Genomic DNA, 235798 nt, shown 5'->3' on the forward strand with positions numbered 1-235798 from the left:
GAAGGGTAAGCTGGGACAAAGTGAGAGAGCGGCATGGACATATATACACTACCAAATGTAAAACAGATAGCTAGTGGGAAGCAGCCACATAGCACAGGGAGATCAGCTCAGTGCTTTGTGACCACCTAGAGGGGTAGGATAGGGAGGGTGGGAAGGAGGGAGACGCAAGAGGGAAGAGATATGGGAACATATGTATAACTGATTTACTTTGTTATAAAGCAGAAACTAACACACCATTGTAAAGCAATTATACTCCAATAAAGATGTTAAAAAAAAAACAGGGGTTCTTAATTTTTTTAATGGTACGAATCACTTTGGAAGTCCAGTGAAACCTTTATACCCCTTCTCGGCATAATGTTTTTAAATGAATAAAATAAAAATACACACAACTAATAAGGTAACCAATTATACTGAATGAAAGTTATCAAAATATTTTAAAAACATGTGTGCCTTAGTAACATGTCTTGTTTACTGAGTTAAGTGACAAGATCTAGTGGCAGTCCTAAAAGCTGAGACTTTGAAGTAGTGATGAATGCAAATTCTTTCTCAAGAAAGCTGAAACAACTCCCACATGATATGAAAATAACATTAAGACAAAGTCACAGACATTGCTAATATAATGTACTGGGGTTTTGGAGGTGCGGGGGGTTGGTTGTTTTGGGGTTTTGTTTTGTTTTGTTTGCCTACATTTAGAATGACAGGAAATGCTAAATTTTAGTTAAAGGCTAGTAAAAACAAAGATGTGATTTTTTTTTTTTTCCTTTCAAGTTCATGGATGTCTTTAATCTCAGGTCAAGATCCTTTTGTAACTAGATCAGTGGTTCCCGAGCAAGGGTGACTTTACCCGCCCGGGAACATTTGGCAATGTTCTAGAGACATTTTTGGTTGTCACCACTAGGGGGAGTGGGGTGTGTTATTGGCATCTAGTGAGTAGAGGCCAGGGATGCTGCTAAATATCCTACAATACAGAGCACATCCTTCCACAGCAAAGAATTATCCAGCCCGAAATGTCAATAGCACGGAGACTAAGAAGCCCTGAACTGGAGGAAGATTTTCTAAAGGGAGTTGGGAAGTCGGCCCCTGGCCCAAACCACATACCCAGTCCTTAGGAAGCCCCAAAAGAATATAACCCTCCACCCTCACTCTAAGTGCTGCTGGGTTTGGAAGGTGCTTCCAAGGGAACACAATTTGGGGCAGATACAAGGAAAGAGCAGAGGACAATACAGGCAAGGGAATAGGGTGAGTTATTAAAAGAACAGCAACCAACTGGTAAAAAGGCATTTGGGCTTTGGCACTATTTACAAAAAATGAACATAAACATATGTTTTAGCTCTGAATTCCACCCCTAGGCATATACTTAACAGAAATACATACATATTTTCACCAAAAGACATGTAGAACAATGTTCATAGCAGCATTCATCTTAATAGCCAAAAATTGGAAACAACCCAAATATCCATCAAGAGTAAAACAGATAAATAATTTGTGATATAAATAAACAGTAGAAGACTATATGCAAATGAGAATGAATGAATACAACTATATGCAACACGGACGGATCAAACAAACGTACTAAGTAAAAGAAGCCAGGCGCACAGAGTCCATACCATAGGATTCCATTTATAGAAAGTTCAAGAATACCTCATACTAATTCATGGTGTTAGAAATGAGGATACTGATTACTATTAGTTTAATGACTTAAATAGAAATGAGAATGGATTCTGAAATTCTAGAATGTAACCATTTCTTGATATGAGTACAAGTTACACAGACATATTCACTGTGAAAATTAAGCCATATACATATGATTTGTGTACTTTTGTTTATGTATATGTGAGCAAAGGGTCAACAGCAGGCCTGTGCTCTTTTTCTCCCGGACCTAGACCTTCCTGGGAGGATTTTAGGTTTGTCTTCTCCCAGCATCAGTCCCCTAGATATGTCCCCAAGTTAAGACAGACTTGGAATGTTGGGTACCAAGGCCAGACATGTATTTTACACACTGTGAAATCTCTGATCTGTGAAACAGCACATGGGCTGGGAGACCCATCAACTGTAGGCCTACATGACGGGTGATAAACCCAGGGAGAAGCTTCTTTGTATGAAGATGAACCCCACACCCCATGGCCTCATCACCAGCAACTATATACAAGTCTCTAGGCAGGAGAGGAGGGGCCCAAGCATCGATGCACACGGAGAATTGTTGGCTTCCACTGAGACTGAAGGGCTGTGTATGCTCTTTCCTGTCCTGAATCCTTCTAAAAAGCTAAGCAAACTAAGTGCTGGATCAAATGCTACTGCGTCTTATGAGTTTGACTGACAGTCAAACCTGTTACCAATGCAATAGTGGGACAGTGTATTGTACTTCAATAAAAAGTTTACTAAGGAAAAAAATTCCTTTGGCTATTCTTGCCAACCTATTATTCACACTGATCACATCTTCTGCTTGGCCTCCAAATTCCTTCCATTTTTCTGAGCTTCTCCTCTCTCCTCTGACCTCCTGTCTTCTCCTTTTAGGACTCTCACCCACAACCAACCCTTAAACTTCCTGTTCATTTCTAACGCAGAGCTGTTTAAGTATTGCACTATCTCACCCCAAACTAGTTAAGCTACCCACAGAGAGCCCATATCAATAACTAATATTGAGATTCATTGCAAAACATAGTTCTCTTCCAGGAGAAGTCATATGACTACTTCTTAAAGAGTTTTTTTCCTTTGCTAGACAGAAAATGCTGAATCTCTGTCCATAGACATTCCAAATTCACACATTATCTGGAGTCTCAGTTACCTATGTGACAATTCAGTTGTTCCTTTCCTAATTTGGTGTCTCAAACTTTCCTGACTTGTTAAAATGAATAGAATTTGCTTGCCAACACCAATATATGCTCTTAGAAGTGCTGGCTGCTGCCATATGATCCCCAGGCATAAGTCTACCCTGTACTGTCTCCCTGCATTGCATCTATAGGGATGGCAGATGCTCTATGTTTTCAGTGTTTGGGTTTGGGTTTTTTGTGGGTTTTTTTGGAGGGGGGAGTGGGGACTTCTAAGCTTAGCAAAGCCTGAGAAAGACATCTTCCTGCATATATTGATACTTCCTTATTTCCTATGTCATAATATTAACCTTGCCTCCCTTGGCTTTTGCTGTTAAACAGTCTCATGTCTTCTGGAGCTAGGCTTTCACATATCTCACTTGAACTAAGGTATCAGTAGTAGGAGCCTTCTGTCTCACCTCCCCATAGTAGGAATCATTAGGAGAAGGGAGATGATAGTTTCAGAAACAGCACAGTATCTCAAAGATTTCTGAGACCACCACTTGCATGATCAAGATGGATAATTCTTGTGTCTGATGCTCACTATTTCAATGCACACTGATTGAGTACCACTGATAGTCAAAGATGTCATTGCTGGAGTGAGGAAATATGATTTAAAAGTCACAGCTACTGGGACTTCCCTGGTGGTGCAGTGGTTAAGAATCCGCCTGCCAATGCAGGGGACACGGGTTCGAGCCCTGGTCCGGGAAGATTCCCACATGCCGCGGAGCGACTAAGCCCGTGTGCCACAGCTACTGAGCCTGTATGCCTAGAGTTCACGCTCTGCAACAAGAGAAGCCACCTCAATGAGAAGCCTGCACACCACAAGGAAGAGTAGCCCCCGCTCACCACAACTAGAGAAAGCCCGCATGCAACGAGGACCAAACACAGCCAAAAATAAATAAATAAATAAAAATTAAAAAAAAAAAAAAAAAGTCACAGCTACTGACAGCCAGCATTTTAGAATCTCATGAGAATCATAAAACACGTTCCCCCAGAACCATGATGCAGGGTGGGACAATCCACAAATAATAGGCTCCCATTGTTAAACCTAATGGTAATGACTCCCGCTTTCTGCAGCACCCTTTTCCCTATGTACTTCCAAAGCACTCAGGATGACAAAGATCAATTTCCAATCATTCCTACAAATGGTACATGAAAAATTAAGATTTAATTGTGATTCCTGGTTCTTTCATCTTGAATCCAATACCCTGGACTTAAGAAATAATGGAACTTGGTGTAATATTTGAATATCTTGTTTTTGCCTCCTCTTGTTCTTTTATTTATTTATTTTGTTTGTTTGTTTGTTTTTTGTTTTTGTGGTACATGGGCCTCTCACTGCTGTGGCCTCTCCTGTTGCGGAGCACAGGCTCCGGACGTGCAGGCTCAGTGGCCATGGCTCACGGGCCCAGCCGCTCCGCGGCATATGGGATCTTCCCGGACTGGGGCACGAACCCGTGTCCCCTGCATCGGCAGGCGGACTCTCAACCACTGTGCCACCAGGGAAGCCCCTATTTATTTATTTTTTATTTTTGGCTGTGTTGGGTCTTCGTTGCTGCGCACGGGCTTTCTCTAGTTGCGGTGAGTGGGGGCTACTCTTCGCTGCAGTGCACGGGCTTCTCACTGTGGTGGCTTCTCTTGTTGCGGAGCACGGGCTCTAGGTGTGCGGGCTTCAGTAGTTGTGGCATGCGGACCTCAGTAGTTGTGGCTCGCAGGCTCTAGAGCGCAGGCTCAGTAGTTGTGGCGCACAGGCTTAGGTGCTCTGTGGCATGTGGGATCTTCCCGGACCAGGGCTCGAACCCGTCTGTGTCCCCTGCACTGGCAGGTGGATTCTTTTTTTTTTTTTTTTTATTGCGGTACGCGGGCCTCTCACTGCTGTGGCCTCTCTCGCCGTGGAGCACAGGCTCCGGACGCGCAGGCCCAGCAGCCATGGCTCACGGGCCCAGCTGCTCCGCGGCATGTGGGATCTTCCAGGACCGGGGCACGAACCTGTGTCCCCTGCATCGGCAGGCGGACTCTCAACCACTGTGCCACCAGGGAAGCCCTTGGCGGGTGGATTCTTAACCACTGTGCCACCAGGGAAGCCCTCCTCTTGTTCTTGTGGAAAAAGAAAGTCCTCTTCTAGAAAAGGTACTGGAGGTACTTCCTATGACAAAATGAGGCTTCTTCAATCGTCCAAGTTCACATGTACAAAGTGTGAAATCTCAGAATTGAGATTCAGGTTCTGAATTGTCCTGGACAATGGATCTCACTAGAAATAGAATCATCTCCAGGACCTGTTCAAAGAAGAACTTTCTAACAGTATTCAATACTGGAACACAGGAAACTGTCTCCAAAATAACCAGATCTGTGCAAAAATAAATTTGTTAAATAACATAGGGAAGATTATGAAAGACAGTTTCCAGAATGCCCACATTCATGTGGTTTGTAAAGGTGCGTTTTTCATAAAGATCTGTACAGTTCAAAAGCATGAGATTCTGCACGGGTGGCTCCTTTATTCCAGGAGCGGGCAGAATTTATTTTCATCTTCTATGCATGGGCCACCAAAATAAAGAATGGTCCTCCTCTTCAGTCTTTTCCTCAGGAAAGAATCAGGTTTTCAGGTGTGCTCAGGGGCTCCCTGGTGAAGAGCAGCCACCATAACGACCACTATGGAGCATTTTTCCCTTCCTCACATATGGAACATGAAGAATATTACAGAAAAATCAGAGTTTAGAAGTCACTCTCAAACACACGTAGAAAAATTATTGTCAGAATATTCTTGAGCTTTAAAAAGTTGGAAAAGCCTGTGATCTTTGAACTGTTTCCAGGAGTCAGTGACTCTAAAGGAAGATATTCACCATCAGTGACCCCACCCAGGGTTTCCTTTTGTGACAGTCTTGCCCCATGATGCTCTGGGTCGGCATTCTCTCCAGGTCACCAGGTTTCTGCAATCTCTGTGAGAACCTGCAGCAGCTCAGCAAACGTCGGGCGGCCTTTAGGTTTCTGGAAAAGGGAAGTAGAGGTGGTCAGCTCAGCTTAAGACTCACTCAGACACCAGCTCTAGAACTTGCTGGCGGGACCTGGATCCAGGCTGGTTCACCGCAAATGGAAGAGAAAGACATCTTGGCTGATACGCAGGACATGAATGGCAGTTGAGCGAGGCATGAGTGTGAAAATGTAACGGTAGAGAGCGCTCCAAAAGTAGAATAGCTACAGCTGCAAACACTAGCCACATGTGGCTATTTAAATTTAAATTACTTAAAAGAAGATACATTTTAGAATTCAGTTCTCAGTCACACTAGCCACTTCTCAATTCTTCAATAGCCAGGTGTGGCTACCATACTGGATAGTGCAGACATAGCACATTTCCATCATCACAGAAAGTTCCATTGGACAGTACTGCTCTAGAGATCTATTTGGATGACTTGATACACAGGGTAAAGGAAGAGCTGGGAGAGAGGGGCCTCTAGAGCCCCAAGCCCCCAGGCTCAGCCCCAATTATTCACTACACCTGACCCCCTGTAGAAAGATGGATTTTAGTCAAAAAGCAAAAGCCATGTTTTTCATGAGGCACTTTGCAGGTCTTAGAGCACAGACTGTGCTGTCTTAAGGCTCAGTCAACAAAATCTCCAACCACGAAACCAAGGATTGGAGCCTTTTTCCTACTTCACAGTGGGATGCGGTTTGACTTTGGCTCCAAGAGGAAGCTCCACGGCATCTTTGAAATCCATGGGAAATAGAACTACTCATGGTAGCCATATTCTCACAGAGGTCCCTGGCAGCAGGGTTAGTGGGGAGACACCACCCTTTGTGGCTTGTAAACAGAAGGCATCAATAAAAGGAGAGAGCAAGAAACAACCTAAATGTCCATCGACAGATGAATGGATAAAGAAGATGTGGTACATATATACAATGGAATACTACTCAGCCATAACAAAGAGTGAAATAATGTCATTTGCAGCAACATGGATGGAACTAGAGATTATCATACTAAGTGAAGTAAGTCAGAAAAAGAAAGACAAATACCATATGATATCACTTATATGTGGGATCTAAAATATGACACAAATGAGCTTATTTATGAAACAGAAACAGACTCACAGGCATAGAGAACAGACTTGTGGTTGCCAAGGGGGAAGGGGGTGGCAGGGGGATGGAGTGGGAGTTTGGCAGATGCAAACTATTATATATAGAATGGATAAACAACAAGGTCCTACTGTATAGCACAGGGAATTATATTCAATATCCTGTGATAAGCCATAATGGAAAAGAACATGAAAAAGAATGTATATATATGTATAACGGAATCACTTTGCTGTACAGCAGAAATTAACACAACACTGTAAGTCAACTATACTTCAATAAAATAAATTTTTAAAAAATAAATAAAATTCAAAAATTATAGGACAGAGCAGAAGGATATGTGAGCACACATAAAGGGCTCCTTGAGACTTCAAGAATAAATAGTGGAGCTTTTTGCTGGTGCTGAGGTTGTGCAGGTAGTAAACCCTATGAAACAAGTGTTATCACTGCTAACATAATCACATTTGAATCTTGAGGTGCATAAGCGCCTGGTTTACTTCGTCCTCTTGTCAGCATCTTATTTACTCCTTTCTCTGTCTCCTCTCCACAGATATGTAAAATCTCAAAAAGTATATGTGCATGTACAAGTATATTGCTTAATATACAATATATATTCCTAAGCTATTTACGTTGTTATTGCAAAGATGCTCTTAAGACATCTGTTTGCTACTAACAGCTCACTTAATATTTTTTATGTCTTTCAAGATTCCTTGCAGAACAGTTAATCATATGCAAAGTATTTTCGTACACTGGGGATCTTTATAAAATTAATACTTCTCTGGAATGGAAACAACCATGTCGCTCTTGAAATACTGAATTTTTTTAGTGTTTGTGAATTGGGAGTCAAGTGATTTCTTTTTCAGCCAGGAGGAAATCCTCATCCAGCTGTAGTTTTTTCTGGGCTGAAACAGTCAGCTAGAAAGAGAGAACTGTCAAAATCACAGAGGAGTCTGATGAAGCGGAGTGGTGTGTTGAGTCAGCGCCCAGAAAAGACAGAGGTGGGATATAAACCCTCTGGCTTTATTTTAAAGCTTGGCATTTCAAGTAAAAGAGAAACTGGCCTCCCAGGAGATAATTTTCCGAGTAAAAGTTCCTGGCACTCTTTCTGCCTTCATTCCTATTCTCGTTTAATCTCTCTATCAGGAGTCTTGAGTGCCATAGGAGAGATGAAACCCATTACTTTTAGCCTTGGAAAAGCAAGACAAATTAGAGTGAAGTAAATAAAAACACCATCCTTCTGTTTCAATGTGGAAACTGAACAAGCCTGATTCTACCCTTAGTTTCCACCCAACCAGTTCTTAAAAGGAGTAAAACGTCTCATCACTGAGGCTTTAGTAACATCGAGAGTTTCTGCAGGAACCAACTTCAGCAAGATAAGACTTGGAAAATGCACTGAATTCCTCAGATGAAAGGCCATTGTTAAAAACAAAATGGATTAACGATTTTGTAGTGGAAGTACTTCTGGCTCTCAGGGGTCATTACCGAGAAATAGACACCTTTTCCTGCCATGACGAAGTGCTGGAGTAATGTGGGTGATAAACAGATCTACTCTCAGAGGCTGGAACTGTCAACCTTTGCAGGAAAGTAAGGGACACTCACCTCATGCCAGCAGCTGTACATGACTTCATATATGGAAATCGGTGCCAGGTGAGGTCGGTACAGCCTGAAGCCTTTAGAAATCGCTTCCACAACTTGCAAATTTGACTTATTTTCAAAAGGCATTTTTCCTTCTGTAAAAACTTCCCACATCAAAACTCCTGCAAATAAAATGCATGAAAATAAGAGGTTAGAGAAATGGTTACTTGGAACTGAAACAGCTGTTTCAAATTACAACCCATTATTTTCCTCCTGCAGTCATTGAGTTACAATCATCCAGAATGACAGCAGTTCTATCTAGGAAGCAGACCCTGTGCATCTTACTTTTTGAAGAGGCCTATGAACTGAATATATTCCAAGTGAAAACAATGCCTTTCCTTTTCCATTGGTCATGACTGCCTCCTTATTGGAAGAAAAATGCTGGCAGCGTCTTCATTTCAAAGTACTGCTCATGTCTCCACACCCTGAAATCAATGAAACTTTGCCATTCCATAGAAAATGACAGAATTGTGTGATCCCCTGCTGCCTGCTAAAGCCAAGAGTTTACCAGCCAGTAGATGGCATGCGTTCCCATCTTCCCACCGAAAGAATGCTGGGTAGAGTCCCAGAAAATCTGGCAGGAGCTCTGTTTATAAGTAGGTGTTCAAAAATCATTGATTGAGGGCTTCCCTGGTGGCGCAGTGGTTGAGAGTCCGCCTGCTGATGCAGGGGACACGGGTTTGTGTCCCCTTCCGGGAAGATCCCACATGCCGTGGAGCGGCTGGGCCCGTGAGCCATGGCCGCTGAGTCTGCGCGTCCGCAGCCTGTGCTCCGCAACGGGAGAGGCCACAACAGTGAGAGGGCCGCGTACCGCCAAAAAAAAAAAAAAAAAAAAAAAAAAAAAATCATTGATTGAGTGATGAAACTCCTTCAAGGCTCCCAATTTGAGTTCATTTAATTATTCACTTATTCTACAAATGTGTATTAGGTATTGGTCAGAGGCCAGGCCTGTGCTAGAGCCAGAGGATTCTTAAGACTGAAACCAGTCTATGTGCTCAAGAAGCTCACTGTACAGTGAGGAAGAAAGACAAGTGGTCAGGTAAAACTCAAGGAGTTCTAAATGTTCTACAACCACCTGGTGAGATCCTTGTGTTGCTATCCGCTGGTCTCACAACTTAACTGCTCTCCCGTAGAGCTTATAATGTCACCTGCCAAGACTACCACATGTCAGTGGAGAGCTAATGAGATCAATACAAGCTTAACCTTATTGTGGGCAATAATATTCGCACCCTTTGAGGGTGCAGATGTCTCTCCAAAGCCAAGAAGCCATCCAGAAAGGTACAGGTGAAAGAGAATAGATAGATTATTATACATTTGTTGCCATTTTTTGAAAGTCAACTCAAAGAACAAACTCCATGGGACAGAGGTCCACAGTATCTCTTTTTCAATGAAGAGCATTACCCAATATAAACAGCAATGGATAGATCCCAAGGAAGCCTACGTCCAATTTCACAAAATAGGAAGGTGATCATGTAAATGAGACGGCATCACTCAAAGTCAGACAATGATGTTTATTAATTATGCTCAAGATTTAACGATGCCGTAAGATCAGTTTTTCTTGCAAGTCTCTGTGGTGTGGGAAAGTTGGCTGAGTTGGTTTTCTAGATCAGTAGACTCTGTTATGGTTTTACAGCAAGTGCTCAGTGGGAAGGGAAAAGATCCAAGAGGCAAACTTCAGGTAAGAAGGTGTATGACACCAGTTGCCAAAGACAGCCTGATGTGTTTAGAACACCTAAGACAGAAACACGGTTATAAGAAGACCTTTAGCTACATCATATTAAGAAATCAAAGTTAAAACAGCAATCCCTATTTTATGAGAACCTACTGTATAGCACAGGGAACTCAGTGCTCTCTGGTGACCTAAATGAGAAGGAAATCCAAAAAAGAGGGGACATATGTATACATATAGCTGTTTCACTTTGCTGTACAGTATAAAGTAACACAATACGGTAAAGCAAATATACTCCAATAAATAAATATTTTTTTTAAAAAAGAGCAATCTATATTTTATTAAATCAAGCTCCAACAAATGAACATCGAATTCACTCACCAAATGACCAGACATCAGATTTGCTGCTATACTTATTGAAATGGAAAACTTCAGGAGGGGACCACTTGACTGGGAACTTGGCTCCAGAAGAACTGATATATTCATCATCCAAAACGTACCTAGGGCCATCAGATTTCAGAGCACATTGTGTTAATTACCTCTAAGTTCAGTTTACTTCAAATCCTTTTAGTTAACTCTGATTTCTAAAATACAAAGTATTTTCCACAGAAAGGTTCAGTATACCTTCTCTTCTTGCTATCAAAGTGAGAAAGTAGCCCTTATAAAGTTTCCTTAAACCAAGCCTCAATTGCATTTATTGTATTTGGATCTCAGAAAACCATAGCAATTCTTCAGTCTGAAACATGCTCCACTGATTAGTTATGATAAATTCTTAATTCTGCAAAGAAGCATGCTGATGCGCTAACAACCAAGGTTATTTTTTTAAAAAGATAAATATACATGAAAGAATAAATTCAAAGTTTGATGCCTTATTTTCTTTCTATATACATATAATTTTTGCAGGATAGAGAAGGGTAAAATAAAAGTGTTTGTAATACATCTGGTGTGTAAAATCTCTAATGCCTTTATTCAAATGGAAATAAATCGGGAACAACTATCATCTCCTTTAAAAAAAAATAACAACAGCAACAAAATTAAACACTCTCTCTTTTTTGAAAATCATACACAGTAACATCCAGGTGTGGGAATCTGGAGAAAAGAGAGGATAGCTAACGTGTGCTATGTAGCTCCTTGAGTATGCTATATAGTATTTTTGAAATACTATATATATATAGTATACTATATATACTATATATATTAAATATAAGATTAATATATTTATTAATGCTTCCCCACACACCCACTTGTTTCGCACATACCTCACCTCACCGCACCTTTAAGTCCTTTATTGAGCCAGAGGTCATTCTACTAGAGGAAAGAATGAATAACAGAAAACGAAAGGAAAAGAGCCATTTTTTTATAGCTTTTGAGTTTCAAAAGTCTAGACTTTCCAGAGAAGGAGAAGGACTGAGTTATGAACAAAATATCTGGGAGAATGGCTCATGAATACGAATGATATCTCACTACCACCACCATCCATTCTGCTACAAAAATATCCCTTGTGCTGGGGGTGTGGGAGAGATTCAAAAGGAAAGGGAAGGAGTATTAGACACTAGGGGATGGCTGAGGTAGGGTCCTGTACCCTGCACCCTATGAGGGCTGCCCTAGTCACACTGCAGCGAAAGAAGACCCCACTGCCCTACAGTCGGTTGGTGGGATTCAAGAGCAAAACAGAACCTGTGTCCTCTTTCGCAGGCCAAGCCCTGGGAAACACAGAAAGATTCCAGAGGACAAATGGCTATGGGTGTGCCAAGGCAGACGGGGCCTTAGCCATGTGGAGAGCTCTAGTCATGGCGAATGTCAGACATGAAGGAATCTCACAGGCAGAAATTCAAGATGAGTCAGCAGCCACCTGTGTGGATGGCCAGCCAAAGACAAAAGAGGAGGATGGTGGCTGTAAGGAAGCCAGTGTCAATGGATAACAACAGGGACCAGACAGGCCATCTCTAGTATGTGGCCCCATGAGACACACAGAATTTGGATTGTGACCCTGAACAGCGTCAGGGAGAAGCCCTGAAATCACTGGGATGAAATTTCTAGCAACCTGAAGGAAAGGAGATGCAAAATGTAAACTGCACTGAGTTGCTGAAAATAAGGTCAGATGATTCACACTCTTGTGCTGTAGGCTTAGAGTCAGCTGCTACACTTGATAAGAGAAATGCATGATGATGACAGAAAACTCAGAGCTGAGAAAATAAATTTATTCTTTCTCTATTTCAGAAATATACATATATAAGGAAAGCTTTTTTCTTAACCTTGTATATATATGACAAGTAGACTGAGAAATTCTTCTGAATTTTAAGATACGACATAGTTTTATTAATAACCGCCTGAAAGAAGATCAGAATAGCCCACAGCCTCTGTTGCCCTCACAGCTAACACTGGTGCATGTCCTAAAGTTCAAAGTGGGTCAGCAGGCCATACAACCACATCAACACTGCCCTACAGTCTATTTGTCTGTAGACTAATGTAAGATTCCCTCCTGTGAGTAAACAAACAAAAAAGAATATCACATACCTTGTCATTCCAAAGTCTGAAATTTTTACTATACTTGTAGAACTGACCAAACAATTCCTCGCGGCCTATAGGGAGAAGAAAAGAACCCACGTGTGAATACAAAGTTTCTCTTTCCAGAGTTTCTACTCTCCTTTTCCTTAGTTTCTTCGGGCCCCAGCACTACCTCTCTGTGTGAACAGCCATGTTATTTCATGGTGATACCTATCGATGCTACATATGATTTAATGTATCTGCTCTCATGTGATGGATTTTAATGACTTTTCAAAGAAATGACAAAAAATGAAAAGAAATTTTAACACTTTTCCTTTTTAAAATGTGTAATCTTTCTCAAGAAGTATCCTTGATAAGTGCATCTTGGTATAAAAAATAGTGTGTATTTACAATTTTATCTTCATAAATAAAAAGAGGGAAGTCCAAAATGCATGAAAAATAACAGATCGTCACTATATATCTTTGGGATAGTCATTATATATAATTGCTAATAAAAATAAAGAAACTGTATCTTAACACTTACATTTCATTGAACATAACTCTTTACAATATTTTCATATTTATTAAATTACCACAGTGAACTAAATATAGTACTATATAATTCAGAAACAATCTAGTTGATGCCCAAACAATCCATTTTCAGTCAGCTTAGTCAGGAGAATCATTGACTTAGTTATTTAGCCTCATGTAGGCCAGTGGTTTGATAGAATTTTTCTCTTTTGAGCTAATTTGTGGTTCAGTTAGTTCAAAAACAAAAGCAAAAAACTTGAAATGGAGAGCCAGAAGGAGCCAGTTTGGAAGATGTTGACGAGTGCCAGCAAATGATCTCAAAGCTAAACCACAAGGCAAACCCTCGACCGAGAAAAGACTCATAGTTGGCTAATATCTTTTAAGTGGCATGTAGGTGGAGAAAACAGAACTCAAAGGAAAGCAATCAAGGAAGGAGCCGAGACTAGGAGGGTCTGCAGGAAGCCACCTGGAGCAAATAGAATGACCAGAACTGTCACCTGGCTGAATTTTGAATTCTAATCCTTATCAGGAAGGACAAATTGCAGAGACCAGGAAAGTGAGTTAGGTGGAATTGATACCAGATCCATACATTCAAAAATGTGCTCAATGGCTACTATGGGCTGGACCCTGGGGAATGTGCCATGAGGCACGCAAAACAATGGTCGAGCATTGCTGAGCTTTTCTATGTGCCAGACACTGTTCTAAGTGCTTACGCATATTAATTCATGTAATCCTCCCAACAAGTCCATATGTGGGAGGTGCTATAATTAACACCACTTTACTAGTTATCTAGCTTACTCAAGGTCACATGGCTAGTAATAAACAAAAGCGAGATTTCAACTAGCTCTTGAGCAGGGTTCTCAATCTTGACTGCACAGTGGACTCACCAGGGAAATTTTCCGAAAATGCTGATGACTAGATTCTACCCGCAGAGATTCTGATTTCATTGGTCAGGGGTATGGGCTGGGTACTGTGATGTTTTTAAACCTCCCAGGTGATTCTAATGCACAGCTAAGTTTGAGAGCCATTGCTTGGCAACTTGTATTCTCATAATGCTGAACTGCAGCTCAGAAGTCTACGCCTTGATGTCAAGGAGTTTAGAGTCTAATATTTGTGTAAACAACTATTATAGGAAGTAGTAAATAATAAATGCTCTGACAGTTCTAAGTCATGTGTAGGGAAAGCAGTGGTGTGCTAGGGCCAATGAAATTATGCCTCCTTTCTCTCCCTAAAATATTCCAGCCTGAAAGATAAATAATATGGTCACTCTGGTGATGGCTGATGGAAGTTCAGGATTACCTCTAGATGACAGTATCAGGGACTTCTCAGAAATTCTCAAATTCTCATTGGATTTAATTTGGGAACTTAGAAATGAGACATGGAAGGACATAGAAGGAATAGTATGAATATCATGAATAAATATGGAGCAGATAGAAAATGTTTTTCAAGGGAAGGTAACAAGGCAGGGAAGCAGAGCTATTTGCTTTTGGGGCAAGTCAAGCTTCAATCTTCTTTGTTTGTTTGGAGAGCTGTTCTGAGCACCATGCAACAGAATGGTTTAGCATTCTGACTCCTTCCCAATAATGCCAGTAGTGCTGCTGTGATACTGCAAAAACCTAACCACCTCCACCTGAGGCAGTTTCACCCCCGGGTGAGACCCACTGGGGTTCTTCAGCATTGTATCCAGCACCTGACAGAGTGCGTGGCATATACAGGCACCCAATATATATTTGATTATTGGTTGAAAGAAAGAAAGATAGAAGGAAGAGAAGGAAGAAGAGAGGGGGAAGAGGAAAGAAAAGTAAATTAGTTTTAGTTGATTAGTGTGGTGATTAATTACTTCAAGGCGTATTTAGAGTAACACCTTGCTTGGTTCCAGCATCAATGAGCAATTAAAAATAAAGCTACATGTCGCAACAGGTTACACAAATAGGAAAATGTTTAAAAATTAAGTCAAAGAATGCATTATTCAAAGTATTGAAAGTCCTAACTTATCACGTCCTTCTGAATACAAGTATAATATATACATAATCAGCAAATTTGCACCATACTTACTAAATCCCTGTGGATAAAGCAGTTTCTCTCCAGATACTCCATTCCTTCACAGATATCTTGACATGCACTCAATAGCATCTCCTTCCTAAGTTTTCCTTTCCTCTCTCTGAGATAGTTAAGCAGGCAACCATTTTCCATAAACTCCGTCACAATATAAAGGGGCTTCTGCTGTATACACACTCCATAAAGCTGAACGAGCCTTGAATGAGATAACTTCCTGGTGAAAAAAACACAGACCCGAATCGTTTTTGCATTCTGAAGTGTTTGAAATCAACTGGTGATATTTACCAGCTCCATATAATGTTCATCATCAAACTATGATTAAAATTAACCCAACCACAGAGAAAGTAGAACAGTTTCCTTTCTACTTTATGTGCTGAGAAAGTGGGGTTGAGAGTTTCCGCAGTACTTCCTAAGTCACTGTACATACAGGATAGTACATGTCCATGTTCTGCTTTTCTCTTTTCCATTTTGTAAGCCTTTTGCTTCCTCAGTACTGCTGCTCCTTGCCCAGTTCCTGTTCCCTGAGTTTCAACCTCCCCAACTGCAGCTGCTTAGACAAAAAATTCTGGACAGGAGGGAGGAAAGAGTGATTGATGTGCATTAAAAATATTAAATTCTGAAGAATAAAGGCGTTTAAAGGAAATTTTTAGATTAAGTTGAAGACTGAAAAACATTTACCAATGTGAAACTCTTCTCTGTATTTAGTAATTACACACACACACACACACACACACACACACACGCACAAGTCCTCAAATACTGCCTGTTAAAGTACACACACTAAAATAATCTTTTTTTTTTTTTTAATTTATTTTTGGCTGTGTTGGGTCTTCGTTGCTGCACGTGGGTTTTCTCTAGTTGTGGCGAGCAGGGGCTACTCTTTGTTGTGCTGCGTGGGCTTCTCATTGCAGTGGCTTCTCTTGTTGCAGAGCAGGGGCTCTAGGCGCCCTGGCTTCAGTAGTTGTGGCTCGCGGGCTCTAGAGCGCAGGCTCAGTAGTTGTGGCGCATGGGCTTAGATGCTCCACAGCATGTGGGATCTTCCCGGCCAGGGCTCGAACCTGTGTCCCCTGCATTGGCAGGCAGATTCTTAACCACTGAGCCACCAGGGAAGCCCCCTAAAATAATCTTTTTAGTCATATATACTTCGAAAGTTTGTTTCTTCTCGACTATAGTATTCAGGTTTTAGAGAAATTAGAATTACTTACATATTTTTACTATTATAAATGTAATTAGTTCACATACTTTCCTATATGCACTGCTACTAATAAGCTACATCCAGAGATACAAACCCACAGTTGATCAACTAAAATAAAGGATCCTTTAAAAGCAATGCAGTGTTATAATAATTTAAAGAAAATGTCATGCTCCTAAACAAAAGAGCTGAATTCAAGTTGTTTTATCTCCTATTGATGCATGACCAGGAGCAACTTATTTAAAATTTCTAAGCCTCAGTTTTTTCACATGTAAAATAAGGATAATAAAACCTGTCCTTCTTTCTTCCAATGAATATTAAATGAGATAATGTATGTGAACATATTATAAAAAGTATAAACCATGGTAAAAATATAAAGATAAAATTTTTAATTTTAGTAGAAATTTATGGGCTGAAAAAAAGACTGGTTTTCTTTCATTTTCCTAAATAATCTTTTAGCAGGTACTCTGGAAACACCATGAGTACAGGCCCCCAATTTAGGCTATATTCTAAAATATGGTAATTAAGAACACAGTAGAGATTTGAAGTTACTCTGCTAGTGCACTGGAAAAACTACACGGGATGACAATTTTGGTTAACAATTATGGCCCCTACTATAAGATCTGGCATATAGTAGTTGCTCAATAAATATTTGTTGATTATTATGTTAGCTAAGACTATGGACTTTGTACCCAGACAGTTCACAGTTTTGATTACAATTAGACACTACCAATGTTTTGTTGAGGAACTGTGGGCAAATTACATAAGTTTTCAAAATTTCCTTTTTTTTTTTTTTTTTTTTTTTTTTTTTTTTTTTTTTTTTTTTTTTTTTTTATGCGTTACGCGGGCCTCTCACTGTTGTGGCCTCTCCCGTTGCGGAGGACAGGCTCCGGACGCGCAGGCTCAGCGGCCATGGCTCATGGGCCCAGCCGCTCCGCGGCATGTGGGATCTTCCCAGACCGGGGCACGAACCCGTGTCCCCTGCATCGGCAGGCGGACTCTCAACCACTGCGCCACCAGGGAAGCCCCAAAATTTCCTTTTTATCATGTATAAAATTGGGGTCTTTTTTTTCCTTTTTTTAATTAATTTTTTTATACAGCAGGTCCTTATTAGTCATCCATTTTATACATATTAGTGTATACATGTTAATCCCAGTCTCCCAATTCATCACACCACCACCACCACCACCACCCGCCACTTTCCCCCCTTGGTGTCCATACGTTTGTTCTCTACATCTGTGTCTCTACTTCTGCCCTGCAAACTGGTCATCTGTACCATTTTTCTAGGTTCCACGTATATGCGTTAATATACAATATTTGTTTTTCTCTTCCTCACTTACTTCACTCTCTATGACAGTCTCTAGATTCATCCACATCTCTACAAATGACCCAATTTCATTCCTTTTTATGGCTGAGTAATATTCCATTGTATATATGTACCACATCTTCTTTACCATTCATCTGTCGATGGGCATTTAGGTTGCTTCCATGACCTGGCTATTGTAAATAGTGCTGCAATGAACATTGGGGTGTGTGTGTCTTTTTGAATTACGGTTTTCTCTGGGTATATGCCAAGTAGTGGGATTGCTGAGTCATGTGGTAATTCTATTTTTAGTTTTTAAGCAACCTCCATACTGTTCTCCATAGTGCCTGTATCAATGTACATTCCCACCAACAGGGCAAGAGGGTTCCCTTTTCTCCACACCCTCTCTAGCATTTGTTGTTTGTAGATTTTCTGATGATGCCCATTCTAACTGCTGTGAGGTTAATACCTCATTGTAGTTTTGATTTGCATTTCTCTAATAATTAGTAATGTCGAGCAGCTTTTCATGTGCTTCTTGGCCATCTGTATGCCTTCTTTGGAGAAATGTCTATTTAGGTCTTCTGCCCATTTTTGGATTGGGTTGTTCGTTTTTTTAATATTGAGCTGCATGAGCTGTTTATATATTTGGGAGATTAATCCTTTGTCCGTTGATTCATTTGCAAATATTTTCTCCCATTTTAAGAGTTGTCTTTTCGTCTTGCTTGTAGTTTCCTTTGCTGTGCAAAAGCTTTGAAGTTTCATGAGGTCCATTTGTTTATTTTTGTTTTTATTTCCATTACTCTAGGAGGTGGATCAAAAAAGATCTTGCTGTGATTTATGTCAAAGAGTGTTCTTCCTATGTTTTCCTCGAAGAGTTTTATAGTGTCTGGTCCTACACTTAGGTCTCTATCCATTTTGAGTTTATTTTTCTGTATCGTGTTAGGGAGTGTTCTAATTTCATTCTTTTACATGGAGCTGTCCAGTTTCCCAGCACCACTTATTGAAAGGACTGTCTTTTCTCCATTGTATATCCTTGCCTCCTATGTCATAGATTAGTTGACCCTAGGTGCGTGGGTTTATCTCTGGGCTTTCTATCCTGTTCCATTGATCTATGTTTCTGTTTTTGTGCCAGTACCATATTGTCTTGATTACTGTAGCTTTGTAGTATAGTCTGAAGCCAGGGAGTCTGATTCCTTCAGCTCTGTTTTTCTCCCTCAAGACTGCTTTGGCTATTTGGCGTCTTTTGTGTCTCCATACAAATTTTAAGATTTTTTGTTCTAGTTCTGTAAAAAATGCCATTGGTAATTTGATAGGGATTGCATTGAATCTGTAGATTGCTATGGATAGTATAGTCATTTTCACAATACTGATTCTTCCAATTCGAGATCATGGTATATCTCTCCGTCTGTTGGTAACATCTTTAATTTCTTTCATCAGTGTCTTATAGTTTTCTGCATACAGGTCTTCTGTCTCCCTAGGTAGGTTTATTCCTTGGTATTTTCTTCTTTTTATTGCAGTGGTAAATGGGAGTGTTTCCTTAATTTCTCTTTCAGATTTTTCATCATTAGTGTATAGGAATGCAAGAGATTTCTGTGCATTAATTTTGTATCCTGTGCAACTTTACCGAATTCATTGCTTAGCTCTAGTAGTTTTTAGGCAGCATCTTTAGGATTCTCTATGTATAGTATCATGTCATCTGCAAACAGTGACAGTTTTACTTCCTCTTTTCCAATTTGTATTCCTTTTATTTCTTTTTCTTCTCTGATTGCCATGGCAAGGACTTCCAAAACTATGTTGAATAATAGTGGCAAGAGTGGACATCCTTGTCTTGTTCCTGATTTTAGGAGGAAATGCTTTCAGCTTTTCACCATTGAGAATGATGTTTGCTGTGGGTTTGTCATATATGGCCTTTATTATGTTGAGGTATATGGCCTTTATTATGTTGAGGGCATATGTCTATGCCCACTTTCTGGAGACTTTTTATCATAAATCAGTGTTGAATTTTGTCAAAAGCTTTTTCTGCATCTACTGAGATGATCATATGGTTTTTCTTCTTCAATTTGTTAATGTGGTGTATCACATGGATTGATTTGCATATATTGAAGAATTCTTGCATCCCTGGGATAAATACCACTTGATCATGGTGTATGATCCTTTTAATGTGTTGCTGGATTCGGTTTGCTAGTATTTTGTTGAGGATTTTTGCATCTATAGTCATCAGTGATATTGGTCTGTAATTTTCTTTTTTGGGAGTATCTTTGTCTGGTTTTGGTATCAGGGTGATGGTGGCCTCATAGAATGAGTTTGGGAGTATTCCTTCCTGTGCAATTTTTTGGAAGAGTTTAGAAGGATGGGTGTTAGCTCTTCTCTAAACGTTTTATAGAATTCACCCGTGAAGCCATCTGGTCCTGGACTTTTGTTTCTTGGAAGATTTTCAGTCACAGCTTCAATTTCATTACTTGTGATTGGTCTGTTCATATTTTCTATTTCTTCCTGGTTCAGTCGTGGAAGGTTAAACCTTTCTAAGAATTTGTCCATTTCTTCCAGGTTGTCCATTTTATTGGCATAGAGTTGCTTGTAGTAGTCTCTCAGGATGCTTAGGTGTCTGTTGTAACTTCTCCTTTTACATTTCTAATTTTACTGATTTGATTCCTCTCTCTCTTTTTCTTGATGAGTCTGGCTAATGGTTTATCAATTTGTTTATCTTCTCAAAGAACCAGCTTTTAGCTTTATTGATCTTTGCTATTGTTTTCTTTTTTTCTATTTCATTTATTTCTGCTCTGATCTTTATGATTTCTTTCCTTCTACTAACTTTGGGTTTTGTTTGTTCTTCTTCCTCTAGTTCCTTTAGGTGTAAGTTTACATTGTTTTGAGATTTTTCTTCTTTCTTGAGATAGGCTTGTATTGCTATAAACTTCCCTCTTAGAACTGCTTTTGCTGCATCCCATACATTTTGGATCGTTGTGTTTTCAGTGTCATTTGTCTCTAAGTATTTTTTATTCCCTCTTTGATTTCTTCAGTAATTTCTTGGTTATTTAGTAAAGAATTGTTTAGCCTCCATGTGTTTGTGTTTTTTACGTTTTTTTCCCCGTAACTGATTTCTAATCTCATAGCACTGTGGTCAGAAAAGATGCTTGATATGATTTCAATTTTCTTAAATTTACTGAGGCTTGATTTGTGATCCAAGATGTGATCTATCCTGGAGAATGTTCCATGTGCACTTGAGAAGAAAGTGTAATCTGCTGTTTTTGAACGGAATGTCCTATAAATATCAATTAAATCTATCTGGTCTATAGTGTCATTTAAAGCTTGTGTTTCCTTATTAATTTTCTGTTTGGATGATCTGTCCATTGGTGAAAGTGAGGTGTTAAAGTCCCCCAATATTATTGTGTTACTGTTGATTTCCTCTTTTATAACTGTTAGCAGTTGCCTTATGTATTTAAGTGCTATGTTGGGTGCATATATACCTATATCTATATCTATATCTATATCTATATATGTATATATATGTATCTTCTTCTTGGATTGATCCCTTGATCATTATGTAGTGTTCTTCCTTGTCTCTTGTAACATTCTTTATTTTAAAGGCTATTTTATCTAATACGAGGATTGCTACTCCAGCTTTCTTTTGATTTCCATTTGCACAGAATATCTTTTTCCATCCCCTCACTTTCAGTCTGTATGTGTCCCTAGGTCTGAAGTGGGTCTCTTGTAGACAGCCTATAGATGGGTCTTGTTTTTGTATCCATTCAGCGAGCCTGTCTTTTGGTTGGAGCATTTAATCCATTCACGTTTAAGGTAATTATCAATATGTATGTTCCTATAACAATTTTCTTAATTGTTTTGACTTTGTTTTTGTAGGTTCTTTTCTTCTCTTGTGTTTCCCACTTAGAGAAGTTCCTTTAGCATTTGTTGTAGACCTGGTTTGGTGGTGCTGAATTCTCTTAGCTTTTGCTTGTCTGTAAAGCTTTTGATTTCTCCATCGAATAGGAATGAGATCCTTGCCAGGTAGAGTAATCTTGGTTGTAGGTTCTGCTCTTTCATCACTTTAAATATATCATGCCACTCCCTCTGGCTTGTAGAGTTTCTGCTGAGAAATCAGCTGTTAACCTTATGGGAGTTCCCTTGTATGTTGTCATTTTTCCCTCGTTGCTTTCAATAATTTTTCTTGCTTTCTTAATTTTTGCCAATTTGATTACTATGTGTCTCAGCCTGTTTCTCCTTGGGTTTATCCTGCCTGGGACTCTCTGTGCTTCCTGGACTTGGGTGGCTATTTCCTTTCCCATGTTAGGAAAGTTGTTGACTATAATCTCTTCAAATATTTTCTCGGGTCCTTTCTCTCTCTCTTCTCCTTCTGGAACCCCTATAATGTGAATGTTGTAGTGTTTAATGTTGTCCCAGAGGTCTCTTAGGCTATCTTCATTTCTTTTCATTCTTTTTTCTTTATTCTGTTCTGTGGCAGTGAATCCCACCATTCTGTCTTCCAGGTCACTTATCCGTTCTTCTGCCTCAGTTATTCTGCTATTGATTCCTTCTAGTGTATTTTTCATTTCAGTTATTGTATTGTTCATCTCTGTTTGTTCTTTAATTCTTCTAGGTGTTTGTTCTTTAATTCTTCTAGGTCTCTATTAAACATTTCTTGGATCTTCTCAATCTTTGCCTCCATCCTTTTTCCGAGGTCCTGGATCATCTTCACTATCATTATTCTGAATCCTTTTTATAGAAGGTTTCCTATCTCTACTTCATTTAGTTGTTTTTCTGGGGATTTATCTTGTTCCTTCATCTGGCACATAGCCCTTTGCCTTTTCATCTTGTCTATCTTTCTGTAAATGTGGTTTTTGTTCCACAGCCTGCAGGATTGTAGTTCTTATTGCTTCTGCTGTCTGCCCTCTGGTGGATGAGGCTATCTAAGAGGCTTGTGCAAGTTTCCTGATGGGAGACACTGGTGGTGGGTAGAGCTGGGTGTTGCTCTGGTGGGCTGAGCTCAGTAAAACTTTAATCTGCTTGTCTGCTGATGGGTGGGGCTGGGTTCCCTCCCTGTTGGTTGTCTGGCCTGAGGTGACCCAACACTGGAGCCTACCCAGCTCTTTTGTGGGGCTAATGGCGGACTCTGGGAAGGCTCACGCCAAGAAGTACTTCCCAGAACTTCTGCTGCCAGTGTCCTTGTCCTCATGGTGAGACACAGCCATCCCCCACCTCTGCAGGAGACCTCCAACACTAGCAGGTAGGTCTGGTTCAGTCTCCTATGGGGTCACTGCTCCTTCCCCTGGGTTCCGATGCACACACTACTTTGTGTGTGACCTCCAAGAGTGGAGTCTCTGTTTCCTCGAGTCCTGTCAAAGTCCTGCAATCAAATTCCTTCAAAATTTGATTCTCTAGGAATTCCTCCTCCTGTTGCCGGACCCCCAGGTTGGAAGCCTGACGTGGGGCTCAGAACCTTCTCTCCAGTGGGTGAACTTCTGTGGTATAAGTGTTCTCCAATTTGTGAGTCACCCACCCAGCAGTTATGGGATTTGATTTTATTGTGATTGCGCCCTCCTACTGTCTTATTGTGGTTTCTCCTTTGCCTTTGGATGTGTGGTATCTTTTTCGGTGAGTTCCAGTGTCGTCCTGTAGACAACTGTTCAGCAGTCAGCAGTGATTCCGAGGCTCTCGCAAGAGGGAGTGAGCACACGTCCTTCTACTCCGCTATCTTGAACCAATCTCTAAAATTGGGGTCTTAATAGAACCTACCTCATAGAAATGTGGTGAGGATTCATTAACTCATTCAATAATCCACAAATATTTGTTGAACACCAACTACATGTTAGCTATTATTTTAAGCACTCACCCGGTTGTAGAAGAGAGATAAATAAGGTCCCATTATCATGGAGCTTACGTTCTACTGGGGGAGAAACAAACCAATACACGTGAAGCTTGGGAGTAGTGACAAGTGCTTTGATGGAACTAATACAAGGTGATACAACAGAAAGCATTTGGGGGAGTGACTGCCAATTAAACAGGGTAGACAGGGGAGATCTCCTGGTAGAGGTGACATTTAAGCTGTATGCTTACAAAAAGGAAGGTAATATGCCAAGCTGTATATTCTTGGCAGATAGAGCCCAATGTATGTCAGCTATTTAACTTTTTAAAGATGAATGTATTTGCAAAAGGACATTAGAATAGGACTTTTCCTGCCTCGCTATCAAAAAATCAGGAAAAGGGCTTCCCTGGTGGCTCAGTGGTTGAGAGTCCGCCTACCAATGCAGGGGACACGGGTTCGTGCCCAGGTCCGGGAAGATCCCACATGCCGTGGAGCGGCTGGGCCTGTGAGCCATGGCCGCTGAGCCTGTGCGTCTGGAGCCTGTGCTCCACAACGGGAGAGGCCACAACAGCGAGAGGCCTGCGTACTGAAAAAAAAAAAAAAAAAAAAAAAAAAAAAAAAATCAGGAGAAAAAATCAACTGTGCTCAAACCCAAGAACACATTATGTCCATCTGAAATGACTTAAAAATAAGCATGTAGCCTCATTCCTGCCTCCATAAACTGCCAGGAACTATTTCTCTTCTCCACACTCCACTCAGACACTCAAGTAACCAGAGAGCAACAACCCAAACATTCAAATAAAAAGAACTGTAGTTTATCAAAAGGGATCCTAACAATGTATTATGATATTTGAAGTAAAAGTGATACCTTTTCCCCAAAAGTTTAAACTGCCTTTATGAGATGCATAGATTTGTTTGTTTATTTATTTATTTATTTTAATTTTTGGCCGTGGCATGCGGGATCTTAGATCTTAGTTCCCCTTAGATTCCCCTTAGATCTAAGTTCCCCTTAGATCAAACCCGTGCTCCCTGCCTTGGGAGTGTGGAATCTTAACCACTGGACTGCCAGGGAAGTCCCTAGATGCATATATTTAAACATCTCAGAAGGGGGATTTAAATTCTGATTCTTTCTTTTTGATAGGGATTCTAGTACGACTTCAACTTTCCCTGAATCATATGTCTCCCCTTCGTTCTTTTCTTATTGTATCTATTTAATCCAATACACAGGAATATAATTTTTGTCTGTCCTTTAGATGTAGGAAAACCATGGTCTGATGCAGGTAGTATCAGGGAGCAAAGGCCAGTAGGGTAACCAAGGGGCACAAGAACATCTTTGAGAAACTGATACCACTGGAAAGTTGTGTTTATCGTTAACTTCTCTCAGAATTCATTTTATTCTAAGAGGATGGAAAGAATATTTTGATAGTACTTGGAGTATGGGTTGAGAGGCCCAAGAGACACATTGCTCTGCCTTCAAATAATGGATCAAGTTAATCACCACTGGTTTTGGGGGGTTTGCTTTTGTTTTTGTCAACTGGGGTCTGCAAATTTGGAAGAGAACTAAATCGCTTTGGATAATAAAACAGAATCTAGGTAATGCCACCTGCAGTCTTCCTTTTTTACCACATTGCTTTTCCTCTAAGTAAATGTTCAACAAGTACTTAAAGAATATTGATTTGAATTGTGCCAAATTATTGGCCTGTCCTGGTCCAGCCCAGGTTACTGACATAAACCATAGCCACAGGTTCGACTGAGGCAAAAGGCTGAATCTGGGAAATCCCAGAAGCTAAGAGCAGCATCCAATGATCTGCAAAGAGCCACTTCTGTTAGACCTCATGATTCTCGAATTCTCTGAAAGCAAAGAGTATATCCTTATATTACTATTTAGACAAAATCAAGATTTTTGCTTCTGGGAAAAGGAAAAAAATGTAGTCATTCAGCACCTATTATTGAGCTGAAAAGAATACACCTACTTGTCATTTTCATAGATTATCTCATTCAGTTCACACGCTGATCCAGTGAGTGAGGTATTGTTATCCCCATTTTACAGGTGAGGAAATTGAGGCTTAGAAAAGTGAAATAACTCACCCAGGTCACACAGAGGTCAAATAATTTGCCCAGGTCCCACAACTAGCTTGGGCAGAGTTGTGACACAAATCCAGATGTGACTGACTCCAAAATCTGTGTTCTTTCCATGACACCAGGATGTTGTACGATACTTATCTGGGTATTGTATGTACTTACATCATCACTTTAGCCTCTTCAATGAAATCCTCTTCAGACATGGAGCCTTCATTGATGGCCTTGATAGCTACCTGGACATGTGCTCGCCACTGGCCTAAATAGACCACCCCAAACTGGCCGCTTCCAATCTCCTTTACAAAAGCCAACTCAGATGGATCTATCTCCCACTTTTCTGGAAAAGTAAAACATCCACATTACAAATAAGGAAAAACATGTTAAATTTTTAGAGCTAGAAAAGATTTAGGAATTTTCTCAACCTATTCTCTTCTTTTTCAGAGAGGTTTAAAAAATTTATAAATGAGTGGAAAGGACCTGTAACCATTTTTAATACTCTTATTGTGGCTTAAAAGTATAATTCCAGAATTCAAGTATAAAAATACAAACCTCACTTACTTGGAGAGGAATTATGGATATCAAAACATGCTTTCTCTTTCCAGAGAGACCCAGGATGAAACAGTTCTGTGCCTTTCTAAACTAAACCTGCCGAAACCAGACCTGGAGCCTAAATATTTATGTCCCCAGTCTGTTTTTATCCTGGTGAGTAAACTTGTGAGATTAGATAAAATTTGGGGTCCCCCATCTCAGTTTCTTTTATTGTTCCTTTGCCCACTCCCACCCCTAAAGGGCTTTCCTGCCCTTTCTCCTTTGCGAAAAGTCTAATCAATTCACCTGATAAATATTTTCAATATTAAGATTCTAACCTATATCTAAGTGTATGTTTGAAATGATGCTTGCATTACTGAATATTTCTCACTCTACAGAAGTAAATCAAGAAAAAAAGAACTGTTTTTAAAATAACCCTTTGGAAAACTGAGAATTAAATCTTAACTTTTTAGTAACCACTTTTATACAGCAACACCACCATCTGCTGGAACTTTAAAATAACGCATTTAAAAGAATTGTAATGGCCAGTGACCCCTTGTACCACCAGGCTTTGCAAGGTACTCCCCTTCCCAATAGTAGGTGTGTTTTTAAAATAACATGGGAGAATATATTCATGACCTTGGGACTGACATAGATTTGTTCAACAGAATATAACTATAAAGGAGAATACTGATAGATTAAATTTCATAAAAATCCTATTTATCAAATACACCCCATTAAGAAAATGAAAAGGTAAGCCACAGACGGGGAGAAAATATTTCTTAAAACATATAACCAACAAAGAATTCCTATTCAAAGTAAGAATAAATCGATTAGGAAAAGGCAGATAATCCTATTCTTTAAGGGTTAAAAATAACTTGAATAGTGTATTCTCTCACAAAAGAGAATATCCAAATGGTCACTGAACCTATGAGAAGTTGACCAACATAATTAGTCGTCAGGGAAATGCATATTTAAACCAAAATGAGATACCACTACACATGCACCAGATTGGCTAAAATGAAAACAGAAACCAAACCAAACCAAGCAAAAACCACAAGAATACCAAATATTGGCAAGGGCAAAGATGTGGAACAGCTGAAACGTCCATACCCTCTTTATTAAAGTATAATCTGGTATAAATTCTTTAGAAAACTGACTAAATCTGAGTATGTTCATACTCTACGACCCAGCAATTCTACTTTTAAGTATATATCCATCATTGTCGGGGCATATGTGTGTGTTAAACGTTATCAAAAGGCATACAAGAATGTTCATAATAATATTATTTAGAAAAGCCAAACATTGGTTAGAACCCGAAAGGCAACCTGAAGAAGGATGGGCAAATCCATTGCGGTGTAGTCCTGCAATGTAGCAGTTCACCGCAGTGCAGGTGGACCAACCACACCCAGCATGGTGGGTGAATTCACATGTGGAAGGATGGAAGAAAGAAGCCAGACATGGATGCCCGGTGTCCAATTTCATTTATATAAGGTAGTCAAAACCAGACAACATTACTCAGGCTCTAGACTTACGAACTGTGCACTCTTCTGGATATTGAAAAATTGAAAAGTTTATTTTTTAATTAAAAACGACCATGTTTGGGCTTCCCTGGTGGCGCAGTGGTTGAGAGTCCGCCTGCCGATGCAGGGGACACGGGTTCGTGCCCCGGTCCGGGAAGATCCCACATGCCGCGGAGCGGCTGGGCCCGTGAGCCATGGCCGCTGAGCCTGCGCGTCCGGAGCCTGTGCTCCGCAGCGGGAGGGACCACAACAGTGAGAGGCCCGCGTACCGCAAAAACAAACAAACAAACAAAAAACGACCATGTTTAACTTAGATAGATGGCTAATGACAGAATTTTTTAAACATATAGTATTTATGGGGCAGAGGAATAATCTAGGCACCCATAACACCCTGAAATCACCTTTCCATCCCAATTCACAGCGACCCTGAGTCCTGCTTATCTGCTACACAATAATTGTGTTATCTTTTTTTCTTCAGTATATTCTGAGTCCCCCTAATGAGATAAATTTAAGGAAATAAAGTATCACCAAATTAGAAAGCAGGATTCTTTGGCTCTTATTTTTTCTCACAGATGTGCAACTATCACATTCACTAGAAAATAGCTCAAATCAAACTTGGTCCAAGTTCTATTCGAAAAAGGTGACAAGGACACTTTTAGCAACTCATTTTAGCAGGTTCTCTTGGGGAGAAGTCATTTCCCAGCCACCCACATAACCAGAGAGCAACAACCCAAACGTTCAGATAAAAAGAACCGGAATTTATCAAAAGGGTTCCAAATAATGTATAATGAAATTTGAAGTAAAAGTGAAACATTTTCCCCCAAAGTTTAAATACCCTTAGGAGCTGCATATATTTAAACATCTCAGAAGGGAGATTTAAACTTTGAAGAGAAATGTAGCTAGACAGACTCTACCTCAAAAGAGCTGAGAATTTAAAGAACATAGAGGGAACTTGGGGTAGGTTCTTCACTGGATTTGATTTTTACTTGAGCACATGTGCATACTTTACCATAGCTAAAACCAGCTGTGGCCGGCAAACAACTGCCCATCAGCCCAACTGGGTGGCGGAGACGGGACATGAGCCCTGGGGAGAAAAAAAAGCCAGCATTTCAGTCCTAGTTACTAGTACAAAAGAAAAAGCCAAATATACTAGAATATAGTGCTCTGGCAAAAAAGCATTCTACAGTTAGTCTGTTTGCTTATTTTTCCCATTAGAAAAACACTTTTCACAAAATAATATATGCTCATTGAACAGAAACTAAAGAATCCAAGAAAATACAAAGATGAAATAAAGGTCCCTTACAAAATCTTAGTATCCAGAGATACACTGTTATCACTTTGGAGAACATCTTCACAAAAATTTCCTTATGCGTGTTTGAAACATCTGATATGTTTCACAGAAATGTAAATGTTTTGCTCCAAGATTTTTACTCTCAAAATGTAATTGACATGTGTCAATGACTATAAATAGACCTTAATATTATTTCCAAGATTTCACTATTGTAAAATATGCTGTATATTTTTGAACATATATCTGTATGCACCTCTCAAATTATTGCCTCAGGCATAAATTCCTTAAAATGTGACTTCCTGATCAAAGAGTGTCTAGAAAGTTTGTACTAATTCATTCAACCACCAACAGTGTCTAAGTGTACCCATTTCCCCATCCTCCTCTTGAGAGTAGTTTATTATTATTTTTTAATAGCATGGTAGAGTAATGAGACTTCTCTTGATTGGGTCCACATGTAGTATTCCATAGGGTCAATTTCAGTTTTTGTTCAACAAACATTTATTATTTATTTCTTCAACTAGCATTTCTTGAAAGACTGCTTTGTGCCAAGCATTATCTAGATGGTGGGAGACAGCAGTGAGTAAGACAGCGATGGTCCCTACTCTCATGAAGCTTACATTCCAGTGGGAACAGAGAAAATAAAGAAGTACATGCACACACAAGAAGAAGCAGATGATGAGTAGATGAAGCAGATGAAGTAGAGTAGATGAAATAGAGCTTCTTTAGAATGAGTGCCCACAGAAGGCCTTTCTGACAAGACGACAGCTATGCTGCCATTGATGGATGAGTAGCCATCTTACAAGGATCAGAAGGAACAGCATTCCAGGCAGATGGAACAGCATGTGCAAAGGCTGGAAGACAGGAACAAACTTGGCCAACATAAGAACAGAAAGCAGCATTATTAAGTGCCCATTGTGTGCAAGACACTTCTCTAAGTAGATCCCAAAGATTCCAGAGGACCAAAGATGAGGAAAATGAGGACTCTGCACACAGGGGCTCCATCTCAGTGAGGGAAGACAGGCAGAGAGAGGCAATTTCAATGTAAAAGGAGTAAGTTCTGTGATGAAGATACGCAAGGTGCTCTGGGACACAGAGGAAGAGCACCTCGCACACTGTTGGATTCAAAGAAGTCTTCTGTCAGGAGATGATACCTGAGATGGATCTGACAAAAGGAGTCCACATTGTAGGCAGAGGTAGTAGCATGAGATATTGATACTTAGAGGTATGATGCAGGAAGAGCTATTTGAGCAAAGAGTGAGAGGTAGAAGGGGCAAGAAATTATACATGAGAGGTAGGTTATATTCTGGTTGTGGTCAAGGCCTTGTATGCTTTGCAAAGGAGCATTCCATCTTCCTGCAGGTGGGAGGGAGCCATTGAAAGATCCTAAATAAGGGAGTGGTGTAGTCAGATTTACATTTTGATACATCCTTCTGGCATCAGTATAGAGGATGGATAAGAGGAAGTCAACCTTGAAGGCAACAAGACCAGTGAAGAGGCCACTGTAATTATCTAAGTGAACAATGATTAGGGCAGTACTAGTACACAGGGAGAGGCAGGGACCTTCATGAGACATATATAGGACATGAAATTCATTGCACTTGGAAATTAATGAGAAGTGCAAGGAGAATGGATGTATCTATTCTGACTTCCATGTTTCCAGCCCCTGTAATTGGCAAGACGATGATACGATTATCTGATGATGATACACCAGGAAGAGTAAATTTGGAAGGAAAGTAGCGGTATAAGATGAAGAGCTCCATTTCCTCATTGAAGTTCAGGGCATGTGGGATTGCAGGTATCTGTGTCTACCAGGCAGGAGAATCATGCAATTGAAGTATAGTTGATGTACAATATTATGTAAGTTACGGGTGTAGTGTAGTGTTTCGCAATTTTTAAAGATTGTACTCCATTCACAGTTATTATAAAACATTGGCTATATTCTCTGTGTTGTACAATATATCCTTGTAACTTATTTTATACATAATAGTTTGTACCCCTTAGACTTCAATTTTCTTAATGAAGTAGATGGTTGGGCAATTTACTCATGGGCAGTGGATAATACTAGAAAGGGGGTCTTGAGGAGAATGGTAAAAGTTTGAACAGAAAACAGGAAAGGATGCTTACCAGTGACTCTGAAGACCTAGTTGGGGTTAGAGCCCTCATGAAGTTGGGACTCTATAACACATGATCAAAATAAAGAACATAATAGGAATTTCCTTAAGACCCTAACACCTTCCTCTAACTTCAAAGTTTTTGTTTGCCAAATATTTTTATTCTGTGAATTACTACCAGTGGTTTAGTGATGGTTTGTCTCTCTGATAGAAAAAAAAAAAAAAGTCTGTCACTCTCTTTGCATTGTCATTACTTCTGGTAAAGAGATGGATTGTCATGAGCTAAACTGATCAGAAGTCAAAAAGTAGACGGGATAGTCATGGGTTTCAATTCACAGCCTCATCTGGATCCTCCAATGATCTAAGTTGCCTCTTTCTGGAGGAGATGACAGTCATTAAACACAGACTCTGGAGCCAGTAGGTTCTACGGCTCCAATGGTTTCAAAGATTTCTGTGAATTCAAATCTCAGTGCAAATACTTATTAACGGTGTGCCTTGAGCACAACTCATGCCTCAGTTTCCTCTTCTGTAAGATAGAGACATCAACAGCATCTACCTCGTTGGATTTCTCTGAAGATTAAATAAATAAATATACATAAAATAGGGTCTGGTCCAAAGTAAGTCTTCAGTAAATATCAACTATTTCTGAGTCCCATGCCTTTCCTCTTATCATCCTTCTTTCTCTCTGTCTTATCTCTTTTCTACTTTCTTTTCTCCCTAATAAACAGCTGCCATAGTTAGAAGTTCTCAACCCCTGTTTTTCTTTTTTTTATCGTTCGATCTAGCTTTAATTTTAAAAGTTATCTGTGTGGTATTTCTTACATTATAAGAATAATTTATATACATTGTAATTTTTTAAAACCCTAGCACAATCTACAAAGCAGAAAATAAGTTTCCCTTACCCCCAGTCTCATTCCCCAGAGGTAAACATTAACAGCTTGTAATCTGTTATAATCTTATTAGTTTAAAAATTATTACCTAAACTGTAACAGGATTTTTCTATGTATGCACGTATTTCTATATATTGACTTTTCAAAAGTAAGACTATAAATATACTGTTTTGCACCTTTTTTTCTTTACTAAGCAACTTATCACTAACATCTTTTCAGGTCAGCACATCCTGATCTGCCTCGGTATTTTTTTTAACGTCACCACCACCACCACTCTGTTTCTTAAATTTTTTCTTTGAAGGAAGGGGAAAGAAGAGTGTGAAGAAGAAAACTCCTGATTCTAAGGGTTTCTATCTCTAGCCACAAATATGTCCTCACTGGCCCCGCTCAGACATGCTGCCACTTCCTCTCTAACCAAACGCCCAGTGACCATCAGGAATACCCAAGTGGACTCACTCCATAAGAGAATAAAAACTTCCTTGGATTTATTCCTGATATTTAGAACCAGTGTAATGGAAAAGTGGCCGCTTTCCAAAAGGGATTTGTTTGGGCATCACAACTTTTCATGAGAAAAATCTAAAAAAAGTACTGCAAGTACTTCAAGAAGTCAAAAGAATATGGAAGTTACAGTGGGTTCCAACTTCTATAACACTGAGGTAAGGAGATTTCCCCCCATAGGCTCAGAGTAGTCCAGTACAGGTTGGACGAGGGCTGAAGACCAGAGCTGTGGTTGTAATCGTGTTGGAATTTTCTGGAATTCTACATCTTTCCATAGATGATAGGTTTGCAAAAATAGCCATTATTGCAAATTACAGCTGGGAAAGGGGGTTAAATATGCCTCTGGTATATTCAAGTCAAATAGTAACTGTGTAAGACTGTGTCCTGTGTAAAACATTTTCTGTTTTCCATACAAGAAAGAACAGACGATGAGACATTTAAGGGTAATTTTCTATTGCAACTTTCTAAAGTTAAGAGCAAATTTAGAGGGGTAAAGAGAAAAAAGAATGAGCCTTTAGGACATTTGAAATTTTATTACATTTAGCTCCATGTAAATTTCAAGAACAGATGCATAATGACTAAATGGCCTTTTGCTTCCTTGTCATCTATCATTTTTCCAACCTGGCAGAAATGTAAAAAAAAAAATCAACCTACGTCTTGCCACCTGACTAGAAAAAACAAAAACGCATCAATGAGGAGGAGAATTGCACAGAAGACAGGTTGTATTTCGACTCTTAAACATTTCTACAGGGATATTTGGTCTTGTTAAGTGTCTGACCAGAGATACATTGCCTCTCTGGGGCCTGGCTCCCCGACTCTCCCAGCCTGAAGTTTCTGACTTACCAGCTGCGTTGTGCTGGTGATACCAGATCAACTCGGGGATTGATTGAAAGAGGTGTCTTTCAGCCACGTACCACTGTCCTGAGTCCTTCCTTTTAATCTGATAATGTTTGATGGTAGCCTCCATACTTCTACAATCAGTAAAATGTGAGTTCATAAACAAGCAAAAGACCACGTTGGAACCAAGTCAATCATTAAGCAACAGGACTCCACCTCTAAAACTCATATCCTAGTAACACTACACACTGAAGAGCAGATAGGATTAAATTCAACAGCTGCACCCCCAGCCCAGGAAAATTCCTCAGCTATGGTACTGGGGTCTTAGATTCAAACATAACTTCAGCGCAAGTTGTCTAGGTGACAAGTCTAGTGTCCAAAAATGTACAGCTCGTAATGGACACTTATGAGCATTTATTGAATCAAGTGTCAGTTCAATGAATGAATAAATGCACTGTGAGAGATGTGAGACAAAGGAGGGAGGAAAACCAGTATCGGGTGTATTGATGAGCAGGTTTGCTACGGGCAGCTGGGGCTTAATCCCTCTAGGAAGAGATGAGAGTCTGTGGAACATACCTCAGAGTCTTCCCACTAAAGTGCAAAGGAGCTGAAGGGCTTATCCTCCACTCCTCATGGATGGAGGGTCACCTAGGAAGCTAACTCTCAGGTACCTCCAGTCCACCCCTGGGGACCACAAGAACCCGCAGCCAGAGAACATCCTCAGGCAGAAAGAAACAGGAAGCTTTCTGAGTACAAGAGAGCTCTCTGCAGGGTAACCCAGGGGTAAACCAAGGTGAGGAGAGAATCGCACCAGCAGTGTCTTCTACAACTAATCAAATCTCCTTACTTGATGCTTGAGAAAAGGAGATGAGACAGTTTAAGTAATTTATCCAATGTCACATGCAGAGCTCGTTAGGGGATAAAATTTGAACCAATTAGTTGTCCCAAGTTCCAGGCCAGCAATTTTCTATGTTAGGCTCTCACTTACATTCTCTATGTGATGGTGTCTCCATAACAATGACTGTCGCAGGGATTGCTATTTCTAGAGAGATCAAAATCACAACTGCTTACCTCCCAGCTCTTATAAACACAGAAATGGTGTAGCATCCCAAATGTCTTGAATCTCTGACAATAAATGCACCTTCTTTAGACTGCAAAACAATTCATTCATTGTACAAGTTTATTCCTTATTAGGAAGAAAGACAAACATCTCAATAATGAAAACCAAAGCTATACTGATTTACTATAAAAGGATGATACTGTTTTTTCAAGTACACACAATGTTATCTCTTAAACCCTTTATAGACTTAAATGTCATAACTATAAAATAAAATATAATTGGGACAAGAATTTGCAATGCATGAGTATTTTAAAACTTTGCTCCTGATTTTTCTAAGAATTCTGCATTTGACAGCCTTGTGCCCCACCATTTAGTTATTTTTGTTCTACTGATCAAGATAATAGATAAAAATAGCTGATGAATAAGAAGAACTCTGAGACAGACTGACAGGATTGTTCTTTAGAGGAAAAGAAACAACATGGTAAGTGGGGGTGAAGGAGGCAGAGAGGAATACATTTGGGAAGATGAGGAATGGAAAGAGACCAGAGCTCATGATACGGATGGAAAGAGAATAGACTTGGGAGAGTCTGGAGAGAAGAGCGAGGACAGCCATTCTGCTTGCTCTAGGGGTACAGGAGAGGCAGAAGGAGAAATGGCAGGAGGGAAGAATATTATAATAAGTTTGATGGTACATTATCAATTGGATCCCCATGGACATTCTTTGGGAAACTCCACTAAAGCTGAAAATTGCTTTCAAATAAGCTTAAAGTTGACGGTTTGGCTTAGTTTGATACCGTAAAAAAAGTTTTCCCGTTATTAAGTGTGCTTACACTCATGAAGAGGAAAATATCTCAGAATCTTGGCAGACCCGTGAAAGCTTACACTTATCAAGTGCTGGTGGGTTGCTTGAGAACTGCACGATCCAAACAGCATCTCCTCAAGATGAACATAATACATCTTCTCCTTCTCTTTCCAGATGCTTACCAAGAAACAAGCCTCATTTTCTGGTCAAATTTTTGAACCAATTGAAAAGAATAGAGAGCCCAGAAATAAACCCACGCTTATATGGTCAAATAATCTGTGACAAAAAAAGACAGGAATATACAATGGGAAAAAGACAGCCTTTTCAATAAATTGCAATGGGAAAACTGGACAGCTACATGCAAAAGAATCAAACTGGGTTACTTTCTCACACCATATACCAGAATAAACTCAAAATGGATTAAAGACTTAAATGTAAGACCTGAAACCACAAAAGTCCTAGAAGAAAACACAGGCAGTATGCTCTCTGACATCGGTCTTAACAACATTTTTTTGGATTTGTCTCCTCAGGCAAGGGGAACAAAAGCAAAAATAAACAAATAGGACTATATTAAACTACAAAGCTTCTGCACAGTGAAGGAAACTATCAACAAAATGAAAAGGCAGCCTACTGAATGGGAGTAGATGTTTACAAAAGATATATCTGAAGAGGGGTTAGTGTCTAAAATACACAAAGAACTCATACAACTCAACATCAAAAAACAAACAATTCTATTTAAAAATGGGCAGAGGACCTGAATAGACATTTTTCCAAAGAAGATATACAACAGACCCATGAAAAGATGCTCAACATCACTAATCATCAGGAAAATGCAAATCAAAACCACAACGAGATATCACCTCACACCTGTCAGAATGGCTGTCATCAAAAAGACAACAAATAACAAGTGTTGGCAAGGATGTGGAGAAAAGAGAACACTTGTGTACTACTGGTGGAATTATAAATTGGTGCAACCACTATGGAAAATAGTATGTAGATTCCTCAAAAAATTTAAAATAGAACTACCATATGATTCAGCAATTCTACTTCTGGATATTTACCTAAAGAAAACGAAAGCACTAGTTTGAAAGGATATATGCACACCAATGTTCATAGCAGCACTATTTGCAATAGCCAAGATATGGAAGCAACCTAAGTGTCCATCAACAGACGAATGGATAAAGAAGATGTGGTACATATATATACAATGGAATATTACTTAGCCATAAAAAAAGAATGAGATCTTGCGATTTGTGACATGGGTGGACCTAGAGGGTGTTATGCTAAGTGAAATAAGCCAGACAGAGAAGGACAGATACCATATGATGTCACCTATATGTGGAATCTAAAAAGCAAAGCAAACAAGCCAACAAAAGAAAAACAGACTCATAGATACAGAGAACAAATGGGTGGTTGCCAGATGGGAGGGGGTTGGGAGGGGGCATGAAATAGGTGAAGGGGACTGCATTACAAACCTCCAGTTATAAAATAAATAAGCCACAGGGATGTAATATACAACATAAGAAATACGGTCAATAATATTGTAATAACTTTGTAAAGGGACAGATGGTGACTTAACAGTGATCATTTCATAATGTATGCAAATATCAAATCACTATGCAGTACACCTGAAACTAATATAATATTGTGTGTCAACCATATTTCAATTAAGAAAGGAAATTCAAATTAAAATGAAAAAATCTAGAAATTAATAAGGAAACACTACATATCAGGACCTCTGTTATATCGGTCAGGCAATACTCAGAAATAAATTCACAGTCTCATTATTTATATCAATAAATGAAAGGAATACAAAATAAACAGATCCAACTCAAGAAGTTAGGTTAAGAATTATAAAATAAACCCAAGTAAAGTAGAAGAAAAGATCTAGAGACTGTCATATAGAATGAAGTAAGTCAGAAAGAGAAAAACAAATATCATATATTAACGCATGTATGTGGAACCTAGAAAAATGGTACAGATGAACCAGTTTGCAGGAAAGAAGTTGAGACACAGATGTAGAGAACAAACGTATGGACACCAAGAGGGGAAAACCACAGTGGGGTGGGAGTGGTGGTGTGCTGAATTGGGCGATTGGGATTGACATGTATACACTGCTGTGTATAAAATTGATGACTGATAAGAACCTGCAGTACAAAAAAAAACAACTAATACCAATCTTTCTTTGGGTTATTTGTATGGAAATATGTTAATATAAATGTTTCAGACATTACATGAAATTTCTAAAAATCTTATATGTTCTGACATAACGATATAAGTCATAATTCTAGTTATTAATTTAAAATGTATATCTCAGAAATAACTAAATTTCCTTATCAATTGCATTATTCTAAAAAAATAAAGACAAAAGCAGAAAATAATAAATTATAAAAATATAATACAGCAAGTAATTAAATTCAAAGTCTGGTTGCCTAGGGAAAAACAATAAAATAGATAAACTACTACTTAACCTAATCAATAAATAATGGGGTGAATCTATTAAAAAATAAGTCACAAGCATCCAGAAAAAAATTAAAGAATCTTCTTGACTCTATAAAATACATTTGAAAACTTGAATAAAATGGGTAATTAGCTAGCAAAACATAAAATTTATCAAAATTGATTCCAGAAAAGCTAGAAATCTTACTGGACCAATTGAACTGAAACACGGATAAGGTTTTAAAAGAGCTACAACATTAAAAAGCACCATAGTTACACCTTGTGATGTTACTAAATCTTAAAGAAATGATAGATCAATTAAATAATTCCAGAGCATATGAAAGAAGAAAAACTTCTAAATTATACAAAGTGGTTTAACATCCATACCAACAACACAGCAAAGATTGTGTACAAAAGGGAAAACAACTAACCAGTCTTCATTTATATCAATGCAAAAATCCTAACTAGGGGCTACCCTGGTGGCGCAGTGGTTGAGAGTCCACCTGCCGATGCAGGGGACGCTGGTTCGTGCCCCGGTCCGGGAGGATCCCACATGCCGCGGAGCGGCTGGGCCTGTGAGCCATGGCCGCTGGGCCTGCGCATCCGGAGCCTGTGCTCCGAAACGGGAGAAGCCGCAACAGTGAGAGGCCCACGTACCGCAAAAAAAAAAAAAAAAAAATTCCTAACAAACTGAATCCAGTAGCACAATAAAAGAATAATATACCATGACCAAGAGGGATTACATACAAGAATGCACAAGTAATTTAATATTAGGGATTTTATTAATATGATTCATCATTTAATAGATCTGAGGAGAAAAATCTCATCAACAACTCCATAGATGTTGAAGAAGCATTTGACAATTTCAACTTATATTATCAGGATTTTCTTATTTTTTATAAAATGGTAATATATGTGTACTTCTTTAACACAATAGCCCTTATTTACTTTAGTCCCAAGTCCAGCATCATGTTTTATGTAGAAATCATTCTAACTAAAACCAGGAAAAAAGAAATACCCACTGTCAGCCCTGGTATTTAATTCTGTTCTGAGATACTAGCCAGTGCAATTAAATGAGGCAGAAATTAGCAACACTGATTTAAAATTGTAAAAGAGGGTTGAAATAATCACTGTTTGTTGCTGATAAGATTACATACCTGAAACCCAAGAGAATTGCCTGAAAAAATACTACAAAAATTTTTTGAATTCATCTAAGTCATCAGTTACAAACTAATTCACAGAAATCAAGAGCTTTCAAAAGTAAAAATAACAAGATAAGCCCATTTATAATAGCAACAAAAAGATAAAATACCTTAAAATAAACTTAAAAATCCATGTGCAAGGGCTAAATGAAGAAAACCTTAAAATGATCCTGAAAAATACAAAAGTATTTGCTTTTTCTTATTAGGTCTTAACTCCATCTAAGATCTGTTTTTGCTTGATGTAGGGACCTAATTTTAATTTTTTCTATATGAGTATTTAATATATGGGTCCTGGAACAAATTGGTCCCTAAACCCCACTGATCTGTAATGCATGAACAATTTTCTCTAAATTAATCTGTAAATTTAATGCAACCAAGAGGAAAGTTTTTTAAATGAGGCAAAGTAATTCTGAAGTTCATATGGACAAAATATGTGTCTCCAGAATGTTTCTAAAAAAGAAGAAAGGAGGCTAGCCACACCAGAGAAAGCTTCAGTGTTTAAAAACATTATAATGGCAGAACATGAATAGACAGGCTGATCAATGAAACCATGTAGTAAGTCCAGACATAGTTTTTTGTGTTTATGATGAAAGTGGCATCTCAAATCAATACAGACAAGAAGGACACTTGGTAAAGAAAAAAATTAACTTGAATCCAAACCTCATGATAACAGGAAAAATTATAAATGGATCAAACATGTATACATAAAAAATAAAGTCACTAAAGTAGTCAAGAAACATGGGAATTTCTTTTTATAACCTTGGAGTGGACAAGGCAATTCTAACCTGACACAAACCCTGAAGTCTTACGAAAATTTGTCTTAAAAATTCAAATACTATTCATGGCAAGAAAAAAAACACAAAGCAAAAATTGGAGAAAATATTGCCACATATCACAAAGAGTTAATTTCCTCAATATAGCTACCTAGGTCCTACAAATTGTGAGGGAAGCATCAAAAAAACCCACAGAAAATTTTGCAAAGGATATGGACAGCTACAGAAAAGGAAATACAAATATATAGACTTTAATATAGAAAAAACTGCTTAACATTCCCAGAATAAGAGAAAAGCAAATTAAATCACACTGAGATGAGATGTCAGAGAGCAAAGTTCCAAATGTTTAATTAAAATGCTTGCTGAAGATGTTGTGGGAAAATAAGCACTCTCTTACATGTCTAAATGTAAGACAGATATATAAATTGATACAACTCTTATAGAGGGCATTGTGATATCTAACAAAATTGGAAATGTGCATTCTCTTTGACCCAGAATTTCCACCTTTGGTGATTTATCCTACAAATATTCTCACATAAATGGAAAGAAGACAAATGTGTTGGTTACCTACGGCAGGACTGTTTTAATAGTAAAGAAGTATATACTACTTAAATTTCTATGATGAAGGATCGGTTAAATAAATTGTGACAGGGACTTCCCTGGTGGCGCAGTGGTTAAGGATCCACCTGCCAATGCAGGAGACACGGGTTCGAGCCCTGGTCTGGGAAGATCGCACATGCCGCGGAGTAACTAAGCCTGAGTGCCACGACTGCTGAGCGTAGGCTCTAGAGCTCGTGAGCCACAACTATTGAAGCCCGCACACCTAGAGCCCGTGCTCCGCAACAAGAGAAGCCACTGCAATGAGAAGCCTGCGCACCGCAACGAAGACCCAACGCAGCCAAAAAAAAATAATTAATTAAAAAAAATAAATTGTGACACATTCATGCTAAGAAATACTATGCAGGTGTAAAATGAATGAGGACGCTTTACATACTGATGTGGAAAGATTCCTAAAATATATTATTAAGTGAAAAAAAGTAATGTACAGAAAAGTATAATAATTATGTTACCATTTGCATAAAAATAACACAAGAAAATATTGATATATTGTACTTGCTTGCATATGTAGTAAATATCTGTGAAAGGACACAAAACAAACTAATAATAGTAGTTTGGAGGGAAATTGATGGGTTGGAGACAAGGATGAAAGAAAATTCAAAGTCCTTCCTTTTGATTTTTGAAGTATAAAAATTTATTGACTATTGAAATATGAAATTAATAAAATTATAAGATACTTCCATAAATAATTTATGCAATAAATTTGAAAATAAATATAAAATAGGCAATTCCTTAGGTAAATATAAATTAAATCCCCCCAAAAAACGCAAACAGGGGCTTCCCTGGTGGCGCAGTGGTTGAGGGTCCGCCTGCCGACGCAGGGGATGAGGGTTTGTGCCCCGGTCCGGGAGGATCCCATGTGCCGCAGAGCGGCTGGGCCCGTGGGCCATGGCCGCTGAGCCTGCGCGTCCGGAGCCTGTGCTCCGCAACGGGAGAGGCCACAGTGGTGAGAGACCCGCGTACCGCAAAAAAAAAAAAAACAAAAAAGAAAACGCAAACAGAAAAGGAAATTAAATTGTAATCAAATATCTATCTGTTTGAAAATGCAGCTTGCCAGACTATTTTACAAAAGATATATCTAACCTTCAAGAAACAAATAACTTCTATCTAATATAACAATTCCAGAGATTGGAAAAAGAGATAAAAACCCCACATGCCAACTCATTTTATGATGCTAGTATAACTTTTATGCTAAAACCAGACAAAGAGGACAGAAAATTAGAAGCCAGGCTAACTTTGAACTTGATAGAACAAATGCTAAATAAAATATTAGGAAACCCAAACAAGCAATATATTTTAAATGCTTCATAACCAAACAGGATGTAAACCAGGCATATTTTTAAAAATAAAAATCAGAAAATATGTAAATTACAAAAATATTTTAAGATATAGAGGAAAAATATGTATATATTTAAAATATCATACACACTCTTCAGACAGATTAAAGATCTAAATGTGAAAAGCACATCTTTAAAACATTTAGGGCTTCCCTGGTGGCGCAGTGGTTGAGAGTCCGCCTGCCGATGCAGGGGACATGGGTTCGTGCCCCGGTCCGGGAAGATCCCACATGCCACGGAGCAGCTGGGCCCGTGAGCCATGGCCGCTGAGCCTGCGCGTCCGGAGCCTGTGCTCCGCAACGGGAGAGGACACAGCAGTGAGAGGCCCGCGTACCGTAAAAAAAAAAAAAAAATTAAACACATGGACAAAATGGGAACACACCCTTCTACTGTGGTTGCCTCTGCTGAGTGAGTGAGGACCAGAAAGATGAGGGAGGGGGTGGGCTTTAACTGTATCTGTAATGTCTTATTTTGTTAAAGAATGTTATGACCCAATGTTACTATTGATATTTACGATATCTGGGTTGTGGGTATGGGAAGGTTTGCTACCAAATTCCCCATTCTAGCCTTTGTAGGGAGGTCAGACACTTGCCCCGTTCTGGTTTCCTCTCAGATGTAGAACCTCACGTAGGACCTGCCCAGCCCAGAGATTCAGGCCATATTACCTGTGACCAGCTTGCTTACTGTGGACCTACTTTTCGACTTCCCTTCTCCACTTCTGCCTGCCTGTCATCACACCTTCTTTGTCCATTCTGCACCCACTAATGTATAATGTCACCATGCCAGGCAGATATTGCATTTGCTGCCATGCTCCATTTCCTTGCAGCCAGTGAGGCCAGGCCAGACCTCCAGCCTCTGTCCCCACCACCACCTGAGGCTGGTCTGTGTCCCTCGTGCTCAGCCTGTCCCCCAGCTACTAACTGGACCATCCCTGTGTCCTAAGCCATTACTGGCACTGAGTTTTGAGATACAGACCTGATTCTCGCTCATATTTCTAGATTTCCTCAATATCCGACACCAGGTCATAATGACACATATACTTCTCACTTACTTTCTAGTTCTGACTGTACATTTACCCACAGTTGATATTTACCGTCAGGTGGAAATTTAAACTATACACAGTTTTGTTTTGTTTTGACCTAGATGAGCAGTTTTGATCTGAGTTTGATATTTTGGCTACTCCACTCTTCCTTTTGTTCCCAAGAACGAAAGTGCAGCCCCGTGTATTTTTCTATATCTGTGTTTTTCATGAGTCTAAGCTAAGCTCAGGAGGGCAGACTATATATTGGATTGTCATTGATGCAAAGGTACACAGGCAATCCAAACAGAGACCCTTCTGGCAGAAAGCACTTCAGAGTGAATGAAGGAGTTTTAGTATGTTAGAGCTGGAATCATTTCAGGAGAAAGACATTTCTGAAATTATGGTGAAAATCAATGAAAAACATGATTTGATACAAAGATATCTAGCTTACGACTTAAAAAATGTATAGTAGAGATGAAGTTGTAAGAATATTTTAAAGCTAAAAAAACAAAACCAGTGAGTAATACAACTTTTTAGTTGGGTAAAGTCTTTATAATGTGCCTCTCTCAGAAATTTTGAAAATATTCACAAATTTATTCACAAATAAATTGAATTACCTCTTGTCTCAAAAGACGTTCTGTCTGATTTCTGGTGATATTTCTATGGTACCACCTGTAAAAGTAATAAAAATAATTTTTAAATGTTATGTTCTATTTCTTTCCAGAAAAAAAAAACCCAAAAAACCCCAAGCTGCTCCATTTCCTTCATTTTTAAAAACTTTCTCCAGAACTGATTTTAGAAAACGGAGTGATTTTTAACTCAGATAAACAATAACGTACTGTAATGTGTCCGTTAGTTTAATACAGTTTTATTGATTGCAAGCCAAGATCTCACTTATTCTATCACATCTCCATTCAACTTTCTGACACACAGTATATAATTTTGAATGATATAACCTCCTGAAAATTCCATAAAAGGTATGTGGTTAGGAAGTCATCATCTTCAATAAACACCTTACAGAGCTTTGGTTAAACAAACTAAAAAATAACCATTTCTTTCCCCTCAGGAACATCTTGTTTACATGCTTATATATGTGTTACGTTATCTTTCTGAACTTAAAACTCACACCAACTTATCTGACTCTCCTAAGTTTGTTACCTTGTGGTAAAGTCAGTGGTTTGATAGCGTAAACAACCAATATACAAATCACCCTGCCCCAATCCCTCACGGGCCTCATGGTGGTCCTCTTTTTCCCCTCGCTTACTAAGCTTGGGCCACATTGGGAATCTTTCCTGGCTCAAACTCACGAAGCCCTTTTCCGCCTCCGACCTTGCTGTTATCTCTGCATGAAGCCATCATTAAATGACTTTAAAATACCAGAGCTACACACAGTGATCATAATTAAGTAACACTGTAATTTAAACACATGGTTTGGTATAACAACACAATCAGTAGGCAAATGTGGTACAGGAAAGAGAGAGGAAACGGTAGAACAAAGGCGAGAGACAGAAAAATGGAAAAGCTTTCATTTCAAAACAAGATTTTAAAAAGGAGTTACTCTAATTTTACCAGAAATAATATTTTTGTGGACAGTGGAAGGAAGAGTGCATATATAACCATGCAGTAAGTCAAGTGGGGGGAGCGCAAAGGTGGCTGATTGAAACTCAGACCTGCCTTGGAGGATGGAACCTATCTCATCAATGTGGACTTCCTCTAACCTTCAATAGTAGAAAGTTGCCACTAAATTAGAATGGTCAGGTTCTTTAAATACTAATGCCCTCCAATTGAAAACAGTCTTTTAAAAAGATGAACCACAGAGAATAGGGGATGATTACAGATGATTCTAATCAAAGTAATATGACTATATGACTACTTACTGCTCGTGGAAACAAGAGTAACTGTGATGTTAAACTGTGCATATCATTCAGTACTTTTTAATGACTATTCATATTGTGGAAGGGAATTTCAAGATGAGTCTGAGACCTCTTGCTGTAGAAAGAAGAAATTCTTTCAAAATAAATGAGGCAGAATTAAAGACACAGGGAACCAGTTTAATGGGCCCCCCACTGGCTAAGTTCTGAAATATGGGTGCTAAAAGGAGAATGATGATTATAGCTCACTGAAATAACTGAAGCTATAAAAAGCCAAGACTGCATAATGTACTCGAAAGGGGAGAGATTAACATAAATTGATTTTTTTCTCAATAATGTTTTTTACCTGCTATTGTGTTGGTGTTAATTTTGTTGCTTTGTACTTATTTATTATAGTGATAAATAAAATAAATATATTAATTTTGACTAAATATAAATTAAAAATCCATCCACGTGGAAGTCATACTTAGAATGACTTCAAAGTAGTAACAAAAGAGCCAGATAGAAGTATATGATGAATTTAAGACCCTTTAAAATAATGCAGAATTCCATCTGCATTATTATAATGATATATGTAAGGCAGGAAAAGATAGGATGAATGCAATTTAGAGGAGGTGGGAGCATGGTATTTCAGAATTTCATCTCTTTAAATCAGTTGGTGAAAGTTAGAAGAGTTTTTGTTCTGTTTTGTTTTTTTCAAATAGGTAAGGCTGTAACTCCTTTACTGAGACAACACTGATTATAAAACTAATATTGAGGGGCTTCCCTGGTGGCGCAGTGGTTAAGAATCCACCTGCCAATGCAGGGGACACGGGTTTGAGCGCTGGTCTGGGAAGATCCCACATGCTGTGGAGCAACTAAGCCCCTGTGCCACAACTACTGAGCCTGTGCGCTACAGCCTGTGAGCCACAACTGCTGAAGCCCACGCACCTAGAGCCTATGGTCCGCAACAAGAGAAAACACCGCAGTGAGAAGCCTGCGCACCGCAACGAAGAGCAGCCCCGGCTCCCTGCAACTAGAGAAAGCCCACGCACAGCAACAAAGACCCAATGCAGCCAAAAATAAATAAATAAATAGTAAATAAATGTTTAAAAAATTAAAAAAAAAACTAACATTGAATGATTTCAATAGAAGCCCCAATACCCAGGATTGTGGTGGGCCTTCTACTGACATATTAAAAAAAATCCTGGCTCAAACTCACCAGGATTGGACTCACGGTACGTCCAACTGTGGTTGAGTACAACCATCTTATATATATGTAAGCCACCCATGTGCCATTCTTAGATTTCTGATCAATAAGTAACAGTATTGTGGTCTTGAGTTTTAGCCCTAGAAACCCTATTAGGTCTGAGAAGGTTAATCTGCTTCACTGAGTGACTTTCTAACCCTGAGAAGGTTAAGCACTCAGTGTAGAGACAATTAGATAAATCAGACTCATATTTCCATAGCTCAGGATAATCAATGTTTGCTATTTAAAATATCTATAACTTTAAGAGAATCTGGCATATCAGGTTTTTGTCTTTGATTTAAAATTAATCTTAAACTTGTTATTTGAAGTTTGAGGGAATTGAACCAATTTTTAAAATGACATTCATATGGATAAGAGAACTCGATTTACCACATATATCTGTTTAACTTATTACACTTCCAGGATCATGTAAGGACTTACAAAGGGCTATTACAATTGCAAATTTGCCCTGTCAGGCATGTGACGTACAATACTTAAAAAGAAAACTGAATTTATTCAGTTTATCAATGCAAGTTAGATGTTTCCAGAAATTTAATTAACTGAGCTTATAAATAGGATGGATTGTTTAAAGACATTTCGTATGTTGAGTATGAATTAAGGTGATTGTTCTTAACTTTTTTAGATTTATGCGTGGTATATCAAGACTTACAAGTTAAATCTGAAGGCTTACTGAAAACCAGGGTTTTACGTTGTAATGTTGATAATTTAATTTCAAACCAAAGTAGCCATAAATATTTCTCTGAATAAAGGTTCCCCTGAAATGTCAGAAGCCCATGTGGACACAGCATTCCTTCCCCGCTCGGCCCCTAACTCCCTCCTGCCCACTTTAGGCCTCAAGTCACTTCCTCAGGAAGGTCTTCCCCACCCAACACGCTCATTTAAATTATATCCCCTTCCCTCTCCCTGTGCCCCATACTGTTCCTTCATAATACCACAATTTAAAATGATATATTTATTTGTGAATTTGGGGTTGTTTAATGTCTATTTTCCCATGAAGCTGTAAGTTGCATGAAGGCAGGGACTGCTTCTGTGTATTCCATATTGTGTTTCCAAGGCCTGGAACAGCTAACATCTGGTACATCCTAAGTGCACGATAAAAAAGACTGAACAAATAAATTGACTGGAGGACTGAAGTATCTATGAATGTAGTACACCTGTAATACTAGGCAAGGTGGACCAAACTGTAAATGCCTTACCTGTTCATTTCACAGTTCAAGACGGGTTCGAGCCCTGGTCCAGGAAGATCTCACATGCCACGGAGCAACTGGGCCCCTGCGCCACAGCTAGTGAGCCTGCTCTCTAGAGCCCGCGAGCCACAACTACTGAAGCCTGCGTGCCTAGAGCCCGTGCTCCACAACAAGAGAAGCCACCACAGTGAGAAGCCCGTGCACTGCAACGAAGAGTAGCCCCCACTCGCCGCTGCTGGAGAAAGCCCGCGCGCAGCAACAAAGACCCAATGCAGCCAAAAATAAATAAAAATAAATAAATTTAATATCTCAACCTTAGTGTCTGATCTGCAGAATGAGGGGCAGAATGATCTACAGAGTGACTGCTAAGATTTCCGTCTTCTAAATCTATAAGGGTAGCAAGAATGTATTTCTAAGCAGAACTCTAGTAACATACCAAATGTTCTTCCAAACTACATTAGCCTACTTCTCAACTTCATTGATTTCTAAAAGATTTCAAAACATGAGCTAAATACAGTCATGTGTCTATATATTAAGTCTAATTTCATTTATGCACAATTAATGCCATTTTTAATTTTTTAAAATGTTTTGACCACGCTGCATGGCATGAGGGATCTTAGTACCCTGACCAGGGATCGAACCCATGCCCCTTGCAGTGTAAGTGCAGAGTCTTAACCACTGGACCACCAGGAAAGTCCCCATTTTTTAAATAATAACTTTTCCATTTAGGACATGCATTAAAATAAGTGCAAGATGAGTGTTTGGTTTCACATTGTCACTGTCAAAAATTTTTTTAATTGACCGTACAAAACAAAAGTGATTTTAAGAAAAAGAAGTTTCTGAATCAACCGTTATAAGGATCAAAGATCTCTTAGGTTAAAGCTGCCAACCGTGTTACCTTCTTTTCCTTACTTTGGTCTTACAGACCAAAAACACTATGTATACTTATAAGCTGCCCAAATGTACATATTTTTCATAGATTAACCATAGGACATATTTTGGAGGACACTTACTCGTATATTTCTAAGTTGGTTGGTTTGTTTTCAGTTACATAGTTGCTTGGAATTAAGCCTTCATTCCTACAAAGACAAAGCAAAAATCAAAATGCTTGGCACATTTGTGGCATTATTGTGGCAAAAATCCTTTTAAAAACCTCAAGGATGCAGGGGAAAATCAAATTCATTTGACTAATTAAATTGTTGAAAGAAGAAAGAAAAGTTTTTTCATTTCAACTAAAATCTCTGCATGATAAATACTAAGTTTCTGACTTATAATGTGAATAGTTTAAGACGTTTTCTGACAAAAATCTTTGCAAAGAGGAAAAGGTGTACTTACGTGATCACTGGGACATCATAGTGACTAGATTAAAAGCATACCAATTACAAAGATATTGACTTAATTCTTTTTAATTGCCACAGAGTATTCCACAGAATAGATATTCTAGTTCAGCCACGCCCCTATTACAGCAAAGCTGGAAAGAAATACTTGAACATGCCTTCTTGTGTACAAGTAAAAGTACTTCTCTAAGACAGATACCAAGCAGGGAAACTGCTGGGTCACGGAGTATGTACATCTTTCAGTAGATACAGTAAATTGCTGTTGAAGGGAAATGTACCAATTTATACACTCATCGGCAGGGGAGGGGTTTCACTTTTCCTATACCTTCGCCAATGAAATCTGAAATTTAAAATTATGAAAAGATCTCCAAGACATTTTATTGAGGAATACAAGCAAGTTGCAGAGCAATGCATAAAGTATGGTCAGACTTAGGTAAATTATATCTGCAAACAATACCATATGTTTCAATGAGTGCATTGAGAATGATCTGGACAAGTACTCACTAAATGAATAATGGTGCTTCCTTTTGGGAAAGAGACTGGGTTTGGAGGTGCGGCAAAGCAGAATTTGGGTACTATTTATCATGTTTGAATCCAAAAAAAAAACAACTATATTCAGTTATTAACTTTGAAGTTAAAAATTGTTGTTGTTTCTCTCTGAGTCATGCCAATAGGCCACCTGCAGCCGTAGCTAATTACACAGCCCTGAACCTACTAACTTACTGTGATCACTGGGACATCATACCTCTTTTCCCACTGAAAAGTCTCCATCACATGTTGAGACTCAATCAAAAACTGGTAACACAGCCAAATCATCAGGAAAATATAAATAAAGAGGTATGTATGTACTTCTGATGCTTAGACACTTATAATCTCCAAATCTTGACAAGGATCAGAAATCAGTGCCAGCATTCTTTCCCAGAAAGCTCACCTACTCCTCAGAATTCTTCTCTACCCAGGACTCCAGTCTGGCATTAGCAATCTATTGCAACTGACACAAAGAAGTCTTATTGCATCCCAGGGTCTTTTTTCTTTCCAATTTAATTCAGAAACTATTGCAATGTTTACTTCTAAAACTAGTCATTGTAGAAATATGAAAATGAATAAGATACTGTTTCCATTTCTATCTCAGAGCTTAACAGGAAAAAAATTCAAATTGCCAAAGAAAGCATAAATTAGAATAAGAACTTGTATGGTAGGAACTATCATTCCCATTTTACAAATAAAGAAACAAAAATTCATTAAAAATAGAACTACCATATGATCCAGCAATTCTGCTTCTAGGTATTTATCTGAAGAAAATGAAAACACTAACTCAAAAAGATATATGCACCCCCATGTTCATTGCAGCACTATTTACAATAGCCAAGATGTGGAAACAACCTAAGTGTCCACTGATGGATGAGTGGATAAAGAAAATGTGGTATATATCTCTACAATGGAATATTATTCAGCTATAAAAAGAAGAAAATCTTGTCCTTTACAGCAACATAGATGGACCTGGAGAGCACTATGTTAAGTGAAGTAAGTCAGACAAAGACAAATACTATATGGTCTCACTTACACGTAAAATCTTTTAAAAATTGAAGAAACAAACAAACAAGCTCATATATAGAAAGAACAGATTGGCGGTTGCCAGAAGCAAGGGTGGGTGGGGGTGAAGTGGGTGAAGGGGATCAGAAAGTATAAAACTCCCGCTACAGAATAAATATGTCTTGGGGATATAATGTATAGAATGGTGACTGCAGTTAATAGTACCGTATTGCATGTTTGAAAGTTGCTAAGAGAATAAATAAAAGTTCGTAAAAGTTCCCATCACAAGAAAAAAAATTTGTAACTATGTATGGTGATGAATGTTAACTAGACTTGTAGTTAACATTTCACAATATATATAAATATTGAATCATTATGCTGTATACTTAAAACTAATATAATGTTATATGTCAATTATAACTGAGAAGAAAGAGAGAAAGGAAGGAAAGGAGGGAAGGAGGGAGGGAGGGAGGGAAACAGAGGGTAAGTGACTTGCCCAAGGACACACAACAGTACGCGGCAGCATCAGGATATAAAGCCACATGTACCTAGTTTAGAGAGTCTGCCTGAAATCACGGTGCTATAATGCTCTTTCATACAGATGGGGAGGTGTGGGAACAGCTTCTGTTTCATTTACGAGGAAGAGTTATAAACCTGGATTAAATGAGCCACTACACGGAGTCTATGTCATGCTTCAGAAGTCTTCAGAGAATGAGAGATGAGAGATTTGGTAAAGACTAAGCCATCAGTCTTACCCCGAGCGGTCTCTTGCCTTCCACCAGTGAGGATTACACTTCTCCAAGATCAGGTATTCCTCTGCTCTCTTTAAGGCTAAGTCACAGGGCTCTCTGGGCAGGAAATCATACAGTGCTTTGACTTGGATCTTCTCTTCGGCAAACTCAGAGGGTGGGAGGGGAGGCAGCGGCTTGCGTTTTGATGGCTGCACTCGGCCCCTTTTGGACTGTAAACACTAAAGAGTGAGTCGTTGTGCTATTGTTTTAGTGATCTGTACTAAAAACGAATCGGGATAGAGCCTATCTGCCTGCCCCCTCACTTCTCCCAGCCAGCTGCACCAAAGCAGAAGCCCAGGTGGGATAAAGGTAGGAAATGACTAACTATAGAACGACTTCCAGATCCAGCAACACACTCATCATTTTGTAAATTCTCAAGATCACCAATTCTCTTGCCAGCATTGCACTGAATTGTTTTCATGTCCCAATTCTTAAAATTGTATTTCCTCCTTCATAGTTTCACTTCAAGGATTTTTCTCTCTTGGAAAAAGAAAAACGGCTCTTCCCTTTCGCGTGCTGTAAGCTTGTGCTTGGGTTTAACACACTTCCCAAGAAAACTGATTCTCCACCACTGAACTGAAAATTAATCCTGGCCTCAAAATGGCAGTAGCCAGAACACATTTTTTCCCCAATTTCAAGTTCTGCCAAAATATAGCAGAGTAGTCTATTTTAACTGTTTTTGTTGGTTGGTTGGTTGGTTGGTTTTTGTCTTTCACTTTCTTCTAGGACATCGATTCACTAAATGTTTACTGAGAACTCATTATGTGCCAACCATGATACTAGGTTCTGGGCATGGCAGCAAACGGTACCTCATGAGGCACAGACCCTAAAAATGCCACCGTCCTCTACCTCTTCACCCCCATCAAAACGATACTCACTTGCTTCTTACTTGGCAATTCACTGAACCATGGTCTGCGACGCTGCGTGTATTTTTCTGGAAGTTCTTCATCTTTGCTAAGGCTTATTTGTGTCCTCACTTGTCTGACATTGAAAAATAATCATGTTACAAATGATTATTTGTACTCAAGTTATCTATGAATCTACTAGATTATCACAAACTGGTAGAAAAATCTCCTTCCTATCGTTTTTTTTTTTAGAAGACTTCCAAACTCCATTTCCTTGAACAAGGTACTACCTCTCAGAACTTCATTTTTTTTAATCTGGGAACTAGAGATGCTAAGAGCGTATAGAGTTGTTATGAAATAAAATTGAGAAAACATATCATGTGCCCAATACAGAGTCTGGTGCATATTAAGGGTGTACAATTACAATCATGATAATGAAGATCTTACTCTGTGTCAGGCACAGTGTTTATCATTTTACATGCATCACCTCATTCGATGGTATCTATTGTTATAAGTAGACATGGTGTAGCGATAAGAACATGAGTTTAGATCCCAGGTCTACCATTTTCATAGTGTGGCCTTGGGTAAGCAATGTAACCTCTCTAAGCCTCAATTTCCTCATCTGTATAATGGGGATTGTAAAAAAAATGGGTGGTTTTGAGAGTTACTTGAGCTAAAATATGCAAACTTCTTAGCACAGTCTGACATATAGAACACTCCCATTAAATGTTGGCTCTTATTATTATCATGGTGCGCTGGATTTTATCCTTATACATCATTTGCTGGGCACCAAAGTGTAAAACACACTGATAGTTTGGGGGAGATACTCAAATAAACAAGACAGGATTCTTACCCTTAAAAGGTAAAAATTAAAAAAAAAAAAAAAAAAAAAAAGGTAAAAATTACAGAGTGAAACACAGACATATAAATAGCATACATGAAATAAGTATTAAATAAAGAACCAAGCCGTGTGCTCTGGGAACACAATGGAAGGAGCAATTAAATCCAAGAGGATCAGGGAAGCATCACAGACCTGACATTTGACCTACAGCTAGCTTTAAATGAATGGCCATTCAACAGGAAGAAAATGGGAGTAGGGTTTCCCAGGCAGAGGCAACAGCAGATACAAAGAGATGTGGAGACTCGACAGACAATAAAGAAAAGGAATGAATTAATTTCCAAGAAGTTGCCCTCGGAAGAAGACTTACCGCTTCTGCACGGAACAGCAACAGCAGAAAATCGACTGGACGGTATTATCTGAAAAGCAGATCATTCTCAACTGTTAGAAAGCCGTGAGTCCGTGATATTGGATAGAGGAGGCTGCTGGTGCTGGTCCAAAGGAGGAAATCCCTGAGGGTACGGGTGACAGAAAGTATTGCAAAGCATATGCAAAGTCTTGACCGTGCCCTTCTTCACTAGCAGAAGATGAAAAACTGTCACTAACACAAAAAGAAGTTACTGGCACCCCGGCCTCTGTGGTTTCCCTTCTCAGGCTCTTGTTCCTGGGTCTGGTTTCATGCATTTCCTCAGTCTGTGAATGATAAATGACCATTGTATTCCTCTTTACCTTGATCAGGGCTAATGTCAGTTGACAAGTATACAAAAGAATATGATTCCAGAAACAGTGTTCTCCTAGGAAATCTGTTAGCAGGGATTTTGAATTAGGTCCATCGCATTTCTTCAAAAATATTTTAATATATATTTTATATATTTACATAAAGTAATATAAATATATTTAATATATTATATAATAATATAATTTAACATATTTATTTTATTTTTATATATTATGTATCAAAATACATTTATACCTTTTTGGCTCTCAAATTTTCTATGGATTAGGTCCAAACATAAACTGAATATTTAAAGAAAGCACTAGCTATCTAGTAAATCTGGGTCATGCTTACACTTCTACTGTCAAGTTTAATCTTTATTTAAGCTAGACCATTTGCCTTTTTCAAACCATAAATTTTGAATTTATCAAAAGCTGTTTTATGTTCATAGAATCTGCATTTCGCAGCGGCACTTTCTCATACTGACCCCTAAAAATGAAGCCTTGTTAAGGAAGCAGAGTACATCAGACATGAGCATTAGCTTTGAGGTTAGAAAGATCTAAGGATGAATTCTAGCTGCGGGGGTAGGGGGGAGGGCGCTGACTACATCTGGGATAAGTCCCTTTACTTCTCTATCTCTTTGTTTTCCTATCTGTGAAAACAAGATAATCATACCTACCCCCTTTGAGAAGCCTTAGGGGGCAGAGGTTAATCTCCAACTTTGTGGGTTTGGGCAAGTTACTTAACTGTTCTGTGCTTAAGTTTCCTCATCTGTAAAATGGGAATAATAGGACACTAGGCATGTAAGGCTACTATGAGGATTAATTGAATGAATTCATATAAAGCATGCAGAACAATGCCAGGTATATATCAATAGTAAGAGGGTAATCAAGAAGACCTATTATCATTATAGGGTTGTTGAGATTAAATTAGATATTTTCTCTAAAGTCCTGGAACATGGAAGAGGGGTACAAGCAGAAGACACCCGGTACAATCTATCCCTCAGCATCCACTCTATGCCTCCAGAACAAGGGATGAAAAAGAGCTACCATATTATCACCAGGTGATGTCAATTTGATCATATTCCCACCCGAAACCTAGTATATTAACCACCATTAGGATTCTTAAGTCAGGTAGAGAAGGAAACGAGGAGAAAAGAAGAGTAACATAGGACATAGCTGCTACAATTCCCACCTCTTAAGCTGTCCTGAGTCCTAAGCTGATCACAGATACCTTCTGTCACCATTCATTCCTTGTGCCCCCTTGCCTCTGCTGACACTTCGGCCAAAGGAGGTACTTTATCTAATGAAATTGCCCAAATGTTCATTCCTGTGGGATTTGGGTCCTTAGTTGGTACTGTCTTAATGGGGTTGTTACAGTTTTCTACTGACCAGGACTATTATGAATTTTAAGAAATGAAGCTAGTGAATTCCCTGAGTTTCAAAGTCCTCATTGTACTCATTGTGAAGAATGAACCCAATTCCTGGTAATCAGGATACTCATCCCAGCTACTCTGACCCTTTCCTGTGCCTATCAATTTGCTGATACAAGGAATCCCAAAATGGTTAGAGGGCAATCTCAACTTCCAATGTTCCCTGACAAAAGGATTCTCCTCTCAGGCACTAGAATCTCCAAACTCACCAAACCCAAAGTCACAGGGAAAGAGAATAACAATATCCAGTGGGTTATTAGGTGGTGATAGGGGCCACTCCAACCTCTACTCCTTAGTTCCCAGACTCAGACATCCTGGCTATACAGAAACAACACCACATTGGCTGTTGGCTTAAGGCATTTACTGTATATGATAGGACACCACTCCAACTTTGCAAGATGTTGTCTCCCAGGTGTCATAGCAATTGAGCCTTTAGCAGGCCATTCTTCTGTCCTATTAAGCCAGCTGCTTCTGAATTATGGGACACATGGTCAGAGTGTTCAGAGAACCACTGTACCAGCACCAATGAAACTAAGAAAAGGCTGACTCCACAAAATATATCTATCGTCTTGTAGACCTTTGGTTACATCTTCTCATTTTGTCCCCATTCCAAGAGTTTCAAACACATTCCTCCCCAGATCTTTCACCAACCTCCCAATCTTGTTCTTTCCACGTTCCTGAACTAGCAGGCCAACTTTTCTGCCATTGCATATGAGTCAATGTAGATCGATGCCTCAGACTAACTGTCCCTAATGAAGTGAATAAACTGATGTACTTCTTGAAGTTCAAGGAGAATGTTATTTCAACACCATCTTTCAGGCTACCTCTGAATAGGGCTGTAGCATGATGGCTGTTCATTTCCTGCTCATGTGGGTTTGGGTTGCAGATCTACCTGTAAATCAGGCCTGATGGGAAATTCCTCTTGAGGTCTTGGGTGTGAGGTGAAGGAGAAGAAGAAAGAACAGGTACTATGTGAATGTCACCTGCTCATGAAGTTTTCTTGAGCCTTCTGGATCTACGGGGGCCCACTTTCACATATACCATTTCCATATCATTATGGATTACTCCTACACATGCCCAATTTTTTGGTTCAGTGAATCAGATAACACTCAGCTCATGACAGGCTCACTCAGTTTGGATCGCATAAGCATTTCATGGCATGGTTGGAGCATTCAGTCTTCACCAGTAGGAAGCCAGGAGCTACTTTTCAAATCAAAAATAGTGGGGACTTCCCTGGCGGCCCAGTGGTTAAGTCTCCTCACTGCCACTGCAGGGGGCACAGGTTCAATCCCTGGTTGGGGGACTAAGATCCTGGATGCCACGCAGTGTGGCCAAAAAAAAATAAAATAAAATAAAAAATAGTTATGAGCAAAGGGTCAAGTAATTACTCCAAATTTCTGAGGGTTTGTGCTGTGATTCTCACAATGGGACTTTCAGAGGCTCCATATAGCCAACATTTTGCCCTTCATCCCAGGCTACCACCAATGATAACTGGAGTAATGGAAAATTGAGTTATTTCTCCCAGCAATAAGGCTATCCCTGGACCTCTAACTATATGACCAAATAAATCCCAATTCCAATTTTGACTCTGTTTCCTAGAGCCACTTATGATACCAATTATGGTATCAATCAGGCCTATAATATAAAACAAGACATACTTAAATTAGAATACTTTTAGACGGGTTTATTTACAAAGAGACTAATTACAAAGGTGTAGAAGGGGGTAAGGTAACGATAAAGAATGTGCAGACACCTGGGTCCAGCAATAGTGGAACTGTCACCATCCCCATGTCCAAAAGGCCCAGGAAAGTGAGAGAGTTAAGTAGAGCAGGGACCATTTTACAGGAGCAATGATCTGCTGTAGAGGGACACAGCCAGTTCAAGGTAACCTCACCACAGCTTCCTTCCAGGGCTCCCCATGGATGTAGTGTAACCAGAAGCCAGAGGGCTCAGAAGCATGCTGAACCAAGCCCTACAGATTACTTTTCCAGGATAGAGTGCAAGGTGGAGAAGAATGAATACCAAGAGGCCGGGCTCACTGAGCCACGATGGAGGCTGGCTTCCACGTTTAATCCCCTACAGGTCATCCTGCCAGGATAGAATAGGGTCGATAAGAATAAAGATATCCAACACAGTAATCAATATATACTGGTTCCTTTGCCTTTCACCTTCAAAACCTAGATTCATGCATTAGTTACTTGCCTTTCTCCGGTTTGGATGTTGCCGTTATTCAATGTTTGGGCTACAGACACACTAGTGGTGTCCAGGGGTAAACATCTCATTCCTACTCTGGAGATACAATTCCAGTCCCAGCCCAGGCAAAGATTCACTTTTGCTCCCACTGCTGTGAGATCACTCACCCCTGATTTAATAACTTTCTTCCTTAGCCTGCACCAAGAAACACAAAGTGGATTTCCAGGGACCGAAATAGAGTTCCGCAAACCTTCACTACATGGTGTATTATTAGGCTTTTGGATCTCAACTGCTTCTGACTGTCAGTTTTCATCTGGTGGCCTCTGCATGAGCCAATTGCCAAAAACACGCCCCCCAAACAGGGTACGTTAGCACTTGGGGGCTCTGTCTACCTTGGCAGGAGTGGTTCTAATTTGCATCCTTACCGATTTATTCCAGTGTTGCCTTAGAGCCCCGTACAGATATGCATCCATCCAGGCCAAGAAATGTGAAGTCCAGTGTAGGTTATACAAGTGAGAGAAGCAAGCAGAGTATGGTATGGACTGTGGCAAAATGCTGTGTCAAAGTCCCGTGTAGAGGTATTTAAATACTCCTTCCCTCTTCTACATCACCATTTTCTCCCTCTCTACTGGATCCTTCCCAATAGCAGATAAATATACTGCTACTTCACCCCTTAAAAACAAAACAACAAATTACCCTTGATCTTATTTCTTCCATCAGCTTTGCTCCGCATTTATAGTAATTAGCAGTCTTTATTTGCTGCCTCCAATTCTTTCCCTCCTACTTTCTCTTAACCCATCCCAGTTAAGCTTTTGATCCTGCTACTTCCCAAAACTGCTCTTGTTAGAGTCACCAGGGTCCTATGCACTGCTATAAACAATGGTCAATTCTAAGGCCTCATCTTACCTGTGCTCTCAGCAGCATTTGACACTAGGTCCTACTGGTCCTCCTTCTTCTCAGTCTCCTTTACTGCTTTCTTCTCCTCCCTGCTAACTTCTTAGACTGGGTCTAATGCTAGGCTGCCCCAAAGCTTTTGATTTCTTCTTTACTCTGCCTTATTCACTCCCTTGATTAACTCATTCCTTCCTGTGTCTTAAAAGCCATCTATCTGCTGATGACACCCAAATGTACACCTCTACCCCAGTTCCAATGAATTCCAGACTTGCACAACCAAAGGCACTCTCAAATTCTCCACTTGGATGTCTAGTGGACATCTCGAATTCACAGGAAGAAATCTGAACTCCTCTCATCTTCCTCCCCAAACTCGTCTATCCACTCTTCTCCATCTTGTCAAGAGCAACTCCATTTTTCCAGTTGCTCAGGCCAATGATCTTGGAGTTACCTTTGACTCCTCTCTTCCTCTCATACCCCAGTCCAATCCATCAGGAGAGCATGCTGACTATTCCTTAAAAATGTATCCAAGGGCTTCCCTGGTGGTGCAGTGGTTGAGAGTCCGCCTGCCGATGCAGGGGACACGGGTTCGTGTCCCGGTCCGGGAAGATTCCACGTGCCGCGGAGCGGCTGGGCCCGTGAGCCATGGCCGCTGAGTCTGCGCGTCCGGAGCCTGTGCTCCGCAACGGGAGAGGCCACAACAGTGAGAGGCCCGCGTACCGCAAAAAAAAAAAATGTATCCAAGAGTTTCTGCTTGAGATGACGAAAAAGTTCTGGAGATGAGTAATGGTGATGATTGTACAATAATGTGCTTGGACTTCACGCTCCTGGACTCTACACTTACAAATGGTTAAAATGGTAAATTTTATGTTACATTTCACCACAATTTAAAACTCACACACACACAGAATGTTACTGCTTTTCCCCACCCTTCTGTTACTAACAAGGTCTAAGTCTCCATTATCTGGATTATACCAATAGTCTCCTAACTTCTTTCTGCTTCTACACTTAGTCCCATCCCCCCCCACCCTTTATGGCTTATTTTTCAGTGGCCACAGTAATTAATTTAAAACCTAGGTCAGATCATGCTACTCCTTGTCTCACAAACCCACAATGGCTCTCCATTTCACTGTGCGTTACAGCCAATTTTCTCACAATCGTCCTTAAACCGTCCACGACCTGGCCTCCTGGTGCCTCTCACCTTCTCTCCAATGTGCTTGTGCTCATTTCACCCCATCCACACTGCCCCCGCAGCGCTTCTGGACCAGGACTGCTCTCACCCAAGGCTCTTCGCTTTTGTTCTGCCTGGACCATTCTTCCCCCAGATGTCAGCCTTCCCTACTCTCTCCACATCTTCATTCCTTTAATTAAATTAATAAAATAAAATAGACTCTCAATTACATATGGCAACAGGAGTATATCTTTCCTTATTTCCGAGGCCTTCCGTAATCTGGCCAGCCCCCCCTGATGCTTAGTGCTCACCAATTCCTATTACACCAGTTTCTATTCTTCTGTTCACCGTTCTCACAGACACCTTGCACATTTCTGTCCCCGGCTTAAAAAAGGCTCCCATTGCAATCCACTCCCACCTAATCTTCCTTCGGCTCCCGAAGCACTGTTATCTGTCTTGCTCTGTGGCTCATAATCAGGTACCAACGTCGATGGTTATTTACTTTTCTTTGTGTAGCCTTCATCTCTCACAGGGCTCCTCAATCTCACCACTACTGACACCTTAGAGTGATGAGTGCTTTGCTGCGGGAGCTGTCCTGTGTATTACAGTATGTTGAGCAGCATCCCTGGCCCCCGTGCAGTAGGTGTCAGTACCAACAGCACCTCACTCCTCTGATACCCACCTCCCACACCCAGGTGTGAAGACCAAAATGTTTCCAGGAATTGTCAGATGTCCCCTGTGGGCAAAAATCACCCCTTGTTAAGAACCACTGAGCTAGATTGTGAACTCTTCAATTTCACGGTCTGAGTCTCATGGTTTTTTGTCTTGTCCATAGCATGCAGCATGAGAGCCTGGTACAGAGCAAGAACTCAATAGATAGCTGTTAAATAACGTCTCCTCGATATCTACACCATCACATTACACTTAGGCTCTATTTGTCAGTAACTCATTCGACCACATGCAATCTCACAGCTCGACGCTGGCCGGCCGCAGAGCAAGCTAGGTTGACCACGTCCTTTTGACTAAGTAGAACAGTAAAGTTGAAGAAGACAGCTTCCGGAGCTTGTAGTAGGTCATAAGTCTAACCTTTTGTTCCAGGCATAGTAAAAAAGAAGAAGGGGGCTTCCCTGGTGGCGCAGTGGCTGAGAGTCTGCGTGCCGATGCAGGGGAGGCAGGTCGTGCCCCGGTCCGGGAAGATCCCACATGCCACAGAGCGGCTGGGCCCGTGAGCCATGGCCGCTGAGCCTGCGCGTCCAGAGCCTGTGCTCCGCAATAGGAGAGGCCACAACAGTGAGAGGCCCGCGTACCGCAAAAAAAAAAAAGAAGAAGGAAGAGAGGGAGGAGGAGGAAGGAGGTGGGAAGGAGAAAAAGCAGCGGCAGCTTATCCAAAATCAAGCATCAATCCACGAGATGCTAAATGAAATGGTTAAAACCTGGTGTTCAAATGTTCTTTTTTCTGTATAAGGACAGCATATGGGGTTGAGCAGTCACTAGGGTCAGGGTAACCTGAAGTCAAATCATGACTCCATTTTCTTGTAGCGACAATATGATTTGGGGCAATTACTCAGGAGCCTGATCTGGAAAATGATAGAAATAAAACCTACCTTCTAGGAAAGGCCGTTTCCCACTGCTACCAACAAAGCATTTACCATATGGAGGGACTACAGGAAGATCTTACTATCCTATACTAACTCACTCCCTACATACTGAAATAGGTCCTGTAATTATCCCCATTTCACAGATGAAGAAATTGAGTAACAGACAGGTTCAGTCATTTGTCCAAAGCTACATACCTAAAAAAGCAGCTGAGATTGAATTTAAGCCCACAGAGCTTGGCTGAGTCCATGAGCATAATAATGAGACAGTCCTTGTGGATGAGAAGATTGCGTAAGACAGCAGAGATGAAATGTCTAGGACAGAGCAGTTGCTCATTTAATGTCCAACCTTTTCCCTCACTCAGTTCCCTAGAATTCATTCAGCAAGTATGTATTGTGTATTCAAAGAGCAGATTTGAGGTAAACAGATAGAAGCACACTATGGTCCTCCCTCTGAAGACAAAATGGGAAGAAGGTCAAGTAAACCAAAGCTGACCTTCAACCCCTGAGCCCATTCTCTACCCCTGTTCACCCCGCTCAGGACTCTAAGGGGTCCTCTCTCCACTATCAACACAGCTCTCCGGAGGTGCTCTGAAGCTTAGTCTTGGCAAGGTGAAAATGATATGATAGTAAACTGATATAACAGTAAACATGTATGGCGGTACTTCTTTTAAAGGCATTTTCATATCTGTAAGCATGACAACTGTATTTGTCAGAGTGATCAGAGAGAGAGCAAGATAAACTGACTTAAGGAATTGGCTCACACAATTGTGAGGGCTGGTGAGTCCAAAATCTGACGGGGTGGGCTTACAACTCAGGGAAGAGCTGCAGTCTGAGTCCAAAGGCAGTCTGCTGGCCGAATTTTTTCTTGCTTAGTGGAGGTCAGTCTTTGGTTTATTAAGGCCTTCAACTGATTAGATGAGGCCCACCCACATTATGTCTTGGTAATCTGCTTTACTAAAGATCCACTGATTTAAATGTTAATCTCGCACAAAAAATATCTTCACTGAAACATCCACAGTAACATTTAACCCACTACCTAGGCATCAAGGCCCAGCCAAGTTGACCCATAAAATTAACCATTATTATACTTTAAATTAAACATATAGAACTTTCAAAGAGAAATTGCTGGCATTTGTCAGCAGGAATGATATCTGGAGACTAGGAAAAGGCTCCCCCCCACCTTCACTGAATTTACCGTACATGACTACACACCAACAGAGTGGACTATAAATCCAACAGCAATCTCTCGGTTATCTTTACTCTCTCCTGCAGCCTGGAATTTAGGAGGAAGTTTTTTCACAAGTATTTATTTGTCCTCACTCAGTAGCAAAGACAGCTGCCTTCAAATAAGGGTACTACTCTGCCACAGCTTTAATTACGACACGGTTTTGTTCTATCTCCCCTGAAGACCAAGAATAGCTGTGAGCAGCGAGGACAACCTCCGCCTTGTTTATGGTTCAGTTCTGCCCAGCACAGTTGCTAGCAACTAGTCGCTGCCCATTAAATAATTGATGAGTGAGTAAAAAACAAGTTGTGAAAGCCAAACAGCTTCCTGGTGTTCCTTGCTTGGCTTGACTCTTCAAGACACTAGGCCTCTTTATTTACAGACTGAAGTAATGATTCATGCCAAAGCGGATAGCAATGATTATTAGATTTGTGGTCATTTTCTATTTACAGCATCACAGGTCTTCCAGGTGAGTGGGTAAATGGAGAGTCACTGCCACACGCCTGCTGTGGTTACAGAAGCCATTCTTTGAATTGCTTTTCTCAGTAACCTGCAGAGAGAAAGCCCTTTTTCGCCTTTATAAAATCCCCAATGAAGGCAGAAACTCATGCATATCTGGTCTTTGCCAGAGACGATCTAAAATGCCCCAGAGATGGGCAATGACTATTTGCCTGCTAGAAGGTTATATTCAGTGTTGAGGATTAACGCAGGAAGAAGCCAGAGCTTCCCCTCCCAGGCTTACACCTGCGCTATTCTTTTCATCTGCTTCTTATTCCCCAGCAAATACCTTTAATTATCTATCTTGTACCAGCAAATCAGGAAAAGGGCATCACATCCCGGCGTAATCTCCGTGACCTTTAGGAACCGGCACGTCCCTCATGGGTAAGGGAGTCGAACCTCTTATTTTATTTAGTGTTCGCGTACTCTCCTGGGAAGGCTTGCTTCCCCCTTCTCCCACCCGTGCAGGTCTCCTAACAGCCTTCTGCTTGTGTGCGCGGCTGCAGCGGGGCTCGGCTTGGGGACGGGTTTCCACCAGGGGGCGCTGGAAGGGAGCGAGTGGGAGAAGCACCACTTCTCCGAACAGCTCCCCGCCGCTCACAGTCCAGCAGATGAACGGTAGCTGAAGGGCTGCTGGGTCACCGCCGTCTGGGAAGCGAAGCTGGTGGCGTTCCCTCCGTTTCGAATGTTTTCAGATTTATATCTATGTAACCTCACGTATTTACGATGGCAGAGTTTCGTTATAAATCAGTGCTTCAGGCGAAATTCAGTCCTCCTGAGTTTGCTTAGAATAACTGGCAGAAGGCTGGTGATTTTTATTTGAAAACATGAATAACTGGCTCGTTTCAAGAAGTGCCTTGAGCCAAAGACTAGGCTAGTGGCCCAACGCACACAATCCGGGTCGCGGTTTTAGGACGAGGAATTCCAGGGCAGCTGCGCTCACAGCTGAAGGGCTCGGGGAACTGGAAAGTGTGGAAAACCTGTGGCTTTGGATAAATGGCTCTGGGCAATTGGAACTGATCCTCTAAGTTCACTACAAGAAGCGCCTTATTTTTTTTCCAGAAATTTACAGAAAGGTCAAACCTCCTCATGACTGTAATAAATTCCCACCACTAGATCTATTTAAGGGACTTCTGAAGACCAGATACATGTTAATGGACTTAACCCATATCATGTGGGAGGTGTGACACATAGCTAGCTTTGTTTTTAACCTGAATTTCTGCCTCTAAGCAGGCACCAGAAAAGACTTTCTGAAAAGACACCAAACCAATAATCCACACCAATGAGGGAAAGAAAGAAAAGAAAATAGAAAGAGAGGGAGAGGGGGAGAGAGGGAAGGATGGTGGGGGGGGGGGGGGCGAGAGAGAGAGAGAAATACACTGAGTTTTTCACAGAAACATTTATTCAATTTAAGAAGTTATCCTTGATACAAACTTATGGTTACCAAAGGGGAAAGGTGGGAGGGGGATAAATTAGGAGTTTGGGATTAACATATACACACTACTATATATAAAACAGATCATCAACAAGGACCTACTGTATAGCAAGGGGAACTCTACTCGATATTCTGTAATAACCTACAGGGGAAAAGAATCTGAAGAAGAGTTGATATATGTATATGTATAACTGAATCACTTTGCTGTACACCTGAAACTAACACAACATTATAAATCAACTATACTCCAATATAAAATAAAATTTAAATTAAAAAAATTTTTAAAGATATCCTTGATTCTGAATTTTTATGCTCTTTATATATTTGAAGCATTAAATTATCCCTGCTTTGTGTGTGTGCCTCCTTTGATATTAAAAGGGCACTCCTTTCAACAGAATTACTGAAAGAACACTGTTTCCTTTTGATATTAAAATGTCCGTTCTTCTAAGAAATGATAGTCGCCAGAGATGTTAGTGTTTTTGAATGTATTGACAAAATAAGTTAGCAACCCATTATTAGATCCCAAACTGGTTTCTGGACATTATCCCGTCTGTGAAACCTTCAAGTAAGGGGAATAACTCCATTAGGGATTTGTTGGTTCCTAACAGAAAACAGGCAGCTAGCTCATGGGACAGTAACTGATAATCTGGGTGGAGGAGAAGAACGGTGCTGGCCTGGCTGAGCCTGAGGGGTGCTGTGTGTGGGGAAGGGGTGCAAAGACTCCGGAAGCCTGGGGAGCTGCATGGGGCGCTGGGCACTAGGGGAGACAGGGTCCCAGGGGCAAAGATGCTGAAGGGAAAGGCAGAGTCTCCCTGAAGACTGATCGCTCCTCTGTTCACAGCTTCAGCCAGCAAAGCCCCAGGCACCAAACATTCCAGCACCAGAAGCCCTTGTTTGTTCCACACAGGAATTTTATTCTTTCCCAGTCCTGAGCTGGCGTGAGGCGGACTTTGCAGGCATCTTGCCCACATCTCCTCCATCCCCTAGTCTCAGAGCAGTGTTTCCTAGGAGACTGTGGCCCGTGAGCTCCAAGTTCATGAGCAGCTCACAGACATCACAACCAAGACACCTGGCCAGCTTGGGATGTAGGTGCTTGGCCACCAGACCCGCTGGCGGCCAGCACTGGGCAACACCCTGCCCCCCGAGGGCAGGAAGGGGACAGATGCCAGCCAGTGGGCTTCACTACACAGGAAGGGCATCTGCCGGTCACACACAAGAAGGCGTGGAAACCTCACAGACGCAGTTCCAGATGGTGACTGCTGTTAGCATTATTGCTACAGGTTTCAGGCAGTTGCAGGAGGATAGAAGTGAAGTGGTTTAGAAACAAAAGGAAAGACACATATACTAGTGTCCATATTAACACTGAACCTGTTTTTGAGAAAGGGGACCATCTCCAGCCTGAGGCAAAGTGGCAGTAAAAGTGGCCAAGTCTTTTTTTGGTCCATGGCTCTCCTAGCTTTTGCCACTGAATTAGGTATCTATTGTTGGAAACAAATTAGCTCCAAACCTAGAGGCAGAAACTGTTTACTATCTCACAGTTTCTGTGGGTCTGGAGTCCAGGCACTGCTTAACTGGGCGCCTCTGAATCAAATTGAGAAGTTCATGAAGCTCATGAAATTGTAGTAAAGGGGAGTTGGGATTTGCTGGAGAATCTACTTTCAAGTTCAGTCACATGGCTGTCGCTGGCCTTGGTTCCTGGTGATGGGGATTCTCCACAGGCTGCCTGAGAATGCTCACAGCATGGCAGCAGGTTATCCAAGAGACAGGGAGCCCAAGAGCACTAAGAAGCCACAGTCTGCCGTAACCTGACCTCCCAGTAACACTCCATCCACCCCTGTTACCATACTCCATCTTTCCCCAAGGAGAGGGATCGTGTGAACAGCTGGAGGGGGACATCACTGGGGCCACCTTAGAGATGCCTGTGCAGCTACCCTCGTTATCTCTGTGTTAATTGTAAAAGAAATAACAAGATACTAACTTAAAGGGGTTGGCATGGGACTCAAACACAACGAGGAATAAGAGAGGGCTTTGAAAGCAGAGACCCAAGAAAAGCAGAGTGACCGAGGGGTCCTTACCTCACCCTCCAGATCAAATTATGAGTCCAGAAAACTGCATTTTAACAGTATCCTAAAGCACACTTCAGGCACACCAACATTTAAGAACCACCCAATTATTATTTTTCCTTCTACTTTATAAATTGGGAAGAAAAGACAGAGAAATTAGGTGATGATGAGATGGAGGGAAGGGAGGTGGTCAGCTTTTCGAACCCCCAGCACATCTCCCTGGTCCCCGTCCCCTAAATGATTCTCCTGGGCTGGGTCTGTCCTCAGAGCAGGGGTTAGTTGGGAGAAACGACCAATTGTGTTTCACAAACTGACCCTCACAGGAGCAGTGCCCTGGTACCACTCCCAGGCTCTGCCCACCAGTCAGTAAGATCAATATTGCACCTTCCACAAGGATCTCCTCCTGCCCTACAGCAGCCTATGAAGCCAGACTTCTATGACAGCCCTTAAAACAACCAATGTATTTCCCAAATGACTCTGGCCCAAAAAATACCTATAAACATTTTTTTGATTAGTAGTAACACACCCTGGGGCACCTCTTAGCTTTCTCTGGTCAACAGTAAACACTCATTGTTTTACCCAGAAGAAAATGGAGCCACGGCTTCCCTGGTGGCGCAGTGGTTAAGAATCTGCCTGCCAATGCAGGGGACATGGGTTCGAGCCCTGGTCCGGGAAGATCCCACATGCCGTGGAGCAACTAAGCCCATGCACCACAACTACTGAGCCTGTGCTCTACAGCCTGTGAGCCACAACTACTGAAGCCTGCACGCCTAGAGCCCGTGCTCCGCAACAAGAGAAGTCAACGCAATGAGAAGCCCATGCACCGCAATGAAGAGTAGCCCCCGCTCACTGCAACTAGAGAAAGCCCGTGTGCAACAACAAAGACCCAAACGCAGCCAAAAATAAATTTAATTAATTAATTAATTTAAAAAGAAAGAAAGAAAATGGAGCCACATCTAAGTGCAATCTGTGGAAGAAATAAACGGGTGAGTCTTAACCGTTGAATCAAATTATCAGAAGCTGGAAAGGACAGTGATAGTTCATCAAACCCATGCCCTCCCAGGCCAGATAGAATGATCCTCAAAATAACCCCACTAATAGGTGGTCTCTTATTCAATCCTTTGGGCAATCTAATCCTTGTTTCAACCCTCACTGTTTATCTTATATATAACTGAATCCTTCCTGTTATCATTTACAGCCTTCTCTCGAGTTCTGACCTCAGGAGAAATGAAGAACAGATGCCCACATGGCTTTTAATGAAAAGGTTCTTATTAAGTCACTGCTCACCTTTGTCCTGCCATTGGGGGAAGTGGCGGCATAGGTTACTGCTTCTTAGCTCTTTCTGCTTTGCTCTACTTGGTCTGTGTTTCTGATAATGGGCACCCCGTCTTGATCTATGTGTGGACCCAGACTGTAAGTTATAATTCAGGTAGGTACAAGTGGAGTAGCCTGGTTTATTTCTTACGAATCCTAACAACAAGTGTTGGGTCCTAATGAGGTGATTTGGTTTAAACACATGACATTTAAAAATTGCAAAAAATTTTTCCTAATGCCACTTAAAACTCAGAAGTGCAAAAACTGTTGTCAGCAGCCTTGATTGCTTTATTCTGAGGTGACTGAGCTTTGTTGAAGCTTGTTTCCATAGTCATCCAGGATTAAAATCAGTATTTTTCTTCCAGATTTTTAATTATTTGCATGATAAGGCTCTCTGAGTCTTCGAGGTAAATCAACAAGCATTTCCAAAACTTGTACATGGGACTGAATAGTCTTCCAAAGCAACTCCAAAATTAAGTTCATGAAGAGCCTGTCATTTTAATCTATTGTTTCTCTCTAGTATCTTGTTGGGAGGTAGGCAAAAAGAGAGTGCCCACTGTACAGATGGGTACCTGATCTAAAGAACTTACCAAAGGTGACCCACTAATGTTGCAGCAAATCCTGAAGTGGAACTTGGTCTCCTAGACTTTTGCTCTCAGTTCTTTACACTAAATATTCTAAATACAAACACTTTTCAAACTGATTGCATTTCTATACACACAGGTAGATTTAAGGACACTATTTTGTTTTCTTTTGTGTTCTTAATGCTGAACATTTTCTAAAATTACATCACCACCATGGGTATTTAAATAACAAACAAAACACTGTCACAACATCTGGGGAAATTATCTTCCACACTTCACAATTTCTGGCGTTCAAGACTAAGCACCATGCCCAGAACAAGCCCTGAAGATAAAGGACAAAGCCATCTTACTTACAGGTGGAAAGAATCATGGCTGCACTTGTGCGGGGAGCAAACAAAACAGCCTTCAGGTCTTCAGCGATGCTCCTGTCACAAAAACACATCTTTTAACTGAAATCATAGCTCACCCAAGACGTTTCTCACAGGCAAAGTTAACCCCACCTATTTTCCTGTTCTAAAAACCTCAGAGAAGTGTGTGAATGACAACCCAATGGCCTATATAAGAGAAAGCTTGATAATCTACATCCAGATCTTTGAGGGTAGCTGCTATTAGTTCTTCATTCCCGAGTGCGTGGGTGACTCCAGCAAACACCATTTTCAAGAAATCACAAGATTTGGGTAAAAGGGACCTTTAAAAGAGCATGAATTCAAATTGCTCTCTCTGGACAGAGAAAGAATTGGAGGCACAGATAGGATAAGGGACACCGTTAGTGGTAGAAACAGAATTAGACTGTAAGTTTTGAAGTACCACGTCTAGAATATTCTGTCCTCCTACTCAGGACTAACACTTTAGGCACCGTACGAGGAAAGTTTATTTTGCGGGGCAGGAGGGAAAAAACTAATCCATCCCCAGGTGACTGGGGCATGGCCGAGAACTACAAACACAACAACATCAACAATAAAAACGCACTTAGGAGTTGCACTTCATCCCACTGAAAAATAACCAAAAAGTAACTAAAACCAAAGGGAACCACTGCACTGAAGACACAGCAGATTCACGTTGCCCTTCCTATTCCCTGCTTTCTAGATTAAGATCTCTTTACACATTCTGGGTGGATTCTTCTATTTTTACTTCTCCTTTAGCCGTAGCTATGGTTTTATATAAAAACTTTTTTTTAAGTTCTAGTGAAATATTTAAAGATTTTTGAAGAAAATATTCCCAAATGTTGCCAAATCTTGTTTTCCCATCAAAAGTATACATAACTATTAGGTTAAGGGCTATACTTTCTCCTCTCTCTTCAAAGCGACCTAGCGCTCTAAACACAGTTCCTCAAGGTCAAAAGGGAAGTATGGGATGGGGCTGGGAGGGACGAGAGGACTCAAGGTGAGAGACGAAGGAAGGAGGAAGGAGGAAGGTATGACAATGACAGTAGGGCAGGGCGCGCATACAGCCAACCCCTTGAATGAGCTACAATTCAGTTAACAGATGTGTATATTTTTGTGATGGGGGTACAGGTAAATAGGAAGATGAGAAGGAAGGTGGCAAACAGACTGTGACAAGACTTAGGATAAATATTTTATTTTTTTCCATTATAAGGGGGACAGGGAAGGATAGAAGACAGCCTTCAGGGGATGAACTGACCAGAATGGAAAGATGATTCTCCACGGTCATGTGAAGGTGCTACTCAGAGTAGCCAGCCACAGCCTGTGTTCCGTAAAAGGTCTTGATTTTCCATAAACGCAGCCACGTATAGTAATTTTTTTAATCATTAAAGCACTTAGTGAGTTAAATGGTTCTGGTCCCACTGCTATAATATTCAAGCCAGAGCAATCAACAGAAGAGGGTAGATGGGTCATTCACCTCGACTGCCTGCTCTTTGCCTCTAGATCCTTAGTGGAAACATAGGGAAATGAGAAGTCACACGCAGAGGACATGCTATCCGGGTCCCAACAACCTGGCATGTGACAGAAGAAGCCACTCCCTTGTTAATGAGGCTTGAAGATGGTAGAGGAAGTGGGCCTTGAGTATGTAGCTTAAAAAAAATCAAATGTAGAGGCCTCAGCTCATTCTTGGAAGCAAGAGCCGTAATAAATCCTCTGGGATCCTGAGTCCTGCTGTACGCAGGTTCCTTTGGGCCCCACGTGAATGGATAAGACTTCTTAGTGCTTCAAACACAAACCACAGAGATGCCTTTTTCATGTCCCAAGGTCTACAGGGAGTCCTCGAGGAAACAGGCAGCCAGGGAATAGTATTTGTGTTATTCTGAGGCCATGGGCACAACTTCTGGCCCATTACTTGCTTAGGAAGCCAGGGGGGTAAACTCTTGAACCCAGCATTGCCCACCTGTGAGCTGTTTCCTTGGCAAAACTGTGGTTTAACCTCGTCAGCGGTTCCTGGAGAATGTTCTGTGGGATGCTGTTGACTGAGACAACTCGTCGCTGGGCATTAAGTAGCTTCTTCACATAAGAACTACTTATGTGAACGCTACGTAAAGAGTGTTCACACAATGCTCCACAGCATGGGGGGAGACCACGGTCCCCCAGAGCAGACGAACTCCTGAAGAAAGGCCCTGTGTCTTGCTGGGCTTTCGATGCCCACAAAACCAACAATACAGTGTGGGGCAATACACGGCCTTGCTTTCATCATGATGGAGACTGTCGTTCTTTACCCTGGGCTCATGAGTAAATGAGGCTCTAACTCAGATGGTGTCCTGGTCAGAAATTATAAGGGTCAGAAACCCACTCAAATAAACTCAATTGCAGGGTCTACTATGAAGCTATAACAATCTCTCTGATGCAGGAACCCAAGTCCAGCCTGGCCTCCTGAAAGCCATCTGGGAAACAGCTCAGACGCCATGCTCTCCATTTTTCCTGGCTGCTTCCTGAATTCTGCCAGAACTTGGCTTGCTCCTGGGTCTTGCGTGCAGTTGGGACACAGCCTTTGTGGCGAACATCATCTGTTCCTTCTGCTCCAGAGCTCACTTTCACATTTATGTCCAGGGACAGATTCTTAAGACACAGAAACTGATTGATTGCCCCTAGGCTCAATTTCCCATCCAACTCCAATTAGCTGTGGATACCATGGGCAGGTCCACTTAGCCCAAACACAGCCCCTGCTGGGGGCTTAAGCTGGATAGGCACCTCAAACATGGCTACCCAAGCGAGGAGGGGGCATTAGTGATAGAAGGGTCCAGACATTTTTCTCTTCAGTAGGGAATATTAGATCCTCAGGGGAAAAGGAATTGACAGCTGTAAGGTAAAATCCCTAGTCCTAAGAGGGCTGGCTCATATATTACAGAATTAAACATTTCAATTAAAAGACAACTCATAAAATCAACTATACTCCAATAAAAATCAAATTACAAAAAAGACGACTCACGTTTCTTATAAATATATAACTTTATATATTGTATATATTTACAATATGTACAGCATACAAATATGTTCTAATGTAATACTAATGGCAGTCTTGAAAACAGATGTTCCAAAACAAATGATGGGTACTTAGCCAAGGTGGGTTCCGGATCCATCTGGAACCCATATTCTAGACAATGCCCCAGCCCAGATTTCTGTAGAAGTCACAGGGAAGAGAGGGGTGGCTGGAATGTGGCTCGGATACCATTCCCCCTCCCAATTACCCTGGCCTTCCACCGGCACCGGCTAACGTGACCCCACATGCACCCTTAAAATGGGCAGACCCTGGGGGCTGGGCACAGCGCCTGGCACACAGTGGGCACTCCAGTACTTGTGGAATGTATAAAAGTGGGTGCTTTTAACCATCGTGTCTAAGGCAGCATTTCCATAATCCAGAAGATTCGGTCACAGAGCTACGGCTGGTGGAGAAGCAAATGTTTTAGGTGTTTCCCCTCTATAAGTAAAACAATCTACACGTCCAAGTGCTAAATAAATTAGAAGTTTGCCACAAAGTGCCATCTCTTCCTCGTGCTTTGGACTCTGGAAGCCATCGCATCATCCGGTCACAGCACTCATCTTCCAAAAGTTTCTGTACATTCGACTAGTTCATCTATCGTGCGCAGCAGATCTTCAAAGGAAGGCCTTCCCTCTGGTTTCTACAATTCAAAATCAAGTAGAAGCTGTGGGTTCCAGAATCCATCCCCGAAATGATTTTTCACTGCTCCAACTCAGATAGCAATGCATACCAGAGTAAGGGACTCCTTGCTTCGGGGCCGGAACATACATGCATCTCCAGACAGGTCTAATCGATCCTGCACGTGCTGCTGCTACACTAACCTTTCTGCCACGTGGTTTTGGCATCCCATTCAAGAACCTAACAGAGATCCTAACTGCCTGCAAAATCAAGTCCTGCTGACTCACAGGGCCCTCTATAACCTGCCCCTCCCCCAGGCCCTTGCTACCCAGTTTTATTTCCCACAAAAACCCTCACAGGGGCCCTATGCTCAATGAGAACAATCTCTACCCTTGCATACACACACCAAGTTCATTACCACCACCCCACCTTTGCTCACATTGTCCGCACTCCCCCTAGCACCACTTCTTGGCCAGAAGGCCTCTGTCCATCCCAATCAGTGCTCTTGGGAGGCATGATAGCAAGTGACCAGGGCATGGGCTTTGGAGTCGGACGGGACTCTGCTTCTCTGTAGTTAAGTGGCCTTAGGCAAGCGACAACGTGATCTCCTCATCCACAGAGTGGTCATAGTAAAAGTATGCACACTTTGAAGGGTTATTTTGAGAACTAAATTGAAAGCACTCAGCACAGTGACTAGCACATCATACCTCTGAGCTAATGTTACCGTTATCTTTCAAAAGTCATTTTGGTGTCTAATCTCTTCTATGAGGTGACATTTTTAACACGGGGCGAAGGAAAACTTCCGAAGACTGAGAGTAAATGACCTGAAGAAGTTGAGGCTTGGAGAAAAAAAACTTCTCTGGTGAAAGAGTACTATTTCGACAACACTAGAGAGCCACTGAAAGAACAGCTACTTCTCTGGGTTTATCCCCAGAGCCCCCAGCTCAGGCGACTGTGGCGGGAGCCCCACTTGGGAAGGGAGCGGCAGCCTGAATTTACTATCTTAATTATTAGTGTTTTCCACTTCTTCACATCTTCTTCCCATTGTTCAGACTGAGTTGAGAAGACCGGCTTCCTACTTAGGAGTTTGAAATCATATAAAACATGCACTCATTCACTAGGCTATAAAGACCACACAGTTTGAATCTACCAAGCCCAGATCCCTGAATGCTTTAGAGATTGAAGAAGAAAGCACCCGAAAAATGTTATACCTCCTGCCAGCATCTCAGCATCACCTCGTATACATATCTGGACGCCAACTTCGGCTGATGGAGTCGGTGGCCGTGAGTAACCATGGTTACCACTTCATAGTTGGTGTTTTTCTCAAAGGGCATTCTGCCTTCGGTGAATATTTCCCACATTAAGACACCTGGAAGAGGAGAAGGATTGCCAAACGATGCACCCAGTTCCTCTTCAGGGCAGAGTTGAGGGGAAGTGGAGCGTGACTCTTACCAAATGACCAGATATCTGATTTGCTGCTAAAGCGGCTGTAATTAAACACCTCAGGTGGACACCACTTCACGGGAAATTTAGCACCGGAAGAACTCGTGTACTGATCATCCAGGACATACCTAGAGTAAGACACTGAGTTATGGTCTGTATTTTGTACATGTTCTTTAATTTCTTTCTCCCCCTTAAAATCAGAAGCACAGTTGACTGAAGTCCAACAGGCATCCGGTTGAAGCTGGCTGTTTGCCTCTGCAGCCACGCCTCTGCAGTTGCCCTCTTCCTCCAAGTGCCTGAGATGCGTGCACTGTAAGATTCTAACCGCGCTTTCACTTTTCTGTTTTTCTTTTTTATAAGGCATTGGAGGCAGCCTACAAGAAAAGAGTTTGCAAACTTTCTTTTTAAGAAGTTCTGTTCTTTAAACAAAAATTTTACCCAAAGGCCCCACATGTAAAACATCTAAAGCAGAGCTGCTCTAAAGGAAGTGGTGCAAGGCGCTTGGAGCACATGTGCTTTTGCCCCCGTGAGTCCACAGAGCACAACTTAAAACTATAGCAAATGAAAAGAGCAAACTGCAAAATGATGTACGCACATGGTGGTGTATATATGTATATACCATGACGTTCATCCTCTACACGCACACGCTCAGAACAACACCATGTAGTTTCTCTCTGGGAACATACTTATGTCCTTCTGGAAGGACACACACAAACTGGTAACACTGGTTACCCCTGGGGAGGATCTTAATTGGGGTGCTAAATACGGGTTCTTCAGCCCTTTCTGTAATGTGTTCAGTATGTATTTACAAGAGGAAGGTGTTCATGTATTATAGGAACATACCAGGTTAATTTCTGCAAGCTCCATGGGAAAATATTCAAATGATTGCACAAACTTCCTTCGCCGTATAGACAAAGATGGTGGCAGTACCACCATGGGCGTTTGTCAGTCAGGGGAGTCTGAACTGAGTGTAGAATGAGTGTTTCAAAGGAGCTGATGCAAAAGTACAGGTTTCTTGAAAGCCAAACATATGAAAATCAAACCTGAAATTGGAGGCCTGTCTGTTAGATACAGAATATCTTCACAGAAAACAAACAAAGAGCACTGGGTCCTTACTGCCCTGACACCCAGCAGTTCTGGTCCCATTTCGGACAGTAATGGCTTTCTAACCTCCCTCAGCCCGAGTTTCTCAGGAGGGAGGCCTGGCCTGCCTTTATAAACCGCCCTCATGCTGGCCATGGGCTGACCACCCTGACCTCCTTTCGATTCTTGAGCAGGCCAAGCTCATCCCAAATTTCAAGCTTTTGGACTCGGTGTTCTGCCACCTGGAATATTTTATCCTCAGACTTTCACCTAATTGACTACTTCCTGCCTTTTGGGTCTCTTTTCAGATATCCTGGTCTCAAAGAGGCCTTCGAGAGGCACCAGATTTGAAGTCGCTACCGTCACCCCTGCCCCGCGCCATCACTCAGTACCCGCCCGCCCCACCAGCCCCAAGTTATCGCTATCACGGGGGTCGGCCAACTTTTTCTGTAAAAGGCCAGACAATGAGTGTTTTAGATTTTGCAGGCCTTTGTAGAGTGAAAGCAGCCAGACAACACATCTGTGAATGAGTCTATGTCCTATTAACACTTTATTTATGGACACTGGCTTTTGACTTTCAGATAATTTTCACATGTCATAATATTTTTAAAGTTTTTTTTTTTTTCCCAACCATTAAACAATGTGAACACCGTGGTTGGCTCACAGGCCATACAAACATAAGTGTTGGGTCAGATGTGGTCCAGAAACCGAGGTTGGCGGACCCCTGCTCTGTCGCCTCACTCTGTGTTCTCCCCTCTTAGTGGTTCTAAGGTCTTATGTTTCTCTCTCCTCTTGAATTTAAGCTGCACGTGGGCAGGGACTCACATGGATAATGTCATCCTCTGCTAGGGTTCAATCTCTAGTGTTGTGCCTGGCACAGAGCAGGCACCTAATTTTGTATGGATGGGTGTACAGATAAATGAATGGATGAAGGAAGGAGGGAAAGAAAGGACAAATGAAATACTCTTTAAAGGACTTTTCTAACACCCTATTAAGATTACAAAAATTAAGAGAATAAAAACATTACAGATTTGCGTATTCTAAAAACTTACCCCAAACACATTTCTATCAAAACAAAAGATTCTAGAAATTTAATCCACACCAGGGAGAAAAGAAAGTAGTGTATTTAACGGGCTATACTACCACCTAGTGGAGAGAATGATTAACAATAATTAACACAATGTATACTGTGTTATTTTAATATATTTATTTTATCTCAGGACATCTAATAGGGTTTGCTTTATCAGTGCAGATTATTTCCATGCTTATCAATTCTATAAGCGAATGTGAATATCAACTAAAGCCACATAATGAAGTATTAAGTAATCATAACTTCTCAACAGTTTACCTGAGAAAAAGCCAAAGCTAACAGTAAAAAGACAAATTCAGCAAAGAAATCTTTCAAAATATAGATAATCTATTTTCTAACCTTATACAAAAAACACTAAGAAGCAGAAAAATCAATCTGTACAAAAATGATGGGGACTTAAAAAAAAATGATGGGTACTTCTAACATTTTGTTAAAGGAACAAAAGATGTTTCAAAATAGCGCTTAAACAGGCATCAGAGGAAGAAGCTGACACAAACTGCAAAGGAAAAGTCAAGTACTTTCAAGGGAAAAGCCACAGTCTTACATTAATTTAATCCAAAATGTATAGAAAATGTTCACATATACTCAGCCTTACCTAGCCATTCCAAAATCAGAAACTTTCACAATTCCTGCCTCATTTACGAGACAATTTCTGGCAGCCTGGAAAACAGCATTATAAAGGTATATTAGTTGCAAAGTTCCACAATAAAAGTAGAAAAATATAAGTTCTGTTTATATTAAATTTAGTGTAACCCAGTCAACATTTGCAGAGGTGGTGTCTCTTATAAATTTTTTTTTTACCCCTATGGAAACGTCTTCAACATTTATATGAAAGAATGGATAGAAAGACAGGTCAAAAGTCTCATGTGAAAAAAGGCATTATTACATAATCTTTGCCAACTGTCATATCTATATGAGGACTAAGAGAAGGGTCAATCAGCTTCTCGCCCACCCATTTCTATTCTTATTAAACTATCTGATTTTCTTATTGATAGTGACAACATCTCTTAAAGTCCTTAATTCAGGTTCTTACTAGGCGAGCTTTATAACACACAGGCATCAGAGTGATGGGTGAACCATCTTTTACCCAGTGGCTTTGCTCAAAGATTGGTCTTCTCTAACTCAAAGAGTCAAAAGAACAGCCATATGTAACACAGTTTGCTTTGTCATTTATGACAAACACAATTCTAGATTACTTATACTTTCTTCCCCATTCTTTAAGGTTACAAGGTTCAAGAAAATAGTTTGGAAAAAGACATAGTATTTCTCAGAAGGAAGACATGATGACAGTCTTTTCACATGCTATAACCCATAGACTAAGAATGTATTTTTCTTCCTTATGCTTCAGAATTTTATTCTCTGTACGACGCAAATTCCATTTACACGAGGTTATTTCCTGTTGAATGCGTTTTAAGAGTCTCTTTTAAAGTATGAGTTAATACCCGTTCCCTGGATTATCTCCGTCTTCCTATAAAGATACCTTATCATGCCTTTACTTGATAGTCACCAGGATTCTTCACCCAGGAGACAGAAGCATCAAAATCTTCCCTTAAGGGATGACAAAAACCTACCCTAATGATGTCAGTATCATAGGCACAAACATATCAAAATTGCCTTCACCACAGTGAGGTATGTGTAGAGAGGTGTAACCTGTCATACCCACGTAAACAACAGATTTCCATCAGTTTTAAAAGTCAAAAAAGAGGGAGGTGCTAAATTCACAAGTTTCAATATGACAAAGAGATGTTCTTTATCATCACTGAGCATAATAATAACTAATGTTACACATATCACATCATCTTCTATTTTGCAAAGTCCTTTGCCCCAATCATAAAATGTGACCTTTAAAAGTTTTGTGAAAGAAAAGCCCAGGATTGGATGGCTTCACTGGTAAATTCTACCAAATATTTAAAGAAGAATTAACACCAATCCTAAGTTCTCAAACTCTTCCAAAAAATTTTAAAAGGTTCACTTCCAATCTCATTTTATAAGGTCAATGTTACCCTAACTCCAAAGCAAGATAAGGACACAACAAGAAAATAAAAATACAGGCCAATATGCCTGATGAACATAGATGAAAAAATCCTCAACAAAATATTAGCAAACAGAATTCAACAGCACATTAAAAGGATCATACGGGGGCTTCCCTGGTGGCGCAGGGGTTGAGAGTCCGCCTGCCGATGCAGGGGACACGGGTTCGTGCCCCGGTCTGGGAAGATCCCACATGCCGTGGAGCGGCTGGGCCCGTGAGCCATGGCCACTGAGCCTGCGCGTCCGGAGCCTGTGTTCTGCGGCAGGAGGGGCCGCAACAGTGAGAGGCCCACATACCACAAAAAAAAAAAAAAAAAAAAGGATCATACACCATGATCCAGTGGTATTTATCCCTGGGATACAAGGATGGTTTGACATATGCAAATCAAAAACATGATACACCACACTAACAGAAGGAAGGATAAAAATCACATGATTATCTCAACAGATACAGAAAAAGCATTTGACAAAATTCAAAATCCTTTCATTTCATGATTAAAAACTCTCAACAAGTTAGGTATAGAAGGAATGTACCTCAACATAATACAAGTCATATATTACAAGCCCACAGCTAACAACATACTCAATGGTGAAAAGCTAAAAGTTTTTCCTCCAAGGTCAGGAACAAGACAAGGATGCCCACTCTTGTCACTTCTATTGAACATAGTACTGAAAGTCCTAGCCAGAGCAACTAGGTGAGAAAAAGAAATAAAAGGCATCCAAATTGGAATAGAAAATAAGATTGTCTCTGTTTGCAGATGACATGATCTTATATATGTAAAACTCTAAAGACTCCACTAAAAAACTGTTAGAAGTAATAAAAGAACTCAGTAAAGTTGAAGGATACAAAATAAACATAGGAAAATCAGTTTTGTTTCTATACACTAACAATGAACTGAGAGAAATTAAGAAAGCAAGTGAATTTCAATAGCATCAAAAACATTAACATATGTAGGAATAAATTTCACCAAGGAGGTGAAAGACTTGTACACTTAAAACTATAAGACACTGATGAAAGAAACTGAAGAAGACACAAATAAACAGCAAGATATCCTGTGTTCACAGAGTGGAAGAATTAATATTGCTAAAATGTCCATACTACCCAAAAGGAGCTACACATTTAACGCAACCCTAACAAAATTCCACTGCATTTTTCAGAGAAATATAAAAAACAATCTAAATTTCATACGAAACTAAAAAGACCTTGAATAGCCAAAACAATCTTGAAACTGAATAAAGCTGGAGGCATCACACTTCCTGATTTTGAACTAGATTGCAGAAATATAGTAATCAAAACTGTATGGTACTGGCACAGAAACAGAGACATAGACCAATGGAACAGAACAGAGAATCCAGAAATAAACCCATGTATATATGGTCAACTAATCTTTAACATGGGCACCAAGAACACACAAAGGGAAGGGATAATCTCTTCCATAAATGGCAAATTCAAATATCCATATGTAAAATAATGAAATTGGACCCTACTCTTACACCATACAAAAAATTAACTTGAAATAGATTAAAGACTTAAATGTAACACCTGAAACTATACAACTCCTAGAAGAAAACATAGGGGAAAAACTCTTTGACATGGTCTTGGCAATGATTTTTTGGATCTGACACCAAAACACGGGCAAAAAAAGCAAAAATAAATAACTAGGGCTACAACAAAGTAAAAAGTTTTTTCACAGCAAAGGAAACAATCAACAAAATGAAAAGGCAAACAATAGAATGGGAAAAAAATATTTGTAAAACATATATCTGATAAAGGGTTAATATCTAAAATATATAAGGAACTCATTCAACTCAACAGCAAAAAAGCAAATATTCGATTGAAAAATGAGCAGAGGACTGAATACACACTTGATCAAAAAAGGCACACAAGGGAATTCCCTGGTGGTCCAGTGGTTAGGACTCCACACTTCCACTGCAGGGGGCATGGGTTCAATACTGGTTGGGGAACTAAGATCCCGCAAGCCGTGTGGCAGGGCCAAAAAAAAAATAAAAAAGACACACAAATGGCCAATAGGTACGTGAAAAGGGGCTCAACACCACTAATCATCAGGGAAATGCAAATCAAAACCACAATGAGATATCACCTCTCACTTCTCAGAACGAATATCAACAAAAACACGAGATGACAACAGCTGGCAAAAAAGAAAAGGCAGAGAGCAGAAGCAAGAACAACAATCCTGCAGCCTGTGAAACAAAAACCACATTCACAGAAAGATAGACAAGATGAAAAGGCAGAGGGCTATGTACAAGATGAAGGAAAAAGATAAAACCCCAGAAAAACAACTAAATGAAGTGGAGATAGGCAACCTTCCAGAAAAAGAATTCAAAATAATGATAGTGAAGATGATCCAGGACCTCGAAAAAAGAATGGAGGCAAAGATCGAGAAGATGCAAGAAATGTTTAACAAAGACCTAGAAGAATTAAAGAACAAACAAACAGAGATGAACAATACAATAAATGAAATGAAAACTACACTAGAAGGGATCAACAGCAGAATAACTGAGGCAGAAGAACGGATAAGTGACCTAGAAGACAGAATGGTGGAATTCACTGCTGCAGAACAGAATAAAGAAAAAAAGAATGAAAAGAAATGAAGACAGCCTAAGAGACCTCTGCGACAACATTAAATGCAACAACATTTGCATTATAGGGATCCCAGAAGGAGAAGAGAGAGAGAAAGGACCCGAGAAAATATCTGAAGAGATTATAGTCGAAAACTTCCATAACGTGGGAAAGGAAACAGCCACCTAAGTCCAGGAAGCACAGAGCGCCCCATACAGGATAAACCCAAGGAGAAACACGCCGAGACACACAGTAATCAAATTGACAAAATTAAAAACAAAGAAAAATTATTGAAAGCAGCAAGGGAAAAATGACAAATAATATACAAGGGAACTCCCATAAGGTTAACAGCTGATTTCTCAGCAGAAACTCTACAAGCAAGAAGGGAGTGGCATGATATAATTAAAGTGATGAAAGGGAAGAACCTACAACCAAGATTACTCTACCCGGCAAGGATCTCATTCAGATTCGATGGAGAAATCAAAAGCGTTACACACAAGCAAAAGCTGAGAGAATTCAGCCCCACCAAACCAGCTCTACAACAAATGCTAAAGGAACTTCTCTAAGTGGGAAACACAACAGAAGAAAAGGACTTAAAAAAACAAACCCAAAACAATTAAGAAAATGATCATAGGAATATACATATTGATAATCACCTTAAACGTGAATGGATTAAATGCTACAACCAAAAGACACAGGCTTGCTGAATGGATACAAAAACAAGACCCATATATATGCTGTCTACAAGAGACCAACATCAGACCTAGGGACACATACAGACTGAAAGTGAGGGGATGGAAAAAGATATTCTGTGCAAATGGAAATCAAAAGAAAGCTGGAGTAGCAATCCTCATATCAGATATAATACACTTTAAAAGAAAGAATGTTACAAGAGACAAGGAAGGACACTACATAATGATCAAGGGATCAATCCAAGAAGATATAACAATTATATAAATATATATGCACCCAATGTAGAAGCAACTCAATACATAAGGCAACTGCTAACAGCTATAAAAGAGGAAATCGACAGTAACACAATAATAGTGGGGGACTTTAACACCTCACTTACAATAATGGACAGATCACCCAGAATGAAAATAACTAAGCAAACAGAAGCTTTAAATGACACGACAGAGCAGATAGATTTAATTGATATTTATAGGACATTCCATCCAAAAACAGCAGATTACACTTTCTTCTCAAGTGTGCATGGAACACTCTCCAGGATAGGTCACATCTTGGGTCACAAATCAAGCCTCAGTAAATTTAAGAAAATTGAAATCATATCAAGCATCTTTTCTGACCACAATGCTATAAGATTAGAAATGAATTACAGGGAAAAAAACGTAAAAAGCACAAACACATGGAGGCTAAACAATACATTACTGAATAACCAAGAGATAACAGAAGAAATCAAAGAGGAAATCAAAAAATACCTAGGGACAAATGACAATGAAAACACGACGATCCAAAACCTATGGGATGCAGCAAAAGCAGTGCTAAGAGGGAAGTTTATAGCAATACAAGCCTACTTCAAGAAACAAGAAAAATCTCAAATAAACAATCTAACCTTACACCTAAAGGAACTAGAGAAAAAAGAACAAACAAAACCCAAAGTTAGCAGAAGGAAAGAAATCATAAAGATGAGAGCAGAAATAAATTAAATAGAAACAAAGAAAACAATAGCAAAGATCAAAAAAACTAAAACCTGGTTCTTTGAGAAGATAAACGAAATTGATAAACCACTAGCCAGACTCATCAAGAAAAAGAGGGAGAGGACTCAAATCAATAGAATTAGAAATGAAAAAGGAGAAGTCACAACAGACACCACAGAAACACAAAGCATCTTAAGAGACTACTACAAGCAACTCTATGCCAATAAAATGGACAACCTGGAAGAAATGGACACATTCTTAGAAAGGTATAACCTTCCAAGACTAAACCAGGAAGAAATAGAAAATATGAACAGATCGATCACAAGTAATGAAATTGAAACTGTGATTAAAAAACTTCCAACAAACAAAAGTCCAGGACCAGATGGCTTCACAGGTGAATTCTATCAAACATTTAGAGAAGAGCTAACACCCATCCTTCTCAAACTCTTCCTAAAAATTGCAGAGGAAGGAACACTCCCAAGCTCATTCTATGAGGCCACCATCACCCTGATACCAAAACCAGACAAAGATACTCCAAAAAAAGAAAAATACAGACCAATATCACTGATGACTATAGATGCAAAAATTCTCAACAAAATACTGGCAAACAGAATCCAGCAACACATTAAAAGGATCATACACCATGATCAAGTGGGATTTATCTCAGGGATGCAAGGATTCTTCAATATATGCAAATCAATCCATGTGATACACCATATTAACAAATTGAAGAAGAAAAACCATATGATCATCTCAATACATGCAGAAAAAGCTTTTGACAAAATTCAACACCCACTTATGATAAAAAAGTCTCCAGAAAGTGGGCATAGAGGGAACCTACCTCAACATAATAAAGGCCATATATGACAAACCCACAGCAAACATCATTCTCAATGGTGAAAAACTGAAAGCCTTTCCTCTAAGATCAGGAACAAGACAAGGATGTCCACTCTCACCTCTATTATTCAACATAGTTTTGGAAGTCCTAGCCACGGCAATCAGAGAAGAAAAAGAAATAAAAGGAATACAAATTGGAAAAGAAGAAGTAAAACTGTCACTGTTTGCAGATGACATGATACTATACACAGAGAATCCTAAAAATGCCGCCAGAAAACTACTAGAGCTAATCAATGAATTTGGTAAAGTTGCACAGGATACAAAATTAATGCACAGAAATCTCTTGCATTCCTATACACTAATGATGAAAAATCTGAAAGAGAAATTAAGGAAACACTCCCATTTACCATTGCAACAAAAAGAGTAAAATGCCTAGGAATAAACCTACCTAGGGAGACAAAAGACCTGTATGCAGAAAACTATAAGACACTGATGAAAGAAATTAAAGATGATACCAACAGATGGAGAGATATACCATGTTCTTGGATTGGAAGAATCAATATTGTGAAAATGACTATACTAGTCAAAGCAATCTACAGATTCAATGCAATCTCTATCAAATTACCAATGGCATTTTTTATGGAACTAGAACAAAAAATCTTAAGATTTGTATGGAGACACAAAAGACCCCTAATAGCCAAAGCAGTCTTGAGGGAAAAAAACGGAGCTGGAGGAATCAGACTCCCTGACTTCAGACTATACTACAAAGCTACAGTAATCAAGACAGTATGGTACTGGCAAAAAAACAGAAATATAGATCAATGGAACAGGATAGAAAGCCCAGAGATAAACCCACGCACCTGTGGTCAACTAATCTATGACAAAGGAGGCAAGGATATACAATGGAGAAAAGACAGTCTCTTCAATAAGTGGTGCTGGGAAAACTGGACAGCTCCATGTAAAAGAATGAAAGAAGAACACTCCCTAACACCATACACAAAAATAAACTCAAAATGGATTCGAGACCTAAATGTAAGACTGGACACTATAAAACTCTTTGAGGAAAACATAGGAAGAACACTCTGACATAAATCCCAGCAAGGTCTTTTTTGATCCACCTCCTAGAGTAATGGAAATCAAACCAAAAATAAACAAATGGGACCTAATGAAACTTAAAAGGTTTTGCACAGCAAAACAAACCATAAACAAGATGAAAGACAATCCTCAGAATGGGAGAAAATATTTTCAAACAAATCAACAGACAAAGGATTAATCTCCAAAATATATAAACAGCTCATGCAGCTCAATACTAGAGAAACAGACAACCCAATCCAAAAATGGGCAGAAGACCTAAATAGACATTTCTCCAAAGAAGACAGATGGCCAAGAAGCACATGAAAAGCTGCTCAACATCACTAATTATTAGAGAAATGCAAATCAAAACTACAATGAGGTATCACCTCACACTAGTTAGAAGGGCATCATCAGAAAATCTACAAACAACAAATGCTAGAGAGGGTGTGGAGAAAAGGGAACCCTCCTGCACTGTTGGTGGGAATGTAAATTGATACAGCCACTATGGAGAACAGTATGGAGGTTCCTTAAGAAACTAAAAATAGAATTACCACATGATCCAGCAATGCCACTACTGGACATATACCCAGAGAAAACCATAATTGAAGAAGACACATGCACCCCAATATTCATTGCAGCACTATTTACAATAGCCAGGTCATGGAAGCACCCTAAATGCCCATTGACAGACGAATGGATAAAGAAGTTTAGTACATATATGCAATGGAATATTACTCAGCCATTAAAAGGAACGAAATTGAGTCATTTGTTGAGACGTGGATGGATCCAGAGACTGGCATACAGAGTGAAGTAAGTCAGAAAGAGAAAAACAAATATCATATATTAATGCATGTATGTGGAACCTAGAAAAATGGTACAGATGAACCAGTTTGCAGGGCAGAAGTTGAGACACAGATGTAGAGAACAAACGTATGGACACCAATGGGGGAAAGCCACGGGGTGGTGGTATGCTGAATTGGGTGATTGGGATTGACATGTATACACTGATGTGTATAAAATTGATGACTAATAAGAACCTGCTGAATAAAAAAATAAAATTCAGAAATTAAAAAAACAACTAATACTAAACTTTCTTTGGGTTATTTGTATGGACATATGTTAATATAAATGTTTCTGACATTACATGAAATTCCTAAAAATCTTATATGTTCTGGTATAATGTTATAAGTCATAATTCTAGTTATTACTTTAAAATGTGTATCTCAGAAATAACCAAAAAAGAAAAAAGAAAAGGTGGAGAAAGAGGAACCCTTGTATACTGTCGGTGGGAATGCAAATTGGTATAGCCACTATGGAAAGCAGTATGGAGGTTCCTCAAGAAATTAAAAACAGAACTACCATATATATGATCCAGCAGTCCCACTTCCTAGTATGTAGCTGAAGGAAACAAAATCAGTACCTTAAAGAAATATCTGCACTCCCATATTCATAGCAGCATTATTCACAATAGCCAAGATATGGAAACAACCCAAGTGTCCATCAATGGGTGAATGAAGAAAGACAATGTGGTGTGTATATATACAGACAGAATGGAACAGTATTCAACCATAAAAAGAAGAAGGAAATCTCATCAGTTGCAACAACATGGACGAACCTGGAGGACACTATGTTAAGTGAAACAGACCAGAGACAAATACTATATGCTATCACTTATATATGGAATCTAAGGGGGAAAAAAAATGGAACTCACAGAAAGGAAGACTATACTGGTGATTGCCAGGGGTTGGGGGGTTAGGGGAAATGGAGATGTTGGTCAAAGGGTACCAACTTTCAGTTACAAGGTAAGTGTTGAGGATCTAAGATATAGCATGATGCCTATAGTTAATAATAGAGTATTGTATACTTTAACAGGGACTAACGGTTCTACCAACGTACTGAAAACAGACACATTTGGGAAGAATAGGCAGAGAAGAAAAAGAGAAAGAAAAAATGAGTGGAGAAGAGAGGGAGACAGAGTAAGAGAGAGGAAAAATTAAGAAGCGTCTCCAGCACAATAATTTAGAACCAGTAACAGATTACTTTTTCTGGTACTTTCTGGAGTTGACGTCGACTCCATCTCTTCCCAGTGAAGAAAATGAACCAAAGGATTTCTGTTACAATTTCAGCTTCTAGTGTGTGAGATGGAAAACAGCGTAGGACTGAGTCAAAGGATGAGTCAACCCTTAACTTCCCATTTATCACCATATGCGTGTCATTTCACTTCTCTGATGCTAATTTTCTTATCTATAAGACAATGGTGGTCAGAAAGTCTGTTATGATTAGCTATCTCATGGGATTCTTAAGAAGACCAAATGCAATGCATGGTAACTAACCTGGAAATATTACCTATGTAATTGTGTATGATTTAATAAGCAGGTACCTATGTAATTATATACTACATGCATTAGATTTAAGAAAGATCTTTCTGTTAAAACTATGGGGCACGTTAAATTTACCACATTTAAGAGTAACAGTGATATATTGTTGAGAACAAAACTTGGGTATGAACACGTCATTCCTCATTTGCTGACCCAGATTACAAAGGAGTTCGGCTGGTGATGGGAAGGCAGGTGGTTTGCGATTACCAGGTCTCTGTGGATGAAGCTGTTTCTCTCCAGGTACTCCATCCCTTCACACACATCTTGACACATGCTCAGCAGCACATCTCTACTAAAATGGCCTTGTCTCTGTCGGAGGAAATTCAAAAGGCATCCCTTTTCCATGAACTCGGTAACGATGTAAATGGGTTTCTGCTGGGTGCATACACCATAAAGCTGTACTAACTTCGGGTGTGTCAGTTTCCTGAGAGGGAAGTCATGCATACACAGAGTTACTGCAGGGAAAGAAACCACCAGGGGTGTTAGCTGGCAAGGGGCCACTTTTTAATACAAAAAGGGGAGCCAGAAAAAATGTAGAAACTTACATCATTACTTTAGCTTCTTCTATAAAATCTTCCTCACACATGGCACCTTCCCTAATAGCTTTGATGGCTACTTTGTACTGAGCTCGCCACTTGCCAAGCCTTACTACTCCAAACAGTCCACTCCCCAACTCCCTCATAAAGGTCAGCTCTGAAGGGTTAATCTCCCATTTTTCTGTGAGACAGAGGGGGAAAGTGATAAAATTTAATCAGGAGAATACAGTAGGAATCAGTGGAAAACAAAGAAACTATAACCAAGGTCAATCTAAAACTTACAAGGTAATACAATTACCAACACAGAGCAGACTTGCAACCTTCCCATAAGCAACAGAAGGTGGCTTTCCTCCCTCTGGGGAGGATGGACCCCTTCTCAGCTGTCACAGTAAAAGCAAAGTAAACTGAAGAAGGCAAGAAGATGCTACACAATAGGCTAATAATAATGGAGCTTGAAAGTTAAGGGTACTTTTTCCTTTTTTAAACAAATACTTCCTCCTTTACCATTCCTCCCCCTGAAGTTTTTTTTTTCTGTTTCAATTCCATCAAGTTGGAAAGAGTGTAACCTGTTTAAAAGGCTTTCACCAGTAGTACAATCAAGTTGCATGTCTTCTCTATTACCTCCATCTTTACTTTCCTGTGAGTAGCCAACCAAGCCCAGTGAGAAGCAGGAAAGGCTTTGATTTATTTTAGAAGTAACATGGTAATGCTTATTTTTCACTGACGGACAGTTTTCTACCAAATAATAATGAATAATGATGAAAACAGAAAACCTAGGGTCACTAAAGCTATAAGTGTAATCATCTAACATCTCACACGGTAAACTTATACAAAAACAGTTCCGCTATGCAGAATTCTACACATCTAAACTGGTCTTGTGATAACAGGTTCAAGAAAAATTTGCCATGCAACTAAAAAAGGAGTTACCGTAGCTGAATCCTGCAGTGGTTGGTGCGTTCTTCCCCTTTGTGCTAACTGGGTACCGCAGCCTTGTGACAAGTCCTAGAAACCAAAAAGAGTATTAGAGTTGAATTCACTCAATCATTCTGCATGGTAAAGCACTAAACTAGAAACTCACTTACAAAATTCATTCATTTATTCACTTAGTGCTCATCTTCTTTGTGTACATATAGCCCTCTGCTATATGCTAGCAAAAACTAAAGGAAGGCAGGAAGACGACGATCCTACTGTTGTCAAAACCAAGCCTGTGTGCCTGATGCACACTGAGGCCAAACAAACCAAAATGTCGGAGCCTGGAGCAGAAAAAGGTTTACTGCAGGGCCAAGCAAGGAGAACGGGGGGCTTGTACTCAAAAGACCCCAACTCCCCAGTGGCCTTCGACAAGGGTTTTTAAAGACATTGTTAGGGGAGAGGGTAGTAAGACAAGTGATCAGCTCCTGGACCTTCTTCTGATTGGCTGATGGTAGGTAACAGGGTGATGTTTCAGGAATCTCAATCGTCAACCTTCTGGTTCCAACCAGCCTGGGGTCTACCTGCTTGTGGTCAGCATGTAGTCACCCTCCTCCACCTGGATGGGGGTCTTAGTTTCTGCAGAGCGACTCAAAGATACGCATCAGATTGTTATCTACATCCCTTCAGGAGGAACTAGGAGTCCTGTGACTAACCATTAACTGCTTGAGCCTGCTCGTTGGAGCTTGCGGAAGGCCTAGGAGACTAAAGCCTTTTTTCTCTTTTTCAAACAAAAAACGGGAAACGCAGAGGAGCTTCTGTACCCAGGAAGGCCCCCACAGGGTCCTGCTTGGTTTCACTACTCTCTGAGCCGACAATTTCATCTTTTTAAAAGATACGTTTTTATTCATTCAACATTTTTTTTTTAAATGCAGTGTGTGTCAGGCACTATGCTAGCATGGTGTCTTGCAAACACTTTAAACGATGTTCAAAGGTTTCCAACAATTATTATCAATTATTATTTCATGTTCTTTTCCAGTATGAGATTTGAATTATGAAATGGAATTACAGTAGCCTGCTAAAATTAAAGTGATGTACCTGACATAACTCAGCGTTTGTGATCTTAGCATAAAAACTGGACTCTACGATATTAACGACTGGGAATAACACAACTACTGGAAATAGGTGAGGTACCTTAAATCCTTTAACTTAAGTTGCTTACAATACTAAATAAGAAATCCCAGGTATTTCTCCTATAAACACCTGTAGCACTATGTATTTCTTCTAATACAGCGTATCTCATAGTAATTTAATATTGTTATGTACTTCTCTGTCTCCCCTACCAGATGGTAAGAGCTGGGAGAGACAAGATCAATAGCCATCTAGTTCACCATAGTATCCCTACCGTCCGGCACAGTTCCTGGCATGCAGTAGGCACTTAATACATGTTTCTGGAATGAGTGAATTGAGATAACGGTGAAGCGTAACAATTCACACAAGAACAAGAAGAAAGGAATAGGGGAACGTGAATGCTGAAAAAGACTAGAATAAAAGATAAGAAAAAGTTCTTCAGGGGATAAATTGATATGAAATCAGTTCCTCAAATGTTAAACACAGAGTTATTACATGATCCAGCAAATCCATTCCTAGGTTAGTACCCAAAAGAAATGAAACATGTTTCATGCAAAAACTTGTACACAAATGTTTCCAGCAGCATTACTCATAATGGCCAAAAGGTGGAAACAGCCCCAATGTCCATCAACTGATGAATGATACAAAATGGATAAACAAAATCCATACGATGGATTATTATTCATCGTTAAAAAGGAGTGGAGTACTTATATAGGCTACGACATGGAGGAATGTCAAAAATATTATGCTCAAAGAAGCTAGTCAGAACAGACTGCATACGGTATGATTCCATTTACATGAAATGTCCAGAATAGGCAAATCTATAGAGATAGAAAGTAGATTAGTGGGTGCCTAGGGCAGGACTGGTGGAAGGGGTTAAGGGGTGACTGGTAATGCACGGGGGATGCTGAAAATGACCTCAGATTATGGTGACATTTGGCACAACTCTGTAAATATACTAATTTACAGACCACTGAGTTGTACACATCACGTGGGTGAACTTTATGGTGTGTAAATTATATCTCAATAACCATTCCTATCATTATCTGAGAGACGTGAAGAGAGTCACAAATAGCAACAAACTTGGCAAAGGCCTTCGTTAAAATTTCAAAAGTTAATTTTCCATAGATTGGGCTGGACACTTGGCTAACCCCTGCTCAGTTACATCTTTGAAGTCAAAGGCTAGAAATCTTTCAATCTCATCCTCTGGAGCTTCCAAGGGCACAAATGTGGTTTCTGGTTTTGTTTATGATGTTTGGTTTATTCCCACTCTGGTGGTTAAGTGTAGCAAAGATTTGGGAAGATGGAAGACGTGTCTGGGACATTCTTAACGCTAGTTTTTGGAAGCCTCTAACACAGGCCTAAACCTAAGCTGCTCATCTGGCAGCTTCTGTGACAGCTGCGACATAGACACACATTGGATTTTAGTTTGGTACTGTTAAAGAAAAAAAAATATTCAATGACGCTTTTAAAGATGGTCCAGCAGGCTTTATTGAGGACCACTAAGATAGGTATAAGGACCACTGCAATGGGATTTTAAAGTGGGGGAGAGAGATGGGCCCGACTCTGAACACAACCTGGACAAATGAGAACTCACAACCAAGAAGAAGGGTGGGGAATCAGTGGATGGAAAATTACTAAAAGAAACATCAATGCAGGGAGGGCTTAGAGTGGTTCTGGCCAAACTAATGGAACAAGATTCTTGCTGAAATAAGCCAGGGTACCCAGACATTACCCGGGGGGATGGTGGAAGGCGAGGAACCCGACCAGTTATTGAGGGTGATTAGACATCAAATCTCAAGGGTAAGGGGTTCTGGTTAAAGTGACTTAGCAGGGTTATTGCCAAAACTGGATTTTATAAGGAAGTGTACAGATGGGCCCAGGAGATGGTCCAGGAGCCTGACTAAAGTTGGGTCAAGCAAAGAACCTTTGTCAGTACCAAGGATGTAGACCTTGTATTGTATGTGGCAGATGTGAACGTTTGCCACACACGATAAGGATAACTTGTGTTTTAAGGTCAAGACGGGGCTTCTTTAGAGTTATTATTTCTGATTTCTCTTTGTGTATATCACTTCCTTAATAGGCAGTAATTTTAAATCAATCACTTTCTACAATTAACTACAACATAAACCTGCTCAAGGTTTATGAATTAACCTTTATGAATTAACCTTTATGAATTAGAATTCATCACCATGTCTAATCATTTTAATCACTACTTTATATTTGAAATAGGTTTTAACAGCTCACTTACCTGCTGCATTGTGCTTATGATATTCAATAATCTCAGGAATTGAACCAAAAGCATGTTTTTCTGCCAGATAATACTTCTTTGGAGATGTCACTGTCTCCTTTATATGATAATGCCTGAAACCTGATGAACCTTCTCTGTAACAAAAATCAGAATGTGTTAGAACTAAGTTGGAATAATGTAACTTCACCCTTAAGGTGTTTTCTACCAGGGTCCCTACATATGGCCCCCTCTATTCTCTACACAAATTTTATTTTCCCCCATGTTCTTCTTAGCTTCACCTTTCAAATTAACAGATGGAAGTTATAAAGTGGTCACTGATAACTGACACTTGGTCCCTTGCATGAGATCGTGAAAGAGAACATTTACCAAAACTCCATTTACCAACAATTAAAAGTCTTAAAATAGCTATTAGCTGGATACTGCTTTTTGTCCCTGCTGTTGGTGTTGCAAATGTCCAGAAGACCTCTAAAAGTTAATAAACTAGACGTACAAATCATGTACACATTCTATTTTAGGTATCTTAGATCTTCTTGAGTCATCGCTTGCTGAAAATCCTTTCCAGAGAACTCTTGGGGCTGTGAAGATAAAGTTCAAACTCCTTGACATTGACATGATGTGTCTTCCACTTCTACCTCTCTGGCTTCTCTCTCCTCCCTGCCCCCTGCCCCTTCCATTCTACAATCCAGCTACAATACACTGTTGTCAGCTCACCAAGTGCTCGCTCACTTCCAGGTCCAGGCAATTTCCTGTGTCAGAAACACATTTCCCTCTCTCTAACTTTTGCCTGCCTCACCCGTCAGGTCTCACATTGGATGTCAGTAGACAACGTTAATGCCTAACTCAGATGTGTCTGGGCTAAGTACCACCCACCCCCACCCCGACACACAAACACACACACACACACACACACACACACACACACACACACACACACGTTGCCCTCCCTGCATAGCAGTCACTCACATATACCATCACTGCCTGTTTGCCTGACTGAAAGAAGCCCTCGCTAAGCTACTGGAGGGCTGGGTCTGTGTCTACTTGGCTCAGTGTGGTATCCTTAGTACCTAGCACAGTGCAAAGTAATTATCTGTGGAATGTTGCTAAAGTTTCTGTAGTCATTCAAAACAAATATATATATAGAAAATGAGGAAAATTACTAGATATGAATATAAAAATGGTATAGACTTTAGAAATCAAGTTCAGATTTTTTTAATGCTGAATTGTAGCTTATTTTCTGAAAATTAGGAATCCATATACACTATATAAGAACTTCATATAAAAACTCTGATTTTAAGCAGAGAGAGAGAGAGAGATTACTTACCCTCCAAACTTTGTATAAAGGGAGACTGTGTACATGCCTGGTTGACTGGAATCTCTTACCATAAAACCACCTTCTTTATCCTAAAATCCAAGAAGAAAATTTTTTTCAATCCAATAATACCAATGCCACAGAGAAGATCCAAGAGCCCAATCTTATAATTTTATGATTATTATCCTCTGACGAGAAAATCTGCTTTGGAGAAGCGCAACTTACCAACAGGTAAGTCATCCACGTGACCGTCTCCCATCCATGTGACCTTCCACTTCACATTACTGAACCGTGAGATTAAAGAAAGCACACTCATAATTCCCCACTATCACAACTCTTCACACACACTAGTTCGAGACATCTCAACAAGACAATCTCTCAGGGCCCTTCCAGAACTAACAGACAAAATTTTGCAATTCCCTTATGTCCTGGACATGTGGGGAAACAGTTACTGAAAAATGTATTTCTTAATGCCTGGGTTTCATTTCATAATTTTTCATATTTGCTATAAGGCTTGAATCCCGACTCAATATCACCTTCTATCCACACAGCATTTTTCCTGTAAATACCTCAGTGCTCTTTATAGGAAGATTTTTTTTTAAATCCTCAATTCCCCTGGAAATCGATGTTAAATATCACTCTTTATGAAAGGAGAGACAGAGGCACAAGCAACTTAAGCAGAGAAACCCAAAAGGCAGCAACACACTGAATGACCAAAAGCTAAATCCTCATCAGGTTCTTAGCCTAAGAGCAAGAAACAGAAGCTAGGAACCTCAAATACCTCTCCACCAATAATGCCACAGTCAATCTCTAGCACTGAAATTGCTTTAAAATGAAAGTGTGTTTAACAGAATAAAATAAATTTTCTTCTTATTCCTAGGAAAGACAATGGAATGAAATAAAGGCCCACAAATAAATCTCATAAGAACAATTAGGGACAATGATTATAACAGTTAATCGATCAATAAAACATGTTTATTGAACACTTACTCTGTTTTAATATGTTCTAATATGTGGATCTACTCAGTCCTCAAAACAGTCCTATGAGGTAGGTACTATTGTTATCTCCTTGCCTGTTTACTTTACAGGTAAGGAAATGGGGCACAGAAAAGTTGGACATTTGCCCCAACTCAAACAGCTAGTAAGTAGCAGAGCCAGGATTTGGATGCCAGGCCTTCTAGCTACCCACTTCCCTAGAGCTGCCTCTCATTGTGAGGTCACCAGGGAGGCATGTTAAGAATCATGTAGAGGGAGAGGGGCAGGGAGAGGTGACGTGTCATCTGAAGCAAGCAAAGTCACCTGCTATTGCTCTCGTAACATAAACTACAGAAAGAAGTTATACCCTGAGAAAACTGGGCATATACTGGGCATATACCCTGAGAAAACCATAATTCAAAAAGAGTCATGTACCAAAATGTTCATTGCAGCTCTACTTACAATAGCCAGGACACGGAAGCAACCTAAGTGTCCATCATCGGATGAATGGGTAAAGAAGATGTGGCACATATATACAATGGAATATTACTCAGCCATAAAAAGAAACGAAATTGAGCTATTTGTAATGAGGTGGATGGACCTAGAGTCTGCAATACAGAGTGAAGTAAGTCAGAAAGAGAAAGACAAATACTGTATGCTAACACATATATATGGAATCTAAGAAAAAAAAAATGTCATGAAGAACCTAGGGGTAAGACGGGAATAAAGACACAGACCTACTAGAGAATGGACTTCAGGATATGGGGAGGGGGAAGGGTAAGCTGTGACAAAGTGAGAGAGTGGCATGGACATATATACACGACCAAACGTAGAACAGATAGCTGGTGGGAAGCAGCCGCATAGTACAGGGAGATCAGCTCGGTGCTTTGTGACCACCTAGAGGGGTGGGATAGGGAGGGTGGGAGGGAGGGAGATGCAAGAGGGAAGAGATATGGAACCCTCAGAAAGGGAGAAAATATTTGCAAATGAAGCAACTGACAAAGGATTAATCTCCAAAATTTATAAGCAGCTCATGCAGCTCAATAACAAAAAAAACAAACAACCCAATCCAAAAATGGGCAGAAGACCTAAATAGACATTTCTCCAAAGAAGATATACAGACTGCCAACAAACACATGAAAGAATGCTCAACATCATTAATCATTAGAGAAATGCAAATCAAAACTACAATGAGATATCATCTCACACCACTCAGAATGGCCATCATCAAAAAATCTAGAAACAATGAATGCTGGAGAGGGAATGCTGTAGAAAAGGGAACCCTCTTGCACTGCTGGTGGAAATGTGAATTGGTACAGCCACTATGGAGAACAGTATAGAGGTTCCTTAAAAAACTACAAATAGAACTACCATATGACCCAGCAATCCCACTACTGGGCATAGACCCTGTGAAAATCATAATTCAAAAAGAGTCATGTACCAAAATGTTCATTGCAGCTCTATTTACAATAGGCTGGAGATGGAAGCAACCTAAGTGTCCATCAACAGATGAATGGATAAAGAAGATGTGGCACATATATACAATGGAATATTACTCAGCCATAAAAAGAAACGAGGTTGAGCTATTTGTAGTGAGGTCGATGGACCTAGAGTCTGTCATACAGAGTGAAGTAAGTCAGAAAGAGAAAGACAAATACCATATGCTGACATTTTTAAGAAAAAAAATGTCATGAAGAACCTAGGGGTAAGACAGGAATAAGGGGCTTCCCTGGTGGCGCAGTGGTTGAGATTCCACCTGCCGATGCAGGGGACACGAGTTCGTGCCCCGGTCCGGGAAGGTCCCACATACTGTGGAGCGGCTGGGCCCATGAGCCATGGCCGCTGAGCCTGCGCATCCGGAGCCTGTGCTCCACAATGGGAGAGGCCACAACAGTAAGAGGCCCGCGTACCGCAAAAAAAAAAAAAAAAAAAAAAAAAAAAGAAAGAAAGAAAGAAAGGAATAAGGACGCAGACCTGCTGGAGAATGGACTTGAGGATGTGGGGAGGGGGAAGGGTAAGCTGTGACAAAGCGAGAGAGTGGCATGGACATATATACACTACCAAGCATAAGGTAAAATAGCTAATGGAAAGCAGCCGCCGCATAGCACAGAGAGATCAGCTCAGTGTTTTGTGACCGCCTGGAGGGGTGGGCTGGGGAGGGTGGGAGGGAGGGAGATGCAAGAGGGAAGAGATATGGGAACATATGTATATGTATAACTGATTCACTTTGTTGTAAAGTGGAAACTAACACACCATTGTAAAGCAATTATACTCCAATAAAGAGGTAAGAAAAAAAAAAAGACTGGGAGCAATTACTAAATAGAATAATTAGATCATAAATGCAGAGAACTGCAGAGGTCATCTTCTAATCCAACCTCTCTGTCTTACAGATGCAAAAAACACGAGAAAAGTCACAGCTAGACTCAGGTTGTCTCCTCATTAAGTCCACTTAGTTTCCTCTACAGTAGATTTCATCCTTCCACTTTATTTCTTTGTAAGAATTTAAATTCTTTGTAAGATTTCTTTGTAAAATTCTTTGTAAGAATTTTAGCACATTTCTTAAGGCAACTAAATATTGTGTTAAAACTTAATTTATAAAAGATAGCATGTAAAAAAAAATTTAAAAAAAGATAGCACGTAACACTGATGTAAACTATTTTAAAACAAAGAACTTCAAGCAAAAAGGAAAAACACATGTTAAGTACTAATATCAAGGTAGCAAATGATAAATCAGTAAGAAACAGTAAAGAAATGTTGCCCATGTATAGCTATTACCTATTGTTAACAGTTTAATTCTTTCCCCCTCAAAAAACATACTTTGGAGTTCTAACCCCTGGTAACTTCAGAATGTGACCTTCTGTGGAGATTTACAGAGGGAATCAAGTGAAAATGAGGTCATGGGGTGGGGTGGGGGGCTAATCCTATATGACTGGAGTCCTTATAAAAGGGAAATTTGGACACAGAGCCAGGCATGCATAGAGGGAAGAACCATGGGGAGAAAAGGAGAGGAGCCTGGGACAGATCCCTCCCTCGCAGCCCCCAGAAGGAGCCACGCCCACTGACATCTGGACTGCAGGCTTCTAACCTCTAGGTCCATGAAACAACAAACTTGTGCTGTTTAAGCCACTCAGTCTGTGGTACTTTGTTACAGCAGTCCCCGGAAACTAAAAGAGCAGTCTTCACTTTTAAATGATTTCAAAAAACCAAAACTTGTACTTACGCCATAGTATTTTTTGGGCTTTAGAAACAGAGATAGGTGGAATTACTAATCAGGGATTCATTACAATTGATTTTGTGCTGAAACCAAACCCACAAGACAAGTACAAACACTTACTTCACTTCTAAGGAGTTGCTCTGCTTTGCTTCTATTCATATTTCTGCAATACCATCTGAAGAGAAAAAGGTATGTTTAAGGCCTCAGGTTTTTAGAATTGTTCTTTTTTCTTTTTAGGATTAGCAAGGTATTGATAATATTACTCATCAATAACAAATAATAAGAACAAGGCCTCATTCATAATCTCAATAATATAGACAACCACTAGTAACATTTGGATACACATACATGCAGACTTTTTCTACCTGTATTTTTATGAAGACACATATGTATGCCAACATTCTTATTTTCTGTATTAAAGTGAGGTCAAGCTACACTTGCTATACCAGAACCTGAATCTTTCATATAACGGTATACGATACACACCTTTGCAAAGCAATGTAGTCCTGTGCATCACGGTCTGGATGCACCATCATTTATTTAAGCGATTCTTCATTATTTAACATAAAAATCATTTCCAATTTTTAACTATTATAATAATAGCAAGAATGAATTTTACTCCACTGACTCAAATACGCAGGAAATGTCACCACGTTATTGTCTTGGATTCCAATTAAATCTAATCCCAAGCCCCCAACAGGCAGTAGATTTCATCTCCAATCATCATGAAGCCTCCCCCACAAATTTCACGAAGGTCCAAAGTATTGAAAGAAACAGAGCAAAACAGAAGAGCAGGCCTCCTGGGTCTTCCAGACTTACTGGTTCCAGCACAGCCCCGATCCCTGGCAGCCCTCCAAAGGTCTACTGTAGGAATCCCACCAGGGCCAAGCAGTGGCACCTGCCCTTCCACCACTCTGTGCCAAGCCCCTGCATATGGGTGCCCTTGCTTAACCTTTGAGAAATCTTTCCTAAGGAAAGATGGATACTGCCATCTCCCACCTCATCCTCAGAGGTACTCCCCTCTCCCTGCTTCCCCTAGCCCATGCTCTCCAGGGGATTATGAGCAAGTTGGCCAAAGAAGATGAACTCAGACTGTCAGCTTTAAACTTGGATTTTTGTTTTGTGTTGTGTTGTTTGTTCTAGATGGACTTTAGTGGGCAGAGAATCCTCCATCCAGTCCTATTTCCCAAGGATTCCAATGTTATGAAACCAGCTTGGCCCCTCTAAACCCGTGAAGTTTCCACCACTGCCTCAGCCTTTTATAAAAGAAACAGCACCTGCTTTTGTCCCAGCAAACACCCCGAGACAAGCCGATACAAAGGCCTTCCCTGACTGAGGAAGGGAAAAATACAAAGAAAAAAATACAAGATCATTTTTGGTCTGGATTCTTTCATGCAGTTGGAGGGGACAAACACAAATTATAATCTCAACACAAGCCAAAAACTGTTATTTTATGTGGAGCCTGAAGTGATTAACCAGGCCTCAGAATTGTGGGTATTAAGATCTCATTGTTGTGGACCCCACTTTATGACCTGAGACCAAGTTCAACAAAATTACAAATTTAAATTCTGATCAATTTCTGAATGCAACTGAGGGATAAAATAAATGAGGAGAACAGAATGGATTCTATCCCTAAAGCTTTCCCACTGATAGGAGAAATATTTGTCAGGATACCAAAAACAACCATAAAAGTTAATTAGAAAAGGTAGCTGCAGCTCTCATTATGCATTATAAACCAGCAGGACCTGAAAGATTGAAAAAACAAAATTCTCTTTATTAATCACAGGAGATCCAAGCCCACATCTTCACAGTGAGAGTAAGTGATGGAGGCTCAGGCTCACATTCAGATGCAAGAAATCAGTAAAGCTAGATTGTGGCTCTCAAGAGAAATTTGATATAAGATACTCAGAGAAAGAAAAAGGTCCTTTCCTCACTTGGTATATTCAAGCTCCCGGGAAGGGATAAAAGAAATAAGGAAAGAAAAAAAAGCCCACAGCACAAATCCTATTCTAAGTCGTCATTTGTATGGTATTTGCAGTTTCCCCAGAAAGGATGTTTTCCTCCCTAGGATATAAACTCAGACCCTGAAGGGTACGTTGAAGGAAGGAAAGGAGGAAGGAGTGATGAACAAATCGAAAGATGAGTCATCGGGCTTCCCTGGTGGCGCAGTGGTTGAGAGTCCCCCTGCCGATGCAGGGGACACGGGTTCGTGCCCCGGTCCGGGAGGATCCCACATGCCGCGGAGCGGCTGGGCCCGTGAGCCATGGCCGCTGAGCCTGCGCGTCCGGAGCCTGTGCTCCGCAACGGGAGAGGCCACAACAGTGAGAGGCCCGCGTATCGCAAAAAAAAAAAAAAAAAAAAAAAAAAAAAAAAAGATGACTCATCTCGTGGTGAGTATTTCCTAACGGTTCTTTGTGGCTTCTCTTCCTCTTCCATGATACCTATCACCAGGCAAGGAGGGAAAGACAAGAGTGGCTCTGCTGAAGGCATCCTGTCGGGAAGAACGATGCACACGTGGTGAGCTGGAGAGCTGCCGCCCAGACGCCAGCCCGCATGCGTCGCCCACGAGCCCGCACAGAAATGCCTGTTGGAGGTTAGTTAGCGTCCCCTGACGAAGGAACTATATACTTCTAGAAAGAACGCCCAGGATTTGTAAGTAACTTGTCATTCCATTCTTAGATATCAAAACCCTCATGGGAATGAGGGTTTCAGATTGGCTAGTCACTTCAAACACTCCAGAGGGACAGGACTTCATAGTGCTGTCTGAATAGAGGGGAAAGCAGCTTTGGGGACAACCTTCTGGAAAGGATGGATCCTGGCCAAGCTTCTTGGAGAGGGTGGGTTGGGTAAATTAGAAAATGGAGGCAACAGGTATAAACTAACAAAAAATTGAAAACAACCAACCAACCAACCAATGAGCTATATAATCTCTGCCGGTTCTCACTTTGGCCCTTGCCTCCTGGATCACCCACGCAAAGCCTTGTCCTAGACTTTTCCTGTTCTAAGGGACCTTGCATTCCTGTCACCTTCCTCCTTTAGCATGCTTCCATCAAGAACATCTTACTGACCACAACAAGCCCAGTTTCTTTCCTGCAGCACTTCCGATGGTCCTGTCCTCCCCCAGCCGGGACCTGGGTGTGAGGGTGGGAACTAGGGTACTGACGGCCCTGGGAGCTGCAGGCTGCCAGTCCTGGGCCCAGCCCAGTGGACAGTTATTGCCTGGACGCCTCCTGCCTGCAAACAAACAGCAGAAGGGCTCTTGATTCAGCAGCTGGCAAAAGGCTTTTTAACCCTGGAGACATTTAAGACGTGTTACAGGATGGGCTTTAGCAAAATCTAACACAAACAGTGGAGTGGAAAGACAGCAGGAGTGACTGTCAGCACCGAGAACCGGTTTTTCCTTTCTCATCCAGTCAGGGCTGGCACCACGCCACATGGAATCCCCAGTCCCTGGGCAGCTGGCTGAGGGGACTCCCACGGCAAGTTCACTCGGTCATGCCGAGGTGGAGTCAGGCACCCAAAAATTGCATGGCAATGAATCATAAACTTCCTAAAACCCTTATTTGTAATCCCATGAGTCATAAGGGGAGTTCTCCCATTTAGATAAGGGTTATCTGGTTTCCAAGCACATTCCTCCTGAAATCACCAGTTACTTCTCAGTCAGATGCCTTTAAAATCAGGTCCAAGTTTTTACCTTTTAGTATCTTCCCTAATTCTAAGGATTTACTCTATTTTCCTAAAATTTATTCAAGAACAAAACCACTATTTTAGTTACATGCTTTTTATACCCTTACCTACTTCTAAAACAACTTTTTTTTTTTTTAGTTACATGCTTTTTATACCCTTACCTACTTCTAAAACAACTTTGAGGGGTCACACCACCGAGTGCTAGGACTTTTGAATCTGTTAATCCTTTTGTAGACTTTTAAGGTACACTCACATTACAGGAAGTAACATGGACAGAGGAAACAGCTTTGTGGTGGTGGTGGTGGTGGTGACAGTGTTGTTTTTAAAGAAGTGAATGAAGCATCAATACACTCCCTCAGAATGACCACAAAAGGCTCATATGTATTTGGTATATATGAGCCTCTCACTAAAACCTGGCCATGCGCTGCTAGTGAGCATATAAACAGCAGCCCATTGTTTCTCTGAAAAGTAATTTGACAGCATGATTAGGAGTCTTAAGACGTTCATAACTAGCCTTTAGCTCAGTATGTAGATTTTTAGAGATCTAGTTTAAGACAATAAGCAGGAAGAGGTATCCCAGTATTTTTACATAAAGATGCCTAAACAACATAATGCCACACAAATAAGGAAATGATTATATAAATTATTGCACATCCACGTGCCGTATGTCTGGTTGTACCCCTTAAGGCCTCACACAGTGCCTGATACACACTAAGGTCTCAGTAAACATTTGAAGAATTCACGACTGAATGAAATATAATGCAATTATTAAAATGTTTTCGAAGTACATTTAATGGCATGAGGAAATACACTCATACTATTAAGTGAATTAAACAGGATATAAAACAGTATATACAGCATGATTCTAAAGATTGAAAGGAAATATATGAACGTTGACAGAGGCCAACTCTAGTTGATTTCTGAATAATTTCTCTTACTAACATTTTTCATATTTTCAAAGAATTTTAAAACAATAATCACATATTGTTATTATAATTAGAAAAAAGAAACAATCAAATGTTTTTTTAAAGGTCACTCGGGGAAACTGTATTTTGATTTCTTGAATGAATGAACAATAAGCTGTATTTCAAGGTCAGCTAAAGCTATGATTTGTTTAAAATCAATTCAACTATATTCACTTCTGTAATTCTATTCACACATAGTACCTTCAGGTAAAGTGTATTATAGAAACTAATTCTCACAACGTCTATTTACCATCCTAGACAACTGAGTTAAGTTAGTACATCCTTCTAAAGATAATGAAAGATAACCATTAATCTCCAAAATGTCTTACATAATTAGGAAAATAAGAACAGTTTCTAGTCCTCCACATTCACAAAATAACCTTTTACTTACTCATACTGATCTAAGTTGTTTGATTTCTTTCCTGTCACGTAATTACTTGGGATATATCCTTCACTCCTAGAAATAAGAAAAATACTTTAGATAAACTGAAATTATTTTACTGAGAGAGTACTAAAAGAAAAATTATTGCCTTTCCGGAATAAAGTATAAAACTGCCTAAAGCTTATAAGAAAGACCAGCTGACCCCCAGTAAGTAAATATAGCTATAGTATTTGATGCTTTACAAAGGACTTCCTCATTTGATCCTTACAAAAATTCTGAGGTAGGCAGGCATTACTGTACCCACTTTTTGGTGGGGAAACTAAGGCTTAGAAAGGTTGAGAGACTTTCTCAAGGTCTCAAAGCTAGGCAGCAACGGGGCCATAAGTTGAATTCTGAACTTGTGACTAGTTTCAGAGCCCTTCCTAATATTCCGTGATGCTTCTTTTGAAGTCACAATTCCTTGGGATGTTTTAACGAAACCACTACTTCAGAAAAGTTGAAGTGTTGGATAAAAACACCCATCACTCCAATACCTCAACAGTCTGTGTAGTGCATTGTTTCACAGAGGGTCATGCCTGACATCTACATCGGTATCATCAGGTCACTTGTTAAAAAGGCAAATTCTGGGACTTCCCTGGCGATCCAGTGGTTAAAGGCTCTGTGCTTCCAATGCACTGGGTGCGGGTTCGATCCCTGATCGGGGAACTGAGATCCTGCAAGGCGCATGGTGCACAACCAAAAGAAAAAAAGCCAATTCCTGGGTCATACCCCAAGAGATCTGAACTGAGAAGGCCTATGTAGGCCCATGGAATCTTTGATTTTACCCCAGATGACGCCTATCTCCTATGCACATTACAGTTTAAGGAGCAATCATAGCAAGTAAAATCTCGGTTAGAGCCAAGAATTTCAACATAAAAGAGATAAATGTATAAAATTTCTAAGTTGAGTAAAAACTTTGTAATCTTAAACTTGAATTTGAACTATTAGTAAGAACTCATAACACACAAACGCACACACACACACACACACACACACCAGTGCATATATGTAGCTCTGTTGCACTGAGAAAGGCCTAGAAGCAACAACAGTCCAGCGGCAATTAGAATCCAAGCACGCCAACTGTTGTCTCTAAATATTGCTTCTTACTACAAGGAGCCAGAACTCCTTGGGGAAATGGCAAACTGCAGGTTTGGCCAGGAAAAATACAAGATGAACTTGAGCTATTTTAGTTTATTCAGAAAGCAGGGTAGCTGAGAAAGACTCAAAGCGTCCTCAATCAAAAACAGCTACCACTGACCCACGACGGGACAATTCAAGTAAAAAGAATAATGACTGCAATAGACTGAAACCAAATATATAAGCATCTATAATAACACAAAACATTACTGGTTACCATTGCTATCAACAGAGGAAGCTTGGTCATCAACTCATTATTTCTGAAAAGTTGGTAAAAGATAAGAATCCAAAATGTATCTGGCCTTTCCTGCATGAACTAAATGAACTGGTTCATGAGGCAGTTCTTCTTTAGAGATTTAATACATGCAGATGGAATGACAGAATTAGAAAAATCACCATTTTGCTATCCCTAATGGATCTAAGCAATAATCACCAATGGATGCCAAAACCATCAGGTGAAACACTGATAAAGAACTTTGTGATAGAGGAATAATGTTGACACCTGAACCAACGAGTAATCCTGGCATCATCAGAAGCGGAACAACCAGATATACAGGACACAGATACATATTAAATGACACCATGTGGAAGCAAACAGCTTAATCTAGATTGTGGCTCATTTCATAGAGAAAATAACCTGGTTTTATCAATAAATCAAAAATGAGAAAAAAAAAAAAAAGGCTAGGGATTGTTACAGAATAAAAGAAAGACGTGAGACCTGTCAGCCAAAATGCAATGTGTGGACCTTGTTTTAACCTTGATTAAACTGTAAAATACAGATTAGAGCTAATCAAGGGAAACCAGAATTACAGAGTTGGTACTATCCTTAGACCTGGGCCAGAGGGTCCCTGCTCTGACCTCACACTTTCGAGAGGATGCTAAAGCCCATGATCCCTCAGCCCTCCTCTGGACCATCATCCGCGTAACTAGGGCCCCAGAATTCTCTGCCCACTACCAGGCCCTACGTGGGCCTTCCCAATGGGTTTCGTCCTTTGAAAAGCAAATGATGCTGATTGTGTGCACTCACTCCAGCCCAGGTCCAAGGAGTGACCAAGTTGGGGGGTGGCTTTTGCAAACCATGTGGACAGAGTTTGGATGTACGGCTGGGAGATTCACATGGTACATGTGAGATGGAGCCCAGGGCAGAAGGGAAGAGAGAAGGGAGACACCTCAGGGAGCTGGCTCTCTGTGCACTATCACGTTCCGGCATGGAACTCCAATCCAAACCTTGCCTTCCTTGTCATTTTGAAGGTATGTTTGTCAAGCTGGAGGATAAGTTATATCTTATTTACCAGTTTGTTAGCTTGACTTATAACTTCTAAATATTTAAACATATGATATCTGGGCTTTTATTTGTATGCTTCTTCTAGTCCTGAAAATGTTGCAGGAAAGCCTACAGATGATGTTTTTTACCTTATTATTAAGTATGATAATGACACAGCAGTTGTTTAAAAACATCTTTAGCAGTTAGATTTAGGGGTGAAATGACATGATGATTTGAATTTAGTTTTAAACACTTGAGAAAAAACAGTTGGGAAGATTTTAAAATCAAGACTGGCCAAATGTTGGTAATTTCTGAAGTCAAGTGACAAGAGGCTCCATTATACTATTATGTACTTTTTGGATATCTGAAAATGTCTATAATAAAAAATAAAAATCCATCTTCTACAGTGTTTGGCAAAATAAAGCAGTGATGACCTTCTTGTAAACATAGATTAAAAGGTTTCCAAAAAGGTAATAATGCACAGCAAACCAGCACTCAGGAGATCTACCACTGCTGAGAAGTGAGCAGAAGACACGGACCCTGCCCAACCCAGAGGCTTCCACTGCTTCTCCAGAAGTGACCTGAGGAACAGAGAACTAGAACTGGGGGTGGGACAGGAGGTGAGAAAGCAGACTTGGAGGGAGGACATGCTCTAACCAGGACAAAAAAGTCCTCATCTTCCTATCCACAGGAACTCAGAATATAAACAGGATTATATTTCAGAGGTAAGCATAGGATACAGAGCTTTCTTAATGAAGCCAAAGACTCATCCCCTATGTTTATCCACATTTACCCATTATTTACCAATAATAAGATTGAAAGGACTATTCTCTTTAAATCCTAAATTATTTTGTATAAATAATGTTTGTTTTTAAATTTCTTGAATGTATTTTAGACATAGACCCATATGCACATACATATAGACAGAAAGACACACACACACACACACACACATATACACATTCTCTCTCTCTTAGACAAATCTAAGATTACTTTACCTTGGGAGTGGGGTGCGGGGAGAAGGGACCTAAAATGTAATTTCCCCCAAGAGCAAACAATCCAATTAGACATATAATGGATGAGAAAGAGACCAGTGTAATGGATTCTAATTTCTGGAAAGGAGTGGTTGATTCATTTATATTTATGGAGTCACTACTAAGAATACATTGTGTTACTGCAAAGTAATAACATATATTTTCATTTATGGCCGCTGAACTAGCCTCATTACATAACAGTTACAGGTTATCCTCTTCTCACTCAGTATTTCACTCCCAGCCACCCACTGTGTATCATCCACAGAGAGGGAATACCTACCCATATTTATCTCTTGCTTTCCACCAATGAACATCATTCTTTTCCAATATGATATACTCCTGGCCTCTCTCTAATCTGAGATCATGTGCTTCTGTCGCTTGGAAATCATACATGGCTACAACTATTTCTTCACTATTACCTTCTTCTTCAGGTGGAATCGGTGGGGGAGGCCTTCGCTAAGAAAAGGAGGTAACATATAAAAGTTTAGTCTTCTGTTTGAAACTGGGTGTGCAGTAAAACACCAAGCAATGCGCACGTCCCCACAGTATAAAGTCTGCTTTAGATAATCTGGTGAACCCGCACCATGAGTCCGATGATATCGATGCTACTGGACCTCTCATGGGCTTCAGAATTTAGGACAAGGGCAAAAGCTGTCTTTAAACATCAAACAGCTTCTGCTCAGTGTCAGGACTAGCTTTCCAGGGAGAGGCAAGGGTAACGTGAGTAGAAACCAGCAGGACTAAAGGCAGACCCACCATTTAATGGCCTGCAGTGGGGAAAAGCAGAACTACTTCTGTCAGGTCTCCTCCCACTCAAAGGAATCTGCACTGCTTTGTGCCTGCTGTGTGCAAGGCACACTCTTAGTACCTAGCTAGCATACTGTTTCTCATTTCTTTTTAATTGAAGTATAGTTGATTTACAATGTGTTAGTTTCTCATGTATGGCCAAGTGATTCAGTATATATTCTTTTACATATTGTTTTTCATTATGGTGTATCACAGGTTATTGAATATAGTTCCCTGTGCTATACAGTAGGACCTTGCTGTTTATCTGTTTTATATATAGTAGTTTGTATCTGCTAATCCCAAACTCCTAATTTATCCCCCTCCCCCTCTGGTAACCATAAGTTTGTTTTCTACATCTGTGAGTCTGTTTCTGTTTTGTAAATAAGTTCACCTGCATTCTCATTTATTCTTAATACTAATCCCATGAAGTAGAGTATATAATTTCCATTTTACAACTGAGGAAACAATGGCTGAAGTATCCCACCCAAAGTCACTCATATCAGATTCATGCTGGATCAGGCTCCCCGTGAGTTCAAAGTACATGTGTTTTCTACCCTACTCCACTATTCACAGTCACTCCTTTGTCATAATACTGTGGTCTCAAGACTGAAATATTCCTTTAAAGTCCCACACCTCTTGTATAATTCTCAAAGCCAAAATACAGGCAGAATGCCAGATGGTAATATCTGATACAATTAAATTGACATTATTCGACACCAAAAAAAAAAAAAAAAAAGTCAAGTGAGCCATAGTCTATCCATTTCCAATGTGATCCTTGCAGGGAGCAGCATCACAGGAATGAACATAAACATACTTAATAAACTGCAAATGTTTCCAAACATTAAAGACCAGCTTACCTTCTTTGTTTCTGGTGCTGGTGCTCGAGGTAGTGCTTTTTTTATACCTGAAAATGACAATGACAAAAACAGGTCAAAATGCCATCCACCAATGATTGATAGTTTTAAAGAAAAGTAAAAATGAACCCATAACAAGAAGTCCACTCAGACTCCCTCACTCTGGTGCATTTTGCTTGTAATACTATTTTAGAACAGATTTTTTAAAATGCTATTAAAGCCGGTTTGTATTTCTGCCTTCTTGAACAGACTATAAATGCCACAGGGATTGGGGCCATGCCTTGTTCACTGTAAACAAATGGGACTACATCAGAACCAAAAAGCTTCTGCTCAGCAAAGGAAACCATCAACAAAATGAAAAGGCAACCAACAGAAGGGGAGAAAATATTTTCATCCCACATATCTGAGGAGGGGTTAACATCCAAAATATACATGGAATTCACACAACTCAATAGTTAAAACAAATAATAATAATAACTCAATTAAAAGTGGACAAAGGACCTAAACAGACACTTTTTAAATTTTTTTTTATTATTTATTTTTTTTTTTTGCGGTATGCGGGCCTCTCACTGTTGTGTCCTCTCCCGTTGCGGAGCACAGGCTCCGGACACACAGGCTCAGCGGTCATGGCTCACGGGCCCAGCTGCTCCACGGCATATGGGATCTTCCCGGACTGGGGCACGAACCCGTGTCCCCTGCATCGGCAGGCAGACTCTCGACCACTGCGCCACCAGGGAAGCCCCAGACACTTTTTTTTAAAGAAGACATACAAATGGCCAATAGGTACCTTAAAAGGTGCTCGACATAACTAATCATTAGGGAAATGCAAGTCAAACCACAATAAGATACCACCTTATACATATTAGGATAGCAATTATAAAAACCACACATGATAACAAATGCTGGTAAGGTTGTAGAGAAAACGGGATGCTTGTGCACTGCTGGTGGGAATGTAAATTGATGCAGCCACTATGTAAAATAATATAGAGGTTCCCCCCAAAATTAAAAATACAACTACCATATGATCCAGCAATCCCACTTCTGGGTATATACACAAAAGAAACAAAATCAATACCTTAAAGAGATATCTGCACTCCCATGTTCACGGTAGCATTATTCACGATAGCCAAGATATAGAAACAACCTAAGCATCCATCAACAGATGACTAGATAAAGAAAATGTGGCATATATAGAGAGAGAATGGAATATTATTCAGCCTTGGAAAAAGAAGGAAATCCTATCATTTGTGACAACATGGATAAAGTTGGAGGGCATTATGGTAAGTGAAATAAGCCAGACCAAGAAGGACAAATGCCACATGGTATCACTTACATGGGGAAGCTTAAAAAAAAAAAAAGTCAAACTCATAGAAATAGAGAGTAGAAAAATGGTTGCCAGGGGATGGGGGGTGGAGGAAATAGAGATGCTAGTAAAAGGGTACAAGCTTTCAGTTATAAGATGAATAAGGTATGTTAATTACAACTCAATTAAAATATATAGAGAGCAAGAAAAAAAGATAAATAAGGTCTGAGGATCTAATGTATAACATGATGACTAGTTGACAGCACTGTAGTGTATAACTGAAGTTTACCAAGAGAGTAGAACTTAAATGTTTTTACACACACACACACACACACACACACACACACACACACACAAAGGTAAACATGCAAGGTGATGGATGTGTTTATTAACTCAATGGGAGGAACCCTTTCCAATGGATACATAAGTATATCCAGTCATCTCATCGTAAAATTTAAATAATTTTGTTAATTATACCTCAGTAAAGCTTAAAAAAAAGAGAAGAGAAAAGCTGCTGATGGTGCTACATTAGGCTCACAGTTTTTAACAGAGTCATGTTTAGTAGGCTTTCATATTGTGATAAAAACTCCCAAAACAGGGCTTCCCTGGTGGTGCAGTGGTTGAGAGTCCGCCTGCCAATGCAGGGGAAGCGGGTTCGTGCCCCGGTCCGGGAAGATCCCGCATGCCACGGAGCAGCTGGGCCCGTGAGCCATGGCCACTAAGCCTGCGCGTCCTGAGCCTGTGCTCCGCAACGGGAGAGACCACAACAGTGAGAGGCCCGCATACCGCCAAAAAAAAAAACAAAAAACTCCCCAAAACAGACCTTCTGATTCCATGAGATGGTCCTACTGCTCACTAAATAAAAGTATTCTTACAAAAATACACCTACACTATGTTTACACCGTGCTAGAAAGTGTGAAGGCCATATTTAACCAACATCAAAATCATGTCACTTTCTCCCAATAATACCAACAGTATGTACATCCTGAGCACAATATAACTACAGAATAAAATTAATACTTACTACTTTCAAACAGATTATATCTTTCACATCCAGGCGCTAGTTTTTCAGTTTGTCTGCAACACTGATAACTTCCGTCTGCCCAAAATTTAGGATGATATTTAATCATAATATTATTGTTGTTCTGTATTTCTGTAATTCATAGACACATTAAATGATGAGTGAAATGTACAGAGATAACAGAATGTTTCCGGTTGATCATTCTTTCTCAAATACTACGTTTATTATGAGGAAACCTTCATAACATATAATCCAGCATTCAGAAAATCCATAGAGTTCTCTTTCACCACTTTTTTTGGTGAGGCACCCTTGTTAACAGAAGTGACCTCTGCTACAACGTGATGGATAAACACAAAAGTCAGCCCCCCACCATTCTGTTCTGCAGAAAAAGCGATGAGGATTATGCAGGTCAAATCACTGATTAATATACTTTACATACAAGTCAATTCATCCACATCAAATGTTGACTACATAGGCAATTTCTTAGACAATACCAAATCCTGTTACCATAAGAGCCCAGTGCTTAGTCACCTCCAAATGTACTACACATTAAATGAAAGCATGTTCTTCTTAAAAACTATGTATATGCCACTAGAAGGAACCAGATTATAAAAAAGGAAGTTAACTTCAACATGTGTCACTTACAGTAACAGAGAATGTTCTTGGAGAAACACTTATTGTAGATTAAAAGATTATAAATGCAAGATACACTAGCCGTATCTCTGTCTTAGTGACAACAATGTTATATTCTGAAATTATGTACAGATTAATATTTCATTATATGAGTTTTACCTTCTTTTAACTTCTTCACCCACCGGTCCCTGCTTTGTGCACTAGGTGCAAAAATGTAAAGTGTGTTGGCATCATGCACAACCTGAAATAAGACAAAAGATGGAACAGGTGAGAAAAGCTTAGACACAGCATCTTGCCTAGCACAGAGCCCTTGGCACCACAGGCATCAATAAAGGATTCTGAAATGACTGACCAAAAGTCGATTACTTCCGATCCAAAGAACCTAGATTCCCTTCTTACAAAAACACATCTATTTCTTCATGTCTCCATCCAGTGGGATACACATTTTACAAAGGACTGTGCTTTTACAGAAAAAAAATATATACAGAGGCCAGGATGCCTTGCCAATCTTGTTATTTCTTGCGATCTAATAAACTGAAGTTCCTTAAGTAAACTTGGTATAACAGGGACTATTCCAATCGAATATTTTTCTGAATAATATTTGAGATGAATGGACTACTGTTTCAACATCACTCCTATACCTTCCTTTTGCCACTATAAATAACTGCAGTAGGTAGCTTAATTAAGCACTGACCACCCCAACTCTATACTTTGTGCTTTACAAGACATTAACTCAACTAATCCTACCATCAAGGTATTAGTATTTCCATTTTACAGAGGAGGAGACTAAGGCCTATCCAAGACACCCCAATTCTAGATCACTCCCAGAGGCACTATTCACATAGAATGTACTGCAAATGGTGTGCCTTAAGTTACCTGCCCATCAGCATTTGGCTGGTCATCCAGAAAGCCAGGATCCTGACTCCAGAGCCCAAACTTTTAACCACAGTACCTCTTTCAGAGGTACCTCCAGGTAAGCAATTAAACAGTTTTATTCTTAATAGTCTTAATATTAAGAATAAAATTAAGCATGGGAAACTAATCCAAGAATTTTGTCTTTGGTCTATCACTTTATCCTTGATGGTCAGTAACAAGGCAGAAACGCCCCAATTGACTAAAAAAATATCTGGGGACTTCCCTGGTGGTCCAGTGGTTAGGACTCCGTGCTTCCACTGCTGGGGGGGCTGGGTTGGATCCCTGGTCAGGGAACTAAGGTCCTGTAAGATCCCACAAGCCGCTTGCAGCCAAAAACAAAGAAAAAGCAAAACACAAATCTGGCTGGAAACCTCCTTTTACCATGTCACTGGATTGAACACAGATAGCTCTTTCATCAATAATTGGCTGTTCCTGACCATATTCAATAGATAATCCTGTGGAATAAAAGTCATATTTTTATGGCAAGACAAGCGAAATTTAAACAAAAAATTCTTCTCTGCTCTTTGGCCTCCTCTCTCCCCGCACTGTGCATTGTATAACTCTATTATGCATCACCAAACCCCTATCAGCAGAAATACCTGCTCAACCCTAAAGAGCAACATTCTCCTAGCAGCAACAAGACAACTCCTTAAAGATAGCATTCCTGGGGCTTCCCTCGTGGCGCAGTGGTTCAGAGTCCGCCTGCCGATGCAGGGGACACGGGTTCGTGCCCCGGTCCGGGAAGATCCCACATGCTGCGGAGCGGCTGGGCCCGTGAGCCATGGCCGCTGAGCCTGCGCGTCCGGAGCCTGTGCTCCACAACGGGAGAGGCCACAACGGTGAGAGGCCCGTGTGCCGCAAAAAAAAAAAAAAAAAAAAAAAAAGATAGCATTCCTTCCTGATCTTGTAAGGGGTCACATGACCCACTGTGATGCCACTTAGATCTGGAATATGTAAACTGTCAATAATACGTCATACGATGTCCAGCCCTCTGCCTCAAGAAACTTACATAACTGTGTCTTGACTTCAAATGGGCAGAATAGTTCTCAGAGCTTTCTGAGATTCTCTTCCCAGGTCATAATGCTCAAATTTGGCTTGAATAAAATTTTCCATTTCTTTCTTATATCGACTGATTAATTTTTTGTTGACAATCCCTTCTCATTCACTTTAATCAAATAAGTGCGGTCAAACAGCAATGGGAACACCATAGAACAAATACTGCTATATTCTGCTCAGTGATTAACTCACCCAACTAGCACTGTGCTGGGACTACATGAGATACAAAAATAAATCAAATACCTTACTACAAGACAGAAAATGAGATGTGATAAAGAAGTAAAGATAAAGCTCTAAGAGGGATGTGGGGCTGTAGTTGCCTCATTTGGCCCATGACTTTCATACCTGTGATACTGTGATTCACAGTAAGAAATATATATTTGGTCTCTACCCTGGTTCCTGGCACAGAGCACCTAGAAAACTCTTGGAATTTCCTGTGCTGAGAATGATACGGGTGTCTGTTTTTATACTAATAAGGTGACTACTGGAGAGCCCCTAGGGATGGGGGCTGGTTGCCAGTGAAGCCAACCCCATGATTAGAGGGTTGGAACTTTCAGTCCCACTACCCCCCACCTCTGAGGAGGGGAGAGCAGCTGGAGATTGAGTTCAATGAGTTCAATCATCAATGGCCGATGATGTAAACAATCATGCCATGTAACGAAGCCTCTATGAAAACCCAAAAAGGAGCGGGTTCTGAGAGCCTCAGGGTTGGTAAACATGAGGAGATGTCCGTGGACAGATGAATAAAGACAATTGATACACACACACACACACACACACACACACACACACACACACACACACAGGAATATTATTCAGCTTTAAAAAAGAAAATCCATCCACTTGCAACATGGATAAACCTGGAGGACATTATGCTAAGTGAAATAAACCAGACACAGAAAGAGAAATATTACATGACCTCAGATATAGAATTTTAAACAAACTCTTAGAAACACAGAGCAAAAAAGTGGTTGCCAGGGGCAGGTGAAGGGGGGCAATGGGGAGATGTTGGTCAAAGGGTACAAAGTTTCAGTTATGCAAGACGAATGAGTTCTGGAGATCTAAAGTACAGCATGGGGACTACAGTTAACAACACTGCATATATGAAATTTGCTAAGAAGGTAGCTAAGTATTCTCACCACCAAAAAAAAAACAAAAAAAGAAGGGAAGAAAAGAAAATGGCAACTATGTGAAGTGATGGATATGTTAATTGGCTTGATTGTAGCGATCATTTCACAATGTTTACATATACCAAAACATCAAATCGTACACCTTAAATATATACAATTCTTATGTGTCAATTATACTTCAACAAAGCTGAAAGAAATCAATCAACAAAGCAATGACAAGAAACACTAACGTCAAATAGTAAGCATGACTAAAAGCCCAGAATTTCACTGTCGCAAAAATATGCCAGCTCACCTGAAATGGATATTTATTTTGACAGGGAATGACACCATCATCGTTCTTCACTATTTCCACACATCTGATTTTTGACACATCAATAAATCCCTTTCTGTACTTTTTCTGTTAAAAGAAAAAAAAAAGGAGAACCATTCTAATCATAAGTTAAGGAAAAAATGTTATTAATAATAATATTTGTTTTAAAAAATCACTGATTCAAAATATTACAATTTCCTTAATAATTATCTAAATCATGTCTCCCTATATTGTTAAAATTATTCAAAATACTAACACTATGAGGATTGTAATCAAAATAATTAAGTCCTTTAATTTCCAAAGATGAAATCGCTGCCCTTGCCCTCCTCCAAAAGCTCTAGATCTGTTTAGAAAGAGAGTCCCTTTGATAGTGCCTTCCTCTCAGACACACACTGCAAATTCTTCAACTTCTTGATGACAGCCACCCCCTCTCCCCCGAAAAAGAAAGCATCAGAGACCAAACCAAGCACTCAATCACAAATGCAAACTCCACCAGTTACATCTTCCACTCCAGCACACAGAACTCAGGAGGATGTGAGATGGACACAGGGCGCTCACACAAAGCCTCCATCCAAGAGTCTATGTTCGAATTTTCTCTTTTCTTTTTTTTTTTTCCTTCCCTATTGCCCTTCCTCCCTGCTCAACGCAAATCTCCCTACAACAAGTAACTAATGACATACCAAGACTCCCTCCTCCGAATCATTCACAGTCTTGAGCACAGTAATCTCACATCTGAGAATTTATCCCAGGGAAAAATCCGGAAGATACAAAGTAGTATGTGCAAAGATAACTTGATATACCATATCCATTAAAAATTATTACAAATACAATGAAGAAATAAAAAATGTTTATTGAATTATATTAACGGATACATCCCACACAAAAAGCTGTATAAAGACTAAGGTTATTTTAGGAGGGGGTGTAGATAGTCATATGACAAAGAACAGAAGAAAAGTAGAGAAATGAAGATGAAGAACATTGGATTATTTGGGGTGACCCAGCCCTCCCCTGGCCCTAGTCATTCAAAATTGCTTCATCTAATACTCTGAAACTCCCCTCTGGCCACAATCTTTGGGGTCCCTATCCTGCTCCCAGTAACCAGCGCTGCATCTTCATTGTGACCATGTGACCTTCAGACCTGCCAACCCTCCCAGGCCATCAGCTCCCATGTGACATCTGGCTGTCATCTCACCAGTGCATCCTCCCACCCTCCCTCTCTCCCCCTGCCGCCCACCCCCCAGCACACGAATCCCCGTACCCCCGGCATTTCTGTCAGCCCCCAGTTCTACCCACACCTTTTTCAACTCATGCGTGCCTGGCTGCAGAAGGTCACGAAACAATCCTAACTGTCCTCTTTGTGCTTAGCCAGGCCTTCGCTGCTGTCCTCAGGTCTTCTGTGTATCTCTAGCGGAGAGAACCTGGTGGCCTCCATGGAGCCCACCAGTCTCATCAGAGCTACAAACCCTTCCCATTCCCCTACTTCATGGAGAAGAGAACAGCTGTCCCAGGAGCACACCCCCAACTTCTTCCTTCTGCAGGTCTAAAGCACCCTAAGATTTACCCTTTTTTCTTCTCTGTCATTCTGCCTCTATGAGAAGGTTAAAAGGACACAACAGCTAAGGACACTGTAGTGGCACTTAACAGATGTCATTTCCTTTCATGCTCACAAAATTCTCATTTTACAGATGATGACACTGCAGCTCAGACAGGTTAAACACGTTACCCAAGGATCCCAACTGAAAGCTGGGATGCTAAAGCTCCCCAGACCTTGGATGTCCCAGCTGCAAACAGGTGACAAAATTAATGGAGCCAAGTCCCTGAGGGGGCAACCTGGATTCTGAGCATGGCCTGAGATTTTACTTCTCCTGCTTATAGACACCTTCAGGCCTCTGCCATCCATAGCAAGAACCTTCTTCTGGCCCTGCTACTGCCCTAACTCTGTTCTTCCCTTGCTGAAAGAGAGATTATTACACCACCAGTCTTCATTTCCTTCCCACCCACTCCTCCTTAACCACTTGCGATCTGCCTCCCCTCTCGCCACAGTTGCTAAAGCTGTTCTCAAAACCACTACCAATGACCAAACCCAACAGCCTTCGCTCAGCTGTCTTCTGCTCAAGCTGTTAACGAGGCATCTGGGGGTGCTCCACTCTCTTCTCCTGCAGTGGCCTTGACTTTGGGTCACCCAGGCTTTCCTTCTGCCCCTTCCACTCAGTTTCCCACATTACAACACCTGCTCTGTGCCAGCAACTGTGTCAAGGAATATATCAAGTCCCTATAGGAAAAGCTCATTTCCTGAGCATATGGTCCAAATATTGTGCCATTTAATCCTCAGATCCTCTGTGAGATAACTGTTATTAGACACATCTTACAGAAGGAAGAAACAAAAATTAAGTCACTTGCCCAAGTTTACCTGTGGGAGAGACATACACAGCAACGTTATCATCCAACGTAGTAAGTACTGAATATAAAAAAGATGCTAAGGGCTTCCCTGGTGGCGCAGTGGTTGAGAGTCCGCCTGCCGATGCAGGGGACACGGGTTCGTGCCCCGGTCCGGGAAGATCCCACATGCCACGGAGCGGCTGGGCCCGTGAGCCATGGCCACTGAGCCTGCGCGTCCGGAGCCTGTGCTCCGCGAGGGGAGAGGACACAACAGTGAGAGGCCCGCATACCGCAAAAAAAAAAAAAAAAAAAAAAAAAAAAAAGAAAAAAGATGCTAAGAGAACACAGAGGAACCAAGACTTACATGATAATTTCAGAAGAGAAATTCTGATAATATCATAGGGAGGGAATGAACAGCACAGCACATGGGATGAAAAACACATTCCAGAATGACCTAGGTTGCCTCATCTATAAAATAGGAATAATAATAGTATCCACTTCATGGATACTATTAGATAGTTATGAGAGTTAAATGAGTTAGTATTTGCAAAGTGCTTAGAAGAGTGACCTGTAGTATCATATCTATGAGTGTTTGCCACATAAAATAAATAAGTAGAAAAAAAGGTCAGTGTGGCTGAAGGACAGGGTACATGAGGCAGGATGGAAAGGTGAGCAGGGGCCAGCTTGTAAAGAACCTGCTGCACAGTGCCAAAGGGTATGGTCAGACAGGGCCACCTACCCTGCTCCTGGGCCTATGCCAGTTAGTGTGCAAAAGAAACTTCCAGAGCGCCATCCTCCTATTAATAAGTCACACGTGTTCACCATAGAAACCTTAGAAAATACTAACAGCACAAAGAAAATCAAATGACCCTGAATCCCCCAACTCTGCAGAAAATCCCTGTGGACATCATGGAGTTTTTCCAGACACCGCTCTGGGGTCATTTATCACCTACTGGCTCTCTTTCTTGAGCAGCAGACTGTGGTCGGCTTCTGAGATGCCTGTCTCCACTCACCCCTTGCCCCTGTGACTAAAAGCAGCTGTCAGATGTCAGCCAATCCACACAGGAAAATTTGAGATGATTGGTATACTGGGCTGGTTTATGCCCCCTAAATACATGTTCCATGATATATTGTATTATGCTAATACTTTGGCTTATTAATCCAAATACTTTGCTATGAAGTTTGCAGATAAAGGTTCACGCTTAAGTTGGCCATTCATTATTTTACCTATCCTGCCAGCAAACACTGATCAGACACCAAGCACAGCACTGTGTGCCACAGCTTCAACCTTATGCAAGGGGGTTGAGGGTTCCCTCAAGAGGAATTCCCAATCATATGGTAGGTGGAAGGGGAAGAGGGGAGTAATTCATCATCAAATGAAGACGAAGTCACGCGCTCATGGTATACTATGGAGTGAGACAGTGATTGGGCCAGGAAAAGCTGGGGAAGTTTTTGGGAGGAACTGATATTTTGGTTTTTAAAGGATAAGTAGGAGTTTTTCTTTAGAGAAAGTGGAGAAGAGAATTCAGGCAGCAAAAACAACAAAGCACTGATTTAGGGAACGGGAAGAAATTCATTGTGGCTGAAGTTCAGGGTGGTTCAGGGGAAGTGTAGGAAAGGACACCAAAATGGTTATTTGAGACCAAATTAGGAGGAGGTAAGTAATGGCTGTTTCACCCATTTGTAAACCAGCTTAAATGGGGAAACTAGACAAAGAGATGAAATATGACTTGCTTAAAACCACACATCAACTGAATGGTAGAACTGGGATTTAGGTGAAAGAGATCCTGCCCCCCTGGGCAAGTCTTACAAGATACACAGTTTTCCTTTCATTGCCAGAATTAAAATACTTTTTAAAGTATCAATAAAAATCCTAAATTAAACTAATTTTTTATAATTGTATACAAATATCCAGGGCTGGCCCCAGGTGTTATCTACAGAACACCCAGCCTCAGGTCCTCCTTTCTACACCCCTCTCCCAAGGCATCCTGAGACCCATTACACGCAGTAAGAGTTTCCCTCCAGTATTACAAGGATCCCTCCCTTTCCCTTATATCACAACTTTTGTTCCTAATGTGGCTATTCCCAGCTGCCTGCCACAGAAGAAATCTACTGGGTGAATCACCTGTGCATTGCAAAGGGACCTCAGGTTGGGCGCGTGAGTTTTGGAGGCAGGCAGATCCCGAGCCCAGCCACGCTCTGCCTTCTCTCAGTTCCTCTGTCCTCAGGAATAGGATAATACTCCTCACTTCACTAAGCTATAAGCAGGGATAAAGATAAGGTACGTAGGTGCTCAGTACAGTGTCTGGCACAGGGAAGTCACTCCCTAAATGGCAGCACTTACTATTAATTAGTCTTCACAACGACCCTGGGAAATTGTTTGGAAACTGAGCATCTGAGAGGTAACGAGACTGGCTAAGAGGCTGAGCCAGAACTGAACCCAGATCTCTCAAAATCACAAAAGCTTTTACCTGACTCCCGGTCTCTCAAGCCTGAATATTTCTGGACTCTTATTTTAGAAAAAGAAAATTATTTTATGTCAAAACCTAACAATTACAGAGCATTCACTCTGAGCCAGGCACTATATGCACCTCTCACATGGTAACTCAATGAATCTTCACATAATTATGGGAACTCTTGTCACCCCATTTTACGGATGAAGAAATCAAGACTTACAGGGTATAATTAACTGGCCGAAAGTCATACAACAAACCAGGACCTGAACTCTTAATTCCAACCCTGAATTCTTAAGTGCCACGTACACTTTAGTAACTTGATACCACTTAACTAAGTACAAACATAAACTCAGTGGAAATTTCTCATGCTTATAACTCTTAACAACTAACTATAAGACTGTTAAGAGTTCACAAGTTGAATGCAAACGAACTGGACAATAAATAAGATTTAAACTAACAGCTTACTTGACTGTGATGGCTGGGGTGTTTGCTGGAATTGAATCCCTCTCCCCAAACCAGTTCGCCTGGCGTCCTCAGGCTTGCAATACTGTGTGCCATGTGATGGCCTCTTTCCTCCCCTCTCTTACTTCCAACTATCGAAGTATGCACATCTGTTTGCACACACGCTGTCAGCCTATCATTAGGCCTCCATTTGGTCCCACTAAATTGTTTACTGTTCAGTCAGCCTCTGTTCTTTCTCCATAGGACACAACAATTAAAACAGACCATAAATACAAACCCAAAGATGGCTGCTGACGTGGCATGTTTAGTGACAAGGGACCATCCAGAGAATACAGACAAAAGGTATGTTATATACTATAAAATATCAAATAGAATTCCTAGATCTTGCAGTCCTCAGCAGACGGACAGCACCAAAGCTTACTACTGCCATTCACTGTATTCCATCATGATCATTTCTTCACTCAGCCACATTGATTAAAGATTGATTCTGGCTTCCTTTCTTCTACCACCAGCAAGGCACAGAGGTACCAAAGAACCATGATAGAGACTTAAAAGAGTTCTAGTCAACCCTTGAAAAAAGAAAGAAAATGATGTATTCTACCAAAAATCTCCAATGAGCCAAAGGTCTATTTTATACACGAAGGTTCTTTTCCCTTTCTACTCAGAACAGAGTTAAAAGAAAGAGTTAAAAGAATGGGCCTCAAGTGCAGCAGGACCCATTAATCATGAGAAAGAAAGAAAACCTCAAGATGGATATGACTTTTGTGTGTGTGTGGATACTGGGAATAATTTTGATGTAGATCTTTCTGGTATCAGGAGAAGCAGAATAAATAAAATAAAGTCATTTCCAACTCGGTGATTCTATGATGAAACATCCCCTCTTTGCTAAGTACAAAATTCTAGTGAAAAGCAGAAGAAAGCAAAACCAAAAACGTGGCATCCTAGTATTGTTTTCCTCCCTTTTAATCAGCTCATAATAATAACTGACATAGTGGCTTTACATTTTACAAAGTGATTTTACACTAAGCAGACAAACACATAAAAAGGGTACTTTAACATTAAGCCAGCAGTTACATACATAAGCATGGCTTAATTATGAAGATTATGATTTCTAAGATAACATCCAGAATAAAAACAGGATAAATTATAAGGAATCTGAAGGCAAAAAATTTCATTTTCTAAATCACATAATAATCTTCATATAAGATTGTGCTGATCTAGGTAATTATAAGGTTTCTGGAGATAGTTTTTCACTGTACTCAAAGTTAGAGTTTTTATTCCCCCCTGAGTGATCACTTACTCTTATGATTTTTCTATACTTCTGGCAACCCTCATGCCAATTCCCTTCTGCCACCCAAGGGAACTTTTAAAAACTAATACCAGGTATGTTTTATTATAGTTGAAAGCAAAACTTACTAATGTAAGTATTTTCAAATAAGTCTAAAACTGATTTACCTAGCTTAGTTCTTTTTTTTTAAAACAGAGTCACAGATTGATTTATTTATTTATTTTTGGCCACGTTGGGGTCTTCATTGCTGCGTGCGGGCTTTCTCTAGTTGCGGCAAGCGGGGGCTACTCTTCATTGTGGTGTGCGGGCTTCTCATTGCAGTGGCTTTTATTGTTGCGGAGCACGGGCTCTAGGCACGTGGGCTTCAGTAGTTGTGGCACATGGGCTCAGCAGTTGTCGCTCACAGGCTCTAGAGCGCAGGCTCAGTAGTTGTGGCACATGGGCTTAGCTGCTCCGCGGCATGTGGGATCTTCCCGGACCAGGGCTCGAACCCGTGTCCCCTGCATTGGCAGGTGGATTCTGAACCAGTGCGCCACCAGGGAAGTCCCAAAAGTGACTTTAAATACAAAGTCAGAAGTTATTAGGAAAGAAACTTGTCAAGTCAATTAACTTTTAGAAATATTTATGTGAATAATACATACAACAATTGACTTTATTGCTAGACTCAAGGCTCTCTTTACTTACCTACATGGACTTTTTTTTAACTTACTGAACATGCCAAAATATTTTGAGTATTGTTTAATATTTTAACACAGCAGAGTCAATGTGTCATAATGGTTGAGAGCACACCTTCATTGTCAGGCAGACCTGCATTTAAATGCCAGCTTTGTGGCCCAATGCAAATTAATTAACCTCATTTAGTCTCTATTTCCTCATTTGTAAAACAGGGTTATTAAAATAACTTATCTCCTAGATTATTGTGAGGATTAATTGTGATACACTCATAAAGCACTCGACACAATATCTAGCCCATCGCAATCACTAATATGTTATTAGTATAATTTTTTTGCCTTTAGATAAAAGATCTCTAAAATTTTTCAGCACTTAAACCCTTTTTTCCCACAAATATATCAGAGGATTTAATGGAGATATTTTAGATACTTTACTGGCTTTTACATTGTGTCTTTAGGTAACAGAGCAATGCTTCTCCACTCTCTCCTCAGAGGAATTCAACAAACACTCCAAGAACTCAAAAAATCTAGGAGTAGACAATTAAGCTATAATGCATAAAATATTGCAGAGCAAACTAGGGAACTAGGATCATAGCAGAAGCACTCTTTCTCCTGAAATAAAACAATATTTTAAGAAGCTATGTTTTAAGAGTCATGTACCACAATGTTCATTGCAGCTCTATTTACAATAGCCAGGACATGGAAGCAACCTAAGTGTCCATCAACAGATGAATGGATAAAGAAGATGTGGCACATATATACAATGGAATATTACTCAGCCATAAGAAGAAACGAAATTGAGTTCTTTGTAGTGAGGTGGATGGACCTAGAGTCTGTCGTACAGAGTGAAGTAAGTCAGAAAGAGAAAAACAAATACCATATGCTAATATATATATATATATATATATGGAATCTAAAAAAAAAATGTTTATGAAGAACCTAGGGGCAGGACAGGAATAAAGATGCAGACGTAGAGAATGGACTTGAGGACACCGGGAGGGGGAAGGGTAAGCTGTGACAAAGTGAGAGAGCGGCATGGACTTATATATACTAACAAATGTAAAATAGATAGCTAGTGGGAAGCAGCCGCATAGCACAGGGAGATCAGTTCAGTGCTCTGTGACCACCTAGAGGGGTGGGATAGGGAGGATGGGGGGGAGACGCCAAGAGGGAAGAGATATGGGGATATATGTATATGTATAGCTGACTCACTTTGTTATAAAGCAGAAAGTGACACACCATTGTAAAGCAATTATACTCCAATAAAGGTGTTAAAAAAAAGAGAGAGAGAAAGCAGCTATTTTTTAAAGTAATTAGGCCCTATCTATTGATTACCACAGAAATGCAGGAAAAGTCCAGCAACTACTTAGGACAATATTTTCTGAGCATCTAATATATGCTAGAAAATGTGCTAAGCACAAGAGACATGGAGATTAAAAAATATGGCCACCATATTTACCCGAGAGAAATGAAGGCATCTGACCACACAAAGACTTGTACAAGAATATTCACAGAAGTTTTATTTGTATTAATTGAAAACTGGAAACAACCCAAATGTCCATCAACAGGTGACTGGACAAACAATGAAATACTTCACAGTAATAAAAAGAAATGCAATATTGATACAAAAGATGAATGTATTTCAAAATAATATGCTAGGTGAAAGAAGTTAGCTTTTTAAAAAGAGTACATGCTATATGAGTTTATTCTAAAATTCTCATACATGCAAACTGATCTATAGTGTCAAAAATCAGATCAATGATTACCTAGGGATAGTGGGAATGAAAGAGAAGGTATGAATTACAAAAAGCATGGGGAAATTTTGGGGGGTAATGGATATGTTCATTATTTTATTGTAGCGATAGTTTCACAAGTGTATACATATATCAAAACTCCTTAAATACTAAAAATAGCATTTTCTTTGCTGTTTGTGTTACAAACTACACAATGAAGTTAGTGAGTTTCAAATGTTATATTAGTCATATTGATGCTTATATACATGTTTAGGCACAGGTAGCTACACCGTGAAAATGACAGTAGCTCAGTAATATAAAATAATAAAAGTCACGTAAGTGTCATAGGTAGATTTGTATCTGGGTTTTTTTCCCCAGAAAATATTTATTGTAAATTATTTTCTACTTTGGGATAAAAAATATTTTTAAATTATATTCAAACTATATATATGTGTGTGTGTGTGTGTGTGTATATATATATATATATATATATATATGCCAAAAATTTCCAGTGCCAGGCAGAATACTCATTGTTCCAGCAGGAGGAATAATTCGATACTCTAAACTGCTGAAAATCTTACAGTCTCCTTACGTGATCTGTCTCTGGTGCAATTCCTATGACAGTACAAACAGTAGAAATTTGATGGATATTTTTCTTATTTCAGTAAGAAACAGGAATGGTTAAGGGAAAAGCTACTTTTTCTTATGTCCTATAAAAGGACAAAAATTCTACAATTTTGATAAAGTTTGTTAAATACCTGGGAATAAACTTTATAAGAAATGAGTAGAACATATATGAAGAAAAATAGAAAACCTCACTGAGAGATATAAAGGAGGATTCTAGGTAGGAAATCTAAACAACCATAAAAAAAACCTCCTCAAATAATATAATTTAAATACATGCAGTTAACTGTATATTGATTATAACCTCAGTAGAGCTGAAAAAAATATGGCTGCTGCCATCAGGGACCTTGACATCTGGGAACATTTGGAAACTAAGAAATTCTTTGCTAATAATTTAGTGTTACAAATCATAGACTTAAAAAAGGAAAACCGCAATGACAAAAGAAAAAAATAGGTATAAAAATTAAGCAACATAACTTCATAATGGGCCAGAAGTAGGCAATCAATAAGCTCTCAATTAAATAAAGGCTCTGCCTTAGTATTTATTCTGATTTAGAAACAACTTATCCATTCACCTGATTCATCGAGTACTAAATGAATTTCTGGTTAAAAAATAAAATTAATTTAATACCTTCCCCCAAAGCTGGTGCCCGGTCCTACACTCCTCTTTCTTCCTTTCTCATCATCTGCTTCTTCGAGGCAGGCGTGGTAAAGGTCACCAACTGGAAGGTCAATGAAGACACACCCACCTCCTCCTCAGCACCTGGCACGTGGCAGGTGCCCAACAACTTTTTGCATAAGTGCATGAATGAATGAGGACATGAATGAACAGGAGGCGATTCAGCTAAGTGGACAGGAGGCCTTCCTTAGGTCTGATTTCACAATATCCAGTCACAGCCACCAGTTTTCTGTGACTATGCTGCTTCAGAGAATAATTTCGGCTAGCTTTATCTCTGCCCCTGCTCTCTCAGACATATGCCATCCCAGGGGGGCATAGGCATGCCACAAATCACCAGGACCTAAGAGAGCCTTCCTCTGCCCCTCTGTTCAATCAAAGCACACTGCTGCATGTGTGAATACCAATTAACAGAGTAACTGTCACGTTACAATCCTCAGAGACACAACTCTATCAAGGGACCCCTCCTCAACCACAGAGGTGGTAATCCCTGGATATGTCTCTGCAAAGCTCTGCCTTTTTTGTTTGTTTGTTTAAGTAGGAAAAGAGAAGAAACGGAGAAAAAAGAGAGCAGGAAGGTCCTTTAACCTAGATTTCAGTTCTCAAGTTTCTATGGTTAACAGTGACTAGTAGAACTTTGCTTCTGTACTAGGGATTCTGTGTGCGTGTGTGTGTGTGGATGAGAGGCTCTCCAGTAGACACTTCGTGTGTTCAGGGGTTTTTTTTAATGACATTTTATATCTTTATGAAAGTGGAAATAACTAGAATTACATGAAAGTGATCTCTTATCAAGAGGAACTTGGGAGACAGAAGCTCTGTGAGTTTCTGGTGGATGAGAATTACAGACAGCAAACAGGGCAAAATAGAAAATTCCATTTCCAGGATGGATGGTGGGTGGCAGAAGCAATTAGTAATGCCAACACACGAGGCAAACTCTGTGGCTTTTGCATGCGGTATGAACCCACAGCTGCAGCACGAGTAGGGGTACGATTCTCATCCCCACTCCCAGTATCCCCATCATGACCAAAGGGATTGATGAATCCAGAGAAATCACAGCCCCAGGAGTGGGAAACCCCTGTGGCAATTGCCCCACAGCCTCACACTAGGAGGCTGACCCGTGATATATATGCAGGACTGGGTTTCTGGGCAGGGAAAAAGCTGGGAGGCTCATAGCCTCTTGGGAAATTGACCTCCACACTGTCCACACCAGACCAGTTCCGCCACTAAGAAAAACCTGTCTGCTTATCTGATGTGAGTGGACCACAAAGGTGTTTCCAGACAAGTATGAACTGGAGATGTGATTTCTTTAACACTGAACCGAGCTCTGCTAGGGTCCTGCAAGACCAGAGCATTAGCTTGGTCTTCAAATAAGCTTCCACTGGACCATATACAATATTTCTCTAGTTTTCTCCAGTGTTAAAGGGATCACCCTGCAGTTTGTTTTCTAAATACCTTTAAAATATTCAACGGGCTATAACAGTAGCTTCCCTAGACTGCTTGCTGCCCCTGAGAAAGCGACATCCCTCCTTTTTTTCCTATAAAGATAATCGGTCGTCCTAGGAAAAGTTCCTTCCTTTTGCTTCTACTGGGGCCTAGGGGCTGGGGGTGAATGGGAGGAGGGTGAGCAGGTGGGCGTGGGGAGAAGGAATCACCAGGAGAACAGCAGCAACAAAGAGAAAATGTGTATCTTGGATTGAGGTCTCTCATAAGGAAAGATGAACTGCCCATCAATTCTCCCCACAGTAAGATATCCAAAGAGAAATATACAAAATTGCCTAGTTCCACAGGTTTCTGGAGGCCTAACAGGTGCCAGTCACTGCTTTTACTATGGTTTCTATAGGGATATTCACTTTGTGTTACAATTAATTTACGGAAAACTTTGGTAAAACGACCTTTTAATTGCAAACATTCTACAGATAAAATTATTTTTAAAACAATTTCTTCCACTAACTGGGTATGCTTTATGACATCAAGGAAGTTCTGTTGATGTGTTTTGAGGTGTAATGATAGTATAAAGGTTAAGATGCTTTATGACATCAAGGAAGTTCTGTTGATATGTTTTGAGGTGTAATGATAGTATAAAGGTTAAGATGGAGACTCTGTCTTTTGGAGGTGGATACTGAAGCATCTGTAGAAGAAATGGTATGATTTCTATATGATAATGAGAGTGGGAAGGATTTGCTACAAGATAATGGAAGTCGGGGGAGGGAGTATGACTGGGGGTTATTTGGCTGAGTGCTGGATACGTGGGGGTCACTGCACTATTCTGTCTACTCTTGAGTATGTTTGAAAAGTCTAAAATACTTCTTCCCGTCACATTTTAAAAACTCCTGATCAAAGCAGTAGTTGGATCTACTTACAAAAATTTTTTGTGAGAATATAGAAAGGGTCCATTATAAACGGGTAGAAAGTACAGATGGGCAAATTGCTTAACTAAGACTACTAAAGCTTTAGCTATCCTTGTGGTACTGTGTTACACTGGATTCAGAAGAAGAATCAACACAATCCCTGATGTTCACACAGTGCTCTTAGAGGTCATGTTTATACAGCTCCTTGCATCCATCAATCTCTAAGTGCTCCAATTTTAATTATAGATCTACTGATCCTGATCAAGTAATGAGTTATTTAGCATCTGCATTTTACAATTAGGTAAATGGGGCACTGCGGTTAAACCAATTGATCAAGGGCAAATGAAGAAGATACAGAACCCTAGGCTGCACTGCTCTACTCTTCATTGACTATCACAGCTGGGGGCCATAATTAAACTATTCATCCCTCTTAGTTTGCTATTGCTAAAACAATTAACCCTCAAATAATCTAGTAAAAATTAATCCATGTTGCAGAATACATGGCCATTCCAAGAGATGCTCCCCAATGCCAAATACAAGATCCTCACAGCCTAGCAGCCAGGCTATACTCACTGTGAGCCCACCAGCACCTGTAATGGGGCGTTATCTGGTTGATTTTCTCTGAGGGACCACATCACACCACCTAGATGGCAACCAGCCTCGCAAGGCTTTCAAGGAACTTGTAGGAGTTACTGTAGCAACTCCAGTGAGTATATCTGAAACCACCATATTACCAAGCACAGGCTTTTAAGTGGATTCAGAAAGAAAGGTGGCTTTTCTCATCAATTCACTAAGGTAATATTAGGTCAAACCAGAAGAAACTGCTATTTTTGTTGTCAAAAATGATCAAATATTAGTAATTTCAGATGGTTCCATTTAATAGATTTGTACCCTTAGAACATTTTGGTCCTACTCACATACCTCACACTCTGAAATAAAAGCAGCCTGTACTTTTTCTAACTTCTGCATATCATAAATGCAGTTATCATTTGTGAAACTCTTGTTGGGTACCTGATGTCCATAATAGATGGGTAGGGGAACAGCACCCACCTGGTGTGCTCACCACCAGCACCCAGCACAGCCAGAACTCAATCAATATTTGGTGTGGACAACCCAGGAAAATGTTGGAATTATAATTAGATTTAACTTAACCAAATTAAAGCATCAGACAGTTAATCTAGAGTAAGCTCAATTATTTCAAATCACACACTATTTCAATTGCCAAATTGATAGTTATTTCATTGTTGCATGTTTCATGGATATCACAATTGTGCACTTTGTAATTTGTAAACTTTTCATTCCTAGTTATGAAAGGAAGTAGGTCACAATGAATAGTTTATGTCCCCAAATCAAGTCTTACATTCCATACACAGGATATGAAACAAAGTCTGGAATTAACCCACATATCCTCAGACCTTTCTATTATCTCCCCTACACCTCCTTACCCTTCCAGCTCTCACAGTCAACATTTACATAGTATCTGCTCCTGTTCCCAGGAATTTCCAACTGATTGGGAAGAGATGATTATTCATAAGGCAGTGTGAAAAGTTCTTTCCCGAACAAAATGCAGTGGGACACAAAGCAAGAAGAGGTTAATTCTTCCAGAAGAAGAGTCAGAGAAGGCTGCACGGAGAAGGTGTCTCTTTGAGCCGACTGAGCCTTGAATCATGAACAAGAGTTTTCCAAGCAAAGAAAGGAGAAAAAGTATCACCAACAGCTAGAACATCATAAGCAAAGGTGTGTGGTTACAAAAGAGCACGGCAGATCTAGGGATGTCAGTGTACCTGTATGTTCAGATGTACTGAGGAGGAAAAGTGGAAGAGGCAGGACAGGAGGCTGGGAGGGTGAGAAGGGACCAGATTATGAAGGGCTCTGTATATAGGGCTAAGGGGTTGCACTTAATCTTCAAGGCAATGAGGAACCATGTCCTGGAATGATTATATTTTGGCATGCAAGGACCCAGGCGGTTAAAAACACAAAACTAAGCCTGGCTCTGTTACTTGGTGTGCTGTTCTTCTTCGGAGGAAGAAACCTGGGTAGCTTTTGAAAAACAAAAATGAAAGGACAAACCATTTTTACTTTGTTTTACATATCTTATACCTCTTCAGACTAAGAAACAGCAGGACTCTAACAAGAGCTTACTGCTTAAGAGCAAAGACTGGAGCCAGAATGCCTGAGTTTGAATCTCAGCTCTGCCACTTACTTGCTGTGTCTCGTCAGACAAGTTACTTAACCTCTCTGTGCTTTAGTTCCTTTCGCTATACCATGGGGTGACTAATAGCACCACAACTTCATAAGTTTGTTGTAAGAATTAAAGAGTCAATTCATGTTAAGCTCTCAAAACAAAGCTGACAAATGGTAAATGCCTGATAAAATTAGCTATTAATATTATTTGAAAAAATATTAGTCCTTAGGGAAAATAAAGGAAAAGTCACTAGTTCTGTTAAAGGAAAGACCCTCACACCTACCTTCTAGACCCTAGGAAAGATCTTCTGAGAACTGATGTCAAATTTGATTGTATCTTAGAAAATAAAATGGCGTGAATGAGATTTTTCCCTGGGTTATGACAAATATCAATTCCCTAAAACTACAGGAGGATCTACTAGAAATGACCAGTATCCACCAACATCCACTCTTTTCATCCAGAAAAAGAGATTAACCTTTACTTCATAGGTCTGATAATTCTGTTTTTAAAAAGGACGGTTGATGCTTCATGTGACTGTGCTATTTTTGCCTTTTGAGGCTATTTTAGCTGTCTTACAGTATGAAACCAATAATGAATCAGCAAGTGACTATATACGCACTTCCTTTTTACGTTAGAAACAGTTGATCTCTGGTAACGCACAAGCCTTTACACACAGCAGCAGAGAACACCTTTGGCCAAAAATTTCTCTTCCTTCAAAGTATAATAGTAGTATTACAAAGGAATACTTCTACCAGTTTCTTAGGCTTCCTTGAGGGATAATTCTTCTTCAGTTGAATATAAAGACTAATATAAGTATGAATCAGACAGTCTCAGCTGGATTCCTGGCTCTGCCACGTTCTGGCTCTACAACCTTGGGTAAGGTACTCAACCTCCCTGTCCTTCAGTTTCCTCATTTGTAAAATGGGAATGATAACTGCATCTACCTTATAAAGTTCAGAGGATTAAAGTTAATACTTGCAAAGCACATAAGACCATGACATATGGTAAGCACTATGGAAGTATTTGGTAAATTGAAAAAAAAAAGCTTACAAAAAAGTCCCAAAGCCCTCTGCTCCTAAGCCCAGAAGGCAATCTTGATTTTCACTGTGCAAAAGGATGTGCATTCAGCAGACCATCAGAGTACTGACCAAATTTTAAAAACCACTGCACTTACATTACTGTCTTCCTCAACCATTCTGTAATCTAAATACTTGGGTTTATGCTTCCATGGACCTTTTGGCTCTTGAGATTTTATTTAGGTTACCTTGAAGACAGTGTAGAACATAGAGATTAATCATAGTAAACATGAATACTAAATTGAAGAATGCTTAATGACCAGACAGGTGTTTGGCAAATAGTTTATTGACCCAGCAGACTTAATTCTGCTCCTGTTGGAAAAAGAATCTGTCTTGATTCTTCTGACTTTATACTGGTTGTAAAAGAAACAGAATAATAGAATAACATGTTTTTCTTGTTTAACTGGTAGTTGAATATAGAATTTAGGTATAATGGTTTTTCTCTTTTTGGAATGTTTTGTATTTGAACCTTAATAAAACTTAACATGCAAAAAAAAAAGGATGTACATTCAGGAACCAGGAAATGATAAAAAGGATAATGCTTTCCATTGCCTCTGTTTTTAAAGTAGAAATATCTTCCTTCTTAAAATTTTTTTTGGCCCAAACAGACAGAAGAGTTTGAAATATTCTGTTTGCATACAAATGGCCTTGCAGGGTAGGTATTTTCTCCATTTACAGATAAAGAAACTGAGACTCGGAGAGTTTTATCAACTGACCAATGTCACAGCTGGTAAATGACAGATCCAGGATTAAGAGCAAATCTGTCTGGTTTTAAAGCCTGCTGCACATCCCCTTGGGAAGCTAACTCCTTCTGGGATAGAGAGAATTAAATGGATTAGATCTGATGATTTCAAATTCACTTCTCTAGTCCCAACTTCTCACCTGGGCCTGATTCAGTATCTCTGACTATGTAGCAAGACACTTCTCTTTATGTCTTTCATTTATATCTCTTTAACATGACACAGAATAAATTCGCCATACCCATCCTTGAACCTGAATCCCATTCAATCATTCAACAATCATTTATTATCTACCACAGGTCAAGTACTGGGCTAAGCAATGCTTTCACTTGCCTTGTGACTAGTTAAGAGTCAGAGACTGAAAAAACAATTGTACTAATAATTTATTGAACAGAGATAGGTGGTAAGAAGTAAAAAGCACAAGATGATATTATACATGGCAAACGAATCTAACCTAGAAGATCAGAGAGGCTGCACTGAGCAAGTGATATTCAAGCTGAAACCTGAAGAAGCTAGTCAGTCAAGGGAGGGGAGGCATGGATTCTGGACAGAAGACACAGCTATAGTACATGCTTTAATGTGGAAAGGAGCCTCTAAGGAACACAAAGATTGGTGAGCTGGAAGGTTACAAGTGAGGAAGAGAAGGAATTGCAGATGAATGTAGGCAGGTGGGCAGGCTACTGGACCAAAGGCCTGCTGAGGACTTCTGAGGTTTAAATTAGGGATAATGAGAAGTTTCTGAAGGGTTTTAAGCAGGAGAAGAACGTGATTGTATTTGTGTTTTTAAAAGATCACTGTGGCCATTATGGATCACAGACTGGAGAGGACAAGAGTAGAAAAAGGAACCTATTAGGATGTGACAGAGATCCCTAGTTGTCTAGCCACAATATCCACTTCTCAGCAGTAACGGAACCCTAACTTTTAGTTGTGTATATTAATATTCAGAATAAAAGACTATTTCTTGGGCTTCCCTGGTGGCGCAGTGGTTGAGAGTCCACCTGCCAATGCAGGGGATGCGGGTTCGTGCCCCGGTCCGGGAAGATCCCACATGCCGCGGAGCAGCTGGGCCCGTGAGCCATGGCCGCTTAGCCTGCGCGTCCGGAGCCTGTGCTCCGCAACGGGAGAGGCCACAACAGTGAGAGGCCCGCGTACTGCAAAAAACAAAAACAAAAACAAACAAAAAGACTATTTCTTGGCTCCCTTTGCAGCGAAGTATGGCCATGTGGCCAAGTTCTAATCAATGAGATATAGGCAGAAGTCTGTATGGAACGTAAGGGAAAGCTGTTAAGGGAAATCGACTCAGGTGGGAGAAGTACCTTCTTGCTTTCTTTCTTCCTCCTTCCAACCTGCAATTCAGAGATGGCTGCAGCACCAGCAAAAATCTTGGGCCAAAATAAAAGATATAAACTAGGATGATAGAAGGGAAAGACAGGCTCCAAGATCCCTGGGTTGCATCTACCATACCAGTTTAGGACAGCCTGCCTCCAGTCTTTGTCTTTTTTCCACCCTGACAGAGAAAAAAAAAATTCTATTTTATTTAAGCTATTGTACTATTATTTAAGGGGTTTGTGTGATATATAGCCTAACTCCATCCTAACTGATACAGAGGCGACTGTATTCATCCAAGAAGAGGCAGGGGTGGTTTGGATCATGGTGGTGGTAGAGATGGGAAAAAGTGGCAGGACTGAGATTATATTTAGAAGATAGAATCAACAAAATCTGTTGAGAGTCCAGACATGAGAGAGGGTGAAGGAGAGGGGTAAGGTCAGACTGACTTCCAGGTATCTGGCACAAGCAGCTGGGTAGACCACAGTACAATTACTGAGGTAGAGATGGTAGGGACATCCTGAGTTTCTTTTCAGACATTCTGAATTTGAGATGCCTATGGAAACTCTGAGGCCTCAGAATAGACATCGGGCTGGGAAACATAGTGGAGACGTCACTCGCACATAGATGCCAGCCCAAAGCCACTGGAATGGATGATGTCTCCTAAGGCAAGTGCTGAGTGAAAAAAAGCAGCCTGAGAACAGAACCTTGAGGAACGCTGACTCTTGAAGGAGACAAGAACCAGTAGCCAGAAAGGAAGCAGGAAGACCGTGGAGTTCACCCCAGGAGATAAACGCCATTACTCATTATATGAACCAGAAGGGCTAGGGGCCATCAAAGAGGCAGGGAGATCACTTCCATATGGCATTGTAAGAACATGGAAGCAGGGTCTAACAGACAAAGACGGGCCAGGCGGAGGATAAGGAGAGAGGAGCAAGGAACAGGAGAAGCAGAATGTTCTGAGAGTCTGGTGTGGTGGGAGCGAGCTCCGAGACTGGAGAGGGACTTTGGAGGGGCTACATTCTGGGCAGATGGGAGAGGCGGAATCATCCCCTTCCCCCGACACCCCGAGAATCAAGAGCCCGGTAGGTGTTCCTCCACTCACAGCCAGAGTCATAGGTGGACCCCAGGCTGCCGGGCTCCAGCCCACCATGGCTTGTTTGAAGGTAGGCAGGCTTCATCCACTACACTGGAACTCCTTTCAATTATCCTAAATTTTCTGCTGTCAGTTAAAAGTTTTAAAGGAGTGTGGGGTTGAGGGTCAGGAATTTTATGGACTCAGAGCAACAAGAGAAGTCAAAAAGAAGGATTTCTCTGTACCGAGGGTTAACACTAACAACAAGGTTACTAACTTTTCTTCAAGGTTCACTATATGGCAGATCGTGTTTTAAACTCATCTAGTGCATGTTTTAGAGGCGTTCTCTCAACTGATTCCCACAACAACCCTGTGAGGTAGTAATTATTATTGTCCCCATTTCACAGATGAGGAAACTGCAGCACAGAGCAGTTAAGTTCACTTGTCCAGCTTCATATGAGCTACTGAGTGACAGAGCCTGGGACTGGAACACTGGCCATCTAACATCAGAATCAGTGCTTCTTGTTTTAGTTAGAAAGCTTGCTTTCCTTAACTCCAAAAAAGAATATTTCCAGCCATAACATTAATTAGTGGAAAAATAATGATGTAAAGCCATAAGCAGGATAATAACTACTTCACTTGAGAGCTGAGGGAAATGGCCAAAGAAAGGTAAGTTGCTTTCTTTCTTTGACTGGTCTGTCTGGTGACTCAGAATGAAAGGAACCGGGTTTTAGTCAGCCTGGTCTGCTCTCTTCCAGTACTGTTCTTCTAGAGCAGAGCCCCTGGAAATGTGCTTATAACAACTGGACACAGTGTAGACAATTCAGTCAGTCTGTGCCCATAAGAACAAAAGAAGGTGTGACCCCAACATGTAACCATGACACAGAGGAAGTCAGATGGAGGAAACTGTTCCACTTTTAGTCAAAATTCACAGAAGTAAAAGTGACTTGGAGGCAAGGTGTCTGGGGCACTGGAACAAAAGAACCAATATTTCCACTGGAGATACAAATAGCAGACCTCAGTACTTCAAATGAAGGCCTTTCAAGAGAGAACAGTCACTGAGAAGTCAGAGTTGGGGTTGTGAAGCTACACAGAGATGTCTGGGCTAAGCAGTTATAAGTAATCATGATTTGGAGGTTCTGGCTGAACCCAGAGAGGCCTTCCAGCACAGAGGCCTTACAGACGGCACACACACACACACACACACACACACACACACACACACACACACACACACACAGGGGCTGAGTATCATTGAGGATTTGCACAACTCAGTGCATCATTATTAGAAACCCAGCTCACATCAACTTTGATGCAGGCGCTGGGAAGGGAAGGGGGATGTACTGATAAGCAGACATGGTCTCTGCCCTTTCTCAACTTTCTTTCCTATTTTTGCATTTCGTTAGCATACAGATAAGAGTTAAAACAGCAGGCTCGAGGCTGCTACTCTTAGAAAGGCCTACTTGCTGGTTCTGCAGTTGGCCTGGGCTGGCACCTAGGAACTCTGACTTTGGGAAGGTCCCATCATTCCCAGCACTGATAAGAATTGCTCACTGGGCCTAAACTGTTTGTACAGACAATTTGTTTTATGCTGAACACCTGCTTTTCCTTCTGGAGTCCGGAATTTTGGTTCATGCTAGGCAAATGGTGCCTATTTAACCAACCAGTCCCCTAATGAGTCTCTAATGAGCTTCCTGGTAGGCAATATTTCACCTGTGTTGTCAACTCACTGTTGGAGGTTTAAGCACATTCAGGGTGACTCCGCTGAGAAAGGACTCTTGCAAGCTCATGCCTGGTTTCCTCAGGATTTCACCTCATGTGCCTTTTCCCTTTGCTGATTTTACTTTGTATCCTTTTGCTGTAATAAATGAGTCATGAGTACAATAATATGCTGAGTCCAATGAGTCCCCCCAGCAATTAATCAAACCTGGGGGGTGGCCTTAGAGATCCCTCCATTTCTCCAAAACAGTTGGTAAACTGAAATGAACTTTGAAGTAAGAAAGACCTGACTTAAACCCCAACGATGATACTTATTAGCTGTGAATCACTGAGGTAGTTAATAAAGTTCCCTAAGCCTTGGATTTCTCTGAAAATAAGATAGTAAAACCTGCCTCAGAAGACTGTTGTGAAGATTAAGTGTGTGGTAGACACTCAATGAACATTATATGTTTTCTCTTTAGACTAACATGTGAATGGCACCCCTATGGATGTGCAGGGCCCAGCCTGTACACACCAGGCAGCCCTAATGAGTTTCACTTCACCCACTCCTCCCTCCACTAATGTGCTGGAGTCAGCTTGTGCCAGCTCATGAGAGCCTACTGGGCACACCATTTCCGTGCTCCATTTTCAATGTCATGTTGGTGGCTGGAAATCTGCCACGGTAGGAGTACGTAAACCATGGAAAGTAGCAAATACTAAAAATATGGGCTTCCCCCTTGACCCCCAGTTGCTAAACATTTACTATCACACCACTGTCCCCTTCATTAAAAAATCAAGTAAAAATGAAGTTCCTGCCAGACAGGCTTTATTGCCTAACCAAAGGCGGCAAGCATATATGCATTTTAAAAAGCAATAGGCTGGGCTTCCCTGGTGGCGCAGTGGTTCAGAGTCCGCCTGCCGATGCAGGGGACACGGGTTCGTGCCCCGGTCCGGGAAGATCCCACATGCCGCGGAGCGGCTGGGCCCGTGAGCCATGGCCACTGAGCCTGCGCGTCCGGAGCCTGTGCTCTGCAATGGGAGAGGCCACAACAGTGAGAGGCCCGCGTACCGAAAAAAAAAAAAGCAATAGGCTACATGAAAATATGCCCAACATTATTAGCCGTAAGCGAAATGCAAATCAAAACCACAATAAGATGCCACTTCACATCAACTAGGAGGACTTCAATCAACAAGAGAGATTTTAACAAGTGTCATAAGGAGGATGTGGAGAAACTGGAACCCTCAATCACTCCTGGTAGGAATGTAAAATGTCACAGCCCCTTTGGAAAACAGTCTAGCACTCCCTCAAAACGTTAAACACAGTTACCCAATGACCCAGCAAGAAAAATGAAAACATATGTCTACACAAAAACTTGTACTTGGATATTCACAGCAGCTCCATTCAAAATAGCCAGAAGGTGGAAACCACCCAAATAGCCATCAACAGAGAAGTGAATAAACAAAATGTGGTATATCCTTATAATGTAACATTATGTAATTCTAAAGAGGAATGAGGCCTGGGTATATATCTGAAAAAGAAAAAACAACACAAACACTAATTCGAAAAGATACATGCACATAGTAGCAGTATTTACAATAGCCAAGACATGGAAACAACCTGAGTATCCATCAACAGATGAATGGATAAAGAAGATGTGGTCTATGTATAAAGTGGAATACTATTCAGACATAAAAAAGAATGAAATTTTGCCATTTGCAGCTACATGGTTAGATTTGTATGGCATTATGCTAAGTGAAATTAAGTCAGACAAAGATAAATACTGTATGGTATCACTTATACGTGGAATCTAAAAAATACAACAAACTAGTGGATATAACATAAAAGAATCAGACTCTCAGATACAGAGAACAAACTAGTGGTTACCAGTGACGAGACGGGGAGGGGCAGTATAGGGGTGGGGAAGTGGGAGGTACAAACTACTGGATATAAGATAGGCTTAAGGATGTACAACACAGGGAATATAGCCAATATTTTGCAATAACTGTAAATGGAAAGTAGCCTTTAAAAATTGTATTAAAATAAAAAAATTTTAAAGGAATGAAGTACTGATACACGCTACAACATGAATGAACCTTGAAAACATTACCCTAAATGAAAGCAATATACAAAAAAAAGGTAACATAGTGTATGACTGTTTATATGGAATATCCAGAACAGGCAAATCCATGGAGACAGGAAGCAAATTAGTGGTTGCCAGGGGCTGGGAGGAGGGGGGAGGGGGGACTGACTGCTTAATGAGCACAAGGGTTGTTCATTCGTTCATTTGTTTGTTTGTTTCAAAGACCCATTGCTTTCCTTTGTTGGCTTTCCTTGTATCAGTCTTTAGGATTCTATCATGTTTAGTCTACTCCTTTACACTGGAAGTCCTTCTGGCTGAACATTTTAATGACCCATCTTGATAGTTTCCAGCTAGTTTCCAGTTTTTTTGTCTTGAGGAATGACCAAAACTATATGCAGTTTTTCAGATGTTAATTACGTAATTTTGTGCCATCTGGATTTATACGACCTAATATATTATACCTTATGACTTTTCAGATGACTTATAATGACAATCAATTCAGAATCATAATAATAATGATAGCTAATTTTTTCAAGATGCAAATTCTTTTCAATACCAATTTTTAAGTAGATGTTCACAACTGTATGAAATAGGTAAGGCAGATGCTACACCCCCCACCGCACCCTCACCTTTTTACGTATAAGATCACTGAAGTTCAGAGTAATTATGTGACTCCCTGTTTCCACAGACCAAATAAACTGGACCTTGGGTTTACTGACTCCCCATTCTTATATTTGACAGTCTTAGAGACCATCAAAAGTTAGAGGTAGAAGTGCAGGATGTTATCTGCAGAGTTAATTTAAATTCATAGACTAGAAACTATTAGCAAAGAACGTAATTAAACTTCCTTCTAAATAAAAACAGAACAAAAAATATTTCTAGTGGTATGTCAGTGTCCTCATAGAGGAAATGAAAGCTACAAGCTGACATACTAAGTCAGCTTCATTTAGGCTTCTTTTGTATAATGTTTATGAACCTTAGTGCCGAAAATATTTAATTGCAATTTAGGAACCAATGGGTTATCTCAGAATGTATGGAAAGTAGCTCACTTGTACTTTCAAAAAATGCCTTAATGGATTTACTTTTTTTTTTTTTTTTTGCAGTACGCAGGCCTCTCACTGTTGTGGCCTCTCCCGTTGCGGAGCACAGGCTCCAGACGCGCAGGCTCAGCGGCCATGGCTCACGGGCCTAGCCGTGTGGGATCTTCCCGGACCGGGGCACGAACCCATGTCCCCTGCAACAGCAGGCGGGCTCTCAACCACTGCGCCACCAGGGAAGCCCTGGATTTACTTTTTTATATAAAATAAGGGAAACTATGTAGCCTAAGTTTTATCGTAATTCCTCTTTTTTTTTGCCCCTATCACTTTATGTTATTATTTTTTAAATATTTAAATACCTCTGCACCCATTTCTCCCACCCTGCACCCCCTACCATCGGCAACCACCAATCTGTTCCCCATATCTATAAACTTTTTTTTTTTACTTTTATTTTTTGATTCCACGTATTTTAAAAATCACTCTGTATGTCTTTCTCTGACTTTCACTTAGCAATGCCTTTGAGGTCTATCTATGTTGTTGCAAATGGCAAGATTTCTTTTTTATGGCTGAGTCATATTCCAGTGTGTGTGTGTGTCTGTCTCTGTGTGTATCACAATTTCTTTATCCATTCACTCATTTATGGACATTTAGGTTGCTTCTATATCTTGGCTATTGTAAATAATGCTGCAATGAACCCTGAGGGGTGTACATCTTTTCGAGTTAGTGTTTTCATTTTCTTCAGATAAATATCCATAAGTGGAATTGCTGGATCATATGGTAACTCTATTTTTAATTTTTTGAGGAACCTCCATATAGTTTTCTATACTTGCTACATGAATTTACATTCCCACCAACATGCACAAGGGTTCCCTTTTCTCCACACCCTCACCAATACTTGTTATTTCTTGTCTTTTTTAATAGCCTTTCAGACAGGTGTGAGATGATATCTCATTGCAGTTTTGATTTGCATGTCTCTGATGATTAGTGATGCTGAATGCCTTTGCATGTACCAGTTGGCCATCTGTATGTCTTCTTTGGAAAAATGTCTATTCAGACCTTCTGCCCATTTTTTAACGGGATTTTTCTTTTTTGCTATTGAGTTGTATGAGTTCTTTATATATTTTAGATATTAACTCCTTATCGGATATATGATTTGCAAATATTTTCTCCCATTTAGTATGTTGCCTTTTCATTATGTTGATGATTTCCTTTGCTATACAGAAGGTTTTTGGGTTTTTTTTTTTTAAGTAACTTAGGTACTTTTTTTTTTTTTGGCAAAATAATAACATTCTTTAATTTTGGGTTGATTAGCATGTATAAAAACTGTTATATTATTCCTAGTATTCTTTGTATATTTTTCTTTTTTTTTTTTTTTAACATCTTTATTGGGGTATAATTGCTTTACAATGGTGTGTTAGTTTCTGCTTTATAACAAAGTGAATCAGCTATACATATACATATGCTCCCATGTGTCTTCCCTCTTGCGTCTCCCTCCCTCCCACTCTCCCCATCCCACCCCTCCAGGCTTTTTAAAAAATATATTTATTTATCTATTTGGCTGCACTGGGTTTTAGTTGCAGCACATGGGATCTTTCGTTGCGGCATGTGGGCTCTTCGTTGCAGTGCATGGGCTCTTCATTGTGGTGCGGGGGCTCCTCTAGTTGCGGCATGCTGGCTCAGTAGTTGCAGCACTCAGGCTCTCTAGTTGTGGTGCACAGGCTCCAGAGCATGCAGGTTCTAGAGCGTGTGGGCTCAGTAGCTGTGACACGCGGGCTTAGTTGCCCCACAGCATGTGGGATCTTGGTTCCCTGACTGGGGATGGAACCCACATCTCCTGCACTGGAAGATGGACTCTTAACCATTGAACCACCAGGGAAGTCCTGCTATACAGAAGCTTTTTGGTTTGATGAAGACCCATTTGTTTACTTTTGCTTTTGTTGCCTTTTCTTTTGGTGTCAGATTTAAAAAATCATCACCAAGACCTATGTCAATGAGCTTACAGCCTAAGGATTTTTGCCTCTGTAGTTATCAGGGATATTGGCCTGTAACTTTCTTTTCTTCTGACATCCTTGTCTGGTTTTGATATTGGGGTAATGCTGGCCTTGTAAAATTAGTTTGGAAGAATTCCTTCCTCTTCTATTTTTTGGAAGAGTTTGAGAAGGTTTAGCATTAATTCTTCTATTAATGTTTTGTAGACTTTTCCAGTGAAGCCATCTGGTCCTGGATTTTTGTTTGTTGGGAGGTATTTGATTAATGATTCAATCTCCTTCTTAATAATCTGTTCAGGTTTTCTATTTCTTCATAATTCAGTCTTGGTAGGGTATATGTTTCTAGGAATTTATTCATTTTTTCTAGATTGTCCAATTCATTGGTCTGTAATTGTTTGTAGTAGTCTCTATGTTTCTATGTATTTCTGTGGTATCAGTTGTAAGATCTCTCTCTTCTTTCCTTGATGAGTCTAACTAAGGTTTTGTCAATTTTGTTTATATATTCTTTTTATATAAAATTTTTTAAAATTTTTGGCTGCGTTGGGTCTTTGTTGCTGCGTGCGGGCTTTCTCTGGTTGTGGTAAGTGGGGGCCACTCTTAGTTGTGGTGCGCGGGCTTCTCACTGCAGTGGCTTCTCTTATTGTGGAGCATGGGCTCTAGGCACGCGGGCCTCAGTAGTTGTGGTACATGGGCTTAGTTGCTCCGCAGCATGTGGGATCTTCCCAGGCCAGGGCTCGAACCCATGTTCCCTGGATTGGCAGGCAGATTTCAAAGATCTGGCTTTAATTTCATCAATCTTTCCTATTATCATTTTAGTCTCTATTTCATTTATTTTTGCTCAAATCTTTATTTCCTTCCTTCTACTAACTTTGGGTGTTATTTGTTCTTCTTTTTCTAGTTCCTAGAGGTATAAAATAAGGTATTTATTTCAGGCTTTTCTTGCTTATTAAGGTAGGCATTTATTGCTGAACTTCCTTCTTAGAACTGCTTTTGCTTTTGCATTCCATAAATTTTGGTATATTTCCATTTTCATTTGTCTCAATATATTTTTCAATTTCTCTTTTGATTTCTTTTTTGACCCACTGGTTGTTCAGTAGCATGTCGTTTAATCTCCACATATTTGTGAATTTTCCAGCTTTCTTTGTGTAACTGTTTTCTAGGTTCACACTATTGTGATCGGAAAAGATGCGTGATATGATTTCATTCGTCTTAAATTTATTAAAATTTATTTGTGGCCTAACAGAGGATCTATCCCAGAAAAAGGCTTCCTCCAGAAAATAGCTTATATACTCATCTGGAGCCCCAATTTTTGCAACTTCCACCCAGGGGACACCTTCAGTTCACCTGGCTCTGATGGCCAGCAGGTCTTACACTTGCAGTCCATAGAACTGTATATATTTGCATAGTTTTAAAACCTGCTACCTGTGAGTCTGGCTTCCAGTTAGCCTGAATCTAAGTGCTGAATATCCTCCCCTTTGGGACACTGACAGGTCTCAGCATATCCTCAAATACTGGCACTATTAAAAATATGATAGGCTGCTTGGACAAGCACAAAGGTTTGAGAAACAACCAAGAGCTGGGGCAAAGTTGAATGACAAAGTTCATCTCCTATACGAGGCCACTCTTTCAAGACTGGAAGAGGTGGTTGTTTTAGCTACTACACAGAAATCCACACAGAGAGTCAAGCAAAATGAAGAAACATAGGAATATGTTCCAAATGAAAGAATAAGATAAAATCTCAGAAAAAGAAACCTTAATGAAATGGAGATAACTAATTTACCTGATAAAGAGTTCAAAGTAACAGTGATAAAGATGTTCACCAAATTGAGAAGAATGGATGAATACAGTGTGAACTTCAACAAAGAGATGGAAAATATACGAAAGTACCAAATAGATATCACAGAGCTAAAGAATACAATAACTGAACTGAAAATTACACTAAAGGGATTCAACAGCAAATCAGATGAAGCAGAAGAAAGAATTAGTCAACTCAAAGGCAAAACAGTGAAACTCACCCAGAGCAGCAAAAAAAAAAGAAAAAAAAAGAAAAAAAAGAAAAACTGTGATGATAACTTAAGGATGAATGGAACAATAGCAGAAAGTCTAGCATTCACATTATATGGCTCCCAGAAGGAAAACAGAGAGAGAGAAAGGGACAGAAATCTTATTTGAAGTAATAATGGCTAAAAACTTCCCTAACCTGGGGAAGGAAACAGACATCCAGATCCAGAAAGTTCAGAGAGTTCCAAATAAGATGAATTCAAAGAGACCTACACCAAGGCACACTATAATTAAAATGCTAAAAGTTAAAGATGGGCTTCCCTGGTGGCGCAGTGGTTGAGAGTCCGCCTGCCGATGCAGGGGACACGGGTTTGTGCCCCTGTCCAGGAGGATCCCACATGCCATGGAGCAGCTGGGCCCATGAGCCATGGCTGCTGAGCCTGCGCGTCCAGAGCCTGGGCTCCACAACGGGAGAGGCCACAGCAGTGAGAGGCCCACATACCGCAAAAAAAAAAAAAAAAAGTTAAAGACAAGGAAAGAATCTCAAAAGCAACAAGAGGAAAGCAACTTGTTATGTATAAGAGAACCCTCACATAAGACTATCATCAGATTTTTCAGTAGAAACTTTGCAGCCCTCAAGGGAGTGACACAATACAGCCAAAGTGCTTAAAGAAAAAAAACTTCCGACCAAGAATACTTCACCCAACAGAGTTATTCAGAATTGAAGGAGAGATAAAGAGTTTTCCAGACAAACAAAAGCTACAGGAGTCACCACCACTAAATCAGATGTATAAGAATTCTACAGGGACTTGTTTAAGCTGAAAGAAAGGGCACTAATGAGCAACAAGAAAATATTCGAAAGAATAAATCTCATGGGAGAGTTAAATATATAGTAAAGGTAGTGGATTAATCACTTATAAAGTTATTATGAAGGTTAAAAGACAGAAGTAGTAAAAATAACTATGACTGCAATTACTAGTTAAGGGGTACACAAGATAAAGATGTAAAACGTAACATCAACAAACAAAAAGTCTGGGGGTAGAGAGTAAAAACCTTCAGCTTTAGAATGCAATTAAACTTAAGTTGTTATTAACTTAAAATAGACTGTTATAGATATAAGTTGTCATATGTAAGCCTCATGGTAACCACAAAGCAAAAACCTATAGTAAATACACAGAAGATAATGAGAAAGGAATCTAGGCATACCACTAAAGAAAGTCATAAAATCACAAAGGAAGAGAGCAAGAGAAGAAAGGAACACAGACGAACTAAAAAAACAGCCAGAAAACAATTAACAAAATGGTAATAAGTACATACCTATCAATAATTACTTTAAATGTAAATGGACTAAATTCACCAATCAAAAGACATACAGTGGTTGAATGGATTTTTTAAAAAGACCCATCTATTGGGTTGGCCAAAAAGTTTGTTTGGGTTTTCCTGTAAGATGTTACAGAAAAACCCAAATGAAGTTTTTGGCCAACCCAATATATGCTGCTTACAATAGACTCACTTTAGATGTAAGGATACACACAGACTGAAAGTGAACGGATTGAAAAAGGTATTCCATGCAAATGGAAACCAAAGGAAAACTTGGGCAGCTTTACTTGTATCATACAAAATAGACTTTAAAATAAAGATTTGTATAAGAGTTGGAGAATCATAAACAATTATGCACCCAACATAGGAGGAACTAAAAATATAAAGCAAATGTTAACCAACTTAAAAGGAAAACAATGCAATAACAGTAGGGGACTTTAACACCCCACTTACATCAACGGATAGATCATCGAGACAGAAAATCAATAAGGAACAATCTGCCTTAAATGATACTTTATACAAGATGTACTTAACAGATACATACAAAACATTCCATCCAAAAAGCAACAGAATACACATTCTCCTCCAGTGCACGTGGAACATTCTCCGTTTCTGTTTAGAGTAATAAAAAAAGTTCTGGAATTAGACAGTGTGGTTTTTGCACATTATTAATATACGTAATGCCACTGAATTGTACACTTTAAAATGGTTACAATGGTAACTTTTATTTTATGGGTATTTAACACAGTAAGAAAAAAAGATATCATTAAGAGAGTTAAGGCAAGCCACAAAGTACAAACAAGTATTTGCAAATCATATACAGATAATGAGTTTGATTCAGAATATATATACCTTTTAGAAATAAATTTTAAAAGGAAGAAAACCTAATTTTTAAAAAAGGAGGGGGCTTCCCTGGTGGCGCAGTGGTTAAGAATACGCCTGCCAATGCAGGGGACATGGGTTCAAGCCCTGGTCTGGGAAGATCCCACATGCCGCGGAGCAACTAAGCCCGTGTGCCACTACTACTGAGCTTGCGCTCTAAAGCCCATGAGCCACAACTACTGAGCCCACGTACTACAACTATTGAAGCTCACATGCCTTGAGCCCGTGGTCCAAAACAAGAGAAGCCATCTCAATGAGAAGACCATGCACCACAAGGAAGAGTAGCCCCACTTGCTGCAACTAGAGAAAGCCTGTGCACAGCAACGAAGACCCAATGCAGCCAAAAATAAAAATAAATTAAATTTAATTTAAAAAACAATGGAGGAAAAATATCTAAATGGGTTCTCAACAGAGAGTAAATGCCAATAGACAATGAAAATAGGTAGACGTGCTCATCCTTTTTAGTAATCAGGGAAATGCATGTTGAAAAAAACACTGTAACACCACTACACACACACAGAAACCTGGCCGCCCAGAGACAGAGGTGAAGCTCAGGACTGAGCAGAAGGTGGGGGAGGTGTGGGGGGGTAGGTCTCCTATTCCACACAGACAACAACCAGTGCTAATACATGTTGAATATTTATAATTATTTGAAGACTTGAGAATCATATTTAGCCATGAAGGGGATTCTATTGATCACATAATCCAATTTCCTCATTTTAGGGTAGAAACTGGATAACTGACCTCCTCAAGATCACACTGGGGGAGACCTTCAAGGTGGCAGAGGAGTGAGACGTGGAGATCACCTTCATCCCCACAAATACATCAGAAATACATCTACATGTGAAACAACTCCTACAGAACACCTACTGAACGCTGGCAGAAGACCTCAGACTTGCCGAAAGGCTAGAAACTCCCCACGTACCTGGGTAGGGCAAAAGAAAAAAAAAAAAACCAGAGACTAAAGAATAGGGACGGGACCTGCACCTCTGGGAGGGAGCTGTGAAGGAGGAAAAGTTTCCACACACTAGGAAGCCCCTTCACTGGTGGAGACTGCGGGTGGCGGAGGGGGGAAGCTTCAGAGCCACCGAGGAGAGCACAGCAACAGGGGTGCGGAGGGCAAAGCGGAGAGATTCTCGCATAGAGGATCGGTGCCGACCAGCACTCACCAGCCCAAGAGGCTTGTCTGCTCACCTGCCAGGGCGGGCGGGACTGGGAGCTGAGGTTCGGGCTTCGGTCGGATCCCAGGGAGAGGACTGGAGTTGGCTGCGTGAACGCAGCCTGAAGGGGGCTGGTGCGCCACAGCCAGCTGGGAGGGACTCCGGGAGAAAGTCTGGATCTGCCTAAGAGGCAAGAGACCATTGTTTGGGGGTGCGGGAGGAGAGGGAATTCAGAGCACCGCCTAAACGTGCTCCAGAGATGGGTGCAAGCTGCGGCAATCAGCGCAGACACAAGAGACGGGCATGAAACGCTAAGGCTGCTGCTGCAGCCACCAAGAAGCCTGTGTGAAAGCACAGGTCACTATCCACACCTCCCCTCCCAGGAGGCTGTGCAGCCCACCACGGCCAGGGTCCCATGATCCAGGGATAACTTCCCTGGGAGAACGCACGGCGCACATCAGGCTGGTGAAACGTCACACCGGCCTCTGCCACCGCAGGCTCGCCCCACATCCGTACCACTCCCTCCTCCCGGACTGAGTGAGCCAGAGTCCCCTAATCAGCTGTTCCTTTAACCTGTCCTGTCTGAACGGGGAATAGACGCCCTCAGGCGATCTACACGCAGAGACGGGGCCAAATCCAAAGCTGAACCCCAGAAGCTGTGCAAACAAAGAAAGGGAAATCTCTCCCAGCAGCCTCAGGAGCAGTGGATTAAATCTCCACAATCAACTTGATGTGCCCTGCATCTCTGGAATACATGAATATACAATGAATCATCCCAAAATTGAGGCGGCGGACTTTGAGAGCAACAATATATTTTTTTTTCCCTTTTCTCTTTTTGTGAGTGTGTATGTATATGCTTCTTTGTGTGATTTTGTCTGTATAGTTTCCCTTTTACAGTTTGTCCTAGGGTTCTGTCTGTCCATTTTTCTTTCTTTTTAGTATACTTTTTAGTGCTTGTTATCATTGGTGGTGTTTTTTTTTTGTTTGGTTGCTCTCTTCCTTTTTTATTACTTTTTTTAATTTTTAATAATTATTTTTTATTTTAATAACTTTATTTTATTTTTTCTTTCTTTCTTTTCATCCTCCCTTTTCTTCTGAGCCATGCGGCTGACACAGTCCTGGTGTTCTGACTGGATGTCAGGCCTGTGCCTCTGAGGTGGGAGAGCTGAGTTTAGGGCATTGGTCCACCAGAGACCTCCTGGCTCCATGTAATATCAAATGGTGAAAGCTCTCCCAGAGATCTCCATCTCAGCGCTAAGACCCAGCTCCACTCAACGACCAGCAAGCTACAGTGCTGGACACCCTTTGCCAGACAACTAGCAAGACAGGAACACAAACCCACCCATTAGCACAGAGGCTGCCTAAAATCATAATAAGGTCACAGACACCCCAAAACATACCACTGGACGCAGTCCTGCCCACCAGAAAGACAAGATCCAGCTTCATCCACCAGAATAAAGGCACTAGTCCCCTCCACCAGGAAGCCTACACAACCCACTGAACCAGCCTTAGCCACTGGGGGCAGACCCCAAAAACAACAGGGACTACAAACCTGCGGCCTGCAAAAAGGAGACCCCAAACACAGTAAGTTAACTGAAATGTGAAAACAGAGAAATACACAGCAGATGAAGGAGCAAGGTAAAAACTCACCGGACCAAAAAAATGAAGAGGAATTGGCAGTCTACCTGAAAAAGAATTCAGAGTAATGATAGTACAGATGATCCAAAATCTTGGAAATAGAACACAGAAAATGCAAGAATCATTTAACAAGGACCTAGAAGAACTAAAGAGCAAAAAACAATGATATCCAACACAATAAATAAAATTAAAAATTCTCTAGAAGGAATCAATAGTAGAATAACTGAGGCACAAGACGGATAAGTGACTTGGAAGATAAAGTAGTGGAAATAACTACTACAGTGCAAAATAAAGAAAAAAGAATGAAAAGAATTGAGGACATTCTCAGACACCTCTGGGACAACATTAAACGTACCAACATTCGAATTATAGGGGTCCCAGAAGAAGAAGAGAAAAAGAAAGGGATTGAGAAAATATTTGAAGAGATTATAGTTGAAAACTTCCCTAATATGGGAAAGGAAATAGTTAATCAAGTCCAGGAAGCACAGAGAGTCCCATAAAGGATAAATCCATGGACAGACATGTCAAGACACATATTAATCAAGCTATCAAAAATTAAATACAAAGAAAAAATATTAAAAGCAGCAAGGGAAAAACAACAAATAACACAAAAGGGAGTCCCCATAAGGTTAAGAGCTGATCATTCAGCAGAAACTCTGCAAGCCAGAAGGGAGTGGCAGGACATATTTAAAGTGATGAAAGGGAAAAAGCTACAACCAAGATTACTCTACCAAGCAAGGATCTCATTCAGATTTGACAGAGAAATTAAAACTTTTACAGACAAGCAAAAGCTAAGAGAATTCAGCACCACCAAACCAGCTTTACAACAAATGCTAAAGGAACTTCTCTAGGCAGGAAACACAAGAGAAGGAAAAGACCTACAATAACAAACCCAAAACAATTAAGTAAATGGGAATAGGAACATACATATCAATAATTACCTTAAATGTAAATGGATTAAATGCTCCCACCAAAAGACACAGACTGGCTGCATGGATACAAAAACAAGACGCATATATATACTGTCTACAAGACACCCACTTCAGACCTAGAGACACATACAGACTGAAAGTGAGGGGATGGAAAAAGATTTTCCATGCAAATGGAAATCAAAAGAAAGCTAGAGTAGCAATTCTCATATCAGACAAAATAGACTTTAAAATAAAGACTACTACAAGACACAAAGGACACTACATAATGACCAAGGGACTGATCCAAGAAGACATAACAGTTGTAAATATTTATGCACCCAACATAGGAGCACTTCAATATATAAGGCAAAAGCTAACAGCCATAAAAGGGGAAATCAACAGTAACACAATCATAGTAGGGGCTTTTTTTTTTTTTTGGCGGTATGTGGGCCTCTCACTGTTGTGGCCTCTCCCGTTGCAGAACACAGGCTCCGGATGCGCAGGCTCAGCAGCCATGGCTCATGGGACTAGCTGTTCCACGGCATGTGGGATCTTCCTGAACCGGGGCACAAACTTGTGTCCCCTGCATCGGCAGGCAGACTCTCAACCACTGTGCCACCAGGGAAGCCCCATAGTCCCCATAGGGGACTTTAACACCCACTTTCACCAACGGACAGATCATCCAAAATGAAAATAAATAAGGAAACACAACCTTTAAATGATTCATTAAACAAGATGGACTTAACTGATATATATATGACATTCCATTCAAAAACAACAGAATACACTTTCTTCTCAAGTGCTCACGAAATATTCTCCAGCATAGATCATATATTGGGTCACAAATCAACCCTTGGTAAATTTAAGAAAATTGAAATTGTATCAAGTATCTTTTCTGACCACAACGCTATGACACTAGATATCAATTACAGGAAAAAAATCTGTAAAAAATACAAACGCATGGAAGCTAAACAATACACTATTTAATAACCAAGAGATCACTGAAGAAATCAAAGAGGAAATCAAAAAATACCTAGAAACAAATGACAATGAAAATACGACAATCCAAAACCTACAGAATGCAGCAAAAGCAGTTCTAAGAGAGAAGTTTATAGCAATACAATCCTACCTCAAGAAACACCTCAAATAAACAACCTAACGTAACCTAGAGCAATTAGAGACAGAAGAACAAAAAAACCCCAAAGTTTGCAGAAGGAAAGAAATCATAAATATCAGATCAGAAAGAAATGAAAAAGAAATGAAGAAAACAATAGCAAAGATCAATAAAACTGAAAGCTGGTTCTTTGAGAAGATAAACAAAATTGATAAACCATTAGCCAGACTCATCAAGAAAAGAAGGGAGAAGACTCAAATCAATAGAATTAGAAATGAAAAAGGAGAAGTAACAACCAACACTGTAAAAATACAAAGGATCATGAGATTACCACAAGCAACTATATACCAAAAAATGGACAATCTGGAAGAAATGGACAATTTCTTAGTAAAGCACAACCTTCCAAGACTGAACAAGGAAGAAATAGAAAATATAAACAGACCAATCAAAAGCACTGAAATTGAGACTGTGATTAAAAATCTTCCAACAAACAAAAGCCCACGACCAGATGGCTTCATAGGCAAATTCTATCAAACGTTTAGAGAAGCGCTAACACCCATCCTTCTCAAACTCTTCCAAAATATATCAGAGGGAGGGACACTCCCAGACTCACTGTCCAAAACCACCATCACCCTGATACCAAAACCAGACAAAGATGTCACAAAGAAAGAAAACTACAGGCCAATATCACTGATGAACAAAGATGCAAAAATCCTCAACAAAAACTAGCAAACAGAAGGGCTTCCCTGGTGGCGCAGTGGTTGAGAGTCCAACTGCCGATGCAGGGGACACAGGTTCATGCCCCGGTCCGGGAAGATCCCACATGCTGCGGAGCGGCTGGGCCCATGAGCTATGGCCACTGAGCCTGCGCTTCCAGAGTCTGTGCTCCGCAACGGGAGAGGCCACAACAGTGAGAGGCCCGCATACCGCAGGAAAAAAAAAAAACAAAAAACTAGCAAACAGAATCCAACAGCACATTAAAAGGATCATACACCATGGTCAAGTAGGGTTTATCCCAGGAATGCAAGGATTCTTCAGTACATGCCAATCTGTCAGTGTGATACACCATATAAACAAATTGAAGGAAAAAAACCATATGATCATCTCAATAGATGCAGAAAAAGCTTTTGACAAAATTCAACACCCATTTATAAAAAAAAAAAAAACCCTCCCGAAAGTAGGCATAGAGGGAACTTACCTAAACATAGCAAAGGCCATATATGACAAACCCACAGCCAACATCATTCTCAATGGTGAAAAACTGAAATTATTTCCACTAAGATCAGGAACAAGACAAGGTTGTCCATTCTCACCACTATTATTCAACATAGTTTTGGAAGTTTTAGCCACAGCAATCAGAGAAGAAAAAGAAATAAAAGGAAACCAAATGGGAAAAGAAGTTAAAGCTGTCACTGTTGGCAGATGACATGATACTATACATAGAGAATCCCAAAGAAGCTACCAGAAAACTACTAGAGCTAATCAATGAATTTGGTAAAGTAGCAGGATACAAAATTAATGCACAGAAATCTCTTGCATTCCTATTGCATTGCTATACACTAATGATGAAAAATTTGAAAGAGAAATTAAGGAAACACTCCCATGTACCACTGCAACAAAAAGAATAAAATACCTAGGAATAAACCTACCTAAGGAGACAAAAGACCTTTATGCAGAAAACTGTAAGACACTGATGAAAGAAATTAAAGGTGATACCAACAGATGGAGAGATATACCATGTTCTTGGATTGGAAGAATCAACATTGTGAAAATGACTCTACTACTCAAAGCAATCTACAGATTCAATGCAATCCTTATCAAACTACCAATGGCATTTTTCACAGAACTAGAACAAAAAATTTCAATTTGTATGGAAACACAAAAGACCCTTAATAGCCAAAGCAATCTTGAGAAAGAAAAATGGAGCTGGAGGAATCGGGCTCTTGGACTTCAGACTATACTACAAAGCTACAGTGATGAAGACAGTATGGTAGTGGCACAAAAACAGAAATACAGATCAATGGAACATAATAGAAAGCCTGGAGATATGGTCAGCCACGCACATATGGTCACCTTATTTTTGATAAAGGAGGCAAGAATATACAGTGGAGAAAAGACAGCCTCTTCAATAAGTGGTGCTGGGAAAACTGGACAGCTACATGTAAAAGAATGAAATTAGAACACCCCCTAACACCATACACAAAAATAAACTCAAAATGGATTAAAGACCTAAATGGAAGGCCAGACACTATAAAACTCTTAGAGGGAAACATAGGCAGAACATTCTATGACATAAATCACAGCAAGATCCTTTTTGACCCACCTGCTAGAGAAATGGAAGTAAAACCAAAAATAAACAAATGGGACCTAATAAAACTTAAAAGCTTTTGCACAACAAAGGAAACCATAAAGAAGACAAAAAGACAACCCTCAGAATGGGAGAAAATATTTGCAAGTGAAATAACTGACAAGGATTAATCTCCAAAATACACAAACAGCTCATGCAGCTCAGTATCAAAAAAAACAAACAACCCAATCCAAAAATGGGCAGAAGACCTAACTAGACATTTCTCCAAAGAAGATATACAGATATACAACAAACACATGAAAGGATGCTCAACATCACTAATCATTAGAGAAATGCAAATCAAAACCACAATGAGGTATCACCTCACACCGGTCAGATGGCCATCATCAAAAAATCTACAAACAATAAATGCTGGAGAGGGTGTGGAGAAAAGGGAACCCTCCTGAACTGTTGGTGGGAATGTAAATGAAACAGCCACTATGGAGAACAGTATGGAGGTTCCTTTAAAAACTACAAGTAGAACTACCATATGACCCAGCAATACCAGTACTGGGCATATACCCTGAGGAAACCATAATTCAAAAAGAGTCATGTACCACAATGTTCATCGCAGTACTATTTACAGTAGCCTGGACATAGAAGGAACCTAAGAGTCCATCAACAGATGAATGGATAAAGATGTGGCACATATATACAATGGAATATTACTCAGCCATAAAAAGAAACGAAATTGAGTTATCTGTAGTGAGATGGATAGACCTAGAGTCTGTCATACAGAGTGAAGCAAGTCAGAAAGAGAAAAGCAAATACCGTATGCTAACACATATATATGGAATCTTAAAAGAAAAAAATGTTTAAGAAGAACCTAGAGGCAGGACAGGAATAAAGATGCAGATGTAGAGAATGGACTTGAGCACACAGGGAGGGGGAAGGGTAGGCTGGGACGAAGTGAGAGAGTGGCACGGACATATATATACCACCAAATGTAAAATAGGTAGCTAGTAGGAAGCAGCCGCATAGCACAGGGAGATCAGCTCAGTACTTTGTGACCACCTAGAGGGGTGGGATAGGGAGGGTGGGAGGGAGATGCAAGAGGGAGGAGATATGGGGATATATGTATATGTATAGCTGATTCACTTTGTTATACAGCAGAAACTAACACACCATTGTAAAGCAATTATACTCCAATAAAGATGTTAAAAAAAAAAAAAAGATTACACTGGCTAGCAGAGCCAGAACTTAAACCTCACACCTTCTAACGGCCAATTCATGTTCTACTGTGCCCCAGCGTCTTAACGTGCATGAATGTAAGAGCCAAACTTTGTCACTCCCCACTCCCAACCCTCCAAAATCGTCGTATCACATTTTTAAAAAATTGTTTTAATAAAAATTAAAAAAAAAAATCCAAAGTCTTTTCCATGGTCCGCAATGATCCATGCAGGATCTTGCCCAGGTCTCCAGCCACATCCTCCCTACGCCCCATCCCACTCCACTTCAGCCCCTCAGCCTCTTTGCTGCTCCTGTCTCCCTTGGGGTCTTACATTCCTGGATTCCCCTGCTGGAATGCCCTCCCCCAGGCCTCCACATGGCCTTTCGAGTATTCCCATTTAGAATTTAAAATGCTTTTATTTTTCTTTATATTTTAAAAATTATTTTATTCTCATAATTTGGGTTAAATTTAATAGAAAACAACCCTTTTATAGCAAAGTTGGTAATAGAAAATTGTAATACTTAGAAAATACATAATACTTAGAAATAGCATAGTATACTGGTTGGTTACAAAATAGATTTATAAAAATCTAGAGCTTGATTATATATCAACTATATCTAATTACAACATATCATGAAAATTCACCTGTTCACAAGAGTAACTACAACCATAATATACTCAGGAATACATTTAACAAGAAAAGTACTGGAGTTTTAAAAACAACACTGAGGACTTCCCTGGTGGCCCAGTGGTTAGGATTCCGCCTGCCAATGCAGGGAACACAGGTTTGATCCCAGGTCCGGGAAGATCCTACATGACAGAGCAACTAAGCGCGTGCGCCGAACTACTGAAGCCCACATGCTGCAACTAGTGTAGCCCGCGCACCTAGAGCCCCTGCTCTGCAACAGAAAAGGCACCGCAAATGAGAAGCCCGTGCACCACAATGAAGAGTAGCCCCCGCTCGCAGCAATGGGAGAAAGCTCGCGTGAAGCAATGAAGACCCAACACAGCCAAAAAATAAAATAAAATCAAATAATTAATTAAATTAATAAATAAAAAATAACAATGCTGAAACTTTTATTAAAGGAAAATAAATTTGACAGATTAAAGTAGATTCTTTGTTCTAGAAAAAAAGCTTTTAAGAACATAAACTATAAATATGCTTATATTTTAGATGTTTTACAGTAAGGATGCCTGGGGGTATTTCACTGGCAGAATTTGTAGATATTATCAGATACTAGAACAAATAGAGTCTCACATGCTCTGCAGAGACAGATCCAGGTTTTGAGTGGCCTGAGACTTACACACTTTGGGGAGAAGACTCTCTTTTTTTCAGTGCAAAATTATGAATGTGAAAGCGCTAGGGCCCTTCCAGGGGCATTAGAAAGGGCTACGGAATTGAAAGGCTCTAATGCTTACCAGTAGATCCACCTCTGATGTTACGAAATGTAAAACTGAACAGCACACATTTATCGCAATCAGCACCCTGTCATGTGCCCACAGACAAACAACCAGAGAGAAACATCCAGAGCAGACCCGATGAGAGTTCCACCAACACAGGCTCAGAGGTGCCAAGAATGAGAACTAGCCCTACCCCAAGGTATGCATTTCCACCAGTAACCAGAGCTCCACAATGTAACTGGACCACAAGCAGCAAAGATCAATTTAAAGAATGAATCACCTGTGATTAATGACTTACTAGGAGAATGAAATGGTTATGCTTATTGCAAAAAATGTCTATATCTGGGAAAAGCCAGATGCAAGAGCAGAAACTCTGAAACACATTATACAAAAAAGACAAAAGTGGGTGACAATGGAAACTACTTATAATAATAACCACTGATACTTACAATGGCACTTACTATATGCCAGAAACTGTCCTAACTACTTCATATATAGGGATCCATTTACTCCAGACAAAAACCTGTGAGGGAAGTACTATTATTTGCCCCAGTTTAAAGATGAGGAAAATAAGGCACAGAGAGATTAAGTAATTTGACCAAGGTCACACAGCTAATAAGTAACAAATTTAGGATTTGAACCCAGATGATCTGGCTCCAAAGTCCACAGTCTACTCTCTAACTCACAGGAATCCAATTAACTCAGAGATGGACCTCAGACCACAACAGAAGTTCCCTATAATGAAGAAGGAATAGAAAACTGCTGGTAAGCTCACTCTAGAACCTCAAGAAACACATTATCTCATCCAATGGAAATTGGTCTTGTTTCCTACACATATTTTGGACATAACACCTATCCTTAGAAAGTGATTAAGTGTGACGTCTGAAAATAAAAGAATGACCCTGTTTAAAAACAAGTTCTGGGGCTTCTGGGGCTTGTTAAGAATCCACCTGCCAATGCAGGGGACACAGGTTCGAGCCCTGGTCCAGGAAGATCCCACATGCCGCGGAGCAACTAAGCCCGTGCGCCACAACTACTGAGCCTGTGCTCTAGAGCCCACAAGCCACAACTACTGAGCCCCTGTGCCACAACTACTGAGCCCCTGTGCCACAACTACTGAAGTATGCGGGCTTAGACCCCGTGCTCCACAACAAGAGAAGCCACCGCAATGAGAAGCCCGCACACCGCAATAAAGAGTAGCTCCCACTAGCCACAACTAGAGAAAGCCCACATGGAGCAACGAAGACCCAATGCAGCCAAAAAATAGATAAATAAATAAATAAAATTTAAAAAAAAATTTAAAAAGTAAGTTCTGAATTACATATTTGATCTTCAGCATCAAGCTACTCATCTTTTTCCAAGAAAATTCAAGTCTCTACCCTTTTTTTGATATTGTACTGTAATCAATCCTAGTCAGAACTGAGTTAACCTAAAAATCACCTTACTTTACTATTTTAGTAAGTGTTTAACTTACTTATTTACTATTTTTAAAAGTGTTGAACTAATTACTGCAGTAGATTTTAGGGATTTTCTTCAACTGTGACACTGTTCTCTACTTGTTGGGATAGCCTATGAATGTGAATAAATTCATCTTTAATTAAGTTACCTGTGAGGTTTCTCTGCAAAGAATCATTTAAAGTACTTATGAAATGAACTATTTAACCAAACCCATTTTAAAGTTTTTAAGAGTTACAACTTCAGTTTAACCCTTTCAGTTTCTTTCATCTAAGCATTCACAGTAATATGTTCTTTCCATGGGTCTCTTTTCTGTACAACTCTAATTTACTGAAATGCATAGAATTCCCACCACCTCACAGGGATGCAGTGAGGAAAAAACAAACACAAATCAACAAGTGCTAAAAGAACACCCTTTCTAAGGTCTTATATATAAAGCTAAAGAATGGAAGGAGGAAGGAAGCGTATATATAGAGGTGGTCAGTGAACACACTGTTTAAGGCAGTCCCCCTTCCTTAAACTAGCACAGTGTGGTTTAACAGCACGCTAGCCAGAAAGATAAGACATCTTGGTTCAGCTAGTCAAATGGGATGTCACTTCAGAGAAGGTACCTGACTTGGTTGTTTGTTCCCCAGTGTCTTCACCTGTGAAGTAGATGGTGGGCAAATGTGTTGGTTATCTACAGATACACTTTATGGAGATGCTATGGAGAACAGAGCATTGCAAGTATGTGTGCAAAACCCCTGTACTTTTGTGAACTCTATGCTATGTAAAGTCTAAGAACAGAGGGAAACACAAGGGCAAGGAAAGTTAAGACTCCCAGGTAATCCAGAAAAGCATGGGTGAGTGCAAACAACAGTGGCACACAAGGTTAACTCCAGGTCTCAAGAGGCCCCCTTCAAAACAGACTGGATGCAGTATAGGAAAGTTTGCCATTTTGAATCCAGAAAGGCAGAAGTATAACTTAATCAGACTGTAAGCTTAACAAAACCAGAATCATTCATCTTTTAATTCCTCCATCCCTACCATACTGTACATACTCACTAAATCTTTTCTGTACAAATGATGAATGAATGAAAACAAATGAGCTGACTCCCATGAAACAGATAAGTGCACAGACTCTCTTTTGCCAGGAAATATATATACATGAAATAAATATATTTTACATATATATATTCCCCTAAAAGGAGAAAAATTCACATGTTACAATCTCATGAGCAGGGAATTGCACCTATCCATGTTACTTTTTGCAGTGGCAAATAAAATTAAGGAACAGCTATACCTATGTGATTACTTGGAATAAAGACAGAACTTTTCCAAAAGTCTTCACATACAACTAAGATGATGCGGGCGGGGGCGGGGGGGAACTCCTTTCTCACAGTCTATTGAAAATCACTAGAGATTTCATTTAAGTCTCTTACTTACTCATTTAATTTTATTTAACAACTATATTGCACATATTTTGTGCAATTTTTCAATTCAGGTGTTTACCAATGTGGTATCATGCAAATATTATAGGCAGTTGACTAAGATTAAAAATAAAAAAGGTAAATGAAGAGCTTTGGTAAGAAGACTATAACAATGTTTTTAATTATCTGAAGTAGCAATCATCAAGCCATCATGAGATAATATTTATCTCAGAAGTACAGTATATTCACAAAACCCAAAGGCTAATAACATCAAGAGTTCTCTTAAGAGAGTCATGGAATTACTGAATAACCCAGGTGTTTCTAAGTGCCCTTCTATAGGTGATTCTCTACGTGTACCTGACCAGTGGCTAAACCATGTTCTAAATGGATTTAGAAACAACTCAAAATGTAGTTTCACTTCCTCAAATGGCCATGTGATTTCTTCTGACAGTTCATACTCCGGCTGTTTACAACAATGTCCACATTTTAGTTTGGGGGAGAGCTTAATACTAATAAATACTAAATAAAAACACAGTTTTGATTCTAACTTTAAATAAGGCATCTTCTCAACAACTAAAATGGAACAAAATTGCATGGAAAATAACTATTACAATGTCGCTAAAGATCTTTTTGCTTACTTGAAATACTAACTGATCATCACTATTGTAATTTTTACCAACAAAAACTTTTTTGAGCAGGCAATGGGTACAAGATATTGTGTGATATGTTGAAATTAGGAGGCAACAACCTCTGCCTTCAAGGAGATTATTATGTAGTTGGCGACTTTAAAGAGGCAATAACAATAATAATACATATAAATTTAACAGTAATTCTGAAGGGGTTGGCATTTATAACTGGGGGATGGGAAGGTGAACAAGGTCTCTCACTTAAGAGTAAGTCAGACAGAGAAAAACAAGCATCATATGATATCACCTCTATATGGAATCTAAAAGAATGATACAAATGAACTTATTTACAAAACAGAAACAGCTTGGGATTAACAGATACACACTACTTTACATAAAATAGATAAACAACAAGGTCCTACTGTATAGCACAGGGAAGTATATTCAATATCTTATAATAACCTATAATGAAAAAGAATTTGAAAAAGGATACATATATACACACAAACACACACGACTGAATCACTCTGCTATACATCAGAAACTAACACAACATTATAAATCTATACTTCAATTTTTTTAAAAAATAAAATTTTTTCAAATTTAAAGAAAAAAAGAGGCCTTGAGATGGGAATTGGATGAACAGAAGGACAACTGTTAAGCACAGCAAGAGCAAAGCTTCAAAGGCAAAAAAGTGACAAGTATTTTAAGCAAAGGGGTCTGAATAGTCACTAGATGGAGTCCATTCTGTGAACAATCATATTATTTAAGCTGTGTAAGTACCCTCACCTACCTGGGCAACCCAAACTCATCTTTTCCAAACAAAGGCAGTGCAATCAGAGAGGCTGATCTGAGTTTTGATCCAGGCTTAACAACCAGCTTACTGGGTGACCTGGAGCAAACCATTTCCTTATCTTCAGTTTCCACAAGTGGAAGACTTGAAGGTTACTCTTTAAAGTTCCTTCCAGCTCTAAAATTGTACGACTTCTTCATTACTAACAAATAATCATCCCCATGAATGGGTAATTATCAGCATATAAATCTAGGTAGGTCTAGAACAGAACAGTTCCACAGACACACCAAGCCCTCTTCCACCCCAGGGCCTTTGCACACGATGTTCCCACTGCATGAATGGGCTCCTTCTGCCCAACACTGCTCATACTCCAACCCATAGCCAAATGGAGACGTTCCCCAATCCCTCCCCAACCCCACTCCTCACCAAAAATCTATATAGTCTGCACTTTTACCACCAATGCTCCCTCTACTCATATAATTTGGTCTTTTTTTTTTTTTTTTTTTTTTTTTTTTTTTTTTTTTTTTTTTTTTTTTATGCGTTACGCGGGCCTCTCACTGTTGTGGCCTCTCCCGCTGCGGAGGACAGGCTCCGGACGCGCAGGCCCAGCGGCCATGGCTCACGGGCCCAGCCGCTCCGCGGCATGTGGGATCCTCCCAGACCGGGGCACGAACCCGTGTCCCCTGCATCGGCAGGCGGACTCCCAACCACTGCGCCACCAGGGAAGCCCTGGTCTTTTTTTTAACTGTTCCTCAGGGTAAGTGCTATCATACCTATCCTCATCAACAAACACTTAATAGAAGCTACTAATTACAGAACTAGCTTCAAAGATTTCTAAGAATCCCCAGCCCAGCAGTTCACGATGCAGAGAAAAACAAAACTCAGCTTACGAAAATCACTAAAAATTGCCGAGAGCTAAGTCTTCTGAATGAAATAAACTAGGTAATACCATGTATGAACAGAAATGCTGATTTTTCTTAAGGCCTTTGTCTCTCTCATCATGATACAAATCATCACTGAATAAACCACAACTATCACAGCCAGATCCAAGAGTATTTTTTGAGATCTAGAATCCTTTTATTATTTCTACTTTTAAGTAGCATGAGGACCAAACCTTTGATTAAATTCCCTCTTCATTTACTAGAAATTACTCATACTGTACTGTTCTCCAAAAAATGCTTTACATGACTCATAATTATTTAACACAGAAGAAGAAAAAGTTAAAATTGAGGTGGGGGAGAGAGAAAGTGATTAATATTCATCTCAGTGGACCAGGCTAAAATAACTTATTTCGCAGGAAGGTGATCTTCAGCCCCTAATGATGACCATGAGAATGAGAGTAGGAGAACAACTCTAATGATTTTTAAATCCAATTTCATGTTTGCAGACTCTGATATACAATCACTGAGTATTCATGATGTAGTTGGCATTTTACAACAAACGACAAAGGACAGTATTTCCTCCATGCATTTCTCTTCCTTGTCCCATGGACATTTACAAACTTTATGTCTTGACCTACTAAATGCAATGTGTGATCAGGGATTAGATCCTGGATTTGGGCAAGGAGGGGAGGTTGAGAAACAGCTATGAAGACATCAGTGGAACGATGAATGAAATTTGACTATGGACTCTGGACCACTTAATACTACTGTATCAGCGTTACATGTCTTGATTTTGATCATTGTACTGTGGTTCTAAAAGAGAATGTCCTTATTTTTAGACAATACACAATGAATTATTTAACAGCAAAAGGGGACTGTGTACAGCTTACTTTCCAATGGTTCGGAAAACATGCATATGAAGAGGAAGAGACCAAGGAAGAGACCAAGAGAATGACAGAGCAAATGGGGCAACCATAGGTAATTTATGAATCTGAGTAAAGGTTACTTGAGAGTTCCTTGTACTATTCTTGCAACTTTTCTGTGAGTCTGAAACTATAGCAAAATTAAAAGTTACAAAAATATTTTTGGAGTGTGGATGGAACAAATGGTATTCTCCCCCTTTTCTATCTTAAATAGGTTTCTGCTTCCTAGAGGAAAAAAACAGTGAACATTATTAAATGAAAATGGATAATTTGTCAAATTAAGAAGGTAAATCAGACCCTAGGACTTCAGACCTGCATCTTGGCTCTTTTAAGTGATGAGGAAGGTCAGATCCAGGTCAGTAAAATAAGAAAACAGATATGAATCAAAAGTGGGGAAGAGACACCAGAGAGGAAACTGAGACACAAGACAGGAAGTTGATACAACCTTATTTCGGAAACAAGGAAACTCAACTGCCAAAAAGAAAATGAGTTTTCATGGGATAATAGAGTTGAGAATTTTCAGAGCCCTAGTACACTAGCCACTGTACTGTCTACAGAGCATCTAGAGCTGTCCCACTTTTTTACAAGCTAGTAAATTGTCTGATAACCTCTAAAGTCTGATGTAAACACTTCCAATTGTCCTATAGTAAAAGAAACTATTTTGTCCACCCCACACTCGCCCCCCAGAATCCTAGAAAGTGCCAGAAGATATAAATCTTCAGGTAGCAATTAGAAAGGTCTTGTAAACCTATGCTCCCCACTGGGAGTCCACCTAGTCTAGGGATACAACTAAGGGAGAAATATCTGATCATTTCAGAACCATAGTAAGCTCTTATGCCTATATCACTAGAGTCTCCAGGTTCCAGGGGTGGTAAAGAAAACAACTCTATGTAACCCAGAAGGCCTTATAGAAATACGAGAGGTTGCCCAGGATATTCAAGAGACTCGTGCCATCATCTTATAACTACCTCCACTATCCCGACAGTTAACCTGGGTAAAAGGTTAGATTTTCAAACAACTCATCACACAGAATGTTTGATTTCAGTACAACTGGAATAAAACAATAAGGGAGGCATTATAGGAAGAGCACTGAACTTAGAGTCAGAATACCAAGGCTCAAATCCTGACCCTTCTACTTATTAGCAGCATGACAACCTTTCTGGTTGCTCATGATGTTTGCATAGGATAAATCTGCCCTGCCTGCTTCTAAGGGTTGAGGTCTCCCCATGTCTCCTTTGGACCCACCCAGCCATCCAACATGTATTGAGCACTCAACTCTGCACTAAACTCTCAGAAATACGAAGATAGAAAAGCTATGAACCCTGCCCTCAAAGAGCTTAAAGTCCAATGGGGGACACAGATATGTAGATAGAGTCAAGCAACCAAGATGCCATGATAAAAATATGAACAGGGCACAAAAGGGCTGAGGTGGGCTGGGGATTCCACCACTGGTGGGAGGGATACAGGAAAGGCTTCAGAGAAGGTGGGGGTTGAGCTGAGTCAGAAAAGATGAGTAAGTGATTACTAGGGCACTCAACACATTTCTGATGGATAAAATAGATATGGATAGATAGACCGATCCTGGTAGGCAGGTAGAGGAATATATCACTTCAAGTTGATTGAACAATAGTAACAAAGGCACAATGTGAAAGAGTAACTGCAGGTAGAAGACAGCTGGGGATGGAGGAAGGAGAGAGAGAAGACAAGGAAAAAGGCCATCAAGTACCTTGTATTCCAAGCTAAGGAGTTTTAACTTGATCGTAGAGCAGATGCAAATCTACAAGTTTTAAAAATCCCTTTTATGGTTTTATAGTTGAAAGATGAAGATCCAAAAGTAAAATCAACTAGGGCAGTAATCCACCAAGAGAATGGAGTTGGGAGCTGCAATAAGGTTGTAATGAAGGGAAGGAGAATTCACAGGACTTGGAAATAGATCGGATGTGTGCTGGGTTCAAACAGTGATGGCAAGGGAGTTAAGGGTGTAAAGAGACAATATATTTATATGAAAGCAATTTCTAAACTATAAAAACAATTGAAGACTTTTCTAAAGTCCAATTAGATAGTGGCAGAATCAGACAAAAATCCCCGTTTTGTCTGACGTTAATTTTCTTCTACCACAAAGAAATTTTTTTAAAAAATCATAGCTGAAAGTAATAAAAATATCCTCAAAAGTTTTAAAATAAAACTTCATCTGTATTATAGAGAGATTTAATAGATTTTTTTCCTAAGTTTCCCCAGAGTATCAAGGTTGTTTCAAAGACAGGCTCTGAAGAAACAGCCCTGCAACTCATTAGTATTTGACCTTGTGTAAGTTTTTAAACTTTCTGAGCCTCGTATCACTCATTTTTGAAATGGGGGTACTAGTAAGACTTCATACAGTATTGTTTTGAGGAATAAAGAAAATAATGCACGTACTTATTTAGCACAGTGCCTGGCCTGTATTGGGTACTCAGTAATTTGTATCATAATTACTACTAATGTACACGAAAGAGTTAACATGACAGGCCCATGAAGCTGCCTACAAGGTTGGTCCCTGGCTGGGTTCTGGGAACTCGCATTTTGAGAGGGGAGGGCTCTCCCATTCCCAGCACTGATAAGAATGGCTCACTGGGCCTAACCTGTTTGTACAAACCACCTGGCTTATGCTGAACCCCTGCCTTCCTTCTGGAGTCTGGAATTTTCGTACATGCTTAGACAGAGGGTGCCTATGTGACCAGCCTCCAATGAAAACCTTGGCCACTGAGTCTCTAACGAGGTTCCCAGTTAGAAAACATTTCACAATTGTCACAATCCGGTAATGGAGGAATTATATACCCCCTTTGTGACTCTGCTGAGAAAGGACTCTTGCGAGCTTGTGACTGGTTTCCTCCAGACTTGCCCCAGGCACCTTTTCCCTTGCTGATTTTGCTTTTTCTTCTTTCACTGAAATAAATCATAGCAGTGAGGTAAACTCACCACTCAGTCCCCTGAGTCCTCCTAGTGAATTACTGAACCTGGGGGTAGCCTTGGGGATCCCTGACACAACTAGTCTTCCTCAACCTTATAAACTATTGTCAGTTTTCATAACAGAGGAGTGTTGCAGACAAGAAACCAACAAAATTGGTAATACCAAAGTCCAATTATAAAAATGTCCTGATTTCTTAGCTAACAATAGTTGCAGATTTACACGCTACTCGAAATTTTTGTATTCAAATATCTAAACATATAAAAATCTCTCCATTCCTTGTTTTCTCACCATTATTTAACAGGCCTTTTTTCTTTCTTTTTTTTTTTTGCGGTATGCGGGCCTCTCACTGTTGTGGTGGAGCACAGGCTCTGGAGGCGCACGCTCAGCAGCCATGGCTCACGGGCCCAGCCGCTCCGCGGCATGTGGACCAGGACACGAACCCGTGTCCCCTGCATCAGCAGGCGGACTCCCAACCACTGCGCCACCAGGGAAGCCCCAAAAGGCCTTTTTTCTGATTAAACTCCAGTCCTGTTCTTCCCTGGATTCCATCTCAAAACCATGTGGAGGCTCCAGCAGAACGTCAGGTGGTCTAACCCCTGTGTCATTTAGTTCCCTGACCAGAAAGCAAGAGCGCAGTTTCCTTTGTTCTGTGTTATTATAAGAAGAGCAAACAATATAAATCGTCAGTAAGATCTTTTATTGGTTCACTAGAAGATGCAGAAACATAAGCTAGTTGAGAAAGAGCAAGGAGGACAAACCAAAGAATGGCCCACAGCAGAAACGGAAACACAAGTTTTACATGAGACTTGGAAGAAGCAGCTTGACTGAATTTCTCATCATCTAGAACAGAATTTCTTAGCATACTTTGAAAAGTACAATAAACTGTACTTAATAGGAAAATTTTCAGTAAAAGCTTATTGCCATCCTATCGAAGGAGCTGGGGTCCAGAGAACCAGGAAAAGATTGATGTCTGACTCTGTGATTAACTGAGAGTTTTAATAAAGGATGAATGTCACTGAATTGCTACAAAGAAACTAGGAATCACAGATACTAGATCAATCAGTAGACTACCCAGTATTTATTTTAAAAACAGAACTATGAACAACTAAAATAAATATCTCTGGGGCTACCGCAGAATGGCCCCCATGGTTTTTCTAATCCACTTAGAGTCTTACAAGTCTTACACTTTTAACATTTTCTTTTAATACCTGTTGACTCTGGGCACTGGGCTGGCAGGGCCCAGCCCTGGGCTCCCTGGCTGAGGCTCCTGACCCCTGCTTCCACACGTAGGCATCTCTCGGGACAACCGGCACAAGAGCTGCAAGACCGGGGACAAGAGAAAGCCCTACCACAGGAAGTGGAGGTATGAGCTGGAACGCCCTGCTGCCAACACCAAGATTGGACCCCGCCGCATACACACAGTCCATGTGCAAGGAGGGGCAACAAAAATTACCCGGCTTTGAGGCTAGACGTGGGGAACTTCTCCTGGGGCTCGGAGTGTTGTACACGCAAGACAAGGATCATTGATGTTGTCTACAATGCATCCAACAACAAACTGGTCCATACCAAGACCCTGGTGAAGAAATGCATCATGCTCACTGACAGCACACGGTACCGGTAGTGGTACAAGTCCCACTGTGCACTGCCCCTGGGCCACAAGAGGGGGGCCAAGCTGACTCCTGAGGAGGAAGAGATTTTAAACAAAAAACGATCAAAGAATATTGAGAAGAAATATGATAAAAGGGGGCTTCCCTGGTGGCGCAGTGGTTAAGAATTCACCTGCCAATGCAGGGGACACAGGTTCGAGCCCTGGTCCAGGAAGATCCCACATGCCACAGAGCAACTAAGCCCATGCACCACAACTACTGAGCCTGTGCTCTAAAGCCTGCAAGTGACAACTACTGAGCCCATGTGCCACAACTACTGAAGCCCACGCGCCCTAGAGCCCATGCTCCACAACAAGAGAAGACACCGCAGTGAGAAGCCCGCGCACCACGACAAAGAGTAGCCCCCACTCGCCGCAACTAGAGAAAGCTCACGCACAGCAACAAAGACCCAAAGCAACCAAAAAGTAATTAATTAATTTAAAAAAACTTTCAACATAAAATACACTGTATAAATAATTTTTTTAAAAAACAGAAAGAAATATGACGAAAGGTAAAAGAATGTCAGGACTTCCCTGGTGGTACAGTGGTTAAGAATCCGCTTGCCAGTGGAGGGGGCACTGGTTCAAGCCTTGGTCTGGGAAGATCCCACATGCAGCAGAGGAACTAAGCCTGTGCACCGCAACTACTGAGCCTGCACTCTAGAGCCCACAAGCCACAACTACTGAGCCCCCATGCCACAACTACTGGAGCCCGCTTGCCTACAGCCCATGCTCCACAACGAGAGAAGCCACCGCAATGAGAAGCCTGTGCACTGCAGCGAAGAGTAGCCCCTGCTCGCTGCAACTAGAGAAAGCCCTCAGGCAGCAACGAAGACCCAACGCAGGCAAAAATAAATGAATGAATGAAGAAAAAAAGAAAAAGAATGCCAAAATCAGCAGTCTTCTATAGGAGCAGTTCCAGCAGGACAAGCTTCTTGCATGCATCACTTCAAGAGCAGGCCAGTGTGGCTGAGTAGATCACTATGTGCTAGAGGGAAAGGAGCTGGAGTTCTATCTGAGGAAAATCAAGGCCCAGAAAGGCAAATAAATCCTCTTCCCTCCTATCTTAGCTCATATAATAAAGGTGTTTATTGTTCTAAAAAATGTGGGTTACCCACATTACAGCCCTTTTCAGATCACAGCTTCTAGGGCGAGGGAGATGAAAACAAGAACATTTACCCAAGGAAAACAGAGAACTGGGCAGATTAACCCAAACAGGGAAGAAACATAACAGCGAAGTGCTACTGGGCTTACCTAGGAGCTAGGCCGAGAGCTGTCAAGAAGGAATTCTGCCTAGTACTGTCAGAACTTTTATTGTCTCAAGAATTCAGATTCTTACCTTAAAATTCCTGACTTTTTAATATAGTTAACTATTTCTTTTTAACTGTGGGAGGCAAACAAATCTGCAACCATATTTCCAACTGAAGGTCATAAGTTTGCCAATGAACATCAGTCCCCAAGAAAAGAATCCAGGAGGGATCAGAATGCCCAGCTCATGGGAGGAGGGGGGTTCAGGCAGGACTAGCTAACGGGACTAGGCTCCCTGGGCCAGTCAGCAGTAGCCAGAAAGGAGATGGATTCTTCTTGTTTTTTCTTTTTTTTTTTAATTGAAGTATAGTTGATTTACAATATTGTATAAGTTTCAGATGTACAGCACAGTGATTCAGGTTTCTTGCAGATTATATTCCATTATACGTTATTACAAGATATCGGGTATAATTCCCTGTGCTATACAGTAAATCAATGCTAAGTGTCAGAGGCTGGGCTGTTACATGTTGTGACAACCTCTTCATTCTGTCCTTTCTGGTTCTCATGGTGGGGAAGGCTGCTGCCAGGAAAGACAGTGGGTCAGGTTCTGAAGTAAGAGGGTTTCCACTGTTCTCTTTATTCTGCTTAAGCTAAAGCAATTAGGGCACTTTTAACTTTGTATCATCTTTGTATTATCATTTACCATCTTCAAAGTGACTTAACAATTACAATGTATTTCAATTGTATGGGTCCATGTTTCTAAGCAGGTAATGTAGGTTTCTGAGGTTTTTTTTGGTTAGTAAAGGACCACACTTTCCCACGTTTACTGTTACATTCCTATTCTTTTCTTATGATATTATTCAAATTATGACAAATCATTATTATACAGCAAAAAATTATTAACGTTCCCCTTAAAATTTATTTTAGATTTTAAAATAATTCATATTTCTAGTCTTATCTGAAACCCTTTTGGAATCCTCAATTTTTCAGATTTAATAAGTGTAATATAGCACATATACCATATACACTCCCAGTAAGAACTGGACAGCCCCACATAATTAAACACATTACTAATTCTGCACAAACACACACACACACAAATCACACTAAGATAAAGACTAAAAATAGCTTCATCTAAGGTCAGGTTTTGCAACTGAAAGAGTTTTTGAAGTTTGGGTCTTCAGCATTTTGGGGATTTAGGAAGGTGGGTAAAGGACTATAGTCCTAAATTACGTGAACCTGCAAAATTCCACAATGACAAGCCACAGCAGAAATTAACAGAGTTGAGGACCACCAGCAAGAAGCAATGCCATTCTGTCTGTATTGGGGGAACCAAAATACAGAGAAATCAGTGGGAGAAATTAGTGGAAGTAAAACAAAACAAAAACAAAATAAAAATGAGTAAATCCATTTCTGAGGAAGGTGCTCTAGGAAAACAGCAGAATTAAATAAACTAAAATCAAACATCAAGATCACCAACAATCTACTGTAACCAAGTAGACAATGGCATGCGGTCAAAAAGGGCAACACAGTCTCCCAGCCATTCCCTAGAACCCAAGAAAATTTCTAAAAGGGAGGAACGTGGCTGGGCCTGCAGTACTAGATGAGGCACTCCCAAGATGGCAGGAGAAAAAAAGATGGGTCGGAGGCCACTGTATATGCATGCACCTCATCTAGTGGTAGAACCAGAGGCTAAAACAACTGAAAAGCCAGGAGCTGGCTGACAACATGGCCCTCCTCTGCCACCTGCTCATTGACCAGGTTCTGTGAGCCACTGCCCTCTGCTCCCATCAAAGGAACTTTGCACTAGCTGCTCATCACAAAAAAAAGTTGAACAGTTCTGTTGTCAGTCAACTCCACCAAATCACTAAGCAGTTTTAAGTAACTTTCACTTAATAATGAAGAAATATTCATATAAAGTGATGAACACAGACAGCTTGTATGTGCTAAAGAAGACTTTTATACATAATATGATAGTTTATGGAAAAGAGCCATGTACACAACATACTTAATGAATTCCACAAGGATCTAAAACTGATGTAGGGATTTGTTTTCTCTAACACATTAATTCAGTAGGCCGATATAAAATTGTATATCCATGTATATACTAAACCCATAATTACCAGACTTGTGAAAAATGTCTATCCATATCCTTAACTTTATCTTTCAAATCCAAATGATAATAAATCATTACCTGAACTTCATTAACCTAAAGCTTACTCCATAAGATTTGGAGCGTATGCGGAATGTCAGTATTATAAAACAGTATCAACATGGAAAGCAACAAAGTAAACTTTGATTGTCTCCTACCTCTGCCCGACCCTCATAGTAGGTTAACATGGACTCTGTTAGCACAAAAAGTCTCTCTTTGTAGTTTAAGGGTGATGTCTTCTTTTTCTGCTGTGACCTTTTAATAAGAATCTCTTCCAGAATAGTGTTAAAATTCATCTTGGTCTTCTGATCACTGTTTCTCCTGCCATTGAAGATCCCAGGGTTCTGAAGTAAGAAAACAAACAGTTGCAATAAAATGCGGCATGTTAATTATCCAAGAAGGCTGTCATTCCAAATTTACCAAAACAGATTTTACTCTGACCACAGCTAGAGCTGAGGAATGTTACTCCATGCACCTGGACTAAAAATGCCCAGGGCATGAAAGCTCAACCTCCTCTTCTTCCCCAGCCCCATCCTGTTCCTCCATGTCCCTGGATTTCATAAGAAAATCTAATCAAGGTTTGCCATGATGATGATGATTCACTCCTTTGTCCCTCCCTGCCATCCCTTAGCTTGCTGGCACACTCTTCTGCTATCTGACTGCAGGGAAACAAATATCTCAGCAGGAAAAGTACATTTCATTGCCTGCATGGCTGGTTTAGGCTGATATTTAAATTGCCTCAGGATCTTGGTACACAAAACAGACAAGCACACAGGCACGGTAGACTGTGAACAAAATGCATTACCACAGTGGTGGATAGCATTCAATCTCCAGCTCTAGTAAGGATGTAATCTTGATCAAGCATCCTCGCCACCAGAGCCACGAGGATGTTCTCTGATACCTACACTACCATGCTCCACATTTCTCTTCCCTATGGCTCCTGTCTCAACCACAAGAGGAAGGAAACCCACCCAGTTACAGCTAATCCTACTCAGCCAACCTACCCTACACAGCTGCCCCTCAGGGCAGAGCTCACCTGTATAAGGTTCTCAGCCATATATTTGGAGCCCCACGTCTAGACTATCCATGCCTAGACTAATAAGCCTTCTAAAATCCAACAAAATTTAACTCTCTGAAAACCAAAGATACTCAGAAAAGGCCTGAACATTCTTACCTGAGACAAGTTGAATGGACAACAGCCCTTTCTTCCCTGCCCTCCACCACACCCTGACAAGAAGTCATTGTGTATCAAACCACAGAGGCAACAGGAGTCATGTGAAGAGCACAGCCGGGAACCTGATACTGCCAGTGAGGAAGCCTACCATCTTCACGCCCAACCCGACACCTCGGAAACACCCTTGCAACTCCCTATTACTGAACTCTCGTCATCCAATCAGGCCCTCCATTTTCTGGAAAGTTACTTTACAACAGCTTAACCTCTGAATATCATCAGTTTCCTTCATTCATAAAATATGGAGGTAAATACCACAAGGTTACTGAGATGTGGGAGAGAACTTATTAAGAAAACACCACAAAATCATTAATCATTAGAGAAATGCAAATCAAAACTACAATGAGATATCATCTCACACAGGTCAGAATGGCCATCATCAAAAAATCTAGAAACAATAAATGCTGGAGAAGGTGTGGAGAAAAGGGAACCCTCTTGCACTGTTGGTGGGAATGTAAATTGATACAGCCACTATGGAGAACAGTAAGGAGGTTCCTTAAAAAACTACAAATAGGGACTTCCCTGGTGGTGCAGTGGTTGAGAGTCTGCTGCCGATGCAGGGGATGCGGGTTCGTGCCCCGGTCTGGGAGGATCCCACATGCCGCGGAGTGGCTGGGCCCATGAGCCATGGCCGCTGAGCCTGTGCTCCACAACGGGAGAGGCCACAACAGTGAGTGGCCCGCGTACCGGGAAAAAAAAAAAAAAAAAAAAACTACAAATAGAACTACCATATGACCCAGCAATCCCACTACTGGGCATATACCCAGAGAAAACCGTAATTCAAAAAGACACATGCACCTCAATGTTCACTGCAGCACTATTACCAATAGCCAGGACATGGAAGCAACCTAAGTGTCCATCAACAGATGAATGGATAAAGAAGATGTGGCACATAAATACAATGGAATATTACTCAGCCATAAAAAGAAATGAAATTGAGTTATTTGTAGTGAGTGAAGTTAAGTCAGAAAGAGTGAAGTTAAGTCAGAAAGAGAAAAACAAATACCGCATGCTAACACATATATATGGAATATAAGGGGGAAAAAAAAAAGGTCATGAAGAACCTAGTGGTAAGACGGGAATAAAGACACAGACCTACTAGAGGATGGACTTGAGGATATGGGGAGGGGGAAGGGTAAGCTGGGACGAAGTGAGAGAGTGGCATGGACATATATACACTACCAATTGTAAAATAGATAGCTAGTGGGAAGCAGCCGCGTAGCACAGGGAGATCAGCTTGGTGCTTTGTGACCACCTAGAAGGGTGGGATAGGGAGGGTGTGAGGGAGGGAGACGCAAGAGGGAAGAGATATGGGAACATATGTATATGTATAACTGATTCACTTTGTTATAAAGCAGAAACTAACACACCATTGTAAAGCAATTATACTCCAATAAAGATGTTAAAAAAAAAAAAGACGGACACCAACCTCTCAATACCAAAAACTGAAGAGAGCAAATGAATTTATATTCAAACAGAAATAGACCCATAGACATAGAAAACAAACTTATGGTTACCAAAGGGGAAAGGTGGTGGGGATAAATTAGGAGTTTGGAATTAACATATACACACTGCTATAAATAAAATAGATAACTAACAAGGATGTACTGTACAGCACAGGGAACCAGACTCAATATTTTGTAATGACCTATAAGAGAAAAGAATCTGAAAAAATATATATATATAAGTATGTATAACTGAATCATTGTGCTGTACATTTGAAACTAACACAACATTGTAAATCAACAATACTTCAATAAAAATACATACATACACACATAACTAATTTTTTAAGAAAACTGGACACAGTCTCTCTGGAGACAGTCTCTTTTAAAAAACTGGAGACAGTCTCTCTAATTAATATTTTTTAAAAACTGGAGACAGCAGATTTACAAAAACATTGTAAATCAACAATACTTCAATAAAATTACATACATACATAATTAATTAATTTTTTAAAAAAACTGGAGAAATAATAGGCTTGATGCTCTAAAGCAGAAAACGAAGATGAAACAAAATTTCAGAGTCCTCCAGCTCACTCTCCCAACCATTTTCCACACCGAAAAGAACTGACCCATTCAGAAATAAGAATCACAAAGGAACCAACTCTGGGTTAAAAATATCTTTTTAAAATAAAACTCGTAGCTGCAGGTTAAGCCCCTTTTCTCTGTGTCTCCTTGAAGGTGAACACAAGAACACTCTTTTCTTGGGACTTCCCTGGTGGCGCAGTGGTTAAGAATCCGCCTGTCAATGCAGGGGACACAGGTTCAAGCCCTGGTCCAGGAAGATCCCACATGCTGCGGAGCAACTAAGCCCGTGCGCCACAACTACTGAGCCTGTGCTCTAAAGCCTGTGAGCCACAACTACCGAAGACTGTCCACCTAGAGCCTGTGCTCCACCACAAAGAGAAGCCACCACAATGAGAAGCCCGCGCACCGCAATGAAGAGTAGCCCCGCCCGCCGCAATTAGAGAAGGCCCAAACGCAGCAACGAAGACCCAACGCAGCCAAAAATAGATAAATAAATTTATTTTAAAAAGAAAGAACACTCTTTTCTTTACTCTGACTGCTAATTGTTAAAAGTTTGAAAAACTTAACACAGCCTTTGAACACCAACATTCTTTTTTTTTATTGAAGTATAGTTGATTTACAATATTGTGTTAGTTTCAGGTACACAGCAAAGTAATTCAGGTATATCTTTTCAGATTATTTTCCACTGTAGATTATTACCAGAGATTGAATATAGTTCCCTGTGCTACACAGCAAATTCTTGTTGCTTATCTTGAACACCAATATTCTGAAGTAGGTAACGGACACTGTTCAGGTAATGAACACTGTTTTACCAATGAGAAACCCAAACCACCAAGAAGTTACATTCTCTGCCCAATGTTGCAAATCAGAGTACCAGACTAATGGATCTCAGTTTCATGGTCTAGCAATTTTAGCCAAAAGATCTAAAAACTCTTTTTCATCATAAAAAATTCTGCCTGAAAATATATATATTTTATATATATATATATATATTTTAAATGGCTACTAAGGCTACCCAGCCTACTCTCTACACCCTTTCATAACATTTTTAATCAAGGGAACAGAGGTGACTGTGAGTTACCAAATGATAGGATGGTAAGCGGTATAGTAAATAAGAAACAAACAGCCTAGTTATCAGGGTAGAAAAAGGATGAACTCCTTACAGGAAGGAGCAAAGAGTGATTTAAGGTTGTTGAAATTCTCACCTTACTAGGTTAAGCCATGTGAAATTGCCAATGTTCGGCAATATTTTACCTACAAAATCAGCAATACTATCTAATTCAATCTAATACTTGTTAATGCCCTAAGATTAGTAAACTTTAGTTAAAGCCCTCAATTTTGGAATTTATACATCAGAACGCATTGCCTATTACACATCTTGCCATAGGTTTTCGACAAAGTTAGTGCCTGTTTGCAATTTTAAGAAATCTAGCATGAATAAACATCAGACTGACATTTACTTGAGAAATCAAATGTGTGCCTGCCAACAGTACCTGTAGATTACATTTCAATTCAAAAGTACCTAAAATGGGTAGCTACTATATAGGAACAAATCTTACCATGCTCTCTTCTGCAATGTATACTCTCAGCTTAAGCCCCAATTTTATTTTGTATAAGGGGAATTGAGTAGCAGAAACACAAGCAAAGAAGAAAAAAATGCTAGGCTGACTTCAATCAGAATAAAGGGTACATTCTAGGCTCCCCACTTATCATGAATTGGAGCTATTCCAGGATCAGGCAGCTTTGTAGCTCTAGAAGAAAGTAACACTTTAGCCCTCAGGTCTTCCTTGCCTATGAAACAAAGGCACCCAGGGATAACCTGTATTAAAGTCTTGACTGTGTCTTCTTTCAACCAACTGATATTGTAGCAGGCTACAAAGTTTTGAGTAGCCTTGTCTGGTGACCTATTGAACCTAGGTCTAGATAAGAGAAGACTCAAAAGGTCAAAAGGCAAAAGTTACAGAGGCCAGCTGACTTATCTCATCTTTCCTGGTCCCCATCCAGCCCACTGCCAAATGATGGGTGATCACAGTGCTGTACTGGGGGCCAAGTGAACCTGGAAATAGACTGAGCAGTGCTGCACTAAGGATAGTTGTTTCTTATTGTCCATATAATACAGGTACATGCATTGATTTAACATGTGCTCTTTAAGACAAGTTTGGGTTTCACAATGAAGGTCCCCACTGTGGTCCTTGGCTATGACTGTGGTTGAGGGCCTCCTGGCTGATAAAGAGGAAGAGAAAAGAAAGAGAGAGAAAAAGAACAATGGATGGAGAAAAGAAACCATGTGTAATACTGTTACCCGAAAACTGGACTTGCCTCTTGGTGGGTATTGAGCCAAAAGACAGAACCAAACCAAAGAGCAGAAGGAAGGATTTATTTCTTGCAGCAAGTAAAGAGGACAACAGGGATATTTCCCAAAGCGGTGTCTCCCCAAACAGCAAGATTGGGGCTGGAGCAAAGAGAATTCAGCATAGAATTGCGGAAAGGTTGACAGAGTCCAGGCACTAGTTGACTGAAGTCAGAAGGGTCAGCAAAGGTTGAAATCATCATTCCTTAGGTTCTAGTTGATCTGGTGGTTGAACCCTCAAGAGGGTGCGCATTCTGCAAAACAGCTCAAGAATGTGCTTCAGGCTAATCCTTACCTTTGAAATCGTAAACTGATATATTATGGTTAAGTTATCGCCCTGGCCTGGGAACAGCTGTTTGTTTTTGCCTTCTTTTGCTCCCTTAAAATCATTAACTACTGAGACCTATTCTTCTGCAAGGGCAAGCATGGTGGCTGGGCTTAGATCACAAAATGGCTTAGGCCTAAAAGGGCCGGGTTCTCTTCCTCTGGGGACCCCCACCCTATATGCTTACAATACCTCAAAGCATCAACAAATATATTTACTCTATAGGTGATTCATAGTTAAGTGATTCTAGAGAGAAGCAAAAGTTGTCATAAAAATTACTCACTGATCAATTAACCACATAGGTCCCAATCAAATATTCCTTCCACATTACTAGGTTTTGCTTCTCGCACTGAATAAGGGAATGCAACAGTCAACAACTTCAAATACTCAAAAGATAAGGGTTTTCAAAAAGTCAATAATGAGAATAATGTTGGAGAATTGCTCCCATCACACTCAATGCCACTGGCAAATGAGGATCTTGCAGTTAGTTAGCTAGTAAAAATAATATAAAATAACACAACAAGTGTCAAGAATGACTTACACTTAAATTACTAAAGTACACTGAAGCAGACTGCTTTTTGCCCCCTGCCCTCATCCATTCTTCCCTTCTTCCTGGACGTATGGACTAGAGATGATACTTCCCAGCCTTCTTGGCAGTGACACGTGGCCATCTAAGGTCAAGCCAAGCAGATGTGTGCAGAAGTGATGCGTGGGCCAACTTCAACTTAAAGACAAGCTACTCTCCCCGGATTTAGGGCATTTTTCACCTCCCCACCAGCCGGAAAGTACACATGGCAGACTCAACTTTATGCATTCAAGATATCACTGTAGACAAGAGCAAGGGAGGAACAAGATGGAACCTAGTTCTTTTTTTTTTTTTAACATCTTTATTGGAGTATAATTGCTTTACATGGTGTGTCAGTCTCTTGGAACCTAGTCCTTGAATGACTTCATGGAGCAGAGCTGCCCTATCAGCCTAGACTTGGTACCCTACTTTGAGAGATTAACACACCTCTATCTTATTTTAGAAATGACATATGATGGTTTCTTTGTTACAGTGACTTAATCTTTATTCTACCGCACGGATACACCCTTGCAAAAACTGATAAAGCTTTCTAACGCTTTCGGAAAAAATGGCCCTCTTTAGATCTGTGCTAATTTAAACGTAAAGGCTGTCACAACTTTCTATCATGCATTTTCATCAGAAAAATAATCTCAAGAAAACAACTAATATTTGATTGCATCTTTGTTCTAAGAGTTAACAATTATAATCTAAATGGTGCCATATATGAGATAAAATAAACATTTTCACTTTATTTTTCATGATAAAGTCTGAATCATAAGGGTTTGTGTTCTTTTGCTTTTTGTGTTTTTTTGGTTTTTGTTTTGTTTTGTTTTTTACTACTTACTATGAAACATAAGTGGATTCACTTTGACAACATTCTGGCATTAATTCTCCTCCCATGAAGGAATTTCTGATACACAGCAAATACTTCTCTTTCTGCTTCTTGCTAATTCAGAAGGAAACAACCAGTGAAAACAAGACATGAATAACAAGTTTCTCAAGTAGGTAAAGTGATTTTCAGCAACTATACTAGAAACAAACATAAAAGTAACTTGGAAATTATATATAAAATAACACCAAAATGTGTTCCTTTACTATATTAATCTAAATTGTTTTTAATATGAAACATTCATCTACGTCAACATATTATTTTCCTATTGTTTTCAAAATAGGAATAAAGAACCCAAGTCATTATCGCATTCGGTTTTTTTACAGAATGAGCAAGCTTCTTTAACAAAAATTTCAAGAACGAAAACAGTGAGATTGAGGAGGAACCAATAGACTTTAAAAGTCTTACGAGACGGGGCTTCCCTGGTGGCGCAGGGGTTGAGAGTCCGCCTGCCGATGCAGGGGACACGGGTTCGTGCCCCGGTCCGGGAGGATCCCACATGCCGCGGAGCGGCTGGGCCCGTGAGCCATGGCCACTGGGCCTGCGCGTCCGGAGCCTGTGCTCCACAAAGGGAGAGGCCACAGCAGGGAGAGGTCCGCGTACCGCAAAAAAAAAAAGTCTTGCGAGACAGCTGAAATGTGTGAGACAACTGTGGCAACTGGAATACTAACTGTATATTGGTGATATTTAAGTTTGTGGTAAGATTTTGATGATAACAAAATAGTGTTAGGTTGTTCTGGAGTTTTTTGGTGCGACGATGGTATTGTGGTTGTACTTTTAAGAGTTCTTATCTTTTAGAGACACATACTGAAAAACTTACAGATAAAATAATGTCTGTGATTTGCTTTATAACCTGGTAAGCGGGATATGGGAGCACAGACAAAATTATTCATGAGTTGATAACTGTTGAAGCTGAGTGAGGCACACAGGAAGAGTTCATTATACTTTATTTTTGTCTGTGTTCGAAATTTTCCATAATAAAAACTTTTGAAATATGTTTAAGGGAATAGCATGGTTTTCTATGTCCCTGTCATCCAACCCTTTGGAACTGGTAAGAAAGAGAACAGAAAAAGATGAAAGGAGGAAGAGAAGGGAGAGAGGGGGAAAAAAAGAACCAAGGCAGCCAAATAAAAGTAGAAAAAGGTGGGTGGGCTCTCCTTCCTCCAGGATATTATTACCACACTACCCAGCTCATCACGGAAGCTCTTCCAATGATCCCAATGATCCCCTGAGTCAGCAGAACTTCATGGCAAGGTAATGTGATACCATTTCTTCCCCAACAGACAGGAATATGTGGTTTCTGCGTTATTTTTATGGTTATTTTATGGTTATGTGGTTATTTTTATTTTCCAAAAATAAAACCACAGTCTATGCAACATTTGCCCTTGTTATAACTCCTCTTCTTCCCTCTATTTCCTTTCCTTTCCCCTGTTCAAATTTCATGAAAGCAGAAGTTAGCTTTTCAAGCCTAAAGCACAATAAAAAGAAAATTCTGTACAGGCTAACAAAGTACCAAATAATAGTGGGCAGTCAGGTAAAGTGAGTATAATCAAATTGCTGTCTTTTTATAAAAGAATCATTAGAAAGCTCACCAAAGGTAAGCATCACAACTGAAACTACAGAGCATACTAAAACAAGATGGCAAATTAGACTAGAGAATTATTTACCCTTACTTCTAAGGCTTGTGAGGCTCAGTTAATGAAAAATTTCCAAAACTGAAATGCCAGCTGTTACATACTTGATCTCTAAAAGAATAAAAATACACTGATAAAAATACTAAACATTCTCATACATCACTTGTAACAAATGAAAATTGTAAACTACATTCAAAAAGTATCATGGGGGCTTCCCTGGTGGCACAGTGGTTAAGAATCCGCCTGCCAATGCAGGGGACATGGATTTGAGCTCTGGTCTAGGAAGATCCCACATGCCACGGAGCAGCTAAGCCCGTGCACCACAACTACTGAACCTGAGCGCTAAAGCCTGCAGGCCACAGCTACTGAGCCCGTGCACCACAAGTACTGAAGCCTGCATGCCTAGAGCCCATGCTCCGCAGCAAGAGAAAACACCACAATGAGAAGCCCGCGCACCGCAACAAAGAGTAGCCCCTGCTCACCACAACTAGAGAAAGCCCACACGCAGCAACGAGGACCCAATGTGGCAAAAAATAAATAAAATAAAATAAAATAAAATAAATTTACTTTTAAAAAGTATGAATATAAGCCATGATCTAATTACTGTGGAAGATGTCCAGTGACCTTTTTTTATGGGATTATAATTAGCACACAATATTATATTAGTTTCAGGTGTACAACACAGTGATCCAATATTTTTATACATTATGAAATGATTACCATAAAAGTCTAGTTACTATCTGTCAGCAAAGTTATTACAGTATTACTAACTATATTCCTTATACTGTATGTTACTTCCCCATGTCTTATTTGCTTTACAGCTAGAAGATTGTACCTCTTAATCCTCTTCACCTATTTTATCCATCCTCCTACCCACCTCCCCTCTGGCAACCACCAGTTTGTTCTCTGTACCTATGAGTCTATTTCTGTTTTGTTTTTGTTTGTCTATTTGTTTTGTTGTGTAGATTCCACACATAAGTTACATCATACAGTATTTGATTTTCCCTGTCTGATTCATTTCACTTATTTTTCTCTGTCTGACTTATTTCATAATACCCTCCAGGTCCATCCCTGTTGCTGCAAATGGCAAGATTTCATTCCTTTTTATGGCCAAGTAGTATTCCATTGCACATATATACCATACCTTCTTTATCCACTCACCTATCAAAGAACACTTAAGTTGCTTGCATATCTTGGCTATTGTAAATAATGCTGCAATGAACACTGAGGGGTATATATCTTTTCGAGTTAGTGCTTTCATTCTCTTCAGATAAATATCCATAAGTGGAATTGCTGGATCATATGGTAGTTCTATTTTTAATTTTTTGAGGAACCTCCATATAGTTTTCTATACTGCACCAATTTACATTTCCACCAACAGGGCACAAGGGCTCCCTTTCCTCTACATCCTTGACAACATTTGTTGTTTCTTGTCTTTTTGGTAATAGCCAATCTAACAGGTGTGAGGTGATACCTCATTGTATACAATTTGATTTGCATTTCCCTGGCGATTAGTGGTATCAAGCATCTTTTCCTATGTCTGTTTTATGTCTTCTTTGGAAAAATGTTTATTCAGATCCTCTGCCCATATTTTAATCAGGCTGTTTGTTTTTTGATATTGAGTTGGAGGAGTTCTTTGGATATTAACCCCTTATCAAATATATCATTTGCAAATATCTTCTCCCATTCAGTGGGTTGTCTTTTTGTTTTGTTGGTTGTTTCTTTTGCTGTGCAAAGGCTTAGTTTGAAGTAGTTCCATTTGTTTATTTTTGCTTTTGTTGCTCTAGCAACATATCCAAAAAGATATTACTAAGACTGATGTCAAAGAGATTACTGCCTATATGTTCTAGGAGTTTTACCGTTTCAGGTTTTACATTCAAGTCTTTAATCCATTTCGAGTTTATTTTTGAATATGGTATAAGAAAAGTAATATAAATAAATCTGCTGCATTTCTATATACTAATAACTAACCATCAGAAAGAGAAATGAAGCAAACAATCCCATTTACAACTGGAATAAATTTAACCAATGAGATGAAAGACCTATACTCTGAAAACTATAAGACATTGAGGAAAGAAACTGAAGACAACACAAATAAATGGAAAGATATACCATGCTCATGGATTGGAAGAATCAATACCATTTAGATGTCCATACTACCCAAAGCAATCTAGAGATTCAATGTAATCCCTATCAAAATACCAATGGCATTTTTCACAGAACTAAAACAAATAATCCTAAAATTTGTATGGAACCACAAATGACCCCAAATAGCCAAAACAATTTTAAGAGAGAATAACAAAGCTGGAGGCATAACACTCTCTGATTTCAAACTATACTACAAACTTATGGTAATCAAAACTGTATGGCACTGGAATCAGTGGAACAGGATAGAGAGTCCCCAGATAAACCTATGCTCATACAGTCAGTTAAGCTACAACAAAAGAGGCAAGAATATACAATGGGGGAAAAGACAGTCTCTTCAATAAATGGTGTCGGGAAAACTGGACAGCTACACGCCAAAGAATGGAACTGGGCCTTTTTCATATACCCTATCCCTAATGGAGTAAACTGACAATGTACTTCCCTGTTCTTTGCTCTACCCATCATCATCATTATCTGGACCATCTATGATAAGTAATGCTGCTCTTTTTTAAAACAGATGCAAATTCACTGACACTCCTCCCCTTGAATCTGAGTGGGATTTTGATTCCTTCAACTAATATAGTACAGCAGAAGGGATACTATGTAATCTCTGAGGCTAAGCCCGAAAAGGCCAAGTACCTCCCCCCTTGTTCTTTTGGACTTCTCATTCTTGGAACACTCCTTCTTGGAACCTAGCCACCATACTGAGAGAAGCTCCTGCCAAATGCAGAAGCCACATATAAGTGTTCTAGTGCAGAATTCCTGCTGAGTCCAGCCTTCAAATCATCCCAGCCCAGGAGACAGATATATGACTGAGAAAAACTCTCAGATAATTCCAGCCCTTAATTGTCCAAGTTGCTCCCAGGTAGCAAGTTTTCCAAGAGCCCAGATATTGTGGAATAGACATTCCCACTGTGCCCTGTCCAATTCTTAGCCTACAGAATCCACGAGTGTGATAAAATGGTTGTTGTTGTGTGCCTGTAAGTTTAAGGTAGTTTGTCACACAACAGTAGATAACTGGGACATATAATTAATATACTACACCATTCTTGACCACCTCATTCTCATTTCATTCATCTCTAATCCCTGTCAACTCTCTTCCTTCCCTTAAATGTTTCCTCATTCATTTCTTCACTCATCCATCTTTTCACCATGTTCAGTTCATGAACCAATCTGTTCACAGGAGTAGTTTCAGACATTCATATATAATCATTCATTCTGGCATTAATTGCATAGCCATGATGTATGAGGAACTATGCATGAGGCGTTGAGGTGGTTACAAAAATGAGCAAGGCATGATTTTTACTCTAGAGTGGCACAGGGAAAAATGACTTAAAAACAAAGAGCTACAATACAAGCTGTTGAGGGCTATAAAAGTGATATGTACAAAGTGTTCTGGAACACTAATAGCCCCTAAAAATCACTAACATGTAATCACTAAAGCGATAACAATTACCCCTCTTCGAAGTATGGTGGACCACTTCAATGTGGATATGACATATGAAGAGAATTTTGACAGATGGCTAGAGATACACCAACACATGAATAAAAACAGATGTTAATATTCTGGTCTATATAATCACTTCCATGTATAATATATATGAAAATTTTCTTTCTTAAAAGTTGCTTGATTTTAATCTGAATCATAAAAAGGAAATAAAAGTTTTTAAATGGCATGTGTTCACTCTGTCATTCTCAGAATATTTTTTTATTGGAGTATAGTTGCTTTACAATATTGTGTTACTTTATACTGTATAATAAAGTGAATCAGCTATACATACACATATATCCCCTCTTTTTTGGATTTCCTTCTTATTTAGGTCACCACAGAGCATGGAGTAGAGTTCCCTGTGCTATATAGTAGGTTCTCATTAGTTATCTATTTTATACATAGTATCAATAGTGTATATATGTCAATCCCAATCTCCCAATTCATCCCACTCCCCTTTCCCCCTTGGTATCCATACGTTTGTTCTCTACGTCCGTGTCTCTATTTCTGCTTTGTAAATAAGATCATCTATACCATTTCTTTCAGATTCCACATATATGCGTTAATATATGATATTTGTTTTTCTCTTTCTGACTTACTTCACTCTGTATGGCAGTCTCTAGGTCCATGCATGTCTCTACAAATGACCCAATTTCATTCCTTTTTATAGCTGAGTAATATTTCATTGTATATATGTACCACATCTGTATCTATTCCTCTGTTAATGGACATTTAGGTTGCTTCCATGTCCTGCCTATTCTAAATAGTGCTGCATGAACACTGGGGTGCATGTGTCTTTTTGAATCATGGTTTTCTCAGGGTATATGCCCAGTGGTGGGATTGCTGGGTCATACGGTAGTTCTATTTTTAGTTTTTTAAGGGCTCTCCATACTGTTCTCCTCAGTGGCTGCATCAATTTACATTCCCACCAACAATGCATGAGGGTTCCCTTTTCTCCACACCCTCTCCAGTATTTACTGTTTGTAGATTTTTTCATGATGGCCATTCTGACCGGTGTGAGGTGATACCTCATTGTAGTTTTGATTTGCACTTCTCTAATAATTAGTGATGTTGAGCATCTTTGCAGTTCAAGCTGTTGACAAATGTGTTTGTTGGCCATCTGTATGTTCAGAAGTTTTATACTGGCTCTCCACTATGAGTTTTAATTTTGCATATTTTGTTAGTGTAGAAAAGAAGCTAAACAGAAAAGCAGTAGCCTTAGTTACAGAAGAATGACTCTTTTAACTATATATATTCTTCACTTTACATACGAAATGCATTCCAAGTACATGGCTGAAATTAAAATAAATTTTAACTAGAATAATGTGCCAATATGGATTCAATTATAGAATTAAAAATACATTTGCATGGGGAAAAACGTTTATTCGATACACATGGTACAAATCTTTGGAAAGAAACAAGGCCATTCTAGGTGTTAAAGAATTGAGAAATGGTTTCATGAAACTTCCAGAATTTGTCAACAGCTTGAATTCAAATCTAGTATTTTTTTTATTCTTTTTTTTTAAACGTCTTTATTGGGGTATAATTGCTTTACAATGGTGTGTTAGTTTCTGCTTTATAACAAAGTGAATCAGTTATACGTATACATATGTTCCCATATCTCTTCCCTCTTGCATCTTCCTCCCTCCCACCCTCCCTATCCCACCCCTCCAGGTGGTCACAAAGCACCGAGCTGATATCCCTGTGCTATGCGGCTGCTTCCCACTAGCTATCTACCTTACATTTGGTAGTGAACTTTCATTTCACCATCATCCTATTACTTTCAACTACCTTCTCCAAAACAAATGTTTCCCACACATAAGCATTCCCATACCATACAAAGATTCTGACTCTAGACAGTTCTCCTTTGGGGGTGACATCCAAGCATAAAATCTTTTTTTTAAATTATTCATTTATTTATTCATTTTTGGCTGCGTTGGGTCTTTGTTGCTGTGCACGGGCTTTCTCTAGTCACAGAGAGCGGGGGCTACTCTTTGCTGCAGTCCGCAGGCTTCTCATTGCAGTGGCTTATCTTGTTGCAGAACACAGGCTCTAGGCGCGCGGGCTTCAGTAGTTTTGGCACGCAGACTCAATAGTTGTGGCTCGCAGGCTCTAGAGTGCAGGCTCAGTAGTTGTGGCGCACGGGCTTAGTTGCCCCGCGGCACGTGGGATCTTCCCAGACCAGGGCTCGAACCCGTGTCCCCTGCATTGGCAGGCAGATTCTTAACCACTGCGCCACCAGAGAAGTCCCCCAAGCATTAAATCTTAATATCATGTTTTGCCAACAGATGATTGCATATTTCAGTGTGTCTGAAAATTCCATTTGAAAAATTATATTCTATAAAATAGATGTCCAATTTTTTCCAGTGCTGTGTGAAATTGTAAAAAATCAACTTTACGTAAATAAGAATACTGATATTTGGATAGCCACACAGAATAAATTAGTTAATATCTATGTGTATGTATACATGTTATACAGATATATAAATATCCATTCTGTTCCACAGCAATTTCTCAAAAGCATATTTCCAAGTATTTTTCCCCCTCTGAATACCCTGTCTTAACACAAACCAAGCAAAAGAAAGTATAATATTTGGCATGATCTAGCAACTGGTATACTGCCTGAAACACAATACGTATGCAACAAGTATTAGATGGCTTAATGATTTCCGTTTATTTAAGCCTCAATGGTATTTACTTCAGAAACCAAACCTCAAAGGTAACGGAAGCATCTACTTCAGCCCTCTCACCATATTTAGTTTCTCTTATTGTCACTGGACAGACTTGCAGGAAAATTCTTTTTCAAAAGTACATCCATCTGCATTTCAAATCAGCATGGTCTTTGTCTTTGAACCATAAATCAACAAAAAACTAACAGGATCTTTTTCTCCTCTGAAATGTTCCTGAGGATTAATTCTGCCCTATGCACGAGGTTCTTTTTTCTGACGGGGCTGGCAGCTCAGAGTTTACTCAACCCAGAGTCCCACACATCTCTGATGTTGAGAACTGACGGTGTTTCCTCCAAGCTCTCTTGTGCTATCTCTTCAATGTGACAGGTCTTTGTCCGCCACTATTCCTAATCTCTTGTTAACATGTAAAAGTGAGCCTCATGGTATAGAAGAACCTTCTCTGCCCTTAACTGACAATGCAACAGAAAGCAAAACTCACAAACTCTGAGACCCTATGATGTCATCTCTAAGATTAATGCACTGAAGCTGATGAGCTCTAACAGTCTTTAGCCCTAAAATTCTATGTAGCTCAACATTTTAGAAACCCACCTGTTCCCTATATTACTATAGTATTAAACACAGAAAATTCAACCATCTAGAAGGCAGGCCTATACCTTTGACATGTTAACTCTCAAAATTTTAATATGTTCCCTGACAGAGCTGCAAATGACATAAACAATGGTTCTTTAAACATTATACTAAAGATTCCTTTCCCTATGTCACCCTCCGTTACCTTATTTCACCGACTGCTTACGTTAGAACTTCTGGCTAAGCAGCATGATTTAGTAGAAGGAACATGAACTTTTTTCTTTTTAATTGAAGTATAGTTGATTTACAATGTTGTGTTAGTTTCATGTGTAGAAGAAAGTGATTCAGTTATACATATACAGATTCTTTTCCATTATACGTTATTACAAGATATTGAATATAGTTCCCTGTACTATACAGTAGGATCTTGTTGCTTATCTATTTTATACATAGTAGTTTGTATCTGCTAATCCCAAACTCCTAATTTATCCCTCCCCCACCCACTTTCCCCTTTGGTAACCATAAGCTTGTCTTCTATGTCTGTGAGTCTCTTTTTGTTTTATAAATAAGATCACTTGTATCATATTTTAGATTCCACATATAAGTCATATCATATGATATTTGTCTTTCTCTGTCTGATTTATTTCACTTAGTATGATAATCTCTAGGTCCATCATGTTGCTTCAAATGACATTATTTCATTCTTTTTTATAGCTGAGTAATATTCCATTGTATATATGTACCACATCTTCTTTATCCATTCATCTGTCCATGGACATTTAGGGTGCTTCCATGTCTTGGCTATTGTGAATAGTGCTGCTATGAACATTGGGGTGCATGTATCTTTTCGAATTACGGTTTTCTCTGGATACATGCCCAGGAGTGGGATTGCTGCATCATATGGTAACTCTATTTTTAGTTTTTCAAGAAACCTCCATGCCGTTTTCCATAGTGGCTTCACCAATTTACATTCCCACCAGTAGTGTAGGAGGGTTCCCTTTTCTCCACACCCTCTCCAGCACTTATCGTTTGTGGACTTTTTAATGATGGCCATTATGAACAGTGTGAGGTAATATCTCATTGTAGTTTTGATCTGCATTTCCCTGATAATTAGTGATATTGAGCATCTTTTCATGTGCCTATGGGCCATCTGAATGTCTTCTCTGGAGAAATGTCTAGGTCTTCTGCCCATATTTTGATTGGGTTGTTTGGTTTTTGTTACTGAATTGTATAAGCTGCTTGTATATTTTGGAAATTAAACCCTTGTTGGTCACATTGTTTCCAAATATTCTCTCCCAGTCCATAGGTTGTCTTTTTATTTTGTTTAGTTTCTTTTGCTGTGCAAAAGCTTATAAGTTTGATTAGGTCCCATTTGTTTATTTTTGCTTTTATTTCTATTGCCTTGGGAGAATAACCTAAGAAAACATTTCTACGATTTATGTCAGAGAATGTTTTGCCTACAGGAACCTGAACTTTTGAGTCTGACTGACCTGGCTCTAAATCTTAACTCTGCCATTTATTAGCTGTATAACTTCATGCAAGTTACTTAACTCCTCTGAGACTATTTCCTTACCTATAAAATGAGGATAATGATACCAACCTTAAAGGAGTATCATGAGGTGTAAATCAGAAAAATGCATGTAAAGTTTCTTAAAAACAGCAAACAGGAAAGCACAGTCAGTTGGTTTTGCCATACCTTTGTTCTGAACTGATACACATCTACACATTCTACAACTGTTAACTGAGCATCTGCTAAGTGCCAGATATGTTATCAGGTTCTGGGACACAAAATAAAGCATAAGACACATCCAGTAAGGTGTCCACAGCCTAGGAGAAAGGACATATATGACAGAAGCTAATGATGTCATTAATCATGTAATAAGTGCTACACCACAGATGGATACAAGCTTCGGCTCTGCCCAGAGGTAGGAGGTGGAAAGATAATCAGATAAGATGATGTCTGAGCTGGGTAAAGGCTGAGTTAGTTGTCACCCAAGGAAGATAGTGGAGCAAGGGCTCAGCCTCATGAAATGCAAGGTGAGTCTGAAGAAAAACAAACAGTAAAAACAGCTTCTATTCATTTAAATATATTCTATTTCAGTAATCCTTCCTCTCCCCCATTCCCATACAAATACGCACACATACTCTCAAAGGAGAGAATGCTATTTCCACTATCAAAAAGAAATCGAAATCCAAAATGATTCCTTTCCAGCCTTGTGTTTGTTTGTTCATTCATTTTTCAACCAAATAAGGTTTGTTTAAAATCTACTGTATACCAAGCGCTGTGACAGAGATACAACAGTGCAAGGGAAAACACAGGCCCTGCCTTTTTGGAGCTTACACTCCAGTGGGCTTTCTCTCTAATGCCTTAAAGAGCCCTCCCCTGAAACATCCTTCTCAAATGCCACACAGAGGACAGGGGTGTACCCAGGTTATTCATATTCAGGTTATTTGATTACAGAAAATGAGAGCTGGGCACTCCAATAATTAGAAATCACTAGGTCCAAACCTCTCTACTGATAATATAAATATCAGAGTCCAAAAAAGCTGAGTTGACAAATACTACCTCTCTCTCTTTGTTCATTAATACTGTTATCAGTATCTTAATTTTTAAAAACTACTCACCATAGCAATTTTTTAAGAACTCTAGGCTAAAATTATGGTTTGTTTTTTTTCTCAATGTCATTCAGAAGGTAAGGTTTCACACACACAAACACACAATCACACAGTCCTTTAACTTTTAAAACTGCACCCCCAGGCTTCCCTGGTGGCGCAGCAGTTGAGAAGAATTCGCCTGCTAACACAGCGGATATGGGTTCGAGCCCTGGCCCGGGAAGATCCCACATGCTGCGGAGCAACTAAGCCCGTGCACCACAACTACTGAGCCTGCAAGTCACAACTACTGAGCCTGTGTGCCTAGAGCCCATGCTCCGCAACAAGAGAAGCCACCGCAATGAGAAGCCCGCACACCGCAACGAAGAGTAGCCCCTGCTGGCTGCAACTAGAGAAAGCCCGCACACAGCAATGAAGACCCAACGTAGCCAAAAATAAGTAAATAAATTTATTTAAAAAAAAAAAAAAAACCTGCACCCCCACTCAGTATTTCATTTCATTAAATGAGTTCGTACACATAAAGCACTCAGAAGAGTACGTGGCACTTAAGAGTCATGTGTTTCCTCCTAGTGTTATCATTTTAACTTATTTTTTGTAGTGTTACTACTAATCACTATGAAATTAAAATGTGCAAGAGTCTCGCAGCAAGTACCACTTTATAAATAAATAAATAAAAGCAGAGAGAATGTCACCAATATAACAACAGCAACAATAATAATACCTTTGAGACTAGAAATCTAGTGTCCTTACTCCCAGACTTCTATAGTAAAAGTCTGGCTACATTAGATAGCTGACAAGCTACATTAAAATTTTTATTTTTATTGATTTATAATTTATACCTTGTGTACATCCAGTGAGAAACTGAGACACGTTACAATAAAAATACATGAACAATAGCAGCACTATTTATCATAGCTAAGACACGGAAACAACCTAAATGTCCATCAACAGATGAATGGATAAAGAAGATGTGGTACATATATACAATGGAACAGTACTCAGCCATTAGAAAAAGAATGAAATAATGCCATTTGCGGCAACATGTATGGACCTAGAGATTATCATACTAAGTGAAGTAAGTCAGAAAAAGAAAGACAAATACCATATGAGATCACTTATATGTGCAATCTAAAATATGACACAAATGAACTTATCCATGAAACAGAAACAGACTCACAGACATAGAGAACAGACTTGTGGTTGTCAAGGCAGAGGGGAGTGGGGGAGATGGATTGGGAGTTTGGGATTAGGAGATGCAAACTATTTCATATAGAATGGATAAACAACAAAGTTCTACTGTACAGCACAGGGAACTATATCCAATATCCTATAATAAAACGTAATGGAAAAGAATATGAAAAAGAATATATATATATAAGTGAATCACTCTGCCGTACAGCAGAAATTAACACAACATTGTAAATCAACTACACTTCAATAAATTTTTTAAAAATACATGAACAAAATTTAACCAAGGATGTGTGAGGCTTATGCACTGAAAACCAAAAAATGTTGAAAGAAATTAAAGAAGACCTAAATAAAGGGAAAGTCATCCATGTTCATGGATTGAAATTCCTAATATTGCTAAAATGAAAAACTTTCCAAATGGCTCTATAGATTCAATGCAACTCTATCAAAATTCCAACTGCCATTTTTTTTTCTTTTTTTGTACAAATGGACAAGCTGATCCTAAAACTCATACAATAATGCTGAATAGCCAAGTTAATCTTGGGGAAAAAAAAAAAAGTTGGAGGACTCACATTCCCAATTTCAAAACTTACTACAATATTACAGTAATCCAAACAGTGTGGTATTACATAAAGATAGATACACAGATCAACGACATAGAATTGGGAGTCCAGAAGGAAGCTCATATATCTATGGTCAACTGATTTTTGATGAGCATGTCAAGACCATTCCATGAGGAAAGAGTAGTCTTTTCGATAAATGGTGCTGGGACAACTGAATATGAATGAATTTAGACGCCTACTTCACACCACAAACAAAAATGATTTCTAAATGGATCAAAGACTTAATGTAAGAACTCAAATCAAGAAACTCTCAGAAGGAAACGTAGCTGTAAATTTTCATAATTTTAGATTAGATAATCGTTTCTTAAACATGACACCAAGAGCACAAGCAACAAAAGAAAAATAGATAAATTGGACTTCAACTTAAAAACTTCTGTATGTCTAAGGACACTACCAAGGAAGTGAAAAGACAGCCCACAGAATGGGAGAAAATATTTGCAAATGATATACTCAATAAAAGTCTAGTATCCAGAATATATAAAGAACACTTACAACTGAACAACAACAAAATTTTAACAGGTAATCGACTTAAATAGGCATTTCTCCAAAGATGTACAAAAAGCTAATAAACATATGAAAAGATGCTCAGCATCACTAGTTATTAGAAAAATATAAATCAAAAGCACAATGAGGGGGCTTCCCTGGTGGTGCAGTGTTTGGGAGTCCACCTACCGATGCAGGGGACACGGGTTTGTGCCCTGGTCCGGGAGGATCCCGCGTGCCGCAGAGCGGCTAGGCCCGTTGGCCATGGCTGCTGGGCCTGTGTGTCCGGAGCCTGTGCTCCACAGTGGGAGAGGCCACAACGGTGAGAGGCCCACGTACGGGAAAAAAAAAAAAAAAAGCACAATGAGATCCTGCTACACACACACTAGGCTATAATCAAAAAAAGGAAAATAAGGATTGACAAGAATATGGAAAGACTGGAACCCTCAAATACTACTAGTGTAAAGTGGTGCAGCCACTGTGAAAAACATTTCAGCAGTTCCTCAAAAGTTAAACACAGAGTTAAGCTATGACCCAGCATTTCCACTCTTAAGTATATACCCAAGAGAAGTGAAAACATATATTCACACAAAAGCTTGTATACTAATGCTCATGGTGGTATTAGTCATAAGAGCCAAAAAGTGGAAATGATCCAAATGCTCATACACTGATGAATGGTGATAGATATATATAGATATATTTATTTATTTATTTATTCTCTCTCTCTTTATATATATATATATATATATATCCATACAATGCAATGTTATTCCACCATAAAAAAGAATGAACTACTGATACATATAGTACAACATGACTGAACTTTGAAACATTATACTAAGGAAAAGAAGCCAGGCACAAAAGGCCACATGTTGCATTGATTCCATTTATATGAAATGTCCAGAATAGGCAAATCAATAGAGAAAAAAAGTAGATTACTGCTTGGATGGGATGAAGGAAGAATGTGGGGGGCAGGGGAGAGAGTATAGGGTTCTTTTTTTTTTAATTATTTTTTTAATTTATTTTTTGTGGTATGTGGGCCTTTCACTGTTGTGGCCTCTCCCATTGCGGAGCACAGGCTCCAGACGCGCAGGCTCAACGGCCACGGCTCACGGGCCCAGCCGCTCCACGGCATGTGGGATCCTCCTGGACTGGGGCACGAACCCGTGTCCCCTGCCTCGGCAGGCAGACTCTCAACCACTGCACCACCAGAGAAGCCCTAGGGTTCTTTTTTGAGTGATATAAATCTTCTGGAATTAGATAGTGGTGGTGGTTATACAACATTGTAAATATACTGATACTAAAACCCACAGTATTGTGCTCTTTAAAATGGTTCAAATGGTGGTTTTTATGTGACCTGAATTTATTCTCAATAAAAGAAATTTAAGAGAAAATACAGGCACAACATGTAAACAATATACAGATGAGAATTAAAGGTAAAAGGAGAAATTAGAAACCAAAAGGAAGGAATAAAACAGAGTGGAACCAAAGCTTATGTGGAGGTTGGTTCTCACATCAGCATGTACAGCAGAAACTGAATATAATCAAAATTAGCCTTGAACATTCCACAGAAGACATGGCCATACTATCTCTGGATAAGTCCAACACAGCATCAGCAAAAATGTCCACTAGCACTGGAAGTTATATTAGTTAGCTTTTGATGAGAATGACCATCACCAAAAAACCCCACTCCATAACTACTAGCATAAAAACAATAAAAATGTATTACTGCTCCTGATTCTGTTGTGTGGGCAATTCGGGCCTGCATGTCTAGGACGGCCTCACTCACATTTCAAGCACTTGCAGGCTATCAGCCAGGAAACCTCACTTCCCTTCCATGTGGTCTCTTCAACAGGACAACCTGGATTTATACATGTAGTTCTCAAGGTTCCAAGAGCAGTAAGAGAGACCAAGCCCCAATACACAACACATTTCACGTCTCTGAATGATTTACCTTTGCTATTATCTCAATGGCCAAAGCAAGTCACATGGCCAAGCCCAGATTCAGAATTGGAGGTGATTCTTCAAGGTGGAGTACGTACGGGGAAAGGAGTTATGGAGGACTTTTTGCAAACAATCTAACAATCTAGCAGAGAGAAAAACAGATTTTTGGTTATTTGATTTAGTATCAAAGTATCAATAGTTGGTTTGGACTCAAGGGACAGTTTGTGTGAAAAACTTATCTTTAACCACTAAAATCACACTTGGCACTATGAGATGCTCATGGAAAAACCTTGGCAGACTAAGACAAGGGAGAGGGAGGTTCCTGCATCTCCCAGTGCACACACCCTCTGGGGCATATGCTCCCAGAGTAAAATGGTAAATAGAAGCATGGACACTCTTTAAATTGTTGTTTCTCTAAAAATAGAGCTACCATATGATTCAGCAATTCCATTCCTGGGCATATATCTGGAGAAATTGTAATTCGAAAAGACACATGCACCCCAATGCTCACTGCAGCACTATTTACAATAGCCAAGACACAGAAGCAACCTAAATGTCCATCAACAGAGGACTGGATAAAGAAGATGTGGTACAGGGGCTTCCCTGGGGTGCAGTGATTAAGAATCCATGTGCCAATGCAGGGGACACGGGTTGAGCCCTGGTCTGGGAAGATCCCACATGCCGCAGAGCAACTGAGCCCGTGCGCTGCAACTACTGAGCCTGTGCTCTAGAGCCTGTGAACCACAACTTCTGAGCCCGCGTGTCACAACTACTGAAGCCCACGCGCCTAGGGCCCGTGCTCCACAACAAGAGATGCCACCGCAATAAGACCACGCACCGCAAAGAAGAGTAGCCCCCGCTCGCCACAACTAGAGAAAGCCCGCATGCAGCAACAAAGACCCAATGCAGCCAAAAATAAATTAATTAAATGAATAAATCTATTTAAAAAAACAGAAGACGTGGTATATATATACAATGGAATAATACTCAGCCATTAAAAAAAGAAAAATAATGCCATTTGCAGCAACATGGATGGACATAGAGATTATCATACTAAGTAAGTCAGAAAAAGAAAGACAAATACCAAATGATATCACTTATATGCAAAATCTAAAATATGACACAAATGAACTTATCTATGAAACAGAAACAGACTCACAGACTTTGAAAACAAACTTATGGTTACCAGGGGCTTCCCTGGTGGCACAGTGGTTGAGAGTCCACCTGCCGATGCAGAGGACACAGGTTCGTGCCCCGGTCCGGGAAGATCCCACATGTCGCGGAGCGGCTGGGCCCATGAGCCATGGCCGCTGAGCCTGCGCGACCGGAGCCTGTGCTCCGCAATGGGAGAGGCCCCAACAGTGAGAGGCCCGCGTACCGCAAAAAAAAAAAAACAAAAACTTATAGTTACCAAGGGAAAGGTGGGGGGGTGGATAAATTAGGAGGTTGGGATTAACATATACACACTACTATATATAAAACATAATCAACAAGGACCTATTGTATAGCACAGGGAAGTCTACTCAATATTCTGTAATAACGTATATGGGAAAAGAATATGAAAAGAATGGATATATGTATATATATAACTGAATCACTCTGCTGTACACCTGAAACTAGCACAACATTGTAAATCAACTATACTCCAAAATAAAACAATAATTAAATTTTTAAAAAATGGTCCAAGCTTTTAAAAAAATGTTGCTTCTTTCTCTCTTTTCTTTGTTAACTCATAGAGTTTAATTCCCGTAAGTTGAACGCACAGATGCTACAAGGCTACTACACACTGATAATCAGAGCATTAAATTTGGAGCTTCTCAAAATCCAGGGGACGAAGGATTACATAATGCTTCACAGAATAATAATTTTTTATAAGATACACAGCAGTTGATCAAAAGAAAAACTTTCCCTGTCATTAAATTCTAAGGACAAACTAGTTTATAGGATTATAAAGGACAATGAAAGATGTTACATGATACATCTTCAACAGAAATTTGGGCAGAAATTATAAAAACATTCCTCACCTGGCTATTTCTTATAAACACTTGATAACAGCTTAGTAAATAAAGCCTGATAAAAGCATTTCTCTCTGGGCTGAGCTAGACAGGTTTTCTTGTTAACTCAAGAAACAAGAGTACAGTACAGAATTAGGTAAATAGAAATGATCCTTGGGCTACAACTGCTAAACACTATCTTCTTTTTTTTTTTTCCCCAAATCAAAAGAGCTTTTATTGCATCTTTAAAATATCACAAACGAGGGGCTTTCCTGGTGGCGCAGTGGTTGAGAGTCCTCCTGCCGATGCAGGGGACACGGGTTCGTGCCCCGGTCCAGGAAGATCCCACATGCCGCGGAGCGGCTGGGCCCGTGAGCCATGGCCGCTGAGCCTGCACATCCGGAGCCTGTGCTCCGCAGCAGGAGGGGCCACAGCAGTGAGAGGCCCGCGTACCGCAGGAAAAAAAATATATATGTATATATATATATCACAAACGAGTCCGAAAATCATTTGGCATCTTGCTGTTTCTATAGCCTGACCACTCAGATCTTATTCATCAGCCTGCTGAACTGTTCCTTTTTCAGAAACATAGATACCATCCAAATTTTTTCTGATATTCTTGTTTTTAACTGTTGTGGCTTGCTGAATCAAAGCAGCTGAATTTGACACAAGTTCAATGTCATTTCCTTCAATAACCAACTCATCTTTCTGGGCTTGAGATACTGAGTAAGCAATGCCGGGCCTCATCCAAACCCCGCAGATGTATTTTTCACCCAAAAAATTTTGGATTTCAACAAGAGAAACATTCTCCTGAATAACAGCATTGATGGGGAAGTGAGGAAGCACAGACCTCATCCAGTAACAGAAGCCCAGTATAACACCGTTGATCATGTTCTGTACGTGATTACACATCGTGCGAACAGTCGCCAGTTCCATTCTATTTCCCCACCATTTGTCAACCTGGAGCCTCTTCTTTTTCTTTCCAAGGAGACTGAGTTCTACACTAATGTGATTTAAGTCCCTCCACAGGGTGCCTCTAGGGCCCTTCACAATAACTGTGCATCCCTTCAAAGTAATGACATTTCATGGAATGTCAAGTCTGATGGCTGAGAATAGTCTTCATTCTCACAGTAGATGCGGCAGAGTGTTAAACACGATCTTAAGTTCATTTTCAACAAAAGTTGAATGAAATTCAGTTTAAGACTTACTCTCCAACATGTGACAGAAATGTAAATATTACATTAATGATAAAATAATCAATATATTTGTTGTAAAAATGTTTGAAGGCTAATAGGTACCACCTTTCTGACAGGCCAAGTATTTTCAGATATACCCTCCTGCAAGACGTAATGTAACAAAAAACAGCAACAGTTCCAAAGATCTACAGCTTCACATTAGAAACATTTAAATTTTGAGATTCTGACTTCATCTGATTTACGTCTTGCTTCTTGACTTCATGATAGTTCTGCTAACTTTGAATTAACAGTCCTCAGACTGCTATATATAAGAATTACTAAGACCCTAGCAGATGTCCTTTTCAGTATTATTTCCACCAAATCAGAAAGCTGTAAAAGGCAGAGTGGCGACAGATGTGGCTCTCAATTCACAATATGAATTGGATGAGTAGACACCAATAATTTAAACGAGTGAAATAGCAAAGCAGATTCAAAGCAAGTGGACAAAAAATCTTCCAAGGCTGTAAAGACACTCTAAGACAGGGTACTGCGTTTCTTCACACCGCCATCCTCACCCACCACACACAAAGCACAGACCCCAGGAAGGCTGATGAAAACAGTTGCTTCAATACCACCAAATGTACACTTAAACTTAAACAAAATACATTTAAAATTACCATTTATTAAATCTAGTTGCTTTACATTATACTTTCCAATTGAAGTAACAGTGGCTTAAAAAGCATAAAGGGCAAAACTTCTACCTCTCAGCTGGAATTCCAGAACACGTGCCTGATCTAGGATCTACTGAATTGATCAAAACATCAAGTCATACTGGTATAGGAACCTGGATGAGGAAGTGGCACGTTCATTCACATTCCCTTCTTAGCTCTGCCCAGGACCTGCCAAACTTGCTACCCATGTCAAAATCTAAGAAACTGAATTTATCAGCTTTTCTACCATTTTAAGAAAAACTGAACACCACCAAAAGAGACAGAGTAGTTCCAAAGAGGTCTCTCCTCTACAACAGAAGTTGAATGAGCCCAATACAGAGGCATTCAGTCTGCCCAGTGTCACAACAGAACTCATATTCTTCCCTACCCTGGAGATGGCTGAAACTGTTCCAGTGGTAAATATACGTCTTCATTCCAAAATGAGAAATAAAACACAGCACCCAAGTACACACTGACTAAGTTTATTCTAAATTCTCAATCCCATCCTCTCTTGCCATTTCAAACATTTCTGGCCTACAGTTTCCCCCTCTTCGGTGCACCTGTTCCTTCTCTACTAGATCATCCCCTTTGGTACAGCAGCATCACTTACGTTCCCAAACATAAATCTTTGCCATGACCCACGTTCACCTCCAGCTGCCATATCACTTCTGAGTCCCTTTACAGCAAAAGCTCTTGAAAGACAGGATTAGGGTTGCTGTCCCTGCTTCTCAATTCATGTGCTTTCCTCAAACTGCTCCAGTTGGGCTTCTGTCTCCATCATTCTACTAAGACTGCATTTGTCAAAGTCACCAAGAACAGCCTTGTTGCCAGACCCAATGGTCACTTCCCAGTTCTTGTCTCTCCCAACAGTGTTAAACACAGCTGACCATTCTCTCCTTGAAATGCTTAGATTCTCTTGGTTCTCTGGGACACCAGAGTTTCCCGGATTCTTCTCCAATCTTAGAGTCTGCACCTTCTCGGTCTCCTTTGCTGGCTTCTATTTTCCTGCTTTACTTCTAAACACCGGTGCACACCAGGGCTCTATCCTGGGCTTGCTTTGCTTCTTCATCTATACCTCCTCCTCAGGGGCTGCCTCATCCAGCTGGATGGCTTGAAATACCATCTATAGGTTGATAACCCTGAAAGCTACATCTTTAGCCCCGTCCCCAAGAACCTCAGATTTATATATTCAACTGCAAACCTGACATCTTTGACTATCTAACAAGTATCTCAAACATAACATGGCTAAAACAGAGTGCTAGATAGTCCTCTAAAATTTGTTCTTTACCTAGTCTTTACTATCTGAGTAAATGGCCTTACCAGCTGCCCAGCTGCCCAGCCAAAAATCTAAGAGTTATCTTTGATTCATTCCTCTCTCTCATACCTCAATTCTAATCTATCAGCATGGTCTTCAGACTGTACCTCCAAAATATTCTAAACTTGAATATTCAAGTCTCTACTTCGCTTTTCTCCCATTAATGCAGTAGATTGATTGCACTAATGGCCCTGATTTTTCATGCCTCTCTGCATTTTTTCACACCTCTCTGTATCCTTGCTCTTTGACAATGCCCTCCTATACTAACTGTGGATGTACTCTTGCAACTTGCCTTGACCAATGGGACAGTAGCAAATTTGACACAAGCTAAGGATTAAAAAGCTGATTACTCATTTCTACTTCCTTTTTGCTTCTTTGTGATCACCATGAGACTATGACTGGGCCAGCCTGAGAATAAGCCCAGGCTAGCCTACTAGAGGGATGTAACATAAACACACAGAGGAGAGCAAAGTTGTCCCAGTTGTCTCAGCCGAGGCCATCCTAGATGGCTGACAGCCAGCTGGCCCTGCCAAACACATCAGGAAAACCAGGCAATATGGCAGAGCTACCTACCTGACCGACAGCTGATCATAGACAGGGGGAGGCTCAGTCAAGATCAGCTGAGCCTGGCCCAGAACGGCAGAACTACCCAACCATACCACTGACTCAAGCAAAAATAAATCCTTATTCCTCTATGCCACTAAGTTTATGGGGATGTTCGTTGCATGGCATTACTGTGGCAATAACTGACACAGCCACCATCATCCCTTGTCAGGACTACTGTAGCATCCTCCTACTAGGTCTCACTATTTCCTTCCTTATCTTCTTATAATCCTTACTCCATTCATCAGTCAACACAAACTTTTAAAAACATAAATCAGCTTATGTCCTCAGTCCTACTTGAACCCCCTAATGGGCTCCCTGCACTCAGACTAAACATCTCTTAACTTAGTACATCACCTACTTGTCCAACCTCATCTAGTACCACTCCCTCCCTGACCCACTATGCATCCACACCAGCCTTCTTCCTGTCCTTCACACACAGCAAACTCACAGCATGGGGAGGCCTTTGCGAATCATGTTCCCTCTACCTAGAAAATCACTCCACCTGTTCCCTCTTGCTCACTCTCTAACCAATAACTTCTTAAAACTCATATTTCAGCCTAAATGTCACTTTCGCAAAAAGGTCTTCCCTTGACCACACAATCTAAAATAGATAACCAGTCACTCTGATTAAATTAAAACAGGGATTTTAATTTTCTGCATGATATTTATCACTATATGACACTTCTATTGTTTTTAATTGTGTGATCTCCCCACTGATTGTGAGTTCCACACAAGCAGGAACCTAGTCTGTGTATTCACCACTGGATCCTCAGCTCCTAAAATAGTTCCTTCACATAGTAAGTACTCACTAAATACTTGAAGAATGCTACCTGACATGGAATAAATAAAAGATCCGATCCTTTCTGAGATCAGAGGGGTATTTTTTTCATATTTGTTTTATTTATTTTGTTGCGCCGGGTCTTGGTTGCGGCATGTGTGCTCCTTAGTTGTGGCCGATGGGCTCCTTAGTTGCAGCCTGCAGGCTCCTTAGTTGTGGCATGGGAACTCTTAGTTGCGGCATGCATGTGGGATCTAGTTCCCTGACCAGGGGTCAAATCCGGGCCCCCTGCATTGGGAGCGTGGAGTCTTAACCACTGCGCCACCAGGGAAGTCCCTGAGATCAGCTTTTTACAAAGAGAAAGAGCCAGGCAAGCTGAAATGGCAAGAGAAAAAAGACAGACTGATTCTGAGAGGAAATTTTAGAAGCAAAGAAAAAAAATAAACTCACCTAATATAAAATGAAGTTAAGCGTGTGGACTCTAAAAACAGCCCAGAATGGAAGCCTGGCTCTGTTCCTTCCTAGCTGTGTAAACATGGATACACCACTCACCTCTCTGAGCTTGTCTCCTCATCTATAAAATGGGGTAATAATTACTACTTCCCAGAGTTACTGTAGAAATTAAATATATATAAAGTGCTTAGCGCAGTACATGAATCACAGTAATTACTCAACATTAGTGATGGCAATGATGGTGGTGGTGGTGGTGATACCTAAATCAGCCCTGCTATTATTGATGAAATTAGCATAATCCATAGTATCTCACTCAACCTGTTAGTCTACCTAATTTTTCTTCAGTTTTCAGGCATTCCAAATTGTCCCTTCTCACCAAGAATGGAATGAGCGCAGGACCCAGAATCCGAAGAGCTGGGTTCTGGCTCTGGTTCTGCCACTAACTAGCTGGGTGACCTTGGGCAAGTCACCAACATCCCAGACCTGAAAGTTATCTTGTCATCAGCTCTGTCCATCCCCAAAGCAGAAGGTGCTGCAGGAAACATTCTGAGAAGAAGTGGAGGTACTGGTGTTAATGCAGAGACAGGGATGCAGAGAGACAGGCTGGCAGATAATCTGCTCTGCTCCACTGCAGACCACAAACAAGAATATCTAAACGCCTTACCTCAAAGCTTCCCAAGCTGTTCCAGAACCCTCGAAACCTGTTAGATTACACCAGACCGTAATCTCACAAGGGCAGGGACATGGGCTGATTTTATTCTCTACTGCAGGACCAGTGGCCCAATTATACTATCATAGTCTGTGTTTACTTCATGCTTGCTGAATAAACAAATATATTTGGGAAAATCTGGGTTAAACAATGTCAAACTGGTTCCTTGTGCGCATTTCTCAAAACCTTCAATACGTGAATAGGCTCTGTGAATCATACAGAATGCAGTATTTCCCACCCTTATTTGATCATAGAACTCATTCTACTTCCCTTGAATCTGATTAACCTGATTAACATCTCCAAGAGTTGTAGTGTTCTATAGAACAGTTTGAGAAACATCTTTAGCTTATTTATTTATGTTTTTTTTAGCCATGGCTTGCAGGACCTTAGTTCCCCAACCAGGGACTGAACCTGGGCCCTTGGCAGTGAAAGTGCAGAATCCTAACCACTGGACCACCAGGGAATTCCCAAGCTTACATAATTTAAGTCATTTTTACCATCATGAAATAAACATCTTACTCTTTATACATAAGGTAATTGAAAGGCCAACTACTTTGATTCACATCTAGTATGCAGCTGTTTTCCCCCAGCATCCTACACTTTCAAATCACCTGTCACCAGGCACGGCCTCAATGTCTCCCATCTCCTAAGCAGCAGACGTTCTGCCTCGTTTCTCTGCCCTGCTCCCTGAACCCTCATAACCAGTCTGCTCTGCAAATCCTCCCACCTTTTCTTCCACTATCCCTTCTCTTTTCATCCTCAGTCTTATTATGGTCTTCCTTCAACTGCTTTAATTACTCCTCTTCTTTTTATAATCAACCCGACAGAGCTTCAGTCTTGTAACTTACAATATCATCCTATGTCTGAAAACTTCAAAGTACTCCTCCCTTTAATAATAAAGGCTGGGGCTTCCCTGGTGGCGCAGTGGTTGAGAGTCTGCCTGCCGATGCAGGGGACACGGGTTCGTACCCCCGTCCGGGAAGATCCCACATGCCGCGGAGCGGCTAGGCCCGTGAGCCATGGCCGCTGAGCCTGCGCGTCCGGAGCCTGTGCTCCGCAATGGGAGAGGCCACAACAGTGAGAGGCCCACGTACCGCAAAAATAAATAAGTAAATAAGTAAATAAATAAGTAAATAAGTAATAATAATAAAGGCTGGTGGGGACCTCCCTGGTGGCGTGGTGGTTAAGAATCCATCTGCCAATGCAGGGGACACAGGTTTGAGCCCTGGTCCGGGAAGATCCCACATGTCGCGGAGCAACTAAGCCTGTGTGCTACAACTACTGAGCCTGCGCTCTAGAGCCTGTGAGCCACGACTACTGAAGCCTGCATGCCACAACTACTGAGCCCACGCACCTAGAGCCCGTGCTCCGCAACAAGAGAAGCCACTGCAATGAGAAGCCCGCGCACCACAACGAAGAGTAACCCCCACTCGCTGCAACTAGAGAAAGCCCACGTGCAGCAACAAAGACCCAGCACAGCCAAAAATAAAACAATTAATTTTTTTTAAAAATTATAAATAAAAAATAATAAAGGCTGGTCCTTCGCTTGCATTCTCCACACTGGATCCTCCTTAGGGTTATTCCTTAATCTTAAGTACATATAATCATGTCAAATCCCATCTGGGTTCCCTCTTCCCATCCTACCATTTATTTCTAAGAGCTCAAGCAACTAAACGTTTTCACATCCCCATGCCTTTGTCTGAGTTGTTCTCTCTGTCTAGAAGAGTACCTGTTGAAATCCTACTCATTTTCTAAGGTCCCAATCATAGGTAATCTCTTTTATGAAGTCTCCCTTATATCCCACTCTGGCCACAATTAGCTACTCCTTTTAACTACCTCAAGGCTACTGCACAACTTACCACAGACACAGGAAGTTAGTTGTACATATGAATGCAGAGATGGCAGAGCTGGAAGAGAAGACCACGAACCAGGTGAGTCTATCAAGCAGAATGACCAAGAGGTTGGTGACAAAAGGAGAAACCAGAAGGGTATTTGCATGAATGGCTTGAACGCTAAAGGAGAAAGGGTTTTGGTAAGACCTGGAAGCAGCAAAGGGAAGCCACGAGAAGGCTACAGCAGAGAGAGCTGCAGAAACGGGAGTGTTTTCACTCTGTGAGACGGCTGGGGTGTGGGAATATTGATTCACAATGGAACAATGCCCTCAGAGGGCCACCGGAAAGATTTGGGAAGGAAGCCAGTAGAAGGATGGAAGCTCAGAATCACAGGGCAGTTGAGAGTACATAAGTAGACAGCTGATCAGAAAGGCTGGGAGCCAAGGAAACTGGGGATAAGAGGCAATGCCTTAGCCTAAACTGGCTGAGATCCCAGACAGTGTCAGGGGCCAGATGAGTTAAGAAGTCAACAGTCTTTGATCAACATTCAAAAGTACACTGATGAGTAATTTTTCTAATGTCTGCAAAGAACAGATTTCCCTAGTGTTCCACTCATGGCACAATCCTTATCCCTGTGGGTTGGCTGTGCCATGGGGGTAGCGGGTTGGGGGGAGTATCAGGGAGGGATTCGGTTGGGTGTGGTATCTCCCTTCACTAGGACAGGGCTCACAGACCAGAAAGGGAAGAAGCAAGCTGAACATGTACAGAGTTTACAGGGATCAAAGATCTCCAGGCATGGGGCAGACAACAGTAGGCACCAAGGCCCAAGATGTAGTGAGCTCATCCAAAGGGTAGACAGAGAATGGCAATGAGGAATGCAAGACAAAAATATCTTCTGAAAAGTCTGTCTATTAGGCAGGGTTTTCAATTGCAAATAATTAGATTTAGGTACACAACAGCAGCAAAAGGAATGTATTAACTCACATAACCAAGAAGTCCCGGAAGCTTCAGAAACATCTGAATCCTGGGGTTCAAATGATGCTGTCTGTGCTCTCACCACCACTCAGTGCTACTTCTCACTGCATGCCAGCCTCATTCATTCTGTCCTACTTCACATAACTTCCTCCATGTAGTGGAAAGATAGCCACCAGGAGCTCTATGCTATATCACTCCAGCAGCCAAAAACTCCCAGAGGAAAAGAATGACTCCTCTCCTAAACTGGAGCAGAAAAGGAGCCTGACTGAGTAAGCCTGGGTCATGTGCTCACCCCTGAACCAATCACTTGGTCAGATGGACAAGGCACTTCTCAGATTGGCCAAAGCTGAGTCACATGACCATCCCTGGCATTGGTGTCAACCCCACCCAAACCACATAGATTGTGGACAGAGATGTTCCCCAGAGGAAGGAAGTCTGGGCAAACAAATAATAAGTCTACTATAGACAGTGTGGTCACTTGTCAGTCAGGCGCCAGATACCAAAAAAGAAGCCCAGTCTTGCTGCTTAAGCACAGAAGGGCTTTGAAGTCAGACAGAACTGGTTTTAAACTTTAGCTCTGACACTTACTAGCTGGGTGACCTCAGGTAAATTACTTAATTTCTCAGCACCTCAGTTTCCTCCTTATAAAATAGAATAGTACCTACCTTCTAGAGCTGTTTGGAAAGATTAAATGATATAATGCACATAAACTGCTAAGCACAATGCTTGACATAAAGTGATCAGTAAATGGTAGCTATTATTAGTAATAATAACAATCATGACAATTATTATTTAGAACAAGGGTGAGCTTGAAGAGTGAGCTGTGACTCGGTGAAAGAGAGAGCCAAGTCAGCACTTGGATAAATCATCCCTGGGTCAAGATTCATTAAGGGCAACTCAGGATACAATACAGGGTCCCTGAATGAACTCTAAGATGACAATTAAAATCAATAAATGTATTGAGCACCTATTATGTGCCAGGCACTGTGGATACAATTATGAATAAGACACATGGCTCCAAGATAACCTACCATGAAAAATGACTATGGCTTCATGACATTATTTTGCGGGGAGGAGAAGTTGACTGAAGCTGCTTCCTTACTTTCAGCCATAGGCTGTGGGCACTGGAAAAGTGCTGAGCATACATAAGAATGATGCCTGGGGCCAACTGCTGGAATGCTAGGAAGGTATAAAAGGACTACAGTCACAGTCTCCCCTCCTCAAAAAAAAATGCCTTTGCATGAACTAGGAAAAAGTGTCTCTTCCTTTAGAAAGTTTACTTCCATCTTCCAAAAAATTCACAGTAAACAAATCTACTAGATCTTCCATGTAAATGACATATCCCAGAGTTTTGCAGTGTATAACCTGCACAACTGTACATGGTAGGCAGAGAATATGACATGGGGGCTGAGAGGGGTCAAGGGATAGGGTGGGGATGGAGAATCTGGGAGTCCCCAGGCCTGTGGAGACAGAGAATAACTTTTGCTATGGAGCTACTCCATTCAATATGGTAGCCACTCTCCACAAATAGCTATTAAGCATTTGATATGTGGCTAGTAAAACTGAGGACTAATTTTTTTTATTTTATTTCATTTTAATTAATTTCAATTTAAAATGTAAAACTGAAGTGGTGTAAATATGTTTCCATTAACTTTGTTTGGTTGGACTACATTTTACTTTATCCACTGCAGTGCATAAGATATTCTATTGAATTGCATTGTATTGCAATGTATTGTACTATATCGTATTGCGCATATCAAGCTCCTGAGTTGTTTCTGGTATCTCATTAATAATTTTTATATGATTACATGGTGAAATTATAATATTTTTTAAATATTGGGCTACAGGGCTTCCCTGGTGGTGCAGTGGTTGAGAGTCCGCCTGCCGGTGCAGGGGACACGGGTTCGTTCCCCGGTCCGGGAAGATCCCACATGCCGCGGAGCAGCTGCGCCAGTGAGCCATGGCCGCTGAGCCTGCGCATCCGGAGCCTGTGCTCCGCAACGGGAGAGGCCACAACGGTGAGAGGCCCGCGTACCGCAAAAAAAATGTTGGGCTACACAAAAAATACTATTACGATTAATTTCACTTGTTGCGTTTTGCTTTTTTTTAATGTGGCAACTAGAAACTTTTAAATTGTATGTCTGGCTCACAGAATATTTCTATTCACCAGTGCTGCTCTAAAGAAACCTTAGGATCTATAGTGCTAAGAAGCATGGAATGATACCCAGAAGAACTGGTTGTTTTTGGTTTTGTTTGAAGCAGACCTTTATGTTTTCTTCTAGGTTGTCCAACTCTGTTGACCAGGAAGGAAAATAACAGAAGGAGAGGGGAAGAGGGTAGTTCAGTGTGGATAGCTCAGGAGAGCTATCAGAGTACACTCTGGAGTCGGACTGTATTGTTCTGAACTCTAGCTCCACCATCTAACCAAATTCCCCTGAATCTCCCTGGGCTTCAGGCTCCTCATCTGTAAAATGCTTAAAATAATTTTGCCCACTTTATAGGGTTGTTGGGAGGATTAAATGAGATAATCCAATGTAAAAGGTTTAGCATGGAGCCTAGCACATTTATGTGCTCAACTAACTATTGGGGGCCACTGGGGCATTATTTGGGAATAAAGAAGGTGCAAATGAATGGTCTCCCTGTACCATGCTCAGGTTGCCATGGTATAAGAGGGCACACCCTGTCCACATGTCTCCTCAGCATTTATCTTTCTAGACCAAAGAGTTGGACAGGAGTCTACTTTACTCAATCCTCTATGCTTTGATTAATATGTTGGCTTTTTTCTAAGTGCATTATGTTTTTAAGGTACATTGATGAAACTATCTTAGATGCTGAAGGATTATGAAAATGGGTAAGGTGGTATTTCTGAATTGTGTGTAACAACAGCTAAGATTTAACTAGCTTTTTTGTTCCAAATCCTACACTGAATCAATGTCTTCAGTTAAGAGTTTACAGTAATATCTGAATCTCTTTCTTGAGTAAAAACCAGAACGTCCATCTGCATGTACAGATGGACTCATTTTACCTAAATGCATTCTTTACCTCTTCCCTGCCATTTTGCATAAACTTGAGACCAGCAATTTGGCTTTTTAATGTCCCAAAAGGTTCCTGTTGACTGTAAACTTGGAGTTTACACTGTGTACTCCCTCTTCTACATGTTTTATTTTAAAAATAGTTTACTCACGTTTGTAACCTGAGAAATGTCCATCTATGCTTAACCTTTGTTCTGTCTTCCAGTCCCCTCCATATTCCTGACTTTTTTTTTTTTTTTTTGCGGTATGCGGGCCTCTCACTGTTGTGGCCTCTCCCGTTGCGGAGCACAGGCTCTGGACGCGCAGGCCCAGCAGCCACGGCTCACGGGCCTAGCCGCTCCGCGGCATGTGGGATCTTCCTGGACCGGGGCACAAACCCGTGTCCCCTGCATCGGCAGGCGGACTCTCAACCACTGCGCCACCAGGGAAGCCCCTATTCCTGACTTTTAAAAACATTTCTCCCAGCCTCCCACTGACTCAATTTATTTAATAGCTTTTGTGTGGAGTCTTTTCAAAAACACTTGGAAAATCACAGATTATCCCTAACTTCCATAATCATTTAAAGTTCTTCAAGAACTCTAGTGAATTTGTCAAACATGATTCCTCCTTACAAAGGAGTAACCTAGCCCCCCAAAAGGTTTTATCTGTTTAAAAACTGTAAAATCCACTTTCCCAACAAATACACTTGTGCAGAATTTATTTTAGATTCCACTTGTTCCACAAAGTCCAAGAAAAATTCCACAGACATTACATTAAATCTACCGTCTGATTCTCAAGAAGCCATTATCCTCTGTGAGGCTCACTTTTCTCATCTATAAAATGGGCATAATATAGATGCCCTTTGCTAAATAGAGCAAGCCATCTCATTACTCATGAATGTATATAAAACACTAGGAAAAGCTCAAAGTCCTTTACAAGCATTAGGCCATGAATCGTTCTGAAGTGGACTGTTAATTAGGTGTGTCATTATGCTTTGTTTAATAGATGGAAAACCTAAGGCATGGGAACACAATACCATTTAATAGCTAACTTAAAAATCTAGCCCAGGCTTTAAACATTAGTCAGAAAGATGTCAGGGGAAAAACCTGAATAGGAATTTCACTCTGCTCTAGTTCTTTATCAAGAACTACTATATTATTGCAAAATTCTCTCCAGTTACTGGTTGCCCTGCCCCTCCTACTTTCTCATGCAGTCCAGGAATGGGGAAATGGTGGGAGAGTTGTAATTCCCTACTGAACATATAATGCCTTCCCCCGCTTACAGAAAGGGTCATGAACCCTAGACCAGGTACTAAGGACAAATGTAGTTTCACAGATACCATAACAATTTCTCCACGTTTTGTTACTGATCCCTGGAAACTTTCCCTATCACACATCCAACAAAATAAAATGAGGCTATAGACATTTATCAAAAGAACACAGCCTCTGCAAATGAACCTGTCAGGTTACTCGGGCTTTATTGTCTAACCTACAACTGGTCAGATACATGGCATGGCCTCAGTAACTCCCAATAAACCTTATGTCTTCACACAAAGGAGATACTGTAGATCCAAAAGGTCAAAAAAGAGGTAATGGAAACTTTATATAACTTTATATAGCCAGTGAGTTTTTTCAAATTATTATTTTGTGTCCTTCTGACATTGATTAACAGAAACAAGAAATCCTTTAATCCCAGAGTGGTATTTTGAAAAATATTTCCCAAGGAAACAATCCCCAAAAGGGAAAAACATATAGCAACACTACTTACTTAAAAACAAAAACAAACAAACAAAAAAACATATGTCCAACAACTGGGGAGTGGTTCAAAATACCATTGTATATTAACATGAAAGACTGTTACCAAGCTATTAAAAATGGCAATTTTTCTTATAAGAAAATGTCTATTTGGAATATTGTTACCAAAGAACATTATGCCTGAGCTAATTATAACCTCAAAAAGTGTGTGTGTGTATATATGTGTGTGTGTATGTGTAATATGTGTATATATATACATATATACATATACATATATTTATATAAAGATTATAGAATTTGGAGTTACATAAACGGTTGCACACAATGCTCCTTAGGTTAATTATCTTCTAGAAAGGTGCTAAAGATTTGTAGAAAGTCAAATGATGATAAAGATGATGGAGAGGGGGTTCACCAAGAGTCTCTCTGGAATAGTTTTGGGGTCATTTTTAATCTCTTTTTTATAAGCTTCAATATTGTTTCAATTTTTTAACAATGAATAAATTTCTATAAAATGACTTTTTTTTTTTTTTAATGATGGCAGGGAGAGTCCAAAGAGCACACTGAGAGCTGGGGAATCACAGTGGCAGGCAGAGTTCTATCCTTTGTCTGGGGGAGGAAAGGGGGTTGCATCACCACCTCTGAGCCCCAAAAGCCTTCAGCTATGATTCCAGAACCTATGAACAAGAATTCTTTAATGCAGTGCTTCTATAACTGGTTTAAATATGTGACAAATAAGTTGACAATACTTAAAAAAGAAGAAAAGTAAAAAGCATTCATAAATTTACATATATAACAGCATTCATAACTCAGTTAAATTGTATTTCTGTTTCTCTACATGGTTAAAGGATCAAGCATTTTTAGCACTCAAAGCAGGAAAATAAAAAAGAAAGCCAACTGCCTTCTGTGAAACAAAAATAACCCCAATGGTAAAAACTAACTTTACTGCATGCTTAAATTATATTTGCAGAAAAATAAACTTTGAAATCACTACTTTGCAGGGAAAAAAACCCACGATTTATTTTTGGGGGTAGTCATGTGGAGCTCTCACAAGTTGTGGTTGAAACCTAATACTGGGAGATACATGAGGACATCAGAGTTTCGGAGGAAATACCTAACAGAAAGACACTGCTGGAACTCTTTTCAGGATGAAGAGAAGACATGAAAAGTTTTCCCCGTTAAATCAGGCTAGAACTTCAAAAAAATTAAAGGTAGAGGGAGTAGGATATTTGAGGAGGAGTTCTACTTTATAAGCATTTCATGTAGTATATGACAATTTAAAGTCTTTCATTTTTATACTCTATAGCTAAGCATTTCCAAAACTCTCAACCTTAAAAAATAAATGGCATGTAGTTACGAAAGGAAAAATATATCTAATATTGCTGAAATCCAAAGACATCTTCTTCTTTTAGAAACGTAACACTTAGCAGACTAGAAAACTAATCCGCACACACCTCCCTCCCTCTTCCAAACCCACTCTTCTTTGCCATAAAAATCAAGACAGGGCTTCCCTGGTGGTGCAGTGGTTGGGGGTCCGCCTGCCAATGCAGGGGACACGGGTTTGAGCCCTGGTCCGGGAGGTTCCCACATGCCGCGGAGCAATGGAGCCCCTGCGGCAAGGCCGCTGAGCCTGCGCTCTGGAGCCCACGAGCCACAAGTACTGAGGCCTGCGTGCCTGGAGCCCGTGCTCTGCGGCGGGAGAGGCCGCTGCGGTGAGGGGCCTGCGCAGCGCGGCGAGGGGTGGCCCCTACTTGCCACGGCTAGAGAGAGCCTGTGTGCAGCGGCGGGGACCCAGCGCAGCCAAAAATAAATAAATAAAAAATTAATTAAAAAAAAAAAAAAATCAAGACAATCAGGGCTTCTTCCCTGGTGGTGCAGTGGTTGGGAGTCTGCCTGCTGATGCAGGAGACGCGGGTTCGTGCCCCGGTCTGGGAGGATCCCACATGCCGCGGAGCGGCTGGGCCCGTGAGCCATGGCCGCTGGGCCTGTGCGTCCGGAGCCTGTGTGTCCGGAGCCTGTGCTCCGCAACGGGAGAGGCCAGAACAGTGAGAGGCCCGCGTACCCAAAAAAATAAATAAATAAAAGAAAGCTACACTCCAGGCACTCAGGAGTAGTAATGAACAAAATGAAACAAAACTCTCTACTTTCTCTCCCTCCTGAAAGCCCAATAAAATGACAGTAAAGGGATAAACCCACAAGGATGGGGAGAATGAAAGAAGAGACAACAGTAAAAACATTTAGGTGGGGTGAGGGGAAGCCAAGAAACAACCTGATTTATACCATGGAATCTCAAAATGCTAAATAATTAAAGGCAATTGGACCCTTTGTGGGGAGTGGGGGGACGGGGGCTGATCTAAAATAAAATAAAAATGGAAAGCCTCCTTGGAAAGCACCTGGATCTCCCAGGTCCCTCCAGCCACTCTGAGCAGTTAGGTGATGGCCCCTTCTCTACCCCAGCAAAAACACCTGGAGTTTCTTCCCTATCCCCTCCCCGATAGGAATTACATGAACATATAACTACCCCAGAGAGGGTGAAAAAGAGAAAGTCTCTGGATTGGAGTATGTCAGGCACAGCTCAGGTGTTTTACTGGAAATACTGTGGAGAGGTTATATAACATGCAGATGCTGAGACATTCAGCCTTCTTCTCCACCTCGTTCCCAGATCACTGGCAGCCAGACTCTTCCCACCGCCCAGGAAAAAGACTGGAAGAGCTTTTTCTGAGGACTCTCACCAGCCCAAGAGGTACTAACATCAAAATTTCCCCAAATAAAAGACTCAGCCAAATCACCCAACAGTTAAGTTCCCAGCCAACAAGCTTTTTAATCCCCCACTCAGATGTGAGTAGACAGCCTAGGGTATCAGAAATACAAGGAAAGCCTCTAACATGAAATGTAGAGACCTAAACAAATAAACAGACAATAGCAACTTGGGGAAACTGAGTCTATGCAGGAAGGAGAAAACTTTCCAGGTAAGAAAATATCTAGTATCCAGCCCAAAATATCTAGAATCTGAACAATAAGTTTCTGAAAGAGACATCACAAAATAGAGAGGAGGAAATTTTCAATGAGATAACTCAAGAAAATTTCCCAAACTGAAAGATGTAGATTTCTGGATTGAAAGAACCCAGCACAATGGATGAAAAGAGATCCATACCACAGCACACACCATGAAAACTCCAAGATTGTGGAGGCCAAGAGAAAATTCTACAAACTTCCACAGATGACACAGCAGGTTTGTAACCTGTAGACAGGTTACAGGCAATCAGAACAATTCTGAATTTCTCAACAGCAACACCACAAGCTAGAAGGTGATGGAACAACGCCTTCAAAATTTCCATCCTGGAAGTCTACACTCAGACAAACTATCAATTGTTGTGGAAAAAAAATATTTTCAGGCACTTACTGAAAAATGAGGGACTTCCCTGGTGGTCCAGTGGTTAAGAATCCGTCTTCCAATTCAGAGGATGCAGTTTTGATCCTTGGTCAGGGAACTAAGGTCCCACATGCCACAGGGCAACTAAGCCCACAAGACACAGCTAGAGAGCCCACGTGCTGCAAACTACAGAGCCTACACACTCTGGAGCCCACGCATCACAACTAGAGAAGCCCAACCTCCACAACTAGAGAGAAACCCGCATGCCACAACGAAAAATCCCATGTGCCACAACTAAGACCCGATGCAGCAATAAATAAATAAATAAACAAACAAAAACAAGGATGATTTTTTTAAAAAAGAAAAATGAATAGACAAAATATGAATAGATAAAATAAATAGGAAGGAAAGCAGACATCCTGTGCATCCTTTACCAGAAAATTCCTTCAGAATGGGGCTATACCAAAAAAAAAGGAGTCTACAAGAAAGAAAGAGAAAGGCATGTACTACAGGTAACAGGAGATCCAATACAGAGAGAAATGATGGGGATCCCCCCCCAGGATGACAAAGGGAGGTCCTCAGGGTGACATCTGTGCCCCATGTGTAGAGGGCAACCAGTCCAGACTAGAGCAAGCCAGGAGGCTCAGGGACAGTTTCTTTGGGGAAAATGGAATTGACAGAATACCTGACTCATCTGAGGTAAGAATTAGAAAACTGGTCAAAAGTTTTCGGTTGAATTAATGATGAGTACATAAGAAACTAAGCCAATGAACAAACAAAGCAATTACTGACTCCAAGAAAAAGAAAAAGTTGTGCTTGGCTTGACTATGAATGTTAATCTAACCAAAATTACTGTTTAACTATTGCAAGGATGGGAAAATAGGGAAGCTGTGGTTAGGCTGGGGGTTAGAAGAAAAAAGAGAGCCAAGTCATCACCTTCCACAGCAGGAAGTCAACAGATAATGCTTCCAACTGAAAAATTACGAGTATCACTTACAAGCAATAAATACCAAAATAACCAACTCGAAGAATCACAAGTGTTTGGTTCTGGAGAGGGAAAATGCAACTTGGATTAAAGGTTTAAAACTAAAACAAGGGCTTCCCTGGTGGCGCAGTGGTTGAGAGTCCGCCTGCCGATGCAGGGGACACGGGTTCGTGCCCCGGTCTGGGAAGATCCCACATGCCGCGGAGCGGCTGGGCCCGTGAGCCATGGCCACTGAGCCTGCGCGTCCGGAGCCTGTCCTCCGCAACGGGAGAGGCCACAACAGTGAGAGGCCCGCGTAACCCAAAAAAAAAAAAAAAAAAAAAAAAAAACTAAAACAAGAAAAAAGAAGAAAAGAACAAAACAAAAATCATATTGACTTCTATGCTTTTTTTTTTTTTTTTGCTTTTGCTTTGTTTCCCTAATAACAATTTGGGAAAATTCCATCCTTGTTTTCCCTAAACAAACAAAAAAAAGTCAGGGACTTCCCAGGTGGTCCAGTGGTAAAGAATCCACCTTCCAATGCAGGGGACTGGAGGTCGATCCCTGGTCAGGGAACTAAGATCCCACATGCCGCGGGACAACTAAGCCCACATGCCACAACTACTGAGCTCGTGTGCCACAAGCTACACAGCCCACGTGCTCTGGAACCCGCATGCCACAACTACAGAGCCCAAGCGCCCTGGAGCTTGCGCACAACTAGAGAGAAGCCCACACGCCGCAAGGAAGATCCCGCATGCCACAACTAAGACCCGATGCAACCAAAAATAAATAAATAATAATATAAAAAGAAAAGAAAATGTCATTTTCTACATCTACACCATGTAGCTGTGATCATCTGAGCTCTGAGCTGTCAAATATAGTGGGAAAGTTAATAGTTATAATCCAATCCAAGGAAGGACAGGTTGAGCTAGGGCAGAGATGCAAAGGCAAGCCCAGGTGGAGGCAAGTTTGGAGGTGAAGCCAACTACTAAGCTTCTCTCTTCTGGGGTTCTTTTTAACAAAGCTATTCTCACAGCATAATCACCTGGGACAGGGTAATTTTAGAACTGGCAGTGACCATGGACCAATTTCACTCCTTTCTAACAGACTCCAATGCCCAATTTATGACCCTAATACAACCAAGGCAGCTAGCCTCCACAGCGGTTGATCTGGGTTCAACTTCAGTTACTCCACTTTGCCTGTGTAGACTGGATAATAGGAGAGCACAGTAAGGGCTCTGAAGCAAGTGACACTGTCATCAACAGATACTTAGCTGAGCATCTATGCACCAGGCTGAGGATCAACAGCCCTGTCAACTCTGTGGACCAAGTCTCCCTGCCCTGAACAATAAGATGATTCTCCCTAGGAGGGGGATCCCATGAAGGGGTGGAGTGGGGTGAAAAACCAAGGAGCTGGAAGAGCTGGGCTGGGGAAGGGAGGCACCAACCAGGTCAACCTGGAGGAACCTGTAGACAGAGGTGTGCCTGGAGGCCCAAGGCCCAGGATGCCAGCACTCTGCATACACAGAGGAAGGCAGAGAGACCAGCAATTCTTCCCCAAAAGCAAAAAGTGGCCAGACACTACCCACAACCCCAGCAGCCATGCTGTCGAGGGTCAACTTAGGGAGCAAAGGTTGCCATTCTCTGAGCTTCATTCTGACTTGATAAAACACAGCCCCTGCCCTTGAGTAACCAGCTGCTGAGAAAACAAGATGAATTTTTTTTTAATTTTTTATTTATTTTTGGCTGTGTTGGGTCTTCGTTGCTGCGCGCGGGCTTTCTCTAGTTGCAGCGAGCGGGGCTACTCTTTGTTGCGGTGCGCGGGCTTCTCATTGCGGTGGCTTCTCTAGTTGCGGTGCACGGGCTCTAGGCACACGGGCTTCAGTAGATGCAGCACGTGGGCTCAGTAGTTGTGGCTCACGGGCTCTAGAGCACAGGCTCAGTAGTTGTGGCGCACAGGTTTGGTTGCTCCGCAGCATGTGGGATCCTCCCAGACCAGGGCTCGAACCCGTGTCCCCTGCATTGGCAGGTGGATTCTTAACCACTGCACCACCAGGGAAGTCCCAAGATGACTATCTTCATAGAGAATAAGTAGGTAAACAGGTTGACAGTGCTAAAGCATATATTAATATTCTATATTTTTTCCTATCTGTAAAGGTGTGAAAATTCTAGTTCAAGGACCCATGTGTGGTGGAGCACTGCAAGGATCCGCATGTGTTTGCAACACTTGCCCTATACAGTTCTACAAACCAAAATGTACACAACCTCCAGGAAGAATCCAGATCATTAACATAAACACAATGCAGTAAGCGCCTAGAGCTGACAAGAGAATATATGGATCAGATTAATTGGAGTATTGGGAAAGTATAAGTTTTTCCTAAACAATGAAAATGTACCTAAACCAAAAAAATATTTTCAAATACATAATAAGAATATTATACACACTTTTCTTTTCTCCATATAAATCATGACACTCCATACTACATGTGATTCTCGCCAGCTGAGCTACCAGCATCACAAACCAACCTGCTAAACTTATTTGGGAAACCCACTGGTTTGTTGGGGCTGTTTTCTCCTCTCCAGCTCTTCAGGGGAGAATCATCTAGAAGCAAGTAAATTCTCAGAATTTCCTAAGAGGAAAAAATGGGCCCTCACTGAAAAAACACAGGGTATATGCTCAAAACACTTAACTATTTTGGATAAGCTCCAAACCCACTTGGCCACCAGTCATCCTGTTGTTCCAACTTAACAATGAGATCTACCCTTCGAATCAAATCTTCCTGTTTCCAAAGAATGGCAATAGATGAGATTGTTTCCGAACCTGATACACAGCAACGTGTTATTCTTCCATGAAAACAAAACCAAAAAATCAAATCAAAAGGAAATTTAGGATCCAAGGGAAAGCGCACACCCCCAAGGCAAGGCCCTAGTTTTCCCAACACAAGTATTCACCGAATCCCTGTTATCAAGATTCAAACACAATTTCCTAGACTAAAAATGTGAGGCTGGTGGGGCGAGACGCTCACACACGTGCAACTGTGGAAAATCTCTGTAGATGCTGCCAACTTTCAATCAAGACTGCGCCGCCGCCCAAGCAGAGAGGAGGAATCAACTTCCCGCGGGGCAGCTGGGAAGTGAGCCCAACGTTTAACTTGCTGTGGGACGGCCCGCGTCCAGGGACCCAAGAGGAAAAGGGACGGGTGCTCCTCGGGAGAAGCCGGCGCCGGAGCCTGGGAGGCGGAGAGGCGGAGGCGGCCGCCGGAAGGCGCGGATACGGCGGGACGCGCACCTGTCTCTTCGTGGTCCGCAGTGGACAGGTCCTCACCTGGCGTGGCGCACCCTCACTCACGGCGGCGCGGAGGAGAGAAAATCCTTTCTGGTTCCACGAGGGTCCGTCTCTGGGCTTGTGGAAGCCTCCTCTCGCCGCGCGCATCCTCGTCCCCACCCGTTCCCTCCCGGAGTGGCGCAGTCCCGGGGCCGCCCCGCCGGCCCGCGGCGCCCTTACCTGGCTGGAGCGCGTCGGCTGCGCAGAGTCCGGGAGACGCTGAAACCGGCCGGCGCCGCGGAGTCCCGAGCCTGGCGTCCCGGCCCCGCCCCCACTCGTCCCGCCCCGCGCGGCCCAGAGATCGCAGGCCCCCGATGGCTCCGCCCACACACACCGAGGCCGGCGGCTACAGGTTCGCACGGGTTTGCTGCGGTTCTGAGAGTGGCGGCCCGAGTGGCCCGGATGGGCCTCCAGGCTACCCCGACCCAGTCGGAGTTTCCGGCAAGTCGCGGGAACGTCCCTGGTGTTCCTGGACGCCGTGCTGGGCCTCCTCCTTCACCCCTCACCCCAGAGAACTGACCCGCGACGTCACGGACACCCCCAGCCCATGAGAACCCGAGCAGTGCCACCTGTGGGTGACCGGGGACTCTTGTCGCAATTAGGGACCGCACCTCCCCTTCCGCTAAATGGTGGCGAACCAGGTGGGTGACGCGATGCGGTGGAGCGAAGCAACGAGTTTTACCAAAAGAGTAAGTCTTTTCACTGCCAAACCTGAAGCAGCAGAGCGTATCTGATACACTTACGGGTCACATGGCCTCCCTAGTCCTGTAGTAACATTTTCTTCATTCACTGTAGGGTAGAAAATTGCCCTTAGGTAACTTACTGTATCCCGGGAACTCTTTCAAGTACATTACCCGTATGAACATTTCTATGAAGTATATGTTATCAGAATTTCCCATTTTTATGGAGGGTGAAAGTGAGGCACAGAGAAAAACAACCTGCCTAGTGTCACCCAACTAATAAATATAAAAGCTAGAATTCAAATCCCCGTAGTCAGCGTCCTGATTTTGAGCTCTAAACCAGGGGCCCCCCACCCTCACCCCCCCACCCCCCACCCCCGGCTGCAGACTAGTACCAGCCTGTGGCTGTTAGAAACCGGGCTGCACAGCAGAAGATGAGCGGCAGGCCAGCTAGCAAAGCTTCAAATGCCGCTCCCCTTTGCCCACCGCCTGAACCATCGCTGGCTTTGCCGCCTGAACCGTTCCCCCCATGGCTCGCGTTACTGCCTGAACCATCCCTCCTCATCCCTCCACCTCTCTACGCCCACCCTCCACCCCCCGAAAAACTGTCTTCCATGAAACCGGCCCCTGGTGCCAAAAAGGTTGGGGACCGCTGCTCTAAACTACTGCTCTCCTGACTTACAAAATTTGAGTGTCCACCATGTCCCATGAACTGTTAAAGGCCCGGGCTCTGCCCTCAAGGAGCTTTTAGTCTAGTTCAGGGAGAAGGACAATCAGTCATCACTAAGCAAGTGAAAAATGAAGCCATTACACATGTGAGAAGTGTCCTTACTAAAATCAAGTAGGTGATGGTGTTGCGAGTAATGCGGATGGGGAGGCCACAGATCTAGTTGTCCTGGAGGCTTCTCGGAGGAGGTGACAGTGGAGCTGGGAGCTGAATGGTAGGCCAGGCAGTCAGCCTGAAGATGAAGCAAAGGGAAAGGCACGTGAAATAATCATCATCCTACTTCATGCTTGTTGGAGACCTAAAAACATGCCTTCCTATATTATCTCTCTTTTGATCATACAATAACCCTGAGAAGTCTGACAAGATTCCATTTTACAGGAAAAAAATAATCTAATGATTAATGATTTGCCTAAAGTCATACTACTCCTTAGGAAAGGGTTGGGAGGGGAGGGGAAGGATGGGAAGAGCACACAGGTGTGAACCAGGGCTTTCTGATTCCAAATCCTCTTTCACCCAGGTGATGATTATGGCCTGTCTCAGGAAGAATCTAGTAGTTTTTCTTTTGTGATCTTGCCTCCTCCCAGCCCCAGTTTCTTCTGCCTCCTGTTGACTAATTAACATAATTTCCCCCAGGGCAGGTGTTCTTTGAGGGAGCAGATGTCAGGAACCTTCTGAAAGGATGCAAAACGTGTGTGTAGAGAAAAAGTTATAGTTAAATAATTATGGTAATAAAGTTGGCTTTCTCCCAAGAAAAATGCTCACATATATATATATATATATATGCATAATGGAGAGGACTTATAATTTTCATCAAATGGTCTGACCCAAAAAGCATAAAAGTCACTGAAGATTTTAACTGACACTGTGGTGATTAAAAGAACTAGTTTCCAACTCACTTTGCCTGGGCTAGCTAGGCAACTGCGGAGGCTCATATTTCTGACTTAATGGAAATGAGGCTCTCAAAGTTTATAAAGGTTGATTGAAAGGGAAGCATATCCAGATCCTCATGTAAGTCCTTCATAAAGTTTAAAATTAGAAGAGAATGTCTTTATTGTCACTCTTAGTTCTCAAGAAAACCAGAGACTGATTTGTAAACAAAATATCTAGATCAACATAACTTTATTTTTTTATTGGAGTGTAATTGCTATACAATGGTGTGTTAGTTTCTGCTTCACAACAAAATGAATCCATTATATATATACATATGTTCCCATACCTCTTCTCGCTTGCGTCTCCCTCCCTCCCACCCCTCCAGGTGGTCACAAAGCACTGAGCTGATCTCCCTGTGCTATGTGGCTGCTTCCCACTAGCTATCTACATTACGTTTGGTAGTGTATATATGTCCATGCCTCTCTCTCGCTTTGTCACAGCTTACCCTTCCCCCTCCCCATATCCTCAAGTCCATTCTCTAGTAAGTCTGTGTCTTTATTCCTGTTTTACCCCTAGGTTCTTCATGACATTTTTTTTCCCTTAAATTCCATATATATGTGTTAGCATACGGTATTTGTCTCTCTCTTTCTGACTTACTTCACTCTGTATTACAGACTCTAAGTCTATCCACCTCATCACAAATAGCTCAATTTCGTTTCTTTTTATGGCTGAGTAATATTCCATTGTATATATGTGCCACATCTTCTTTATAACTCTTTATCGGTGATAATTGAGGTCGTTTCCATAACGTTATACTGTTTTCTGAAGAAAGCATTCTTCATATTACCAATCAAACAGTGTAAGTAGGTGGTAACGCCTGTATATCATCCCCAGAGCATGTAGTAAAGAGTACTTGTATTGGTTTTCAGCAGAGTGTTGTTAGAGACAGTGTCAGAGAGAGAGACTGTAAGAGAGCTTCAGCTATATGGATGAAAAGGTGTAAAACTGAACTTAGGATGTGGTAGGCTAAAAAAAAATTTAATATGTACTGTTTCTTATGTGAAACGGACAATAGCTTTACTAGAAAACAGAATACAAAGTTAGGCTTATGTAACTCGAACTTTTAGGTTGAGCCTCTTCAAAAGAAGGAATGTGATGGTGGACCTAAAAAGATTTCTCCCTCTTCCTCCAAGGAGACGATTCAAACAATACTATTACTGCCTTCTTTATTTTAATAAAATTGAGATACAGAAAAAAGGCATTTGTGACTTCTTAAAGACAGGGATTCCCTTCTTACCGAATATCCACACGGTTTCTATAAAATTTGTATGTTTAGGTGAGCAATGTCAGGTTGACATAATTTTAGTTCCTTGAGAAAAGAAAATGCCCTTTTTTTTTTAACTTGGAAATAGATTCCACGTTGTGCCTAAGAAGACATACAGCATCAACATGGAAAGTTTGTAAATAATGTGGTGTTTTGTATTTGGAGCTTCTCCCACTCTTTTTTGTACACCTCTGGCTCCCTTTTGTAACTTTCTTCCTACCTATAGACAGGCACATCCTAGGTGAATAGTAATTGTCTGTTGAATGAATGAGTGATGACAACAGTGATGTTAATAATGCAGACCTTATCTGTCTTGTATAGAGAGTCTATTGCTACATGAAGATTACTTCGTTGTGGTGGTATGATATGTCTGCCTCTCCTTCCATGATGTACTGAAAGTACTAAATAGAGGAAGGAAAGAGTTTTAAATGTGGGACACAAAATCAAAAATTATACTCCTGGGAATTGTTGCTAGGTAAATCATTCAAAAGAAAGAACTAGCATCATATACAAAGTATGTGTATAAGATCATGACTCATAATAATAAAATAATTAAATGTCCAATGCTAGAGAAATGTTTAAGCAAAATATATCAATGGTATGAAATGTCAGGCTGTCATTAAAAATAGTATCTATGTTAATAAATAGAAATGTGGAGGAAAACTTATGAACATTAAATGAAAACAGATAGAACAGTGCTTTACATATCCTGTGATTGCAACTAAATACAAATTATGTGGGAAGAAAATTGCTGGGTTGAAAATAAGAATTATGGACAGTTATTCAGGGGGTTCCTATGTGCCAGACTGTTTTAAGTGCATTGGATTAATTCACCTAATTCTCACAACAACTGCATGTGGTACAATAGCTTTAATAGAAAACTGCGTGCAGTTCTTCTCATTTTACAGATGAGAGAACTGAGGCAGAGGTCTAAGTAATTTACCCAAAGTCACACGACCAGGATGTGAATATAAAGTAGTATGGCTCTAGAGTTTGCAGCCTTAGCCATGCAAAGCTGCCAGGGAAAATAACATTTGAATCGTGGATCATTTTTTTTTTAACTTCCTTGTATAATATTTTAATGTTAATTTAACAGTGAGTAAAAACATATTAAATTACAGAGTCAGAAAAAAAGGCACAGAAGTAAAACCAGATTATACTTAGAAGAGACAGATAAAAAGGTAAGATGAAGAAAATACTGAGGGAAACCATCTGGGTTTGGCCAGTTTATGTTTTGGATTAGAATCCAAATAGTGTTTCAAATGGGTCCAACATATCAACAAATTTATAGTTTATAAGGATTGAGATAAAATGAGCTATGTCACATAGAATGTTGTATTCAGTATTATTAGTATGACTGAAAGTATATTCTGGCCTGGTGCCTTTTACTTACTGTTTCTTCTACCTAGAATGATCTATCCCTAGAACTTTTTGAAGCTGCCTTCTTCACAATGGTGGCAGTTATGCAAATGTGACCTGCAAATTAGCAGGAAGCTGAGAAAACATTGGTGAACAATCCCAACAAAACTCCCTGTTATGGTGGAACTTACATTCTGGTGGAAAAGTCAGTCATCTAAAAATGGATTGAGTAATGTATAAAAACATTTTAAACAAGAGATTTTCATCATAAGTCACTATTTAGGACAGTTATAAATGGGGGAGAGTAAGATATGGAAAGGGAGCTAAATTTTCTATTCTTCCCTCAAACTGGTAAAATGATGACATCAGTAGAAATTACGTAGATGTAATGTAAAACCTAGAGCAACCACTTAAAAAAGCTATAAAAAAAAAAGATACACACAAAAACACCCTATATAAACTGAAATAGAATTCTAAAAAATATCCCTCAACTGTTCATGGCGTATGTACCGAGATAATCATATCCTAGGCCATAAAACAAAACAGAACAAATTTAAAATAATTGAAATCATACAGTGTTTGTTCTCAGATCACAATAAAATCAAACCAGAAATCAGTAAGGAAGATTTCCAGCAAAACTCTCAAATCCCTGGAAAATAAACAACTTACTTGTAAATAATCCATAGATCAAAGAGGAAGTCTTAAGGGAACACAAAAAATATTCTGAATGGAATAAAAACAAAAATACAACATATCAAAATTTGTGCACACAGCCAAATAGTGTTGAGAGAAAATTTTATAGCAGTAAATGCACACATTGGAAAAGAGGAAAAGTCTCAAATCAAAAATCTAAGCTCCCACTACCAAGAACCTAGAAAAAGAAGAGCAGCAATATAAATCCAAACAGAAGGAAGGAAATAATAAAGATAAAAGCAGAAATCAATGTAATTCAAAACAGAAAAACAAAGAAAATCAATGAAAGATCTGGTTCTTTGAAACGATCAATAAAATTGTCAAACACCTAGCAAGGCTGTCAAAGATAAAAAGAGAGAACCCGGGCTTCCCTGGTGGCGCGGTGGTTGGGAGTCCGCCTGCCAATGCAGTGGACAGGGGTTCGTGCCCCGGTCCGGGAAGATCCCACATGCCGCGGAGCGGCTGGGCCGCTGAGCCTGCGCGTCCGGAGCCTGTGCTCCGCAGCGGGAGAGGCCACAACAGTGAGAGGCCCACGTACCACAAAAAAAAAAAAAAAAAAGAGAGAACCCAAGTTACCAGTAACAGGAATGAACAGGGGACTGTAATTAAAGACCATTCAGACATCAAAAAGGTAATAAAGGAGTACTACAAACAGCTCTGCACACAAAAATTTGACAATTCAGATGAGATAGACCAATTCCTTAATAAGTACTGATTGGGAATTCCCTGGCAGTCCAGGGGTTAGGACTTGGTGCTTTCCCTGCTGGGGCCCAGGTTCCATTCCTGGTTGGGGAACTAAGATCCCATGAGGCAAAAAAAAAATTAGCCAAAAGAATTTAGTAATACAAAAAAGGAATTATACACTATGATCAAGTGAAGTTTATTCCAGGAATGCAAGACTGGTTTGACATTTTAAAAAGAAAAGCAAGAACTTTTGCACTGTGGAAAATCTTTGGCAGTTCCTCAGAAGTTAAACATAGAATTACTATATGACCCAGCAATTCCACTTCTAGGTGTATACCCAAAAGAACTGAGAACAGGTACTAAAACAAATACTTGTCCACAAATGTTCATAGCACCATTATTTGAATAGCTATAAAGTAGAAACCACCCAAATGTCCTTTAGCTGATGAATGGATTATCAAAATGTATTATATCCATACAATGGAATACTATACTGTTAAAAGGAATGAATTACTGATACATGTTACAACATGGATGAACTTTGAAAACATTACACTAAGTGAAAGAAGCCAGACACAAAAGGCTACATGTTGTATTCATTTCATTTATATGAAATGTCCAGCATAGGAAAATCCATAGGGATAGAAAAGTAGATTACTGGTTGCCAAAGGTTGGAGATGGGGAGGAAATTTAGGACTAACTGCTAATATGTACAGGATTTCTTTTGGAGGGGATGGAAATGTTGTGGAATTAGGTAGTAATGATGGTTACACAACATAGTGAATACAATTTAAAAAAACCACTGAAGTATGCACTTTACAATGGAGAATTTTATGTTATATGAATATATATCTCAATTAAATAAAACTTTTTTCTTTCTGAAAGACCCTGTTAAGAGGATGAAAAGACAAGTTATAGACTGGAAGTAAATATCTGCAAACTGCATATCTAACAGAGACTAGTATTTAGACTATATAAAGAGCTCTCATAACTCAACAGTAAATAAACAATGCAATTAGAAAATGGACAAGAGACATAAAAAGACATTTCACCAGAGTATATACAAATAGAAAATAAGCTCATGAAAAAATCTTCAAGATTATTAAATATTTGATAAATGCAAATTCAGATCACAATGAGATATCAGAATGACTAAAATAAAACAGCGACATCAAATGTAGGTGAGAATGTGGAGAAATTTGATCACTCTTACATTGCTGGTGGGAATGTAAAATGGTACAGCTACTCAGGAAAACGGTTGGGCACGTTCTTAAAAAAACTAAACATGTAACTATCATATGACCCAGAAATTGCACTTAGGCATTTGTGCCAGAGAGATGAAAACTTAAGTTCACACAAAAACCTGTCCCCAAAGTTTATAGTAGCTTTCTTCATAATATTCAAAATGGGGGAAGACCCATATGTCCTTCAACAGGTGAATAGTTAAACAAACTGTAGTGTAACATACTAAGGAATACTACTCAGCAACAAAAAATAAATAAAACAGTTGATTGAATGGCTGAACAAATCTCCAGCAAATTATGCTAAGTGAAAAAAAGCCAATGAAAATGGTTATGTACCATATGATTCCATTTATATAATATTCTAGAAATAAAATTATAGAAACAGAGAACAGATTAATGGTTACTGTGTGTTCATACAGGGGTGATGGCAGAACAAAGTGGGTACACCTGTAAGAGGGCAATGTGAGGGAACCTTATGGAGATGTAAATATGTGTCTTGACCGTATCAATATCAGTATCCTAGCTGTGATACTGTACTATAATTTTGCAAGATGTTACCTTTGGGGGAAACTAGGAAATATGAGAACTCTCTGTATTTTTTTCTTCCACTTGCATTTGAATCTATAATTATCTCAAAGTTGAAAGTTTAACTAAAATTTTAATTAACAGCTGATAATGACAATAGCCCCCAATTTTTGAATACTTAATGCTAAATATGAAATCTAAGCACATGATTCTTTTAATCCTCCCAACAACCCTATGGTACAGGCACAGTCTGAGGATCAGAGAACAGATAAGTAACTTGCCTAAGGTTACATAGTTAATTGGTAGGGCTATGATTCAAATTCAGGAGGCCTGGCTCCAGAGCCTACAATCTTAACTTCAGTGCTGATAACCAGTCTATTCCACATACTCAGGCTTCTCAACTTTATAAATCTGTATCAATGTTCCTGCTCTGCAACAGTTGCCTGAGAATCAGTAGCTGCTGCCCCTCTAGGCAGGGCATTGTTATACATTTGTCAAAGTGTCCACTACTCTGTCTTCAGTGGAGTCTATTTTATTATTCCCAGTTCACTTCATCCATTGATGTTACCCACCAGGTCCCGTAGACATGAACATTTTTAGACCCTGGCATACATTACCTTGTGTGTCAAGCTGCGCAGACACAAGAACAAAAAACATAAAACATTACCTTGTGCCTGCAAAATGAAAAACTCATGGAGAAAAAAATTATTAAGACTACATTGATCGGAGATTGGCTCAAGACAGCAGAGTAGAAGGACGTGCGCTCACTCCCTCTTGCAAGAGCACTAGAATCACAACTAACTGCTGAACAATCATCGACAGGAAGACACTGGAACACACCAAAAATGATACCCCACATCCAAAGACAAAGGAGAAGCCACAATGAGATGGTAGGAGGGGCGCAATCACAATAAAATCAAATCCCATAACTGCTGGGTGGGTGACTCACAAACTGGAGAAGACTTATACCACAGAAGTTCACCCACTGGAGTGTACGTTCTGAGCCACAAATCAGGCTTCCCAACCTGGGGGTCTGGCAATGGGAGGAGGAATTCCTAGAGAATCAGACTTTAAAGGCTAGCAGGATTTGATTGCAGGACTTCAGCAGGACTGGGGGAAACAGAGACTCCACTTTTGGAGGGCACACACAAAGTAGTGTGTGCATCCGGAACCAGGGGAAGGAGCAGTGACCCCATAGGATACTGAACCAGACCTACCTGCTGGTGTTGGAGGGTCTCCTGCAGAGGTGGGGGTTGGCTGTGGCTCACCATGGGGACAAGGACACTGGCAGCAGAAGCTCTAGGAAGTACTCCTTGGCGTCTGCCCTCACAGAGTCCACCATTAGCCCCACCAAAGAGCTGGTAGGCTCCAGTGTTGGGTTGCCTCAGGCCAGACAGCCAACAGGGAGGGAACCCAGCCCTACCCATCAGCAGACAAACTGAATAACGTTTTACTGAGCTCTGCCCACCAGAGCAACACCCAGCTCTATCTACCACCAGTCTCTCCCATCAGGAAACTTGCACAAGCCTCTTAGATAGCCTCATCTACCAGAGAGCAGACAGCAGAAACAAGAAGAACTACAATCCTGCAGCCTGTGGAACAAAAACCACATTCGCAGAAAGATAGACAAGATGAAAAGGCAGAGGGCTATGTACCAGATGAAGGAACAAGATAAAACCCCAGAAAAACAACTAAATGAAGTGGAGATAGGCAACCTTCCAGAAAAAGAATTCAGAATAATGATAGTGAAGATGATCAAGGACCTCGGAAAAAGAATGGAGGCAAAGATCAAGAAGATGCAAGAAATGTTTAACAAAGACCTAGAAGAATTAAAGAACAAACAAACAGAGATGAACAATACAATAACTGAAATGAAAAATACACTACAAGGAATCAATGGCAGAATAACTTAGGCAGAAGAACAGATAAGTGACCTGGAAGACACAATGGTGGAATTCACTGCCGTAGAACAGAATAAAGAAAAAAGAATGAAGACAGCCTAAGAGACCTCTGGGACTACATTAAATGCAACAACATTCACATTATAGGGGTCCCAGAAGGCGAAGACAGAGAGAAAGGACCCAAGAAAATATTTGAAGAGATTATAGTCGAAAACGTCCCTAACATGGGAAAGGAAATAGCCACCCAAGACCAGGGAGTGCAGAGAGTCCCAGGCAGGATAAACCGAAGGAGAATCACGCTGAGACATATCGTAATCAAATTGACAAAAATTAAAGACAAAAATTATTGAAAGCAACAAGGGAAAAATGACAAATAACATACAAGGGAACTCCCATAAGGTTAACAGCTGATTTCTCAGCAGAAAGTCTACAAGCCAGAAAGGAGTGGCATGATATATTTAAAGTGATGAAAGGGAAGAACCTACAACCAAGATTACTCTACACAGCAAGGATCTCATTCAGATTTGATGGAGAAATCAAAAGCTTATAGACAAGCAAAAGTTAAGAGAATTCAGCACCACCAAACCAGCTCTACAACAAATGCTAAAGGAACTTCTCTAAGTGGGAAACACAAGAGAAGAAAAGGACCTACAAAAACAAACCCATAAAAAAAAAAAAAAAAAACAAACCCATAACAGTTAAGAAAATGGTCATAGGAACATACATATCAATAATTACCTGAAACATGAATGGATTAAATGCTGCAACTAAAAGAAAGACACAGGCTCACTGAGTGGATACAAAAACAAGACCCATATATATGCTGTCTACAAGAGACCCACTTCAGACCTAGGGACACATACAGACTAAAAGTGAGGGGATGGAAAAATATATTCCACGCAAATGGAAATTAAAAGAAAGCTGGAGTAGCAATCGTCATATCAGATAAAATAGACTTTAAAATAATGTTACAAGAGACAAGGAAGGACACTACATAATGATCAAGGGATCAATCCAAGAAGAAGATACAACAATTATATATATGCACCCAGCATAGGAGCACCTCAATACATAAGGCAACTGCTAACAGCTATAAAAGAGGAAATCAACAGTAACACAATAATATGGGGGGGGGAGGGGCTTTAACACCTCACACCAATGGACAGATCAAACAAAATTAATAAGGAAACACAAGCTTTAAATGACACAATAGAACAGATAGATTTAATTGACATTTATAAGACATTCCATCCAAAAACAGCAGATTACACTTTCTTCTCAAGTGCACACAACATTCTCCAGGATACATCTCAGGTCACAATCAAGCCTCAGTAAATTGAAATCATATCAAGCATCTTTTCTGACCACAATGCTATGAGATTAGAAATCAACTACGGGGGAAAAAAACATAAGAAACACAAACACATGGAGGCTAAACAATACATTACTAAATAACCAAGAGATCACTGAAGAAATCAAAGAGGAAATCAAGAAATACCTAGAGACAAATGCCAACAAAAACACAACAATCCTAAACGTATGGGATGCAGCAAAAGCAGTTCTAAGAGGGAAGTTTATAGCAATACAAGCCTACCTCGAGAAACAAGAAAAATCTCAAATAATTAACCTTACACCTAAAGGAAGTAGAGAAAGAAGAACAAACAACACCCAACGTTAGTAGAAGAAAAGAAATCATAAAGATCAGAGCAGAAATAAATGAAATAGGAGCAAAGAAAACAATAGCAAAGATCAATAAAACTAAAACCTGGTTCTTTGAGAAGATAAACAAAATTGATAAACATTTAACAAGACTCATCAAGAAAAAGAGGGAGAGGACTCAAATCAATAAAATTAGAAATGAAAAAGGAGAAGTTACAATGGACAACTCAGAAATACAAAGCGTCCTAAGAGACTACTACAAGCAACTCTATACCTATAAAGTGGACAACCTGGAAGAAATGAACAAATTCTTAGAAAGGTATAACCTTCCAAGACTGAACCAGGAAGAAATGGAAATATGAACAGACCAGTCACAAGTAATGAAATTGAAACTGTGATTAAAAATCTTCCAACAAACAAAATTCCAGGACCAGATGGCTTCACAGGTAAATTGTATCAAACATTTAGAAAAGAGCTAACACCCATACTTCTCAAACTGTTCCAAAAAACTACAGGGGAAGGAACACTCCCAGACTCATTCTATAAGGCCACCATCACCCTGATACCAAAACCAGACAAAGATACTACAAAAAAAGAAAATTACAGAGCAATATCACTGATGAATATAGATGCAAAAGTCCTCAACAAGGAGCTTCCCTGGTGGCGCAGTGGTTGAGAGTCCGCCTGCTGTTGCAGGGGACACGGGTTCGTGCCCCGGTCCGGGAAGATCCCACGTGCCGCAGAGCGGCTGGGCCCGTGAGCCACGGCCGCTGAGCCTGCGAGTCCGGAGCCTGTGCGCCGCAACGGGAGAGGCCACAACAGTGAGAGGCCTCTGTACCGCAAAAAAAAAAAAAATCAGCAGAAGACCTAAATAGACATTTCTCCAAAGAAGACATACAGAAGGCCAAGAAGCACATGAGAAGCTGTTCAGCATCAGTAATTATTAGAGAAATGCAAATCAAAACTACAATGAGGTATCACCTCACACCAGTTTAGAATGGGCATCATCAGAAAATCTACAAACAACAAATGCTGGAGAGGGTGTGGAGAAAAGGGAACCCTCTTGCTCTGTTGGTGAGAATGTAAATTGATAAAGTCACTATGGATAACAATATGGAAGTTCCTTAAAAAAAATCGAATTACCACATGACGCAGCAATCCCACTACTGGGTATATACCCAGAGAAAACCATAATTCAAAAAGACACATGCACCCCAATGTTCACTGCAGCACTATTTGCAATAGGCAGGTCATGGAAGCAACTTAAATGCCCATCGACAGACGAATGGATAAGGAGGATGTGGTACGTATATACAATGGAATATTAACTGTAAAATGGAATGAAATTGAGTCATTTGTATAGACGTGGATGGATCTAGAGACTGTCATACAGAGTGAAGTAAATCAGAAAGAGGAAAACAAATATCGTATGTTAACACATTATGTGGAACCTAGAAAAATGGTAGAGATGAACCAGTTTTCAGGACAGAAATAGAGACACAGATGTAGAGAACAAACATGGACACCAAGGGGGAAAGTGGTGGGGGGGTGGGGGTGGGGGGGTGATGAATTGGGAGATTGGGATTGACATGTATACACTAATATGTATAAAATGGATAACTAATAAGAACCTGCTGTATAAAAAAAAATAAATTTCAAAAATTCAAAAAATGAAAAAGACTACATTGATCTAAACCTAACAAAGTAGAACCATTAAAATTAATATGAAGTCTGAATTGTAAGATATTTTAAGGTAACTATAATAAAGCAAATGTCAATAAGTACTGCTAATATTACAGCATATGACATATTCCTTTAGGCCAGTTCTACTCATACTGTTAATTACTTAGTTCTTCCCTTTTCCAAACTACCTACTGTTACTCTTCTTTCCCTGCCTTACCCCACCATAGTAGCTGTCAGTGTCCCTCATATATCCTACCTGTTCCTCAGATACACAAGGTCATCCTCAGGCAACTTCTGCCTGAAAGCTTTCTCTTACAGGGAACAGGCCAGAAATGCCAGAAGAGTTAACATCCCCAGGGAACTGCCACCAGCCATTGACAGATGAGGACTAGAGGATAAATACCCCAGTTTCCCTGCCCTTGGGTAGGACAACTCTGAGGCATATTCTAGTGGATTGAGGGCCAGTTGCCTTCAGAGATAACCTGTTCACTGATACACCCTTCATTCATTTCTTTCCTTTCTTTGATTCCAAGTAAACCATTTTCAATAAAATCTTTGTCTTAGGTCTGATGAGCACCCACCCTAGCCTAAGACACCCATCCCAGGAAAGAAAGACCCAGCATGTTGTCTTTATCTTTTTTTTTTTTTTTTCTCAGTACGCGGGCCTCTCACTGTTGTGGCCTCTCCTGTTGCGGAGCACAGGCTCCAGACACGCAGGCTCAGCGGCCATGGCTCACGGGCCCAGACGCTCCGCGGCGTGTGGGATCTTCCCGGACCGGGGCACAAACCCATGTCCCCTGCATCGGCAGGCAGACTCTCAACCACTGCGCCACCAGGGAAGCCCCTGTCTTTATCTTTTTTTAATCAAAAATTAACATTTGTTGGCACCACCTTCTTTTTACTTTTGAAAGAATTAAGACAAATGGAAGTATTTGGAGAATAACCATTTTTTACTTTCCAATTAAATAATTTTATATTAAAAGGACATATTCAGGATATAAAAGAAATCACCAGCATGTTTTCTTTTTTTTTCCTTTTTGGCCACACCATGCAGCATGCAGAACTTCCCCAGCCAGGGATTGAGCCCATGCCCCCTGCAGTGGAAGCACAGAGTCTTTACCACTGGACCACCAGGGAAGTCCCCAGCATGTTGTCCTTAAAAATATAGCCTTGGGACTTCCCCAGTGGCGCAGTGGTTAAGAATCTGCCTGCCAGTACAGGGGACACGGGTTCGAGCCCTGGTCCGGGAAGATCCCACATGCCACGGAGCAACTAAGCCCGTGCGCCACAACTACTGAGCCTGCGCTCTAGAGCCTTCAAGCCACATAGACTGAGCCCACATGCCACAGCTACTAAAGCCCGCACACCTAGAGCCCGTGCTCCTCAACAGAGAAGCCACTGCAAGGAGAAGCCTGTGCACCTCAACGAAGAGTAGTCCCCGCTCTCCACAACTAGAGAAAGCCCGCGCGCAGCAACGAAGAGCCAACGCAGCCAAAAATAAATAAAGTAAATTTATTTTTTAAAAAAAGAACTTCTTAAAATAAATAAATAAATATATAGATAGATATATATAGCCTCACCCAGGAGGAAAGTAAAGATTGGCTGTGTTTCCAGTCCATTGAAAAGGATTAGCCTGGTTGGTTTTAGATGGAGAGATAAGGTCTAGTTTTTGACTTGAGAAGGGAAAAGGTGAGAGCAGAAGCATCTGAAATCCCAACTTGGTATTGTTTCTTCCTCACCTCTGAATTCATCCAAGTCTGAATTTCCAGTAACTTTGCACTAATGAATTTGTTCTCTACTCTGGTGGTCCAGTTAACTCCTCCAAGGGCAACTATTGTGGACTGAATTGTACCAACCCCCCACCCATCCCGACCCTTGCCAAATTCATAGTTTTAAGCCCTAATCCCCAATGTGATTGTATTTGGAGTTAGGGCCTTTCAGGAGGTAATTAAAGTTAAATGAGGTCATAAGGGTGGGCCCTAATCTAATAGGACTGGTGTCCATATAAGAAGAGAAGGACACACCAGGTGTGCCTGTGCACAGAGAAAAGGCTAGGTGAGAACACAGCAAGAAGGTGGCCTTGTGCAAGCCAAGGAGTCGGACCTCAGGAGAAACCAGACCTGTCCACACCTTGATCTTAGACTTCTAGCCTCCAAAATTCTGAGAAAATAAATTTCTGTTATTTAAGCCACCCAGTCTGGGATTTTTTTATGGCAGTTGAGGCAAACTAATACAGCAACCCTCAACAAATGGGGCACAATATCTGATGTACATATGAATTTTTCCACCTCCAGTCCTTTGAGCAGACAATTCTGGAAGGCACTTAGCATGCTGCTCAGAAGGTTTTAGCCAAATCAAAGCCCTGTTGCCCAAAGCATTGACCTCCAAAACACACCTCATACTGGCTTTTCCTCCTTCTCTGCTTCAATCTCCCCACTATATTACTCTTGTTTTCTGCGGTCACTCTATACTGCCTATGTAGAAGTGCTTATCACAGCTCTGCTTTTGGGGGAACCCAAGCTAAGACAGGACCTGCCCCCAGACTCAAAGTAGGATCTGGTTCTAGGAATGGCAGCTATCAGAGCCCCATTCATGTACTGCACTCTTTACCTCCAGGTAAATTCAGGAATGCACTAAGCAAAGGTCTACTTCATTCACCACAGTCTTGAGCCCACCAGAGTATCAATGATCAGCTCCTACAGAAGAAACAATGGAAGTGAAGTCAACAACCATCCTAGGACTAAGTTTGGGCCTCTTCCCACAGTTCCTCGGACAGTATAAGCCTGTGATTCTTGTATGATTCCATGCGGGGTGGGGGGAGAAAAGGGGATTGAATAATAACTGAGATTTGATTTCCTGCCAGATGAATAGATGAGGGGTCAACGCTGATGACGTTTGGTTTAGAAAAATAAGGACTATATGTTTTACACCCTGGTGTTAAGAATTCATTAATAGCTGCAACGTAGTGTTAGAAACAGATCAAGGCGTGTTCCACATCATCTTCCATCGGTACCCACCCAGAGGTGCTGAGCCAAATCAATTCCAAATTAAGGAGATTATGTACTACATGTATTTATAAAATGGAAGAAACATTTTTGCCTCTTCTGTTCTCTTTTCCCCCAGGAATAATTTAAATACAAAAGAAATAAAGAAGTTATAAAGAACTCCCTTTTCCTGTGCTTGTTTTTCTAATATTGCATGTTATTTCATAACACTGATAACACAATATGAAGACCAAAAACAAGCTAGGCTTATTTAGTTCAACTTAATTCTTTGCCTCTAAACAATGGTGGGATCAAAACCCAGTAGAAAATTTGGCCTACGAGACACATTGCAGTTAAGGAGTCTACTAGAACTGATGGCAGCGCTCTTGGTCTTTTTCAAGAGGTAAAAATTAACATCTTTCTCTTTTTTAAAAAGAATTTCTTCCCCTCTTTGCTAATTTGGAGTTTCTCCATTTTGAAGTTTTCAGATCTGTACTAGAGATTGTCCTCTGTGGAATTTCTTAACTGCCTGGAAGTTTTCATGAAACTAGCACCCACTGTATATACCTTCGCCTTGCACCTAGCTGGGAGACTCTCATCAAATTACCAAGTAGGTGAATAAATAAATAAATTTCTCTGTAGAAGAAGATAGTTAATGAACTCATTTCTGTTTGCAAAATCGTCTTCATTCGCAGACTGTTTTTCTGCTCTTTATAATTTCCTGCATTGTTAACTTTAACAGAAAAAAAAAATGTCTTTAGTAGCACTCCTGTATCCTATTTAAACAGAAATTTCTTGACTGTCCTTCCATACTAATGCAACTCTAGTCTTCAGGGGTTGATAGAAACATTCAAAAGGACAGCTTAGCATATTACCAACACCTCCCACGGGTCCCAACTGTAGGCACTTTGATTAAGTGTCAGTAGTAACATAGACAGAGAGGGTGACTGCTGCGGGTGTAGATAGAGAAGAAACTGTGTGGGGCAGAGAAGTTAGCTTCTCTCCTTCCTTGAATGAAAAGCTATCTCCTGATTTAATGGAGAAAATGAACCCTGTACTTAGTATGAAACAGAAAAATTAATGATTCACAATAAAACACAGAAAATCATACTCTAATATACATATATCAATGGTTTTAGTCAAAGAATCTTAACAGTTACCTTGATGTACATAAAACAAACTTCAATTGCCATTTTACATATCTAAAGACTTACCTGTACTAATATATTTGTTAACACCCTTGGGTTTTTTGCCCCCCCCCCCCCCCCCCCCCCCCCCCGCCCCGAGCTTACATAAATCTACTTAATAAGGAAACTTCAGGAAACCGAAAGTGCAAAGATCTATTTCCTCCCTCTACCTCATCCGCCTTCAGCCCCAGGCTCGGCCCCAGCACCCAGCACGGAGCTTCCCGCACAGCCCCCTGCTGGTGGTCATCAGATAAATCCTTCTTGCCAGGCAGAGCTTTCTCTGGTGGCCCCAGGTGTAGCTCCCAGCATGCTGTGGGAGCGGACTGCTGGGATGGACCGGAGGTCTTCCCGGTGGTGTCTGTCCAGAGCAGCACCGTCCAGCTAAAATATAATGTGTGCCACAAATGCAGACCACATGTGTTATCAAAAATGTTCTAATAACCACATTGAAAAAAGTAAAAAGAGACAGGCAAAATTAATATTAAGAGTACATTTTACTTAACCCAGTTTATCCAAAATATCTTTTCGACGTGTGATCCATGCAAAAAACTATTAGTCGGACATTTTACATTCTTTTTTTTCCTACTATGCTTTCAAAATTGGGTGTGTATTTCACATCACATTTTAATTTGGATTAGCCACTTCCAAGTATTCAATGGCTGTTTGGGCCTGATGGCCCCATATTGGACAGCATGGGTCCAGAGCATACTGTGGTAGTACGTTCACAGAGGGGTGGGCAGGGAAAATGTCACTGCCTTAAATACCCCAGGTATTACACTTTGGGAAACACTACCCTTGGAGTTTTCACAGCCTGAGTTCATGATATTAAGGGATCCCTAGTCAAATTATACTGAGTGAAATTCCTTGGTTAATCCTAAAACTGCCTACAATGTCCTCAGAAATGTTTCAGGGACCTCCAGACTAGGGATTGATTATCCGGTCTGAATTGCTACTCCTTTGGGCCATTGCTGAAACTATACAAAATTCTGTACCAGTGGCTGAAGAACACCTTAGTTAGGGGGTTTAACTTTTCCCCCTTTCTCCAGGCAATTTCTGTGATTTTATAATCAAAGCTTCCAAAGTTGTTGATTGTCAATGAGCTGTCTCTGTAGTGTTTCTACTGTACTCTTAATACTATTTTATTTTAGGCCATGTGCATAGTCAACATGGAGTGTGAAAAACACTGTATAAATCATAGAGCCATTTTAAAAAAACTATCCTCACTACATGTAAAAATAGCCTACCTTCTGTCATCTTGAGGGAGGATTGTTTAGTCACACAGCTCTGCTATCTGAATCCACTAGACTAGAGAAGCACTCAACCTTGTTTCTATTAACAATACAGGTCTGGCCTAAATATGCCAGTTCTAATTTTTTTAATGTTTCTTAAAATAAAACAATATTTAAATATAAAAAATAACTAGGTTTGAATTTTTTGGCATTTGTGGGCTAATGAATCATAAAGTCATAGAATTACATAGCTTGAGGGAATTCCCTGGCAGTCCAGTGGTTAGGACTTAGCGCTTTCACTGCCAGGGAATCCTTGGTTGGGGAACTAAGGCCCAAAAAAAAAGAATTACATGTCTTTATAGAGGGTGAAAGGATTAGTTAGACCCTCCAGGCAAAGCTCTCATATTGTAGATGATGACAGTTTTTCAAATAAATATCTAAAAGCCTTGATCCAGATTTTAATCCAAGGACTTTCAAAAATCAAGATGTTTCAAATCATTATATATGTAAGAAATGATCATAATTTTTAAAATCATAAAATTTAGTTTATTTAATAATCATTTATTGGAAGTCTCCCATATACTAAGAAGTCGGTAGATAAAGACAAATTATTTTATCCCTGTTTATATTTATTCCAATATATTATGATACTTTATGATAGAGGTTTATACAATTTGTAATGCTTTCAATAAACAACTAATAGTTTAGCTAACATATTATTGTTATTTATAATATACGAATATACTTTTCCTTTGTGATTAACCATAATGTAAACATTGGCTAAATAACAAGCTAAAACTTTAGCCGGAGACATAAAAAACATTATAATAATATAGCAAAAGATATTTAATGACAGATAAAAGGAAAACTTCCTGACCAAGAAGGTTATTAGAGCACTAGAATGGCTTACCACAGAAGACTGGGATCATTATCTATAAATGTAGGTTATTTCTTCATTATTCAAGGTCTGCTCAAGGAAATGTACATGCAAGCAATGAAGAGACATTTCACTTTTACTTTTGGTAAATTCATTTTTTTTCCTACTTATGAAAGTAATCACAAGCATTTTGAAAACAGAGATAAAATCTCACTCATAATCCCTCCACTCTAAATGTAACCAAGATTAGCAATTTAGTATTCCTCATCTCTGTCTTATTTTCTATACAGACATTTTCATTTTATATTGCTTTAATCAAGGTATAATTACATTTTTCCTATTATTTTCACATATTACAACATAACAATTTTACATGATATTACAACAACAAAACATGATATTCATGAGATACGTGATGGGATGATTCTATGAGGTGTTAGTCCATGTATTTTGTTCCCCAAACCTATGACCATCTCTCCCCTTTGGGCTGCAAAACAAGAGGCCACCATCTGGGTAGGGTCAAGACTGAGGTCAGTTCTGGGTGTGAGGAAAAAAAACACTGAATCCTAGCTTTCTAAGTTCAAAAGGAATGTCGAGATGTAAGGTCATTAAAAAAAATTGTTTTGAAAGAAAATGCAACAGAGAGGCCAGTTCCTTCCCCATCATCAAGATCCAAAATAGAAACACTCCTTAAACCTGGGGAGGGTGGGGAAGAAATGCAGAAGAACCCATAGGGTTTGGAAGTTAGTCGGCCCCCCTCAACTCCTCACATCCGAGCTCCTGTGTGTGTTGGGTAAGGGAACAAAAAGCAGTGGAGCTGCCCTCAGGGAAGCTCAGGGGGCGCAGAGGAGAAGGGAATGTGCCTTAATGGTCCTGCCTGGGACTCTAGTAGTTCACCAATACATGGTAGAGTCAAGGAGAAGGCTGGAAGCGGGCAGTGGGACCCTGACAGATCCAAGATTCCCACAATGTTTACTTAAATATTGCCATGCAAAGGGCTCCAGTGAGTATCAACGGTATCACGTTGAGCCAGCAGGAACTCTAGGTAGAAGGGGCAGCAGGTGGATGTGTTCCCCCTCTTTACACATTCTAAAAAGAGAGGTACTTGAGCCAGGACATACTGGGTATAATGTGGGGGCCATCCTCTAATAGAGGGACCCGCCCCCTCTTTAGGCAAGGTGAGCATGAGAGTGTCACGGGGATAAGTGGACCACTTGGGCAGTCTGAGCTTAATTGCCAGCAGTTTTGAGCAGTGCTGAGAAAGCGGCTCCTAGTGTCTGGAGACTTAGTGGGAAGATGCAGCACCTCCCACTTCAGAAACAGGGAGACCCCAGTCCCAGCAATTCTCTTTCTAGGACTACTAGGTCATTCACCAGTCACATTTGTCTCCATAAATATCAAAGATTTAATACTCTCTACATTATTTTATTTATTTATTATTTTTATTTATTTATTAATTTATTTTTGGCCCCATGGCATGTAGGATTTTATTAGTTCCCCGACCAGGGATCAAACCCATGACCCCTGCAGTGGAAGTGTGGAGTATCAAACACTGGACCACCAGGGAAGCCTCTCTCTCTCTCTCTCTCTTTGTGTGTGTGTGTATATATATATATATATATATATATATATATATATATATATACTTTTTTTTTTTTTTCCTGCACTGGTCTCTTAGTTGCAGCATGTGGGATGTAGTTCCCTGACCAGGGATCAAACCCCCCGGGGCCCCTGCATTGGGAGCTCAGAATCTTAACCACTGGACTACCAGGGAAATCCCGCGAAGTCCCTCTATATTATTTTTTATTTAGGTATCATGGAAATCTAAACTCTTGCTATGTAGAATATGAAATTGCGAATGAAAGACTGTTTATAGAAAAAAGACTAAAAAATCTTTAAGTGGCACATATAGGCACTCAATATTTGTTGAATGAATGAATGTAAGGACAATAGAATATAATAATTCCATTTGGGATCAGATTATTAGTCTAGTATTTATAATCTAGTTTGTAGAAAAGTTGCTCTGTGAAATAATTATATATAGTATACTTAATCTCTCTTTTGAGTCAATCATTTTTCAATTATCCATTAATTTATCTAAATTAAAAAACATTTCTATTATAGTTTCAGCCTATACAACTTTAGGAATAATTTCCAAATGTTTATATTATGATATAAAGATATGGTTCTATTCAAAACCTACCTTACTTGTGACTCTTACTCATTCTCCAATGATACAGTAGTTTGTAAAAAAAAAAAAAAAGTATTTTCCTGAATATATTTTGAAGCAATTCAAAGAAAACTTTTTGTTTGTTTGTTTGTTTCATTTTAACATCTTTATTGGAGTATAGTTGCTTTACAATGGTATGTTAGTTTCAGCTTCACAACAAAATGAAACAGTTATATATATACATATGTTCCCATACCTCTTCCCGCTTGCATCTCCCTCCCTCCCACCCTCCCTATCCCACCCCTCCAGGCGGTCACAAAGCACCGAGCTGATCTCCCTGTGCTATGCGGCTGCTTCCCACTAGCTATCTACCTTACGTTTGGTAGTGTATATATGTCCATGTCTCTCTCTCCCTTTGTCACAGTTTACCCTTCCCCCTCCCCATAGCCTCAAGTCCATTCTCTAGTAAGTCTATGTCTTTATTCCTGTTTCACCCCTAGATTTTTCATGACATTTTTTTTCTTAAATTCCATATATATGTGTTAGCATACGGTATTTGTGTCTCTCTTTCTGACTTACTTCACTCTGTATGACAGACCCTAGGTCTATCCACCTCATTACAAATAGCTCAATTTCGTTTCTTTTTACGGCTGAGTGATATTCCATTGTATATATGTGCCACATCTTCTTTATCCATTCATCCGATGATGGACACTTAGGTTGTTTCCATCTCCAGGCTATTGTAAATAGAGCTGCAATGAACATTTTGGTACATGACTCTTTTTGAATTATGGTTTTCTCAGGGTATATGCCCAGTAGTGGGATTGCTGGGTCATATGGTAGTTCTATTTGTAGTTTTTAAAGGAACCTCCATACTGTTCTCCACAGTGGCTGTATCAATTTACATTCCCACCAAAAGTGTAAGAGGGTTCCCTTTTCTCCACACCCTCTCCAGCATTTATTGTTTCTAGATTTTTTGATGATGGCCATTCTGACTGGTGTGAGATGATATCTCATTGTAGTTTTGATTTGCATTTCTCTAATGATTAGTGATGTTGAGCATTCTTTCATGTGTTTGTTGGCAGTCTCTATATCTTCTTTGGAGAAATGTCTGTTTAGGTCTTCTGCCCATTTTTGGATTGGGTTGTTTGTTTTTTTGTTATTAAGCTGCATGAGCTGCTTATAAATTTTGGAGATTAATGCTTTGTCAGTTGCTTCATTTGCAAATATTTTATCCCATTCTGAGGGTTGTCTTTTGGTCTTCTTTATGGTTTCCTTTGCTGCGCAAAATCTTTTAAGCTTCATTAGGTCCCATTTGTTTACTTTTGTTTTTATTTCCATTTCTCTAGGAGGTGGGTCAAAAAGGACCTTGCTGTGATTTATGTCATAGAGTGTCCTGCCAATGTTTTCCTCTAAGAGTTTGATAGTTTCTGGCCTTACATTTAGGTCTTTAATCCATTTTGAGCTTATTTTTGTGTATGGTGTTAGGGAGTGATCTAATCTCATACTTTTACATGTAGCTGTCCAGTTTTCCCAGCACCACTTATTGAAGAGGCTGTCCTTTCTCCACTGTACATTCCTGCCTCCTTTATCAAAGATAAAGTGACCATATGTGCGTGGGTTTATCTCTGGGCTTTCTATCCTTTTCCATTGATCTATCTTTCTGTTTTTGTGCCAGTACCATACTGTCTTGATTACTGTAGCTTTGTAGTATAGTCTGAAGTCAGGAATCCTGATTCCTCCAGCTCCGTTTTTTGTTCTCAAGATTGCTTTGGCTATTCGGGGTCTTTTGTGTTTCCATACAAATTGTGAAATTTTTTGTTCTAGTTCTGTGAAAAATGCCAGTGGTAGTTTGATAGGGATTGCATTGAATCTGTAGATTGCTTTGGGTAGTAGAGTCATTTTCACAATGCTGATTCTTCCAATCCAAGAACATGGTATATCTCTCCATCTATTTGTATCATCTTTAATTTCTTTCATCAGTGTCTTATAATTTTCTGCATACAG

General features: G+C 40.3%; 2 protein-coding genes and 2 pseudogenes across 8 annotated transcripts; 1 reads left to right on the top strand and 3 right to left on the bottom strand.

The window, feature by feature from the left end:
- Positions 1-4832: 4832 nt before the first annotated feature.
- TXK (TXK tyrosine kinase) lies at positions 4833-67750 on the bottom strand. 3 transcript variants are annotated; one of them, XM_032632697.1, is made up of 15 exons: positions 67684-67750; positions 52581-52629; positions 51406-51508; positions 50492-50697; positions 47880-47945; positions 43177-43231; positions 34379-34458; positions 33314-33441; positions 28690-28764; positions 25795-25966; positions 15250-15466; positions 12694-12758; positions 10558-10676; positions 8472-8629; positions 4833-5792 (listed from the first exon to the last, which is right to left on the bottom strand). In XM_032632697.1, the coding sequence occupies exons 1-15, from the start codon at positions 67697-67699 to the stop codon at positions 5724-5726; spliced, it is 1578 nt and encodes a 525-aa protein (XP_032488588.1). In that variant the 5' UTR covers positions 67700-67750; the 3' UTR covers positions 4833-5723. The 3 variants fall into 3 exon arrangements, with proteins under 3 accessions (XP_032488588.1, XP_032488587.1, XP_032488586.1); XM_032632696.1 differs by having other exon boundaries at positions 52581-52722; positions 67684-67749; XM_032632695.1 differs by lacking the exon at positions 67684-67750 and having other exon boundaries at positions 52581-52799.
- TEC (tec protein tyrosine kinase) lies at positions 52663-213609 on the bottom strand. Of its 5 annotated transcripts, none has more exons than XR_004350023.1 (19): positions 212176-212573; positions 166418-166603; positions 112375-112479; positions 109141-109222; positions 108352-108480; positions 106028-106074; positions 104665-104840; positions 100920-100985; positions 95997-96051; positions 91700-91779; positions 90379-90512; positions 87015-87089; positions 86097-86268; positions 85759-85975; positions 75588-75652; positions 72829-72947; positions 72588-72745; positions 67684-67754; positions 52663-52722 (listed from the first exon to the last, which is right to left on the bottom strand). XR_004350023.1 is itself a non-coding variant. In XM_032632693.1 (18 exons), the coding sequence occupies exons 2-18, from the start codon at positions 166553-166555 to the stop codon at positions 71315-71317; spliced, it is 1902 nt and encodes a 633-aa protein (XP_032488584.1). In that variant the 5' UTR covers positions 166556-166603; positions 213508-213609; the 3' UTR covers positions 70708-71314. The 5 variants fall into 5 exon arrangements, 3 of the variants coding, with proteins under 3 accessions (XP_032488584.1, XP_032488583.1, XP_032488585.1); XR_004350022.1 differs by lacking the exon at positions 52663-52722 and adding an exon at positions 52890-52903; XM_032632693.1 differs by lacking the exons at positions 52663-52722; positions 67684-67754; positions 212176-212573 and adding exons at positions 70708-71398; positions 213508-213609.
- LOC116754488 lies at positions 161065-163907 on the top strand (annotated as a pseudogene).
- Positions 191569-192142, bottom strand: LOC116754245 (annotated as a pseudogene).
- Positions 213610-235798: the final 22189 nt, after the last annotated feature.

The sequence above is a fragment of the Phocoena sinus genome, chromosome 5 (genome assembly GCF_008692025.1).
Source record: "Phocoena sinus isolate mPhoSin1 chromosome 5, mPhoSin1.pri, whole genome shotgun sequence".
Taxonomy (NCBI): Eukaryota; Metazoa; Chordata; class Mammalia; order Artiodactyla; family Phocoenidae; genus Phocoena; species Phocoena sinus.

Bases quoted from the DNA above. Each gene is read 5' to 3' on its own strand.
- TXK (XM_032632697.1), bottom strand. The intron at 33,442-34,378 runs GTAAGCAGTTGT...TACTGATTGTAG, and splicing joins GTGTTTATAAGAGCTGGGAG to AAGTATGGAGGCTACCATCA. The intron at 25,967-28,689 runs GTAAAGTATGCA...TTACTTTTCCAG, and splicing joins CACAGCTGGTTTTAGCTATG to AAAAGTGGGAGATAGATCCA.
- TEC (XM_032632693.1), bottom strand. From the start codon at position 166,555: ATGAATTTTAACACTATTCTGGAAGAGATTCTTATTAAAAGGTCACAG. The intron at 96,052-100,919 runs GTAAGTAAAAGG...TTTTCTCTTCAG, and splicing joins AACAACTTAGATCAGTATGA to ATGGTATTGCAGAAATATGA. The intron at 75,653-85,758 runs GTAATCGCAAAC...GCTGTTTTCCAG, and splicing joins GCTTCATCCACAGAGACCTG to GCTGCCAGAAATTGTCTCGT.